General features: G+C 46.8%; 2 protein-coding genes and 1 long non-coding RNA gene across 13 annotated transcripts; 1 reads left to right on the plus strand and 2 right to left on the minus strand.

Moving 5' to 3' along the window:
• Positions 1–48,114: 48,114 nt before the first annotated feature.
• On the minus strand, positions 48,115–84,055 carry LOC310659027 (TRPM8 channel-associated factor homolog). Of its 3 annotated transcripts, XM_083401867.1 has the most exons (10): positions 83,677–84,055; positions 82,939–83,096; positions 71,815–72,465; positions 69,026–69,676; positions 65,457–66,535; positions 62,708–62,802; positions 60,902–61,115; positions 59,306–59,545; positions 54,718–55,055; positions 48,115–49,680 (listed from the first exon to the last, which is right to left on the minus strand). In XM_083401867.1, the coding sequence occupies exons 3-10, from the start codon at positions 72,438–72,440 to the stop codon at positions 49,429–49,431; spliced, it is 3,495 nt and encodes a 1,164-aa protein (XP_083257993.1). In that variant the 5' UTR covers positions 72,441–72,465; positions 82,939–83,096; positions 83,677–84,055; the 3' UTR covers positions 48,115–49,428. The 3 variants fall into 3 exon arrangements, with proteins under 3 accessions (XP_083257993.1, XP_083257994.1, XP_083257995.1); XM_083401868.1 differs by lacking the exon at positions 83,677–84,055 and having other exon boundaries at positions 48,115–49,674; positions 82,939–83,205; XM_083401869.1 differs by lacking the exons at positions 71,815–72,465; positions 82,939–83,096; positions 83,677–84,055 and adding an exon at positions 70,022–71,787.
• Positions 59,540–62,550, plus strand: LOC310659295. The gene is made up of 3 exons (XR_014502729.1): positions 59,540–59,800; positions 60,210–61,171; positions 61,676–62,550. It is a non-coding gene; the product is annotated as an uncharacterized lncRNA (long non-coding RNA).
• Positions 84,056–89,976: 5,921 nt separating the features above from the next.
• On the minus strand, positions 89,977–239,383 carry LOC310659208 (endonuclease domain-containing 1 protein-like). 9 transcript variants are annotated; one of them, XM_083402434.1, is made up of 7 exons: positions 238,380–239,382; positions 213,297–214,065; positions 185,906–186,047; positions 149,822–149,961; positions 106,662–106,891; positions 92,097–92,419; positions 89,977–90,689 (listed from the first exon to the last, which is right to left on the minus strand). In XM_083402434.1, exons 6-7 carry the CDS (start codon positions 92,376–92,378, stop codon positions 90,165–90,167), a joined length of 807 nt encoding a protein of 268 aa, XP_083258560.1. In that variant the 5' UTR covers positions 92,379–92,419; positions 106,662–106,891; positions 149,822–149,961; positions 185,906–186,047; positions 213,297–214,065; positions 238,380–239,382; the 3' UTR covers positions 89,977–90,164. The 9 variants fall into 9 exon arrangements, 8 of the variants coding, with proteins under 8 accessions (XP_083258560.1, XP_083258563.1, XP_083258559.1 ...); XM_083402437.1 differs by lacking the exon at positions 185,906–186,047 and having other exon boundaries at positions 149,822–149,958; XM_083402433.1 differs by lacking the exon at positions 185,906–186,047.
• Positions 239,384–239,896: the final 513 nt, after the last annotated feature.

Genomic DNA, 239,896 nt, shown 5'->3' on the forward strand with positions numbered 1-239,896 from the left:
AGGGGACAGGTCCGCAGCGGAGAAAGGTAAGCCCGAGGGAAAGGGCTAGGGGCCCGAGGGAAAGGGCCAGAGGCCTGATCAGCCTCACCTGGTAGTTGGCAGTAGAGTGCCCGGCAGTGAGAATGCCACCAGGAAAGGAATTGGTAAAGGTTTGGGAAAGGGAATGGGGCAGAGGGAATTGAGTGTTTTGTTGACATGTTGTGTGTCAGATACTCCAGTGGATGAATTGTTGAATGAGGGCCAAGGCTTAGTGTCCCCTGGGCCGAGCGATTGTAGGGTTGTGCATTTTCTGACAAACTGTAGCATGTGAAGTGTGAGAGAATTTTGAAAACCCAGTTAGGAGGGGAGTATCTGAAAAAAAAAAAAAAAAAAAAAAAAAAAAAAATTAGGGTCTGGAGCAAGCCAATGTATTCCTCTGGAATGCTTTTTTAATAACTGGAAAACAGCCACAAAGAGTGATGATTCACATTGAAAAAACAGAGACTCAAAACTTTATGTGAGGTGGACTTGCCAACCCAGAGAACTGCGTGGCTTTGATTTGCAATTAATCAACCCCCTGTGGCAAATCAACCCCCTGTGGCAAAATATATTAAATGTCCACCCAGACCAGATCCCCTATATCTCTACATGGAAGACCAATGTAAAGAAAAGAATCTACCATGGCTAAAGTCTTGCTGTGACAGCAACACACAGAACAGGATTTGTACAGTGAAGCCTCTGGTGTTAGAAGACCCAGAAGATGAGGAGGGGGAGTGATTAAGCCACCACCTTACACTCCACCAACAGCCCCTCCAAACCCCCCCCCCCAGGCCAAGATCAAGAAGCACAGGGAGGTGCTGGTGTAGGGGGGAGGAGGACCTGCGAAGGAGGATAGTGAGACGGAAGAAGAGGAAGATGAGGAAGATAACGAAGAGTTTAGGAAGACACTAGATGATATGAATCAAGGAAAGAAAATGTGGACAGAAAGACAGAAAAAGAGACTAAAGGAGTTTGTAAAGCCATTTGAGGAAGAAGTTGGATGTAAGCCCCTTGTTAGTTGAGGCAGCAGAATGCTGCACCCCTGAAAAGAGGAAGAGATGGCAACGTAAGTGGGGACAGGCGGCGAAGAGAGTTATGTCTCACAGATAGTATGAGAAAACCAGGAAGGATCAGGCAACTGGAGAAATGCCCCTTCAGAGGGTTTATGATCCACCAGCCCCTGTCCCAGCTGAACAAGCGAAGGCACCACAGACCTACACGGTCCAGCATATACCCTTTTCAAGTGCAGATGTTTGTAATTGGAGAAATCAGAACCCCTCTTTTGAGGAGAATCCAGCAAAGATCGTAAAATTGTTTGAAGGGATTTTTTTTTTTAAACCTATAATCCCACTTATGATGATGAACAATATCTCCTGGACTCACTACTAATTACAGAAGCATTGCTTGGCCCCTGCATGAGTCAACTAGGGAATAGAGAAGGATCCTTTTATATGGGGCAGGGAACAGCAGCAGGCTTTTCAGGATCTCAAAGTGACAACAAGCCCCAGTGCTTGGCATCCAAACCCCAAGAAGCCTTTTACGCTGTTCATAGATGAAGACCAGGGGGTAGCCAAGGGAGTCTTATGCCAGAAACTGAAAAATTGGCAGCAACCCGTCGCATACTTGTCAGAGAAGCTAACCCCAACAGAACAGAGATTGCCCCCCCCCTGTATGAAAGCGATTGTGGCAGTGGCCACCCTACTCACGAAGGCAGATAAAATTCACGTTTGGACAGGACACCACCTGTGTGACTCCACATGCAGTCCCAGCCTTACTTGACATGAAAGGCACCTATTTCCTATCACAAGCGAAAATGAGGAAGTGCCAGATGCTGTTATTACATTCACGCCTGAAGTTTCAGGTTACCACAGCCCTTAACCTAGCTACCTTATTACAGGTAGGAGAAGGTGAACAAGGGAGCTGCCCACTCAGTCTTACCTGTGCCTGTAACAAAACCCACAAACCAAGTGGTTAATATAATTGGGGCCACAGGTAAATCACAAAAGGCCCCGTTTTTTGCAGTCTGTTACCTGCTGCCTAGGTGGCCAAGTAGTCCAGCACAATTTTTTGTATATACCAGAGTGTCCCATTCCTTTATTGGGCCAAGACTTGTTAACAAAATTACAAGCCCAGATTTCCTTCCAACCAATGGGGGAAGTAATGATGACAACTGGACCAGCAGGAGAGTTTTCTTTAGAAATGCCCCTGAGAGACCATTGGTGCTTGATGATGGTAAAAGAAGAGGAGGGAATCCTCCCTGTTAGCCTGCCTCATGATGTTGACCCTGGACTATGGGCGAAAGATAAAAACCAATACCCCATCCCACGACAGGCAGCTGAAGGAGTGTGGGTGCATTTGAAGCGATTGCTTCAACATGGAATCTTGAAACAATGCCAATCACAGTGAAACACCCCACTGTTGCCAGTGAAGAAGGAAGATGGTGGGTACCGCATATAGGCCCCAAAGTTCTGGAAAAGAGGAAAGGATGAACAGGACTTTGAAAAAAACCATTGACCCAAGAAACAGGGTCTAATTGGGTGTCCATGTTGCCCTTGGCTTTGCTTAGAGTCTGTAGCCTCCCATTGAAACGTATTCACTTGTCACCCTTTTGAAGTGATGTTTGGGAGACCGGTTCCTTATGTGTGCATGCTTTCACCTATCCCTGCTCAAGATGTGGAATTGAACAATTATGTACAGTCTCTCTCTCGAGATTTTCTCTCTCAACCCAGGCCCGAACTTCTTGCATGACCAGTTTGAGCCAGGTGACGAGGTGTGGATGAGACTGGTCCCAGGCACCACTGCCGCCGTGCTGGAAGGGCCCATCTGCTCTCCACACCCACAGCTGTGAAGGTCGCTGGCACCACCCCTTGGGTCCACCACATAAGAAAGCTGCTTCAGATTGGACTGTGTCTCAGCATCCTGAAGATCCCCTCCAGTGACGACCGCCTTGCTGATATCTCTACGCACGGTGAAGAATTGGATGGGAGGGGCGCCCGCAGGCAGCGCCCCCAACGTAGACATTTGTTCTCCAGCCAATTTAGAGGCACCACCGGGACTTTTGATATTGGTACCAGAACTCACTCCAGACGATGTGGAACCACGTTACACCCTTGATGAACAGCAGTGGACCAGCCAAGAAGGAGCAACGCTCCAGGAAGGACCGGACAGCCGTGTTTTTGTGCCCCAACATCTGGCCAGCACAATTGTAAAGAATTACCACGAGTCCACCCATTTGGGAGGCCCAGCTGCTAAGGCGCACCTTGGGAGAATATTCTACCTCAACTAACTGCTGCTATAACTAACTGCTGCTATATCCCAAAATGTGCCCTGTGCGCCAACCAAGAGACTGAGAACTATCACCCTTTGAACTTCTATATGGCAGGCCAACCCCTTTCGTCCGAGGCATCCCCGCCGGTTTGGGCAGATGGGAGATCACATCACCCAAGAACAAGTGCAATCCCTGTGTTTGTTGTGTGTGTTTGCTTTCTTTCCAGGTATTCCCTCAAGCGTACACCTGCAGTCCCGTGGCAGTCTCGCTGAGCCGGTTCACCAGTCCCTCTGAGTGACAGCGTCTGGCGACCCCCTCATCCCTAACTGCAGTGAAAGTAGTCGAGGTGATCCCCTGGGTACATCACACGCATCTGAAGAAGGGTGTCTGGACTTGCAAAAGAAATCCCGCTGACCCTCTGAAGTTGATCATCACCTTGTGTCTGACGCTACCAGGAAAAAGCGTTAGGCCACGGGCAACGAGATCCTGCGACTAATCATCACAAGGACAGTTACAAAGACTTTCTCTTTTCTCTCTTATTTTCTTTATTGACTTGCTCTATGTCTTATTGCCCTGACCCTACCGAACCATACCAACCCTATTGGCCTGCTGGCCTCTGCTACGACTGGTTCGTCTTGCCGGTGGTAAGAGATGGTGTGCTCCTTGGCTATTGGAAACTGGGGTTTGATGAGATTGCCGTCTTAAAACACCCCACTGCCCCGTTGTGGCTCCTCTCCCACACCACTGACCAGCATGCGTGGACAGTGCTCTTACGGGAAGCTGTAGAGACGATCGAAATCTATCTAGTTCTGTACCGCTCTTGCTGTTGTGGGAGGGTAGTCAACTGTTATATGGGAGGTAGAGCACTGTACCAATCTCATTTGATAGACCAGGTCCTACTCTTAACCCAGGTGATAGATGGGAGCCTGAGCCAGGTGTGCATTGAAATTACTAAACAAGTGCCAGTAAGAATTGCCACCCCAGGATTTCAGCTTCCATATGCTCTGGTCACTAGGGAGGCAGCACGAGAGTTCAATCCACCCAACAGGGCTAATAGAAAAATTGACCCACATAGTGGGAGCATCAGCTCACCGGTGGGCTCTCATCCTTGAGGCTCAACAGGTAGTCGGGCACAAATATCAGTGGGCTCTTCAACAATGAGCACACCCCCTGAATATTGGTGGGAGGAACCATGGAGATATTGGGTTTGGTGGGTAGGAGTGATATGTACCGCCCTTGTCATATGGATGCTCTCGTATTTCTGTTGGCATGAACGGTATCGTATTTGTGGGGAGAATAGGCCCAATAATGCTTCTATTGCTTTTCTGCTTCTGTATACCCTGCTTAATGCAATGCCTGCAACATATGATGAAAAAGATGATGTCTCGCATGATGGGACCTCGCGTGATTGCTGTAATGAGAGAATATAGACCCCTACCCCAGAACGAATCTAAGTAATAGATTGTTCAAAAGAAGAGGACGGAGTAAAGGGAGATGGGAAAGGTTTCTCTCAATATTTTATTCTGTTGCTCTCAAATATTATCTACACATAGTAAATTCCGGCACTCTGCTAGGATGGTTACACAAGCTCAAACCCAAAAATGCAGTTATTTGCAAAGTCTAAATCAGACAGGTCAGGAGGCCGTTTCCTGTCTAACCAGCTATCTGAAACTGCTGATGCTAGTTACAGGTCAGAAGGTCGTTTCCTGCCTAGCCAAAAACTGCTGTCAACTAAAAACCACTAGCAAGATGTTTCCTGCTTTACTTCTGCTTTAGATAAGAAGAGATACGAAGGGAATGCTTAGCTAGCGAACACGTGTACAAGGAGGTGGGAGGGAGTGCTTGGCTTAGCAGAAAGACAGGAATATTTAGCAAGCAATAAAATGTGTTAAGCAAGCAATATTTGCTAGCCGATTGGGGAAGTCTGGGGGTATAAGAAAGTCTGCTGAAGTGTCTTGCTTTACAGCCAGTGTATTTCTAGGAACTAACCAGCAGGCTGTCTCTGAGTACAGACCTTGACTCTGTGCTCAGATCTCAATAAACTCTTTTTCTCCAAAGAAGATTCTGCTTTCCTGGTACTTTTGTTCCCTCCGAGGTCCAGGGGATGGCGTGGCTAATGGATCCCTAGGTAAATAAGGCTTCAGTAGAGAACCTAAAACCTTTCTCTCTGCTGGGTTTTCCTGGAAAAGACTTTTAAGCTCCCAGACTTGCTTACTGGGCTCTGGGACGGTCTCAGGCGGGCTCTGAGATGTTGAGATACAAGGGGCCAAACAGCACCTTATCAATTTGACAGGGTACGGTTTCCGTTCCTAACCTTCGTAAACACTTCTCTTAAGAATTCGTGGCCTCCAGCTACCCACACGGGGTTTTGGAGGGCCGTATCAGACAGTTGGTTTTACTTAATTCTTTATCTGATTTAAGGCTTATCGCTTCTTTCCAACAATGCGCCGTATCAAGGACATGAGATCTGAAACTTCTTCCTTTTAAAATTGTGCACCATAAAAAAAAAAAGGTTTCCTGTGGGAAAAAAAGGCTCTGTAGCTCTGTCCTATCACAATGGCTCCTACTGCCAGACACCGGGCAGATCTACACCATGTATTTCAACCCCATTCAAAGCACATTTAAAACACAGTGTCCATTTATCTATTTATTTATTTTCATAAGATGTATACACTGCTTGATTGTAAAAAACAACCACCGCCTCAAAGCAGTTTACGAAAAGATAAAACAATAAAATCGAGAAAACATGTCTCCCCCTCACAGAACTACCGTTCCCAGCATCCTTAACAAACAGTTCCCAAGAATCTTTGAGGGAAAGTTACGTGCGTTAAATATATGGCGTGCGTTATTTTTTTTTTACAAAAATGTATGGTGTGGATCTAGGCCTGGCATGCCTGTGGATTGGTGGCTCAGTAAGGGAGATTGCATATCTGCCGTGTTAAGTATCCCTATTTATCTTTAATTGGATTTTTATTGCTTTTATTTCTAAAGGAAGATGGTTTTTTATTGCGTTACAGTTTCAATGCCACAGAATTGGTATATCGTGTTACGGATGGGATCCATTCCGGAGGACCATCCGTAACGTGAAATGCCCGCAACTTGAAGCGCCGCATCTGCACAGGCGCGCAGCGCAATTTGGCGCTTCTGCGCAGGCACAAAACATGATTTAGCACTTCTGCGCATGCGTGAGTGGCGAAACCCAGAAGTAACCCATTCCGGTACTTCTGGGTTGCCACGGGACGTAATGTAAAAAGACGCAACATGAAGCGGACGCAACACGAGGTATGACTGTATTTATTGCTGCACCATGTATGGAAGTGAGAGCTGGACCATAAAGAAGGCTGATGGCCGAAGAATGGATGCTTTTGAATTATGGTGCTGGAGGAGACTCCCATGGACTGCAAGAAGATCAAACGTATCCATTCTGAAGGAAATCAGCCCCGAGTGATCACTGGAAGGACAGATCCTGAAGCTGAGGCTCCAATACTTTGGCCACCTCATGAGAAGAGAAGACTCCCTGGAAAAGACCCTGAAGTTGGGAAAGATGGAGGGCACAAGGAGAAGGGGACAACAGAGGACGAGATGGTGGGACAGTGTTCTCGAAGCTACCAGCATGAGTTTGACCAAACTGCGGGAGGCAGTGGAAGACAGGAGTGCCTGGCGTGCTCTGGTCCAGGGGGTCACGAGGAGTCGGACACGACTAAACAATAACAAACAACAAATTGCTGCACCAGCCAGAAAAATCCACAGAGACCCTCCACATAATTGATCACAGGACGTGGTGCACGCAAACCATTTGAATGTCAATGCCCATCAACTTGGGGGGCGGGCCCTTCAAATATTTTATTGAGGGGGGGTTGGATCTGAAGAGCCCTCGATCCCTAGGAGTTGGCTGCTATGCTAACCAGTGTGACGCCTGTTTTGGCAATCAATCAACGCCAGATTTCTGCAAAACCATTTGGTGCATAACGCTGGGAGGGGAAGAAAGGGTTAACACCTTCACTCCAGCCCCTTCAGAGCACTAGGGAAACCCCATACGCTTGCGCGTCCCCGAGCTTTTGCAAGCCTTTCGGAAGGGTTGTTCCAAACAGATGAACGGGGGGGGGTGCATGCAAGAGTATTTTTCGGTGGAGACGCTGCTAGGGATACCCAGTGTAAGGTTGACAGATACCAAGGGTAGTACTTCAAAAGACTTTGTGTTGATGTGTGCAACCAGGGCAGGAGGTTTGAGCTGGGGTGTTCTGCAGAGGCGATCGGGAAGAGCTCTCCCCTCTTGTCGTTCTTGAGTTGGTACGATCCATTGCTTCTCTCCCCTTATCTGTTCTGCAAGCTGAGCTGAGTCTCAGATGAGCGCGGCGCGTTAGCGGGGTAGGAAGGCGGTGGCGAGAGTTAGGGCTTGTTTTGCAAAACCTTTTAAGTTAAAGTAGTGTAATTGCTTAGGAAAGCTTATTTTCCATTTCAAGTTGAGTTTCAGGGGGGAGTGGAGGGGAAACAGCTTAAGAAGAAAAGCACAGTTGAGTTTTTAAAAAATGCTGCTTTTTTAGGATTTGCGTGTTTTTGTGCAGTGATTATTTCGGCAGAGTTCTCTCTCTTTAATTAAGCCATATACTTCATATTTAACTTTTAAGGGCCAGGAAAGCTAGTCTGCTCCTCTGCTCCTGTGTGAAGCTGACATGCAAAAGCTTTATTTTTTTAAAAAAACAAAGACCTGGCTCTGTTTATTTTACACTTAACTACTAGCAGTTTCCAAAAAAGGGATGTCTGTGTAGAAAGGCAGTCACTTTTACAGAATTTCTATCAATATAAACCACCCAGTGTAAATTTTACATCAAAACGGAATTGGTTTTCCGCATTGTAGTGAGAAACGCTGTTTCAAAGGGTTGCATTTAAATTAAAAAGGACAATTAAACCTAAGAGCTAGGAGAATCTAGCTTTCTTTTTTAAAAAAGCTCAGCTGCTGTTTGCTCCAGAAACAAGTAGTTTGGTTGCAGTTACTAACAATGGTTAAATGCAACTTAAATGGTTAGGAAGTGTGTGAAATGCAAACTATGGGGAAGTTGCTATCCTAATAGCCCTGCTTTTGCATTTCTCAAAGGAATTGCCCTTGTGTGCCTGAGAATATATCAGTTTCTTCTAAAGGAAAACACTGGGATTCCCCCCCCCTTAAGTGGTTCTTAACCACCAGGTGGAACAGCTAGCTAACCTGGTTGAATGCAGATGTTGGCTGTTAAGTGATTAATAGGGATAATTTCTCACCTGTCCTTCCTGAGGTCTTGGAGCACAGGTTAGAGCATTAAAAACAATAAAAGTGGCTTTAAAATAACTTCCAATCATAAAAGTAGAAGTACTGGTAAAAGCAAAGTGAAATGAAAACAACAAAAAAATAAAATTCTGAACTAAGATGATTTGGGGTAGGTTTGATCTACTGGTTTTGTTTCATACCTTGCCCAGTTAGCCCTTCCAAGCGCTAGTTGCAAGTTAAGCAGAAAGAAGGCCCCAGGAATTGGGGGCGAGGCATTTCATGGGACTACCGAGCATGAAAGGCAACAAAATGAGGGGGTGTTTTTGTAACCAGAGGTGGAAATTTTGCAGCTGCAAAATGCTTTTCAATTAAACAGCAGCTCCTGACTCTAGGGAATAGGTGGTTAAGAGCCAGGAGAAAGATGGATGGTGTGGAGGTTTGCAAAACAAGCCAAAATAGTACAGGAAAGGTCTCTGAGCACACAAGGTTGCTTAAATTACTGCAGAAATGGGCTCAAAACCAACTTAAGTATGTGCCTTCAACATGCGATACCACTTGGTACATCTGCTGAACCTTACCCATATATACCATAATCCTGCTAGTCTTTAAGGCGGGGGTCCTCAAACTTCTTAAACCTGGCCATGTACAGGGTTAGGCCTTTGTGTAAAACTTTCTGCATAAAATTCATACACATCCTTAAAAACAAACTGAGTGGGTTTGCAAAGACTCAAATGATGGCATTAACAGTGAAAGCTATTTAAAACACTCAAGAATTAAACTTTGCAATTGACTAAAAGTTTGAAACACGTTCAGTACATTAGCTTTTTGCATCAAATGCATCTATTCAGTCAGAATCTACAGAGCTGTTTGAGTGGACCACTCCCCAATGCTAAAAGGACTATGTACTTACGAAATTTTCCTACAAACTAGGCAGCCCTCCAGCTTGCACTTTTATTGTTGCAATTACCTGAATTCGTTGGGTTTTCAGGGGGAAAGGAATTGGGATGAAGAAATGTTTATTGTGTATAGTATTGTCATCTTGTGAAATATCAGGGAGTACAACAAGGAAACAAAAGAAAAGCCATTCAAAACAATGGAAAATAATTAAAATACCTAGCTAAGAAAACAAAACGAAAGTCTTCTCAGCTGCATTCAGCTTTTCCAGGACCTTGGTGTGATCAGGTCTCTTAGGAATTCCTATACATAATTTTGATACTTAAGAAAGTAACCAAGTTTTTAATGCCCAAGAAGGAAAGGCAGAACAGAAAGAAAGAAGTGTTTATATGACAGATTTACTGTTTTAAAAACTTCACGGGTGTTTTTGGCTAAATTCGGTTACTAATCAAAATACAAAATAGAAATTGCGTTTCTCAAAGCAGGTTTTTTAAAAAACCGTAATAGGTCTTTGTTTCCACCTCAAGAAGCAGGTGCAGGACAGGAAAATTGTGCCTGTCTGCTTTTCTTACCTAAAGTTGATTAGACCTTTTTAAAGACGTACCACCCATGGTAAAATTAGTAAAGCACAACTTGACCTTTCTTAAAAATCAAAAACTAAGAAGGCTTTGTTGTGAGGTTTATATTTTCTTAACAGTCACTACTTTTTGTGAAATGAGCAGAGTTGCATCACAATTTTATATTTCCATTAAGACCAGAATTGTATTCAGTTTTGCTAATGTGCCAACTGAATAAAGGAAATTAAGAGAACAAGTACAAGAATGTGACAACATAATGTTGTATATAAACAGCAGAATTTATCATCTAATGTAATAAACCAGAAATGGTAGTTGAGGGAAGTCGACAGGGAGGGGGGAAATTGGAAAATGTATGTTTAGTAATGATACTGGATATTCATTTGAGGAAAGCAAACAAAAAAAGAAAAATCAAGTCAATTACTTGCAGAAGAGAATTTTGGTTACATTTTGTGCTGGGGAAGGCACTTGAACTACGGCCCATGCATAAAGATGAACAGTAAATTCACTCTACTAGCCTTGACAGCTTCAAATTGCACTCTAAAATTTTGCAAACATAGACAGTAAAGAAGGGTGGGGGAATTAAAGTATAATATATAAATGTTTGGTGTGTGGAGTAAAACCTAAAATTGAAATGGGCACACTCTAGGACATCTTAACTGATAACACAAGCTCTATGCTTTGCAGTTTCCCTTGCAGCTAAAGCACGTCATGAAGTATTATGTACTTATATGCGGATAAAAGTCCTTATTTATAAGAGGTACTACTTGATCAGTAGGTTGTTGAGCTAGATGAAATATGGCTTGGGATTTTTTGTGTGGCTTGCTATCATTTGAAGAACACTGCAATTCATAGTGGTTTACATTATCCATTCCATAGGTTTCCCAACAAATTTGTGTACCTGTTATCTACTGCCCCCAGGTGGCAGAAGATTTAATCTGTCGGGGGAAAGGAGATTTTTCATGCCCCCGTTTTTTGTGTGGAAAAAGAATGATAAAATTGGGAATTTTTGAATGTTGTCAAAGCTTTGTTTTCTCTACCTTGCTCTTTATCTAACCTGTGGCTTCCTTTTCTGTCTTGCATGCGCCTAAAATTACTGTGGCAGACTACATTTCTGTAACAGATTTTGGCTTCTTCAGGGATTTAAGGGGTGATACCCTAACCCAAATGATAAAAAAGCATAGTGAAAGTATTTTCTGAGGGAAATGGATACAGAGTGAAAGAGGAGGTGGGTTCAGTTCCATGGTAGGACCTGAAACCCAATTGAAAAGGAAGGATCCCAGAAGACATTGACAAGAATGACGAGAAACTGTTCTTATACACAACAACAGCGGCAAGGTTATTGCTGGCTCAGATATGGAAACAGCAAAAATTGCCTACAATAGAATGGCAGTACAAGGTTATGGAATATGCAGAAATAGCCAAATTAACAGTAAAAATTCGACATCAGGGGGATGAAACATCAAAAAGAATGGGGAAAATTTATGTTATATATAGAGATGATGTGAAATAGGGGACCTGTAGAATAAAAATATCTCATAACGGGAAAATACAAGAAATTTACTGGATAATAACCTTAATGAATTAAAAATGTATATTAGGACTATTATTGGAACAATATTTGTAAGTGAATATAGACAGACAACAAGAACTTGTATATAGAGAAAGATTTATTTGTTTACGGACATTTAATGGAAAACAGGTCTGCATCTTCCAAATGTCTTTTGTTGTTCAGTGACCACCCACTACATCCCCTTTCCCAGGAATATCGAATATTGGAGATTAATTGACCTAATGGCCAGGTCCAAATATGGTTTTAAGAAGCAGTTTGATTATGGCTTCTTACAGGGGTCCTGTGAGGACCTTCTCAACAGAGGGAAGCATTCCCCACCCCACAGCCCATTGCCCAGTCCTGCCCGCCTCGCTTTTATGAGTCGGGATGGGCAAGGATCAAGGAGACAGGTTTTCAATCGTCCAAGCAGCCTGCCCACATCCTCAGAGGTAAAAGGTTGAAATTTATCCCATACAACTTGCCTAGACAGTTCCGGCACTCTCCCGCCCCGGCCCCCCACAGTGGAGTCTTACTTCTTTCCGAATCTTTGCAAAATCGTTGCAGGAGATCTTAGGGAGTCTTTATTGGACCCCAATGGCGAAGGTGGTTCTGTTAGACTATGAACCTCCTGAAAGGGTTTCCTGTCCTCTGCTGATGCAGAAGTTGACAAATGAGGTCCTCTTTACCGTCACTATTGCCATGTGGTAGGCTCGATGTTTAAATTTGGAGAAAAAAGATAAAGATGTTTGACATGCATATAAATCAAGATAATACAAAGGAACCAGGGGGGAGGGAGTTGGAAGGGATTTGAGTAATCCCAAAATGTGGATTTAATAAAAGATTTCAGTCTATTCACGTATTTTGTGCTTACATTTTTAAATTTCGTTTTAATGTGATTTTGTTTAATTGTGAGACTACAAAAAAATACTAAAAACCAATGCATGCTTGCTGTAATAAGCTTGGCCCTATGCTTTCTTTTAACTCACACAAAGTTGTTCCCCCTGCCTTTTCAATAGCAAGCCCAAAGGTTTTCTAATCCATTCTGTCACCTTTTGAAAACATTCAGTTGGAGGGGATTAACTTCAGTCTGCATGGGAGATGCCATACAGGAGAGAAGCTATACAGGTGCCTTTACCTGGGGCTTGGAGGCTGAGCATCCATGGCAGTTGTTCATTAGAGGCCCAGGTAAGCTATCAAATGAAGCTGCTTTCTGACCCAGGACAGGATCGAATGTTTCTTTTAAGCATCGCATCCTGCGCACACTTGAATCTCCCAATAACCCCACTGAAATCAAGACCACTCCCTTCTGCGTAAACCTCGATAAAACAGTGGCATTTGTTCTGGGCTCTAATACTGTAGGATATTGTTGGATACATGTTAAAATGAACTTTCAATCTCTGAATTTTCAGTTTTGTTGGCAGTCGTGATTTTTTTTGTTCCTCCATGATTGTTCTGTATTTAGATGGTTTTTTTATTTGAAAACCAGTTGTTGGTGTGGTGATGTGCTGCATCACCACCTCCTAACACAGCAGGGGCAAATTTGGGGTTGTGTGTGTGCACCACAACAGTCCTTTTGCACAACTCTGCCTCAATTGCCTCCCTTTTCCTGCACTGCTGTTGGGAGAGGGAGCGGCACAGCATATTTGTAGTCAATAGACTAACCGTGCTTCCAGATTGTTGCTATTTTCAGGTAGGATTCAATTACATGCAGTTATGCTAAATCTACATTGTGCTATGACTGGGATGTTGAGCACAGCACACCAAACGTCCCCCCCCCCCCAAAATAAGACCTCCCCCAACTGAGAACATGCCAGGAAAATCAGCTGGAGAGGGGGATAAGGATACCTTTTAAGGTGCCACTTCCATGAAAAGAAATCGGAATGAATGCTCTTTAAAAAGGCAGTGTCCTTTTAATCGCCCTGCAAACAAATTAAGATGAATACATAATAAACAGATTAGTCTTGTGCATATATAATCCCTACCCTCTTGTGCTTTGAGGTAAAAAATGGAAGGCTTTAATTTTTACCTGCACTTAAAACAGGAGTAAGCAGGAACCAAGAGCACCTGTGTCATTAAAACATAGGACCTCTTTCTGTTATCATAGAGGTGGTCCTGTAAATTTGACATACTTTCACATCTTGCAGGTAGCAGCAAAGGGAATTTGCAATATTTGCAGACCTGTTGTGTGCGTACTTCACAAGACTTAAAGATTGCATCATGCTAACTGATTGATGAATCTGTTTCCAAAGACCCCCGTGAAACACTAGACATTATGTGCTTTAATTATAATTTGTACCTTTTAAAACTTAAAGGGGTGTGCAAGTTAGATTTTATTATAAATCCCAGCTCAGTTTAGAATAAGGATTAGCACACTATTGTATACCAAAATTGATTTTTGCACTACCTTCTGATATTTTTGAAATACGTATTTTTATTTGTAGAAGGGATGAACAATTGTGTCCCAAATGTTAATGCAGAAGGTGTTGAAGTAGTCTGAGCTGGAAGAAGGTACGGGGAAGTAGAAAAGGTGAGAGAGTTTGGGTGTAATTCTTGACGCCTCCCTTTCCACGGAGGCGCAGGTTACAGCAACAGCCAAGGTGATATTTTTCCACCTTCGCCGCATCAAGTAGTTGGTCCCTTACTTTTCCCACCCTGACTTGGCCACAGTGATCCATTCGACGGTCACCTCCTGGCTTGACTATTGTACTTCGCTCTTGAAACTGTCTCACAAACTCCAACGGGTACAGAACGAAACCGCTTTCTTTGTACCGCATGGAAAAGTAATTGTAAGTCCACTGTTCTTTGAATACCCTGTACTCTTAGTCAATTTTTCTTTCCTTTTTTGGGACATAGCAATCTATTAGTAAAAAAACCCAATAAATACAGAGCTACTGATCAATAGAATTTATGTACCCCCCCCAGCAGCCCCTGCCCCAAACATGACCAGAAAATGTCTGACTGAGGAAATAGTGCAGGAATCAGCAGTTAGAAAAGCGGAAGTGGAATGGTCTTGAAATCTTGTGCAAGCAATGTGTGTCTGGGAAGAAATGAGGACGTAGAGAGATATAGAATTTGCTTGGGTAATGTCTGCGCAAGGGAGACTGTTCTTTTTATAATCTGCTAATTTGCAAAATAATTACTGTAATGTCGCTCTGCATGTGCGTTGTCAGTCATTATAAAAGGGCCCCTGAAAGAGAAAATGCGGCTCAGCCCTTGAGAATGGTCTTGCTGCTGCACAGCTTAAAACAATAAACCAGATCTCCTTGGAAAGGACCCTTGTCTGTCTTTATTGACGGGGATAAATTCTGCAATGCCACAAAAACAATATAACAGCAATAGCGACTTAGTAGTGATGATGCACATTAAATACGGGGGAGCTCGTTTTGAAACCTGGTCATGGCTGACCCCCACCAAGGAGGTTGGAGGAGAGATGGCTTAGCAGCTGCCCGTCTCAATCCTGAGACAGGACCTCCTCACCTGCTCTGCCGGGGCAGCCGACCGACACCCCCCCCCCCAAGCTGCCTCACCCACGTCGCTCACATTGTGCAGCACAGCCAAAGAAACTCAGCCATGGACCATAGAGAGAGAGAACGCAAAAGCACCAGCCCGCCTGCGCAGGATCACATCATCCCTCTTGTGAACATACCACTCCCCTTGCCAAAATCCAACTAACCACTCGCAGTATCAACGGATGCTGGTTGCAGAGGCCACGCATGGGACGCCGTACTTCCTTTTGCCATAGACCCGTTAGACAGTGGCGGGTTGGTAATTGCCAGGCGGGCCGGGTCGGGACCCTGGCGGTCCAGACCTGGCCTGCGGACTATAATTTGAGGACCCCTGGTATAAACTATAATACACAGCATCAATTGAAATTTTGAGGGAAACGGGAAATTGTAGGTGGAATGATTGCTAAATTTCTAACGTTGCAGAATTGTGTTGTTTTTTTTTTTTTTTGTACTATAAGGTTTATCAGTGCTTTTGAGTAAAATAGAGGAATGTTACTGCCCCTAAGGCAATGCAGAATATTTGTCTCTGAGTCTTTCTCCTCCGCCAGCACTGGCTTTTGACTTCCTTTGCCACCAAACTTCCACTCTGTAAGACACTCCTCCCTCATATTTCCACATTCCAACCATTGCTTGCTCAGCGATCTGGACCCCCCACATAATACAACTTACTTTATTTTCTTAATGCATCATCAAACCTTTTTTTGACATCACATATAAACAATATTTTCTTCATTTCTACGACACACCCAGTGCCTATTCTGTCCTTTGGGCTCCACCTGCTTTGCCTGGTGCCGAGGGGAGCACTGGATATTTTTAAAGAAGTGCCTCATAATCCTGTACTTCGGCCTTGAGTGTGGTTTTTCTGATGGCTTGCTGCTTTTACAGGGCTGTAAACTCCACCTTTTCGGCATATACACTGTTTAAAGTGGATGGGGGCTAATCACGCTCTCTCCAACAAATAACCCTTAGAGAATTGATCTCATCCTCTTGGGAGCTGGGGCGTGAGGGATTCACAGCAGGCAGATACTTGTGGAAAGTAAGGTAGAATGGATAATTCCTTCTTTCCTCACCATGCTTGGAAAGGGTTAGTTCTGGGCTGAAACGCAGGCTGAAGAGAATTTCCATGCCTTGTTTGTAGTGGCCCCCAGGGACATGTGTTAACTCGTGAATGGGGGGGGGGGAATCCCGTCTAGTCAACCACATGAGAGATTCCATACAGGGGAGAAACCATATGAATGTTTGGATAGATGTCACCAAGGAACTAGGCAGTTCACACAAACCTGCGCCCCAAGTATGCAGTGTCAAAATCATCTTCCCCTTCCAGTTCAGATGGCCGGGGCAGCTCTGCCGGGTGGGTCTCCTAAGATTGAGACACTGCTTTGTAGAGAGAACCTTAAAGGGGCTTCCGTTTTATTTTATTTATTTTTATTCTGAAAAACCATTTCTAAATCATTCACAGCCGTGGTTTAAAACGTGGAGAGTAGAGAATGGCAACAGACCAGACTAAAACAAAATGAAAGTGCCTGCAGATGTTCCAAGTGTTGTATATTGGGAAAGATGGGAGACAAGACACAGCTCTTTTAAGCAACAGCTCTTTATTACAGCAGTTAGCACTGCTCTTAGTGTCTCAGAACAACAGTGAAGCTGCCTGCCTTATACTGTATAATGCTCAATAACTTGTAACAGTAACGAATTCCAACTAACTACCCAATCGGTGAAAGCAACGCTCAATCCTTCATTTGCATACCGGTGGCCCAGAGTGAGAACTGCAGCCAGTCTTGAATACGTAACAATATGCATCTGGGTTAGGGTCCCTGTATCTATTGCTACTTCCTTTTCAATGCTGATCATGGCTAGGTTTGTCAAGCTTCAGGATCTGTCCACACTCAGGGCTAATTTCCTTAATGGATAGAGAGACAATATACAGCCTTGTCGTACTCCTTTCCCAATTTTGAACCAATCAATCAGTTGTTCCATATCCGGTTCTAACTGTAGCTTCTTGTCCCATGTAGAGATTTCTCAGGAGACAGATGAGGTGATCAGGCACTCCCATTTCTTTAAGAACTTGCCATAGTTTGCTGTGGTCGACACAGTCAAAGGCTTTTGCATAGTCAATGAAGCAGAAGTAGATGTTTTTCTGGAACTCTCTAGCTTTCTCCATAATCCAGTGCATGTTTGCAATTTGGTCTCTGGTTCCTCTGCCCCTTCGAAATCCGGCTTGCGCTTCTGGGAGTTCTTGGTCCACATACTGCTTGAGTCTGCCTTGTAGAATTTTAAGCATAGCCTTTCTAGCTTGTGAAATGAGCGCAATTGTGCAGTACGTATTTGGATCATTCTTTGGCACTGCCCTTCTTTGGGATTGGGATGTAGACTGACCTTCTCCAATCCTCTGGCCACTGTTGAGTTTTCCAAACTTGCTGGCATATTGAGTGTAGCACCTTAACACCTTTTAAAATTTTAAATAGTTCAGCTGGAATATCATCACTTCCACTGGCCTTGTTATTAGCAGTGCTTTCTAAGGCCCATTTGACTTCACTATCCAGGATGTCTGGCTCAAGGTCAGCAACCACACTACCTGGGGTGTATGAGCCATCCATATCTTTATAGTATAATTCCTCTGTGTATTCTTGCCACCCCTTCTTGATGTCTTCTGCTTCTGTTAGGTCCTTACCACTTTTGTCCTTTATTATGGTAATCTTTGTACGAAATGTTCCTTTTACATCCAATTTTCTTAACAGATCCTCGAGTCATATAGTTGACTTTAAATAATTTTTGTTAATTTCAATTTCGAAAGTGATCTTTCACCTTCAGCTACCGTCACCGGTAGTGATATGGACAAGTTAGAAAATAATGATGTCAAATTATTTGAATATATATAATCTAAAACATCCACTGGATTTGTGTGTCTATTGAAAACAATTGGTAATAGTTCTAGTTCGTGAAAGAAATCTCCTCCGTCTATATTGGCCCCCCTTTCGGGAGTCAAATTTTAAACACTGCTCTTTTCTTCTGGCATGTCTCTAATATTCTCCATTTGTCTATATTTTGTTAAAATGAAAAATGGTTATTGTGTTCACTTAGTAGTTCAAATTTTGTGATTGACGTGTTGAACAAATAAAAATTTAAAGTTTTTCTGTGGATCTGTAATTGGCTCATTGGTAGACTCATAACTGCAAAAGCGTTTACTGGCATAAGGGCATGCAGTGTATGTAAATTCAGTTTTGCATTCTATTTACTCGGCTATCGATTTAGCTTCTAACAGCATATCGTCAAGCGTGGAGTTTGCACGATTTTAAATAAAAAATAGTCTAGTGGCACTGAGACCAACTTGTTTGTTCTGGGAGTAAGCTTTTGTGTGCATGCACACTTCTTCAGAGTCTGAAACAGAAGTCACCAGACCCTTATTTATAGTGGGAAGGTGGGGTGGGGTATTTCTCAGAAGGGTAGTAGGAGATGGGTGATTGACTCAATGGGTTATGGTAAATCTGTTGACTGCAATTAGTCCTACAGGAAGAAGCAGGGGATAGTATGCAGATGACCAAAAACATCTTTAGCATGTGTAATGAGACAAGAATCCAATATTTCTATTCAGACCAGGTCCCTCCATATCAGTTTAGTAATAAGTTGTAATTCAGCAATTTCTCTTTATGTAATTCTTGTGTATTAAGACGGCTGCTTTGAGATCCTGTATTGAATGTCCTGGGAGATTGTAGTGTTCTCCTACTGGCTGTTCTTGTCTTGTGATTCCTGATGTCAGATTTCTGTCCATTTATCCTTTGGCGTAGCTGAAGGGCACTGTTGGCATTCGATGGCGTACACAATGTTCGAAGATGAGCAATTAAACAGCCCTGAGATGGTGTGTTGGATGTTGGGTCCAGTGATGGTGTTGTCTGGGTGGATGTGGCAGCAAAGTTGGCATCTGGGTTTATTGCAGGTTCTGGTACCAGTGTCCATGTTAAGTCTGGTTGCTGTATTATTGTGGGTGAGGAGTTGTTTAAGATTGGGGGGCTGTAGGCAGTGAAAAGTCTTGCCGTACTCAAATACCTCACCTTTTTTCACCACCTTGATTCCTGTTTGCAGCTCTTGTCTTCGTAGATCTTCATCCAGATTCTTTGTCAACATCTTAGTTTTAACTATTTAATTTAAAACTGGACAGTTTTCCAAATTTTTCTATTAGTTCTAAGGCTGTACCGATACCTCTAACTGGATCTTCTAGCGATATTACCAAATCATCGGCGTAAGCCTTTAATTTATACTCTCTTGCTCCAATTTTAATTCCTCTTATTTCTGATGTTTTTCTGATTTTATTTGTGAGTACCTCCAATACCATAATAAATAAGAGAGGCGATAGAGGGCACCCTTGTCTTGTGCCCTTCGATATCACAAATGAATTAGTTAAATTATTATTAATAATTAATTTGGCCCTTTGGGTTGAATAGATCTCTTTTATTCCTTCCATAAAGGGGCCCTCTATCCCTACCCTCTCCATACATTTTAAAAGAAACCGCCAGGACACATTGTCAAACGCCTTTTCGGCATCAATGAAAATGCCGCAGGGATATCGATCCTGAGATCCAAATATTCAATAATATTTATTATGTGCCTTACGTTGTGCTTTAATTGCCTGTTAGGGAGAAATCCTGCTTGATCTTTATGGATGGAATTTATTAAGTATTTCTTTAATCTGCAGACTTTTGTAAGGTTTTACTAACAATAATTTTCAATAATACGTTATACCGTGTCACTAAAGAACAAATGAATTTGAAAGACTTCAATTTCAACATCAACAAACTTGCTATGTTCCTTGTGTCACTACCTCTTGTTATCTGAATAAATAGAATATAAGGTGTTGTAAACCTTTTCCGTATTAAAACAAAAGTGCTTTCAACGCCTCTGCTTTCCCATTGCGTGTTAGATAATGGTCTTAAGGTGAAAGTGGGCACCTGGTTCATGAGGAATGGCCGACGTGACGTTGACCCGGAAAAGAATACATATATTTCTTGAACAGGGAAAAAGTCATTTTCAGTGAGCTTTTAGTGACATCATTCACTACTAAGTTGAGGCTGTGAGCCACATGAGGAATGCAGAAAGCTCGTGGATTTATAGCCAGTATTTTTTTTTTTGAGGCCTGTATTTTTGCCTCTCATATTTGCGCCGTTAACATATCCTTGACCTTGCATGTTGTCTAGTTCAATATTTGAAAAAATCCAACAAAACAACACTTGTTCTTGTAGAGTAGTGTCAGTAACTGGAAAAAAAAGCCTTTAAAATGCTCTTTGATAATGGGTTAATGTGTACAAACCTAACAAGAGCAAGTTTTTCCTTGTGTGAGACATCAGGAGTGCAATCTAAAATAACAGAATAGTATTTGGATTGCTTCAAAAGATAAACAATAGTCATTTTTTTCTTCAGTTATTATATGGATAAATTCGTTTTGATTGTTATGGCCCAGATGTGTTATGCAATGTTGAGCATTTTGAATATGATTAATATGTTCTGCTAATATATTGCTAAAACTGGAAATACTTTTGACCATCTTCAAAAAATTTCCATTATCTGTTATTGGGAGTTACTTCCTCCCAATGCTAAATTTTGACCTGCCAAAAATTTAATTGGCTTAATCTACAGTGTTCCCTTTTAGTATGTCATTTTTTAGATCTAGGCTTTTTTTAATAGACAATTAGATGACCTGTACTCTCTTCATGTCTTTCTAAACTTTCTAAATAAGGGAGGAACAAAAAGGGATGTTAGGATTGGTACAAGGGGTTCAAGAGAAACAGTGATTTAGAAGATCAGGTTTTATTTCTGCAGCTACGAGAACAGTGCCTGCTCTGTGCCATGGCCTTGGGCATGTTTGTCCTGGTTGCTCCTCTTTAGTAGGGCTGTGAACCCCTTCACCTTTTTGGTATGCGACTTGTTAAGGCGTATCTATCTCTTGACTTGGTTTCCTTCTTTCATAGAACCTTGCCTTCTGCATGATTTTACCAAATAAGGTCTTGGTTCTGGCTTCTGCTTTCTTGCGTACTTGGTTCCTCAGATCCTTTGCAAATCCAGTAGCCTTTATTCTGGATTCCTTCAGGTCTTCCACCTGCAATTCCTACCCATGTTGTTGAACCTTAATCCCCATGCCAGCAATGCTTGGATGCTTCTGACCACCAGATCCTTTCCTTCCCGGTTGTTTTGATTGGACAATCAGCACATTACTTCAACATGCATTGCATTGTCTCGATGGCTGGGGCTTCTGAAAACAGGTCCTTTTAGTCCCTCCGTTTCATCAGAGGTGCCCCCCTGTTCTTTGCTTCTAGAATACTGAATCGCTTGATTTGGAGTACAAGAGCCAGTCTCTTAATAGTTTCGTTGTTTTGTAACTTTCTTGTCTAATGAGTATTTGAATATGCCCTATTACTACCATTCGTAGGATAAGCTGATTTTTTTTCCATTTGAAGTGGCCCGTGATCTATTAAAAACAATCTTAACTTCTCTGGAACTATTTGAGGCCACAAAGGACCACCCACTACATCCTCATGAAACGTCTCTTTCGGGGGAGTATCAGAGGTTGAGGCAGATTCCGTTGCAAGTGCAGGTGTGGTAGGAGTAGAGCTTTCTGCAATAGGGCTTGGCGCTGGCCTTTGCTTTCTTGCGTACTTGGTCCCTAAGATGTTCTGCAAATCTCGGAGAGTTGTTAATTGTGGATTCATCCAGATCTTCCACCTGCAATTCATACCCACGTTGTTGTATCTTAATGCGTTGGTCAGCAAGGTCTTGATACTGCTGGTAGCCAAATTTCTTTCCTAAACAGTCTCCCGGCCATTTATTGGCCTTTTACATTATCTCTACTGCGCTCCCAGTGCCTGCTCTGTGCCCAGGCCTTTGCCCGGTGCCGCGGGGTCACTAGAGAGTTTAAAAGAAGTGCTCCTTCCTTGTTCCAGTAGTCCAGTTCAGCCTTGGGCATGTTTGTCCTGGTTGCTCCTCTTGAGTCGGGCTGTGAACCCCTTCACCTTTTTGGTATACGACTTGTTAAGGCGTATCTGTCTCTTGACTTGGTTTCCCTGTTTCATAGAGCCTGCCTGACGAGGCCTGCTCGTCTTTTTGAGAATGAGACAGTCTCTCACACCAGGTTAGCTTGAAAAGATCTCACACACCAAGATGGATTTTTGAAGGGCTCTCTCTCCCTCAGGGGCTGTTGCCCGCCTTTATTGTAGAGTTCAGCAGAAACATACAACAATGTATCGGAAACAAAGAAGGTACAGTACATCACACCACCTCAGACCATGTTACCTGGACCAATCACTGAAGGGCATGAGCTGTTAACGCGTTGTCCATGCTCTTAAGCAGTGTTTTGCTTTGCCCTGTAATAAACTTTCTTTCCATGCCAGTATGCATAAGCAACCATTTTCCTACACTTGCCTTCTGCATAATTTTGCCAAATGAGGCCTTGGTGCTGGCTTTTGCTTTCTTGCGTCCTTGGTTCCTCAGATCCTGTGCAAAACCAGTAGCATTTTTATTCTGGAGCTTTTCCACCTGCAATTCCTACCCATGTTGTTGAACCTTAATCCCTGTGTCAGCAAAGCTTGGATGCTTCTGTCCGCCAGATCCTTTTCCTCCCGGTCGTTTTGATTGGACAATCAGCACATTACTTCAACATGCATTGCATTGTCTCGATGGTTGGGGCTTCTGAAAACAGGTCCTTTTAGATCCTCCGTTGCGAAGCAGATTCCCTCCTGCTCTCTGCTTCCAAGTGTGGGCTTCTGCAGTCTAATGGGCCTCTCATCAGTTCAGGTGGTGCTGGTTCCTTCAGGCCCATCGGTCCTTCCTTGGAGGAAAGGGTCTCCTGCCCCCTAGCCCTGCTCCCTGAGCCTGTATGCAGCCCACGAATCCACACGTCTGATGGGGGTCGCTTCTCTGTTCCCACCCATAACACACAGTAGCTGGAGCGGGAGATGTCCTTCCCAATAAATTGGTGTGGTTTTTAAATATTGGCTCCAAAGAACACAACTTCCAAAAGTCTAAAGGGGAAAAAAGAAAACCAAGCTGTTCACCATTCTAGAAACCTTTAGGTCTAGGGCCAATGGGGCTCTTCCTGCCAGCCATTTTGTTTTGCTTCCTGTTGCTGTGCCAAGGCTGGGCTATTCTCTGAGCAAGGCAAGAACAGAAGTAGGCTAAACACAAGAATGGGGCTCCTGTCAGGGTGGGATAACTGCCTGCGAGGACCCTTCATGCCTCTCCAAGAGATAGAAGACTGCCTGCTCACTGACTTTCTCTGATCTTGGTGTCACTGTACAATGTGGCTATCTGGGGGTTGGATTTGGAGTTATTGCTTGAGGTTTTGTGTCACTGAGTTCTTCACTTAACGTGTGGGGATGTTTGGGATAATAGGTAAGGAAATATTGTTTAAGTACCCTTCCTTCACTCATGCTAGTGAGTGACGTAGCAGAGCAAATCCCCTCTATTGTCACGGAATCCAGTTGGTAGATTCCTTTGAATCTCTGCAAAATGATTAATCCAATCTGGTATGCCCAGGTAGGTTGCTCCGGGTGTCCCCTTTTCTCCCTCCTAAAATACAATAAAGACTTGCGAGTCTGTCTTTAAAAGTATAACAGTAAGTTTACTCACATGCTGTTCACAGTACACATCTAGAAAGTCAGGCTTTTTAAGCTTCAGGCTACAAACATAATGTGGCTTGACATTCTTTGTGAGGATGGGCCCAAGTGCTGCTGGTTGAGAGCTACTGGTTGAGAGCTAGCAGACAACAAAATGAATGAGACTTTACAGAGTTGAATCGAACAGAGAAAAAATGGCTGTGTGACTCCTCTTTTATAGAGGAACAGGAAGTTACACATCCCTCTGTCTCTGTCCACTCTAGGAAGTAAAGTGTGTGGTAATTGACTGTACTGACATAACACATCCCACGATACGCTGTTTGTGGTGTGTGTGTCTTTCTGGAGCCTAGACAAAGTTGTGCATGGAGGAACAGGCTGGGTTTCTGGAAGAAACAGTTCCAGTCTGGACCCCACCACCTTCCAACGTGGATCTGTTTGATGCTTGTTCCAGGGCTGAGCAATTTGTGCTTCTGAAGGGTAAAAAACATTTCCCAGAGCAGCCAGCACAAGTAGGGAGAAGCCAGCAAGGTAGCTGTGCTCTCTTCCAAGTTCAGGGTTTTGGGGAGGAGGATCCCTCCTAGTCAATCACACGAGAGATTCCATACAGGGGAGAAACCATATCAGTGCTTGGGAGGATGTCGCCAAGGAGCTAGTAGTTTCACAGGGCCAGATTTAGATGAAGAGAAGGCTCTAGGCTACTCCAGTTGTGTGGTCTCTGGAAAATTTCTCCTCTCCTGAGCGGTTGGTGACTATAAGGCTAAGAAATAGCTGCTAGATTGCTTCCACATTAGGAAAGGCTATCTGAATTTTTCCTTGTATATAATTCGATAAAGGTCTGTATGAGATAGTGCTCTGCTGTAAGCCTATGGCTTTGTGTCACATACAGGTGAAAGTGCAAAAGTTCATCCAGAAGTCTCAGGTCAATATGTTCTGTGGGTATGCTTCCAACAACGGTTCAACAACTTGCTGAATTTCTTGCCTCGATGCTGTCAAATTAGCAAGAATGGCAAATAATTGTGCAACATCACTTTACGCGGTACTGTTTATTTTTAAATTGGCTTCAAATTGGCATCTAATGTAGGAATAAAGGATTTTATCCTAAACCTATCTCTTGAAGAAAGTGCATCTTAAGGCATCAGGTGGACTTCTGTCATTTCTTTGCCGTTCCCTCACTCTTCGTCTCCTTGTTTTGTTGTTGACATTTGGCAAAGTGGCTTTTGCTTGATTCTCAAGCTCATCAAAATCATACCTTACTTTCCTTAAAAAGATCCAGGAGTGAACTGTACAAACTCGCACAAGAACTCAATAACAGGTCTGGCTTTTGAAGGCCTTTGCTGACCTTGTGAAAATGACCTAGCACCCGGGTCCAAGAACGCAGCATAAACACAAATTCCAGTTCTTCCATTTTCTGCAGGAGACTGTTAACTCTTGTGCTTGTTCTCCCTCTTTCCATTAACATCAGAACAAATGACGGAGGGCATCAACGATAGCACTGTAACTTTCCAAAACAGCTGCTGTGGCTTTGCGTGTGCGTCCCGTCCTAGAGTCTGACAAATGTTCAGGCACTTTAGACTGAGGTGGCAAAAACCATTTTAGAACTGCCCATCTCTTTGTGGAGGATGAAAAGAAGGTATAAATTTCATTGATAATGCCAAAACAGTTCCCTGCATCAAGGCAGCAATCCACAGCTGAACTGCTCACCAGATTTAAAGAGTGACCTGCGCATGGAATCAATTTTGCAAATTGGTTTTTTTAATGATGTATTGCTGCATATTGTTGTACTTGCCAGCCCGCAGTAAGACTGCCCGCAGCATTTTCTAAAGTCAATTTCAAGCTCAGTAGTAAAATAGGAGAAAGCACGGCTGAATTAGTGTTCAACTGTAAATCTGTGTTGGCAAACGATCTTCAGGTGATGCATACCTGATAATTAAAGTCAACGGATCAGTATGTGAAATGTCAGGAGTGGAATCTACTGAAAAGCTTGAAATATTCAGTCTTTCTCACATCAGCCAGAGTTACATCCTTAACTTCTTTTGCCATGAGCTGAACAATTTCCTCACATAGTTTTTGACAAATAAGAGGGATTGCTTGATCCAGAATGTCCATACTGATAAGAGCAAGTAAAAATGGATCAAATTTTGCCACTAGTTTTAAAAGACCAAGATAATTGCCATTATTCGGAGATCCAAAGTGCTCATTGTCTCTTCTGAATTGTAGGCCTCGTTCTACTGGAGTGCATATTAACAGCAATAATTACCTCTATGACATACCTCCAGTACTGCTGTTAGGCTTTTATTTGTTCCTCTAATAGAAAAAAAATATCACAGAACTGAGAAATTGCACAAAACAAAAAAGATACTGTTAAAATCCCTGAAACGAGAAGTAATCGACTAGAAATATTAGCTTGTGGAAATAAACTAAATAATAAAAATCAAAAAGCTTAAGGGGAAAAAGTAGAAAAACCTAAAACTGAACAAAGCCTTAAGAGGATGCCGGCTACAAACCTTGTTTCACTGAACTATTCAGTTTTCCTCAGAAGGAAATCGAGAAATAATAAACTTTAAATGACCAAAATTAAAAAAAAAGGGATAGAACCCCCCAAAATTCTGAAGTATTATAACCCTAGCTCAACCAAGGTAAAGCAAAGTGCAGTAATAAAGGATAGAGGACTCAGAAGTACAGTTTCTAATACTGAATTTACAAAAAAGATTTGAAAAACCTAAATGGCAAGTTTTAAACAAAGCCCAGCTTGAAGAAAGCAAAACAGTAATAAAGGGTTGAGGACTCAACTGTGAAAATTCTAGCGTTGCTTTTACAAAAAGGTTTACAAACCTAAACGGCACAAATTCAAAGAAAGGAATACCAGATAAGCTGTTTTAGATTTTAATCAAACTCAAGAACAGGGCTGAAACGCTCCCATGGTCTAGATGTTCTGGCACCTCTCCTATGAGGGTGACCTGTTGCAACAGAACAATAAAAGATCAGCCTTTCTTTCACTGGAGCCCACAGCTGATTCTCTGAGCAATAACAAACTTTGGGACTCTTGAGTCCCTTAAAAGCGGAAGCAAGCAAGCCATTGAAGCCATTAGCCTGTGTTCTTCCAAATTCCGGATTTTGGGGAAGGGGATCCCTCCTAGTCAACCACATGAGAGATTCCATACAGGGGAGAAACCATATGAATGCTTGGGAAGATGTCACCAAGGAACTGCACATCACACACTGGCGGAGGAAGAGGAGTGTGGGGGAAGCGCACCCGGTGGGGTGCCATTGCGGCTGCTGCCCCCAGGACGTGTGCCAGCCCTGCTCCCACCTGCTCTCTGCCCCCCGGTGCTGGAGTATGAAACTCCACCACTGACTTCACACACACCCTGCGCCCCAATTATCAATTTCCTTTATTCGACCGATAGTCAGAAATAAAACAATTACACAATAAATATAATCTATAACATCATGGGGGTACATAAATAAAGTAGGGCCACAATACTAGACGTCTCACAGATAACCCACATCAAGGCATTCAATTATACGCTTCCGACACTTGAGTGCCAGGAAAAGGAATTTAGCCACTGACAAAGTTGTTTTCCCAGAAGAATTATTTAGCAGATACGCTGTCTGCGTTCCTCTTTGTCGGGAACTGAGCTGGAGTAAGTATGGAGTTACAAGATACTGTCTTAAATCGTTGTAGATGGGACAGCTCAGTAAAATGTGCTCTGTGGATTCTACCTCACCCAATGCACAGTGGCATAATCTCTGGTCATATGGGACTCCTCCATATCTTCCCTTCAGAACCGCCGAGTCAAGAACATTCAGCCTAGCCGCAGTAAATAGTCTGCGGTATTCCACGTAGTGGATATCCGCCATGTAGCGAGCTGGAGCAGCCCGCTAACAACTGCTCCCCCAGAAACAACCCAGGTTTCACACGGGCTATGTCCTCCTGTCTGGCAATCTCCCTTAATCTTTGAGCGATCACCGCCTTTGCATGCGCCCCAATTATAAGATGTCAAAACAAAAAAACGTTCCTAAATGCAGAGTGGGCACACATACATAGGTACAAAAACCATACTCAGAAAAAGGTTGCAGGAAAGTGATCCTAAAGCCATTTGAATGCTTTTAAATGACCCCCAAATTTTCCTCTGCAGTCAAAGAAGGTAAAAGGGGAAGAATTGTCTGTGTGCCTTTCAACCAATGTCAGCGACTGGGCTCAATAACTGGTTCTGCCCCAACTGGGCTAGGCGACTGGAGCACTTTCAGAGACCTTCCAGTCCTGGAAAACAGGTCCCAGTGCATTGGACCCACAACTGTGCATTGTGAGCACCAGAGGCAGAGTATAAATAACGTAGAAGCTAGCTGTGACGCATAACTTCTTTTATTTCTAATAGCTACTACAAACTAATGAACTCCTGGCTTGCATGAGTGTTGCAGCTCCCACTCAGCCATCTAGTCACTACATAGATAAGACTCTCCACATACAGAGGCAGTCAGTCAGTCAGTCAGGAGCGGAAGAGTAGAAGAGCAGTTTCCGCCCGCTCCTTTCTCAAAACATCAGATCGGGAGATTCTTGCAATGGGAAGGGGTGAAAATATCAACAAGAATATTGTCAAAAAATAGTTCTTTTCACCTGTGTTAAATCCTGTTAATAGATAAAGTCCTTGAAATGTAGAGGCGTCTGTACACTAGTCCAAATGAAACTTTTAATTGACAGAAGAACCTCTGTTTCTTAATGGCGATCCATGCCAGAGCAAGAGCCAGGTATCGAGAAAAACTGAGAGTGAAGGCCATCACTCCGTCTCTAGGGGGAATTCACAAAGATATTTGCCCTCTTGTTTTTTCTTCGCTAATGATCTCCTGTCATGGGAGCCTTTCCATTAAGGCACACCGGAACCGGAAGCCACTGCAGGATGTTTTGGGAGTTGCTCCTTTCCGCTGTATAGTAAACTTCAGAAGAGCATGATCACTCGCGCCTAATGATCCTTCCACTTCTACCCCACTAACCAGGTCATCAACATTGGTTAGGACCAGATCTAAAATGGCTGTTCCTCTTGTTGCTTCTCCCACTTTCTGGACAATGAAGTTGTCTGCAAGGCCAGTGAGGAATCTGTTTGACCTTATGCTCTTGTTTCAAATGCATGGGTCAGACTAGAAACAGGCACGATGGAAGTCGAAGCTCATATTAGTCTAACATCAGTATGTAAGTGGCTAACTCTGAAAGTGCTCCCCTAAGGAATAGCCCCATTTACTCTGAGCGACCAGTTTCAGTCTGACAGGCAGACAGCAGTCTTAAACACTCTTCAGAAACTGGTGCTTTCCACCTCATCCAATAGCAAACGAAACTGGCGGTGGTTTAAACCCTTTGCCATTATCTTATTAACAATCTGAATGACCACATCCATCACTTTTGTGCATTCGGGGGGGGGGGAAATGTTTGAGCACACAATGCCTCTTGGTGCAGGATGCAATGAAATGACAGCAGCGTTCTACCCAGCGCCTTCTGCAGTAGAGCCACAAAGCCCTTCTGTGCTGCTCTCATGCTCGGTGCCCCATCAGTAGCCACTGAGACAAGGTGATTGGTGTTTATTTTTTTAGCACTTAAAAAGTCCAGGACAGCCTTACAGATATCCTCCCCCCTTGTTTGGTCTTTTAGTGGTATCAGCTCAATCAGTTCTTCCTGTGGCCCAAAAGAGTTCACATATCGGCAGAACAGCGCTATTTGTTCAATATCACCTTTATCTTTGGACTCACCACAGGCGATGGAGTACGCCACAGCTGAATTAATGTCTTGAATTTGCTGTTTGCTAATGTTTTCTGCCATTTTTAGGGTTCTGCCTTTAACAGTCTTCGCAGAGAGAGGCATGTCTTTGATTTTCAGCACAATTTCATTCTTGTTTTTTGAAGTCCATGTATAGATGTTCCGAAATCTTAATGAATGCTTCTTTTACATACTCTCCATCTGTGAACGGCTTCCCATGCTTGACTATTTCCTGAGCGGCTACAAAACTAGCATATGTTGTGGAATTTGCAGACTTCACCCACTTCTTGAAATTATTTTTGCTCCTATCAACCTTCCTCATAAGTTCTGCAACGACTTTTCGTCTCTCATCTCCATCTGGATATTTTTCAGCAAAGGCTGTGTGTTTTTTCTGGAAATGTCTTGCAATATTGGACTTTTTGTTGTTTGCAAATTTCTCACCACATATTAAGCATACTGGTAAACCAGTCTTGTCAGTAGAGAATGCAAATGATTCTGTCCATGTATCATTAAACACTCTTGTTTTCTTCAGAAATTTTTCTTTTCTTGCCTTTATCCATGGCTGGCCTACCGGGGGTCCAAAACAGGGACGTCATCTTCCTCCTCGCAGTCGTAGACCTGCATGCGCGCCGCTGCCCTCTGATCTGACAGCGGGCAGGAAGGTGACATTGGGACGGTGCGTAACTAACGCACGCACCGCCCCCATGCGACGTCACAGCCACTACAGCGCCCGCCACAGTGGGGAGTGCCGGGGCGCACAGTGCGCCTCCTCCCCTCGCTAGTATCCGCCCCGGAGCCACGGCAAAGGTGTAAAAGCCACATGCGGCTCCGGAGCCGCGGGTTGCCGACCCGTTCTAGTAGTAATTCCTCTTAACAGCCACACGCGTCACAATTTCCTCCTTCAGTGCCTTCCTTCTCTGTGCTTCTCTCTCTGGGATCTTTAGAATCTCTTAGTCTTCTCTTCCTGTCTTTGTTCCCAGTAATCTCCGTAATGATGGAGGGCCCCCGTGACTCAGCAATCGCTCTCCACACCCCTCTCTCCCCTCTTTCACAGGTATGTTGGTTTTCTCAAGTTATTTTTCCCCAGCGGGTCTGTTTAGTCATTTATTTTCACTACAGTTTTTAGTCCATTATAAAGTCCTCCAGTAGTTTACTCTTCTAGTTACTTCTAATTTCTAGTTTCAGTTTGTTTATTTTTGTTCAATCTGGTGTATCTAGGCACGCTTTTCTTAAAACACCTTGTGCAATTATTAACAGAGGGTTTTCGCGTGAGGAATACGGCCCCCTTCTCTGTTGTCTGTTCAGTTCTGTAGTTCCCTTCACAAACTTTTCTTCCTGCTTCCCCTTCCCTCCACTGAACAGGTAGAGGTTTTTAAATTGTTTTCTTTCAATTTTATTTTACAGGGGAGGCATTTGCTTTTAACAGTCTCCTTTTTATAGGAGAGTTCAGCGCTGCCGTGGCGGGGAATGGGGGCGTTTGTACCAAGGAGTGGTTTTGCCTCTGCGCAAAGGTCTTCCCCACGTCTTTTATAACAGTTTTCTTTGTTCTATAATGCTGGGAAACCTTCTTTTGCGCTGCCTTGGGCTTCCGCCCTCAGGTTCCCCCCCCCCGAGGTTGAGGTGACTTACGCCTACTCCCTCGTTTCTCTCTCTCTGGCAGCAGGTCCGCCTCCAGATTGCAGGAGCGCGGATCTCCACCCGTCTCTCTGGCGCACTGCTCTGGAAGTCCTCCCCTCCAGCAGTTCCTTATTTAACCAGCTGGTGGTACATATTCAAGCTCACTTCTCAATTGCAGTATTATATTTGGCCACTTGATGTTTCTCTTAGTGTCCCCCAAACTCTGTTGCAGTTAGCTCTTTGACCACCTGGAGTTAACTTTTTTGCCACTTGCAGTGAGCTCTTTTTGCCACTTGGGAGTTTCTCCAACTGTCCTCCCAAGTTTGGTACACACAAAAAAAGGGGGGGGGGAGACCCTTTATGAAACAAAGTAGATTGCGTCAACTCCTTTCCAGGAAGGAGATTCCTTTCTTCAGCTGCCAATTCAGCTTAATCTGCAATTTAGAAAGCCCAGTTTTATATCGAACACCTCTCTTCGGGGTCTTCCACGACCTAATCCACAATTTGTGTATTATTGTAGTAATTCCTCTTAACAACCACACATGTCACTGTTTCCTCCTTCAGTGCCTTCCTTCCCTGTGCTTCTGTCTCTGGGATCTTTAGAATCTCCTCTTTGTCTTCTCTTCCTGTCTTCGTTCCCAGTAATCTCCGTCAATGATGGAGGGCTCCCGTGACTCAACAATCGCCCTCCACACCCCTGCAAATTCCTGCAAATTCTCAGTCATATATCAGATCTTCAGGCAAAATTAAACCCATAAAAATTAAATTTAAACTTCTTCCTGGGTAGATCACTGACTTCTGTTTCAGCTAGAGACTAGCTGCTGATTCTTCAATGTTTTCTTTTCCACGATGCAGAATTGTTTTCGGCTAAACCGGCAGGGTTTCTACCCCTCCAGTGCTTACGAGCCACTTCTCTACTCTTAGCTTTTAAAGTTACTGTCACCAAAGCAAATATTGTATCCAAAAACTAACACAAAGTTGCAATTCTCTCCCTTTCCCAAAGGATTGGGAAGGGAAAGTCTTTTGTTTCAACTTTCCTGTTTGTAGTAAAGAAGCCACAGACTTTCGGTTTCGTAGTAGAAAACTTGCTGCGCCATTTTCACGCCTGCAGAGGGATGGACTCCCTGTTTGTGCCCCTTCTGCATCCAAATTTGATCTTTGCAAAATACTTGCCAAATTTCTTCTATTTTCGGCTTTCTTTTTATGTCGGGAAATCGGCTGCCTTTTCCCCTCGGAGCCAGAGGCTTCACTCAACAGCAGTAGCAAATAGACCCCCTTTGCACCGGCGCCTCCATCCCCTCCAGCTTCTGAACCTTATTAACCTTATTACAGGAACGTCTTCTTTTGGGGAGATACGCCAGGGGTGCCGCTGGGTCCCCAGCACCCAAAACTTCCTTTTGGGTTTTTGTCAGTGTTTGTAAGAAGAAGAAAAAAAGGTTCTGACCTCCCTTTGTCACCTCAGCCTGGCCCACAGACCCTTGTCAGCACAAAAGAGTCCACGAGAAAAGTATCTTTGCAGAGTACTTTCTGCTTTTATTCTTAAAAGTCTTTCTGCAAAAGCGACTGACCAACTATACACACCTCAACATTACCAGCTTTCACCAAGCAACCCAACAACACACTAAAGTTTTTCACTCTATATATACAACCCAGTGCAGGCCGCTGACTAATGCTGACCAAGCTTTTTTAAGCATTAAAGAAACAGCGGCCAGTTTTTAGCCATGACAGTTTTTTTCTGGAGCTCACAGCGCCTTTGTGTAGCTCCAATCTCCTGTTGAGCTCGGATTTTGCCGGAGAGGTAAAATCCGTTTCCAAAATGGCGGCCGCAGCCGACCGGAAGTCGTATTTTCCAGTTCCTAGCTAGTAAAATTCGAGCATCCATTCTCCGGCGATCAGCCTTCTTTATGGTCCAGCTCTCACTTCCATACATCACTACTTGGAAAACCAAAGCTTTATCTATACAGACTTCTCTTGGCAAGGTGATGTCTCTGCTTTTTAAGGTGCTGTCTAGGTTTGTCATTGCTTTTCTCCCAAGAAGCAGGGGTCTTTTAATTTCGTGACTGCTGTCACCATCTGCAGTGATCATGGAACCCAAGAAAGTAAAATCTCTCACTGCCTCCATTTCTTCTCCTTCTATTTGCCAGGAGGTAATGGGACCAGTGGCCATGATCTTCGTTTTTTTGATGTTGAGCTTCAGACCATATTTTGCGCTCTCCTCGTTCACCCTCATTAAAAGGTTCTTTAATTCCTTCTCACTTTAGTGCTTTTTCTTTGTTCCAGTTTTTCTTTTTTCTTTTATAATATTTTTTATTAAGGTTTTTACGTAAAAAGAAAAAATAACAGAAAAATACAAAAGTACAAAAATACAAAGCAACAAAAAAGCAACACAAAAATAAAAAGAATCAGAAAAACGGTTAAAAACAATTCCATTTCGTAATATTCCTTGCATTTACTTATTTCCCAGACTTCCCCACACCTCCCTTCACTGTATTCCAATTCATATATTTGATCAGCAAATCCCTTCCCTCTGTCTTGCTTAATTTTTAACTTAATCTTAGTATCTTAATGTATCTTAATCTCTTTAATATCTTAACGAATTAAAGCCTTTTAATTTTACACCTTTTAACCTTTAGATTTTCTGTACTCCTTCACCACTTTATTACTAATAACCTTTTACGTTCAAACCGATGACATACTAACATTCATTTACCTTATAATATTTCTGTAGATAGTCTTTAAATTTCTTCCAATCTTCTTCCACCGTCTCTTCTCCCTGGTCTCTGATTCTGCCGGTCGTTTCTGCCAGTTCTATGTAGTCCATCACCTTCATCTGCCATTCTTCCAGAGTGGGTAGTTCTTGTGTCTTCCAAAGCTGCGCGATAAGTATTCCTGCTGCTGTTGTAGCACACTTCTTTGTTCCAGTTTTTCAGCCTTGGGCATGTTTGTCCTGGTTGCTCCTCTTTAGCAGAGCTGTGAACTCCGTCACCTTTTTGGTATATAATAACGTTAAGGCATATCTTATCTCTTGACTGGGTTTTCCTGTTTAATAGAACCTTGCCTTCGGCATGGTTTTGCCAAATAAGGACTTTGTGCTGGCTTTTGCTTTCTTGCGTACTTGGTCCCCCAGATTCTGTGCAATCCAGTAGCATTTTTATTCTGGATTCCTTCAGATCTCCCCCCTGCAATTCGTACCCATGTTGTTGAATCTTAATGCCTGTGTCAGCAAAGCTTGGATGCTGCTGTCCACCAGGTCCTTTTCCTCCCGGTTTTGATAGGACAACTGGCCCTAATCACATTCCTTATTAATTCATCATTGCCCAAGAGCTCAATATGATGGATTACAACAGGAAGAATGAAAAAACAAAAGGAAAGTAAACACCTCACATAGAAAAATCACAGGATACAAACTCCTCTGAAATTCAACACATGGGAAGTCAATCAGAATTGTGTAATTTGGTATTGTGATGATGCAGCTTTTATTGGATTATGGTAATTGAAAATCAATAAAATTAACTAAACAATATAGGTATTGCAGCTTCCTCAAATATATTTATATATTTGCTGCTTCAGCATCATGTAGACCAAATTGTGAATACTGAAGATCTCGTGGACTTTGTCAGCACTGAAAGCTGAAACTTGATCCAGGACAATCCCCGTTTTTCTAAAGTGTGTAGTGTGCACTCCACAATCCATTCTGCAGATTTTTCATGTTCTTTAGTAATCTCTTTGTAGCTGTCTGAAATTCTTCTAACAGTGGGAGCATAAGCAACGGCGACTCAGTGTATTACGGTTCTTTTCCAATTACCCACAGTTCGTCTGGAAATGGGTCCTGTGACGACTCGAGAGCCTCTAGTGCATGAAAACTGTTGACCTGGATTTGAAATGGAGCATCTGTAGTATTTATTTAATTGTGGTATGAACATTGCAGAAAAGAATATTACCCCGCAGTCATTGCAAAACAAAGCACTCTGCAACCTGAAGCAGCGAATCCAATGGTGGGCCAGTGGTTTTCATTTTATTCATGATACAAGCTAACCATTTGGAATGGTGGGATTTCTACAGCATGTGTAAAATTCTAGGGGTCAGACTTGAAATGGAGGTGTAGCCATAATTTTTATAGTAGTGAGCCACACTCGCAAGTTTTCATAAGCCATTGTTCACATCGCTGCATATGGAACACAGTTTGGCAAGCTTGGGGTTTTATGAAGGAATTTTGATTGGGTGCGTTTGAGGTGGTGGTCAACTTCACCAACCCATAATGCTGTGCCATACTGTCAGTGTTGGGATGCGTCCAAGAAAACGGGGGCAATTGGCAGGCCTCCAGCTGGCTCCAGACCAGCAGCCGGGCGATCTCTGGTCCTTGTAACTTTGACTCAAGCTTCAGAAGCTGAGCACGCAAGCCAGCAGAGAATAAAACTTCGCAACAGAAGGGCAGATAGAGGCTGTGTAAAGCGTATTTACAGGCATTTTATTCGGCATCAGGACAAAAGGAAAAACATGTCTACTCCCCTTCTTGTCCAACAAACAGCATAAGCAGTAACTATACACAAACAGAAGTTCCCAGCAAGCTGTGCCAGAATGTAAACAGGCATGTGACACACAACAGCCTGTTCCTCTTAAGGTGGAACAGAATACTTTAACAGTCAGGTCCCCATCTTGGTAACACAGTGAGCGTAGTTAATTAAAAAGGATTACTTATTTTCTAAACAAACCGATAACTCCTGACGGCATTAACACAGCCGCTGCTATCATGAATTATGACTACCCTTCTAAGGGTCCCTTCTGTTTTCTAAAACAGAAAGTGAACTTGGGAAGCTGACGTCCTTTCTGCTTCCTGTCTAGCAAGCCCCCCATATGCTGGCTCCGGGGAGAGATGAGATCAGCTCCAACCTCTTCCGAGTCACTAGCTCTGTCTGTTCCTGCCTGATGAACTGATCCCTTCTCTCTTGGAGGTATTTTGTAGTTCTCTAGAGCGTTGGCAGGGCTCCAGTTCGCCCTCTTGTCATGCTTTTTATCAGCTGGCATTCCTAAGGGTGGAGGAATTGGCACTCTGCTATGCTCCTCTTGTCTGGCAGTTAATCCCCTCTATTCCTGGTTCCTTCACTGGGAGCTGGCTGGGCTGGCTCATTCATGACACGATACAGTAATTTTGGATTTACTTTGCATTTAAAACCTTTTGTGTAGCAAGAATATATTGGTTCTTTATTGAAGGAGCAGCAGTTGATAGCCAAGCACTGGTACCTGCCACACTTGATGCAAACTTGCCAGGAGGCAAGTACTGAAAGCGAATGCCTGGGTATTGAGAAAACTCGGTTTACCAGAATCCTTGGCCTTCGGTAGCTAAGCAACTACTCACCCACACAAGAGAACTTGGCTTCCCAAGCTCTCTTGCATCCGAAAGAGCCGCGGCAAAACACAAATCCAGGAATGGCAGCCGAGACCCTCACGCTTGCGCCTCGCTGCCCGCTTGTTGAAGGAGGAAGCAGTGCATGGCTGTGATGGCCTGGGAATCTGATTCAGAGGCTGAACCGGAGGAATCCCAGCCTGCACAGGAGTCCCCGCCTCCAGGGCCGGCTGAGCCAGGGCAGGGCCTTGAATCTGAAGGGCCTGCACCTGTGCTGGATCCTCGGGAGCAGACACCAGATGAATCCACTCTGGCTCCGGAGGTGATTGAGGACCCATTGCCTGTAGGTGCTCCTCTCCCAGCTCTGTCAGGAGAAGGTGAGGCTGCCTCTGGGTCCAGTAACCCTCCATCCTCTCCTGAGCTACAGAGGCTCAGGGTAGAGAGGCGGAGGGAACTAGGTTCTCTCAGGAGGAGTGCTCGCCTTAAGGCCAGGAGAGGCGAGTCACCTGTGGGCCGGGACCGCCCTAGGCCCCAGAGGAGATAAAGGCCAGTCAGCCCAGTCCCAGGTTGCGGGAGCAACGACGTTGGAAACCTGTTTTTTCCAGCACCCAGACGTGTTTTTCCGGAGTTCCCAACCACGCCCGGCTTCTTGCTTTGGACCCCGTTTCGCCATTGGTGGACAGTCTCTCTTTAAAAAAAAAAAAAAAAATTTCATTTTTCACAAATAAAAAAATTAAAAAAGACAAAATACAATGGAATAGAAGGGTAAAAAAAAAAAAACAAGAATAAAAAGAATACATAGAAAATCTCCCCCCCACCCCACCAACAAGAAAAAAGTAAAAAACAAAGACATTTAAAAAAGAAAACACTTCCATTTTTCAAAATTTCATCCTTCTGTAACTTATTTCCTCGACCTCCTCCCACCTCCCTTTTTGTATTCCAATTATTAATTAAATCAGCAAATTCTTTCCATCTTTCACTGTTTACTCACTTACTTATCTTAATCCATTTAAACCTTATCCTCCCATCAACCATCTAGAAAATTATCTATACTCCAATCTAATAAAGAGAGAAAAGAAAAAGCCCTTAAGTCTTATACCCTTAAATCCTAATGTCACAAATCCTTATCATATTTCCACTAAAGTCCAATAAATTCATTCCACCATCTCCCAACATTCCTTAATTATGCAATTTTATACTAAATGCTGTTTTAGAAAATTCCCATTTTTTCCCCACCATCTCTTCCCCCTGGTTTTGGATTTTATCAGTCTTTTCTACTAATTATCAGTCTTTCCTGTCATTTCCATTAATTCCCTCAACCCGGTGCTCTTAACTCTTCTCCCTGGTCTGCCTGCAAGTTTCTTTCAAAACCTAAAATTAAATCCCAAAGGGCTTTTTTCTCAGCGGCTCCTTTATTCAATTTCAACATGTTTGCCCAAGCTCCATGTTCAAATTTATAATCCAGAAGGTATTCCCAGGCATACTCCACAGTCTCTTTGAGGTTACGGAAATCCATTTTCCCAAGCTTTCCCGCAGTGCCACCCTCCAACAAAAAAGCCATCCATATTGCCTTACTCAGTCCAAGTGGGGCACTGCCTCTCCAGATCTGACTTTCGACATCCATAACCTCGAACTTCAATTTATGTCCATCAATTTGCAACACTGATGCTAAGGCTTCCACATGAATTTCGTCTTGCAAAGACAAAACAGGTTGTTTTGGTTGTCCCATCCTCTTCTCCAATACTTGCCCTTTCGAAGTTGGTTCCACATCCCGAGCAGCACCTGTTGAATTACTCACTTTCTGTTCCAAAGCAGAAACATTTTGTTCCAAGCCAGAGACACTCTGTTCAAGAGTACCCACTGTCTTTAGCACTTGTTCCAACAGAGCAGTTATTTTATCAGCCATGTTCCCAGGGGCTTCTTGTTTTTCCAGTGTTATCTTTAAGTTCTTCAAGGCCACTTATTTCACAGCCTCCATGTAATGGAATTTTCCGCCTCAGAAATGTAACAGTCGCAACAGCTTCTGAAGCTCCCTCTATCGGCAACAGTTTTTATTTTTTGTTATTTTCAGTTCAGAATTCAGTTACAAGATTACAAATCAGCTCCTCTTCCTTCCAAATACCACGAAATCAATACGAAAAAATATATAGCTCTGTTCAACTGTCCATCAAGATGTGCTCCATTCCCCGTTATTTTTTTTTTAAATCATAAAGCCTTTTGACAGCCCGATCCCAGGCTCGAGACGGTGGTAAATTAGGTTGTCGTCTTTACTGTCCTGCAGGTTTCAATCGTCCACAAAATAATTCACCCTTCTTCCCCTGCTTCCGAGGGGGTGTTCAATATCTTAAATGGTGAAAATTGATACTTTACAGAATGCTTTTCGTAGGCTTCAGCTTACAGCGGCTTTGCTTTAATCTTTTTACAAAACAGAAGGTGGACTTCCTGTTTAGACCTTCACGTTCAAGTGCCAAATCCAAATATTTGGTAATCCAATTCAATTTACTTAGGAAAATTTACTTAAAAGTCCAAATGTCCACAGGAAAAGCCGGCGCTTTCTGGTAACAGCTGTGCGGCTTCACTCCAGTCTCCAGACCCTTGGCCCAGGACCGGACTCTGACCACGCCTCACAGTAACCCCCCTCCCCCTGGGACCAGCACAACAGTGCAAAAACAGGGCAGCAACCTCCAAAAACATTTGGAAAGGAAAGGAAAGCCGCGCTGCTCCCGGCAGCCAGGCACATGGCTCAAAAGCCCCAGGCTGTGCAATGGAGAACTTAACAGTATTGCGTGGCGAGTTCCCGCCCCCCACCAGGATAAATAAAGACACGAGACACCATGATATAAGGTTAAATGGGCGAATTAGGCCACAACTTTATTGAATTCAGGAATGAGAGGCATTGGCTTAGGCATTGGTTCTACCGACTATCCAGCTCCAGCCCATTTGCTGGAGACACGGAGAAGGGTTAACACCTTAGTGGGGGAGTCACCCGCCGAGGCACGTCAGCTAGGAGCTCCCCCGGTCACCGCTCTGGGGCGTGCCTTTGGCCCACACCTCCATAGGCTTCGGACAGGGCCACGCCCCCCGGAATCCTTTAACGGACCACCCTTCGTTCACTGGGGGGAGGTGATGGCGTTCCTCCCCCCCCCACGCATTCTCTGAACTCCTTCTTACCAATGCCTACTGCCACACGAGCGCACGCTCGCCGCCAATCCTCTCATGCCTGAAACCAATCCCCTATACCCTTCACTACATCCATCAGCCAAACATCATTCCCAGCATCCGACAGATGCACGCCATCAAACCGGTAGAGGGCCTCGTTGCTGTAACGTATGCCCGGGTTTTCCACCACCTTTCTACCCAGGGCTGCCACTCTACGCACCACCGCCCGATCCAGGGCTCTCCTGGCCCTATTCATGGCTATCGGGCACCTGCTGTCTCTCCACACCCGCCTTTCCATCAACGAGGCCCAAATGATTGTGATATTTGGGTAGGAGGCCTTGAGCTCCTCAAAATCACTAATTATATGCCACTGCAGGTCAACTGCCTTTCTGTATGCCAGGTCATTCTCCCCCAACTGTATGAGTAAAGCATCTGGGGGGCCCTCCCTTGCTGCTTTGGCCTTAACAGCGGGCAACATCTCAGCCCAGCGCATCCCCCTCCGGGAAACCCAGGATATAGAAATTGTGGGCGGTAAACCCAGGCATGGTCCCAAACCAGACCTGATGGCGCGGACCTTGGCCCAATGCACAATACTGTGCCCGATTATCCAAACGCGTACCCCCATGTTTCCTGTAAGAAATTGAAAGAACACGCTATGGTCAGTCAAACCATGTGATCCATCACAGATTATTTCTAACATAACGTTTGTAAGCATCAGACTTCCAGCGGCCTAGGTCCTTAATCCTCTCCGCAGTGAGGCCCAAATGCATCGCTGTGGTGGCCGCCCCTATCCTAAAGGAGTGTGCTGCAAAATCTGCGGGCGGAAGGCCACATGCAGCCAGTGCTAATCGCATGACACGAGTGAACTGGTGACGCGTCAGGGGTAAGCCATCTGCATGAATCAATAATGGCCCCGCTGACTTGGCCCTCAAATATAAGAAGCGCCTGGTGTCCTTAACTGGACACGGGCCTGCTTGCCCGGTTGCCAGAAGCCGCATTAGAGCCCCCCTCCCGTACTGATCAGTCTTAGAGGTACGTATCCGCAAGACCAGGTCGTCTTGCGAGAGCATAACGTCACTTAAAAGCAACCCCCGGGAGGAAGCGCGCTGTCCTACTTCGTATACAACCTCCCCAACGCGCAAGGCCCCGAAAAAGGCGATGGAATATGCCGCCGAAAATAAGCGCGCCTCATACTTTGACCAGCAGACAGTTCTCAATTTTTTATGAATTTGGTAAAGGATGTCAAATGATATCGGCCTTCTTGTATCGCAGGTTGGGGGCTGTAGCCTACGCCAACCCTCTAAGGTTCTCCGCACTACAAAATCGGCACATGGGTCAGATGAAAATAGCACCTTGCAAAAGAACGATATAGCTGCAGCCTGTATGTTTAGGGTTTTCGGGGCGCGCCCTAAGCGTCTTAAGTATACTAGGTAGGACAAAACCTCTGATGTAATGGGAGGAGTACTACTCCTGGCGGCATAGGTTTTGCTGCGGAATTTTAAGAAATCTGCCCAGGCCTTATTATATGATCTTACCGTGGAGGGTGCCAATGAGGCCAATACTCCCTGGATCACTTCTGGTTCCCAGGACTCGGGTCGCCAAGACTCCACAGATGTTCCGGGAACGCCTGAGGAAGCAGCTGCGCGTCCGGTGCTAACGAGCGGAAGCGGTCCATCTGAAAGCGAGATAAAGCGTCCGCGATGTCATTGTTTACACCAGGCACAAATTTGGCGGAGAAGTGAATATTAAGCTCCGGACACCGAAGAACAAAGGAACGCAGAAGAACTCCTACCCTTGGGGACCGCGCTGCCTGCCTGGAAAGGACTGCCACTACTGCCTGGTTGTCAGTGTGAAAACATACCTTATGATTGCTGAGGACTTCGGACCACAGGTGGACTGCCACTACGATTGGGAAGAATTCTAAGAAGGTTAAATCTCTTGTAATGGGGCCACCTTGCCAGGCTGCAGGCCAGCGCTGGGCACACCATTGCCCTCTAAAATAGACGCCAAACCCAAGGGACCCAGAGGCCTCCGAATGCACCTGGAAGTCTACCTGCAGCGACAAGTTGTCCTGCCACAAGGAAATACCGTTATAATTTTCTAAGAACTTTAACCAGACTTCTAAGTCGGACTTCACCTCCCTGGACAAGCGAACCCTGTGGTGAGGGGAACGCAAACCCGCTGACAGCCTTGCAAGGCGACCGCAGAATGGCCGGCCCGGGGAAACCACGCGACAAGCGAAATTCAAATGGCCCAGCAGGGACTGGATCTGCCTAAGGGTGACTTTTCTTAAGGGAAGTAGCTGGCGGATGATGTCCCCGAGTGCTATCAATTTCTCCCTGGGAAGTTTAGAAGTCTGAGCGACAGTGTCCAATTCAATTCCCAAATAAACCATGGTGGTAGCGGGGCCCTCTGTTTTGTCGGCGGCTAGAGGAACTCCCAGCTCCCCCGCTAATGATGTGAAGGCTTTAAGGAGCTCTGAGCACTTGGGCCTACTATCAGCCACGAGGATGAAGTCGTCCAAATAGTGCGACACCCCCTCGGAGCCAGTTCTAAAGCGTAGCGCCCAGTCCAGGAAGGTGCTGAATGTCTCAAAGGCTGCACAGGCCACTGAACAACCCATGGGCATTGCTTTGTCGACAAAATAAGCTCCCTCAAATTTAAAGCCAAGCCACCGGAAGTCTTGGGGATGAACTGGTAGAGGCCTAAAAGCCGATTCGATGTCGCATTTTGCTAGCAGCGCACCCTTACCAAATTTGCGTATAAGCTTGACCGCTTGGTCAAAGGTGGCATATCTCACCGTGCATAGTTCATGCGGTATCGCATCATTAACAGACCCTCCCTTTGGGTAGGAAAGGTTGTGAATCATGCGATACTCACCAGGCGCTTTTTTAGGGACTATGCCCAGCGGAGATATGTGTAAACCTGCTATTGGAGGAACTGAAAAGGGGCCTGCTACCCTTCCTGCCTTTATTTCTTTGTTGATCTTTTTCCGGGCAACCGCTGGCATGTCTCTCTGATTTTTGATTTGGTGGGTCCCCGGAGTTGGGGGGAAAGGCTACTGGGATCCTGAAGCCGGTGCTGAAACCTTCCCACAAATACGCAGCAGCAGTTCTGTTGGGATAAAGGGCTAAGAGGTTTTTTAGAGGGATCAACTTAATGGGGGAACAGGCCAGGTTCAGATTGCAGTCACTGCCTGTTCCCTTGAGGTCCAAATGGGGCTCCATGAGCCCCTCTGGATCCCTGGTTGAACGCACCCCTGCCGCCTCGAAAGGGCTGCCTCCCTTTCAAGCAAGCCATGGCTGGGTGGTTGCCAAGGCACTTTTCACACTCATGACTGTACTTACACACCGGCCGCGCACAAACCCCTCTGTTATACTCCCAACATAGACGCCGCTGCTTCGGGACGGTCCTCCAGGATTTAACCGATTCGTGGAGCTTCTTGTCTACGAAAGGGCCCACGTGCTCTGACCAGAAGTTCTGGTCCTTCAGGTCCCAGCACGTGGAAGACAGCTGCGAAGCATTTCTGCAGAAATCTTCGTCGTAGTTTAAGGGGCAATATCGCCCGCTAAATCCCGCGCCCTCCTGACATGAGCCATGTAGGCAATCAGGTGCATCGCCCGCTTAGGATAAGCAGCGCTCACGACACCCATATACACTTGGAACCCATCCAGCCAGTTGTCAAAAGTGCGCTCGGCTCTAGGTACCCTGTACCTGCGTTTTCCGTATTTGCGCCTTTTTCCCCCTCTACCTGTAAGCTTAGCTGGAGGCAATAATCTAAATATATTCCTCTTTCTCTGTGATAAATGGCTACCCACAATGAAATCTGTGGACTGATGCGTGGACGTTTTAACGTCCGGGACCAATGCCCCGTCCTTCCATTCAAGGGTCCCATTGAATGATTTACGATAGGAATTGGCCCTTCTTTCATGGGCCCACAAAGGCAAACCCACACAATCCTCCCCGTGGCCCCAATATTCCTCCACAGGGACCTCACTATTGGAATCAGATGATGAGGAGGTACCTGAGTCGTCTTCCGATTCCGACCGCCTACTCTTCTTACTCTTCTTGGAGGCGTGCTTCCTCTTCTCCTTCCTCTTCCCTGAGTGGCCCTCCGGTGCCCCCTGCAACGGCAGGCTGAGTGACTAAGCCACCTGCAGTCCCTGGGCCTCATCTGAAGAGGAATCGGATGCACCCTCGGCCGGTGCCACCTGCTGTGGGGGGTTCTGGAAAAAACTAGGAACACCTGGATCCACCTGTTGGCTAACTGTTGTAGCCACTTGTGCAGCGGCCTTGCCCTTCCTGCCGCCCTTCTGCCCCCCTTTTGACTTGCCTGAGGTGCCAGCCCGTGCTCTGGGAGCCTTTTTGGGCTGGGCCGCTGTGCCATTGGCCGCACTCAGTACTGCCGCTGTGGCTGCGGAAGTACTGGGGAGAACTACCTCGATTAATTGAGTGTCCGGAATGAAATCCTGGGTCAGCACTATTGGAGCCGCTGGCGGTGCTACTGCTGCGGCTGGTGCAACAAGGACTGGCGCCACTGCCGCTGGAACCGCTGGTGCCGACACCACCTGAACCGCTGGGGTTGATGTTATTGGCGCCGGCGAAGCTGCTGTCCCTGGTACCACTGTTGCTTGGGCGGCGGACCTTTGCCTATAAAATTCTTGGAAAGATGCAAAAAACTGCGCCAGAGCCTGCGGGTTACTAGGTATAACAAAGGGTTGGGACTCCTCCTGGTTACTCTGCGCCCCCCCCAACAGCGGCAGTTACCTGATTATCCTGTGCCGACATAACTGCAGTTAAAATGCCCAGAAGTAGATTATATTGTGCTGCCACTAACAGTAGGTCAGTATTGCCTGCACTGCAAGTCGATAGCAAAAGGGGGCACTTAAATAACAAGCCTGAGTAGTACCAAGGACCCTGGGGCCGTAAGCACCGTATTAAATTAACCAAAACAATTAAATACTAGATTAACTATCACCTTAGAACTAACATATGCCAAGCAAATATAAATTTACCAACCGCCTGAATTAACTTACCAGATTAGATGCAGGCAGAAAAATTGCAAGATATCTATATATACCCACCGCTTGAATTAACTTGCCAGATTAAATGCAGCCAGAAAACAACAGATATATATATATATATATATATATATATATATATATATATATATATATATATATAGGCTATTGAACTAATTAACTTCCAGGAATGAATTGCTAAATGCTATTGAATTAATTAAATTCCAAGTAACGAATTGCTTTGACAAGGCAAAAGCCCTAAAACAACCAGATGAATTATGTAATTGTTTAATTATTTATCAGAACAACCAGATGAAATATGTAAATATTTAATTATTAAGGCCTCCGAACTATTGTATATTCTGAATTGACCTGATTTAAACTATGAATTAGCAAAGGAAGCTATGTGGTTAAATAAGATTACCTTCTACCACCTGAAAAACTAAGGAGGGTAAGGGAAGGAAAAGGAGCCTAATACAGACCTTCGATGCAAATCCTAAGCACTTTAGCCAAATAACAAAAGAGTCAATTGCCAAATAACAAAAGAGTCAATTGCCAAATGATGCACCTTAGTGACCAACAGATGCTAAGGCTTTTCCTATATCACACCAACCGAATGAGTTGAAATTGTTAGACAAATGTAGCCTGAGAAGTAACAACAATATTTATAAATTATATATATATATTAAGTCTATGAAGCTAATAAGCTTCCATAAATGGTTTGCTTAGGTAAAGCAAGCTCCTTGTGGCGCCTCAGCGTTTAACTAAAGGCAACCTGATTAACTGAGTATTATATGATTATTTATTAATTTATAAAGCCTTATGAGCAGTCAAGACGGAAACTGGATATCCAATTAAACCGTGACTAAAATAATAACCAATGAAACCGTGACTAAAATAAATCAATTAAATAACAGCCTAACTTTAGACAATGGCTGCATGAATTAAGGCTGGGTTTAAAGTAACGGCTAACGTCCTGTTACTGTGAGGATGGCTGTGGTTCCTTTACTATCAAGAGACTGGGAAGAGCCCCTCCCACGGTTGGCTGCCTCTGGCAAGATGGCGGCCGCCACAGATGGCCACGAGGTCCCTTAAAATGGCCGCTCCGGCAATGCTACAGCACAGCTGATTTGTTCAAACTAGGCGGGCGACAAGCCACGTGGCCAAGCAAAGCACCAACGTGCCTCCCCTCAGTAAGTTACCCCTGGTAACCTAGCGCAAAAAGGGTCACGTGGGCGAAAAGTAATGGCGGCCCGTCGCCTGGCAACAGCAAAGCTTCTCGCCGGGCGCTCAATCACAGACAGGGGATAAGGAAATGGTTAGACCGGCTCCTTTGGCCACGAATACTGCACTCCCCCAAGCGTATTACAGACCCCGGCACTTAGCAGTAGACAACTTTAAAATGCCCTTTAAAATCCCTCTGAGGAATAAAGAAGCAGAAGCGTATTACAGACCCCGGAGCTTAGCAGAAAACCAACTTCAAAATGCCCTTCAAAATCCCTCTGAGTCACAGTAGCTCAGTCTCCAAACCAATGGAAGTAAAGAAGGAAAAAACAAACAAACGTACAACCTGATCCCTGATAGAGATAAACGGAGGGACACGGAAACACGTGGACCACACACACAGATAGCCTTATGATGCAGCGCGGTCTCCGAGGGCTATTAGGAACGTGGAAGGAGGTTGCAGCTGAGCCGCGCTGCCGCCAGACAGCTGTTCCACCCGGCAACCTCTGCTCCTTGGAAGGATGTGCGCTCCCAAAAGGTCCCTCCTGCTGGAAAAGACGATCCACGGAGTGCAGGCAATTGGGGAACAATGTAGCAAGCAGGAGAGGCTGCTGACGCTGCACAGCAAACCTGCAAAAGATACCTAAGAAGCAAAAGGGGGGGGGAACCTACGTACCACCTTCAAACGTGGGGTCCCAGCTGGCGAAAGGAGGGCGAGCCTCCTCGCCCCGGCGCTAAATAGGGGGAAGCCCCACCCCCTAAGCCAGCTGATTGGCTGGCTGGGGAGGGAAGCCCCCGGGATTCCCGGGGATTCCTATTCCTATTCTCGCGGGGGCTAAACCAGCCCCTGCTCACGTGGGGGGGGGGGCGTGTCGCCCGCAACCCCACCTCCTGGGGCAAGCCGGAAGTGGCTGAATCACAATGGCTGCTGGATGCTGCCACTGGCAATCGTTACAAAGGCTCAGCGCACGGCGAGGAAAGCGTGGAGATCCCAAAGGTGAGCTCAGGACGATCAGAGCGGTGACGCAGGAGTCCAACGGAGATCCACGCTGAAACCCGTGCGGGCTGCTTAAGTAGGAGAGGCAGGATCTGAGGGAAGCCTACCTGCTCTGTCAGCTCTACCACCTGGCACAGCCTATTGTTGGGATCTCCGCTTGGCCAAGCTGATAAAGCTCATCTTCCTCTGGCCGAGTCCTTCGGAATCGCCTCAGACGAATAATTAACAACCTGAGCCTTTGATGAGGACTCGGGCACATTCCCGTTCAGCAGAGTTTCCAGCACAGGGAAGTGATGAGATTTATGGCTACATCGCTATGCTTTATTTCTTACTACGCAGACAGCAAAGAAATAAACATTCTCTATGAAAGCAGAGAGCAACTGAAACAAAGGAAACAGGAAACCAGTACGTCACATCTGTCTCCCATCTCCTGTGAGACTTCCGACAGTATGGAATCCCAGGAATGTAAACAGAGTCCTTGTAACTCTAAGCAGCTGCACAGTGACAAAACAGAAACTAACATCTACGTCCCCAGCCGGCATCCCCCGGCCAGGTGCAGGCTAGGCTCCAGTTCCTGATGGGTGCAGGGGGGAGTGTAGAAAAGGTTATGCCAAGGGCAATAGGAGACAGGTAGACTACATGAGTTGAATAGTGGGTTGACATAGCAGACGACACAGTGATTCTACCAAAGCAGCTCTTTATTTGTAAGCTGGACAGAACTGAACAGCAAACAGCTCAGCCGGCCTGCTTTTATAGGCAGCCAGCTGTCAACAATGTAGCAACAACAACCCAGGGTTTCAAGCCTAAAATAACTGACGTGGACCTGAGTGAAAACTACATACACAATACTCCTGGTGGCCAGGGTGAGAACTTCAATACATAACACCATGTTCTCCCCATTTCTCCTTGTTTACTTTGTATTTCTCGGCACGCTTTTACACCTGAGGATCTTGGATTCTGTTGGGTGGTGTGGGAGAGTCTGTGGCGAGTTCTCAGTCCTCCATTTCCCCCAGAAGTGCAGCCATAACTCAGCTCCCCTTTCCTGAAGGTTTGAATTCAACATATAAACCAGAACCCCTCCCTCCCGGACTCGCAAATCTGGACATTATCGGAGAAGGTTGCGAGTGCTGGGATCTTTCCCCTCAAACTCCCACCCCCTACTGTTGGGACAATTTCTACAAATCCGCTCCTTACCTATAAGATACATGTGATCATCTTCTGATTGGTGGCTTTTTGTGACATTTGCAATGAAAACCCTTACCGGGTTTCAGGGACCGCCCCTAAGATGTGTTGTTACATCTGCTTGGATTTCTGCCTCAGCTAGCAAAATACCACTAAATGAAATAAATAATAATAATAATAATTTTTTATTTATATCCCACCCTTCCCAGCCGAAGCCGGGCACAGAGTGGCTAACAACAGTAAAATGATACGTTTCTAAAATCATTCCATTATAAAATCAGTTCAAATCAGATTAATACCGTGAAAATCCCTGAAACGAGAAGTAATCAACTAGAAATATTACCTTGTGGAAATAAACTAAATAATAAAAATCAAAAAGCTTAAGGAAAAAAATCAGAAAAACCTAAAATAGAGCAAAGCCTTAACCGGATGCCGGCTGCAAACCTCGTTTCACTGAACTATTCAGTTTCCTCAGAAGGAAATAGAAAAATCATAAATGTCAAATGACCAAAATTCAAAAAAGGGTAGAACCCAAAAAATTCTGACGTATTATAATCCTAAAATGTGTTGTTATTTCTGCTCGAATTTCTGCCTCAGCCAGCCAAATACCACTAGACATTATTACTGGCCAGTTACGACTAGCATACTTGTGGAGTGACCTGAGACCTCATGCAGCAGTTCCTCTAGATTTTGACCCAGCCGCCCATGAGATTCGCAGCACCAATATTAGCTGCAAAGTCCTCAGTCCAGCATTGAGGTGTGGATCCAACTGCCTCTGGACCACCAGGTGTCAAGAGCTCCTAGTGCTTCCCACTGCTGAAGGCAATTTACACATGGAAAGTTTCGTTTTCAATAAAAATGGTTATACCAGATGCTAGCTGTACTAAGCGTACATTCATTGAAATAAACTGAGAGTACAAACTTGGGTTCATGAATTTCAGTGGGTCTACTCTGAGTAGAACTTCATTGGATGCAGAACAAAGCAAGCAGCGTGAAAGGACCAAATGACAATTTTTTAAAAATATATATACTTTGATTCATTTCCACGTTTTTGCAACGACTGTATGGAGAAAGTTTGGTAATAGTAACTTGCATGTATATTATCATTGATTTTGTTATTCCAGGGCATCAAGAACATTCATTTCTCCATCAGTTTATGAGGTTGATTAGTTTACATTCTCTTATAATAGTTTTAACCAGATACCAAACGTTTAAAAAAAAACACATGTACAAGGGGATGGAGAATTGGACAATCAATGGCTACTAGCCGTGGTCAGTGGCATTAATGTTCCTGAATTCCATTGTTGCATTCTCGGGTCCTGTTGAACCGAGAATAGTGGCTAAATGGAAGAAGAAAACATTACAAATAAATTCATTGACCACTGTCAACGTGGATTACAGTTCTATAGCGGGCGCTTATATTGGTTGATGGTTTGCGAGTATATTCTGTTCAGCACAATTTCAATCTGTTAGTTTCCCTTCATTAGGAAGATTCATACTTCCTCATCGGATCCTCTGTCCACGGGGGAAAGGATCTGGCCAGCTCCTGAGCGAGATTCTCCTCAATTGGCCACCCCCAAGCTTTAAAGAAAGGAGCCAGATTTTTGCTCACTTCTTGAGAGAAATGGCGCGCCCAGAGGTTCATCTTGGCGCTGTTGTCAGTTGGGATGGGGGTCATTGCTTGGTACTTTGCGAAGATGCGGATGTAGGGCTCCCAGCCAAAGGCCTCCTGCAACTGAAAAATAATAATTATTCAGTCCCTTTCCTAAGGACTTAAAATATATATCACTGTTGCTTTTCCTGTCTCTCTGGGTGCCTATTTATGCTACCGAAGCATTATCAGTTTTACACCATTTATGACTTATGTGGCTCCGCCCTCAAGGCCCTTGAGAATTCTGGGAACAAATGAGAGCAGCAACAAAACATTGCAGTATGAAGTGCTGCTGTTCAGGATTCCTGCTACTTCACTGCACGGCATTCCCCTTTGTCCTCCCATGATCCTCCACTCCCCACCGCTGACCACGCTTGGTCTTCCTCGGGCTGGTTTTAGAATAGGCCTCACAGAAATATTTCTGCAGCCCTTAGAATTTCCCCAGTCCTGCCATTTTCTTCGTTCCCTAGATATAAAGTCATTCCAGTAACAGAAGCAACGCTCTCACAAAACTACCGTTCCCAGAAGTCTCTGAGAACAAGGAGCATTCTGCATGCCTACTTGGTCCTAAGTTCCGTCATGTTCAATAAGACATTTTTCCTTCCTAGGGTTTGTAGCACTGCAGCTTAATTCTGACTTAATAACAATTCCGACTTTCTTTTGGTACTTGGATAGCCGAGTCACACCTGAGAGGTGTTTGACGTCCCATTTCTCTGAAGCACAGGCTTTTATAATGAAGGGGATATTTGTTAAGCAGCTTGTGGTAAGTTGGAGGTAGAGTGGAGGGTCTGCATTGGAAAGTGGGGGGACATCAAAACAACCTCCCTGGGCATTGCCAGTTGTCTGTCTGCCTCTGAACGCCACCCTGGAATTTTTAGTTAGAAGTCACAACCACACATTTCAGCGGCAATGGTTGAATCCAAGGTCTAGGCCTACAGAAGTTCAACAGATGGAACTAAAGGTCAGTTGTTTTCAATGACTTGACCCTGAATATTGCAGAGTTGAGATACAACCCTGAGTCCTGAAGGAATGAAAGACCTTAACAATTTATTCTACCTGGCTTGCAGCAGTAGGAGAAGCTTCTTTCACTGGCCAGTTAAGGCAGCACTGGTCTAAATGGTCCAGTGATCTGACTTCCGCTCCGCTGTGGAGGATACGGCGGTGAACTCCGTGTTGTCTGCTTAAGAGACGACACGGTTTCAGTAAATAGAGCTTGAGGGTGGCTGCCAGGGCTCAGCACCCCCCCGAAGGAATGGGGATCCCAGGGTTCCGGCAGAAGTGAGGAAAACTCGCCTCCCCGGCTCCCATTTCGCACGCAGGGGAAAGGGAAGGGGCTTGAGTTTGCTCACGGCTCCAGTGCACTCTATTGCCGAAGCCACACTCTGTCACCAGAAGCAGCAGAGCTTCCAATTAGAGGTAAAAGCCAAATAAAGTTGTTAAAGAAATTAGGCTTAAATTAATTAATTTGGTGAAACGGAAGCCAAACAGGAAGTCAGCTTCCTATTTCTGCAGACAGGCTCTGCAAGGGATATTTTTGTGAATGGTAGAAAGAGAATTGGCTCCAGCCATGGAGATTTAGTAACAAAGAGACTCTTGACTTTGGGAATGGTTTCCTTCTGTTGGGTATATAATAATAATAATAAAAATAAATTTTATTTATACCCCGCCCTCCCCAGCCAAAGCTGGGCTCAGGGCGGCTAACAACAATCAAAACAATCCAACATTCTAAAAACTTTTCACCATAAAATCCATCAAAAACAAATTGATGGCAACCAGCAAGCAAGACCCTGTGCAGATTGCCAGAGGAGGGGGTCAGGCTGCGCCCTGATCAAAGGCCTGGTGGAACAGCTCTGTCTTACAGGCCCTGCGGAAAGATGTCAAGTCCCGCAGGGCCCTAGTCTCTTGTGACAGAGCGTTCCACCAGATTGGTGCCACAGCCGAGAAAGCCCTGGCTCTAGTTGAGGCCAGCCTAACCTCTCTGAGGCCTGGGACCTTCAGGATGTTTTTATTTGCAGACCGTAGGTTTCTCCGTGGGGCATACTAGGAGAGGCGGTCCCGTAGGTACGAGGGTCCTAGGCCTCTTAGGGCTTTAAAGGTTAAAACCAGCACCTTAAACCTGATCCTGTACTCCACCGGGAGCCAGTGCAGCTGGTATAGCACCGGGTGAATGTGATCTCGCAGCGAAGACCCCGTAAGGAGTCTCGCTGCGGCATTCTGCACCCGCTGGAGTTTCTGGGTCGGTCTCAAGGGCAGCCCCACGTAGAGCGAGTTACAATAATCCAGTCTGGAGGTGACCGTTGCGTGGATCACAGTGGCTAGGTCAGGGCGAGAGAGATAAGGAGCCAACTGCTTAGCTTGGCGGAGATGAAAAAAATGCCGCCTTTGTTGTAGCTGCAATCTGCGCCTCCATAGAGAGGGAGGTATCGAAGATTACACCCAAACTCTTAACGGACAATGCTGGCACTAGTTGCACCCCCGCAAGAGATGGGAGTTGCCCCTTCAATCCCATATCGCCCCGTCCCAGCCAGAGGACCTCTGTCTTCGAAGGATTTAACTTGAACCGGCTCCCATGTAACCATCCAGCCACAGCTTCCAGGCATCTGGTCAGTGTGTCTGGGGCCGAGTCAGGATGGCCATCCATCAACAGATAGAGTTGGGTGTCATCGGCATACTGATGGCAACCCAGCCAAAAACTCCGGACAAGCTGGGCGAGGGGGCGCATAAAGATGTTAAAAAGCATCGGAGAGAGAATCGCACCCTGAGGCACTCCACACACCAGGGAGTGGCGCGATGACAATTCCCCCCCAAGCGCCACCCTCTGTCCCCGACCAGAGAAACGAGCGCAGCCATTGAAGGACTGTGCCCTGGATCCCCACGTCGGCCAGGCGGTGGTCCAGGAGTTCGTGATCGACCATGTCGAAGGCTGCTGACAGGTCTAGAAGAATTAGCAGCCCCGACCCGCCTCGATCCAGCTGCCTGCGGAGATCATCTGTTAGGGCGACCAGAGCCATCTCGGTCCCATGACCAGCGCGGAAGCCGGACTGGAATGGATCGAGAGCCGATGTTTCATCCAGAAACCTACCAAGCTGTTCAGCAACCGCTCTCTCAATCACCTTACCCAGGAATGGAAGATTCGAAACCGGGCGGTAATTGGATAGATCTAAAGGATCTAATGATGTTTTCTTTAAGAGCGGGTCCACCACTGCCTCCTTCAGTTCCCCTGGGAATATCCCGGTGCCAAGGGACAAATTGATGATATCACCCAGGGGGGCCCGCACCTCGTCTGGACACGCTCTAATCAGCCAAGACGGGCACAGGTCAAGAGGACAGGTGGTGGGCTTTCCAGTTCAGAGGAGTCTGTCCACATCGGCTGGGGATATCTGGTCAAAGTGGTCCAATACTGGACCCGAGGACAGTTGAGGGGCCTCCAGTTCCCTTATTGTATCCAAATTGGCAGGGAGGTCATGGCGGAGCAACAGGACCTTCTCCGCAAAAAAGCTCGCAAATGCCTCACAGCTGTGTGTCGAATTGTTATTTAAATTTGGCTGTCCTTCAAGGGACGTTAAAGACCTAATTATACTAAATAATTGCGCCGGGCTAGAGCTAGCGGATGCAATGGAGGCCGAGAAGTAGGACTTCTTAGCGGCCTTCACTGCCATCTTATAGGTTTTCATAAAAACCCTATAAGATGTTCTTGAGGCTCTGTCACGGGGACCCCGCCAAACTCGCTCTAGCCGTCTGAGGTCCCGCTTCATTTTCCAAAGCTCCTCTGTAAACCAGGGAGCCCGGTTTCTGCGGGGTCGCAGAGGGCGCTTAGGTGCGATCTCATCGATGGCTGCTAGGAGCTGGATATTCCAGCCCTCAACAAGTTCAGTCAATGAGTCGCCAGGGGGAGCAAGGTCCCGCAAGGCCTGACGGAATCTATCAGGGTCCATCAGCCTCTGCGGGCAAGCCCAAATCGGCTTGCCACCTAAGCAGGGTGGGGGTGGAACGTCAATCCTGGTTTTCAGAGCGTAGTGATCAGACCATGGCACATTCATTGAGGGAAACATGATCACATCTATACCAACACCAAAGATCAAATCCAGTGTGTGGCCTGCTTGATGTGTGGGGCCCGAAACAAACTGGGAGAGCCCTAGTGTCGCCATGGAAGACACCAGGTCCAGAGCCTGTGAGGAGGGAGTGGCATCAGCATGGATGTTGAAGTCCCCCAATACCAATAGGTTAGGGAACTCCAAGGCCCAGTCGGCCACCGCCTCCAGCAGGCCTGACAAGGTGGCTGCTGGTGTGCTAGGTGGCCGGTACACCAGCCAGACAGCCAAGCTCACCTCGGAGCCCCACACTAGGCCAACACATTCAATGCCGGGGATCGATGGCGATGGTAGAGCCCTGAAAGAACAATCTTCCCGGATTAATAGTGCCACCCCTCCCCCCCGGCCCACAGTCCACGACTGGTGGAGGACGGAGAAACCTGGGGGCGCCATCTCTCGTAGGATAACAGTATCCCCTTCGCGCACCCAGGTCTCTGTCACACAAGCCAGGTCGACCCCCTGCGAGATGAAGAAATCTCGCAGGGTGGCGGTTTTTTTGCCTATAGACCTGGCATTGCACAATACCACTGACGGAGGTGAGTTATCCTTGCTCACCCTACCCTCGTCTCTCGGGATGGGGCGCAGATTGGAAGGGGTACGAGCATATCCGTATCTCAATCCCCTTCGCCTATGACATCTGCCCCCACCGCCATACCTCCCTCGCCCCACCACGGTAGCAATCCCAAGCCTCATACCAACCTCCATTTACAAGTAGAAAGCAAACAAAACAAAAAACAATTGTACGAAACAAAACCAGTCCCCACCCCACTCAATATCCAACCCCAAACCAATTTATAACGGAACAAAATAAACATGCATCAATAAAAACCACCGTACATGGTGGTACAACAAACTAAAAAGTAAATGTTAGAAACAATTGTGTCAAGCTGTCCTTTGGGATAAAAAGAAGATAGAAGATGACAACTGGAGAGAATTCGACAGTCTGATAATCCTGGCAGTGTATAAAGCAAGGAGAGGGAATTTTTAATGGTCCAGTGGTCTGACTCTATAGAGCAGCTTCTTTATGTACCTGCAAGTAAGGTTCCAGTGCAGTCCACACCGTGAAGTCCTTCAGCCAAGCTCCGCCTTGAATATAGTCCTTCACCCTCCTCTTTCTGCTGTCTGGTTTAAGCTCTGGGTGGGCTATTTCTCTGGGGATGTTCAGCACAGTTTCATTGACGTAAACAGACCAGAGATTGCAGGTGGCTTCTGTGGTATGTGGGGGGAATTCCCACCCACCCTTCTGCTGATTGTGACCCAGCTCATGGATCGGGCCCCAAGTGCCTTTGGTGTACATGTGCTGTACATCCGTGATCTCCTCTGACGCCGCCACATTAGCCATGATCGGGTAGCCAGAGTGCATCCAACCTGGCGAGAGAGTTGGGACAAGGGGGGGCTTGTAAGACAGATGCATGCTTCTCCATGAAAGCGGAATAAATCATTTGTAGATAAATAATAATAATAATAATAATAATAATAATAATAATAATAATATCTTTATTGTCATTGCCCCCTTCGGGGACAACGAAATTACTTGACTGCTCCATAAAAACACTAATTAAACAATACAGTATAATACAGCAAGGGAGATTAGATGACTTTCAAAGTCCGGGCTTCCCATTCAGGGCCAAGATCGCTCTGGAGAAGCTGTTCTTAAGACGGCTCGTTCTTGTCTTCATCGTCCTGTATCTCCGTCCCGACGGCAAGAGCTCGAAGAGACAGTGACCAGGATGCGATGGATCTTTTACTATGTCCAGTGCCTTCCTATGGCACCTTGTGGCATAAATCTGCTCTAAGGTGGAGAGTGGGCAGCCAACAATGCTCTCTGCTGCCTTAACAACCCTGCGCAACCCCATCCTGTCCTGTGTAGTATAGCTTCCGTACCACACACATAAGCCATAAGTGAGCATGCTCTCAATGGCACAGTGATCATTTGTAGATAAATCATTTGCATCTTTCCTCTTGGCTTTAAAACAAATAAGGCACTGTGGATTGTGTATGTATTGTACTGTGTCGTTATTTCTCCCTTAAAAAATATTGGAATTTTAGCATACAGAAAACTCTGATTTGCATGGGGGTTGCTTTCTGTGTCTGGGTTTAAAATTGCTGAAGTAAATTATGCACAGTGATTTATGGGGCCACCTAGAATTTTGCTGGCCAAAAATTGAAAATTACAAGAAGTACCAACAGTGGAGGAATGGCAGATGAAGATGGACTTTTTGGAGCTAGCCGAACTGACTGGAAGAGTCCGCGACCAGAAGGAGGAGGAGTATCAAGAGGAATGGAAGAAATTTAAAGATTATTTAATTAAATATGTTAAGATAACTTAAATAGAAATATTTGTAACAGATTGGTCTAGGATTTAAATATGTGATGTTGTAGAATACTATGGATAAAAGTCAAAATGAAAAGAAAGATGTTAATTGGCCAGATAAATTTTATGTGAAAATAGTTTTGGAAAACGGCTACTATTAATTCATATGGAAACTCAGCCAGGGGGATTCGAGGAAGTCACCCAACAATGATAACAAAAATGGAATTAATACAGTTAGGATAAATGTTTGTTTTTTGATGTTTTCTTTTTATGTTTGTTGAAATTTTGTTATAAATTTGGAAAACTAATAAAAAAATTGAAAAAAAGAAAACAAAGTATAATAAAACTTAAACTGTATCCTTAGTTTGAAAATAACTTGAGTTGCGGCAATATCCATGTTTTCCGTAGGCAATGCCTACGTGATTCCAAGATGCTGAACTTAAAAATGGGACTTGCTAGCAGATCTTGCTCTGCACTAAAAATATATGGGTAAATTATTATTTTATTGTTGATTTCAAACATACAAATAAAGGCATAGTTTACAAATACTTCCATTGGTAACCTCTGTAAAAGGCAAATAATATCAAATATTTGAAACCATATATCTCAACCTATGTGAAAAGAAAAAGAAGGAAAAAAGAAAGAAAATACAATACAAAACCAAATACTTCAATATATTGTGTTAGATACTGTTCAACACGATTCATTCGTATAGTAGCATTCCTTTGATGTGGTACTTTTCCATATGGATTGAATCTCCTTACATATTTTAGTTATAGACTTCAAGTACCTTTTTGTCAGTGTTTGTTAAAACAAAAACGAGTTCTGACCTCCCTTTGTCGCCTCAGCCTGGTCCTCAGACCCTTGTCGGCATAAAAGAGTCCATAAGAATAGCATCCTTGCAGAGTACTTTCTGCAAACTACACACCAGCACTACCAGCTTTCACTAACCAACCAACCCAACACCAAATTAACATTTCTCACTATATATACTCATGCTGACCCAGCTTTTTTAAGCATTAAAGAAACAGCGGCCATTTTAGCCGTGACACTTTTGGGGCTCAGAATTCTATTTCTGAGCCTTTTTAGGGGTCTGTGTTGCCTCCGCTCCCCTTCTGCTCTTTTCAATGAATGAGACACCCTGACCAGCAAGCAGGGCGTACTCTCGACCTGAACACAGTTGCGGTTGATCCTATTTGTTGATCCTCAGTGGTTTTAACAAATAATCCCATGAAATGTTATCAAAAGCCTTTTCGGCATCCGCTAACAACATTGCTATTCTTCTGTTTGATTTCATCTCCAAATATTCTAGTAAATATTTACTGTTCTTGTGTTGTTATATAGTTTTCCTGGCAGGAATCCCGCCTGGTTGTCATTAATTATTATATTCAGTATTTTTTAAAGTCTGTTTGTTAATATTCCTGTAAAAATTTTGTAATCTGAATTTAATAATGAAATTGGTCTATAGTTTTTGGTATTTGTCAGATCTGCTCTCTGTTTTGGTATTAAAGTTATTAAGACTTCTTTCCTTGATTCCGGAGTTTTTCCATTCTCTAGTATATTATTCATAATCTTTTTAAGGATTGGAAGTATAATCTCCTCTAATATTTTATAATACCTAATTGAAATTCCACCGGAACCCGGTGTTTTTCCTACTTTCATTCTTTTTAATTATTTGTACTATTTCGTCTGTTTCAATGTTTGAATTTAAAAAGTTGTGCCGGGTGGGAGTTAGCGGATGCAATGGAAGCTGAGAAGAAAGACTTCTTAGCAGCTTTCACTGCCATCTCATAGGCTTTTATAAGCGTCCTATAGGATGTTTTTGAGGTTCCGTCACAAGCATGCCACCATACTCACTCTAGCTTTCTGAGGTCCCGTTTCATTTTCTGGAGCTCCTCGGTAAACCAAGCAGCCCAGTTTCGGTAGAGACGCAGAGGGTGCCTGGATGTGATCTCATTGATGGCCTCCAAGAGCCGGTTATTCCAGCCCTTGAAGAGCTCATCTAATGGACCGCCAGGGGAAGCAGGGTCCTGCAAGGCCTGATGGAATCCATCAGGATCCATCAGCCTTCGTGGGCAAGCCCAAATAGGCTCACCACCCAAGCGAGGGGGGGGGGTCAGTCTTGGCTTTCAGAGCATGGTGATCAGACCATGGCACCTCCACAGGGGGTGGGGACATGATCACATCTATACCTGCACTGAAGATCAAATCCAGTTTGTGGCCTGCTTGATGTATGGGGCCAGAAACAAATTGGGAGAGCCTTGGGGCCCCATGGAAGACACCAGGTCCAGAGCCTGTGAGGAGGAGGGTGTCATCCGCATGGACGCTGAATTTCCCCAAAACCAATAGGTTAGGGAACTCCAAGCCCCAGCTTGCCACCACCTCCAGTAGGCCTGACAGGGTGGCTGCCGGTGTGCTAGGTGGTCGGTACACCAGCCAGGCAGCCAAGCTCTCCTTGGTGCCTCACACCAGGCCAACACATTCAATGCCGGGGATCGATGGCGATGGTAGAGCCCTGAAAGGGCAATCCTCCTGGATTAACATCAACCCTCCCCCCCCGGCCCACAGTCCGCGATTGAAGGATGGAGAAACCCAGGAGTGCCATTTCAAACAAGGCAACTGTTTCGCCTTTGTGCACCCATGTCTCCACACAAGCCAGATCAACCCTCTTCAAGGCAAAGAAGTCTCGCAGGGTGGCCTATATATTGCCTATAGACCTGGGATTGCATAAAACCAATGATGGGAGGTAGGTAATCCTGCTCACCCTACCTTCATCCCTCGGGATGGGGCACAGCTTGGAAGGGGTTCGAGCATAACCGTATCTCAAAGCCCTTCGCTTATAATATGTGCCCCCACCGCCATACCTCCCTCAGCCCTCAACGGTGGCGATCCCAAGCCCCATGCTGGCCTTCCTTGGTAACATTGGTTACCAAGAAGGAAGGCAAGGCCCTTCAGGCCCTCAGCAGCAGATGAGTCCCTGACTGGGCAGCAGCAAACAGCCATAGTCCTTATAGAGCCCTCCAGGCTCCGCCCCAAGCCAGATGGAAGAAAGCAGGCAAGGCCCTTCAGGACCTCAACAGCAGGTGAATCCCTCTAGCCAACTTTTCACCAAACCACATATTCCAATGATTCTTTATGTAAGCCATGATGGTTTAAACCAATACAAGCTTACAGCTCAGATGCATCTCTGAGGATATTTTTATAGATCCTGGTAGCTGCTTATTTAAAGACGGGAGGATGGTGCAAAATGGATTGGAGAATATACTGTTTTCACCCACCTATATATGAACAGGTTTGTACTTACCAGCAGAGATTTGGACATCTTGCACTATCCTTTCTGGTCTGGGGAAAAGGGGAGGTATGGCTGCTAACTTGGCCACTGCTCTCATCATCTGGGCCCAGGTGTTTAGTAGAACCCCTGGATTGTCCATTCCACGCACGTCATCTGAGGCCACTGTCAGGATGATGTTCTCCGTTTCTAACTCGGCCCAGGGAGCAGGGTAGTGGCGGATAGTGTCCTTCCAGGCAGATAGGCTGGTTTCACCTAAATGCATTTATTTATTTTGTTGCAAAAAGAAGTAATAACAATTAACTGCATATTCTAGTGTGGAGAAAGGGAAAAAGAAAAAAGGAATGGATGGGTTTTGGTCAGTGTATTCCCCTCAATAAGAGCTCCCTTCTTGACGAAATTGTTTGTGAGGAGCCTCAGGTTCTGATGATACCTCCAGAGAAAGGGCAGATGGATTCAGGAAGGTTTGCCCTTGCTCCAAGTGGGCTTTATTTTTCATTATGTAGTTGGGTGTTGTCCATTAAACTTTAATTAGTTTAATGTTAAGTAAACGTCCAGTGCGCTTCCAACGCCATAAATCTTATCTCAGCAGAGAATTTCGTGCAGCGGTTGAAGAAGGCAGGAGAGTCAGTACCTTTCAATGAAGAATCCTGGAGCAAGCACTTTGGAACTCAAAAAAACACCCTTATTTACAAAAGAAAAACCCTGGCGATAAAGCACACATGCTTTTATCTCCGGCATAAAGAAAACTTTACTCTAAACTTAACTCATATCAGCAAACACGCCCATGGCCACAAACTGAGTCTGCGAGTGAGGTCAAAAAGAGGGCGGAGAGAAACACACGGGTGAACTGACTATGACTTCCAGCTGCTCAGTGATTAGAGCGGCTTGTTACCTCTTAACCCTTTAGTACCAACAGGTGTGATGTGGCATAATCTAGAAAATGCCTGAACCTCCAAGGATGGTCCCAGATTTACAGAAGCCATCCTGGTTTCTGATTTGGTCACAGAAGGTCCTCCTTTTCTGTAAAGGTAAAGGGACCCCTGACCATTAGGTCCAGTCGTGGCCAACTCTGGGGTTGCGGCGCTCATCTCGCTTTACTGGCCGAGGGAGCCGGCGTACAGCTTCCGGGTCATGTGGCCAGCATGACTAAGCCGCTTCTGGCAAACCAGAGCAGTGCACGGAAACACCATTTACCTTCCTGCCATAGTGGTACCTATTATCTACTTGCACTTTGACGTGCTTTCGAACTGCTAGGTTGGCAGGAGCAGGGACCGAGCAATGGGAGCTCACCCTGTCGTGGGGATTTGAACCGCCGACCTTCTGATCTGCAAGTCCTAGGCTCTGTGGTTTAACCCACAGCGCCACCTGCGTCCCCCTCCTTTTCCTTAGGACAGCCATATTTTCATCAGATAAATGTTGGAAGGTATGGAGTTACATGACCCGCAAGTCAAGGAGATAAGCAACTATACAACCTTAAGAAGACATCTGAAGGCAGCCCTATTTAGCAAGAACATAATGATGCAATTGGGTTACTGCACATCTTAATTCAAACAGATTTCTGATCTCACGAAATACCTCCCCTGCTTCTTTCAAAGGGAGCCCCCTTACCATGCTTGAAATAAGGAGCCAGTGAAGTCCCTTCGACAGTGACTGATATGGCGCCCACGGTAGACCTCTTTGGCAGCACAATGTACAAGAGGCCGCCCCACAAGCTGGAGACTTCCATTCTTTCACTCGTAACTTCAAACCGCCTGATCACTACCGGAGGACGCAGGAACGTCTCAGCATTGCTCAGGTCATCGGAATGGCAGCCAATCTGGACCTGGAGAAAAAGACACTGGGTTCAACAAGCAGGTGTTGCAAAATATTAACCCCAAGGTGTTGGGTTGAAGTAAGCGACAGACGAGTAGCTGGTGTTCATGTGGGAGGCATCTCCCAGACCAAGTCTTGGAGAGTCCCTTTTATTGTATATTACCCCAATTACCTCAGATATGCTTGGTGCTGATTGGTTACACGTGGGGTGCGTACAGGCATTACAGTATTACATATACATACGAGGGGTTACATGAAGACATTACACATCACTAGATAGAGTACAGGAACATAGTAATCTATGATTGATAGGGTGGTACTCAGAGATTATATAGAGTGCACTTAACATTCTTCTAGTCTGCGGTGATAAACGGGATGTATATAGTTAGATAGGAAGGTCATGACATCACTTAGAGACTCCGAGCTATCCGTGTCAGGGTTGCTTGGAAGGCGATGTGCAGAAATACCACCTACGCAGGATCTCTAAGAATTCAACAGGAAGGCAACGCAGGAAGGGAATACAGGAAGGCCGTATTCTAGCAATATAGGAAAGCGATACTCTACACCAAGGGGCAGTTGATAAGGTCTGCTGCTGTTGAAGGCACCGAATACTTTTGAAGACTCAGGGAACAACTGCCTTTCTTTCCACTCTTTATCTAAGGGACCACATGATACAATTCGGTTATAATCACACGCAATCTTCACAGCAATCTTGTGAGGTGGGAGAAGGGCATAGGTGGCAGAGAAGGTCTTTCTGTCAGCGAGGAAGTGGAGATTGGTTAGTTGGGGGGAGGGACTGGCATGCTGGGAATTGCAGGTTGGTGCTCAAAGGTGTAAAAAAAAGAAGGTAAAAGTTGTAGGTCCCACAACAAGTGGATAATAAAAGAATCCCGTCAAAACCCAATGTACAGATAAACCAATGAATAAAATGCTAATTATATACAGGGTTGTATTCAACTAGCTTTTGCTCAGAGTAGTCACATTGAAGTTAATAGAGCCTGGTGAGTTGGGAGGCAGAGACTAGCATGTTGGGAGATGGAGCCTGGTGGTCAAAGAGTTAGACCTCGTAACACCCTTCAGCTGGGGGTTGGGGCCTGGTTGTGCTACGCTTGGCTCCCAAAGGTGCATTTTTCTGCACCTGTTCTTGTAAACCACCTCATCTTGTGCTGTATTATTCTCGTAAAATACCAATGTTATAAAGGTTTGTTTTCAACAAGCTTTTCTTCAGAGTAGCCCCACTGGAAATAATGAACCTCAGTCATGGCCATTGATTTCATTGGATATACTCTTGAGTAGTAAAAGTCAGTGGAATATAACCCATCAATCAGAACCAACCGGCTAGGGAGGAGGGGACGGGATCAAGTTTCTCCCCAGGGGAGTGTTTCCTATTCTGATGTGGAGATCTACCGGGAATCTACCAGGAGGGAGAAGGGTTACCAAGAAAACAGCGCAAGGGAAAATGATCAGCCACCTCATCCTCCAGCAGTCTGGTCCCGATCCTCTTGATAGAGATTTAAAGAGATGGGAGGAGCTAATTGTTTAACCCAGTTGCCCCCCAAAGCTGTAGTCACAGCCCTGACTCAGAGGTTTAAAAAGCATCACCTGCAGCTGAGCACTGATGGCGTTGGGTGGAAAGAGTAAACTGACGGTCTTTGCCGGAGGAACATAAAGGCCGGTGCTTCTCCAGGCTTCGTCTCCTGCAAGGCCAAACCAAGACATGGAGGTGAATCATAGGTGGTCAAGGATGATGGGAATTGTAATCTCAAAACATCTGGAGAGCTGAGGTTGAGGAAGCCTGTTTCTCACAGGTTTTTTTTTTAAAAGATAAACCCTTTTACTTAATATTTTCATTGATCTGGGTTAAATAATTAGCATTGCTTCTTGAGTGAATGCGCTGCATGCACACATTTCAGCCAAATGTGGGCACACACCCATGTTTGCCTAATGTGGCTCCTTTGTGTCACAGCCAGGAACAGCCAATGTCAAGAGGCCCCGCCACACACCTGGCCTCCAAGCAGCAGCTTGGGGCTGTGCGGGCACCCCAGTGTAGCCAAGCCATTGCTCCTGCTGGTGTCAGAATGGTCTGAAGGCAAGGACTGGGGGGTGCATTCTATGGTAGACCAGCTTCTCTCTGATGGAGAGCTGGAGGGGGAAGAGTCGTCCCCCTTGTCCACAGCATGTTCAGAAGCAAAGACAGAGAGAGAAGCTGAACGACTTAGGGAGGAGTTACTCAGTTCTGAGATAGTGACAAGAACCAGAAGGGAGGGGGTAGCTAGTTGAGACTTCTCTTGAGAGCATGGGGGACCGCCCTTCACCACGGACTCGGAGGTGCGAACGTATCAGAGAGCAAAGGAGTCAGAGGGAGGGAGGGAGGGACTTCCTGTTGGTGCCCAAAATGCTGTGGAAGTCAGATTAGACCAGCCAACTGACCTCCTTGTGCAGAGCTGTGTGATTGTACTCTCAACGTGATGCTGCAATAAAAGGACTATAAATCTATCAACTGCTTGTTAATTCCTACATGTCAAGTTATGGAAGGGGGGACGGACTCTGCATGCCTGACCATTGATGAGCCCACACAGCCCCAGCCTCTCCCCAGTACCTTGTGTGGGATATGAAACACAGGAGCAGTCAAGTACAACATTCCTAGAGTGAACATGTTTACACATGGGGAGGAATGTTTGTCCAGCCAGCAGGTAAACTTCCTGTTTCCTTCTGGGCTGGGACAGACTTCCTCTGCATGTGACTAGAGGTGGGTGTGGCCTCACCTGTGCAGGTAATTACAAAAGCACAGGGCAGGGCAGCCATCTCTCTCTCTTTGACTACATGCATCGAAGAAGCAACATCTGCTTAGCCAAAGATGCTCTCCAACCAAGAGAGGACAAAGGGACTGTCTTATGAGATACCGTATTTTTCGCCCCATAGGGCGCACCACCCCATAGGACGCACCTAGTTGTTTTTTTTTGGGGGGGGGAATAAAGAAAAATAAATTATTTTTCCCCCAGGCGCAGGGCTGGCGCAGGGGAAGCCCGAGCTTCCCCCCGACCCCAGCCCCGAGAACAGCCTGCTATCCGCAAGCCTAGGGAGCCCAGTGGGAAGTCTCCCCAGGCTTGTGGAGAGCTGCGCGAAGCCCGGGACTCTGCGCAGCCCTCGGGAGACCGGCGCGAAGTCCAGGCTTCAGCGAAAGCCTGCATTCACCCCATAGGGGCGCACACACATTTCCCCTTCATTTTTGGAGCGGGGAAAGTGTGTCCTATAGGGCAAAAAATACGGTAGTTTCCAGATTATGTTACTTTTCTAAGCTAAGTCCGCCTTCTGGGATCCTATTGTGAACAGAATGTGAGTAAACTCTTTTTATACTTTTATAGAAGACTGTGCCGTTTCTTATCTTTTATAAGGGAATAAGGGGGAACTACCAGGACGGTTATTATAGAGGCTTTAGCGAGCCTGAGCAGACGCATCCGCTGTGAGTTTAAAAAGGGGGATGTTACTCGGCTGAATTGTGAACTTGTTTACACAAGTTGGAAAGGCTATAATCAGACAATATATCCTCCCCTTCATCCCTGAACATTCCCATACCGTGCCCCCTCTCCCCTCCCACCTGGCCAGTGGAAAAGCTGCTGCTGGGAAATGAAGAGGAGCAAGGTTTCCCCACCCACTGGCTGCTCCTGGGAATGGCAGGGTGGGGAGGGCAACGTGTGCAGCCCCCTCACTTTAAATGTGCCAGAGGCTCCTATGACACCCCTTATTAACACTTCGGGACCGCCTCTCCTGGTATGTCCCGCAGAGGAACTTACGGTCGTCAAATAAAAACACCCTTAAGATCCCAGGCCACAGAGAGGTTAGGCTGGCCTCAACTAGAGCCAGGGCTTTTTCAGGCGTGGCTCCAATCTGGTGGAATGCTCTGTCACAAGAGACTAAGGCCTTGCGGGACTTGACATACTTTTGTGGGCCTGCAAGACAGAGCTGTTCCACCAGGCCTTTGGTCAGGGCGCAGCCTGACTCCCTCCTTTGGCAATCTTCAAATTAATGGTTGCCATCAATTTGATTTTAATTATTTTTTATAATGAAATGTTTTTAGAATGTTGTACTATTTTATTGTTGTTAGCCGCCCTGAGCCCGGTTCAGCTGGGGAGGGTGGGATATAAATAAAAATTATTTTTATTATTATTCGAGAACTGTTAATAAATGAGAGAGACACTTTGGACTGCAACTTGGAACATGAGTTCTGAGGCAGGTTCGTAAAACGACCCATTTACAGATAAGGAGGCAATCAGACAATCTGAAAGGAACAGATTCACCTGAGGGAGATATACTGTGGAACAAACTGGTTTAAAGTGACAAAATCTCTCACCCTCATTTATTCCATTGATCTGAATGACTTGAGGAGGTGCTGTGGGATAGCTTGGAAGGTTTTGAATCAGATGGGGCACTAGGTCTTGGAAATGTGGTATATTGTTGTAGAGCGGGAATGCCATTTGAATTAAAAAGGCTTCATGCGAGTTGCTTTCAATTGGGTTGCTTGCACTGACACCAGAAATCCTGCAGAGAAGTGCAATTTTTCTAGAAGAAGAAGTGCCGGACCTCAGCATGGACGCTTCCATTATTCTCTGAGTTATGGTGAGTTCTGGCTGAAAAAACCTGAGCTTGATCAGCTGCAGCATATCCTCATGGACCGAGGAGAGAGGTGGAGAGTCGGTAGCTGGGATGCTCAGGAATGTGGCACAGTCTTTTCCTAGCTTCTTGAGCCATGAAGAATATGGGGGCTTGCTCTGAATGTGCTCCTTGAATTGGAAGAGCGCTTTGCGGAAGTGATAGCTCGAAGCAACAGTGCTGGCCTGTCTCGCTGGGTAGCTTTCACCAGGTAGGTTGATACCCTCCCCGGTGATCCCAATTCCAAATTTCTTCAGTATCTTGTTTCCTGGATACTGTACGATGGTGCAGGCGGCGGGATTTTGAGAAGTCCAGTACCAAGCTTGTCCACCGATTAGGAGACCACCTCCTTCAGAGATGAATTCGTGGATTTTTTCCTTCTCATTGTCGCTGTAGGCATTGCAGCAGTACACGCTTAAGCCAGGCTTAAGATCAGTTAGCTCACAAGGAATCCCACCCTGATTTAACATGGAGTAAAGTTCCTTCAATTGATCTCCGACGCCAACTTTCCCTCCCTTTCCAGCAGTAACCCAGTTGATGGCGTTGAGGAGGAAAGTTTTCATGGATGGTCTGTTGAGCATTCCTTCGTGGGAGAAGACCACAACACGTCCCCTGCCGTAGTAGGCGGCTCCAACAAAGCACTGGAAAGAATCAGTTATGCCCACTGGAAATGCCAGATTCCCATGGATAAGCAGGTTAGAAGGGATCATGCCCTTAAAACAGAAGGTCGTCACACCATTCAGAAGAGTCTTTAAGTCACCCTCAATGTCTAATCCATGCCTATTTAAAAAAAAATAGATAATCCTTTAAGCGAGGTTATAACTTCCTGTGGGATCATTTGAATCATTTATTGCCTAACTCGACCCCTTCCTAATGTTTTGGATTCTATCAAGGCCTCTCAGTTTAGCCAATGAACTTGGGGGTCCCAACACTTGGAGGCTCATTGTATTGAAACCAAAGCCCTTGCTTTGGCAATTCCATGTGCGGCTAATAATAATAATATTTTTTTATTTATACTCTGTCCATCTGGCTCGGTTGACCCTGCCACTCTGGGCGGCTTCCAACACATATAAAAACACAATAAAACATCAAACATTGATAGCCACAATCTGATTCAATATAAAAAAGTCATTCTAATAGTAAACAGTAAAATTAAGCATGGATGTGGGCTTTTGTTTTCCTACCCTTCTTGTCCGCTAAGTTTTCTGAAGCTTTTTTTCCTGTAATGAAGCTGAAAGTTCTTAGTAAAAAGTTCTCTTTGCTAATGAACTTTTGGCTCTGCCTGATATATTGGAACCAGACGTGCCAGCTCTCAATGGGCTCCTGCAACTCTGCGGTCTAACGGGACAATGGAGTGCCTTGGAATTTAAGGCCAAATCGCGACAAACAAATGCAATGTTAAAATTAAATTCTTCATACTAAGTTTAAATACTAAATGTCTTGGGGGTAGTATTCTGTTCCTGGATCATGACAGCCTGACCACAGTGGTCCATGCATTGGAAACATCAAGGCTTGATTACACTTTACCTGGGGCTGCCCTTGTATCTGGTTCAGAAGCTGTAGCTAGTGCAGAATTTACTACTGGCAGCATGTCACCTGGCTATTGCGACAGCTGCCCTGGGTGGTGATTTGCTACCAGGCTGGGTTCAATGTTCTTGTAATTCACCAAAGCTCTAAACAACTAGGGCCCAATGTACCATCTGAGACACTACACTCTGCCTTGATCGCTCAGGTCTTCCAGTGCTTCACTGCTGGCGATCCCACACACCTCTGAGGTTCAGTCAACCTTCACTAGGGTCTTGAGCCTTTAAGGTGGCAGGCTCTGCCCTGTGGAACTCCCTGCCAGTAGACGTTTAGGAAGCATCCCTGCCTTCTTTCAGACATCTTCAGAAAACTGTCTTGTTTAGACAGGCTTTCACAATACGAATTCCACTTTCTAACCAAACACTATCAACTGATGCCTTACCGATATTTTTAATTATGTTTTATGGATATTTATAGATGCTATTTTCTTATAGTTGTCTGCTTCACACCGCCTTGATTACATCCTAATGAAAGTAAACTGACGGGAAAAATCAGAAACCAGGAAGATCAAGTATTCCTAAAAGACTGTAGTAAATTTTTAATATATTTAAAAGACCTCTAAAAGGTAAAGGGATCCCTGACTGTTAGGTCCAGTCGTGGCCGACTCTGGGGTTGCCGCTCATCTTGCTTTATTGGCCAAGAGAGCCAGCGTACAGCTTCTGGGTCATGTGGCCAGCATGACTAAGCCGCTTCTGGCGAACCAGTGCAGCGCACGGAAACGCCGTTTACCTTCCCGCCGGTAACCTTCCTTACCTGCTTGCACTTTGAGGTGCTTTCGAACTGCTAGGTTGGCAGGAGCAGGGACCGAGCAACGGGAGCTCATCCCATCGCGGGGATTCGAACCATCGCCCATCTGATTGGCAAGTCCTAGGCTCTGTGGTTTAACCCACAGTGCCACCTGCATTCCTAAAGACCTCTGTACACAGTTAAAATCATTGGCAGGGATATAATGACACTTGTAATGTGGAATTAACTATGGTTAATATAGATATATAATGGATGAATAAGGGTAAAAGATGCAGAATACATTATTTTAGATATGGAACCGATGTAGGGAGGGAAAGAAGTCTGCAGGTTTGAATACACCTTTTATTTTAATAATAATAAAAAATTTCCTTCCAGTAGCACTTTAGAGACCAACTAAGTTTGCTTTGGTATGAGCTTTCGTGCTACTGGAAGCAATTTTTTATTATTGATTTCATTTTTTGACTATGGCAGACCAACACGGCTACCTACTTTTATTTTAATGTTTGAAATGGTTAAAGTTAAAATGTGTAAAATTACAGTGGTGCCTCGCTAGACGAAAAGAATCCGTTCCGCGAGTCTCTTTGTCTAGCGGCTTTTTCGTCTTGCGAAGCAACCCTATTAGCGGTTTAGCGGCTATTAAAGGCTTAAGGGATTAGCGGATTAGCTGCTAAAAGGCTATTAGCAGCTTAGTGCCTTAGAAAAAGGGGGTGGGGAGCGGGGAAAAAATCGCAGGAACTCGCAAGACATTTTCGTCTTGCCAAGCAAGCCCATAGGAAATTCGTTTTGCGAAGCACCTCCAAAACGGAAAACCCTTTCGTCTAGCGGGTTTTCCGTCTTGCGAGGCATTCGTCTTGCGGGGCACCACTGTATATAAAATCAAGAGGGAAAAGTTTGCATTAGACATATCTAAATAAAACAGACAATAAGTAGTGTACTTACTGGGTGATCAGGGGAACCTTTGGCATTTTCTCTTGCACCGGGAAGATCCCATTCTCTCCCACGTTGGCAGTGAAGTACACCCCGGAAACGCTGGTCACCCAGTTGCCAGGAAATTCAGCCAGCACTTTCTCCTTTCCGTGTTGACTTGACCAGTACCAGGCCTGTCCGCCAATGAGCAGACCCCCGCCTCTCTTTACAAACTGCACAAGGCCATCAGCTTGCGTGGCATCGTAAGCGTCAATGCAGTAGACCCCAAGAGAGTCCCCAGGGCTTGCGTCTGGGTGCACCTTGACACCGTTACTGAGGAGCAACTGGGAGAGGGCACCCAAACTTTTGTGGACACCGATCTGCGCTGTCGAGGATGGCTTGAGCCACTTCAGGCTATTTCTAATGAATGGCAGGAACTGGGGCATTTTCAGCATGGATTCGTGAGCTGTCACCACCATCCGGCCTGCCCCGTACCAGGATGCGGCTATTAGTACTTGCCCGTTGGTACTTACAAGGACAGGGAAAGCTTGGTTTCCGGCGAGAAGCAGCTCGCAAGGATTAAACTCCCCAGTGACAGCCAGAGACTCAATACCTTTCACCAAAGATTCGTAAGATTTTCTGGGCTCCATCTGGACTGTTGGGAATGCTGGTCTACAGGTGTATCTGAGAGGACAAAAGAGATATTGCACCTGCAATATCTGTTAAGTTGTGGGTGAGCATATCAGACGACACAGCGATTCTTCAAACAGCTCTTGTTTATTCACAGAACAGAACTGAACTGAAGGGTTCAGCCAGCCTGCTTATATAGAGCTCCACTACAACGCAACAGTAACCACTTTGTGTAACTATCCAATCACTGATCGTCACTTTCAATCCCTTATTTACATATGTGGACCTTAGTGAAAACTATCTACAGTATCCCCCTGCTGGCCCAGGGTGAGAACTTCAGTACATAACAATATCCATGTGTAATTCCCCATGAAACCTTCCTAAAATGGACAATCTTACCAGACTTCAGTCCCTTTGGCTCTTCCCTGTACTGTTGTACCTTGGAAGTAAAACTGAATCTGTTCCGGAAGTCCGTTCAACTGTCAAAGCGTTTGAAAACCTAACTGCAGCTTCTGATTGGCTGCCAGAAGCTGCTGCAGCCAATCAGAAGCCACAGAAGCCGCATCAGATGTTCAGGTTCCAAAAGAACATTCACATACCGCAACAATCACTTCCATGTTTGCAGTGTTCAGGAGCCAAAACGACTGAGTTCCAAGGAGTTTGGGATCCAAAGTGCGACTGTATATACTTGTAAAGCTCTGCTTTATTAATACCCAGGCAGCAGTTAGCTTGAGAAAAAATTCAGTGGGGTAAAATGTAGCTTGTCCAGCTCTTGGTCTTTGGACCATCCTTCCTGTGTCTCTGCCGCCGCCATAACAACTAATGGAGCTATTCCATCCTATTTGGTGTGTCCTTAATAGATTTGTAAGCCCACTGAGCGACCTGATTGATTCGGACAAAACCAGCATTCAGAATTAGCCAGGAGGCTGAGGATTGTCAGAATGCAAAGGCTTCAAGAAGTCTTGTCGCCGTGTATGGTGACTCAGACTTAAGAATAAAATTGGTGCTGAGAAATGCCTCCCTGCCCGACTCGATAGGAAGAAAGTGCCTCTTTTCTCACCGCAGCACGAATCACCCTTGGAAGGACAAAATGGCGGCTAGACATTCCAGGAGCCATGTGACAAATAGCTTTTCTACCCTATTTTTTAAACACTGGACAAAACGCCTCCTTTTTTGAAGGGCAGTCACTGCAGAGGGCGCTCAGGTTGAAATAACTTGAGTGATTTCTTAATTTATCCCAAGAGAGCATCGGGATGCTCATGCTTCACTATTTCCCACGAAAACTTTGGAGTGAAACCTGTGTCTCTTAATAAGGGGAGCAAAAGCCTCAAAAACACCCTACTTGCAGAGCTGGGATTTCTACTGGTGCTTAGAAGCCAATTTTATTTGGGGCATCGTCCTGAGAATCAGTGCTGTTTCTTTACGCAAAGAGGGGCCGGAACTCGCCATGAATGCCTCTGTTGTTCTCTTATAATGGCAATGGAGCCCACCTGAGATGTGCTGGAACTGAGTTCCAGCTGGAAAAAAAAGCCCTGTTGAGGGCTATAACCTGTTTACGTGGTAGGTAGGTCACCCCCCCCCCCATTTATATTTAGGCTAGATTTATGCTGTAAAAGAATATCTATGCTCTCTATATGCATTCTATCCTCTCACACACAAAATGGGTTTGTATGTTGTCATTCTTTTGGCATTGCTTAAGGGCCCAGAATGCATCTGACAGCTAGGATACGTTTTCGCTTTTCTGATTATTTGGGGCAGGCAGATTCATTATGGTTTTCTTCCTCTCCGTATACACAAACGGGGGGGGGGGGGGGATTTCCCCATAATGAATCTTTCTGGGTCTATCTGTTGGTCATCCCAAATTGGGACATGCTATCAGGAACGGAATACTTCAAACAAATTTTCACTCAAACCTCGTTTGTCGAACGTAATCCATTCTGGAAGACTGTTCGACTTCCGAAACGTTCGACAACTGAAAGCAGAAGCCTCAATACAATAGGGAAACTCAAAACAGAAGCCGTGTAGCATGTTTGGCTTTTGAAAATCGTTTGAAAACCGGAGCAGTTACTTCCGAGTTTTTTGCGTTCGGGAGCCGAAATGTTCGAAAACAGAGCCGTTCGAGAACCAAAGTTTGGCTGTAGCATTGTTTCTTCTCCCAAGAAGAATAAATGGAGATAAAGAGGTATACTTACTCAGGGCTTGGGGGAACTTCTGGTATATCCTGTTGCACAGGGAAGACCCCATTGTCTCCCACATCAGCGGTAAAGTACACTCCAGCCATGCCAGTCACCCGGTTGCCAGGAAATTCAGCCAGCACCTTCTCTTTTCCATGTTGATAGGACCAATGCCAGGCCTGCCCTCCAATGAGTAGACCCCCGCCTCTCTCTACAAACTGAGCAAGGCTGCCAGCTTGTGTGTCGTCATAGGCATTGATACAGTAGACCCCAAAGGAGTCTCCAAGCTGGGCGTTCGAATGCACCTGAACAGAATTCTTGAGGAGCAGATCAGAGAGAGTGGCCATGTTCTGGTGGACACCCACCTTTGCTGTTGGGGACGGCTTGAGCCACTCCAGGCTATTTCTAATGAACGGCAGGAACTGGGGCATTTGCAACATGGCTTCATGCGCCGTCACCACCATCCGGCCTGCCCCGTACCAGGATGCGGCTATTAGTACGTTGCCCTTCGTGCTCACCAGCACAGGAAAAGCTTGGTCTCCGGTGAGAAGGAGTTTGCAAGGGTTGAAGCCCCCGGTGACATCAAAATACTGAATTCCTTTCACCAGTGACAAATAAGAATTTCTGGAGTGCATCTGGGACATTGAGACTGCTGGACTGCTTACAGAACTGGAACATCAAGAAATACACACACCCAAAGAAAAGACGTTAAAAATTTCCTGTCCAGCTGCAAGGTCCATATGTATTTCCCATGTGAAACCTACATAAAGTACACAAGCTAGCCATCTCGTGTGTGTGTGTGTGTGATCATTCTCCTAAATTTGTTGTTGTCACACATTTATACAAGAAGCAACAGTGTACAGTCGTACCTTGGATGGGATGCAGAACGCCTTGCAAGTTGAATGTTTGGGCTGTGGAACGCCGCAAACCCAGAAGTGATTGTTTTGGTTTCCGAACTATTTTTGGAAGCCGAACGTCCAATGGGGCTTCTGCGGCTTCCAATTGGCTTTGGTTTCCGAATGTTTTGGAAGTCAGATGGACTTCCGGAATGGATTCCGTTCAACGTCCAAGGTATAACTGTATATTGAACCACATCCCACCCCACAAAAGCACATTTCTATTTAATTACCGTATTTTTCCATGTATAAGACTATGGTTCTTTTAACAACAACAACAAAAAAGGTTTAAAATTGGGGCTCGTCTTATACACGGATAGTGCTGAGGGGTGTTTTCTTAATTTGGAGTTCCCCAAAATGGGCGTCATACATGGGGATGTTTTGTGCACGGAAAAATATGGTACATCTAACATTCCAGTCAAAGTATCATTCCACAAGCTGTCATGCATCGTGGGAGGCCTGTCCCCATATTAAAGGTAAATTAAGTCCAGTCGTGGATGATTCTGGGGTTGCAGCGCTCATCTGGCTTTACTGGCCGAGGGAGCTGGTGTTTGCAGACAGTTTTTCCGGTTCATGTGGCCAGCATGACTAAGCCGCTTCTGGCGAAACCAGAGCAGTGTGGTAGTAGTAGACTTTATTTGCGTAGCCGACAGGCCATAGCATCAAAGGACAAACACCAACAAAAATACATTACAAATATAGTTACCATAAAATCTTGTGACCTATTAAAACCCTAGGTAAATTAATAATCTCAGTTCTTAAAACTTGGCAGAGGTAATAAAATAATAATAATAAAACATAATGATAATAATCATCATAAGATCCTAGGCGAGGAATCCGGGTGACGACACTGGTGTCATTCAGATAACAGCTCTCGGTCTCATTGGTCTCTCGATAAATTTGGCAACCTTCTCTGTTGTCAGCTGTTCTGGTCGGCTAGGAGTGAGAACAATTTGGATTCACAAGAGTGGCCCGGGATGGCAGAAAGGAGCGGCGTGATGGTCTCGTCCCTGAGATCTTTATATAGGGAGCAAGACAAGAGAACGTGTGACACCGTCTCTACATAGCCAGCTCCACGGGTAGAGCCGGTTCTCGAATGGAATTTTTTGGTATCTACCTTCAAGAACAGCCGAGGGTAACATATTTAGTCTGGCCAGTGTAAAAGCCCGCCTGAGTTTTGGAATGGTTAAGGTAGACAAATAAGGTGCCTGAGAATCAAAATGGGAGGGGGGCAGATAAGCGTACCAAGCACTAAATTTCTTAATATAGGCCAGATTATTCTGCTGCTCAATATCCTTCATGCGCTGATCAATAATGGTTTTTGCCTTGGGGAGACCCATTTTCAGTAGATGCTGTGCTTGTAGTAGTTTTTGATGCACTACTTTGGACCACTGACTTCTAGCAGTGTACAGAAATGCCGTTTACCTTCCTGCCAGAGCGGTACCTATTTATCTACTTGTATTTTTGGTGTGCTTTCGAACTGCTAGCTTGGCAGGAGCTGGGACTGAACAACAGGAGCTCACCCCGTTGTGGGGATTCGAACTGCTGACCTTCCGATCAGCAAGCCCAAGGCTCAATGGTTTACACCACAGCGCCACCCGTGTCCCTGTCCCCATATTATTGTTGTTGTTTAGTCGTTTAGTCGTGTCCGACTCTTCGTGACCCCCTGGACCAGAGCACGCCAGGCACTTCTGTCTCCTGCAGTTTGGTCAGACTCATGTTTGTAGCTTCGAGAACACTGTCCAACCACCTCGTCCTCTGTCGTCCCCTTCTCCTTGTGCCCTCCATTTTCCCAACATCAGGGTCTTTTCCAGGGAGTCTTCTCTTCTCATGAGGTGGCCAAAGTATTGCAGCCTCAGCTTCAGGATCTGTCCTTCCAGTGAGCACTCAGGGCTGATTTCCTTCAGAATGGAGAGGTTGGATCTTCTTGCAGTTTATGGGACTCTCAAGAGTCTCCTCCAGCACCGTAATTAAAAAGCATCAATTCTTCAGTGATCAGCCTTCTTGATGGTCCAGCTCTCACTTCCATACATCATATAGCATTGATGTAATAAAGTGATGTCAGGTTGATTGTAAATTAGCGCTTTTTCTGTCTCCTCAACTCTCCTGAGCATACGTTTGTCAGGGTTAATTCCCAGAGTTGCGAGATCCAGATCTCAAACAGGTTTGCATTTAGAGCCTTGCAATGTTTTGCAATGGTAATCCCTGTTTGCAATGTTTTGCAATGGTAATCCCTGTTTACTTGCCGGACTTCATACTTTGGCTTGCCCCAGGCAGCAAATGAGTGGGGGGGGGGGCGGGCGCCCTAGCAGTGCTGGATTTATATATTGGGATAAACAAGCTACAGCTTAGGGAGGACTTCCGGAGGCGGCGCGACCGGTAATGGCTGCCTTCTCCGAGTAAGGAGAAGGGAGCTCCGCTGTAAACGGGTCGTCCGCTACGGCGAAGCGGAGACCCATTCAGGAAAACCACAGGTGGCAGAAGCCTGTGGTCTCGGGACCCGGCGGGCGCCAGAAGCAGCCCCCAAAACGCTGAAGGGACCCCGTAAGGGGCTCCGGATCGCGGAGGGGGTAGCGGCGCTGTGGGTCGTTGCGCAAACAGCGAAGTGAAGCCGCGTTGCTGTGGCCGGTCAGCGCTGTCCTTTCTTCCTGCAACTTTTCTGAACTTTGGAAACTACAACCCGTGAGTAAATTTGGACATTGAAAACTTTCTGAAACTTTTGTCAACTTTCTGAAACTTTTTGAGAACTTTCTGAAACTTTTAAAACTTTTTTAAAAAAAGTTGAAATCTGGCTGAAAACGGAGTGAGGATAAGCAGGAAGCCCATCTCCCGCTATACTGAACTTTAAGCAAAGAGCAGGAGGAGTGGAGACAAAAAGTTATGCGTTAACTAAATGCTGGCACCCTGTTAAAGCAGTTTTCTGAGTGAAAGACTTTGAGCCATTGACTTTTGCTGGTCATATTGGGGGTGCATTGATATCCTTCTTCTGTGGCACCAGTGGATTACAAAATAAATAAGAATCTCTGGTGCTGGAGCTGCCTGGATGAACACCAGTTTGCAACTTTGGATACATTGAATTCAGGTTTTGAAACATTCTGAGTTGGAACTGGATACTTTGAAACTGTTGCAGTCAAGGCACTGTAAGAAACACTGTTTTGCTTTAAGTTTTACTCTGCTAAAAATAATACATTGTGGAGGCGATGGACATGGATTTAAATTTATAAGTTTAACTTGGATTTGATCTTTTCCCTGAAGACGTATTGGATTTGATCTTTTCCCTGAAGACGTATTAAGCTCCCTCTAGAGGATTTTGGATTTACAGCAGTGACTTTGTTTTACTTTCCCTTTCCCGGCCTCTGTTTGACTATTGTATCTGGGACTCTGCTTTCTCATGGGAACAACTTGGATTGACCTTGGATTACAGATAACTTTGGAATGAGTGGCGCAAGGAGAAGAGGAAGGACCAAACAAACAACTCTAACTTTATCTGCAGCCTCACAGCGTAGATCTTCTGTGCCGGCCTTGCCTTCCACTTTGCCTCCAGACATAGAGGCGGCCTCCCTAATACAGGCAGGGGAGGGTGAGACAGAGGAGCTGCACCTGGGAGATATGGCTTCAGGGACAAGTAGCTCTGTCTTGGAGAAAATTTTGGAGAAACTGGAGGCTCTGGACAAGAAGGCTGATTTGCATACAGCTAAAATTGAACAGAACACAGAAAGCTTGAATAAGCTGACTGGACAAGTTGCACAGAATGCCCAGTCTATTGGAGAATTAAAGGAGGCTGTAGGTGAAAATCGTAAACTGGCTGAAGATACTAGTCAAAGACTGGAAGAACTTGAGAAAGAAGTAAGACCACTCAGCAAACAAGTTGGAGAACATCAGACTTACTTTTCGATGACAGAACTGCGAAACAGGGAGACCAACTTGAGGATACGGTCAATACCAGAGGTGGAAGAAGATAATTTTATTGAATTTCTAACTAAGGAATTTGCCAAGTTTTGGAAGTTAGAGGAAAAAGACTTTAAAATCGTATCTGCTTTCAGGCTTGGCAGAGTCAGAAGGACAGAGAAGCCCAGAGATTGTTTGATAACACTGAGATCAAAGGAGGAAAGGGACAAGATTTTGGGCCTGCACTACGAAAAGTCACTAGGCATTTTGGGCAAGAAAATTGAAATCTACAAGGACATTCCTAAGCAGTTGCTGGACCTTAGATCTAACTACACGGAATTGGCAAGACTGTTGAGAAGCAACGCAATTATCTTCAGGTGGGAGTTTCCACAAGGATTATCCTTTACCTACAGAGGGAGAAAGATCAAAATCAAAACAGTGGAAGATAGAGACAAGTTTTTGGGAGCACACGGAGAAGACCTCCACAAAGGACTTGGATTGCCAGCGCCAGAACTTCCAGGGGAGCCCGCCCCCTCGGATCCTCAAGGACCGGAGAACAAGGTACCACCCCAGAAAGAATAACCAGACCTATCCAGGATGTCTCTGCAGCTTTTGAGCTGGAACATAAATGGCTGTAACAGTCCTGAAAAAAGGTCTAAAATTTTTCATATTTTAAAAAAGGAACAATTGGACATTATATGCTTACAAGAAACACATGTGATTAGGCTCCATAGAAAGGTGTTAATAAATAAAAGGCTTGGTCAAGAATTTATATCATCGGATACAGTTAAAAAGAGAGGTGTAGTGATCTATGCAAAAGAGAGCCTTTCACCAAAATTTCTTTTTAAAGATGAAAGTGGAAGAATCCTCGCAATAGAAGTACAGTATCAAGGAGAAAAAATTTTGATATTAGGAATTTATGCTCCAAATGAAGGTAAATCGGATTTTTATAAGAAGTTGCACGAGACCATGCTGGATTATCTGGATTACAACAACGTCATCATGATGGGGGACATGAACGGGGTCGCATCAACAAATATGGATAAGTCACAGAACCAGAACATTACTAAAGAGGGAAGACTACCTAAGACCTTTTTTGAAATGACTGACAATATGGACTGGGTTGACATCTGGAGAGTTAGAAACCCCTTGGGAAGAGAAGGAACATTCTTTTCTGAAGCTCAACTGACTTGGACACGAATCGACCAAATATGGATAACTAGAAGTCTGGCACCTAAGGTGAGGAAGGTGAAAATCTGCCCTAAAACATGCTCCGACCATAACGCCTTGAGAATGGATATGACATTGATCCCAACCGGCTCCTTTAGATGGAAGATGAATGATGGCCTGTTTAGAGACCAAAGAATTGTAAAGAAGGCCCAAAAAACTTTAAAGGACTATTTTGAGATTAATTTGAACACTACGGTGGAAAAAAGAACTATCTGGGATGCAAGTAAAGCTGTGATGAGAGGGTTCTTGATTCAACAGAATTCTTTAAAGAAAAGACTGCAAAATGAAAAGAAAGATAAAATTCTGGAAAGTATCAAAGAGTTGGAGAAGAAGTTAAGATCTAACCCGAAGTCCCAACCGATTCTGAGAGAAATTAAACTTTATCAGGCACAATATTCCAAACTGATAAATCAGGAAATAGAATGGAAGATTAAAATAATGAAACAAAAAACTTTTGAATCGGCAAATAAATGTGGGAAACTGCTAGCCTGGCAGTTGAAAAGGAGACAAAGATTAAATACAGTAACAAACTTAGAGGTTGAAGGAAGGAACATTCAGAACCCGGGAGAGATTAGAAAGTGCTTCCAGAGGTATTTTAAAAAGTTATACACTCAAGGGCCACAAGATGAAATAGAGATTACACAATTTTTGGAGAGAAATGGATTAGCAAAGCTGTCAGAAGAAAATAGAATAATTTTGAATGGCAAAATAACACGACAAGAGATTGAACAGGCCATCCAGAGTCTGAAACAGGGCAAATCACCAGGGCCAGATGGACTGACCTCTAACTACTATAAGACATTGAAGGATTATTTGATACAACCTTTGTTGGAGGTCAGTAATGAAATAATGGAGGGGAAGAAGGCGCCTGAATCGTGGAAAGAAGCATTTATCACATTGATTCCAAAGTCAGAAACTGAAAAGACACAACTCAAGAACTACCGTCCCATCTCCCTTTTAAATGTGGATTACAAAATATTTGCAGATGTTTTGGCACGAAGATTTAAGAAAGTTTTAAGTGAGATAATCCATAAAGACCAGGCAGGCTTTCTCCCGGGCAGACATATGTTTACTAACACGAGGAACATTATAGACATATTGGAACTTTTACAAACAAACATAAACACTAAAGCAGTTTTAATTTTTATAGACGCGGAGAAAGCCTTCGACAACATATCTTGGAAATTTATGAAGGGGAATTTAAAAGAAATGGGAGTGGGACGGGGGTTTGAGAACGGGATTGAGGCAATATATTCAGAACAAAAGGCTAAACTGATAGTTAACAATGTGGTTACAGAAGAGTTTAAAATTGAAAAAGGTACACGACAAGGCTGCCCGATTTCCCCATTACTGTTTATTTCGGTTCTGGAAGTGCTCCTGAATATGATTAGGGGGGACCGGTTGGTGGAAGGGATTCAGGTCGGAGCGAAACAATATAAACTTAAAGCTTTTGCAGATGACCTAGTTCTGACATTACAGGAGCCGGAGTCTAGTTTGAAAAGAGTACTACAACTGATTCAAAACTTTGGTCGAGTGGCAGGATTTAAGTTAAACAAGCAAAAAACTAAAGTTTTGGGGAAAAACTTGACAGATACTGAGTTGGAACAGCTTCAGAAAGAGACAGAACTAAATGTGGTTAAAAAAGTTAAATACCTAGGGGTAAACATAACAGCAAAAAACCTGAGTTTATTTAAAGATAATTATGAAAAATGCTGGTCAGAGATTAAGAGAGACTTGGATAGTTGGTCAAGACTAAATCTTTCTTTGTTAGGCCGAATAGCTGCCATCAAGATGAATGTATTGCCAAAAATGTTATTTTTGTTTCAGACACTGCAGATTGTAGACAAGACAGAGTGCTTTCGGAAGTGGCAGAAAGATATTTCTAAATTTGTCTGGCAGGGCAAAAAGCCCAGAATCAAATTTAAAATATTAACAGATGCGAAAGAAAGAGGGGGCTTTGCCCTGCCAGATTTAAGGTTGTATTATGAAGCTGCAGCTTTCTGCTGGTTAAAAGATTGGTTACTTCTTGAAGATACGGATGTCTTGGATTTGGAAGGTTTTAATAATGCGTTTGGATGGCATGCATATCTATGGTATGATAAAGCTAAGATAAATAAGGCCTTCAAGAACCATATTGTCAGAAAATCAGTTTTTAATGTCTGGACAAAATATAAAGACTTACTGGAGAATAAAACTCCGAGGTGGCTGTCACCCCTGGAGGCTAAGGCTTGGAAAAGAGCCAATATGGAGGCCAACTGGCCAAAATATTGGGAGATAATAGAAAAGGATGGTGACAACTGGAAATTGCAGAGTTTAGAAAAGATGAGAGACAAAGTGCGAGACTGGTTACAATATGCTCAGATTAAAGAAGTGTTTAAAAATGACAAAAAGCTAGGATTCCAAGTGGAAAAGTCAAAGTTAGAAACTGAACTGTTAGAACCTAAGACTAAGGTACTTTCAAGAATGTATAACTTGCTGCTGAAATGGAACACACATGACGAAATGGTAAAATCAACAATGATAAAATGGGCGCAGGATATTGGGTATAATATTATGTTTGAAGATTGGGAAAGGTTGTGGACCTCTGGGCTGAACTTCACTGCATGTAATGCGTTGAAGGAAAATGTGATGAAAATGATGTATAGATGGTACATGACCCCTGTTAAACTGGCTAAAATATACCATTCGTCTGATAGCAAATGTTGGAAATGTAAGGAAAATGAAGGAACATTTTTTCACCTCTGGTGGACCTGCCCTAGAGTGAAGGCCTTTTGGGAGAAGATATATAATGAATTAAAAAAGGTGTTTAAATACACCTTTACTAAGAAACCAGAGGCCTTTCTCCTGGGTATTGTCGGCCAGAGTGTGTTAAAAAAGGACAGAACATTCTTTATGTACGCAACAACAGCAGCAAGAATATTAATTGCCAAGAATTGGAAAACTCAGGAGCTACCCACTGTGGAAGAATGGCAGATGCAACTGATGGACTATATGCAATTAGCCGAGATGACCGGCAGAATTCGAGACCAGGGAGAAGAAAGGATGGAAGAAGATTGGAGGGAATTTAAGATTTATTTACAAAAATATTGTAATTTGGCTGAGTGTTGAATTGGATGCCAGTGCAGATAATTGTCTACCATTAAATTAGATTTAAGGTTGAATTATATGTCAAACCAAATTAAGATTATTAATTAAGATGAGTTAAATGATAATTTGTTTGAAATTAATTTAATAATGATGTAAGTGTATGCGGGAGGTGTGGGGGAGTCCCATGTAACAATTGAGAGATGTTAAATGGACAATGACAAGTTGTGCTTATCTAATATATGCTTTATTTGAAAACTTCAATAAATATATTATAAAAAAAAAAAAAATAAACAAGCTACAGCTTAGGGCCCCACTCTCTTGGGGGCTCCCCAAAAAATTAAAGAAAAACAACAACTTGATGTACAGTTCCAAAATACAAGATAAAAAACAAATAAAATAAAACCTACATACAGCAACAGTATTTTGTGTTGTGTAGGCTCCTGTGACATTCCCAAATTCGGCCCTCCAGATGTTTTGGGACTACAATTCCCATCATCCCTGACCACTGGTCCTGTTAGCTAGGGATGATGGGAGTTGTAGTCCCAAGTTTGGGGGTGCCTGATGTAAGTATTGGGCCCCGCCTGCTGGCCTACTTCTTAATTGTATTTCAGTTCAACAATTACTTTGACAAAATACATATTTTGTTATGTGCAAATGGCTTTAGATACCTATGAGGCCCATAAATGACAATATAGCATATATTCAACACAAAAAAGCGACACATTTGTTGTTGACCAAGGGTAGCTGGACATATAAAGGGCCCCATTACTTTCAGTAGCTTAGGGCCTCATCAAACCTAAATCCAGCTCTGCACCCTAGCACACCTCTTAGGCTTCTGCCTTACCTTACACACTCTCAGTTGGGTTTGGGCCATGCCTTTGGACCCCTGGGTAAGGTGTCAGGGCCGTCTTAAGTATATCTGGCGCCGTGGTGCCAAGATCCCTCCTGCGCCACCTCCCCCCTCTGTTTCCCAGAGTTGCTGACCTTTTAACTGCGCTTCCGGCAGCTTTGTGGGGCTGGAGGAGGCAGGCAGTGGCTGGAGGGCGACCCCTCCAGTGTGGAAGAGGCAGAGAAGAAGGAAGAGTTTGGATTTGATATCCTGCTTTATCACTACCCGAAGGAGTCTCAAAGCGGCTAACATTCTCCCCCACAACAAACACTCTGTGAGGTGAGTGAGGCTGAGAGACTTCAGAGAAGTGTGACTGGCCCAAGGTCACCCAGCAGCTGCATGTGGAGGAGCGGGGAAGCGAACCCGGTTCACCAGATTACGAGTCCACCGCTCTTGACCACTACACCACACTGGCTCAGGGCACAGCGCTGCTTCAGTGAGGGTGGTGAGCTGATGCTGGGAGGCGCCGCGCCCAGCCTCCACCTCTTCTCTGGCACCCTTGCCACGGTGGGCAGAGGCTCCGGATGCAGCACTGCTTCAGCGCGGCAGGGTGGAGGCGGGCGAGGGCAGCAAGCTGATGCCAGGAGGCACCGCATCAAGCCTCCACCTCTTGCCTCTATGAGCAAGATGCCCCTGTAAGGTGTCCAATCACAGGGTGGTTAGATCAGATTTGCCTTGTGACGCAGCAGTTCTGCAGGGAGAGCTGGCTTCAGGCAGCAGGTTTGTTCAGCTTCGTATAAGAATCTGGATCGTAAAGGTAAAGGGACCCCTGACCATTAGGTCCAGTCATGACCTGCTCTGGGGTTGCGGTGCTCATCTTGCTTTATTGGCCAATGGAGCCAGCGTACAGCTTCCAGGTCATGTGGCCAGCATGACGAAGCAGCTTCTGGAGAACCAGAGCAGCACACGGAAACACCGTTTACCTGCCTGCTGGAGCGGCACCTATTTATCTACTTGCACTTTGACGTGCTTTCGAACTGCTAGGTTGGCAGGAGCAGGGACCGAGCAACAGGAGCTCACCCCCTCGCGGGGATTCGAACCACCGACCTTCTGATCAGCAAATCCTAGCCTCTGGTTTAACCCACAGCGCCACCCGTGTCCCTTAATCTGGATCTACAAGGCTGTTTAAGAAGGAGTGGATTAATGACTTACTGCTTTCAGAAGATTCCTCAAAACTTGCAACTGAAAAGCAGTGGCGACAGAGCTTTTCCTCTTCTACTTTCTCAGAGAGTTGTGTCTGGTTCTGAGTCGCTCCTTCAGATGGGCAGGTTGCTCAGAACTGCTTTGAATTGTAAGGCTTTTGCAGGAATCTGAAATGCAGAGTGCAAGGAGCTAGTACGGTCTGTTTGCTTATGTGACCGTAAAAAGTGAAAGTGAAAGATTGAACTGGTCTAAATTTGTACTTTGCATGTCAACAACCTGGAATAAAAAGCATGACACACACACACAAAAAGTTACATTGATTACTTTCTCTTTTAATTAAAGATACTCCTTTTTCTTCTTTGTAGATGAAACTTATCCACAGTTTATTAGTCGCCTTCAGAATGTAAGAAATAGCTTAAAGCCGCCTTCTAATGAGCAAGTGTTGCCATATTTTCACAGGCAGTGGAAAGTTTTCTTGCTGAGCCTGTCCTTTGTACCTGAAGAAAGGCAACCTTGAGTCAGTTTGTTCAGAGGCAAGTCTCACTGATTGCAGTGGAAACTTACTCCCTTGCAAGTGTGTTTATCATTGCAGCCTCAAATTGCCCTTGTTTTTTGCTGTGGTTACTGGTTGCTCTTTGCTATAAGAAAACAGACAAGGCAATTTGCATGCGCTAGTTGCTTCCTTCCTAATACTAGGATTCTGTTCTAGCCAGCACTGTTGCACACCTGCTTCTCTGTTTCACATACCTGGCAAGAGCCACACAGGAAGTTGTCCTTTTGATGCCTTCCTCAGAACTGTCAGGTGAGCAGAACCGGCGTGTCACTTTACAGTGCAATTCTTTCTGCAATTCGGCTGTCTCAGTTTGGCCTGTGCCTTAAGGCAGAATTAAATGTCGTGTTCCAGAGTCGTGTTTTCTCTCCAGCGTGTCCGAGAAGTAGTTCCGGGAACTTCTGGGCAAGTGGCCAAAATAATCTCTGGTAGAATAGAATAGAATTTATTATTTATATCCACGCCCATCTGGCTGGGTTTCTGCAGCCACTCTGGGTGGCTTCCAACAAAGTATTAAAATACAGTGGTCTGTTAAACATTAAAAGCTTCCCTAAAGAGGGCTGCCTTCAGGTGTCTTCTAAAAGTCTGGTAGTTATTGTTCTCTTCGACATCTGGTGGGAGGGCGTTCCACAGGGCGGGTGCCACTACTGAGAAGGCCCTCTGCCTGGTTCCCTGTAACTTGGCTTCTCGCAGTGAGGGAACCGCCAGAAGGCCCTCAGCGCTGGACCTCAGTGTCCAGGTAGAACAATGGGGGTGGAGACGCTCTTTCAGGTATACTGGGCCATCTATTTATTTATTTATTTAAAATTTAATTTTTATTCAGTTTCCAATATACAATTTATCCCAAATTAACATTCATCTTATACATAAACATCTTTTGGACTTCCCTCAACCTATTTGACAATTTTCCCTATTATCACTACTTCTCACATTTCTTAATTTTGTGTTGCACTTCACCTCTCTTAGTTTTAACCTATTTTTTCAAACAACATTTCAGTCAATCTTTTTCACAAAGCTTCATGAAAGCCAACAAGCGTTAATTGTTCATCACATAGGTTTTTGATATATTCTGTAAATTTATTCCAGTCCTCGGAAAATCTCTGGTCGCGAATAAATTTACAGAATATATCAAAAACCTAAAGCCATTTAGGGCTTTAAAGGTCAGCACCAACACTTGGAATTGTGCTTGGAAACGTACTAGGAGCCAATGTAGTTCTTTCAAGATCGGTGTTACGTGGTCTCAGCGGCTGCTCCTAGTCACCAGTCTAGCTGCTGCATTCTGGATTAGTTGTAGTTTAATTTTATTTATTTAAGCAGATTTCTGCCGCAGCCACAGTACTCGGGATGGCAGACTGCAAAAACCCGTTCGCAACACTAAGAAAACAATGGGAATAGGAAATGGGAACATGAAGCCAGAGGTCTTGTGTTGCAAACTCGTCTGCTTGGCAAGTCATATGTCAGCTGGAGTAAAAATAACTGCATTGGGCAGCAAGAAGTCAAGAGAGGGTCTATGAATTCCTTATTTGGATGTGGTCATAGAGAGATGATAATACAGTGGTACCTCAGGTTAAGTACTTAATTCGTTCCGGAGGTCCGTACTTAACCTGAAATTGTTCTTAACCTGAGGCTCCACTTTAGCTAATGGGGCCTCCTGCTGCCGCCGCGCCACTGTAGCACAATTTCTGTTCTCATCCTGAAGCAAAGTTCTTAACCTGAAGCACTATTTCTGGGTTACTGGGGTCTGTAACCTGAAGCGAATGTAACCTGAAGTACCACTGTAGTAATAATAATAATAATAATATAATTTATATGCCACCCATTGGACTGGGTTGCCCCAGCCGCTCTGGGCGGTTTCTAACAAATTGAAAACATGAAGCACAGTAAAACATCAAACATTAAAAACTTCCCTGTACAGAGCTGCATTTAGATGTCTTCTACAATTCAGATAGTTATCTCCTTGATATCTGACAGGAGGGCATCTCACAGGGCAGGCACCAGTACTGAGAAGGCCCTCTGCCTGGTTCCCTGTAGCTTCACATCTTGCAGGGAGCGAACCATCAGAAGACCCTCCAAGCTGGACCTCAGTGTCTGGGTGGAGATGCTCCTTCAGGTATACTGGGCGGAGGCCGTTTAGGGCTTTAACGGTCAGGACAAGCACTTTTATTATTTAATTTTATTTATTTATTTCATTTGCATTTTCAAAAACAGGAACAGAGAGCATACTTAACCCCCCCTCCCCCAACCCACTTACAACTTCATACCAAATACAGCATGTGTATATATTGTTAGAGGGGGATTTTTCACTGGTGGCAGATGAACAGAAACTGTGACTCCATGAGACTGGTGTAAAACCAAGTTAAATAAGGACTTTGTTTCAAAACAACAAACAGCAACGCTTTTGGGTGTTTTTCCTGCAGGCAGAGTTCAAACTGCAGCTTTTCTCCTTTTGTAGCCATGGCCAGCTGCACCCAATCAGCCCAGAGCTTACAGAAACTGCTCTTAAAGGTACAAACATGTTTCTGTACAGAATGATTCCCAATAACACCTCTCATTCAAACAGAAACAGAAAAAACAGTACTTTTTTGTTGTTTAGTCATTTAGTCGTGTCCGACTCTTCGTGGCCCCATGGACCAGAGCACGCCAGGCACTTCTGTCTTCCACTGCCTCCCGCAGTTTGCTCAAACTCATGCTGGTAGTTTCGAGAACACTGTCCAACCATCTCGTCCTCTGTTGTCCCCTTCTCCTTGTGCCCTCCATCTTCCCCAACATCAGGGTCTTTTCCAGGGAGTCTTCTCTTCTCATGAGTTGGCCAAAGTATTGGAGCCTCAGCTTCAGGATCTGTCCTTCCAGTGAGCACTCAGGGCTGATTTCCTTCAGAATGGAGAGGTTTGATCTTCTTGCAGTCCATGGGACTCTCTAGAGTCTCCTCCAGCACCAGAATTCAAAAGCATCAATTCTTCAGCAATCAGCTCTCACTTCCATACATCATATTGCATTGATGTAATAAGGTGATGTCGGACCCTTGTCGGCATAAAAGAGTCCACGAGAAGAGTATCCTTGCAGAGTACTTTCTGCTTTTATTCTTAAAAGACTCTGCAAAAGCGAGCAGCAAGACGCACCTCGTTTTTGGAGGAGGAAAACAAGAAAAAAAATATTCTGAATCTCAGAAGCCAGAACAGCAAGAGGGATCGCTGCACAATGAAAGCAGCAATCCCTCTTGCTGTTCTGGCTTCTCGGATAGCTGCGCAGCCTGCATTCGCTCCATAAGACGCGCACACATTTCCCCTTACTTTTTAGGAGGGAAAAAGTGAGTCTTATAGAGCAAAAAATACGGTAAAGATTTTAAAATACAACGTGTACATAAACCACGGCTTTTGGGGTGCACGTATGTGATTTCTCCACATTGAATTTATTCCGCTTCTGTGGGGAAGAACGAGTCTGTCTTATGAACCTCTCTTGCCCCCAAATCTCCCAGCAGGTGGGATGCATGGCGGCTATCCAATCATGTCTGATGTGACTGTGTCAGTGACTGGACGCCAGTCAGTGAAGATCACCAATATGCAAATGTACACTGCGGGGGCCTGGGATGCTCTCCGGGAGCTGGGCCACAACCAGCAGAGGAGTGGGGGGGATTTCCCACCCCCCTAGTCTCTTGTGACAGAGCGTTCCACCAGATCGGGGCCACAACCGAAAAAGCCCTGGCTCTGGTGAAATGGTGAAGACTGCTACTCTTTTTGGTAGCATAATTATAAGTCTGCAGAGAGACAGGGAATGCAGCACGGAAATTGTTCTTAAGTCCTTAGGAAAGGAACTGAATACACACACACACACACACACACACACACACACACACAGTGGTACTTTGGGTTAAGGACTTAATTCGTCCTGGAGGTCCGTTCTTAACCTGAAACTGTTATTAACCTGAAGCACCACTTTAGCTAATGGGGCCTCCTGCTGCCGCCATAGCACGATTTCTGTTCTCATCCTGAAGCAAAGTTCTTATTTCTGGGTTAGCGGAGTCTGTAACCTGAAGCGTATGTAACCTGAAGCGTCTGTAACCCGAGGTACCACTGTGTATGTGTGTGTGTGCACGTGTGTGTTTATACTTCACCACTTCCCCAGTGGTAATTCTGTATTGATTGTTTTGGATGTTGTATGTGATGCCAATAAAAGGTTTGATGAAGATATTTCTTCAGTTGCAGGAGGCCTTTGGCTGGGACCCCTACATCCGCATCTTTGCAGAGTACCAAAAGATAACCTCCATCTCAAATGACAACACCTTCAAGATGTATCAGTGGGCAATACGCTTCTCTACAGAAGTGAAGAAGGACCTGGGCCCTTTCTTTAAAGCCTGGGGGTGGCAGATTACGGATGAGCTCATTCAGGAGCTGGCCAGATCCTTCGGTCCCTGGGCAGGGGATCCAATGAAGGAGTATGAATAGTCCTGAGGAAGCCAAGTGAAGCGAACAGAGGTCAAAACTGACTAAACACAGTGAGCTTGCACAAAATCGACCCCTCGCAACACAAATTCCTTTGTAGAGATTCGCTTGCCAGCTACTGATGATACGGAGCAGTTTATTTGGCTGCTGCTACTGCCTTAAAAGACGCGGGTGGCGCTGTGGGTAAAAGCCTCAGCGCCTAGGGCTTGCCGATCGAAAGGTCGGCGGTTCGAATCCCCGCGGCGGGGTGCGCTCTCGTTGTTCGGTCCCAGCGCCTGCCAACCTAGCAGTTCGAAAGCACTCCCGGGTGCAAGTAGATAAATAGGGACCGATTACTAGCGGGAAGGTAAACGGTGTTTCCGTGTGCGGCTCTGGCTCGCCAGAGCAGCGATGTCACGCTGGCCACGTGACCCGGAAGTGTCTCCGGACAGCGCTGGCCCCCGGCCTCTTGAGTGAGATGGGCGCACAACCCTAGAGTCTGTCAAGACTGGCCCGTACGGGCAGGGGTACCTTTACTTTTACCTTTTTACTGCCTTAAAAAATATAAGCACCTCTTGCTGAGTTGCCATTTAGTGCTGTACCCGAAGGAGTCTGGTTTATGGGCCTTTCCAGACTGGCGTTTTACCGCCAGTGTATTCTGCAGCTGTGGTGCAGCACGTTTTGCAAAGCTAAGCAGGGTCTGATATGGTTTCAAATTGGATGGGGGACTTGTGTGTTGAGATTTATGCATTGCAGGGGGGGTGGACGATGGAAGGGTCCCTTCCAATTCTACAATTCTATGATTCTATGACACAATAGTAGTGCATTGGTGGTGGGGGTTTTTCTGCCTTATTGTTTTACTTTTTGAATATTTTTAATTGGATTTTAAATGTGTTAATGCAAACCAAAGGGGGAGAAAATCATGTTAGCAATAGAAGAATATTTGGGGTACATAAGACAGACATATCAGCCTCATGAAATCATAGAGTTGGAAGAGACCACAAGGGCCATCGAGTCCAACCCCCTGCCAAGCAGGAAACACCATTAGAGCACTCCTGACATATGGTTGTCAAGCCTCTGCTTCAAGACCTCCAAAGAAGGAGACTCCACCACACTCCTTGGCAGCAAATTCCACGGTCAAACAGCTCTTACTGTCAGGAAGTTCTTCCTAATGTTTAGGTGGAATCTTCTTTCTTGTAGTTTGTATCCATTGCTCCGTGTCCGCTTCTCTGGAGCAGCAGAAAACAACCTTTCTCCCTCCTCTATGTGACATCCTTTTATATATTTGAACATGGCTATCATATCACCCCTTAACCTCCTCTCCTCCAGGCTAAACATGCCCAGCTCCCTAAATGAAGAGATTTACTTCAAAAAAGTATTGTCATTGGTGTCCTTATAGTATTTAAGAGCACATTTTACCAGGGAAAATTAAAGGGGTGAAACCTGTATATAACCTCTCTATAAAGCCACCAGGGTCACATATATATCAAAGTCCCTTTCCTATTTAGGTATAACAAGAACGTCTCCCTTATACTTTCAAATTGCTCTTTCTTAGCAGTTCCTCTAAGCACACAGTACTGACAAACTAAATGTTCAAAAAAAGCATGTCCCAGACTTTTTGTCTGACCAACCATTCTTGCTGAATACAGTGGTACCTCTGGTTAAGTACTTAATTTGTTGTGGACGTCCGTTCTTAACATGAAACTGTTCATAACCTGAAGCACCAATTTAGCTAATGGGGCCTCCCGCTGCCCTCACATGATTTCTGTTCTCATCCTGAAGCAAAATTCTGAACCCGAGGTACTATTTCTGGGTTAGCGGAGTCTGTAACCTGAAGCGTATGTAACCTGAAGCGTATGTAACCCGAGGTACCACTGTACTGATGTTTTCCAATGGTTGGACAAGTGCATCCCATCAAATACAACAGCAGTTTCTTCTGATTAACCAAACATAGGATTGTGTTGCAAGATGGGCAGAATTTATAGAGCACAATGTTGATAACAACAATAAAACTGCTACCACCTAGAAACGTGTCACATGTTTCATTTTATTTAAGATTTGTGTACAGCTTTGTAAAAAAAAAGAGAGATCTGGAAAAAATAGACCATCTTCTCAATTCACCACCAATTTCTTTTAAGAACTTCACAACCTGTGAACAGAACTGGCATTGAGAGGACATTGTGAGCATCTCTGGTTGGGAGATGAATTTTATACATCCTTCCTCTATCTTGGGGATAAAACCAGCTCTCCCCACAACCAGCTGCACACTAGTTACAGGAACCATTGAAAAGATCCACTTTTTTCTCCCCATAAAGTTCAGCTAGCATTTTCTGGAGGGTCTCCAAGCTGAATTCCTTGACTTCATTCTCACTGTTTTTCGCAAGGGCAGCCCAGGATTTTCTGTGCTGGTTATCAAACACACAGCAAGCTGCCGACCAGATGTGGCTGGGCTTATTGACCCTGAGGTCCGAGATATACTCATCCCCGGGCACAGCTCCCACGAGGACGTACATATCACGGCAAGCCTGGGCTTCTTTCTTGATGAGGCTCTCGTGGCTGGCCCAAGCATCTTCGTTGAGCTTGCTATACTGGGGCACAATATTGGTCAAAGTGGAAGTGGCCGCTCTGCTGTCTTCGTCCGGTTGGTGGCTCACTGGGTTCAAGTGCCCCTTTTCAATGCTTAAGGCCTGCGCATAATCGTCAAAAGTGGCCTGGTTCTTCTTAATCCCCGCGGCAGCGACGTTGGTTTCACGTTCGTCTTCCATGGCCTTCCCCAAAGTCGGGTCTACGAGCTGAAAAACAACAAGGAAAATATGTCAACTGCTCCCTGCTCAGACATGCAGTGGAACCCAAACCTTTGAGATCGAGCCAGTGTGGTGTAGTGGCTAAGAGTGGTAGTCTCGTAATCTGGGGAACCGGGTTCGCGTCTCCGCTCCTCCACATGCAGCTGCTGGGTGACCTTGGGCCAGTCACGCTTCTCTGAAGTCTCTCAGCCTCACTCACCTCACAGAGTGTTTGTTGTGGGGGAGGAAGGGAAAGGAGGTTGTTAGCCGCTTTGAGACTCCTTAAAGGGAGTGAAAGGCGGGATATCAAATCCAAACTCTTCTTCTTCTTCTACATCCACACCATACAGCACTATCGTGTCCCTTGGACATGTCTTGATTTCCTGCAAAGATTTCTGGGAACTTTAGTTTGTTAAAGGTGCTGAGAGTCGTTAGGAGACCCCCCCGCATACCCCCCTCCCAAAGCTAGAATTCCCAGAGCCCACTGGGAAGAGGGATTGATTGCTAAGCCACTCTGAGAACTGTGCAGAAATCAGTGATGATAGGCTGCACATTAACTTTTACTCCGAGTAGACCTATTGAAATCAATGACCATTAATAATAATAATAATTCTATTATTTATGCCCAGCCATCTGACTGGGTTGCCCCTGCCACTCTGGGAAGCTTAAAGCATATATAAAACATAGTAAAATATCAAACTTCCTGATACAGGGCTGCCTTCAGATGTCTTCTAAAAGTCAGATAGTTGCTTATTTCCTTGACATCTGATGGGAGGGCTTTCCACAGGGAGGGTGCCACTACCGAGAAGGCCTTCTGCCTGGTTCCCTGTAACTCTGCTTCTTGCAATGATTAAGGAAGGCTTGTTCATTTTAATGGGTCTACTCTTTGAGTAAAGGCTAGTTGGGCACAACCTAATAAGCACAAATGTATTTGTTTATAAAAACGGCTGTATACCACAATTTCATAAAGTGTATCAAATAAGTTTATAGCAATTATATACATACATAATAAAATCAGGTCAAGAACTGGAACAGATTCTCAGCTAATTATTGCAGAAAATGTTTATCTTTGTTGTCCACTTAAGCCTGGCGGCAAAGAAACATATTTAAGCAGATGTTTAAAGGTTAATCTATAGAAGACGGCTGCTGAATCTTGCAGAAGCAGTGAACCTGGGTGGGGGGCTACCTGGTGTTAGTGAACTACAACTCCCATCGGCCCTAGCGAGCAAGAATGATGGGAGTTGTAGTTCAGCCAGTGGTGACACCGGTTCCCTGAACCTGCTCTGTTGGGTGGCATTCCACAGGGATGGGACGACGACACTCAATTGTCAGCTGAGCCTCACCAAATATGGTGCAGAAAAACAGGTGGCAAAGTGGAAGGTCCTTTCGGATTGGGCAGGTGAGAAGTCCCCTTACCTGCGGCTCTATCATCCATCCTTGATATCTGTGTCCCTTCCCAGGCTTGCATTTGTAAGCGGAATAGATGGGAATCCTCTTTTCCCGGTCGTACATCGTGGCAAAGCGATAGGCGTTCCTATAGAACTGGCAGATCTTGGCTTCTCTGGGCGGCGTCAGAGATTCTCCAGGCGGCATCTTGTCCAAGAAGAACTCGAGGCAGTTCTTAAAATCTTGGACCACCTCTCCCTTTGCGGCAGCGAGAAAATGTGCAGCCCCATAGAGGAGGAAAGGCAGCAACATTGCTAAGCTGTGTGAACCGTCCTATAGGTACCGTCCGAAACCTAGAGGTGTCAGAAGCGATGCTAGAGCTGGTGAATCAATGGTTGCTGTCAAGATCTTATAAAGAAGAGGTCAGCAAGAATTTCTCCCAGGGGTTTTTGTGTGTGTGTGTGTGAAAATGTCAGATGTGGCGGAGAAACGGGGGTGGGTTGGTGCCGGGTTATAAAAAATGCAGAGGCAGCCATGAATCTGATAAGGAATATCAGAGCCACTCCCTCTCTGAGCTTACCCCCAATTTGCAATTCAAGCCGGAGGAACGTGAGAATACAAATCCCTGTTTGAATTTGCACACCAGAGGGATTGATAAGGCACAGGAGGGGGGGGGGGAGATATGTAATGTGTTTGCTGTTAACGTGGTCTGCTTCCAATGATGTTCGAAGTCACTATAGCAGGCACCAGAAATAACTTCATATCATAGAATCATAGAGTTGGAAGAGACCACAAGGGCCATCGAGTCCAACCCCCTGCCAAGCAGGAAACACCATCAGAGCACTCCTGACATATGGTTGTCAAGCCTCTGCTTAAAGACCTCCAAAGAAGGAGACTCCACCACACTCCTTGGCAGCAAATTCCACTGTTGAACAGCTCTTACTGTCAGGAAGTTCTTCCTAATATATTTAGTTGGAATCTCCTGTCTCGTAATTTGAATATATTGGTTTCTGTCCTCCTCTCTGGAGCAGCAGAAAACCAGCTTGCTCCATCCTCCATGTGGCAGCCCTTCAGCTACCACATCACCTGTCTTCTTTTCTCCAGGCTAAACATGCCCAATAAAATTAGTTTGAGTTTCTTTAGCTTACCTACCAATAAGACTTTCCCAGTAGTGATGTATGGAAGTGAGAGCTGGACCATAAAGAAGGCTGATCGCCGAAGAATGGATGCTTTTGAATTATGGTGCTGGAGGAGACTCTTGAGAGTCCCATGGACTGCAAGAAGATCAAACCTCTCCATTCTGAAGGAAATCAGCCCTGAGTGCTCACTGGAAGGACAGATCCTGAAGCTGAGGCTCCAGTACTTGGCCACCTCATGAGAAGAGAAGACTCCCTGGAAAAGACCCTGATGTTGGGAAATATGGAGGGCACAAGGAGAAGGGGACGACGGAGAACGAGATGGTGGGACAGTGTTCTGGAAGCTACCAGCATGAGTTTGACCAAACTGCGGGAGGCAGTGGAAGACAGGAGTGGATGCCGTGCTCTGCTCCATGGGGTCACGAAGAGTCAGATACGACTAAACAACAACAAACCGATAAGACATCTCCTTCTTCAGTAGACAGGTGTTCAGACAGCTGTTAACAGCTGCAGTTCTTTGACACAGAGCAGCAGCCGATCCTGATTTTTATGTGTACCTGTCACATCAACAGAGTGGTTTTTCATTTTGCTTGTGGTGAATTTCAAATCTTTGGGAGTGTTGGATGCCTCTGGGGTAGAGAAGCTTGCCTCGAGCCTGCCCCCAAGCAGAAAGGAAGGGTGTTTTGCATGAAGTTCCAGCTAGATTAGTTGCTGCCTCTGAAGTTCACTGAAGCAGATTTCCTGGCCCCTGTCTGTTTCCCCTCCCATTGCATCCAGTCCTATTTCCAGCCTTTCTGTAAATTGAGAATAGTTTAATTCAGGCATAGCCAAACTTGGTGGTCCAGCTGTTTTGGGACTACAACTTCCATCATCCCTGACCACTGGTCCTGTTAGCAAGGGATGATGGGAGTTGTCCCAAAACAGCTGGAGGGCCAACTTTGGCCATGCCTGGTTTAATTGAACAAAAAAAGTAGAAATAAAAAGCGGATGAAGACAATATATATTACAGCAGCCACGAAATTAAGAGACGCCTGCTTCTTGGGAGGAAAGCAATGACCAACCTAGACAGCATCTTAAAAAGTATAGACATCACCTTGCCAACAAAGGTCTGTATAGTTAAAGCTATGGTTTTCCCAGTAGTGATATATGGAAGTGAGAGCTGGACCATAAAGAAGGCTGATCGCCGAAGAATGGATGCTTTTGAATTATGGTGCTGGAGGAGACTCTTGAGAGTCCCATGGACTGCAAGAAGATCAAACCTATCCATTCTTAAGGAAATCAGCCCTGAGTGCTCACTGGAAGGACAGATCGTGAAGCTGAGGCTCCAATACTTTGGCCACCTCATGAGAAGAGAAGACTCCCTGGAAAAGACCCTGATGTTGGGAAAGATGGAGGGCACAAGGAGAAGGGGACGACAGAGGACGAGATGGTTGGGCAGTGTCCTCGAAGCTACAAACATGAGTTTGATCAAACTGCGGGAGGCAGTGGAAGACAGGAGTGCCTGGCGTGCTCTGGTCCATGGGGTCACGAAGAGTCGGACACGACTAAACAACAAATCATTTTATATGCAAACAACTACAATACCATTGCCTAGGATATAAGCATATAAATGTTATTATTATCCAAATACATATATGTTCATAACCTACTATATTTTTTGTAAACACGGTCCAAATGTCATTATACTTGTCTACACTTTTAAGCGATCTGTCCATAAGTTGCGAGTGTTGTCATATCTCAAAATCCATTGACCAAAAAGAAGCCATAGATTTATCTTTCCAATGCATCAATCTCTGTCTTTGGGCTGTAAGTAAGGGCATGAAAAATCAATTTACGCTGCCCAGTTGTACAATACAATAGGTTTGTAATTCCAAATAATATTTTCCTCTGGCCTATTTCCAGTCTTGTGTATGTGTGTGAATGTTAAAAACTTTGGGGAGATTTGTACGAGAGAATGTGGAGGCTCAACAAGTCTCTCTCTCTTGCCACTGGACCAGAGCCAAGGCTAGTCTAGTCCATTGCCCTGATCTCTGCAATCATAATAAATAATAATAATAAAATTGTATTTATATCCTGCCCTCCCCAGCGGAAGCTGGGCTCAGAGTGGCTAACAACACAGAGTGGCTAAGTAACACAGCATTCTAAAATCAATTCATTTTAAAGTCAAATTAATGGCAACCACTGGGCTAGATTTCTATGAGGATTACCAAAGGTGAGGGTCAGGCTATGTCCTGGCCAAAGGCCCTGCATAAAGATGTCAAGTCCCGCAGGGCCCTAGTCTCTTGTGACAGAGCGTTCCACCAGATCGGGGCCACAGCCGAAAAAGCCCTGGCTCTGGTTGAGGCCAGCCTAAACTCCCTGTGGCCCGGGATCTCCAAGATGTTTTTATTTGAAGACCGTATGGTCCTCTGTGGGACATACCAGGAGAGGCGGTCCCGTAGGTGCGAGGGTCCTAGGCCGTATAGGGCTTTAAAGGTTAAAACCAGCACCTCAAACCTGATCCTGTACTCCACCGGGAGCCAGTGCAGCTACAGATAGCACTACAGATATGTACTTTTGTATCATTTTAGTGTGGGCATGTGCATTCTGTGACGGGAGATTTTGTAAGCTGTTTTTCAGCCATCCCCAGCTTGATTTGCTTCCAGTCCCATCCTGTATGAGCATACTGGGTGCAGCTGATGGGAACCGGAGATCCAAAACACTTGGAAATATTTGGGAAGGTTGCCTGGGATGCCTCTAACCCAATGGCAGCAACCTTTGGTAGCATAGCTAACCAATTAAAAGATGTTTCAAGCTGCAATATCCTTGACCACCTTGCCCGGCAGTAAGCCCATTTAACTCAATGGGGTGTCTCTTGAATAAAGATTGCACTGGGACCCTGGTTCCTTGCTTAGCCTCAGTGCCAATGATTTAACATTTTGAAAGACTCTCTAATTCTGAGTCAGATTCCTGCTAGCTCAGGGCCAAATGTGATTCTGATGTCTCTTTGCATTTACACCACAGGCTTTTTTTCTTTTTAAATGCAAAGTGTATCAGCTGCAGGGCTGATAATTAACAAGATTTACTCTCTCTGTAGTTCCCCTTTCTCTTGCCTTTCTTCTTTCTTTATTGCATTTATATCCCAACTTTTTCTTCCAGGATCTCAGGTTCTCCCTCTCTTGTTTTGTTTTGCTTTGAATTTAGGTAGTTAAGCCTAGAATGGTGGTTCCGCCTCCACCCCCTCCAATATTGAATTTATTCTGTGTTTGTCAAATTTCTGATTTTTTAATGTAGTGGCCTGCTGTGCATTTTGTATATTTGTATTTGGACATCTTGAAATTTTGCAGAAAGCTGCTTTGGGTACAGCTCATTGTGGGAAAGCGGCATATAAGTAAACTCAATAAGTAAAGCAATCTCCACAACAGCCCTGTGAGGTAGGTTTGGCTGAGAGGCCAGCCAGCAAGCTTCATGGATGAAGATTCGAAGCCAGGTTCCCAAGTCCTAGTTCAGCAATCTAACCACTGCATTATTAGCTCTTATTGCTATTCTTCTTCTTTGGCAATTACTCATAAGATTGTCTTCCATGAACACTGACTTAACAGTGGGTCTGTAAGTGACTGTGGAGGCCAATTCTGGATCCACACATCCTTCCACAGTGGGGACATAGGTTTCTAGGCGCGAGTTGATCACGGTGTGGATTTGCTAAGCATGCTTTCATCTTAGCACGTTTCTCCCTTGCGTCCCGAGTTCGAGTGTCTTCAAAGCCCATGACATCTTTGGTAAAGGCTGTTCTCCAGCTGGAGCACTCGCAGGCCAGTGTTTCCGAGTTGTGGGTGTTTATACTACATTTTTTTAAATTTGCCTTGAGAGAGTCTTTAAACCTCTTTTGTTGACCACCAGCAATACGCTTTCCATTTTTAAGTTTGCAATAGAGTAGTTGCTTTGGAAGACGATCATCAGGCATCCGAACAACATGAACAGTCTAAGCTGATGTTGAAGAATCATTGACAGTGGTGATCTTTGCTTCTTCCAGTACACTGCTATTAGGCTGCCTGTCTTCCCAAGTGATTTGTAAATTTTTCCAGACACCATTGATGGAATCTTTCAAGGAGTTGGAGATGGCGTTTATAAGTGGTCCATGTGTCACAAGCATGCAGTAAGGCTGGTAGTACAATAGCTTTGTAAACAAGCATTTTGGTTTCCCTGTGAATGGCTTTTTACTTTTCCTCATTGCTATAGTAGTAGTCTTCTCTTCTTTGGCGATCCCTCATAGCCAAGTAAGATTGTCTTCAATAAACACGGTCTTAACAATGAGTCCGTAAGTGACTGTGGAGGCCAGTTCTGGATCCACACGTCCTTCCACAGTGGGGACATAGGTTTCCGGGCGGGAGTTGATCATGGTGCGGATTTGCAAAGTGTGCCTTCCTCTTAGCACGTTTCTCCCTTGCGTCCTGAGTTCAAGTGTCTTCAAAGCCCATGACACCTTTGGTAAAGGCTGTTCTCCAACTGGAGCGCTCGCAGGCCAGTGTTTCCCAGTTGTCAGTGTTTCTACTACATATAGTAGTAGTATGACTTGCTTTACCCCAGCAGGTCCCAGGGTGAGCACAGCAACTTAAAATTCAGTTTTTAAAACAGTTAAAACAAATTAGGAATAGGATATTATTACAACACCATTTGCCTTTAAAAAAATCTGCGTATTAAAAATCAAAGGTGCATTTAATGGGACATCTGGGGTGGACCAAGATTAATGGACCTCCTCCTTCCCCTCACAAAGTTACAATTCCCAGAGAGGCAACTCTGGGAATTGTAGCTCTCTGATGCACCCTAACAACTCCCAGCACCCTTAATAAACTACATCTCCCAGGATTCTTTGCGGAAACCCACGACTGCTTAAAGTGGTATCCTAGTGCTTTGAATGTATGGAATGAATGCAACCAGAATTATATTTTCCTGGGAAGAGGGAATATTTATTTAACTCAGTTTAAACCTGACACACCACACAGACATACATGGACTGAGGCGGACAGAGCAATAGCAGGCAAGCAACCTATTTATGAATCACTCAAAAATAGCAGTAATATCTGCTCCCAGCATTCATTCACAAGGGCACTTGGCTTTTGCTTTGTCGGGTGGAGGAGGATTACAGCAAAAGCACCAAAAATAAATCTTCAGCTTGTTCAAACAGTGTAATTCCAAATTTCTTTATCTCATGGAGCTCCGGCGCCCTCTTGTGCTCAAAGGCTGTTGCTTACCCACAACAACAACACAGCAATTGACAGCATGTCAGGTTGCTGCTTTTAGATGGAGGAAAAAAACACCACAGTTGCTATTTTGTGCAAGGTACATTTTGTCTGTTTTGCTTTCTGTGCTTTTTGAAACAGTCGGTTACTCTGCCAGAAGCCACAGAGCCTAGGGAGGACGCATGTGTTTGTAGGAGGAATGTGCCGAGACAGAAGATGTGCTCTGTGTTTAATGAGCTGAGGGCCAGACAGGGAGAGCTGGGGACCACATACCTGAAGGAGCATCTCCACCCCCATCGTTCAGTCCAGAAACTGAAGTCCAGCTCCGAGGGCCTTCTGGCGGTTCCCTCACTGCGAGAAGCAAAGCTACAGAGAACCAGGCAGAGGGCCTTCTCGGTGGTGGCGCCCGCCCTGTGGAACGCCCTCCCACCAGATGTCAAGGCAATAAACAACTATCTGACTTTTAGAAGACATCTGAAGGCAGCCCTGTTTAGGGAAGCTTTTAATGTTTGATGTTTTGTCACTTTATTATTATTAATATAATCATTAATTATGTTGGGAGCCACCCAGAGTGGCTGGGGAAACCCGGCCAGATAGGTGGGGTATAAATAATATTGTTGTTGTTATTTGCAAACCTGAGATTTCCCTTGGGAGGTTTCCCTCCTTCATTGCAAGTTTTTTTTTTAAAAAAAGTTTTATTACATTTTCAATTTTTTGTAATCACAATATCCATACATAAATCAATAAGCTCAAACATCGCTCTATCCGAGCATTAACCTCCTCCCGACCCTCTTTCTGAGTTCCGTACATATTTACCTTCTTAGCATTTCTATAGCCACCTTTTTACCTTCTCTCTTATTTTATTCCTCTTATTAAATGTAAATCAGTTCCTTATATTGTCATTACAAAACATTTCATCTCAAAGCTACAAATGTTTTCAGATGTTTACAATATTCTTTCATATATAATATAAATTTGCTCTAGTCCTTTTGAAAGATTTCCTTCATTGCAAGTTTTTAAGCACAAGTTTGATGGCCCCCTTTCACAGATGCCTTAGCTGATATTCCGGCACCACGGGGGGGGGGGGGGGTTTGGACTAGATGATCCTTGGGTCCCTTCTAAATCTACAATTCCATGTCTACCTAAAACCCTGAAGACCCACAGACAGTACAGATCTACAGTGGTGCCCCGCAAGACGAATGCCTCGCAAGACGGAAAACCCGCTAGACGAAAGGGTTTTCCGTTTTGGAGGTGCTTCGCAGGACGAATTTCTCTATGGGCTTGCTTTGCAAGACGAAAATGTCTTGCGATTCTTGAGGTTTTTTTCGGCTCCCCACCCCCTTTTTCTAAGGCACTAAGCCGCTAATAGCCTTTTAGCAGCTAATCCGCTAATCCCTTAAGCCTTTAATAGCCGCTAATAGCCGCTAAACTGCTAATAGCGCTAATCCGCTAATAGGGTTGCTTCGCAAGACGAAAAAACCGCTAGACAAAGAGACTCGCGGAACGGATTCTTTTCCTCTTGCGAGGCACCACTGTATATGGTTTGATAATTTGTTATGTTGAAATTGCTAATAAAAATAAATTTTTTAAAAAGAAAACAAATCAAACGTTTCACGTGAATGTGACAGTGGTTTTAGGGGGGCGTTTAGGAGCATAAAGCGACAGCGAGTCAGCTGGTTGGGAACTGTAGATGATTGCCCTAAACTGGCGTGGGTGTCTGGATCCGTGCTTATGTATACAGAAGTTCTGTTGGGGTGGAGACCCTGGCGGAATATGGACCCTTCTTAAAGACTTGGCTGCTGCATGAAAAAGCAACACCAGAGGGCAGCACACCCTCAAAGATTTCAGCTGCATGTGCTCATGTTGGGGTGAGAACATAGCTCAGCGGCAGAGCACATTTTTTGCACGTTAATTCCTTGGTAGCACCAGCTCAAAGGATCTTCTAGCAGCGGGGGGGGGGGGGGCGGTCTAAAATCCTCTGGTACGTCTGCAGAGGACAACCAAGGTGATCCAGGGCCTGGGAAGCAAGCCTTATGAGGAACGGTTGAAGGAGCTGGGCATGTTTAGCCTGGAGGAGACGGAGAGGAGATAAGATAGCCATCTTAAGATACCTCGAGGGCTGTCACATGGAACAAGCTTGTTTTCTCCTGCTCCTGGAGGGTAGGACTCGAACCAATGGCTTCAAATTACAAGAAAGCAGATTCCAACCAAATATCAGGAAGAGCTTTCTGGCAGCAAGAGCTGTTGGGCAGAGGAATAGACTGCTGTGGAAGCTGGTGGACTCTCCTTCCTTGCAGGTTTTTAAGCAGAGGTTGGATTTTCTAGGCTAACAGATTGAGGTTGAATCCTGAAAGACGGAAGTACTGTTCTTGGGGGACAGGGAGCGGGCTGGTGTGGAGGACTCCCTGGTCCTGAATGGGGTTACTGTTCCCCTGAAGGACCAGGTGCGCAGCCTGGGAGTCATTCTGGACTCATAGCTGTCCATGGAGGCACAAGTCAATTTTGTGTCCAGGGCAGCTGTCTGCCAGCTCCATCTGGTACGCAGGCCGAGACCCTACCTGCCTACAGACTGTCTTACCAGAGTGGTGCATGCTCTGGTTATCTCCCGCTTGGACTACTGCAATGCGCTCTCCATGGGGCTCCCTTTGAAGGCGACTTGGAAACTACAACTAATCCAGAATGCGGCAGCTAGACTGGTGACTGGGGGCGGCCGCCGAGACCACATAACACCTTCAAAGACCTACATTGGCTCCCAGTACCTTTCTGAGCACAATTCAAAGTGTTGGTGCTGACCTTTAAAGTCCTAAATGCCCTCGGTCCAGTATACCTGAAGGAGCGTCTCCACCTCCATCATTCTACCCGGACACTGAGGTCCAGCGCCGAGGGCCTTCTGGGGGTTCCCTCCCTGCGAGAAGCCAAGTTACAGGGAACCAGGCAGAGGGCCTTCTCGGTAGTGGCACCCTCCCTGTGGAACACCCTCCCATCCGCAAAGAGAAGACCAACCACCAAACTTTTAGAAGACAGCTGAAACTTTTAGAAGGCAGCCCTGTTTAGGGAAGCTTTTAATGTTTGATGTATTATGGTATTTTAATATTTTGTTGGAAGCTGTCCAGAGTGGCTGGGGAAGCTCAGCCAGATGGGTGGAGTATAAATAATAAATTATTATTATTATTATTATTATTATTTGAGATTCCTGCATTGCAGGGGGTTGGACTAGATGACCCTTAGTGTTCCCTGCAACTCTACGATTCTATTATTCTAGGCAGATTCTTGCAAAGAATGGGGCCAGTGCTGGAAAACACTTTGTGAGGTGGGAAAGAGCCTTGCAGTAATTGGCACCTCACACAATCTTTTGATTGTCCGCAAATCGCAAGTCAACGTTCTTCCTTGACATTATGATGGATACCTTTCACGTAACCAGACGATTCTGCACATGCATGCAACTTTTGAAAGGGAAAATAACGGCAGGTACAATTTATGCTGCGGTTGACTTGCAAACTGCGCCGCAATCTTTATTGCACGGGTCTCCACAACAGCCTTGCGAGGTAGACTGCTCCTACCCCCCTCCCCACCTTACAGATGAGAACTGACATATCCCAGTTTCAGACACTGTCTCTTCACCTTGAAGCAGACCTTCAAACCCAGGTCTTTGCAGTTCCAGCTCTCCAACCAACTGAAGCACACAATTTATTTGAAATACAGTTGCAGCTTTGGATCGGCTTAAACACGGTGCTCTCCCCCAATCACTATAACCGATTTCAAATGGTGCTAGAAAGAGAAATAGACTCTGAACACCAGAAGAAATCAGTCATCCTCTAAAGGGGTTATTGGAATCTGTAGATGTTGATGCTAATGTAATATGTGCTGGGAATATTGAAAGTATGTATATGTTAAAACAACAACAACGCAGCATACGTTCAGTTCAGATGCTGAACGAGCAAAGATTCCATTGTGTAAGTCTAATTAAACACCTTCACATCTTAATAGGATATTGGATGTGACTGACAAAGCTATGGCAGGAGCCCTTTACACCAGCCAATTCAATTTCCTTTGAATCGCTGCAGCACATCCTGCGTTATCTGTAGCCATTCTGAAAACTACCTCTCTTCTGCTTATTACACATGCTTTGTTGAATCGTCGTTCCAGTTTGTCTCTGGCTGTGCTTTTCTTGCAAACCAAAAAAAATTAAGACTCTTACTAATGTGCATAAGATCCGCCTTGTTTTTACTCTTTTTGCAAACCGCTTTAAGGTTTCTCCTTTTGCAATCAAGCGGTATATGAATTTTGTTAAATAAATCAAGAGAACATCCCAGAGAAAAGGCCCACACAGAAATGGGATTCTAAATGGGCTCTAAACTCCGAGTGTCTGACAACCCACTTAATTCCTCACCAAGCAAACCTTGCTCTGTTCTCCCCCTTCCCCTTGCAACTTTACTAAACACAGCTTTGCAATAATCTGAGCATCTCAATCTCTCTTTTTAACCAGTTCCCTAGGAGGACACAATTCTGATGGGTTATGCTAAAAAAAACAAACCATGGTTAGATGGTCATCTGTCAGAGATCCTCCTGTCGTGATTCCTGAATTGCAGGGAGCTAGACTAGAGAAGGCTTGGGATTTCCTCTTCCAACTCTACGGCCTTTGCTCAACATTGCTACTGTGCCGTGTGAGTCCCTGCAGGCGATAAATCCTTTTCTGATGCTGTTTGTCCCAGAAGGATTTATCGAGAGGCCTTTGCCTCCAAACCAGAGTCGCTTCCCGTCCGGCGAATGCGCAGCCAGCCTTCCCCCAAAAACACTGATTTCAAATGGTGCTAGACATCGTGTAGTTAAATCTAAACCACCATATGAAACCAGCTTCCTGAGGGAGCTCCAGACAGACTTCCTCCGACGGCAGAAGAGGCCGCAGCCTGACCTAGAAAGAAGAGATGTGAGCGCACGGGCTGGGCATTTTCTTTTATCTAAATAATAATAATTAAACAGGCCCCACTGGCAATCAGGAACGGGGAACTATGTGCCAATCATGTGATGTTAGCCATCGGCTTATCCACCATTAGTGGGGAGAGAAACACGATTCACTTTGCATTCAAAGGCGAAACCACCCAAACCAGATTTCCAGAAACGAAGATGTGAACATTTGGAACATTAGAACTTCGAGTTTTGAAATACAGTTCTCCCGGTCAATTAACGTGTACAAAAATGCACACACTTGGGCAAAGTATGTATATATATATCAGTGAAAACAGCATATGTGCGTGCACACACACAAATGCATTGCATTGTGGGAAACCGCATTTTCAAAAGGTGCGTATTATACATTGGGTGGCACATTTTCACGAGGTTGTCTGACGTAGAAGGGCGGAGAGCTAAACCGAAGGCTGGGGAAATGAGAAAGGGAGAGACCGATTTGCCCATTCCGACAACTGTATGTGACAAATGAAGTTCACACTGGAAAACCCTTCTTGGGTGTGAAAGCTATGACAGCTGACCTTTGGGGAAGAAGGAAGTCAGATCTGCGAGCTCCAGGATAGGCTAATAGCCCTTAGCTATCAAGGGACGCAGGTGGCGCTGTGGGTTAAACCACTGGGCCTAGGGCTTGCTGATCAGAAGGTCGGTGGTTCGAATCCCCGCGACGGGGTGAGTTCCCGTTGCTCAGTCCCTGCTCCTGCCAACCTAGCAGTTCGAAAGCACGTCAAAGTGCAAGTAGATAAATAGGTACCGCTCCGGCGGGAAGGTAAACGGCGTTTCCGTGCACGGCTCTGGTTCGCCAGAAGTGGCTTAGTCATGCTGGCCACATGACCCGGAAGCTGAATGCCAGCTCCCTCGGCCAATAAAGCGAGATGAGCACCCCAACCCCAGAGTCGTCTGTGACTGGACCTAACGGTCAGGGGTCCCTTTACCTTTACCAAGCTGGAAAACTTTCAGCTCTGTGTTTTCTAGTCAACAGGTGAAGAGAAGGCATCACCTCAACCCCGGCCAAAACTCCTTCCAGGATCAAAACAACCCTGGTTTGACATCTTCTGGGTATTGGTTTGCACGTGTCGCCACGGCTCTTAACTCCCATTTTGGCTCCTTATCTCCCAACACGTAAAGGGCAGCAGAGGAAATTCAAAGCCTCCTCTCCACAGCTGGGCACTTCTCCTTCCTCCCCGAGAAAACCGAATTCCTGCGGTTGGAAGTTCCAAACGAGAAGTAATCCATCATCTCACTCTGGCTGGTGAAAAGGACAACTGTGTGCGCATTCTGGAAGCGTGACTCCGGGATTAATCACAAAGGCTCCGAACTGGCAGCCTCTCGCAGAGGTTTCTCGAAGGGGAAGAAGTGCTTCTGGAGGGAGGCGTTCCAAAAATATGAGCGTAGTTCCTTCCCTCCCCCCCCGCTTCCCCCAACCCTGGGCTGGTGCATGTGGAAATGTGGTTTGCAGATTGCAGGGCGGTCTCCTGCAACATCTGTGCAACCTCTGCGCTACACTGGGGAAGGGAGAAGCCTTTGGCCCTCCAGATGTTGACGGACTTATTAGCATCCATCTGTCTTGAGAGGCAATGGAGTTAAGCTCTGGGGGTCAAGCCAAACCGCGGCATTAGCAGTGCCAAAGTGACCTTCCTGGGGCGCCAACCTGGGCAGTGTATGTGGAGGTCCTGGGCTACCCAGATGAAAAGACGCTCCTCTCTCAGCCTCGCTGGTCCAAAGGAAAGCAGAGCAAAGACGTTTAGCACCAACTTGGCAGCAGAAATTGCTGGAAGGAAGCATACAGGGCGCCATCCGACCGTCTTAGGGATTCCACTTCGGAGTTGTGTAGGTCGTCCCCCCCCCCTTTAGCCTTGTCTTCTCCCAAAGATACCCCACAAGGCAGCAGAGGTTTAGAATCAGAGTGTTCCTTCTCCTAGATGGGCGACTTTCCCAGGCCGACGAGCCACAATTGCCCCTTGATAGACTATAATGCCTGTGATCTCCAGCTTTTAAAATGGAGATTCTTACCTCAGTCTGTTTCTATACAGTGGTACCTCAGGTTACAGACGCTTCAGGTTACAGACTCTGCTAACCCAGAAATAGCACCTCGGGTTAAGAACTTTGCTTCAGGATGAGAACAGAAATCGTGTGGGAGGCCCCATTAGCTAAAGTGGTACCTCAGGTTAAGAACAGTTTCAGGTTAAGAACGGACCTCTGGAAGAAATTAAGTTCTTAACCTGAGGTACCACTGTACTGGCTCTGAAACTGTTTTCAAATACGTTCCGTAGTGTTAAAATTGCTTTGGGATGGTTCAACCGAAGCGATTCCTACATCAAAACAAACGAGCGGATCAGATTTTAAAACAGAGGTTCTGAATGGCCACCTGTCAGGGATTACAGTGGTACCTCAGGTTACATACGCTTCAGGTTAAAGACTCCACTAACCCAGAAATAGTGCTTCAGGTTAAGAGCTTTGCTTCAGGATGAGAACAGAAATCGTGCTCCGGTGGTGCCAGGAGGCCCCATTAGCTAAAGAAGTGCTTCAGGTTAAGAACAGTTTCAGGTTAAGAACAGACCTCCACAACAAATTAAGTACTTAACCTGAGGTACCACTGTATTTAGTTGTGATTCCTGCATTGGGGGGGGGGTTAGACTAGATGACTCTCGGGGTCCCATCCAACTCTACAGTTCTCTGAGTCCATTAAGTCATCCAACCAAGTTCAAGAGAAGCCCCCAAGTTTGCATTCTTCTTCCTGCTTCGCAGGTCGAAGGCCAAATCCTTGGAGTATCAGCCTGCCGTTTCCTAGTCCTCAGCCAAGTTTCCCCCTGAACCACAGTCTACATCCTCTCTCTCTCCCCTAAGGTAAAGGTAAAGGTACCCCTGCCCGTACGGGCCAGTCTTGACAGACTCTAGGGTTGTGCGCCCATCTCACTCAAAGAGGCCAAGGGCCAGCGCTGTCCGAAGACACTTCCGGGTCACGTGGCCAGCGTGACATCGCTGCTCTGGCGAGCCAGAGCCGCACACGGAAACGCCGTTTACCTTCCCGCTAGTAAGCGGTCCCTATTTATCTACTTGCACCCAGGGGTGCTTTCGAACTGCTAGGTTGGCAGGCGCTGGGACCGAGCAACGGGAGCGCACCCCGCCGCGGGGATTCGAACCGCCGACCTTTCGATCGGCAAGCCCTAGGCACTGAGGCTTTAACCCACAGCGCCACCCGCGTCCCCTCTCTCTCCCCCTACTCACACCCAAATTCAGGGTCTCTTCAACACCCTAATCACACAGCTTTTGCCAACCTGCCTTCCCGGCTGGGGCTGACATGAACTGGAGTCCAAACATCCGGAGTGTGTCTGCTTGGCAAGGGCTGCTGTGACCAGTCAACCACCGCTGCCTCCTGAAATGAATCCTGCGCAGAAGATCCCCAAGAAGGAAAAAAAACCCCCCACATCTTTCTCGGTAGCAGCTGGCTTCTTTGCAGCGTTGCTTCTTTTGGCACACGGCATCCTCACGAGGCGAACATCTGCACCTTAAAATAAAAAGGGATTACTGTTAGTATTAAAACGATGCCAGTAACATTCCAGCCCTCAGCGTTCATTGCTTTTAATTCACCCTCATTTTTTAATTCAAGCGAGGAAAGAGGGAGGGAAGGAACAGAAGGGGGAAGAAAGGAATCAGCGTCTTTAAGAAGAGGATTGGACAAAGGAGAGGGCTACCGATGGCTCCTGGCCACAAGGACTGCGCTATGCTTCCACATTCAGAGGCAGAAATGCCAGTTGCTGGAAACGGCAGGAGGGGAGAGGTTTCTTCTGCTCGAATCCTGCCTGCGGGCCTGATCCTGCAGGCTCCTCCTGTTTCCTTATGACGGCTGGCAATTCTGTTTCCAAAGGCCAAAGCGGCTTCCTTCCATTGAGCCTCCGGACGCCCTTGCATAATTCCCAAAACAGCAGGAATGTCTCGGCTGAGACTGTCTCCAGCCGATCTCTTTCCCTACATGCGGCTTTCCAAAAGGGAAAGGAGGAAATGGAAGCATTCTCTGGGGATCCATCATGCCCTCATATCGTAGAGTTGGAAGGGATCCCAAGAGGCATCTAGTCTAGCCCTCTGCAATGCCAGAATCTCAGCTAGATCATACATGACAAATGGCTACCTGGTAAAGGTAAAGGTAAAGGTACCCCTGACCATTAGGTCCAGTCATGACCAACTCTGGGGTTATGGCGCTCATCTCGCTTTATTGGCCGAGGGACCCGGCGTACAGCTTCCGGGTCATGTGGCCAGCATGACTAAGCCGCTTCTGGTGAACCAGAGCAGCGCACGGAAATGCCATTTACCTTCCCACTGGAGCAGTACCTATTTATCTACTTGCACTTTGTTTTTTTTTTTATAAATAATTTTTATTCACTTTCCAATAAACATTTTTTCCAAATTTAACATTTGTTTTGACATAAACATCTTTTTTGACTTCCATCAGCCTATCTGAGAATTCTCCATACTCTCACTACGTCTCACATTTCTTACATTTATATTGCACATTATATCTCTTAATTATCTACTTGCACTTTGACGTGCTTTTGAACTGCTAGGTTGATAGGAGCTGGGACCGAGCAACGGGAGCGCACCCCGTTGCGGGAATTCGAACCGCCAACCTTCTGATCGGCAAGCCCTAGGCTCTGTGGTTTAACCCACAGCGCCACCGGGTCTGACACCGGGTTAAATACCTCCAAGGAAGGAGAGCCTGCCACCTCACAAGTCCACGTAATTGTACTGCTGGTCCTTGCTGAGCTGGAAGCTGCAATACTACCCTCTGGCCACCGTAGGGCGCTGAGGTGCAGGGAGATGGCCAGCAGCGCCCTCTGGTGGCAAATTAGCAGAGCAACGTAAACAGCAATGCCCCTGAGTCTGGCTGGCGGAGTCCCTAGTTTGGAGTCCTGTGCCTTGCGAACCTCTCCAAAACAACTTCCCTGAACATCTGATAATGTTATCATGCCAGGGTGGGATTAAATTTCAGTGCCAAAGTGTTACAGGGACGCCAGCAAAGAGTTGCCAATTGTTTAAACATTTGCCTTTAAGCTGGCTGGATGAACATGAATGAAAAACCTCCATACAGGTGAGTTCTTGAGATACCGCAGGAAGCATAATTCATCGTTTTTAACAAGCAAAAGCTGCTCCTCCTCCTAGGAGGGAACAGAAAGGATATATCAAAGATGCAACGTTCTCCCCCTAACAGTAGCACAGAGAAACCGAAACAACTTCAAAGAAACCAAGCCGGTGTGTTCCAAAGCTTGCAGACCCTCCTATCAACTTTTTCTTTCTCCCGCTCCCTTTGCCAATTAAAATTAGTCAAGTGCTTTGACGGATTATCCAGCTCGGAGGCGGATAAACGAAAGATACCAATTAAAGTGTGCAGTGACACAGCCCTGTGCGCGAGAGACACTTTCTTTAAATAAACACGCCCAATGCATATGCGGGAGAGACCGTCCGGGGGTTTGCAGGAAGGAGAAATGAAATATAATGCAACATGTCCTCATGGAATGATGCGCCCACAGCAGACGGACCGGCCCATGAATAACAACAGCCTTTCGCTGGCCTTAGTTGCACTTTTTAAAGAAAAGCCAAGAGTCTAGTCCTTATGACAGTAGGCGATTCCCCCCACCCCCGGCCCCAGAAAACAGAAATTCCAACTGTGCAATATCAGTTTTGCACATATCAGTTTTGCACAAAAGAGTGCAATATCAGTTTTGCACAAAAGAGAGTTCGAGGAATGGCCATTCCTACAATGCGTCATTTGCATGTCAAAAGTCCTGGGTTCGATCTCTGGTGAGCTCCGGGACAGTGGTGGAAAACATTTCCAAGCAAGCAAGTTCCATCGAGACCAGTATCCTTGCTCCCAAAGTCCTCCATTCCTCCTTATACCTTTTTCCTATGTTCTCTTGGCAGGACTTTTTCCCAACGCTTCCTTACAGAAAGGAAGCAATTGCTACTCTGGCCCTCCTACAAGGCTCTCAAAAAGACAACTGCTTTTGCAACATCCCTCTGTTCAACTGGCAGTGATCTTACCCACTGGATTGACCAGAATTGTTGAGCTTTTGTTGGGGAGGATGAGCCTGAAATATTTGATTAGCATTGGGAGAGATTATGTGATACAAGCTTGTGTTCTATTGCACAGAAACCGATCCAGGTTTTCCACCATTTAGGGCAACAGTCTTCTCCCTGTACGTGCTGACCAGTAACTTCTGCTGGAAACTTGATGATTTCATCTAATTTAATAAACTGGAGGCACCCCCCCCCTTGCCGCCCCCTTTCCAGGAACATCCTTCATTTGGTGCTGGGGGGGGGGGAGCATCAAGAAGAAATCCTTTGCCTTGAAAGACTTCTCTAGTGTGAAATGAAGCCAGGTTTTTCCCCCCATTTCTAGCTCAAAGAGAAACAAAGAGAAATAGAGAGAGGTTTTCTCACTGCGTGTTTTGATTTGGCTTCTTGTCCCTCATTGATAAATCATACATAATTTTTTTTTGCTTTGTTTCCGCTGCACTTCGAAAGCACCCAAAGATGTCACAAGCAGTATGTAAAAGGAGGAGATTTTTTTCACGCACGTTTGGTGGCATTGTGGAGACAGAGGAGGCCCCTGGCGAGGATTTAGAGCGACAGAGAATCGGCTACGCCGGCGTTCCAGGGACTCATCTGCTCTTAATCCCGTTTGGGTGCCTCAAGCCCAGAGTTGCAAGTGGGAAGACTAAAGGAACTTGCTGGGAAATGTAAAAAAAAATCGCAGGTACAGGATTGCTGACGGAAACACGTGAAAACAGAGAGGCAAGAGAGAGAAATGTACAAGGTGATGTGCTGTCGGAGGAGCACTTTGCAAATTTCATAATGTGCGCCATTTTGAATTCCCTAGCTTTGAACTGATTTTCTCCGCTCATAGGTTATCTTGTTTTAGTTGACCTGAGACTTTTTGCATAAAGAACGTAAATTAATAATAAAGAGAAGGAGAGTCATAATGATTTATGGTGGCACTTTGGGTTACAAACACTTCGGGTTACAGACTCTGCTAACCCGGAAGTAGTACCTCGGGTTAAGAACTTTACCTCAGGATGAGAACAGAAATTGCACAGTGGCGGCAGTAGCGGGAGGCCCCATTAGCTAAAGTGGTACCTCAGGTTAAGAATGGTTTCAGGTTAAGAACGGACCTCTGGAATGAATTAAGTTCATAAGCAGAGGTACCACTGTATATATAGCCATGGACAGTTAGGTTTGGGTCTTTTCCAAAGAAAGAAAGGCTTTTTTTTTAGAACAGGCACCCCCAAACTTGGCCCTCCAGTTGTTTTGGGACTACAATTCCCATCATCCCTGACCACTGGTCCTGTTAGCTAGGGATGATGGGAGCTATAGTCCCAAAACAGCTGGAGGGCCGAGTTTGCGGGTGCCTGTTTTAGAAAATAATAATTTTGGACCATTTTTCCTGCAGAAAAGAAAAGAAAGGCACACACACACACACACACACACTGGTACCTCAGGTTAAGAACTTATTTCATTCTGGAGGTCCGTTCTTAACCTGAAACTGTTCTTAACCTGAAGCACCACTTTAGCTAATGGGGCCTCCTGCTGCCGCCGCGCGATTTCTGTTCTCATCCTGAAGCAAAGTTCTTAACCCGAGGTAATATTTCTGGGTTAGCGGAGTCTGTAACCTGAAGCATCTGTAACCTGAAGTGTATGTAACCCGAGGTACCACAGTATATATATTATTTTGGACCACTGGGCATACTAACTGGCAACTAGGAATTGGGAGTCAAAACATCAGATCTAAGAGGCCTGCACTAGGTGTGGGGATCTTTGGCCCTCTGGATTTTGCTGAAATACAACCCAATCAACCCTGGCCACTGGCCATGCTTGCTGGGGCTGATGGGAGTTGTAGTTCAGCAATATCTAGAGAGTCAAACGGTCCCCGGAACTGACCTAGGTGAATGATAAGGTCTTCTTCACCAGGCACCCAAACAAAAACAGCGAGCCTCCCTGGAATGGGAGTTCTGGGGACAGAGCTTTCTGTCACTCCGTCCTCGCTTCCGCCAGCAAGCAGAGGGGTCTCTAAGGCCCACCCGTCTTGCAAGCAGATTCAATTTCCAGAAAGTGCCCTGCAAAAACCCTGGAGAGCTGCGGCCTGTCCGAGCAGACAGTCCTAACCTACCGTATTTTTCGCTCTATAAGACGCACCAGACCACAAGACGCACCTAGTTTTTGGAGGAGGAAAACAAGAAAAAAATTATTCTGAATCTCAGAAGCCAGAACAGCAAGAGGGATCGCTGCGCAGTGAAAGCAGCGATCCCTCTTACTGTTCTGGCTTCTGGGATAGCTGCGCAGCCTGCATTCGCTTCATAAGACGCACACACATTTCCCCTTACTTTTTAGGAGGGGAAAAGTGAGTTTTATAGAGCAAAAAATACGGTAGGTGGACCAATAGTTCTTGAGTCAGTCTAAGGCCGCTTCCTCTGCTCCGAACTGCCTGGGAGCCGCAGGATCCATCTGGTTTGGTTATGGAATTCAGGGCAAATGTAATTTCCAAAGGAAACTTCCTCCTTCCCTTGCCAGCGCATAAATCTGGCACAGTTCTGGAGACAGAGCATGATGAGGCATGAATAATTTCTCCCTCGGTTTTAGATATATATATATATACAAAACCCAAACTAAAGAATTGTAAAAACAAAACAAATTGTTCAGCAGAAAATCCACACGGACACGCCCTTCCTTTGCATCCTTGTTTTTGTGTGTGTCCCCCCGCCCCCATTTTGTGCCCAAATTTAAGCCTTCCAAAGCACTAGCAATCAGAGTGACGTAACAGCAGACGGCCCAGCAAGAACAGCATGTACTTTGCTCATAACGCGGCTCGGTTCTCTTGGAAATCCTTCGGCACTCGTTTTGTTTGGCCGGCGTTCCCGGCTGGTGCCGGAGCAGCTCGTGTTTCCACCTTCCTCGCCCAAATCCAAAGGCCTGTCCTCTTGAGGAAAACCCTTGGGCTCTAGATTTAAGGAACAGCTTGAAGCTGACCCCTAAGTGCATGAAAGGGGGGTTCAGGGGGGGTTCAGGTCTCCCCTCCCTCCTCTGCGTACATCAAATGCAGGGGGGGGGGGCACAGTAGGAATAAGAGAGGCGCCTGGTCTTCATTCCTTGTTCCAGTGCTCTCACAAGCTGTAGGGTAAGGTAAAGGTAAAGGGAGCCCTGACCATTAGGTCCAGTCGTGGCCGACTCTGGGGTTGCGGCGCTCATCTCGCTTTATTGGCCAAGGGAGCCGGCATACAGCTTCCGGGTCATGTGGCCAGCATGACGAAGCTGCCTCTGGCGAACCAGAGCAGCGCACGGAAATGCCGTTTACCTTCCCGCCGGAGCGGTACCTCTTTATCTACTTGCACTTTGACGTGCTTTCTCGGTCCCTGCTAGGTTGGCAGGAGCTGGGACCGAGCAACGGGAGCTCACCCCGTCGCGGGGATTCGAACCGCCGACCTTCTGATCGGCAAGTGCTAGGCTCTGTGGTTTAACCCACAGAGCCACCCGCGTCCCAGCTGTAGGGTAGTGGTTCCCAATTAGGGGTCCATGAAACGCACCCAGGGGGTCTGCGGTCCCATTTCTTGCCTCTCCCTCCAACTAAATTTTTGTTCATTTTTGCATGATATTATGGCCTGTTTTTCTTAGTATACCTAAAATCCTCTGCTTATTTGGGGCTACTCCACATTCTGTTCAAAAAATTGCTTTGCAGAGGTAACTACAGTGGTACCTCAGGTTACATACGCTTCAGGTTACAGACTCAGCTAACCCAGAAATAGTGCTTCAGGTTAAGAACTTTGCTTCAGGATGAGAACAGAAACCATGCTCCGGCGGCGCAGCGGCAGCAGGAGGTCCCATTAGCTGAAGTGGTGCTTCAGGTTAAGAACAGTTTCAGGTTAAGAACGAACCTCTGGAACGAATTAAGTACTTAACCCGAGGTACCACTGTACTATAGAGCTTCCTGCAGCCAATGGGAAGCCGGCCAGCGTCGCAGAAGGCGGCCCCTGCTCTGCTCCGTGCCGGTTTAGCGCAGCGCAAGGGAGCCAACTGAGCTGGGGGTCCATGGGCCGGTTAAACGACCCCCCATGGGCTGCTTGTGACCCATGGGCCTTTGGTTGCTGACCCCTGTTTTGGACTCTCCTATTTGGAGATTTTTAAGCAGAGGTTGGATGGCTTCTGTTATGGATGCTTTAGTTGAGATTCTTGCACTGAAGGCTTGGAATGGATGGCTCTCCGGGTCCCTGCCAACTGTGATTCTATCTTCTACCAAAGTGTGGGCAGCACATAACTATAAAACAAGCTCCCTTGAACAGCTCCACCTGCACCACAGCAGTGCTCATTCCCTTGCTATGCATGAATCCAAACTACGGTTGCGCAAGCCAAAGACCCCCGGAGGGTCTAACACACACACACACACACACACACACACACACACACACGTCCTGCAATGGGCCCTTTGCACTTTGCCAATCTGCGTTGCCTGAAACCTGCCCGTTGGTGGAAAACAGACAAGCCCGCTTTGAACCCAGCCCAGTTGGCAACGAGCGATGAGAAGGCCCATTAAAAACCATCCGAGCTCACTGAACCACACAGGTCTCTCCGGAACAAACAAAAGGGCCCCCGTCCTCCGTGCGTCCGGGGCTGCTCCGAGGGGCTTTGATGCTGAATTGAGCCCTGATGCACAAAACGCCAGAGTGAAGTGCTTCCGATCAATGGCGGTGAAGGCTTGACAGCAGAGGCTTTTGAGACCCCTTGCTATTTCTAAGAGGTGCATAATTAGCACCGGAGCTCTGAAAGGCCCAGGAGCCGTGCGCGGGGATGTTCTCGGGAGGGAGAGCATGGGCGAGGGTTTGCTAATTGGAGGGGCCGTGTCTCCGCTGCCAGCAGCATTCAGAAACGGCTGGGCACGGTTAGCGGACATGCCAGTCCACACCTCCCGTACAAAGGCAGGTCTCTCTAGGGCAAGGATGCCAATGCCTCGGAAGCACAGAGAAGCCGGAGAACATGGTGCTGGCAGCAGAACACAGCTCCCCAGCAGCCTCGGCTCCCTTTTGTTTTCATTTGAGGTTTTAAAAAGCTCAAGTTTCTAGCCATCAAGCTTGAGAAGAGCATGCAAGCAACGCTTACTGGGATCTCGGGAGCCAGGGAATAACTTTCCAGCCAACGAAGCCCAGGACAGATTCCCAATGATTAGCTGGAACGGAACAAATTATGCAAGGTAGTAAAAATGCAGAAATGTGCAAATATAATTGCAATCTGCATAATTTGTGCAGGTCACAGTTGTTGTTGTTTTTTTAAAAAAGCACAGGGATTTTTGATCTCCTCCTGGAATACATCGTGGGCAAACGGGAAGGGGGAAACTAAGTTGTTGTTGTTTAGTCGTTCAGTCGTGTCCGACTCTTCGTGACCCCATGGACCAGAGCACGCCAGGCATTCCTGTCTTCCACTGCCTCCTGCAGTTTGGTCAGACTCATGTTTGTAGCTTCGAGAACACTGTCCAACCATCTCGTCCTCTGTCGTCCCCTTCTCCTTGTGCCCTCCATCTTTCCCAGCATCAGGGTCTTTTCCAGGGAGTCTTCCCTTCTCATGAGGTGGCCAAAGTATTGGAGCCTCAGCTTCAGGATCTGTCCTTCCAGTGAGCGAAACTAAGTTAGCATGTGCTAAACTTCTGTACTGTACTGCGCACACTGAATTCTCAAGAACGAAAGCAAAATTCCTGGGAAAACTCAGATGGAAGAGCATGAGACAAGAGTTGTGCGTTCGAGGCAACATGTTGGGCAAAAGGTTCCTGCATTGCAGAGGGCTGGACAATTCTATGAAAAAGTGACTGGGCTACAATGAATTATGGGGTGCAGTTCTCACCCTACCCCAGATTGTACAATTCTTATCTCCACCAGAGGGGGCTGCAGTTTTGCATGCTGTGTCCCACTACCCCAGTGACTTGAAAACCATCTTTGTACTTGAAAAACTATAGGGACGCGGGTGGCGCTGTGGATTAAACCACAGAGCCTAGGGCTTGCCGATCAGAAGGTTGGCGGTTTGAATCCCCGCGATGGGGTGAGCTCTCGTTGCTCGGTCCCTGCTCCTGCCAACCTAGCAGTTTGAATGCACGTCAAAGTGCAAGTAGATAAATAGGTACTGCTCCAGCGGGAAGGTAAACGGCGTTTCCGTGTGCTGCTCTGGTTTGCCAGAAGTGGCTTAGTCATGCTGGCCCCATGACCCGGAAGCTGTACGCCAGCTCCCTCGGCCAATAAAGCAAGATGAGCGCCGTAACCCCAGAGTCGGCCACGGCTGGACCTAATGGTCAGGGGTCCCTTTACCTTTACCTTACTTGAAAGACTAGCCCATTGGGGAGACAACTGACGCAGGGTCCTTCTCCCCGTCATGCCACCTTCCTATAAACAGGATTTTGTGTGTGTGAAGGATTATTCCTCCACCTGCAAATGGATTATTGTGTGTGTGAAGGATTATTCCGCCACCTGCAACCGCCATTAACACAACGGTGTGCAGAATTCTGACAAACTCACAGCACACCCAGTGCATATAAAGGAGGGATGCTGCCTTCCCCATTACGTAAGTAGAAGTGCTGATGGGACAGTGACTTAGCACATCACTGGAGACCGAAAAATGGGGCGGTTTTGCCTCTGAATGCAAGTTGCTGGGCAATGCACCCAGGTCCTGATCGCAGGCTTCCCATGGGAATCTGCTCGGCTGATAGATAAACTTTATTCGCATTAGCCAATGGCCATAGCAACAGTAAAACATCACAGTATACGCAGAAAAGGAAATTTGATATAAAAGCACAATTTAAAGTCCTGAATCAGTTGTCAGTTAGTGGCCCTTATTCTGATTGCCCCTGCTATGAACCTAGCAACCTCTGCTGTTATCTGCTCATTTTGATCTGATAGATGAAAGGACATTGTGGCAGTGGTTGAGCGCCCTGGGATGGTTAGTACGAGTGGGGCGATGATCTCGTTCCTCAGGTCTTTGTAGAGCGCACAGGGCAGGAGGGCATGTGCCGCTGTTTTGGTGCTACCATCTCCACAGGGGCAAAGACGTTTCTCAGGCGGGACCTTTTGGAGTCAAGTACCTCAGATGGCAAAACATCCAGTCTTGCAAGTATAAAAGCACGTCCGTATTTTGGGACAATAAGTTTATGCAGATATGGGGCCAGAGAATCAAAATGGAGAGGTGGAAAATGAATATACCAAGGGCAGGATTTCCTTATAGTGGCCAGGTTGTTCCGATGCTCGATATCTTTTTAGACGTTGACCAATTAGACTGTTTGCTTTAGTGGGGCCCATAGTGAGTAGGTGTTGTGGGGATAGGACACAAGAATGAAGTTTTTGATAGACGGTTTTAAGCCAGGCACTTTTATGCGTCTGCTCGGCTGCTGTGAGAACAGGTTGACGGGCTAACTGGACCTTTAGTGTGATCCAGCAGCCGGTTTTTTTCTTGTGCCCTTAAGTTCATTGGAAAATAAGCTTTAGTTGGGACTCTGGAGAACCTCCAGCAGAGGGATGTTTCACAGATGTACCAGCACTGCCAGAGTCCTCTATGCCAGTGTTCCCCAACCTTGGGCCTCCAGCTGTTTTTGGACTACAATTCCCATCATCCTTGACCACTGGTCTTGCTAGTGAGGGATGATGGGAGTTGTAGTCCAAAAGCAGCTGGAGGCCCAAGGTTGGGGAACACTGCTCTGTGCAACACCGTTTGCCATAATGATGCCGACTTCTAAACTCCACATTACTGCAGGCACACAATTCGCTTAGCATTGTGGGAAACACTGTGCTCTAGGAAAGGACGGGTGTTGCACCGAGGGGGGGAGAAGAGGAAGCTGGGAGGTTTTGACAGACGCTTCCAGGAATGAATGCTCGAGTCACAAGACAGGCAGTATGACTTGGAGCAGGAAGGCTGGCTGCCCACAGACGAGATGTCAAAAATGGGTAACAGGCAAGGATGAGGTCCCTCGTCCCTGCCGGTTGCGAAAGCTGCCCTTCAGAGGCAGCTGGAGAAAAGGGAGGAGGAATTGTGTTGGGGGCAGGCAGAGGAGAAAGATAAGGAACTCACACATACCCCAAAAGCATTTTGCAACTGGCAAGGATCCGATTGCAACCATGGGGAGATCTCTGGACGTCAGGTTTCCACTTAGAGAAGGATCTGAAATATTTTCCTTGAAGCCTGAATTTGTTTTATTCTGGAACTGTTTGATTGATGCTTAAATTTTTTGAGCTAGTTTTCAGGAAATTCGCCAAAACTTCCAACGCTTTCGACACGGGTTGCCATACGCTCGGGCTTTCCAGGACATTTTTACCGATTTTCGGAAATTCTGCCCGGACACTATTTCCGACGGGTGAATGCTGGATACGTCCGGGAAATTCCGGATGTGGGGCAGCCCTAAATGCAATGAACGGTAATAAGAAATAAAAATAAATTCCATTGCGAAATAAAAGAAAACAGCACCTAAAACATTCTATTGTGGTGACCGTAACCAAGGTTTAAGGTGATGTTTGGCAATTAGATATATATATAGGTAGGTATATAGGTATATATGAGCTTCTAACATTGGTTGGGCATGACTTAATAAACAGAAGCTGAATCCTGAAAAAGCTGAAAATTCAGACGCTGAATCTTGAAAAGTCAGGGGTGTTATCATGGAATTGTAGAGCTAGAAGGGACCCGAGGGTCATCTAGTCCAACCCCCTGCAATGCAGGAATCTCAATTAAAGAGTCCAAGACAGATGGCCATCCAACCTCTGCTTAAAAAATTATGTCTCCCATGTTCTCATGTCTGGGAGGTGGTCTGTCCTGGGTGGGGTTTCCCTTTCCTGGGCCGCAGCTCCTGGATTCATCACTGTCACTGAAAGCTCAGCTGGCCTTCATCATCATCATCATCATTTGAAACTACGTTCAAGGCGGCTTACAACAAGACAAGATTTACACAATTACAAACATAACAGAAGTCATAAACAATAAATAAAACACATCAAAAAGCACACAACCAAATGGAAACCATTTCCAAGTAAATCGTAAGATCTAAAACTAAAGATACAACAATACAGTCATACCTCATGTTACATCCGCTTCATGTTACGTTCTTTCAGGTTGTGTCCCGCGGCAACCCAGAAGTACCGGAAAGGGTTACTTCTGGGTTTCGCCGCTCATGCATGCGCAGATGCACAAATGACATCACGCGCATGCACAGAAGCGGCGGGTCGCAACCTGCGCATGAGCAGTCGCGCCGCTGCGGGTTGCGTTCTTTCCATGTTGCGAACGGGCCTCCGGAACGGATCCTGTTCACAACCAGAGGTACCACTGTAATATCAATAACAGCAATAGCCCTCTCAACACCCTCCGTAAACAATACTCCAGCCCAAGAATCCGTTCAACAGCTTCAGCTTTTGTAGCTGGAGTCAGTCCGCACTCCACTCTCCCAGGCCAGATGGGAAAGGGCCAGAATGGCGGGCGGCAGGTCTTCCAGGGCTCACAGCCAAGATGGTCTCATTTCAAACAACACAGATAAAAACGAAAAACCATTTATATACAGCTGCAGTCCTTGTGAAGCCTGTCAAGCCGCCCACCCCAAGCCATGTGGAAAGAGGCAAGGGCAAGGTCCTTCAGGCTCTCAGCAGGCAGTCGTCCTCCTCCAGGTAAACTCCACGTTAAATGCAAAATCTGCATTGGCAACAACCCAGATCGTTTCTCCTCTGGATTCCCTCCTGTGCTAACTACTTCTACGTACAGAGCAGGGAAAGCAGGAGGCCAGCTCAGCTATTCTTCTTAGGCCACGATCTGCAAGGAAAGACTTCCACCGAGCAGGTGCTTCTGAAGTGTTTTGAAGCTAAGCAGCAGCAGGTGGCGGTAGGTGAATTCAAAATCTTTCCCCCCACTTGCCATTTTCAGACCTGCACATCCAGTTGCGCCTCCCTCCTGTGCTATGTGTGGGTCTGGGCACGTGAGACTGACGAAAAAGTAGCTGAGCATAAGGGCTTGCAGAGGTAAAGGTCCCAGCCTTAGGGCTTAAAGTAAAGGTATAGGGACCCCTGGCCATTAGGTCCAGCCGTGACCGACTCTGGGGTTGCAGCGCTCATCTCACTCTATAGGCCAAGGGAGCCGGCGTTTGTCTGCAGACGGCTTCCGGGTCATGTGGCCAGCATGACTAAGCCGCTTCTGGCGAACCAGAGCAGCACACAGAAACGCTGTCTACCTTCCTGCTGCCGTCTTAAGCATATCTGGCGCTGTGGTGCAAAGCTCCCTCCCCGCTTCCCAGAGTTTTTTAGGGAGGACGGCACTGCCGCAGGGCTGGAGGAGGCGGGCAGCGGCTGGAGGGCGGCTCCTCTGGCGGAGAAGAGCCTCCACCTCTTCCCTGGTGCCCTCCAGAACTTGGCGCCCTGGCGCCCTGCGCCTTCAGCCTCTATGGGTAAGATGCCCCTGGTCAGCCCTTCTTCACAAACATCTAGACCAGGCTGCGGGCAAGCACATGAACCCAAGGAATGAAGCAACAGGCTACAGAGCTTCCTCAAAAGTCATTCTCGTGCGATTCATCCTGCCTGTGGATTGCGTACGCGCCGGCTAGGGAGGTGAGAAGCAACCTTGAGAAAACTTGCCTTCTTCCAGAAAACCTGCTGCTGCTTCTAAGGGCTTCTAAAGGCTCAGTGGCAGAAGCTCCTGCGTGCAGAAGGTTTCCGGTTTGATCCCCGGCAACTCCAGGTATAGGATCACAGAATCTAGTCCAATCTCAGCTAAAACATCCATGACAGATGGTCACCCAATCAGCTGAAAGGCCTCCAAGCAGAATCCACCACTTACTGAGGGAGCCCGTTCCAATGTTGGAAGAGCTCTTGCGGTCAGAAGAGCCTCTTGGGCTTGCCGATCAGAAGGCTGGAGGTTCAAATCCCCACAACGGAGTGAGCTCTCCCGTTGCTCTGTCCCAGCTCCTGCCAACCTAGCAGTTCAAAAGCACGCCAGTGCAAGTAGATAAATAGGTACCACTGTGGTAGGAAGGTAAACAGTGTTTCCATGCACTCTGGCTTCCGTCACGGTGTTATGTTGCACCAAAAGCGGTTTAGTCCTGCTGGCCACATGACCCGGAAAGCTGTCTGGGGACAAACGTCGGCTCTCTCGGCCTGAAAGCGAGATGAGTGCCTTTGACTGGACTTAACCGTCCTGGGTTGAGAGTCCCATGGACTGCAAGAAGATCAAACCTCCCCATTCTGAAGGAAATCAGCCTTGAGTGCTCACTGGAAGGACAGATCCTGAAGCTGAGGCTCCAATACTCCTCATGAGAAGAGAAGACTCCCTGGAAAAGACCCTGATGTTGGGAAAGATTGAAGGCACAAGGAGAAGGGGACGACAGAGGATGAGATGGTTGGACAGTGTCCTCGAAGCTGCCAGCATGAATTTGACCAAACTGCGGGAGGCAGTGGAAGACAGGAGTGCCTGGCGTGCTCTGGTCCAGGAGGTCACAAAGAGTTGGACACAACTAAACGACTAAACAACAACAACAACCGTTCAGGGATCCTTTACCTTTTCCCTTTACTGGATCAGGCCACAGGCCCATCTAGCCGAGTATCGTGTTCCCACAGTGGCCAGCTAGAGATGTGAAAAACCAGCAAGTTTGCCCCAAACAAAAGCTCCCTCTCCCCTCATTGGTATTCAGAAGGATTGCTCTCTCCAAGTGTATCACGGCCATCATGGCTACGAGTCTTTGATAGCCCTCTCCTTCTCCTTAAACTAGCCTAATCCTCTTCTAAAGCCATCCAATGTGGTGCCTCATGTGGGAGGGAGTTCCATAGTCCCACTATGCACTACTTTAGAATCAAAGTCTTGCAGAGTTGGGAGTGACTACGAGGGTCATTGAGTCCAACCCCTGCAATGCAGGAATCTTTTGCCCATCATGGGCCTGGAACCCACGAGGTTAAGACGTTAAGAGTCTCATGCTCTACTGACTAAGCTACCTCTATTGACTTAAGAAACATGCAACTCTGCGGGACTCGAACCCACAACCTTTGAATCACTTCACTATGCCAGAAGTCCAATGAGCTAGCCATAGCTCTCTTTTTATAACAGATGCAATCATCGTCTGAATCGCACAGCACACTTTCTCCTGTAGAAATGTTTTTTTTTCTTATAGTATATACCATATTTTTTGCTCTATAAGACTCACTTTTTCCCTCCTAAAAAGTAAGGGGAAATGTGTGTGCGTCTTATGGAGCAAATGCAGGCTGCGCAGCTATCCCAGAAGCCAGAACAGCAAGAGGGATTGCTGCTTTCACTGCACAGTGATCCCTCTTGCTCTTCTGGCTTCTGAGATTCAGAATATTTTTTTCCTTGTTTTCCTCCCCCAAAAACTAGGCGCATCTTGTGGTCTGGTGCGTCTTATAGAGCGGAAAATACGGTAATTTTCGTTACGTTTTTTGTTTTACAATTTATAGCACTCATTTTTACATCCTTAAAATATCAGTGGCTTCCCTTCTTCTCTTTCTATGGTTCACTTTGCATATCATAAATCCCTGCATATTTTACAGAAACTATCCGTGGTTCTCAACCTGTGGGTCCCCAGATGCTGTTGGACTACAACTCCCATCATCCCTGAGCTCTGGCCTTGCTAGCTAGGGGTGATGGGAGTTGTAGTTCAACAACATCTGGGGACCCACAGGTTGAGAAAGGCTGAACTATATCACTCAGTATTCCATTATTACAAGAAATCCCCCCCATATGCAAAACCTGTGCAGATTCATCAGTCGACGAATGCAGCAACCCTAAGCCAAATTCTTCTTGGAACAAGACAGGACTGACTGCCGAATAAACATGTGTTGTATCGATGCAAGGCTCCTGTGATCAATTCAGATTTCTTTTAACTAGCTGACAGCCACAAAAAGAATAAAAATAAAAATACAGAGGTCATCGCAACTGTTCTGCGCAACGGCAACACACGGCTCAGAACAGCCCTGACCTCACTGCCGTCCTTCCACCGCAGAGCACGAGGTTCTTACACAAGTCCCTTTACTCCACTGACCTCCGCGCAACATTTGCACATGCAAATAGCTAGCGGAAGAGGAGCCATGCGCCGATGGGGTGACTAGATGGAAAGGGAGTGATTTATCTGTTGGACGGAGTCCTAAATTTAGGCACATTCAGCTCCCAGGCAGGGAGAGGTGTGCCTGTCTCGTTGCTTGTAAAGGCAATTACATAAGCAAATTTCACAGAATGAAGCCGTCAGAAGGTGCGTTTCAGAGCAGTTGTGTATAAAGGTAATTCCATGCCCCCCCCCCCCGTCTTCCCGGCACCCCAACATGAGGTGCTTCTTTTTAAAAATATGACTGTCATCACAGATGCAATTCTAATAATAATAATAATAAATTTTATTTATACCCCGCCCTCCCCAGCCAAGGCCGGGCTCAGGGCGGCTAATAAGCAATAATAAAAACAAGTTGAATGAATACAACTTAAAATCAAGATTAAAATACAACATTAAAACTTTAAAATGCAGCCTCGTCACCGGAGGAAAAAGGAAAAAAGAAAGAGGGGGAGGGAATCAAATTGGCTCCAAGCCAAAGGCCAGGCGGAACAACTCTGTCTTACAGGCACTGCGGAAGGAAATCAGATCCTGCAGGGCCCTGGTCTCATGAGGCAGAGCGTTCCACCAAGTCAGGGCCACTACTGAAAAGGCCCTGGCCCTAGTTGAGACCAACCTAACCACCTTGTGACTTGTGATCTCCAAAATGTTGTCATTTGGGGACCTTAAGGTCCTCCGCGGGGCATACCAGGAGAGTTAGACGTCCCAAGAGTTGAACTCTTCGGAGTTGGACGTTCTTGGCTTAGAAGAACAAACTGTGCAGGCATTGCCCAGTCTTGTGTTTCATAGAATTGTAAAGTTGGAAGTGACCTCAAGGGTCGTGGTCCAAGCACCTGCAATGCATAGCAGTCCCACAGTTTCAGACATCATCATCATCATCATCTTTATTTATTTATTTTTAATTGAATTTATATATGGCCCTTATTTATAGTGGGAGGAGGGTAAGGTGGGGTGGGGATTTTCTCAGGAGGGTAGTAGGAGATGGGTGATTGACTCAATGGGTATGGTAAACCTGTTAACGGCTGCAATTAGTCCTACAGGAAAAAGCAAGAGATAGTATGCAGATGACCAGAAATAGCTATAGCATATGTAATAAGACAAAAATCCAATATCTCTATTCAGACCAGGTCTCTCCATAGTTTTCAGTTTAGTAATAAGTTGTAATTCAGCAACTTCTCTTTCAAGTCTATTCCCCACCCCGACCCTATATATACGGGTCTGGTGACTTCTGTTTCAGTGTATCTGAAGAAGTGTGCATGCACATGAAAACTTATGCCCAGAAGAAACTTAGTTGGTCTCTAAGGTGCTACTGGACAATTTTTTAATTTATTAGAACTTGATGTGATTGCAAAAACCGTTCAGTTTGCTTTAATGTTTTGTTGTTTACGGCTACTTTTTGATATGTTGTAGCTAGCTATTTTTTCCATGTGGTAAGCCACCTTGAGAATGGTTTGAACTGTGGAAAGGCGACGTTCAAATAAAATTATGTACGTATCTCAAAAGGAGTTGTAGTCCACAGAACAGGGGCAGCCACACAGAAGGCCCTGCTCCAAGTTACAGTGGCGTGGGCTTCTGGGGTCTTTGGAGGCAGACCACAATGACCTACTGGGCATATAAGAGATAAGGCAGTCTTTCAAGTATAGCATTGTATGTTGCTTTCATTACCAGATTTAAGGTGCTGGTTTTGACCTTTAAAGCCCTTCACGGCCTAGGGCCCTCGTACCCACGGGACCGCCTCTCCCACTATGCCCCATGGAGAACCTTAAGGTCCATAAATAGAAACACCCTAGGGGTCCCAGGCCCTAAGGAAGTTAGATTACCTTCAACCAGAGCCAGGGCCTTTTCAACTCTGGCTCCGGCCTGGTGTCACAAGAGACTAGGGCCCTGCGGGACTTGACATCTTTCCGCAGGGCCTGCAAGACAGAGCTGTTCCACCTGGCCTGTGGTTTGGACTCAGTCTGACCCTTATGTTTCCCTCCCCTCATGGCTTTGACTTTTAAAAAGAGGCTGGGATTGCATTTTAACCTGTATTTTAAATTCTTCTTTTTCTTTTTTCTTACTATGCTTTTACTGAAATTTTATTGGTGTTAGCCGCCCTGAGCCCGGCTCTGGCCGGGGTAGAAAGAAAAAATATTATTATTATTATCCCAGTATAAAGAACTACCCATTTTTGGGAGGTGGGAAGCCAAAGTTGTTGACCTTTTTTTAGGGGTTGGGGGGGGGGGGCAGACTCAAAGTTGTTAATAGGGAGGGAAATCTCTCGCCTATAACGGCGACGAAGCAGGAACAATTCCGCTTCCTCACTTGCCAGCAAAATTTGGCGCAGCGGAGTAGAAGATCGATGGAGAAGGGGGGGGGGGGACTTTCACTCCATTGCTTTTCACTGTCGCAGATTGGGGATCAACCTATCGATCATAGAATCATAGAGTTGGAAGAGACCACAAGGGCCATCGAGTCCAACCCCCTGCCAAGCAGGAAACACCATCAGAGCACTCCTGACATATGGTTGTCAAGCCTCTGCTTAAAGACCTCCAAAGAAGGAGACTCCACCACACTCCTTGGCAGCAAATTCCACTGTCAAACAGCTCTTACTGTCAGGAAGTTCTTCCTAATGTTTAGGTGGAATCTTCTTTTTTGTAGTTTGGATCCATTGCTCCGTTTCCGCTTCTCTGGAGCAGCAGAGTTCCATATCGCAGTCAACCGGTTGGACATCCCTGCTCTAAGCCACTGGGATGCCGTCCTGAGACAGGCAAATTGTCCCATGTTTAATTCCTGTGGCTTCCTATATTTTTTCCTGCTCGCCTTTTCCGCCCACAGCAAAGGAAGGCCAAAGAAGGTGGTGGGTTTATACTGACTCCGTGGTGCTGAGGTAGTGTCTGTCAGGAAAATAACCAGACGCCTCGGGGGAACAGAAATATTTTTAGCCGGTTACGAAGCTGCTTAAGTTGTTGGAAGGAAAAGGAGCATCTTTCCCCCTGAGAGTTTGCAGTTTAGTCTGCATCGCCTTCTCTCTCTCGCACTCCCAGCATCTACCAGTAAAACCAGTTAGGTGTCTAATTGGTTTTATACGGACTGAACTCATAAAACCAGTTAGGTGTCTTACTGGTTTTACACAGAGGCCTGCTGCTTTCCAAGGCATGCGCCCGGCCGCTTAAATCTGTGGTCAAGCACCTGGCTCTCAGATCCGATAGCTGTTTTTAACGGGCATGTGTGCGAAAGACGCCAGAAAGGACGATAAGGCTCGCGCCTCCTTAACGGCCGGAACACGTTTGAGTCTTCCAACACAGCTCTGCCTCGTTGTGTAACCGCCAGCTTTTCCCCATTCTTCTCATGCGAAACACCTGCCTCTACAGGTCGTATAAAGATTAGTAGGAACACTGTGTTCAGAGAACATTCCCTTTCCTGGTCTCCAGTGTGTTTGGAATGAAGGGAGTGGCCGGCGGTTCTGTTCCCCATCTCCACCTGATATATGCTCAGAGGACGGAAATAATAACCTGCGCTTAAGTAACGTGCGGGTTGCTCTGGCGTAGTGATAGCTTTCAAAAGGGGATGATTAGCATTAACTTAGCAGCATGGGAAGATCTATGGGGAAAGAACTGGAAATTTACAGCCTGTGAAGTATTGAGGGGAAACCTAATCAAGGTGTTTTATAGATGGTACTTAACACCTACCAAAATAGCTAAAATGTATAAGACTAAAACTGATCTGTGCTGGAGGTGTGGTAAAACACCTATACATGTTTGGTGGACCTGTGAAAAAATCGAAAGCTTCTGGAACACAGTAGATGACTGGCTTAAAATAATGTTTAAGTATAATTTTATGAAAAATACAGAAGCTTTTCTTTTTTAAAAAGGGGGATTATTAGACCCACAATGGGTAGGGATTTAGCAGCAGCCAGCCATCACAGCTGATCAGAACTTCCATGTTCAGAGCTAGTATAACGCTCATTTCTTGTTGCTGGCATCTGTCTGTCTCGAGAGAGAGAGAGAGAGCGTCTCTGGGGGGTGAAGTCAAACCGATGTGTTAGCAGCACCAAAGTGACCTCCCTGGGGCGCCCTCAAGGCAGCGCACATGGTCTTGCCCTGGTTTCATCGCACAACAGCCCTTTGAGGTAGGCTGGGCCCAAAGTAACTGGCTCACCCAGGGAGCTTCACAGAAATTCAAACTTGGGTCTCCAACCACTAAGCTGCACTGCTTCTTTAAAATCTGTGGTTTGGTCTGCTGCACATGAACAGGCTCTACACTGCAAAAAAAACAAAAACAAAACCCTTTTGCTCCATGAACTTCTGGCAAACTGTTGCCCAGGGTTCAAAAGGTCTCTCTTTTATCACCGAGGTGGGAGGGCGTGTGGAACTGGCAAAATGTACTGTGCGTAACTTAATAATACAACCCAACCAGGATGTTGTAGCAATAACTCCTAAAACAATAGGCCGATTGTGGGCCGCTAAAGGAAGGTCATGGCGGCAGGCCTGTAACCTTGACATTGGGAGCTAAACAACCAAAAACATCTACGGATTAATCACATGCGGTGCCGGAAGATCACTGAACTTCTGAGGGAAATCGTTCCCTATTAAACAGGTTAAAAAAAAAAGGTAAAGGACCCCTGGGCGGTTAAGAACAGTCAAAGGTGACTCTGGGGTTGCGGCTCTCATGTCGCTTTCAGGCCAAGGGAGCCGGCGTTTGTCCACAGAAAGCTTTCTGGGTCATGTGGCCAGCAGGACTAAACTGCTTCTGGTGCAATGGAACACCATGATGGAAACCAGAGCGCACGGGAACACCGTTTACCTTCCCGGCGCAGCGGTACCTATTTATCTACTTGCACTGGTGTGCTTTCGAACTGCTAGGTTGGCAGGAGCTGGGACCAAGCAATGGGAGCTCACCCCATCGTGGGAATTCGAACCACTGACCTTCCAATCAGCAAGCCCAAGAGGCTCAGTGGTTTAGACCACAGAGCCACCCACGTCCCTATTAAACAGGTGTTCAAACGCTGTCCTGTGAGCAGGTACCCATCTGCTAGCCGTTGGGTGGGACAACTCCGAAGGAAATCGAAAGGAAACTGGGAGATGGAACGAGATCCCTGTGGCTGTCGTCCGCCACCATGGGTGGCCTGCAACTAAGTTTTACTTAGAGTAGATACACTGAGATTACTGGCTTTAACTTAGCCATGTTCATTCATTCCAATGGGCCTAGCTGAATGTCACACCGTATAATTCGTTTCATGAAATTTATATGCCGCTTGATTGAAAGAAATAAAAAAATTCCTCAAGTCTCAACCCTGTTGTCTAGTATCTATGCACACACCTGCTCAGAGGTCCTGCTGATCTCAATGTGGTTTGCTCTCAGGTGAGTTTAAGATTTTGCAGCCGTGGACATTTAATAATAATTACGCATTAAATAGAGGCCTGGGGTCTGGTATCTTATGTTCTCGAGTTCTTGTGCCTATAGAGCTTGGCAATTAATTCTACATGTGCTGAACTAGGATAGCTCAGTCGGTAGAGCATGAAGCTCTGAATCTCAGGGTTGTGGGTTTGAGCCCCACGTTGGGCAAAAGATTCCTGCATTGCAGAGGGTTGGGCTAGGTAATCCACGGGATCCCTTCCAACTCTGCAATTCTATGTTCCTCCACAAATGGTTGCAACCCTGCAAAGGTTCACAGCCTTGAAATTTTGAAAGCAAACACATTGTCAGTCAGAGCTGGGAGGGGTCTCCCTGTGCCTGAAACCTTGGAGAGATGTCCCCACTCCAGGTAGACTATGCTGGGCTAGAAAGGAGCAACAGAGAGCTACGGCTAGTATTTATATTTGCTCATCATTTTTTTTAAAAAAAGAAAAGGCTCAAAGCAACTTGTGCAATATTGTAATAAGAAAAAAAAAACGGTAAAACATTTAAAAACTCTGCAACGCAGAACTGAACTGGAGGATTACAAAAGTGTTTGTCCATCAACAAGAATGAAAAAAGGTGACTCTTACCCCAGAAAAACACACACACACCAGTGAAATGTGAACACCTAAAAGCAAGTCACAATCAATCGGCACTATGATCCAATTAACATCCAAATGTTTGGCCAAACCAAAATGTTATTGATCGGCGCCTAAAAGCTGCCAAGGTGAGCATCTGTGGGGAGCCCCCTCCCCAATCATATATGATTCATATATGAGCCCCCATAAAAACACTCACACCTCTACTCTCCAGAAAGCTCATCCAAACCCAGTGCATTTCAATTTAACAGCAGCCAAGAAGAATTATTTGAGGCACGAGTTCAGATCCCTTGTGGTACAGCTGGGCTGAGGCTTGGGAAACCCGTGTTCTAGTCCTGATTCAGCCGTGAAGGTCACTGGGCGACCTTGGGCCAGTTGTTGATCCTCATCCAAACCTACCTCACAGAGTTGTTGTGAGAATAAAGGGGAGAGCCATATCTGCCATACTGAACTTTTTTTGGGTGTGTATGAATGCAACAAGGGACGCGGGTGGTGCTGTGGGTTAAACCACAGAGCCTAGGACTTGCCGATCAGAAGGTCGGCGGTTTCAATCCCCGTGACGGGGTGAGCTCCCGTTGCTCGGTCCAAGCTCCTGCCAACCAAGCAGTTCGAAAGCACCTCAAAGTGCAAGTAGATAAATAGGTACCACTGCAGCGGGAAGGTAAACGGCGTTTCCGTGCGCTGCTCTGGTTCGCCATGCTGGCCACATGACCCGGAAGCTGTACGCCTGCTCCCTCAGCCAATAAAGCGAGATGAGCGTCGCAACCGCAGAGTCGGTCACGACTGGACCTAATGGTCAGGGGTCCCTTTACCTTTACGAATGCAACAGATAAGCAAACAAACTACATACCCTTTGAGCGATGCCATGTTCACTGAGATTAGGGGCTGTTTTGAGGGGTACAGGTGGCAACGAAGATCTCAGGCTCCCTGCTTATTCGGGTGAACAGTTTTCCAGCTCCTTTCTGGTGCTTGCCGATATGTAGAGGCGCCACAATGTTTGCTAATGAAGTTGGCCCAACTCTGCATTCATGTGCGCCCAAGTGCTCATCCGAGTGTACGCTCCCCGTACGCTTGCCAACCTAATTAACCGCCCACTCACATCATCGCTCGCTCACGCACCCAAGTCACACGTTTTTTCCATCCCCTTCCCTATTCAGCTCTGTGTGCAGTGCAATTATTTCACGCTCCCAGCCAGGTCCCTGCTGCTGGAAAGAAAGAAAAGAGGTCCCCCGGCTCCATCTTTCCACCTAACAGCCTTGGGAGTCCTTGGCGGGTGTTCACACATTCCTCATCCAGCCCTTTGCGGAGTCAAGAGGAGACTTGCATGTGCGGAAGAGACCGTCACGGGTAAAAGGAATGCAGTGATTTTATTTCCCCTAACCTAAGAGGAAGAAATGGAGGCAGTGAGAGATTTTACTTTCTTGGGCTCCATATTCACTGCAGATGGTGACAGCAGCCACGAAATTAAAAGACGCCTGCTTCTTGGGAGAAAAGCAATGGCAAACCTAGACAGCATCTTAAAAAGCAGAGACACCATCTTGCCGACAAAGGTCCGTATAGTCAAAGCTATGGTTTTCCCAGTAGTGATGTATGGAATGAGAGCTGGACCATAAAGAAGGCTGATCGCCAAAGAATGGATGCTTTTGAATTCTGGTGCTGGAGGAGACTCTTGAGAGTCCCATGGACTGCAAGAAGATCAAGCCTATCCATTCTGAAGGAAATCAGCCCTGAGTGCTCACTGGAAGGACAGATCCTGAAGCTGAGGCTCCAATACTTTGGCCAACTCAGGAGAAGAGAAGACTCCCAGGAAAAGACCCTGATGTTGGGAAAGATGGAGGGCATAAGGAGAAGAGGACGACAGAGGGCGAGATGGTTGGACAGTGTTCTTGAAGCTACCAGCATGAGTTTGATCAAAAAGACAGGAGTGCCTGGCGTGCTCTGGTCCAGGGGGTCACGAAGAGTCGGACACGACTAAATGACTAAACAACAACAACAAACCTAAACACAATGCTTTAAACCTCGGCTCTCGTGTTCAGTGGTGAGTTCTTGGCAAGGAAACGTCCCGAGCGATGCGCATGCATGTGCAAAAGTGAGCGCAGGTTGAGTCAGCTCACCAGCTCGCTGAACGCACTAAGCCCAATGCTGTCCGCACTGGCTGGCAGCGGCTTTCCAAGATCTTACGGCTGTGCTGACATTCTGACTTCCAGGTATTTTGGGGCCGCAACTCCGATAAGCTTCAGCTATCACAGCCATCCTAGTTGATGGGATTTGTAGTCCCAAAGCGCATGAAACAATATGAAGGGGCAACGTGATTCGAACCAGGGGAGAAGCTGGGTTCAATTCCCCGCTCCAATGAAGCTCGCTGGGTGAGCTTGGGCCAGCCGATCTCTGAGCCTCTTATGAGGAGAAAGTGAGACCCGACAGGGAGTTATTCTGTTATCGCTGGAGAGGATAGAAGCGGGGAAGGTAACATGCAACGGTTATAATAAAATAAATGTGCAAATTTTGAGAAATATGCAGGGGTTTCTGCACCACCATCTTATTTGTTTATTCGGAATATTTACAGTATTCATTTATTATTTTAAAAGAGTTATGCCCCACCCTTCATCAATTACTGGCATAATAATAATAATAATAATAATAATAATAATAATAATAATTTATTTATACCCTACCCATCAGGCTGGGTTCCCCCAGCCACTCTGGATGGCTCCCAACAGATTAAAAACAGAAGAAAACATGAAACACGGCAGGGGACATAATAAAATAAGCAATAAAAACCCGTTAGGTGTTTCCGCAGGGCCTGCAAGACAGAACTGTTCCACCAGGCCTTTGGTCAGGGTGCAGCCTGACCCCCTCCTCTGGCAATTTGCACAGAATTTTGCTTAATGGTTGCCATCAATTTGAGTTTAATTAATTTTATAATGAATGTTTTTAGAATGTTGGATTATTTTGATTGTTGTTAGCCGCCCTGAGCCCAGCTTCGGCTGGGGAGGGCGGGATATAAATAAAAATTATTATTATTATTATTAACGGAAACAGCAGCAACATGCACACACCGAATTCTTATAAACACCGACAAACAGCAAGACCCGACAACGTGTTTGCATCCCTAAGTGCGGCTATTGAGAAATAGGAGCGCCAAAGTCGAAAATCAGCACACAAACTAAACCAACGAACGAAAAACAGAAATGGAGACAGCAGCAAGCCACAGATCAAAGCAATGAGGGTTTGCTGCGTAAAAACTTCACTCAGCCTAGTAGGGCAAACGGCTGCCAGAACAATTATCGTTATCATTTACAGTGGTACCTCGGGTTAAAAACTTAATTTGTTCCGGAGGTCTGTTCTTAACCTAAAACTGTTCTTAACCTGAAGCACCACTTTAGCTAATGGGGCCTCCTGCCGCCGCCGCACCGCTGGCTCAAGATTTCTGTTCTCATCCTGAAGCAAAGTTCTTAACCCGAGGTACTATTTCTGGGTTAGTGGAGTCTGTAACCTGAAGCGTCTGTAACCTGAAGCATCTGTAACCCGAGGTACCACTGTATTAAGTTTCTACAATAAGAAGAACAACAATAAAAGTTTTGCTCGCGCAGCGAAAACGACGAAAAAAGAAGCCAAATTGATGCTCCGTTGCAAAGCATCCTTCAAGACAGGCCAGGTGCAGAAAGGATGGGCGGGGGCACAAACAAAAGTGGGTGGGGCTATGGATGCAAGCTTTACCTTGGTGCTGCAGACACTAGTTTCTACCCCAGGGGTCAGCAAACTTTTTCAGCAGGGGGCCCGGTACGCTGTCCCTCAGAACTTGTGGGGGGCCAGACTATATTTTTGGGGGGGAAATGAATTCCTATGCCCCACAAATAACCCTGAGATGTGTTTTAAACAAAAGCACACAGTCTACTCATGTAAAAACACCAGGCAGGCCCCACAAATAAGCCAGAGATGCATCTTAAATAAAAGGACACATTCTACTCATGTAAAAAAACGCTGATTCCTGGACCGTCCGTGGGCCGGATTTACAAGACGACTGGACCAGATCCAGCCCCCGGGCCTTAGTTTGCCTATCCATGTTCTACCCACTATTACACAAGCACCTTTCTGTCCCACATCTGGGTAACAAGGTGGGCTGGGGAATGATTGCAAGCAGAAACACGCAATCAATGGACCACCGAGCTGTGGCTGAGCTTGGGTTTGCTTGTGTGCATGCCCTTTTGCCAGAGCTTTTGTAAATAGGGGTGGGGAGAGTACACACACACACACACACGTTTGGTGATTTGCTGAGGCAGGAGAAACCATGCTTGGTTTTTTGGCCGCTACCAGAAAAAAAATGGACCGCGAGGGAGAGCCGGGGAACATTCTGTATTTCCCTTAAGCGCTTCTTTTACTCCAGAGAAATTCTCACGGGAAAGCAGAGGCGCAGACCGCTTCTGCCCTCTGAAAACATTTGATTGTGCTAGGTTTTTCCCTCTTCCTTTTTTCGCAAGCCGGCTGTTGCTTTCCGGTGCGCCCGAACTGTCACCACTTTCAGGTGGGATTCAATCGCACCATGGAAACGTCAGGCTGAACGACTACGGCTGATTTGGCATTCTTGCAAAACAAATCCGTCTGTCCCCCCCCCCCCCCCAGACCAGACTTTTGCAATATACATGGAAAGTGCTGAGATATGCCAGAAGTGCTGAGATATGCCAGAAAGAGTGGGATAACACTTACTCTGACGCGACGCTGTCTAACCCCCGTGGAAACGAATCAGGATGAACGCTCAATAAGCAGGTTGTCCGGAAGGACCTTCGGCGTCTAACACACGCCTCTTTCTCTTCCTACGTATCTTAAGCTTCTAAACAGTGTGCAAAATGGATTGAGGAGCTAGCTGCGAAGTTTGTGCTTCACCTCACTGGGCTGATTCAATTTGAGAATTCAGAATGGCGTTCGGGGGATTGTCAGAAACCATATGAGAAGGAGGCTTTTAAAAAAGGTTCCCCCCCCCCTTATTTACATGCTGTGTGTCTGTGTTAATACGATGGCTAACGGGACAAGGTGTGATGCCCCATGATATTCTTGTAAAGAAGCTGGTAAAATGCGGTCTTGACTATGCTACCACTCAGTGGATTTGTAACTGGCTGACTGACCGGACCCAAAGGGTGCTCATCAATGGTTCCTCTTCATCCTGGAGAAGAGTGACTAGTGGGGTGCCACAGGGTTCTGTCTTGGGCCCGGTCTTATTCAACATCTTTATCAACGACTTGGATGATGGACTCAAGGGCATCCTGATCAAATTTGCAGATGACACCAAACTGGGAGGGGTGGCTAACACCCCAGAAGACAGGATCACACTTCAAAACGACCTTGACAGATTAGAGAACTGGGCCAAAACAAACAAGATGAATTTTAACAGGGAGAAATGTAAAGTATTGCACTTGGGCAAAAAAAATGAGAGGCACAAATACAAGATGGGTGACACCTGGCTTGAGAGCAGTACATGTGAAAAGGATCTAGGAGTCTTGGTTGACCACAAACTTAACATGAGCCAACAGTGTGACGCGGCAGCTAAAAAAGCCAATGCAATTCTGGGCTGCATCAATAGGAGTATAGCATCTAGATCAAGGGAAGTTATAGTGCCACTGTATTCTGCTCTGGTCAGACCTCACCTGGAGTACTGTGTCCAGTTCTGGGCACCACAGTTCAAGAAGGACACTGACAAACTAGAACGTGTACAGAGGAGGGCAACCAAAATGGTCAAAGGCCTGGAAACAATGCCTTATGAGGATCGGCTAAGGGAGCTGGGCATGTTTAGCCTGGAGAAGAGGAGGTTAAGGGGTGATATGATAGCCATGTTCAAATATATAAAAGGATGTCACATAGAGGAGGGAGAAAGGTTGTTTTCTGCTGCTCCAGAGAAGCGGACACGGAGCAATGGATACAAACTACAAGAAAGAAGATTCCACCTAAACATTAGGAAGAACTTCCTGACAGTAAGAGCTGTTCGACAGTGGAATTTGCTGCCAAGGAGTGTGGTGGAGTCTCCTTCTTTGGAGGTCTTTAAGCAGAGGCTTGACAACCATATGTCAGGAGTGCTCTGATGGTGTTTCCTGCTTGGCAGGGGGTTGGACTCGATGACCCTTGTGGTCTCTTCCAACTCTATGATTCTATGATTCTATGATGTTTCACACTTTAGAGCAAGTGGAAATGTAGGCGGCAAAGGAACCATGTATATAGTGGTACCTCAGGTTACATACGCTTCAGGTTACATACGCTTCAGGTTACAGACTCCGCTAACCCAGAAATAGTGCTTCAGGTTAAGAACTTTGCTTCAGGATGAGAACAGAAATCGCACAGCGGCGGTGCAGCAGCAGCGGGAGGCCCCATTAGCCAAAGTGGTGCTTGAGGTTAAGAACAGTTTCAGGTTAAGAATGGACCTCTAGAATGAATTAAGTTCTTAACCTGACGTACCACTGTATACCAAAGAGGAGTGAGCTCTTCTTTGTGGGTGAAAAAGGGTCAAATGGGAAGGGTCAAATGGGAAAGGGTCAAATGGGAAGCATCATCAGGCTGGGGAGAAAGCTCCGGTTTGGGGGAAGTACAGAAAATATTTAGAAGAAGCAAAAACAGCTCAACGATGGCTGAGCATGCTAACTGGGCACAGAATCTGGACTGCTGGGTAGCTGGAGAAATGGAGAGCCGAGATGGAGTATCCTGGAAAGGGGCATGGCTGGCTTGCACCCTCAACAGCCGCAGGTCCACCTTGTGTGGTATCTTTATTTAAATTTCATTACGTTAGATTTCTTACCCGCCCTCCAACGCAAGATCCCAGGGCAGGTTGAAACAATAAAACAAAGCAGTTTTAAAGAAAAGAGAACGGTTGCAGCCATAAAACGAGTGCGAAGACAAATAAAAACAGTTCCACATATAGAATAGTTAAAACAATATAAAACAGGCACAGGCAAACTCGGCCCTCCAGATGTTTTGGGACTACAACTCCCATCATCCCTAGCTAACAGGGCCAGTGGTCAGGGATGATGGGAGTTGTAGTCCCAAAACATCTGGAGGGCTGAGTTTGCCTATGCCTGATATAAAAGATACCCGTCCTTTACCCAGTAAATTGGAGGGTGGAAAGGAGGAGAGAGGGGAAAAATCCTGCAATAATAGAACTATTATTCCTGGGGCAGGGAATACTTTGGCTGTTGGCTTTTTTAAAAAAAAAGATATTAGGAGAAATTGGCTCTAAAATACAGATGCATTTTCACATTGATTTTTTTTTTAAAGCAAACTGATGAGGAAAGACGGGGAACTCAATGTAAGAATGAGAAATGAAGTGAGAGAGGGAAATTGGCAGATTTTCCCAACCCCTGGTTCAGAACCCTGTTCCTTTGGGCTTAGTAAAGGCCTATTCTCTACACCACATGCCTGGCTCTCCCTGGGTGACCCTGAGGACAACAGACCAGATGCCAGCAACTCTGAAGTCTGCCTACACCTGCTTGGAAAACTGCAACCGGCCAGCGAAAAACTTGCAAGAGTGAACTAACTCAGAGACACACACCAGATTAACCCTGGCTTTTTCCCCCAGGTGAAATCTCCGTGGCAACTAGGGCTGGGCAATATATTGATATATCATTCCAAACTGGTTCCAAGTCCAGATCACGATACAGTGGTACCTCAGGTTAAGTACTGAGGTAGGTCCGTTCTTAACCTGAAACTGTTCTTAACCTGAGGTACCACTTTAGCTAATGGGGCCTCCTGGCACCGCCGGAGCACGATTTCTGTTCTCATCCTGAAGCAAAGTTCTTAACCTGAGGTACTATTTCTGGGTTAGCGGAGTCTGTAACCTGAAGAGTATGTAACCTGAAGCATATGTAGCCCGAGGTACCACTGTATTGGTTTCATAGTTTCTGACCCGGCGATATACAGTGGTACCTCGGTTTTCGAACGTCTCCACTGACGTTTTGGAACACCGTAAACCCAGAAGTAAATGCTTCGTGTTTTCGAAAGCGCCTCAGAAGTCGAACCGCAAACGCGGCTTCCCTATTGAGTTTTCTGTATTGATATTTCCGTTTTGAGTTTTCGAACGTTTCAGAATTCGGTCTTCCAAAACAGATTATGTCCTAAAACCGAGGTACCACTGTATCACAAATCATGATGTGTATTAGAGGTGGGTGATATATTATCCAAAATTGGTTTCAAGTCCGTATCATGAGACCGGCTTCATAATCTTTGACCTGGTAATATATCACCAATCATGATGTGCATGTGCTTTGCGAAAAATCACAGGTGGGGGAAACTGTGAAGCTAGCCAATGCCTATTTATTGCTCCACCCTATTTCAGACATCATGATATATTGATACAGTGGTACCTCAGGTTAAGTACTTAATTTGTTCCAGAGGTCCGTTCTTAATCTGAAACTGTTCTTAACCTGAAGCACCACTTTAGCTAATGGGGCCTCCTGCTGCTGCCGCACCACCGGAGCACAATTTCTGTTCTCATCCTGAAGCAAAGTTCTTAACCTTAAGCACTATTTCTGGGTTAGCAGAGTGTGTAACCTGAAGCGCATGTAACCTGAAGTGTATGTAACCTGAGGTACCACTATATTATCATGGTGTTTAGCTGGTGATATATCGCGATGTTGAAAACCAGGTATCGCCCAGCCTTAGTGGTGACTACAAGCCAATCCATCCCCTTACCTGCTAAATGTGGGACTCACCTGTGACTGCTATGCTGCTGGGCCCGTTTCCAAATTTCCCTACTCAGCAGCAAAGAGGCGCCCCCCCCCCCCCAGCAACAGCCTTAGAAGGAATTAACCGACCCCAGTGGCATCTTGGGCGAGGGTACGCACACGCTGGTATAAGCCATTCTCGCCTTCTTTTTGCCAAACCAACGGTCTGGGAAACAAATCCTGCAAGCATCAAATACCCATCGCTGACAGGAATGCTCTTTCTAACAGGAGAGAACAAGACGCTCTTGCCTGCGCTGGAATTTATCTCCCTCCCCACTGCCACCACCCCCACCTGTGTTTTGGTGAATCCACGTAAACCAAACATATTTCCCCTGCCATACGGCACATTCTTGCCCGGGACAGTGTTTTGGCAATGAGAACCGTCATGTGCTTAGACAGGAGCCTGTGACGGCACGTCGGCAGAGAGAACACACGTCGGCACTTTGCCTACGAATGTACGGAACAACCTTGCACCGAGTCACGCCCTTGACGCGTCTAAAGGCTGTTTGGTTGCCATGGCCTGGCTGGCAGCGGCTTCCGAGAGGGTCTTTGCCAGCCACATGGAGGAGGCTGAGGGTCGGATCTGACACCTTCTGTGTGAAAACGGCATGGGACTGCCATTGGTCCTTCCCTACTGGTCAAAGGCTGGATTTGCCATAAGAACGTTCTGATGGATGGTAGTGGCGCCTGCCCTGTGGAATGACCTCCCACCAGATGTCAAAGAGAACAACAACTACCAGACTTTTAGAAGACATCTGAAGGCAGCCCTGTTCAGGGAAGCTTTTAAAGTTTAATAGAGTACAGTGGTACCTCAGGTTACATACGCTTCAGGTTTCATACGCTTCAGGTTACATACACTTCAGGTTACAGACTCCACTAACCCAGAAATAGTACCTCAGGTTAAGAACTTTGCTTCAGGATGAGAACGGAAATCGTGCTCCGGCGGCGCGGCAGCAGCAGGAGGCCCCATTAGCTAAAGTGGTGCTTCAGGTTAAGAACAGTTTCAGGTTAAGAACGGACCTCTGGAACGAATTAAGTACTTAACCCGAGGTACCACTGTATTGTATTTTAATATTCTGTTGGAAGCCGTCCAGAGTGGCTGGGGAAACCCAGCCAGATGGGCGGGGTATTAATAATAATAATAATAATAATAATAATAAGTGCTACACCTGATGAACTGCTGGCTTTTCTTTTTCAAAGAGCAGCCCTCATGCTACCTGTCAACTTTCATATTGAGCACACGGTCTAAATCTATCAGCAAAGCTTCCTGAATTACCATATTGGCTGCGCCGCATTTTAAACCAAAGTCTCTTCCGGACAACCCGAGTTTTGAGCCTTTTCTCCTGCTTTGCCTGCACAAAGAGGAGACAAAAGCGCATCCCTTCCGATTTGCTTTCAGGGAGTTCATGTGATGTTTCATCCGTTATCCCACAATTCCCTGCCACTTTTATTTTAAATCTCAGAAACTCAGGTATTTGGGAGGCGGCGGGCGGGGAACAGGTTTGCTGCTTGAGTGCGTCAAATCCACACTTCAATAAGTACGCTACCTGGGTTGTCAGGTATGCAATGGAATCCTACCTGCAAAACACCAACAGTCTGGAAATACCCAAAGTTCTCACCGCACCCTCCTCTCCCCACGAAACCTTTATTTACCGTATTTTTCGCTCTATAAGACGCACCAGACCACAAGACGCACCTAGTTTTTGGAGGAGGAAAACAAGAAAAAAAATATTCTGAATCTCAGAAGCCAGAACAGCAAGAGGGATCGCTGCACAGTGAAAGCAGCAATCCCTCTTGCTGTTCTGGCTTCTGGGATAGCTGTGCAGCCTGCATTCGCTCCATAAGACGCACACACATTTCCCCTTACTTCTTAGGAGGGAAAAAGTGAGTCTTATAGAGCAAAAAATACGGTATTTATCCTTTCCCCCTTTTAACCTTTCATCTCACATGAAAGGGAGCTTAGCATCTGGGAAAGTAGCATGGTCCTCTGCGATTCTTATTTGGGTTTATGACCATGGCAAGCTTAAGCCTGACATACCCTGGTCCATCTAGAATAATAATAATAATAATAATAATAATAATAATAATAATAATAATAATAATTTATTATTTATACCCCGCCCATCTGGCTGGCCTTCCCCAGCCACTCTGGGCGGCTTCCAGCAAAATATTAAAATACGGTAACATTAAAAGCTTCCCTAAACAGGGCTGCCTTCAGATGTCTTCTAAAAGTCTGGTGGTTGTTTTTCTCTTTGACATCTGGTGGGAGGGCGTTCCACAGGGCAGGTGCCACCCCTGAGAAGGCCCTCTGCCTGGTTCCCTGTAACTTGGCTTCTCGCAGGGAGGGAACCACCAGAAGGCCCTCGGAGCTGGACCTCAGTGTCCGGGCTGAACGATGGGGGTGGAGATGCTCCTTCAGGTATACTGGACCGAGGCTCAGTCCTGGGGTCCTTAGTGCTTTCTACCTACAACCCTGTGAGGTATGCTAGGATGAGATCGAGCGACTGCGGTGAGCTTTCATGGCAGACCTCGCCAGGGCCGGCTTACCCTTAGGCACTAGGGGTACGGGGCACCTAGGCACCAGGCTCTCAGGAGTGCCAGGCTGAGAGTCCAGGGCTGAGATTTGGAGTCTGGGGATTGAAGAGCCAGGTCAACAACTCTGGCCCCCTAAAAAAAAGCTCAACAGCCTGCCCCAACCCCACTCAATGCTATATTTTGTCTGAGTAGACCTTCTACTCAATGCTATATTTTGTCTGAGTAGCAGGGTGGATAAAAATCAATTATGTTTTTTTTTTTTAAAAAAAAAATTGATTTTTAAAAAATTAAATCAGATTTTTTAAAAAAATTTAATCGGATTTTTAAAAATAAAATGCTTTCGGAGGAAAAATATTTCTCAAGATAGTTTTCTACTTAAGTTACATTATAGTCCAAAGGCTATTCATCAGGAAATAAGGATTTGTTTTAAGTTTTTCATGTGTGCTAAAACTCCGTTTTTTTAAAAAAATTGTTTAACCACATCAGTTAACAAACATGGATACATATGCTATAATGTTATTGTTTTAGTTAAATAAATTGTTTAAATTGTTATTAAGGAAATGATTATTTTTCTCCTTCTAATAAAGTACAGCAGAAAAGTTGTCCAAATATAAACAGTTGATTTATTAAACTTCACAATAATTATCTGTCTTATGTATGTATAACCAAATCAGTTATTTTTGATGCGAGTGTAAAAACTACTCTGAAAATGTATTATTCCAAAATTGAAACCTTCACCTGGTTGTAAATATTAAGATGATACCAGCAAGGAAAAAAATGGCTGAAATCAAAGTCTTACTGACTAGTGATTTAAATCGATTTGATTTAAATCAAATCTACCCTGCTGAGTAGTGTTCAATAAAGAGAGAGAATCTTGGCCAGCAGGGGCCCATCAGTTTGGGATAAGTAATAACGATTAAACCGCCGCAATAATATATCATAACAGTGACAATTTATGTTGGAAATGCAAAGAGAAAGAAGATACCTTTTATCATATGTGGTGGACCTGCCCCAAGGTGAAAAACTTCTGGGAGAAGATTTGTAATGAATTGGTACAATGAGTTGAAATATACATTTATTAAGAAACCAGAGGCCTTTCTTCTTGGAATAACAGGTTTGGAATTGCCCAAGAAAGATGTTAAATTGCTTTTGTATGCCACAACCGCAGCTAGAATTTCGTTAGCGAAGAATTGGAAAACACAAGAAGTTCCAACAGTGGAAGATTGACAGATGAAGATGATGGGTTTTTTGGAGCTAGCCAACCTGACTGGAAGAGTCCGTGACCAGAAGGAGGAGGAGTACCAGGAAGAATGGATAAAATTTAAAGACTATTTAGCTAAATATGTTAAGATAACTTAATTGGAAAAGCTTGCAAATATTAGATAGGCTTAGGATTTAAATATGTAAGGATAAGAATTAAGATGTTTAAAGCTAGATTAGAAAGAATGAAAGATGCTGAGTGATCAAGTTAACTTTTTGAGAAGATTGATTTTGGAAAACTGTTAAAACGATTTACAATGAAATTCAACCAGGGGGATTTGAGGAAGTCACTTAACAATGTTATTAAGACAGGGGAGCAGGCAGAGGGCCTTCTCGGTAGTGGCGCCCTCCCTGTGGAACGCCCTCCCACCAGATGTCAAAGAGAACAACAACTACCAGACTTTTAGAAGACATCTGAAGGCAGCCCTGTTTAGGGAAGCTTTTAATGTTTGATGTATTACAGTATTTTAATATTTTTTTGGAAGCCACCCGGAGTGGCTGGGGAAGGCCAGCCAGAGGAGCGGGGTATAAATAAATAAATAAATAATAATAATAATAATAATAATAATGTTTGTTTTTCTTAAAATTTTTCTAGAAAATTAAGAATTTTTTTGGGGGGGGGAAATAATAATAAACCGCTGCAATAAATGAACCCGGAGTGATATCTCTCCCCTTGCACTACGCAGGTAAGCAACCAGCAGTGAATGGGATGAGAGGCCTTCTTTCGCACGTCCGCCTCTGACTTCCTCAGCAATGAATGTTCCTGCTGGCATCGCCCTTGGCGAAACCTGATCCTCGGATCCAGTTCATACCTGGTAGTTACGAATCACGAAAACTATAAAAACCACAGCTTCCTCCTTGAGATAAGGAGCACTGAGCTACAGTTCCGCTGGCAAAGGACTCATTGGAAATGTCTTGAGAAGCTGGCTGCGATAAGAGCCGGGCCTTTTCTGGAACTAGGGGGTTAGTCCGGCCTTTGCCAATCTGATTCCCTCCAGATGTTTTCAGACTAGAACTCCCAGAACCCAGAGCACCTGGAGGGCGCCCAGGCTTGCAAAGGCTGGGCTGGGTTGGCCCATGTAAGGATCTGCAGCGACAGCGACGAAACAATGGTTCTTTTTAGTGTACAATTCAAATTAAGAAATCTGGTCCTCCGCCTAACCACACCCCTTTATTTGCTGAATTCGAGTAAGTCGGTTTCCTCCACCGTTTCCTTTTTCTCGGGCTTTTTCCCGCCTGCGCAGAAACCGCAGCAAAAGTGGCTTTCTCTGTGACCTTGACGCCCACGCCGTTCAGTGGATCTGCTCGCTTGAAACTTGCTCTTTACGTTTTCCATCCCCAAAGATCAGGGAGTGCTTTTGTGGGCGGCCGGAGGCAGGTCTCATGAAGAACCAAAACTTGGGACGCTTTGCCTCTTCCTGTGCAATCTTATAAAAAAAACCTCCACGGCCATTACTGCTATCGTAGACCTTGGGCCTTGGGACCAAAGGACTGAAAGGATGCATGTCTTGGCTTTTAGTTCGTGCTCAGCCTTGAAGAAAAGCAGGAAATCCACAAATCTCTCTCTCTCGCCATTGGACCAGAGCCAAGGCCAGTCTAGTCCATTGCCCTGATCTCTGCGATCATAATAAATAATAATAATAATAATAATAATAATAATAATAATAATAATAATAATAATAATTTATATCCCGCCCTCCCCAGCCAAAGCCGGGCTCAGAGCGGCCAACAACAATAAAAGTAACACAACATTCTAAAATCAATTCATTCTAAAATCAAATTCATGGCGACCATTGGGCTAGAGTTCTTTGAGGATTACCAAAGGAGGGGGTCAGACTGTGCCTTGGCCAAAGGCCTGGTGGAACAGCTCTGTCTTGCAGGCCCTGCGGAAAGATGTCAAGTCCCGCAGGGCCCTAGTCTCTTGTGACAGAGCGTCCCACCAGATTGGGGCCAGTACTGAAAAGGCCCTGGCTCTGGTCGAGGCCAACCTAACCTCCCTGTGGCCCGGGACCTCCAGGATGTTTTTGTTTGAAGACCGTAAGGTCCTCCGTGGGACATACCAGGAGAGGTGGTCCCGTAGGTACGAGGGTCCTAGTCCGTATAGGGCTTTAAAGGTTAAAACCAGCACCTTAAACTGGATCCTGTACTCCACCAGGAGCCAGTGCAGCTGGTATAGCACCGGGTGAATGTGATCCTGCGGCGAGGACCCCGTAAGGAGTCTCGCTGCGGCATTCTGCACCCACTGGAGTTTCTAGGTCAGTCTCAAGGGCAGCCCCGCGTAGAGCGAATTACAATAATCAAGGCTGGAGGTGACAGTTGCATGGATCACAGTGGCTAGGTCAGGGCAAGACAGATCATCTACAAGATGCCCCGACAGGGCGGCCACAAAGCAGGAGATAAGAGCAATAGCCTTCTAGTGTTGATTCAGAAGCAGGCGTTCTCTGACCCTGCAGGTAGGCCATAGCCGTTGTGGCTGACAGTAGCCATTGCATTTCTTTAGCTGCAAGCTATAATGAAGTTGAAGGCATGGAGATGTCGAGCCTTCAATTCGGATCTCCGTTTGATGGCTGCCAATGCAAATAGAGAAACGTGCCGAAGCTCAACAAAAATCTTCCTGCGGCTAAAAGGATATTGTTGAGCAGGAGGGCCAAAGTGTAAGTTGTACTTGGCACCTAATTCATGTTGCTTAGAAACGATAGCTCATTCGCTCTCAAAGGCTGTGGGCATGTGTGCCACACTGGCCTGGCAGGAGAGGATGGCGAGTGTGGCAGGGAGATTCAAGGACAAAGAAACGTTTAAACATTTCAATATAGCATAGTATCCAAATTATGAATTATGAATTATTTTTGAATTCTGGTGCTGGAGGAGACTCAAGAGTCCCATGGACTGCAAGAAGATCAAACCTCTCCATTCTGAAGGAAATCAGCCCTGAGTGCTCACTGGAAGGACAGATCCTGAAGCTGAGGCTCCAATGCTTTGGCCAACTCATGAGAAGAGAAGACTCCCTGGAAAAGACCCTGATGTTGGGAAAGATGGAGGGCACAAGGAGAAGGGGACGACAGAGGACGAGATGGTTGGACAGTGTTCTCGAAGATACCAGCATGAGTTTGACCAAACTGCGAGAGGCAGTGGAAGACAGAAGTGCCTGGCGTGCTCTGGTCCAGGGGGTCACGAAGAGTCGGACACGACTAAACAACAACAGTATCCAAATACAGTCATACCTCGGGCTGAAGTAGCTTCGGGTTGAGCATTTTCGGGTTGTGCTCCGCGGCGACCCAAAAGTAACGGAGTGCATTAGTTTTGGGTTTCGCTGCTCGCGCATGCGCAGATGCTCAAAATGACGTCATGCGCGTGCGCGGCGAATTGTGACCCGCGCACGCGCAGACGCGGGTTGCATTTGCTTCAGGATGCGAACGGGGCTCCGGAACAGATTCCGTTCGCATCCAGAGGTACCACTGTAACTGGAACAAGCTGGAAGATGTGCAGAAGAGGGCAACCAAGGTGGATCAAGGGTCCAGAAGCCAAGCCTGATGAGGAACGGTTGAAGGAGCTGGGCATGTTTAGCCTGGAAAAGAGGAGACTGAAAGGAGATCCGATAGCCATCTTCAAATATGTCGAGGGCTGTCACATGGAACAGGGGAGAGCTTGTTTTCTCCTGCTCTGGAGGGCAGGACTCGGACCCATGGCTTCAACTTACAAGAAAGGAGATTGAAACTAAACATCAGGAAGGTGCTCTTTCTGACAGTAAGAGCTGTTTGACCATGGAATGGTCTCCCTCGGGAAGTGGTGGACTCTCCTTCCTTGGAGGTTTTTAAGCAGAGGTTGGATGGCCATCTGTCATGGATGCTTTAGCTGAGAGTCCTGCATTGGAAGGGGGTTGGACTAGATGACCCAGGGGTCCCTTCCAACTCTACAATTCTATGATTGGAACGTGTCCAAAGGAGGGCAACCAAAATGGTCAAAGACCTGGAAACGATGCCTTATGAGGAACGGCTAAGGGAGCTGGGCATGTTTAGCCTGGAGAAGAGGAGGTTAAGGGGTGATATGATAGCCATGTTCAAATATATAAAAGGATGTCACGTGGAGGAGGGAGAAAGGTTGTTTTCTGCTGCTCCAGAGAAGCGGACACGGAGCAATGGATCCAAACTACAAGAAAGAAGATTCCACCTAAACATTAGGAAGAACTTCCGGACAGTAAGAGCTGTTCGACAGTGGAATTTGCTGCCAAGGAGTGTGGTGGAGTCTCCTTCTTTGGAGGTCTTTAAGCAGAGGCTTGACAACCATATGTCAGGAGTGCTCTGATGGTGTTTCCTGCTTGGCAGGGGGTTGGACTCGATGGCCCTTGTGGTCTCTTCCAACTCTATGATTCTATGATTCCATTTTTTTAGTTATTTGCAGGATACAGGTGACTCCCCATTTATGCAGGGGTTCTGTAACGGGCCCTAGTGCACATACGCTGAGTTACATAAAATGGGGAGCACCCAGGAGAGTCTTCCTCTGTCCTCCTGCTCGCAAGAGGGGAAGAAGATTCCCTGCTTGTGTCGGCTGTGACAGCAAAGCTCGGTTGACCAGGTGCCCTCCATTTCCCCTTCTGTGTGTGTGTGTGTGTGGTTGCGAGCAAAAAAACCACACATGAATGGGGAGTTGCCTGTATAGTTAGATGTTTAGGGAAGCTTTTGATGTTTAATAGATTATTGTATTTTAATATTCTGTTGGAAGCCGCCCAGAGTGGCTGGGGTAACCCAGCCAGATGGGTGGCGTTTAAATAATAAATTACAGTGGTGCCTCGCAAGATGAAAAGAATCCGTTCCGCGAGTCTCTTCGTCTAGCGTTTTTTCGTCTTGCAAAGCAAGCCCATTAGCGGATTAGCGCTATTAGCGGTTTAGCGGCTATTAAAGGCTTAAGGGATTAGCGGATTAGCTGCTAAAAGGCTATTAGCAGCTTAGTGCCTTAGAAAAAGGGGGTGGGGAGCAAAAAAAACCCCCCAGGAATCGCAAGACATTTTCGTCTTGAGAAGCAAGCCCATAGAGAAATTCGTCCTGCGAAGCACCTCCAAAACAGAAAACCCTTTCGTCTAGCGGGTTTTCCGTCTTGCGAGGCATTCGTCTTGCGGGGCACCACTGTATTATTATTGTTATCATCATCATCATCTCTTTTCCAAGAGCCTCTAGTGACACTGAGGACAACACTGGGTGTGTTTTCCAATGTATTTTTTGTTTTTCACCACTAGAAAAATTTGCTGTGGGTGTGAGCAGATTCTTCTTCTGAAACGGTGGCTCAGAGAAAAATGTCTGAGAACCACTGCTGTAGGCCACATCCTTAGAAGTACAGGAAGCTAAAAAAAGGTCAGGCTATCATAAAACCATAAGAAAAGGCTGCTTGGACCACGTCCATGGTCCCTCTAGTTGATTGGAAGGTTGGCGGTTCGAATCCCCGCCACGGGGTGAGCTCCCGTTGCTCGGTCCCTGCTCCTGCCAACCTAGCAGCTCGAAAGCAGGCCAGTGCAAGTAGATAAATAGGTACCACTGCTGCAGGAAGGTAAACAGTGTTTCCATGCACTCTGGCTTCCGTCACGGTGTTCCGTTGCACCAGAAGCAGTTTAGTCATGCTGGCAACATGACCCGGAAAGCTGCCTGCGGAAAAACGCCGGCTCCCTCGGCCTGAAAGCGAGATGAGTGCCACACCCAAAGGTTAAGTCCACCTTTGACTGGACTTAAGCATCCAGGGGGCCTTTAGCTTTACTTTTATACCATCTAGTCAAACATCCTGTTCTCACAATGGCCAACCAAATGCCTGGAAGCATCTGAACACAAGAGCAACTCTCCTCCTCCAACCATGGAGACAAGGCATAGCTATTGTGGCTGGTAGCCATCAACAGCCCTTTCCTCCACGAACTTCTCTAAACTTCTTTTAAAGCCATCTAGGTCATCGTTGCCTCTTGTGGGAGAGAGTTCCACAGTTTAACTATGGGCTGCATTAAAGGTGTTGATCTTTAAAGCCCTAAACGGCCTCGGCCCAGTATACCTGAAGGAGCATCTCCACCCCCATCATTCTGCCTGGACACTGAGGTCCAGCACTGAGGGCCTTCTGGCGGTTCCCTCCCTGCGAGAAACAAAGCTACAGGGAACCAGGCAGAGGGCCTTCTCGGTGGTGGCGCCCTCCCTGTGGAACGCCCTCCCCCCAGAAGTCAAATAGACTTTTAGAAGACCTCTGAAGGCAGCCCTGTAAGCTTTTAAAGTTTAAGAGGTTATTGTATTTTAATATTCTGTTGGAAGCCACCCAGATTGGCTGGGGAGACCCAGCCAGACGGGCGGGGTACAAATAATAAATTATTATTATTATTATTATTATTATTATTATTATTATTATTTGTTATTATTATTAGTTAGGAGAACAGAGCCTTCGCAGTATATCTCTGAAGGCCAATTGTGGGTTTTTTTGGGGGGTGGGAAAGAAAGGCAGTTTCTCACAGCAATCTGGCTGGTCACAATACTGGAGCAGGTGCACTTTTTAAGGTCTGAAAAGGCTATCTGGATTTTTAGTGCACCAAACCTGAGATCTCCTTAAGATGTCATATGCCAAATATAGCCGAGGACTAAACTCGAAATACTACGTGCCATTGCATGTCACTATCAAACGCAGTCTCTGTTAAGTCCTAACAGACAGCAAATACTGTGAAATGCCAAATTCTGCCTAATATCCAGTAATAAGCATCAAACATTTATTTAACAAGATATACATACCACAATAAAATAAAACCTCTAAGCAGTTAAGCTGAAGTAATATAAAATATTCATAAGGAAATACTGAATAAAATCAACAGACTTTAAAAAAACCAAAAGATATAAAGCAATTAGCAAAATATAGCTAAAACCAACAGTTTTTAAACCAAATGTGCATAATCACTCATACATGTCGCCTGTGCAGGTTTGTCTAAACAAAAGCCTTTTTAGCAGGCATGGAAAGCAATACAATGAAGGCACTTGCCTAATACCGAAATTGAGCATCATAGGATTTCAAGCTCATATTAAAATTATTTGGCAAATTATAGAGCAGACTATACAGTACATACTTGGAAAATTGTATTAGTTAAACAATTCCTGGAAACTCTTTCGAGGCTGAAACTGCAGTGCAGAATTTTGGCTTTTCAGAATTTTTTTTTGCATTTCAGCTCAGATATAAAGCAATAACCGAGAGTGCAAGACGCAACTTAAAATGGCCCCGAATTAAGACAGTATGCATAAAAACAAAAGACGTTGTACAGACTTGAACCAAAATCTATCTCAGTTAGTGGGAGAAATTAGATTCAGTTCACATTTAAAAGTGAATCAGTCTAAGTCACTTCCCAAAACAAGACAGAAACTCGAACCGCAGCTATCCTTTGAAATTCATGCTTCTTTGAATTTCGCCATGCAGTTCTCCAGCAAAGCAATGGTTACAAAAATGCCTGAATTGGGGGTAAAGTCTGCATTACTGTGTTAGCAAAAACAGCACGCCAAGGAAATGCTTTGCATTAGCGGGAATTTGCTTTGTGAAATTGTGAATATTAGGCAAAAACTGCATACAAAAAAACGTGCACGTTAAATGCGCGCATAAAAGCTGGTGAATTTTCACGACGATTTTTAAAAATTGCAGACCAGTGTGAAACGGCGGAGAACTGAATGTGAAGATTGCAAAAACGAAATACTCAGTATATCCTGAATATCTAGGAGCTGCAATGTGCAAAGGAGACAGCAGATTACTCTGCATTGTCCAAGTCAGAACATCCTACAGAAGGAGAAAGGAGAAATGAGCGAAGGGCCAGGGAGATGCATGATCAGCACATGGTCACATGAAGGTCTCCTTAGTCAGAGCATTGCTCTGTCTTGCCCAGGACTGACTGAGCAACAGCAGAAGCATTTCTCGTGGGTACCAAGAAGACGGTTCTTCCGGCCCCCTTGCACTGGGAACAGCCAGAAATTTCCACATGCAAAGCCAGCCGGTCTATCGCGATGAGCTCTCCATGTGGGAAGCATCTGCCACAAGCTACAGAGAGCGAAAGGCACCCCCTCCCAATTGTTTCATTACTGGGGTCCAAATCTTGCATTACGCCTTTCGGAAGCTGCAGGTAAGCCCTGATCTCTCCGCGGCTGCCCTCTCATCCCCCACAATCTTCCATCTGCAATACAGACACTGCGAGCCTTTGTAGGGCTGTGCGAGAATCATGCAATATGATTTGGGATGCTCAGCTCAAGCCAGGAAGGAGAAAAGAACAAAGGCAACCAAACCGCCCTGTTGTCAGCATTGTCGTTAGAAAATAAGCCAAGTGGGAATCGGGTTCCGATTTTAGGAAAAACTAGAAAAGGCAATCTATGGCAGGCTGGTGGTGGTTCTACATTAGAGGTCTCTTTTAGTCCCTGGACCTGATGTGCAACACTCACCCCACCGTTTAAAGCATGCTACTCCTTGAGGTACCTTCCTCCTCCATCTTCAGGACAGCTCAGTCTGCAGAGCACGAGACACTGAATCTTAAGGTTGTGGGTTCGAGCCCCTCGTTGGGCAAAAATATTCCTGTGCTGCAGGCGGTTGGGCTGGATGACCCCTGGAGGTCCCTTCCAACTCTACAAGTCTACGATTGTGAGCTAAACCAGTCGCACTGCAGCAGCAGAGGGAGACGTGGGAGAGGGGAGGAGAGAAAGCCTGCTGTCCGCAGACAACCCTACTCATCAGCCTCAGTTGTCTGCCTCTAAAATGGGAACAGAGACAAGCTTCCTCACGGCGACCGTTTGAAATGCCGGCGAGGTTGCAAAGCGTCTTGAAAGCACGCAGTAGAAATGATTGAAAACCAACCCACGAGCCTCTCAACCCAGAATTAAAATGGCATTTTGACTTACTCAGAGACTGGGATCCCAGGCAGTCCTCATGATGACAAAGGCAGCAAGTTCATTTCATCTCAGGCACCAAATCCGTGTGCATGCAGCAGCCCCCTCTTCTCCTTTTCCTGGCGGTGCTCCTCGACGGCTTCCGAAATCTGCTGCAAGCGAAAGGGAAAGGAGGAACCGTAGTGAGGCTTCTGTCTGTGAGCCCTCCTCCTATCTGAGCCAGTAGGTCAAGAATCCACCGGCACCAAACACTCTGCAAAGATTATCCTTATTTCCCCCATCCTCCTCTTCCTCTCCGCTGAAAGAGCTGCCTATTTCTTGCCGGTGGCTGCTCTCGGAGAAGCTGATCTTTGCCTGAGCTGCCAGGGCCCAGGACCGTGCAGTTTCGAGACGCAAGCCAAGAGGCGAAAGAGAGATAAGATATGCACAAAATTTCCGTTTCCTCCAAAACTAAAGCACGGCACACCTTCAGCTAGCACCTCCCAAACTGGCAACGCATGCTTATATTCCGGGTTCCCTGATTCCCGCACACTCCCTTTCCGTTCCCCAAAAGCGGAGTGCGGCGCCATCCACCACGAACCGTTTGTACTCCACATGCAAATTACGGAACGTGGTGGACACACACCATCCCTGGCTGTGTGCACAAGGCAGCCTTCTCTCCCCGCTGCCGGATTCAAGGAGCTGCTTGAATCTGGTTTCATAACAGGCTCTTGACTAACCGGCGACTCTCACACACACATCGCAGAACGGGCTTGCGAGGAGAAGCTCACAGGAAACTGTCCTCGGCTGCCAATGCACACCCTCCTTGCGGGCTTATGAATCCTTCGCGGTGGAGAAATTAAGCAGCGCTCGGGTCCTATGGTCCCAACGCGCTGCAAACCTCAACGTTCGTGGACAGGCGGGTCTCTGCGTCAAATCTGTCTATCCGCGCTTAAATGGAACTTCCACAGCCAGAGGCAGTGTGTCTCTGGGTACCAGAGGTGGGAGGAGGAGGAGAGCAGGAGAAATGACCAGAGGTGCCTGGCTGGCCATAGTTGCGCAGCAGGACTGGACAGACCCCAGGGCTTGCAGGGCAAAGCAGTTCTTATGCACTTAAGGATTAGAGCACATGGCTTTCGTGCAGAAGGTCCCAGGTGTGATGCACAGAATCTCCAGGTAGGAGCTGGAGAGACCCCTGCCTGACACCCTCCCAAGCAGCTGCCAGCCAGTGTGGGCAATGCTGGGGTAGATGGGCCAATGCTTTGGTCCAGTATAAAGCAGCTTCCTAAGGTTCCTGTCATCATGATTCGTATAGTCCTTTTCATTTGCTATGCGCTCAGCTTCCTTCACCCTGGGCCATGCTGGGTTTCACAAAATGCAAGGTGCCACAACTGGGAATCTTAGTACCTCCACTTGCACCCCCAGCATCAAATGCACATATAAGCAAAATAACTGAAAAGTATAAGGCAGTGCCTTAGTCCAGCTTAGGCTATTTGTCCATCTAGCCCAGTTTTCTGTATTCTGACTGACAGCAGTTCCCCAAGGTCTTACAGAATCCTAGAACTGTTGGAAGGGACCTCCAGGGTCATCTAGTCCAACCCCCTGTAATCTCAACTCAAGCATCCATGAGAGATGGCCACCCAACCTCTGCTTAAAAATCTTCAAGGAAGGAGAGTCTGCCACCTTCCAAAGAAGTCCATTCCACAACTCTTACTGTCAGAAAGTCGGAATCTCCCTTCTTGTAATGTGAAGCCACTGGTTCGAGTCCTACCCTCCAGAGATGCATAATGCAAGCTTGTTCTATCCTCTGTGTGACAGCCCTTCAGATAATTTGAAGATGGCTATCTCAGTCTCCTCTTTCCTAGACTCAACATACCCAACTCCTTCAGCCGTTCCTCATAAGGCTTGGTTTTTTTCCTGGGCAGAGGAGGGTCTTTCTCATCACCCCCTCCCTCACCCTCCTGAAAGGAGATGGCTGGGACTGAATTTGGCACCTGTTGCCTGCAATGCAGGTGCTCTACTGCTCAGTGGTCCCTCATGGCAGCATGGTTAGGCACAAAACAAGATAACCAGACACACACACAGCCCACTCAAAGGAATCCTAAACTTCGTTCAAAACACACTTGCAAGCAGCCACGTTCCCAAACTTACATCTTAGCTTTCAGCACTCCATTGGCTGATTCGGCGAGATGGTCCTAGGCATGGAACAGGCGAGAACGAAACGCTCCTTTTTCTTTCCCACTGGGCAAACAGGAGCAGCTTATCCACCTTTGGGCTCCACAAAATCCATCCTCGGTTTCTAAAAACCAGTGCTGCTTCTGTCTCAAAATGCAGCCGCTTCAATCAAGCACTCTGTGTGTGTGTGGTTCAGCAGATCAGCATGCAACTTTCATTTTTCTTTTTTGGCTTCCGAAAGTTTCGCTCTGATTCAGAGGCAACGACGAAAGGAAAGAAACACCCCCCATCTAGAAAACCTGCCTGCCATATGCGAACAGAAAGCCTCGCTCCTTGCAAACAACAATCGCAGCTTTCTGAATCCGGCAAACAAACGGGTTCTCTGGCAAAACGCCGGGACGAACGCAGATTCCCCAGGGAAAATGACTTGGCCTCCGATTAGCATACAAAAGCAATGAAACTGGCCACGTGCCTCGCTGACCACTAACAGAACCAGCTCCTGAATCATTCCGGCCACAGGATGACTCCTTGCACATTTATTTCCTCTCCCTTCCAACCCCTCCTGCCTGGGGTTACTGAGTGTCGCTGGGGGACCCTGAGCCACCTCCGTGCGCTGATGGGAATTCCAACCCGGGTTGCGCTCTGCAGCCGTAATGATGCGGCCAGCTGCCAGCCCCTCGCTTTGAGTCAGCCCTCAGCTATACACCGAAGGATATTAGTCAGGGGCCAGGCAGCGCGTGTTTCGTAGTGAGTAGCTGCTCAGGCTCTCGTGCAATGCCGCTTCCGAGAAATGCAAGATCCTGGCAACGCCCAGAGCACAGGAAAATTCCACAAACACACACACACAGAGAGAGAGGGGGGGGGGAGAGAGAGAGAGAGAAGGGAAGACCAAAAGGAAAGGGGGGAAAGAGGGAGGCAGGGTAGGGTGAGGAGAGAGCGAACAGGGCAAACTGCAAAAAGTCTGGTGCTGGAACCCATGCTGAAGAAGTTGCTTTCAGAGCCAGTACAGTAATCAACGGAGGGGGGAGTATTATTGGGGGAGAGAAACGTCACCCCACAAAATGGGATCTGAGAGTCTTCCAGAAAAACAACCTCTCAAAGGACCTGTTGATGGCATTTTACCATTGTACTGTGGAGAGTGTATTAACTTATTATGGTCTTTGTGTGTGCTTTGGGAGCTGCATGGCCAGGGAAAAAACAACGCTGTCCAGGGTTGTAAAGACTGCAGAGAGAATAACTGGGTGCACTCTTCCCACTTTGGATCAAATCTATGCTTCCAGGTGCCCTAAGAAAGCTGCAGAGATAGTGCAGGATAGTGCACACCCCGGAAATGATCTCTTTCAGCAACTGCCTTCTGGAAGAAGGTAAAAAGGTAAAGGTAAAGGTACCCCTGCCCGTACGGGCCAGTCTTGACAGACTCTAGGGTTGTGCGCCCATCTCACTTAAGAGGCCGGGGGCCAGCGCTGTCCGGAGACACTTCCGGGTCACGTGGCCAGCGTGATGAAGCGGCTCTGGCAAACCGGCACCAGCGCAGCACACGGAAACGCTGTTTACCTTCCCGCTATAAAGCGGTACCTATTTATCTACTTGCACTTAGGGGTGCTTTCGAACTGCTAGGTTGGCAGCCGCTGGGACTGAAAGACGGATAGACATGAAATGAGGAATAAATGAATAAAGTAACAGCACACACAGTGGAGAGGACTGCACAAGGGATTAGAACACCCTGGTTCTGACATGCTTGCACAAATTGGCCTCCACCGACAACGCTGGTTTTCCACAACCTGCTTTTAATGTGGCCAAACTAGATGTGTGAAATGTGATGTCTTCCATAGGTAAAGGGACCCCTGACCATTAGGTCCAGTCATGGCCGACTCTGGGGTTGCGGTGCCCATCTCGCTTTATTGGCTGAGGGAGCCGGCGTACAGCTTCCGGGTCATGTGGCCAGTATGACTAAGCCGCTTCTGGCGAACCAGAGCAGCGCACGGAAACTCAGTTTACCTTCCCGCCAGAGCGGTACCTATTTATCTACTTGCACTTTGACGTGCTTTCGAACTGCTAGGTTGGCAGGAGCAGGGACTGAGCAACGGGAGCTCACCCCGTTGCGGGGATTCGAACCGCCAACCTTCTGATCGGCAAGTCCTAGGCTCTGCGGTTTAACCCACAGCGCCACCCGCGTCCCTCAGATGTCTTCAATACACTTGCTTTATTTTTAAGCGGCAGGTGCAGCCAGGGGAGAGATTGCAGCTAGGACAGTGGGAATGGGGCTGATTCCCAGAGCATCTTGTTGAGAGAGTGGTCTCTCCACAAATAGCTGCTATTTGCTCCAGGAAGGAAAGCTTCCCTAGCAGTTTGGGGTAGGTGGGACAGCCACTGGAGCAAAAAGATAAGGAAAAAGCAATCATTTGTTTTGCATGGATCTCTCTCTCTCATACACACTCTGCACATGCACACAAGCACACTCATCCTATTCCAGAATGGTAGACGGGTTCATCTTCTGCAATAAAAGCAGCAGCACCCTCTGACAAAGGCCAACAAGCTCTGAAGAAAGCCTCCAAACACCAGAACAGAGACTTGAAACCTGCGATTGTCCGTGATCTTGGACTCCAGCTCCCATCATCCCTGACCACCTGCTGGCTGGAGTCGATGGAATGTCTTGAGCCCAACAAAACCTGGGCAGAGCCACAGGTTCCCCATCCCTCTACCAGAGCCCTAATAATAATAATAATAATAATAAATTCTTATTTATGCCCCGCCCTTCCCGGCTCAGAAAACCGGGCTCTGGGCAGCTAATAACAAATTTAAAACATTTAATCGATGCAACAAAATACAGCATAAAATACAGTATAAAATGTGTATAACAATAAATTCAGAATTCAAAAATCAATTTAGGGGGGAAATCCATCCAATAAACATTAGATGATCACCAGGGCTAGCTGGCTAAATTAGTCCTGTTTGGGCCAGCGAGGAGACCAGGGGAGAATTAGCTGTGGGATCCCAGAGCGGGTAATCTTCATAAAAAGGGGAGGGGAAGGGAAGGAAGGGGAATAAAAGATCAGGCTAAGTTCAAATTGAAAGCCAGGCGGAATAGCTCTGTCTTACAGGCCCTGCGGAAGGAAGTTAAATCCTGCAGGGCCCTGGTCTCATGGGACAGAGCATTCCACCAGGTCGGAGCCATCACTGAGAAGGCCCTGGCCCTGGTGGAAGATAATCTGACTTCCTTAGGGCCTGGGACCTCTAAACTATCATTATTCATGAACCTCAGAGGTGTTGAAGTGGAAATGGGAGACTTGGCATTATTCTGATACCGTTCTCCATGCACAGTTCAGTTATCTTAGGCACACACTGTAGACTATATGTGTGGTCCCAAGGTCTGGTCTGAAGTCACACAAGGCTGCTGCCACATCTGGGTCTGCTCAAGGCTCGGATTGGTCCCAGAGCTCCCATTGGATTGATGGTTAAACCACTCTGGGAATTGTAGCTCTGGGAGGGGAATCGGGGTCACCTAAAACCTCTGAGTTCCCTTAAGCCAGGCATAGGCAAACTTGGCCCTCCAGATGTTTTGGGACTACAACTCCCATCATCCCTGACCACTGGTCCTGTTAGCTAGGGATGATGGGAGTTGTAGTCCCAAAACATCTGGAGGGCCGAGTTTGCCTATGCCCACCTCAAGCAACTACAGTTCTCAGAATGATTCGGAGAATCCTTGTGGGATATCTTCAGGAAAGGGCTAAGGAGCAAACGCTATACAAATCCAGAGTGGAGTCCCTAAGAGGTGTGCCTTGTACACCTCTTTCCGGCAACTCCTGCAGCCAGGCTGGTGCCAAACATCTTGCTCTGCTTTCCTTTGGACCACAACAGTGAGGCCGAGGAGGCGGTCTTGTCGTCTGGGCAACCCAGGACCTCCATGCACTCTGCCCATGTCACAGGAATTTAATCTTAATTACTTACAATTTTTGTTTAATCCGCAAGAAAGAAGGGCCTTTTCGCTGGCTAGGTTCAATTCTAATCCTTCTAACCTCCTTTGGGGTAGGTTTGCGGGTTTGGCAGGAGGAGATAGGATCTGCCCATGCGATGCCCCCCTGGGGGAAACTCTAACTCACATGGCCCTTAAATGCAAAATGTACGATGATCTCCGCCAACAGTTTCTAGACCATCTATGTATTCCAACATGGAAACCAGAGACGGAGGTTATGTGCTTCTTATTACAGGGGAGAGACCAGGAGCTCACCAAGACAGTAGCTAAGTTCCTCTGTTTGATTTTTTGTCGCCAAAGTATGCTACAGGATCCTGCCCTTGCTGGAAACCCCCAGAGATGAGGCGGACTGGTGGGTGACTGTGCTGTTGGGGTGGCGACGAGATCGCACTGGCCTATCTACTCTGAATGTATTCTGGATGTTCTTATGTGATGCCAATAAAGGTTACTTGACTTGACACTGCCCAGTTCTGCGCCCCAGGGAGGTCACTTAGGTGCTACTAATGCAGCAGTTTGGCCTCACCCCAAGAGGCGCACTCCATTGTGTCTCAAGACAGACAAGATGCCAGCAACAACACGGCACACCCATTGCATGGTGCAAAGGAGGTCTAAGGGTGCCTCCAGACCACCGTTCTTTTGCGGGACGGATTCAAAAGCATACCAGAACTTTAGGTTTCCTCGGCTAAAATGGGCAAAATGGCTCTGTTGCCCTGACATAACAAATCCACGTTAAAAAGAAGAGGAATCGTAACTCGCTGTGCTCTGGAAAGCGATGGGAGAAACAAATGCACCAGCAAGTGTGTGAGATGAGAGGATGACTAACGGGAAACACTCCACAAGCAAATCTGGATGAATACAGGGCGGGAAGGCCGGTGCTTGTATAACCGCCTTGTAAACAAATCAGAACAAGCAGATATAATCTAACCTCCATGCCAGATTTCTGCATAAATAGGTCATCTGGAAGAGCCCTGTCAGGGTAGACAACAGGGAGCTAGATGGACCGATTCAGCACAGTGGTACCTCGGGTTACATACGCTTCAGGTTACAGACTCCACTAATCCAGAAACAGTACCTCAGGTTAAGAACTTTGCTTCAGGATGAGAAGCGGGGCGGCAGCAGCAGGAGGCCCCATTAGCTAAAGTGGTGCTTCAGGTTAAGAACAGTTTCAGGTTAAGAACGGACCTCCGGAACGAATTAAGTACTTAACCTGAGGTACCACTGTATAAGGCAGCTTGCAGTGAATGCCCACCCCAATACCTTTTGCCCAAATAGCCAAATAATGTCATCCTCAGCATCAGGGGTTACTTCACTTTCTCATCTTCCACTGCAGTAATAAGTCATTGTTTTGCATCCTAGAGAGGACGGACAGGTCAGGACCTGTGCGCAAAGGACAAACGGACACAGATCTGACATCCGAAACGGCAACATTTGAAAGCCAATGCAGGAAGGGGGCATTTCGGCCTCACAAAATGTTCTGCAACTGATCCACTGGAAAGACCTGGGAAAAGATGCATCGAAGGTAAAACTGCAATGGGAAATCACTGAACTACAGTTCATCAATGCTCACCCATGTGGACAGTGCGTTTTTTTAACATGCAAAATGCGTCAATTGCCAATGCTGGGCTGTCAGCGTTTTGCAAGGTTCCTGGTGATTCCTGAACTGCAGAGGGATGGACTAGATGACTGGCGGTGTCTTTCCCAATGCATTCTGTCAAATCTCCAAAGAGAGACCAGAGTGGGATGAAGCTATATCCCTGGCAATAATAGTTCTAACCACACTGCTTCTGACTCCCTGGGAGGGAAACAAGACCGACAATCAAAATCCCCTTCTTTCCCCAAACCCTCCTGTCTCTGCCTCCAGTATAGATGACCTGACCAGTAGGAATGTAGCCCTGGCAGGGTGCAAACATTCAGATCTTTTATTACTCAGATCAGATTCATGTCAGCCTCGTTGACTAAGGGGAGTGAGCAGAGCCGCAAGTAGCCGTTTCACTCACACCTGCCACAGAGATCAATCCTTATTTGGACCAGTCATTGATACTTGACGAACGGAAAAGGATGTTGATTTTAGAGAAGAGAAACAGGAGACTCACTGCAGCGTTTTTTCGGCATTACAAATGTTTTTTAAGCACTCAACGAGAATTAATTTTCCAGAAGAAAGGGTTTCCCCCAGGGCATGTTTTAGCAGAAGTATTTCCCTCTCTCCAGTTTTTGTGCAGAATTTGGTGTGTGCAGAAAATCCCCCTGTGCCCTCACCTAAAATGTGTAGTGAAATTGTTCTAAGTTAGCAGAGAGGACACAAATAGCTGTCCACTCATATGAGGAGGGTCTCCTGAGAAACAGTGGTACCTCGAGTTACATACGCTTCAGGTTACATACGCTTCAGGTTACAGACTCTGCTAACCCAGAAATAGTGCTTCAGGTTAAGAACTTTGCTTCAGGATGAGAACAGAAATGGCGCAGCGGCAGCAGGAGGCCCCATTAGCTAAAGTGGTGTTTCGGGTTAAGAACAGTTTCAGGTTAAGAACGGACCTCCGGAACGAATTAAGTACTTAACCCGAGGTACCACTGTATATAGATCCCAGGCACTGAGGGACTTTTAAATCTGCAGGTGGCATTCACAGAATCATAGAATTGTAGAGTTGGAAGGAACCTCTAATTCAACCGCCTGCAGTGCAGGAATTCAACTAAGTTTGACTCAGAGTTTTGGTTCAGAGAAGACCTATTGAAAACAATGGGCCTGATTTCAATTTATTGGTCAGTTTACTCTTAGCGGCTTAGTTTTCTCCCTCTCTCATAACACAGAACACTCAATGATGATGGGAAATTCAGGAAAGATGAAATAAACAACTTCTTCATGCAGAGTATAGTTATAACTTATGGAACTCTCTCCCACAAGGGACACTGATGGCCACCAACCTAAACTGCCACTTTGTGCCGTAATAAATTGGTTAATCTTCTGGGTGGGTGCCGCAAGGCTTGGCTGATTTTACTAAGAAGGCTACCCTTCTGGAAAATATTTTGCAAGGTTCATGAAGAATTATAACAGCCACAATGACTCGGGCTGGACTAGATGACCCGTGGGGTCCCTTTCCAATTCTATGATTCCATCTCTGCAAAGAAAACGCGGGCTGAAGCCAACAGATTTTCAGAAAACAACCGCGCAGAGCATTTTAAAACTCCCAGGAAACCTTCAAAGAACGTGTGGGGCTTTGTCTGCGAAGAATGCAAAATAATAATAATAATAATAATAATAATAATAATAATAATAATATATTTTTTATACCCTGCCCATCTGGCTGGGTTTCCCCAGCTACTCTGGGCGGCTTCCAACAAAAGATTAAGTGCAAGTATTCTGCAAAGTGGTATGCCACCTTCCCTGCTACATGCAGCCTTGTTTGCAAAGAAGAAGAAAAAGACGAAGAAATCCTGTAAGTTGAAAGCCCTGCTTTTCATCTGCCCAACCCCAGCATTGAGGGTTCTAGAGCTTCCTGCCATAAAACCACAATCTGAGAGAACAAACAAGTCAAAACCAGGGCAAAGATCCTCTCACACCAAGCCATGTGTCTTGATTATCCAAAAGCGAGTCTATCCCAAAACTTTAATTACCCCCGTTAAAATCAGGGTGAAGAGGGGATGGAGATGGCCCCAGGACGGTGCGTGCAAGCTCAAAGTCTGGAAAGCGGGGAAGAAGTAATCAGGGTTGTCGCAGGCGAAGCACCCTTCGTCTTAACCAAAAAAGATCCACAACAGCAACCCACCGAAGAGTTACGTTCCTCTGTGAATTTAGAACAGCAGTCTGAATCACCATACTAATTTGCAGATTCATAATTACTGTGCGTATACTACTTTATTTGTCTCCATCTCACTACATTATTATTTATTCAATTTATATACCATCCTTTATCAAAAGATCCCAGGGCTGATTAAAAACACAATACAGAACATCAATGATGAAAACATATCGTGTTACACTGAGCATGAATTAAGACATCAATCTGTTGTCACTTTTGAACATTTGCAATTCGGCTTGTGCTTTTTTTTCTATGACTAGGCAAGACTTCCTGGAGATTTAGTTGAGATTCCGGCATCGCAGGGGGTTGGACCCTCACAATCCCTAGCAACTCTAGGATCCTACAATGCCTATTTGCTGAGCTTCTTGTAGTATCAGCAATGCTGTGAACAATGGGATCGCTGGGCTTAGAAATGAATGAAAACTACTTAGCTCATGCCCAGGGAAACTCCTTTCTATCATTACTTCACATATTCCAACCTCCCAGCATCCAAACTGTGCCCTGGGTTATGTTTCAGCGAAAGCACCCAGGATCCAAATTTATTCAGTGAACAGCGAAATCCTTTGCACATTTGCTTGGAAGTTAAAGCCCACTGGCAGACTTAAAAGGTAAAGGTAAAGGGACCCCTGACCATCAGAACCTTCTGATTCGCAAGTCCTAGGCTTTGTGGTTTAACCCACAGCACCACCCGCATCTAGTAAAGGTAAAGGGACCCCTGACCATTAGGTCCAGCCGTGACCGACTCTTGGGTTGCGGTGCTCATCTCGCTTTATTGGCCGAGGGAGCCGGCATACAGCTTCCGGGTCATGTGGCCAGCAGGACTAAGCCGCTTCTGGCGAACCAGAGCAGCACATGGAAACGCCGTTTACCTTCCCGCTGGAGCAGTACCTATTTATCTACTTGCACTGGTGTGCTTTTGAACTGCTAGGTTGGCAGGAGCAGGGACTGAGCAACGGGAGCTCACCCCGTCGCAGGGATTCGAACCACGACCTTCTGATCGGCAAGTCCTAGGCTCTGTGGTTTAACCCACAGCGCCACCTACGTCTAGTAAAGGTAAGGGGACCGCTGACCATTAGGTCCAGTCGTGACCGATTCTGGGGTTGCGGTGTTCATCTCACTTTATTGGCCAAGGGAGCCGGCACACAGCTTCCAGGTCATGTGGCCAGCAGGACTAAGCCGCTTCTGGCGAACCAGAGCAGCGCACGGAAACGCCATTTACCTTCCCGCCAGAGCGGTACCTATTTATCTACTTGCACTTTGACGTGCTTTTGAACTGCTAGGTTGGCAGGAGCAGGGACAGAGCAACGGGAGCTCACCCCGTCGCGGGGATTCAAACCGCCAACCTTCTGATCGACAAGTCCTAGGCTCTGCGGTTTAACCCACAGCGCCACCTGCGTCTACTCCCAGGTAAATTCAGCTTTAGAATTCCGATGGAGCCGTATCTCTGGTTGATTACCTGCCAAGTGTCCCTCTACCTGCCGTAACAAATAACAAAACAAGCTTATGGGAACAGGTGCACATGCAGAAACACAAAGCCCCTGCTATTTTACCTGTATTAATAGCACAGTTATTAATAACTCCAGTTCTTATACTTGGCTGTCTTGCAGTCCTGGCTCAGCCAGAGGCGGCCGAGTCCCGAAAGAAAGCTGAAATGGTGCCCTTGTGTTGACTATAATCAAACTCATTTCTAAGTTGACAGCCTCTAATCTAAATAGCGGCGTGGACAAAAAATGTGCCACCTCCTTGCGACCTTTCTAGCCGCCACAGGCAGGAGAGGAAGTGAGCCCCCAAACCCCTCATAGAAGGTAGTTTCGTTCACATGCGGTGGTCATGTGATAAGGTAAAAACATATTGGGAAAACATATATAATGAATTAAAGAGCGGTGCCTATTTATCTACTTGCACTTTGATGTGCTTTCGAACTGCTAGGTTGGCAGGAGCAGGGACCAAGCAACGGGAGCTCACCCCGTCGCAGGGATTCGAACTGCCAACCTTCTGATCGGCAAGTCCTAGGCTCTGTGGTTTAACCCACAGCGCCACCCGCGTCCCTCTGAGCTTAGCGGCACAACAAACCTTGAATCAGATCCACCTGCAATTCAACCCTCCCTTCTTCCCTTGGCCACCAGAAGCCAGCCTCTCCCAAGCCCCTTAATTCTGCCGCTCACGGTGCGTTCCTGGGACGGCAGGAGCGTTTGAAAAGCTTGTTGAGAGAAAAAAGGAGGGGGGAAAGAAGGAAGAAATGCAAGTCACTTCCAGCACCCACCCTCGATTATCAAGGGCAGAGGTGAGCTGTGTTTGCCATGGCAGGGAGCCCAGCATTCTTCCGCAACACCTGCGGACTCCCCTTCGGGTGGCTCAATGTTGCCGCGCTGGCAGTCAAAAGTGACGAGGCAAAAAAGTCTGGATTTGCCTAGGAAGGGGAGTCGAGAGCCCTGCGGAATATCTCAGCTGGTAGAACACGAGGCTCTTGATCTTAGGGTGGTAGGTTTGAGCCCCAAGTTGGGCACAGGATTCCTGAACTGGGTCCCTTCCAACTCTAGAATTCTATTATTTATTATTCTATGACAGTAGCGCCAATTGTGGGGGCTTTGTGATCTTAGAATCATAGAATCATAGAGTTGGAAGAGACCACAAGGGCCATCGAGTCCAACCCCCTGCCAAGCAGGAAACACCATCAGAGCACTCCTGACATATGGTTGTCAAGCCTCTGCTTAAAGACCTCCAAAGAAGGAGACTCCACCACACTCCTTGGCAGCAAATTCCACTGTCAAACAGCTCTTATTGTCAGGAAGTTCTTCCTAATGTTTAGGTGGAATCTTCTTTCTTGTAGTTTGGATCCATTGCTCTGTGTCCGCTTCTCTGGAGCAGCAGAAAACAACCTTTCTCCCTCCTCTATGTGACATCCTTTTATATATTTGAACATGGCTATCATATCACCCCTTAACCTCCTCTTCTCCAGGCTAAACATGCCCAGCTCCCTTAGCCGTTCCTCATAAGGCATCGTTTCCAGGCCTTTGACCATTTTGGTTGCCCTCCTCTGGACACGTTCCAGTTTGTCAGTGTCCTTCTTTATGCCTTCTTCTCTCTTTCTCTCTCTCTTTCTCCAAAGGATGGGAGAGCAATTTGACTCCTTTCACATTCAAAGATGAGCCGACCGAAACCACACTCAAACTGAAACTCAAGTTGGTCTTCATGTCAGGCCACTTTCACACCATGCATAAAAGCACTGTGAACAGTCATGACTCTCCATCCCACCCCCCAAAAAAAAGAATTATGGGAGTTGTAGTTTGCTAAGGGTGCTGAGAAGTGTAAGGAGGCCCCCTATCCTACCCCGAGCTACAATTCCCAAAACTCCCTGGGTAAGGGGGTTGGCTGTTAAAACCACTCTGGGACTGTGCCAGCTGCAGCTTTTGGGAGTTGTAGCACAGCACACATGGAAGATAGGCAAAATCTGCCATAGGCTTGGCGAGTAACCAAGGAGTTGGGCCTCCAAGTCCAGCACTCCAGCTACTCCCATCGGAAGGACGGATTATTCCTTGCTAGGGAGGAAACGGGATCTAGGTCTGCTCTCCCCTGGCAGAACGGATTATCACCGGGAGGGGGGGTGCAGAAATTGGAGAGCGAGGGAGCAGCGCTCTGTTTCCTCCCTCAATCATAGCACACACATCCATAGCAGTTCCTTTGCCCTACTGAATTTTATTTGCAACTTTCAGTTCCATATGCCTGAACGTCGGCTGCTGGGCAGCAACTGCTTCTGGGCTCAGGAATATAGGAAGCGGACTTAAACCAGCAATTTCCTAGCTTTTTCTAGCCGCCACCCGCTTGGTTCCATAAACCCATCCCCAGTGCCCCCTATAAAAAGCTCAATGCCCAGAGATCTGCACTGCTTACCAATCTGCTCCCAGGCAAAGTTCAAGGTGTTCGGCGTCGGATTTAGGGAGATCCAGGGAATTCCCGCTGCGCAAAGCACTTTGGAACTCAATTCCGATTGAGACCAAGCAGGTGCCTTCACTGTGCTCTGATCAGGGCCGGCTAAAAGCATTCTTGTTGAGACAAGCTGACCCAGATGCTTAGAAAGTTGGGATTAAAGTTTCAGTACTTTAACTTTGTATGTTTCAAAGTAGGGCCGTGAATTTTACTGTCTTCTCGCAAACTGCTTTGAGGCTTTTATGCAATCAAGTGGTGTGTAAATTTTATGCGATAAATAAATAAAATTAAAAGCACCATTCAGACTAGCGGTTGCACAGCCCACTAAGGAAGAGAACACAGTAAAATTCAAAAAGGACCAGTTAATTCGAAATCCAGTTAAAACTTTTTAGTTTAATTAATTGAAAGAAATGGGTGGATTTTGCCAGAGATGCCAGAGTTTCAAAGTCTGGCAGCCATTGACCCTTCCAGAACCCTTCCCCCATTGCCCCATTGCCTCTCAGCACCCCACTATGTAAGCCCACCCCTCCAGGAGGTAGTAATAATAGTAATAGTAATAATAATAATAATAATAATAATAATTTATTTATAGCCCACCCATCTGGCTGGGTTTCCCCAGCCACTCTGGGCGGCTTCCAACCAAATATTAAAATACAGTAATGCATCAAACATTAAAAGCTTCCCTAAAGAGGGCTGCCTTCAGATGTCTTCTAAAAGTCTGGTAGTTGTTCTTCTCTTTGACATCTGGTGGGAGGGCGTTCCACAGGGCGGGCCCCACCACTGAGAAGGCCCTCTGCCTGGTTCCCTGTAACTTCGCTTTTCGCAGGGAGGGAACCGCGAGAAGGCCCTCAGCACTGGACCTCAGTGTCCGGGCAGAACGATGGGGGTGAAGACGCTCCTTCAGGTATACTGGACCGAGACTGTTTAGGGCTTTAAAGGTCAGCACCAACACTTTGAATTGTGCTCGGTAAGGTACCCGAATGTTAGGTCCAGTCGCGGACGACTCTGAGGTTGCGGCACTCATCTCGCTCTATAGGGCGAGGGAGCCGGCGTCTGTCCGCAGACAGCTTCCGGGTCATGTGGCCAGCATGACTAAGCCACTTCTGGCGAACCAGAGCAGTGCATGGAAACGCCGTTTACCTTCCTGCCGGAGCGGTGCCTATTTGTGTACTTGCACTTTGATGTGCTTTCGAACTGCTAGGTCGGCAGGAGCTGGGACAGAGCAACAGGAGCTCTCCCCGTTGCAGAGATTCGAACAGCCGACCTTCTGATCAGCAAGCCCTAGGCTCTGTGGTTTAGACCACAGTGCCACCCGCGTCCCTCATCCATGAGGTGGTACCTTATACCAAAAGCCAGAAGATTTGGTCTGCCTTGCTCCATACTGCCAACAAGGGCTGGCAGCAGCTCTCCAAGGGTTTCAGGAAGGGGGTCTTTTCCAGCCCGGGCTGCAGACACCCACAACTGAGCCTGGGAACCTTTGCATGCAAAGAATGTGCTTAATCACTGCCTGAGCCATTGCCCTTCCCGCAAGACTCCCCAAAGACATCTGCCTGGCCACCGTGGGAACAAGCGCTCTCATGCTGAAGAATTCTCTTGCAAGCAGCTGGAAGTGCATGTTCACAGGTGCCAGAACAACTCTGGTCAACAAAGCAGCCACACTGGAAAGCTTTCTGATTAGCTGCCGCCAAGGTCATTTGTGGCATGCAAAGCACAACACAGCGAGAAGGCAGGGTTGAAGGTGTTCACACAACAGCTTTGCGGTGACTTCTCCTGCTTGGGTGCTCCTAGCAGCAGCAGCAGCAGAGAGCCTGCAGGTGTGTTTTCTTGACAGGTCAGGTGAGAGCTGCATGCAAACCGAGCCAAATGGTCCAGAGCTGCCAATGGCACCTGAAACCTAAGTTGCAGTCGCCACCATGGAAATGTTTAGGTGCTGGGGGTTTTTTTGTTTTTTGTTTGCAATGGAATTCATTATTATTGCTGTTCATTTCATTTCTATAGTGCTTTGTATTGTAAAGAACAAATCTTAAATCTGTTTAAAGGTAAAGGGACTCCTGACCATTAGGTCCAGTTGTGGCCAACTATGGGGTTGCGGCGCTCATCTCGCTTTATTGGCCGACGGAGCCGGCGTACAGCTTCTGGATCATGTGGCCAGCATGACCAAGCCGCTTCTGGCGAACCAGAGCAGCACACAGAACCGCCAGAAGGTCCTCGGAGCTGGACCTCAGTGTCTGGGCAGAACGGTGGAGGTGGAGACGCTCCTTCAGGTATACTGGGCCGAGGCCGTTTAGGGCTTTAAAGGTCAGCACCAACACTTTGAATTGTGCTCGGAAACGTACTGGGAGCCAGTGTAGGTCTTTCAAGACCGGTGTTATATGGTCTCAGCGGCCGCTTCCAGTCACCAGTCTAGCTGCTGCACTCTGGATTAGTTGTAGTTTCCGGGTCACCTTCAAAGGGAGCCCCACATAGAGTGCATTGCAGAAGTCCAAGCGAAAGATAACCAGAGCATGCACCACTCTGGCGAGACAGTCTGCGGGCAGGTAGGGTCTCAGCCTGCGTACCAGATGGAGCTGGTAGACAACTGCCCTGGACACAGAACTGACCTGCGCCTCCATGGACAGCTGTGAGGAGGAAGAGGTGTCAGAAGCTGAAGAGGTAACAGGGCTTAATGAGCTGGGAGACTCTGTGGCAGAGAGACGGGGGAGAAGCTGAAGCAGGAGAGGAGAGAGGCCAAGAGGCAGAGAGGAGTCAGACTGGTGAAGAGTCACAGGCCTGTCCCCCTCTTGTTGCAACAAGCTGCCCTCCACCCAGGTCTCCCAGAACCAGAAGGGGCATGGAAAGGGCGGAGGAGAGGTTGCCTGCATGCAGGCAAGGTCTCCGATTGCTCAAGGAAAACACTGGAGAGCAGGGGACTTAGACGGCTGTGGGCCGTCTGATCCTTGGGGGCAAGACCTACCAGCTCATTAGACCTGACACCCCGCCAAGTCTTTGCAGATCCTGTTCTTGCAAACGAAGAGTTAACACCAACTTGAACGGTGTGATTTACTGCCGGCTCGCTCCTCACAGAGGCCCACTGTGCAAAGGGAAAAGATGTATTCGTCGCTCGGCCCACTTTGGCCTCTGGTCCTGCCCAGTACAGTGGTACCTCAGGTTACATACGCTTCAGGTTACAGACTCCGCTAACCCAGAAATAGTGCTTCAGGTTAAGAACTTTGTTTCAGGATGAGAACAGAAATCGTGCTCCGGCGGCGCGGCAGCAGCAGGAGGCCCCATTAGCTAAAGTGGTGCTTCAGGTTAAGAACAGTTTCAGGTTAAGAACGGACCTCCGGAACGAATTAATTACTTAACCCGAGGTACCACTGTACTGGCATGCGGTCCTCAGAAGACAACGTGGAGCTAAAAAGGACTCCTCAACCCTGCTGTGTGGGGAGAGGTACAGGGTTAGGCCAGGTGCCTTTTCTGCCACGCTGAGCACATACTTTGCATGCCAAGCTCAGGAAAGGTCAACCTGCCAGGAATGTGGCTTTTCCGCCCACCTTCGTTCCAGCCCAAATTTTGTACGAGCTGCCACCTCGGCGGCTACGAAGCCATTCACCTTGCAAAAAAACAGATAAAGAAAAGAAGAAAACATGCTGATTCACTGCTATGCCAGTGGGCAGAATTTCACAAGCAACAGGCGTCACACCCCTCTGTTTGCCTTGCCGGGATGGAAAGGGCACAGGCAGGTGAAAGGCAGTAGGAGGGAGGGAGTGCTTAACCCTTTGCCCACCGGCTCCTCCCCAGCAGCCTCCCTGGCTGCTTTCCTTCTTCCCCCAAGCTGCCTCTTAAGACTGGAAATAAGCAAGGGAGGAGATTGTCGGGATGAAGAGAGAGGCGGCAAGGGTGGGAATGCATAGAATCATAGAGTTGGAAGAGACCACAAGGGCCATCGAGTCCAACCCCCTGCCAAGCAGAAAACACCATCAGAGCACTCCTGACATATGATTGTCAAGCCTCTGCTTAAAGACCTCCAAAGAAGGAGACTCCATCACACTCCTTGGCAGCAAATTCCACTGTCAAACAGCTCTTACTGTCAGGAAGTTCTTCCTAATGTTTAGGTGGAATCTTCTTTCTTGTAGTTTGGATCCATTCCTCCGTGTCCGCTTCTCTGGAGCAGCAGAAAACAACCTTTCTCCCTCCTGTATGTGACATCCTTTTATATATTTGAACATGCATAAGGGCCATCCTTCTCACCTGCAGAATCGCCCCCGCAGTTGCCCTCAAAGTTACAGTTAACAAGGAAACGCGTTTTTGCTGAAAAGTGAGATACAGCTCCGTCCAAAAATAGTTGTGTAAACTGAACAGAACGGCTGCTTTCCTCGTCATCAAAAGGCATAAAGCAGAGCAGAGGATAGTCTTTGCTGCACAGGCTAAAACTTTTTTTTGAAACGCTGACACGGCAAAACAGTTGGTGAATTTGTCGGTGTTGGGTTGTCTCAGCCCTGCCCCTCCCGATTGAAAGTTCAGTTCTCTACATCAATTTGCGATTCATCAGCATTTTCTCCTAATATACAGTGGTGCCTCGCCTCGCAAGACGAAATTAATTCGTTCCACGAGTCTCTTCGTCTAGCGGTTTTTTCGTCTTGCGAAGCAACCCTATTAGCGGCTTAGCGGATTAGCGATATTAGCGGCTATTAGCGGCTATTTAAGGCTTAAGGGATTAGCGGATTAGCTGCTAAAAGGCTATTAGCGGCTTAGCGGCTTAGAAAAAGGGGGTAGGGAGTGAAAAAAAATCTCAAGACTCGCAAGACATTTTCGTCTTGCGAAGCAAGCCCATAGGGAAATTTGTCCTGCGAAGCGCATTGAAAAACGGAAAACCCTTTCGTCTAGCGGGTTTTCCGTCTTGCGAGGCATTCGTCTTGCGGGGTACCACTGTATACTCGTGTTTGAATACAACTTCACCTAATACAGACATCTTTTTTTTTTTTGCAAAGAACGATCCCTGATATAATGCACGCTTTTAAATGTTGATGAGCTGTAAGCAGCGGCAGAGGAAGCCGTGTGGGCGCATGGCGGTGCGCCCAGGGTCGAGGCGAGCTGCCCATAGGGGCGGGGTGCACCTTGGGGCCTCCAAAGCCTGCCTGCCTCCTCCCACTCAGCCGCCCTACAGCTGGGGGGAGACAGCGGGTGGACCATTTGGGCAGCACAGAGCCTGAGTGCGCCCAAGCCACTGTGTCTTTCCCAGGAGAAGAAGAAGAAGAGGAGGAGGAGTTTGGATTTGATATCCCGCCTTTCACTCCCTTTAAGGAGTCTCAAAGCGGCTAACATTCTCCTTTTCCTTCCTCCCCCACAACAAACACTCTTTGAGGTGAGTGGGGCTGAGAGACTTCAGAGAAGTGTGACTGGCCCAAGGTCACCTAGCAGCTGCATGTGGAGGAGCGGAGACGCGAACCCAGTTCACCAGATTACGAGTCCACTGCTCTTAACCACTACACCACACTGGCTCTCAGTATGAGAGACGTGTGGCTCGGGTGCACTGCAGGCCCTGCGGTGAGTGCTGCCTGGCATTTTGCCCCCCCCCCCTCAGTGGTGACACCCAGAGTGGCCCGCACCTGCCGCACCCCCCTTCCTCCACCCCTGGCTGGAAGGTGTGCAGAGGAGGGCAACCAAGATGATCAAGGGTCCGGAAACTAAGCCGTATGAGGAACGGTCGAAGGAGCTGGGTATACTTAGCCGGGAAAAGAGAAGACTGAAAGATGTGATAGCCATCTTCAGATGGGCGGTCACATGGAAGAGGGAATGGGCTTGTTTCCTGCTATTCTGAAGGGGAACTCAAACCAATGCATTCACACTACAAGAAAGGACACCAGGAAGAACATTCTGACAGTATGACAGTGGAAAGGTCCCCCTTAGGAGGTTGTGGACCTTACAGGTTTTTAAGCAGAGGTTTGATGGCCATCTGTCAAGGATGCTTCATCTGCAACTCCTGCATTGCTGAGAGTTGGACTAGATAACCCTCAGGGCCCCTTCCAACTCTACAATTCTATGGTTCCAAATGCTGCTTTTGCTGATACATGCATTTTTAGGCACGCTTTACCACAGTACAGTGGTACCTCGGGTGACATACACTTCAGGTTACAGACGCTTCAGGTTACAGATTCTGCTAACCCAGAAATAGTGCTTCAGGTTAAGAACTTTGCTTCAGGATGAGAACAGAAATTGCACAGCAGCGGTGGGAGGCCCCATTAGCTAAAGTGGTGCTTCAGGTTAAGAACAGTTTCAGGTTAAGAACGGACCTCCGGAACTAATTAAGTATTTAACCCGAAGTACCACTGTATATGCATGTTTGCTTGTTTGCTTGTTTCTCATTACAGTGGTACCTCTGGATGTGAACGGGATCCGTTCTGGAGCCCCGTTCGCATCCTGAAGCGAACACAACCCGCATCTGCACATGTCACGATTCGCCGTGTCTGCCCTTGACGTCATTTTTAGCGGCTGCGCATGCGCGAGCAGCAAAACCCCAGCACAACCCGAAAACACTCAACCCGTAGCTCCTTTAACCCGAGGTATGACTGTACTCATCCAGAGAACTGCGTTGCAAAAAAATAACTCAGAGAAATTTGAAGAATGGTGGTGCTTTGTCCCACATGCTGCTTTAGAAAGCGTGAGTCAGGTGGGCTCACCTTTAAATGGTCTTTCTCCCCCATCTCTAGGGGGACTTGAGCACCAGATTCCGCTTTTGTAGGGCAGGGTGTGGGCCTAATTTCAAGCCTGGCTTGGAGCGGGTCACGCCTGCACTTCTTCCGCAATTCCTTCTTTCCCGCCACTGCCTCCTGCCCACGCAGCTACCTCTCTGCTTCTCCCCGCTTGCAATTAACGTGCCCTGGAGTATTCGCTGTGTCCTTGGACCAAAGCCCTGACTGTGTGGGCCAGAGATGGAGACGGCTGGCGGGCGCCTCTCTCTCTGCCCCAGCTCCACCAATGCCCTCTGGCCTGCTCCTCCCTTGGCCACGCCAATCCTGGAACTCCCACAACCAGCCACGGCTGCCAATTGTGGCAAAGTTGCCGAGCGTTGGCTGATGTGATCAATTATCTACCAAGGGATTAGGGTGGGACGAGCCACTTCAGAGCCGGAGTCTCGTGGAATGCCAGGTCTCTGCCAAGCAGGAAGAGGAAGTCCTGAATCCTGGCAGCTACATGCTGTGGAAATCTACTAGGAAGAGAACGAACCCAACGCTCCTGCCTCGGCCCCTTCCAACTCTACAATTCTATGGTTCTATGACTTCCAACGGGACATGGGTGGCGCCCTGGTTTAAACCACTGAGCCTCTTGGGCTTGCCGATCGGAAGGTCGGCGGTTCGAATCCCCGCGATGGGGTGAGCTCCCGTTGCTCGGTCCCAGCTCCTGCCAACCTAACAGTTCGAAAGCACACCAGTGCAAGGAGATAAATAGGTACTACTCCGGCGGGGAGGTAAACAGCATTCCCGTGCACTGCTCTGGTTCGCCAGAAGCGGCTTAGTCATGCTGGCCACACGACCCGGAAAAACTGTCTGCGGACAAACGTCGGCTCCCTCGGCCAATAAAGCGAGATGAGCGCCGCAACCCCAGAGTCGTTCACGACTGGATTTAACTGTCAGGGGTCCTTTACTTTTATGACTTCCAACATGCGCACTGAGGGGAGTATATAGTAAAGTGGCTCATAAGTGTCTTACAGTGCTACCTCGGGTTACATACGCTTCAGGTTACAGACTCTGCGAACCCAGAAATAGTACCTTGGGTTAAGAACTTTGCTTCAGGATGAGAACAGAAATCGTGCTCCGGCGGTGCGGCAGCAGCGGGAGGCCCCATTAGCTAAAGTGGTACCTCAGGTTAAGGACAGTTTCAGGTTAAGAAGGGACCTCCAGAACGAATTAAGTTCTTAACCTGAGGTACCACTGTACAACGGATCCAAAGCAACTCCTGGAATCTGTAAAAATATCAGGATTTAGACCTACTCTAACAGTCCATGTGAAAAGGATTTAGGGGTCTTGGTGGACCACACGCTTAACAGGAGTCAACCGGGTGATGCAGCAGCAGCAGCAGCAAAAAACAACAACACTGATGCTATTCTAGGCTGCATCAACAGAAGTCTAGTTTCCAAATCAGGGAAAGTAATAGCACTACTCTGTTCTACCAATTCTGTGTCCAATTCTGAGCAACAAAATTAGGAAGGATGTTGACAAGCTGGAGGGTGTGCAGAGGAGGGCAACCAAGATGATCAAGGGTGAGGATACCAAGCCTTATGGGAAAGGTTGAAGGAACTGGGTATGTTTAACCTGGAAAAGAGGAGGCGGAGAGGAGATAAGATAGCCATCTTCAAATATTTCAAGGGCTGTCACATGGAGGATGGAGCAAGCTTGTTTTCTCCTGCTGTGGAGAGTAGGACCTGAACCCATGGCTTCAAGTTACAAGCAAAGAAGATTCCGACTTAAACATCAGGAAGAACTTTCTGACAGTAAGAGCTGTTTGACACTGGAACGGTCTCCCTTGGGAAGTTGTGGACTCTGCTCCCTTGCAGGTTTTTAAGCAGAGGTTGGATGGCCATCTGTCATGGATGCTTTAGTAGATGTGGCCTGACCAAGGCAGCTGTATTCACACAAGATCTGGAGAACCTCAGGTTCCGCACTCCTGCAGGAGGAAATCACACACTGATCCCTGGTTACCTGGGAGTAAGCCCCATTGCATTCAACGAGGCTTGCTTTTGAGTAGTTACGTAAAGAGATGCACCATTATAATCATAGAACTGCAGAGTTGTAAGGGACCACGAGAATCATCTAGTTTAACCCCCTCGCCGAAGAATTGGTGCTTTTGAATTTTGGTGCTGGAGGAGACTCTTGAGAGTCCCATGGACTGCAAGAAGATCAAACCGATCCATTCTGAAGGAAATCCGCCCTGAGTGCTCACTGGAAGGACAGATCCTGAAGCTGAGGCTCCAAGACTTTGGCCACCTCAGGAGAAGAGAAGACTTCCTGGAATAGACCCTAATGTTGGGAGAGATGGAGGGCACAAGGAGAAGGAGACGACAGAGGACGAGATGGTTGGATAGTGTCTTCGAAGCTACCAGCATGAGTTTGACCAAACTGCGGGAGGCAGTGGAAGACAGGAGTGCCTGGTGTGCTCTGGTCCATGGGGTCGCAAAGAGTCGGACACGACTAAACAACTAAACAACAACAACAATGCAGGAATCTTCTGCCCAACGTGGAGCTCAAACGCACAACCATGAGATTAAGTCTCATGGTATCTTTGCTCCTCATCCTTCTTTGTTTTGTTTCTCTTCTCATTTTAAATTGAGCTCTGCAGCCATGAGACCTGCAAACAGACCCGTCTATCCACCATGTAAACCGAAGCCACATTTTTAGTACGAATGTTCACGTTGCACCCATGTGCTCAGGAGACCCGCTGGATAAAGGCTGCAAGTTTTGACCCCCTCCCCAGTGCAAAGGAAGTTTCATATCCCCCACGAAATGAGTGCAACAAGCAATTAGCCACAACACGCCTCATTAATTCCAATGAAACTACAGAACAACTTCCGCTTCGCCGTGCCCTTCGGATATATAGCTAGCCTTTCTGAACGTATGTTATTTGCGGTACACAAAAGAGCAGCGATCAGCCAAGTTGAGAAGAGACAAACAAGTGGCTCTGTAATGTCTCCTAAACAAATTCCTGCAAACCTGCTGGGGCAGAACCAGAGTCAATTCTCCAGCCTCTTTCAGCCGACTGGCCAAACGGAAGAGACCGCACCCAAAACTAAGCTGTGGGATGAAAATCTTAGCTTCTGGCCATTTATTTAACACTCCAAAGCCCAGGAACTGATAAAAAAAAAAAAACCACCAGCGAACTTGTTATAGTAACAAGGAGCAACAAGCATGACTCTTTTTTTTTAATGTGGTTTATCAGCCTAATCTTGGTCTTACGAGAAGAACACATGAACATTCCTAACGCAATTCTTCCACGCCTTCTTTTCCTGTAGCTAGCGCAGCTGAGGAATCGGTTAGGATTAATCGCCGAAAAAGCCTCTGGATAAATCGCAAGGGACGCTGCAATGATTTGGTTGGAGAACTGTCGTGCAGTATTATTATTTTTTTACATACAACTTCTAGAGGGTTTGTGTTAGGTCTGTTGCGGGGGGGAAAACCAAAGCTACAAAACTTGTCCAAACCTTTCGGTCTAAGAAACTGGTATCTATGTCATGTTGATCCCTGAAATCCTATTTATTCCAGTGGCTAACTGCATCCTTCCAGGATAGACAGCAAAGTTGTGTTTGATGCTTTAAGCACAGGTGCAAACCTGGACCCTCCAGATGTTGAACTGAAACTCCCATCACTTCTAACCACTGATTCCTGCATTGTGGCAGGTTGGTCTAGATGTCCCTCAGGGGTCCCTTCCAACTCTACAACTCTCTGTTTCTATGGCCAGGCTTGCTGCAGCTGATGAGAGTTTCAGTTCCACAGAATCTGGAGGGCCTTGGTTCCCCATACCTGCTCTGAGCACACCAACCACACATCCCTCTCTATTTCTGAAGATTCTGGAAAAATAATAAGAGACCAAAGCAAAACGAAAGACAATGATGTCAGACTGGTTAATACAGGCTTGGTGCTTCCCCCTTCATGTACAATGGTACCTCAGGTTACATACGCTTCAGGTTACATACGCTTCAGGTTACAGACTCTGCTAACCCAGAAATAGTGCTTCGGGTTAAGAACTTTGCTTCAGGATGAGAACAGAAATCGTGCTCCGGCGGCATGGCGGCAGCAGGAGGCCCCATTAGCTAAAGTGGTGCTTCAGGTTAAGAACAGTTTCAGGTTAAGAATGGATCTCCAGAACGAATTAAGTACTTAACCAGGGGTACCACTGTATTGCTCCCCCCCCCACTTTATTGACCAAACAAACGGCTTACCAAAAATATGATAAATATAGGCCATTTCGCAAAGCTTGAATTTTAGCGACAGGCCATTTATCAGCATCTATTCTAATGCTGACTGTTTTAAACCCAATAGGGTTGTGAGGGAGATTGCAATGAGTGGATTCACACAAATTTTGCCATTTGTGGGTGTTATGCAACATACATTTGATGTTCACATCATCTGGTTTTCCACTGGAAAAACACTGTACATTGCAAAGATTTATTGTGACACAAGGTGCGTCTGTTATTTTTAAGGGAAGGTAGCATTAAACGGCCTCAGTCCAGTATACCTGAAGGAGCGTCTCCACCCCCATCGTTCTGCCCGGACACTGAGGTCCAGCTCCGAGGGCCTTCTGGCGGTTCTCTCTCTGCGAGAAGCCAAGTTACAGGGAGCCAGGCAGAGGGCCTTCTCGGTAGTGGCACCTGCCCTGTGGAACTCCCTCCCACCAGATGTCAAAGAGAAAAATACCAAACTTTTAGAAGACATCTGAAGGCTGCCCTGTTTAGGGAGGCTTTTAATGTTTGGATTCTCGCAGTAAGGGAACCGCCGGAAGGCCCTCGGCGCTGGACTTCAGTGTCCAGGCAGAACGAGGGGAATGGAGATGCTCCTTCAGGTATACTGGGCCAAGGCTGTTTAGGGCTTTCAAGGTCAGCACCAACACTTTGAATTGTGCTTGCAAGAACTATCCTGGGAGAGCTTGAATGGCCATCTGTCAGGAATTCTTCTTTAGCTGTGATTTCTGCATTGCTGGGGGGGGGGGGTTAGACTAGATGACCCTCATGGTCTTTCCAATACGAGGACTAAGAGCTTGGAGACCGGGGTTCGAATCCTGACTCAGCCATGATGCCCAATCACAGGGTTGTTGTGAGGACAGAATGCTACCCTGAGCTCCCTGGGAGTAAAGGCAAGATAGAATCAAATAATTCAGCCTCTCCACCCTGCCCTTTCCCAGAACTTATTTTATAATGATTTTTGAAGTCCAGAGACTGAGCTCCTAAGTCTGGCTCCGATGTCTCATGCTTTGTTCCCTTCGGCACTCACTTTTCAAAAGATGAATCATTTTTAAGATTTCCGTTTGAAGAGAGATGAACGCGATGATGGGAGCTTGGAAGCATCTGACCGAGAGTCACAAGGTGTTGGGTTCTATTCCCGGCTCCCCCCTGACTTTCGGGAAAATTCCTTTCCTTGCTTCGCAGTGAATCCTCACGCTGGTTTTATCTTGACTTCCTATTGGTCGGTGCCACCACAGGCTCCTGAGCAGCAAGTGGTTGGTTTAATCTGCATTCCCACAGGTCCCTTCCAACAACATCCAGCCACCTTGGTTAAGCACATCTGGAGAGCCACAGACTAAACAACAACAACATTATCTGCATCAATAGGAGTATAGCATCTAGATCAAGGGAAGTAATAGTGCCACTGTATTCTGCTCTGGTCAGACCTCACCTGGAGTACTGTGTCCAGTTCTGGGCACCACAGTTCAAGAAGGACACTGACAAACTGGAACGTGTCCAGAGGAGGGCAACCAAAATGGTCAAAGGCCTGGAAACGATGCCTTATGAGGAACGGCTAAGGGAGTTGGGCATGTTTAGCCTGGAGAAGAGGAGGTTAAGGGGTGATATGATAGCCATGTTCAAATATATAAAAGGATGTCACATAGAGGAGGGAGAAAGGTTGTTTTCTGCTGCTCCAGAGAAGCGGACACGGAGCAATGGATCCAAACTACAAGAAAGAAGATTCCACCTAAACATTAGGAAGAACTTCCTGACAGTAAGAGCTGTTTGACAGTGGAATTTGCTGCCAAGGAGTGTGGTGGTGGTCTCCTTCTTTGGAGGTCTTTAAGCAGAGGCTTGACAACCATATGTCAGGAGTGCTCTGATGGTGTTTCCTGCTTGGCAGGGGGTTGGACTCAATGGCCCTTGTGGTCTCTTAAAACTCTAGGATTCTATGATTCTATCTGTTAAAACTCTGTGCATGTTCAAGCATGGGGAATCCCAAGACAGGAGGTCCTCCAAGCCTTTCCATCTGGCCCTCAGGATTCTCCCCAGCCAAGCCCTTTCTCCACAGGCCACACCTCAGCTGTGCTTTGCATCTTCCTGGAGCACTTTTGCCTGGCTGGAACACATCCTTGAACCCTGAGTACGATTCTTGCTCACTCAGGTGGGAAACAGAAACGGGCGCGTCCGAAAATACCCGGCTGCACAGAGAGATAAAATTTTACATTCACTGCCCACTTTTGCCTCTGGGTGAAAAAGGTCCCTCGCCTTGGCCTCAGCTGCTTCGCAAGTGTTAAACAAAAATAATCTCAGCGTGTGGGCAGGTTCCTGTAGGAGCCGGCAGTGCGGATATCAAGTTTCCGTCCCAACACAGAGGTCAGGACTACAAAGTACATGAGCGGAGGCAAAAATCCTGTTGGCAGAAGGACTTACGAGACAATGGGTTGAAGGCCAGCGGTTCACGAAGGAAACAGGCAATGCTTTGGAAAACACCCAGTCCAAAGCTGTTCTTTAACAATCGTGCAATCTGGGAATAATGGGGAGGGGAGAGAATGGTGGGAGGTTTAAAAAAGGACAAAGGCCGGCGAGCAGCAGGCAGAAGCTGGATGTACCTCCCGCCCTAAGTAAAGGGGATAATTCAGAGAGAGTAATCAGCAGGCAATTTGCCTCCAAGATTCAGGTGGACAAATGCGTTTTCTCAAATCTTCCCAAGGTTGTTCTGAGCCGGCAGCCTCCGACAGAACAACAAGCACCCAGGGGGGTTGCCAGAGTTCAGGACTGACTTCACCCAGGAAATGTGCTCACAGATCAATGTGACCTCTTGCCTCTGTGTAATTGTTGCGGTTACACTATGTACCAGCACACAAACTCGCTTCCTTGAAAACGCACACACCGGCGTACCTCTGCGTTGCTGCATCAAAGCTCCAATCACAGGAGGAGCAAACAAACGGGAACTAAAATGCAAATCACAAACGAAACCAGACTTTTGGGGTGCAAAGACGAGATGTAAAAATGCAGAATGGAAGGGAAGGATGTGTTTCTCACCATTACAGTATTACCTCGGGTTACAGACGCTTCAGGTTAAAGACTCAGCTAACCCAGAAATAGTACCTCGGGTTAAGAACTTTGCTTCAGGATGAGAACAGAAATTGCACGGCGGTGGCACAGCAGCAGCAGGAGGCCCCATTAGCTAAAGTGGTGCTTCAGGTTAAGAACAGTTTCAGGTTAAGAACGGACCTCCAGAGCGAATTAAGGTCTTTACCCGAGGTACCACTGTAATTTGTTTTTGTTTTGTCCGGCAAGAAGGTAAATGGCGTTTCCGTGCGCTGCTCTGGTTCGCCAGAAGTATCTTAGTCATGCTGGTCACATGACCCGGAAACTGTACGCCAGCTCCCTCGGCCAATAAAGCGAGATAAGCGCCGCAACCCCAGAGTCGGTCACGACTGAACGTAATGGTCAGGGGTCCTTTTACCTTTACCGATACCCATAGATCTCAGAGCAGTTCGCAACATTAATGACATCACTGATGAATCCTACTGAGAGCTAGTGTGGTGTAGTGGTTAAGAGCGGTAGTCTTGTAATCTGGGGAACCGGGTTCGCGTCTCCGCTCCTCCACATGCAGCTGCTGGGTGACCTTGGGCCAGTCACACTTCTCTGAAGTCTCTCAGCCCCACTCACCTCACAGAGTGTTTGTTGTGGGGGAGGAAGGGAAAGGAGAATGTTAGCCGCTTTGAGACTCCTTAAAGGGAGTGAAAGGCGGGATATCAAATCCAAACTCTTCTTCTTCTTCTACTGACTGCAGCGGCATCAGCCGGGGTAAAAACTGGTTTGAGCCATTGGTCACAGAATCAGGGGATGGGAAAGGTCAATGGAGGAAGAGAAACATCTGTATTTTCTGAAACCGAAGAATACAAGAGCCCTGTCTTCCAACCAACACTCCACACGTCTAGTGAACAAATACAGGGGAACAGGATCGTGCCGGACGATCACACTCTTGACCTCATGTATACTGCCAGCATTTGACCAGTGAACCGGAGGCACAAACAAGTAGGTTGTACTGTAAACACATATAAATCAAATCCCCATCTTCAGCTCAATGCGTGAAATTTGGGGCCATTCAATGCAATGGGGTCAGAGGGTGCGGCTAGCAAGCAAGATTCTCCTCCTCCTCCTCCTCTATGTATCCATCCCTGTGTTTGTTGCACAAGAGGCCTATTTGTGGAAAGAGATCGCCTTCAGTTCCGAAAAAAGCAGCAAGAGGAACAAAATAAGATCTATCCTACTTCAGCATTGAAGTCCGCACAACCAGCTTTCTATTTATTTATTTCAAACGCCCTGCCCTGGCCTGCAGCTTACAAAACCAAAAGCAACAATAGCGTGCTCTTTCTTTCTCTCTCTCTATATATACACACATACACACAAACACTATTAAAACACTACTAAAAACATCTTCTGAACACACAGCAGCTATGGCAACAAACTCAGTTTGCTCCTCCTCCTCAGAGTCACCAAATGCCTGTGCAAACACGTTTATTTCATTTAGCTCTATTATTTGTTAAAATGTTTTTTATTGCACCCTTCCAGCCCATGCGCTCGCCTCCCCTGAAAGGCCCACAGTGAGTAGGGATAATGCCTGGGCCACATTTGAAGAGTACCACAGAATCACAGACTTGGAAGGGACTGTGAGGGTCATCTCGTTCCCGCAAGGCAGGAATTTTTCATCCGACATGGGGCTCGAACCCACAACCTTGAGATTAAGAGCATCGTGCTCTAGCAACTGAGCCCCTTGGCAGAGATTAAGGTGGCCCTATAACAGCATTTTATTACAGACTGGAGCGAATTGAGACGTCCTGCCATTTAAACCCCCGGTTCTCCTCGTTTTAATTAAATTTGCAAAAGATCTGCCGTTAAATGGCCCTTCAGGCTCTTTATTCATGAAGTCGAACGGCTATCCAACCTCCAGGTCTCCCCCGAGGCGACCAGAAAAGGGAAATTCTTTTTATACTTAATTGAAATAATTTAAACAACATGACCATTTACCTGTGATTATGCTGCCTTTGCAATGAAGACTTCACTGAGAAGATGAGTAGCTCGGCAGCCCATAATTTGCCTGATTGAAGGGCACGTAACTCCTTAGATATCTCCAAATAAGATTTCACCGCAGCTTTTAGCCCTTTAAAGTTATTTCCAGTTCCAGGGGGAAACATCTCTCCCCAGCAGCGCTGCCAGGCTTTTTAATGATCTATTTGGCTTTGTATTGCTTAATGCAGTTGCTCACAGAGTTGCTATTTCTAACTTATTTCTAATGAGGGTTTTCTTTTTAAAAAATAAAAGTGCGTATTGCTATAAGACGACGTAATTTGATTAAAGAGCGGGTCATGAATTTTAATTTTTTAAAAAAGAAAAGATCTAAAATGCTACGAGTGAACTTTCTAAACTCTCCTACAGGTGAGATTAGCCTTGGGAAGAAAAGAATTTGCTAATCAGTGAACTGGTCATGAAAACTCCCTTCCCAAAGCGAGATGGAACAGTGTGACCCTGTTTACCTGCTCAGCACTGAGTCATTGTTCTGGAGCAATGCACCCTCTCGCCGGTAGTAAAATGTGTTCTCTTTTTCACATTTACAACTTTTGGCACAATGAACCAAACCTGGACTGCCCCCACCAACCGTTGGCTTTGAACGATAAGAACCCAGCCTTATTCAACCCTTCGGTCCCCACTGGATTAAATGAAATTACCGTATTTTTTGCTCTATAAGACTCACTTTTCCCCTCCTAAAAAGTAAGGGGAAATGTGTGTGCGTCTTATGGAGCGAATGCAGGCTGCGCAGCTATCCCAGAAGCCAGAACAGCAAGAGGGATTGCTGCTTTCGCTGCGCAGCGATCCCTCTTGCTGTTCTGGCTTCTGGGATTCAGAATATTTTTTTTCTTGTTTTCCTTCTCCAAAAACTAGGTGCGCCTTGTGGTCTGGTGCGTCTTATAGAGCGAAAAATATGGTGATTATTATCGGAGGGGCGACGGCACGGTTGTGGCTCCCTTGGTGAAACTTAATAATAACAACCATTTTATTATTTATACCCTACCCATCTGGCTGGGTTGCCCCTTAAAGGACAGAGAAGGCCACACTTTTTTGATGTAGGTTGCCTATTTTAAAGTTTTATTATCACATTTTCGTATTGCATTAGATTGTTATAAGGTGTACATTTTTTGTTTCTTCAGCTTGTAAACCGCCTTGAGTATTGTAAGATAGAAAGACGGTATACAAATTAAAAAATGATGGTGATACATACATACAGGGACATAGGAAGCCCTCTTCTGCCAAGTCACAGAATCATAGAGCTGTAGCATTGGAAGGGACCCGAGGGTCATCTAGTCCAACCCCCTGAAAGGCAAGACCGTTGGTCCATCTCAGCTCAGTACTGCTGACACGGACTGGCAGCAGTTCTCCAGAGTCGACAGCAGCACAGCAACTGAAGAAGCTGCCTTCTGCAGAGTCAGGCCACTGTGAGAACAGGAGCCTGGAACAGATGGGCCTACATTTTGGCCTAATCCTGCAAGGCTTTTCTTAGGTCCCAATGGGAACTGGGACATTTCGCATGCAGTGCAGCTAAGCATCTTACTCATCTGGACCCCACTGCTGAGAAGCTCGTACCAAAACAGATACGAGCTGCCGATTTTCACTGTGGCATTTTATTAATTTTATTATTGCCCTGCTTGTGAGCAACAGTTTGCATGCGCTCCCCGAGTCATGGAGCGTGCTTAAAATCCTTTTCGCCCCGGCGGACACTTTGGCGTTTAAAACCAGGGAAAGGGTCCCCCATGTTCTCTCGCCGTGAATTGTTTGCCGTGATATTTATCTGAGCTTCTTAATCTAGCCGCTCAGACAGCCAAGGCAAATAACCATTCTTCCTGAGCAGGTTCCTTGCCACCCCCAGAAAAAAAACCCAAAAAACAGCAATGCATGTGGGCAGGGAAGAAGACTATTTTTGCATTTGGGGCTCATTCCGGCACTTACTGGCAAAGCATAAGACAGCGAAAACCTTTGCAATTAAAACACACACCTGCCCCAGAATCATTTGATTGCCTCTCCTAGAACAGATCTTCATTTCCCAACCAATTAAGCTTCGTAATAAATACTGAAGGCCTTTGCAAAAAGGTTCCAACAAAACATTGGCACCTGCAATCTAAATATTTGACTATTTCATTCCCGAAGGTCTCGTTTATTAGCGGCACTGGAAAAGCTCATCGAAAACTCTGAATTATTAGGGCTGCCTGCACCCCTGGCTTAACAGAGACTTTGCAGCCGTTCGTCCTCCTCAGGACGTTTCTGTGAGGGAAATGTTTGCCACCGGATTTGAGCTGCGCTAGGAATCACAGAATCGTAGAGTTGGAAGGGACCCCTGAGGGTCATCTAGTCCAACCCCCTGCTGCAACGCATTAATCTCAACTGAAGCATCCATGACAGATGGCCATCCAACCTCTGCTTAAAAACCCCCCAAGGAAGGAGAGCCCACCGCCCCCTGAAGGAGTCCTGAAGAGTGGCAGGCCACAGCAGCAGCCACCATTTTGATTTCCCACAATGCCAAAGGCTGGGACTACAAGCCCAAGCTCCCCAACGGCGATGCAAGCTGATTTTTGAAATTCTCTATTTCCCCAATTATATTTTATTAAATTTCAACGTTTTAAACATGTACAATTGATATACTGACTGAAAATGTATTGTATTGCAACTGTACTGTAACTTTTGATTATATATATATATATTTTAAAAAACAGCATATACAATCAAAACACATTTCCGTCGTTTCTCTTATTTTTACCAGCTTCCCACCCCGTTTTCCATGGAGTTGTTGTTTCTCCCTTCCGCTGCACCCTAACTTCCATCTGTTAAATCATAACAACGGTGTTATAATCGAATTACTTCTGTAGCTCAAATCCTGCTCGCAAATTCTCCATACTATAGTATTTCTTTAAGTAGTCCGAAAAAGGCACCCATTCTTCTTTTGGAGTTCATTCTACTGGGACGGCCAAGACTGTTTAAAAAAACTGGTGTGCCCTTAGCTGGCCAGAAGCGCCTCTTGAAAGACTCGTATCACCCCCAGTTCTCCACATTTCCTGGGCGAAGAACGGCGAGAAGCCTGCATCGTTCCTGTCTCCAATATGCCACAGCCGCCGCTGGAATATTAATTGCACAAAACTGGAAAAGCCCTAATACCCCAACGACCAGAGACTGGCAAGCAAAATTATACGGGTATGTTGATTTAGCAAAAATGACACAAAAAAACAGAAACCAAAAAAATACAAAGTTTATTAGTGACTGGAATAAATTTATGGTATACATTGAAGGAAACTACAGAGACTTAAAAACTATAGCAGGTTTGATATAAGTCCTACGACACGCAAACCAGTAATAATTAATAGCTGCAGAAAAAAGAAAGAACTTTCATTAAGAAGCCCGGAATCGGGAGGGTAGGAGGTCAAGGGAGGTGTAGAGAAAAGGTTTAAATATTTAAAGATATAAAGATTCAAGGAAAAAGACAAAAACTGTAATGGATGTTATCTTTGTGCTATGTATGGATATTTTCTTTTGAACTTGTTGATTTGTTTTTTTTTTCTTTTGGCTTTTTTTTTTCTTTTGAGAAACTCAATAAAAAGAATTAAAAAAAAAAAAAAGGAGAAGCCTGCATCGTTCCTGTCTCAATTGCCATGCCTGAGCGATGCCTCCCTGCAAGATCTGGGCTCCTGGTTCTACTGCAAAAATGAAGCTGTGGAGTCTCACTGAGCTGCTTGCTTTGTCTGCAGAGAGGGAGTTGGAGTGAAAGCGGCAGTGTGAAGGGACTTCTATCAGCCCCCCCCCCCCATAACCAGAGGAAAGATTAAGGCAAAGGTGGGGGTCCCATCGGCCCCAGACAGCATGGCCAATGGTCAGGAGTGACGGACGTTGCTTCCAACAACATCTGAATAATAATAATAATAATAATAACAATAATAATAATAATAATAATAAATTCCCTGGCTTTTTTTCTGGCCCATGTAGGACCAGTCTGGAAAGTTAGCCTTGGTGTAGACCTGACGTTTTCATCCCAAAAAAAGTTTTTGATTTGAGTTTCCATTGAAATGAGGCTGTGTTTTAGTTTCAATGTTGTATTTTAATCTTGTTTTTACGTTGTATTTCAATCAATTTGTTTTATATTGGGTGTTAGCCACCCTGAGCCCAGTCTTGGCTGGGGAGGGCGGAGTATAAATAAAATTTAAATAATAATAATAATAATAATACGCCGCCCATCTGGCTGGGTTTCCCCAGCTACCCTGGGTGGCTTCCAACCGAATATTAAAAACATAGCACAGCATCAAACATTAAAAACTTCCCTAAATCTGAAAAGCTAAAGGTTCCCTGCTGTGATGTGCAAAAAGAGTCAATATACTTTTCTCCCCTGGAAAAAGGGCCCCATCGGGTGTGCTGGATTGGGGCAGCGGAGTCGAAGGAGACCCAAAATTTCCCCTGGTTTATTCGCTGCGTTTGATGCCATCCTTTCGAACAGGGGTGAAATTTTGGGTTGAAAGGCAAATTTTCTGGGGTGAAAGGCAAATTTTGCCTCTTCTTAGCTGTGCTCCCAGTTCAATTCCTGCCTGTTCAATTTTCTAGAACAGCCCTTCAGATGCTGGAAGAACACAATCAGGTCTCCCTTTAAACCTTCACTTTTCTAGGCTAACCATACTCAGCTCTTTCCAGATTCTTTGCCATCCGAGTCACTTTCTCCCTGGGGGGGGGGGCATCCCCCAGTCTGTCCATTTCCTTACTGAACATTTGGGACCCAGAATGAGACGCGGTACTTCAGATGCGGCCTGGCCTGTGCAGAACAGAGTGCAGCTACTATTTCCCGTGCTTCGGACACTATGGGCAGCCCAAGATCACATTAGCTTTTTTAACAGCTGCCTCGCACGGCTGGCTCACGTTCAGATTGCAATCAACTAAAGCAGCAGTGGGGAACTTGCTGGCCTTCAGGTGCTGCTGTACTATAACTGTACACCCCGGAACGAATACACCTGGAAGTTTGTTTTTTTATATGTATTGCAGCCAGCCTGTTATTAATTACTATCACCGTTAATTTTATCCTGCCCTTCCTCATTACAGAGCCCAGGGAAGCTAACAACACCCACAAGATACAGCACGGAAATAAAAAAATAAAAGCTACGTTTTGCAGGAAAGTACTTCAGCCTATGATAATCTGCAGCGTTCAAGTTTTTGAATACTTTGGCTGAAAGCGTCAAATAAAATAAAAGCTACATTTTGCAAGAAAATACTGTAGCCTATGATAATCTGCAGCGTTCAAGTTTTCGAATACTTGGGCTAAAAGTGTAAAAATGAAATAAAAGCTACATTTTGCAAGAAAGTACTGTAGCCTATGATAATCTGAAGTATCCAAGTTTGTCTAAAAGTGGAACACCTTTTAGACACCCTGGACAGCTAAAGGCAAACAGGGACACTTCCTCTAGGCTCCAGAGACCTCAGCCTCTCCGATCCTACACTTGAGCTTTTGAATTTTGTACCGAAATGGGAAAAACACACCCCAGAAGCTTCCCTATAAAGCGGCCCCAGGTCTAAAAACCTTCCTTCCCAGTTTTCCAAGAAACGGCAATTCTGTACATGTCTGAATCAGGCAGCACCCACCCTCACCTTCAGCAAACCTGGCAATTCCAAATAAAACCATCTCACTACGCTACAAAGCGATTCATAAGATCAAGGGGCAAGTTTGCATTCTCAACGGCATCCAATAGGCCACGATGGGCTCCAGGTTTGAACAGCTCGTCTGCGTGGAAACATATGTTTGTTTAGAAACCTTCACTTGCTCGACGGAGACAGAAACAGAAGGCGTACCTGTGAAGCCGAAACACGGAGAAATACCTGCTGTCTAACCAAACCGCCGTGAGCCTTCTCTCGCTCTGAAAGGCGCCGAGATCGACGTGGCAAGATGCTCATCTCTGCCATGAGACCACCTAAACCACAAAATTGCTTTCAAGGAGTGCTGGGGAGGAACCTACCAAACTGACCTTGAAGCACCTCGGCTTCAATCGCTTTCACCGCTGCCGAGAGAAGGGAAACCAGGGGATACATGATAATCACAAGAGGAGAGGGATCAGAAATTGTCACAGTCTTTAAAAACCCTCCTCGCAAAGTGTTTGGAGTCTTATTTTCCGAGTTAAGGTGTGGAACAGGCGTCGCCCGCAACCGGATTCTACTTCTTATAAAGAGAGAAAGAGACAAGGAGAAGGAGGTGGGGCGGGAAAGCAGAAACAAGAAGGAACCTCGGTTTTTGGAGAAATGAAAACACGTACCTATGGAGATGCACTTGAGGACCTGAGCTGTTAAAGCAGAGGAGACCCAGCCGACGAAAAGCACGTAATCCAAATGACAGGACGAGTTCCAGGCTGCAGCCCGCAGCCCGCCCAAAGGGGGGGGGCATGATTTGCATGTTCCCTTTATAACGAAAGCAAAGTTCAGGTCAAAATCGGAACGGGAGGAGACGTGTAAAAAAACCCTGCAACCCTGATCAAACTCGAGTTCTTGTTCCGTTGTGGGGGAGAGAGGCCTCAAAACACACACACACACAATTCCCACAGGGAGACAGGAATTTGCACCCTGGCAATTATTTGTTGTTGTTTTTTTTAATGCTATTTATGCCTGCCTGGGACAAACTGAGCAAAGCAACCAGGAAGTTAAGGGCAGCAAGCGTCACTCCCAAGAGGCTGGCAGGTTCTGAGCAGAAACACAGCAGCGTTCATTGCCTTGGGTGGATTTAAAGCGGGATAAAAGCCGTGCCAGGATACGGCCCTCCCTAAAGATTATATATATGTGTAAAAATGCTGAAACAAGGAACCGCAAAACAAGAAGTCGTCTGCCTATTTTTAAAAGGAACTGCGTCAAGAACTAGGGAGTTGTTTTTTGGTTTTTTTACAGTAACGCTTCAAAGCTGGGAGGACTCAGGAGCATGAAAGATACGCAGAGGAGGCTGTTTGCACATGTCACTGCTGCTTATGTTATGTAACTCTCTTTCAAGCACTTTGGCAATCCAGTTTGTGTTCATTCTTAGCAGCCTCATGAAGCGGATCAATATTGTTTCCACCGGCCAGATTAAGAGCCAGTGCTTCCCTCTGCAGCGCCGGCTGAGTGGGACAAGCGCTTTGTACTTTTCTGCAGCGCAGGAATAAGAAATGTGGTCACGAGGACGGAAAGAAGCTTCCTGAGAATCTCTCTGACTTTTCTGGGTTTTTTTAAAAAGGGGGGCAAGCTTCTAGACCTTGCAAACTTATCTTTGCGGCCAGGTAGCTGCCGCTGGCACCAGCAGCCAGCTCCCAGGTCACCCTTCTGTCCTTTCCTCCACATTCGTCCCCTAAAACCACCATTTTCCATTACACCTTTGGCATCCACTCTGAAATATACTCGGATTCGAGAGTGGATTTCATGCTCTTTATTCAGCTCATAGTGGTGAGGAGGAATGGAAGTTCCTCCAGAATGTCTGCTTTATATACATTATTTACACAATGGGCCCCACGTGACTGGCTAATTCCGGGATTCTCCTGTAAGCCAATCAGGTCGCGGATTTACTTCTACCTGGAGCTGGATTGGGTGGCTCCTGTGGACCAATCAGACTGCTGCATTCTGGAGCCTATTGTTCTAGGATCAATCAGGCTGCTACATTCTGAATCCTATTATTCTAGGACCAATCAGACTGCTTCATTCTGAACCCTATTGTTCTAGGGCCAATCAGACTGCTGCATTTTGGACCTTGTTCAACTCAGTACATAACACCCACTCCCAGTAACTTATTTAGACTGAGCCAAAGTACGCAGAGCCAGAATACTTATATAATCTTCCAATTGACCCCCTACGTCCTTTTCAACCCCCTTCCTCTGTTGCTTTCCTGATGCCTGTTTCTAGTACGTAAGCTCCTTGGGACAGGCACCTGCCACCAGGTATTTTAGCAAAGCGCCTTGTACCATGTGAACAGCATAAGAATAGCACAACAATTTGAAAATGAGTGGGCGACGCCTGGTAAATAGTGGGAGGAGATGGTCAAATAGGATTTGCAATGGTCAAAGGAGTAAGATGACGATGGGAGTTTTCAGGTAGCGTAATGGACCGGGCAACTTCAGATACACGGGAGTGCATAAGAACATGAGAAGAGCTTGCTGGATGAGGCCAATGGCCCACCTGGTCCAACATCCTCTTCTCACAATGGCCTGTGGGGAACCTGCAAGCAGGATTTGAACACAAGAGCAACAATCTTCCCTCCTGTGCAATGTTAGAAACTCAGGTATTTAAGCTAACCACCAAATGGCACCTTAAACCTAGGTTATGGTTTTCCCAGTAGTGATGTATGGAAGTGAGAGCTGGACCATAAAGAAGGCTGATCGCCAAAAAAGGATGCTTTTGAATTCTGGTGCTGGAGGAGACTCTTGAGAGTCCCATGGACTGCAAGAAGATCAAACCGATCCATTCTGAAGGAAATCAGCCCTGAGTGCTCACTGGAAGGACAGATCCTGAAGTTGAGGCTCCAAGACTTTGGCCACCTCATAAGAAGAGAAGACTCCCTGGAAAAGACCCTGATGTTGGGAAAGATGGAGGGCACAAGGAGAAGGGGACGACAGAGGACGAGATGGTTGGACAGTGTTCTGGAAGCTACCAGCATGAGTTTGACCAAACTGCGGGAGGCAGGGGGAGATAGGAGTGCCTGGCGTGCTCTGGTCCATGGGGTCACGAAGAGTCGGACATGACTAAATGACTAAACAACAACATGGTTGCCACAGTGGAATGTCTAAGTGCCATTTCCCACCAATGGAATACTACTACTACTAATAATAATAAAATTGTTATTATTATTATTAGTAGTAGTAGTAGTAGTATTTGCATTTCGATACTGCATTATCTTTTGTAGAACAAATCTCAAAGCTGTTTTAAAACATCCAATAAAACAACCCAGAAAAAAAGAAATTCAAGCTGCAAGGGAAATATTTCAGATGCTTCTCTAAATGACACTTTGCTTTCTTCAATTGCCAACTTCGCATCCAGAGATCTCCACATGGTCGCAATTGGACCTGTGCTGGTCGCAAAACGCGCCTGGCTAATTTCTAACACTGCTCTTGTGGTTTCCACCAACTGGTATTCACAAGCATTGCTGCCTCCGATTGCAGGGGTAAGAGCATAACTATGATGGCTAGTAGCCATTGATCGCCCTTTCCTCCAGGAATTTGCCCAATCCCCTATTTGACAGCTCTCTAGGTTGGTGGGCATGCCTGCCTCGCACGTTCCATAGTTTAACCACGCACGGCACAAAGCACTTTCTTTTATCTGCCTTGAATTCTACAAAACATTTCGCTTGCTAAATAGTCCTAAAAATGGCTGCACTATTTAATTATGTGCCGCATCAAACACACACACATTCCCTCTAATTGTTTCAAACGAGTGGCTTTTGTTACAACGAGCAAATACTTTGTTCCCCCCGTTAAGTCGGAGATGAAATTAGCCATGCCTAATTGGGCAGATTGCAAACCTTTGAATTATTTTATACGCCACTGACACCTCTGTGGTTATGCTCCCTGCATCCACCTGGGGGAAAAGCTATCTCCTTTGTGTGTTCTGTCCCAATTTGGGGCAAATCATACAGTTTGGGGTTAAGCCATACCCTTCAACAAAGAAAACAGTTCTGATTTTTTTTTAAGAGGCTTCAGAACATCCTTCAAATTGTTCTCTTGTCTTGCTCCCTATATAAAGATCTCAGAGACGAGACCATTACGCCGCTCCTATCTGCCATCCCGGGCCGCTCTTGCGAAGCCAAATTGTTCTCACTCCTAGCTGACCAGAACAGCTCGACAACAGAGAAGGTTGCCAAATTTATCGAGAGAGCAATGAGACTGAGAGCTGTTATCTGAATGACACCAGTGTCGTCACCCGGATTCCTCGCCTAGGATCTTATGATTATTATCATTATGTTTTATTATTATTATTTTATTACTTCTGCCAAGTTTTAAGTACTGAGATTATTAATTTACCTAGGGTTTTAATAGGTCACAAGATTTTATGGTAACTATATCTGTAATGTATTTCTGTTGGTGTTTGTCCTTTGATGCTATGGCCTGTCGGCTACGCAAATAAAGTCTATTACCTTGCCATCCTTCAAACCCTGGGGCAAGTAGCAACTGCCCCAGAATGAGAAGACATTTATTGAATCTCTACACAGACATCCAGGTACTACCATGTCCAGGGAGCAATATCTGCTTTTCAAGATTGTGATATATCACCAACTTGTACTACCAAACTTACTGCACGCTTGTGAAACATGGACCACTTATAAACGCCATCTCCAACTCCTCCAAAGATCAATGGTGTCTCCGAAAATTTTTACACAACACCTGGGAAGACAGGCGAACTAATGACACAGTGTACTGGAAGAAGCAAAGATCACCCGTGTTGAAGCAATGATTCTTCAACATCAACTTCATTGGACTGGTCATGTTGTGCGGATGCCTGATTATCGTCTTCCAAAGCAACTACTCTCTTCCGAACTTAAAAATGGAAAGCGTAATGCTGGTGGTCAACAAAAGAGGTTTAAAGAATCTCTCGAGGCAAATCTAAAAAAATGTAGTATAAACACCAACAACTGGGAAACAATGGCCTGCGAGCGCTCCAATTGGAGAACAGCCTTTACGAAGCACTAGGATACCACTTTAAGCAGTCGTGGGTTCCCACAAAGAATCCTGGGAGATGTAGTTTGTTAAGGGTGCTGGGAGTTGTTAGGGTGCATCAGAGAGCTACAATTCCCAGAGTTGCCTCTCTGGAAATTGTAACTGTGAGGGGAACGGGGGGGGGGGGGGGGGAGTGTCCATTAATAGCTTAGATGATGACCACCTCAGATGTCCCATTAATTGCACCTTTCAATTTTAATAGGCAGATTTTTTTTAAAGGCAAATGGTGCTGTAATAATATCGTATTCCTAATTTGGTTTAACTGTTTTTAAAACTGAATTTTAAGTTGCTGAGCTCACCCTGGGACCTGCTGGGGTAAAGCAAGTCATACTACTACTATATGTAGTAGAAACACTGACAACTGGGAAACACTGGCCTGCTAGTGCTCCAGTTGGAGAACAGCCTTTACCAAAGGTGTCATGGGCTTTGAAGACACTCGAACTCAGGACGCAAGGGAGAAACGTGCTAAGAGGAAGGCATGCTTGGCAAATCCACACCATGATCAACTCCCGCCCGGAAACCAATGTCCCCACTGTGGAAGGATGTAAGGATCCAGAACTGGCCTCCACAGTCACTTACGGACTCACTGTTAAACCCATGGAAGAAAATCTTACTTGGCGGTGAGTGATCGCCAAAGAAGATGATCTCACCAGCTAACCATTGTGATATAGAGATATATCAAGATGTCTGAAATAACACTGGAAAAGGCTGAAAAAGAGGCTGGGCTGTGGAGGGAGGGAGGGAGGACCAACGGCCTCAGTCCAGTATACCTGAAGGAGCGTCTCCACCCCCATTGTTCTGCCCGGACACTGAGGTCCAGCGCTGAGGGCCTTCTGGTGGTTCCCTCACTACGAGAAGCGAGGTTGCAGGGAATCAGGCAGAGGGCCTTCTTGGTAGTGGCACCCGCCCTGTGGAATGCCCTCCCACCAGATGTCAAAGAGAAGAACAACTACCAGACTTTTAGAAGACATCTGAAGTCAGCCCTGTTTAGGGAAACTTTTAATGTTTAATAGACTATTCTGTTGGAAGCTGCCCGGAGTGGCTGGGAAAACCCAGCCAGATGGGCGGGGTAATAATAATAATAATAATAATAATAATAATAATAATAATGGGAGAAAGGGAAGGAGGTTGCCTGCCTGCTCGGGCAAAGGAGCTTCTGCCTTGTCCCCCAGTCCCATCCTCTGCAGTTCAGCCCCGGCCTCAGAAAAGGGAGCCTGAGAAGTCTGCTCCATCTGCCTGCCCTTTCGCCTTTGCCAGCAAGTGGGTGGCCTTCCTGTTTCCTCCTGGTCAGTTGTAGGAGGAGCGATCAACTGGGAGGGAAGAGGCAGCCCACCCCGCTTGCTTGGGCGAAGGCAAACCTACAGGCTGAGGGAGGCAATTTGAACTGGCAATACCACATGGTTCCCCAACCAACACAGAGCAGGCAGGTAGGCTCTGCGCTGGCAGCAGCTGGAGAGTCGCAATGTATTGCCAGCTCAAAAAAGCCCAAAACCGTTTGGAGGAGACCTGAATTTCATACAGGTTTCAGGTGATGAACTGACATATTGCCCAGATCTACTGCCCAAGGTCAGCCTTCTTGGCCCCCTGAAAAAGCCCCTGCCGCTGTGGGGTGCCCCCTACCACCCAGGAGTGGGTGGCAAGTTCTCCTCCCTCTCTCATAACACTGGAACTTCCAGGTCAGATTAAAGGAGGTACTTCTTCGTGCAGCACTTGGCCGAACGGTGGAACTCACTGCCACAAGAAGCAGTGGTGGCCACCATCTTGGATGGCTTTAAAAGAGCATCTTGGATGGCTTTAAAAGGACAAAGCCATGGCTTTGGGGTAAAGGTATCAATGGCCACTAGCCAAGACAATTACGCTTTGCCTCCATAGTCAGAGACCCTAAATGCTTCTGAATACCAGCTGCTGGAAACCCCTGGAACGGAGAGTGTTGGTGTGCTTCTGTGGATTTTGGCTTTTGATTTTGACCCAGCGGGTGGCGCTGTGGGTAAAAGCCTCAGCACCTAGGGCTTGCCAATCGAAAGGTCGGTGGTTCGAATCCCCGCGGCGGGGTGCGCTCCCGTTGTTCGGTCCCAGCGCCTGCCAACCTAGCAGTTCAAAAGCACTCCCAGGTGCAAGTAGATAAATAGGGACCGCTTACTAGCGGGAAGGTAAACGGCGTTTCCGTGTGCGGCTCTGGCTCGCCAAAGCAGCGATGTCACGCTGGCCACGTGACCCGGAAGTGTCTGCGGACAGCGCTGGCCCCCGGCCTCTTGAGTGAGATGGGCGCACAACCCTAGAGTCTGGCAAGACTGGCCCGTACGGGCAGGGGTACCTTTACCTTTACCTTTAAGAGCGTAAGAAGAGCCTGCCTGGTCCAGCCAATGGCCCAGCACCCTGTTCTCACACGGGCCAACGAGTGGGAAGCCTGTGACCTGGGCAGGAGTGAAACAACCCTCTGCCCTTTGGTATCATCAGCGAACCTGGCCACCTTAAGTGCCCAGGTTTATAAAATGGTTTATGAAGTCCGCTCAACTTCCTTGTGGGGAGGAGTTGCGGTGGACCACCCACTCTCCCCAGGGCCGGGGGACAAAGTCCCACGTTATTCTGGGGATCCCGGCAGCGTCTTCACTCAGCCAGCCAATCTGCTGGCTGGTGGGGGCATGGCCAGGACCGTTTAAATGGAGGCGCGAGCCGGAGGGCTTCCTCTTGGCTTGCTCCTTCAATCTCCTGCCCTCCCTCCCTTTTTTGCAGGTTTTCACCGGACTTGCTATGGACCTCGGTTGGTCGCCATTGCGGGGCCTGGTAGGAATTTTTCCACTTGCAAATTGGCATGGGCCATTTGGTTTTCGCCTACCTCGTAGCAACCGTCACAACTTTGTAAGGTTTTGCGGTTAGGCATTGTTCGACCTTATGATGCCCCTCCAAGCTTAAGGGTACAGTGGTACCCCGCAAGACGAATGCCTCGGAAGACGAAAAACTCGCTAGACGAAAGGGTTTTTCGTTTTCTGAGGTGCTTCGCAAGACGGATTTTGCTAAGGGCTTGCTTCGCTAGACAAAACAGCCCTGCCTCTCGTGTCATGGCGACGGTCACTGCACGCACGCACGCTCGCTTCCCCGCTCCTCCGGCTCCCTCCCACCTTCCCGCTGACGGTTAGTGCCTCGCGCCGCTGCCCACCCCCCTCGCGCGCTCCCCTCAGAGAGCCGTTGCCGCCAGCGCCTCTCTCTCCCTGGAGTCGCGCTCCTGAGCCCCGCCGCCCTCCAGCAGCCGCATCGCACGGTGGCCACAATGCGCGGGTGAGTCTGAGGTACCGGCTGCGGCAGCTGTCCTGCTTCTCCCCGCCCCTCCCCGCCGTTGTCAGTGTTTAAATGCAGTGGTGCTTCGCAAGACGAAAAAACTCGCTCAACGAAAAAACTCGCGGAACGAATTAATTTCGTCTTGCGAGGCACCACTGTATTCCGTTAAAGGAATCCAGGGGTGTGGATCTTGTCCGAAGCCCGGATCGGGGGCTAGGGCCATGACACGACCCCGTCAGGAACACCTAGGGGAGCTCGAGTTGGTTTCCATCGACAGGGTTTCCCCTTCTGGTGGTTTACCCTTACCAGACTCCCTGCACGGCAGGAAGGAGTCAGATACAGTCGTGTCCATTCAATGCCTAAGCCAATTACCGCTCACATTCTGTAATCAATAAAGTTGTGGCCAAACTTTGCCCAATGACATTAACTTAATATCTGTGTCCTAGTGTGTTTTATTCATCAACGAGGGGTGGTTGCGGGGTGTAGACACACAACAGGTTTAAAAGCGCAGGTCCCAATACTGATCCGTGGAGGACTCCGCTTTCTCTTAGAGTTGTGGGTTCGAGTCCTGCGTTGGGGAAGAGATTCCTGCATTACACGGGGTCGGACTAGATGACTATACTTCAGTAGCTCTCCTTCTCCGTAACTCAAAATGTATTATGCAAAAGGAGAGGGTACAGTATAAGGAAACAGTACTTTTTTTGCAGAATCCTCCTTTTCTCGGCATCTGGGCTTGCCAACGTGCTGCAGAACACTAATATTTTTAGCTCAGGGTACAACCATCTCTGCAAATATGCTCAGAACACGACACGGCAGCTACTAGGAACAGATGATTTTGCAAGCGGCGCTTTTTGACAGTCGATGCCCCCCCCTTCCCCCATCTTTGCAGAAAACAAATCTCAATCTCTATTTGAAACTAAAGTGCTTCTCTAAGTGCTCCTCATTAAAAGAAGCTTGTGGTTTTCCTTTTCTCGAAAACAACTACCGCTCAGATTCCGAAAGTATTTTTCTTTAAAAGAGAGAGAAAGAAAGACAGTGCTGTCAAACAAAAAGTTCCTGAGTTGAATACAGAGCCGTTTGCCGCCTGAACACCGTGTTAACAATGACTGGGGCTGTTTCGTATCAGCCCAGATCGCAAGCAGTGACTCATCAGCCTCTACCACAGATTCCCAAGCTGTGTGTACAAGCACGTCGGCGCTGGGTTGCAAAGTTACTGGGCGACGGGGAGCCTGCCTGCTTGGTCTCCGAGTGAGTCCCTGCTCTGAGCTTGCCCTCTCCCAAACCGAGAGACATGCTTAAGAAAAGCCGTTCACACAGGCTAAAAGGTGTTTGGGAGGGACAACCAGAATGATCAGTGCAAGGGAAGGCAAAAGCATCGGGCTTTTGGTTTTTGGTTTTACAGGGAAGGGTCAAAGATCAGTGCAGGCAGGCCAGACAATACTCAGGTAGGTATAGCAGTGAGTCTGAGTCATTACAGTGGGTCTGAGTCAATACAGAACATTATTCGTTCTGGAGGTCTGTTCTTAACCTGAGGTACCACTTTAGCTAATGGGGCCTCCCGCTGCCACCGCGACACTGCCACACAATTTCTGTTCTCATTCTGAAGCAAAGTTCTTAACCTGAGGTACTATTTCTGGGTTAGCAGAGTCTGTAACCGGAAGCATGTGTAACCTGAAGCGTATGTAACCCAAGGTACCACTGTACCACCCAAGGCCCAACTGTTGGTGCTGCTCTTATATGAGCCGGTGGAAAGAGTTAGGGAGCCTGTGGAAAGGGTTAGGGAGGCCACTTACATACGAGATCTTATAACAAAAAAGAAGGGGGGGGGGTCAGACTGAGCCCCGACCAAAGGCCAGGCGGAACAGCTCCGTCTTGCAGGCCCTGTGGAAAGATGTCAAGTCCCGCAGGGCCCTGGTCTCTTGCGACGGAACGTTCCACCAGGCTGGGGCCACAGCCAAAAAGGCCCTGGCCTTGGTTGAGGCTAGTCTACCAGCGTGGTGTAGTGGTTAAGAGCAGTAGTCACGTAATCTGGGGAAGCGGGTTCGCGTCTCCGCTCCTCCACATGCAGCTGCTGGGTGACCTTGGGCCAGTCACACTTCTCTGAAGTCTCTCAGCCCTACTCACCTCACAGAGTGTTTGTTGTGGGGGAGGAAGGGAAAGGAGATTGTTAGCCGCTTTGAGATTCCTGAAGGGGAGTGAAAGGCGGGATATCAAATCCAAACTCCTCTTCTTCTTCTTGAGACCCGGGACCTCCAAGGTCTTATTGCTTGTGGACCGTAAGGTCCTCTGTGGGGCATACCAAGAGTGTGTGCCATTCTCACAGGGGGGTGGGGGGAGAAATATGTATCACAACACCTTGACCACAAGAAGAAAGGCAACCCACATTCTCATCATTTTGCCATGGAAATGGGCCCTGATTTATCCCAAAGCAATTACCATATTTTTCGCACCACAGGACGCACCGGACAATAGGACGCACCTTGTTTTAGAGGGGGGAGAACAAGGGGAAAAAAATTCTCCCCCTCTCTGCCCAGCGCCCCTTCAGCGAAGCGGCAGGAGGTGCTGCGCAGAGAGGGGGAGAATTTCGCCCCTCTTGTTTCCCCCCTCTAAAACAAGGTGCCATTCAGTCGCCTTCAGGTGGCTACCTTGGAAGCCTGGAGAGCAAGAGGGGTCGGTGATCACCGACCCCTCTTGCTCTCCAGGCTTCAGGTTCCTTTCAACCTGCTCTTTGGGGCTGGCGGGGGGAAGCCCACCACCAGCCCCAAAGAGCAGGTCAGGGAGCAGTGGAAAGGCGCAGCAGAGAGGCTGCTGCCATAGTCGCGCGTCACCTCTCCAGCTGGGAGAGGGTCGCGGGGCTATGGCTTCTTTAGCCCCGCACGCACTCTCCCTGCTGGAGAGGTGGCACATGGCTATAGAGGCTCCTGACACCTCTTCGCTCCATAGGACGCATACATTTTCGCCTTCATTTTTGAAGGGGAAAAAGTGTGTCCTATAGAGCGAAAAATACGGTAAATGCAAGTGTCCTAGGCTGCGCCCAGACAACTTGTTTACTGATCATTCGTCCTCATTCATCTGCACTATCTACGGAGCATTCATTCTGATCTGCCTGCAGGGAGGTCACATGACGTTGATTGCTGGAATAAATATCAACAACCTCAGATATGCAAATGACACAACCTTGATGGCAGAAAGTGAGGAGGAATTAAAGAACCTTTTCATGAGGGTGAAAGAGGAGAGAGCAAAATATGGTCTGAAGCTCAACATCAAAAGAACGAAGAACATGGCCACTGGGCCAATCACCTCCTGGCAAATAGAAGGGGAAGAAATGGAGGCAGTGAGAGATTTTACTTTCTTGGGCTCCTTGATCACTGTAGGTGGTGACAGCCGTCATGAAATTAAAAGACGCCTGCTTCTTGGGAGAAAAGCAATGACAAACCTAGACAGCATCTTAAAAAGCAGAGACATCACCTTGCCGACAAAGGAGCGTATAGTTAAAGCTATGGTTTTCCCAGTAGTGAGGTATGGAAGTGAGAGCTGGACCATAAAGAAGGCTGATCGCCGAAGAATGGATGCTTTTGAATTATGGTGCTGGAGGAGACTCTTGAGAGTCCCATGGACTGCAAGAAGATCAAACCTATCCATGCTGAAGGAAATCAGCCCTGACCTCACTGGAAGGACAGATCTGTCCTCACTGGAAGGACAGATCCTGAAGCTGAGGCTCCAAGACTTTGGCCACCTCAGGAGAAGAGAAGACTCCCTGGAAAAGACCCTGATGTTGGGAAAGATGGAGGGCACAAGGAGAAGGGGACGACAAAGGACAAGATGGTTGGACAGTGTTCTCGAAGCTACCAGTATGAGTCTGACCAAGCTGTGGGAGGCAGTGGAAGACAGGAGTGCCTGGTGTGCTCTGGTCCAGGGGGTCACAAAGAGTTGGGCAAGACTAAACGACCAAACAACAACAACAATTTCCCAGTGCATTTCTCCACTACTTTCCTTACTGCAAATAGTCCAGCTTAGAGCAGGGGGGCATAATCGGGTTTCTTGTGCAAGAGCTCTGAATTTACCGTCACCACACAATCCCGAATCTGAATCCCACCTGAAGCAGTGTGGCAGCATCCCCAGAGTCCCGTCATTTTGCCATGTAAACCCAAACCCAACTAACCACAAGTTTCCTAGTCTAAGCAGAGGCTGGTTCTATCACGAGAGTTTCTGCCTTGCTCAGAACTGGGGGGGAAAGCCGTGCCAGAATTCTTTTTTGCTCAGAATTCTGTTTTGCCCATGAGCGCGAAGGCACGCATTCAGTTCTGACATACACAGGTGCACAAGAGAGCGAGTGCTTAGAGGGAACGTCTGGTGGTATAAATAAAAATAAATATTATCTCAATATTAATGTTGGGAAACTGGACTCTACATCTCTCCCCCCCCCCCCCCAATATTAAGTGAAATGGGATATAAACTGGAATCAGCAGCTGGTGCTCAGTATGCAAACGGTTTGCAGAGATTTCTACACGCAAACACACACCCTTTTCTTGCAGGGGGGGAAACGCTTGCGGAATCCTTAAGCATCTCTTTTGACACAGCAAAAGGCAAAACGGGGAGAAGGAATTTCAATTAGGCTGCGTTTGTTTTTTTTTGGACGCCACGTTAACACTCGAGTGCCGACACTGAAACCCGACATGGGCAGCGGGTGCCGGGGAGCGAAGAGAGAAAAGGCTGGGTGGGAGAAAAAGAGGTGGGATGGAATTCTATGGAAACCACCGCCAAAAAAGCATGCAAAGGGGGGGAGAGAACCTTCCTGGCAAAGTCGTCGTTCCTGATTAACGGCAAATATAAAGGAGGTGGGAGCAAGATGTGTTCAGCTTGTTACAACTCCATCGAGGGCTCCATCGCCATGGAAACGGGCTCTCTGCAAGCAAAGCAACGTTCCCCATGCTACCAAAGTGTACATGTGCTTCTGTGCTCTCACGTGTTTTGAGGAACAGGAATTCACAGAACCACAAACACGTCCCCGATTAAAGTAACGTGCTGCGCACATCGTCTGTGGTTCCAGGGCTTTGGCGCTCCATGGATGAGACTGGCCAAACATATTGCTCTGCTTTCCATTGGAGGTCTAGAGGGGAGTCTTGCCGGCTGGGCAGCCCAGGATCTCCATTCACACTGCCCAGGCTTGTGCTCACCTGGGTGCTCCAAACGCAGTTGTTTGGATTCACCCCTAGAAGCACCCTCCATTGGCTCTCGTGATAGTATACCTGAAGGAGCGTCTCCACCCCCCATCGTTCAGCCTGGACACTGAGATCCCGCTCCGGGGGTCGTCTGGTGGCTCCCTCACTGCGAGGAGTGAGGTTACAGGGAACCAGGCAGAGGGCCTTCTCGGTGGTGGCGCCCGCCCTGTGGAATGCCCTCTCATCAGATGTCAAGGAAATAAACAACTATCTGACTTTCAGAAGACATCTGAAGGCAGCCCTGTTAGGGAAGTTTTTAATGTCTGATATTCTATTGCTTTATTATCGTTATCATTAATTACCGTATTTTTCACTCTATAGGACGCACTTTTTCCCCTCTCCTGGCTTCAGCAGAGAGGGAGAGCTGCGCAGCGCCCCTTCAGCCAAGTGGGAGGAGAAAGGGAAGGGGCTCCGTTTCTCCTGCCGCTTTGCTGAAGGGGCGCTGAGCAGAGAGGGGGAGAGGTTTTTTTCCTTGTTCTCCCCATCTAAAACAAGGTGCGTCCTATAGAGTGCCCCAGATGGGTGGGTTATAAATAAAAAAATCATCATCGTCGTCATCATCATCATTATCATTATTACTATTATTAACGGATGCCAACCACTGTAAATACATTCAGTCGAGCATTATCTCTCTTAGGCAGTCATCCTCTGGGTAGTCACAAATGGTGCTTGGAGGGGGTGGCTTGCATACCCTCCAACGTTCCTCTGATGAAAATAGTGACGCCTTATTCTATTATTATTATTATTATTATTACCGTGCCCGTCTGACTGGGTTGCCACTCTGGGCAGCTTCCAACATATATAACAACATTAAAAACATTTTGAAAAAAACTTTCCCTATAAAGGGCTGCCTTCAGACAGCTGCTTCTATAATTTGTACAGTTACTTATCTCCTTGGCTTGGGGGGGGAGGGGAGTCACATAGCTTCACCACCTGCGCTGGCTCCCCCAGTCAGTAAAGCAAGATGAGCACCACAACCCCAGAGTCGTCCACGACTGGATCTGAGAGGTGCGGCAACTGTAATGCACTTCCCCCCTCCTCAGTTTTTCTGGTTACGGCCTTCATTCCTTGGTCCCTTACAAATGGATGGGTCAAAAGTCTCCACAACCGATCCTGCCCACAGTAAGTTGCAGTGTGTGTTTCTGTGTTTAGGAGTTAAACTCCACCAATCGTAGCAACGTAGCCTTTGTCCCAAATGAAAAAAATGGGGCGTGTTCATGCAGAGGGCATTCTAATGGCAAAGTACCCCTGACCATGTGCAGAATGCCTTTCCTTTCTGACAGGAAGATGAAAGGTACCACGAGATTGTATATAAATGCACATAAAGAAGGAATGAGATTTATTTTTCCTGGCTTACACACTCCTGTTCTGACAACAAAAACTCCGATAGGCTGGTCCCTCCGCACACCGAGTACAAGAAAAGAGATAATGCACTTTAATAAAAGAAACACTTTTTTTAAAGCGCAGCTGGGGAAACATGTATACAAACAACAATCGAACGGCGTACCAAATTGCTATGAAGTGTTCTCCTCATTCACACCATTTCACACACACAGCACATTTTGAAGGCAACTCATCCTAAATATATATAAACGCTAATACGAACATCTAATTGTTCAGAATGCAGTTTCCCATCAGCAGCCAAGGCCACCTGTGGGAGGAGAAATGGTCCTCTTGGTCCACGGAAAACAAAACTGCAGCTTTGCTGAGAGCAGATAACAAGCGAATAAACAAAATGCAAAATAAAACAAACAATTATTTAATCAGTTTGTGTCTGCCAGAAATAAGATGGATGCGCATTAAGTGGCGCTTGGGAGTCGTATTCAGATGACACTTGGAGGAAATCTATGGGGTCCCTCAAAAAAACCCGATCAGTTTCCTGGAGAGAAAACTCACTGGTCCTCATTCTTCCCCTACCAAGGCAGCAGAAAACCCCAGGGCGGTGTACAACATTAATAACATACTTTACGGAGCATAATAGTACTTGTAAGGTAAAGGTAAAGGGACCCCTGACCATTAGGTCCAGTCGTGGCCGACTCTGGGGTTGCGACGCTCATCTCGCTTTATTGGCCGAGGGAGCTGGCGTACAGCTTCCGGGTCATGTGACCAGCATGACTAAGCCACTTCTGGTGAACCAGAACAGCGCACGGAAACGCCGTTTACCTTCCCGCTGGAGCGGTACCTATTTATCTACTTGCACTTTGAGGTGCTTTTGAACTGCTAGGTTGGCAGGAGCAGGGACCAAGCAACGGGAGCTCACCCTGTCGCGGGGATTCGAACCGCCGACCTTCTGATCAGCAAGTCCTAGGCTCTGTGGTTTAACCCACAGAGCCACCCGCATCCCCAATAATACTTGTAGTTGTTGGCATTTCTCTGTCTCAAGAGACAATGGAGTGCATATCTGGAGGAGAAGCGAAACTGCTGTGTCAGAAGCACCTCTCCGGGGCGCAAGCCTGGGCAGTGTGCTTGGAGGTCCTGGGCTGCCCAGACGACAAGACCCCCCTCTCAGCCTCTCGGATGTGGTCCAAAGGAAAGCAGAGCAAGTCGTTTGGCACCAACTTGGCTGCAGGAGTCACTGAAAGGAGGCGTACAAGGCACCATCCAACTGTCTTAGGGACTCCATGGAACCCTCGCAGAAAATGGTTGCTGCCTCCACTACAGTTGCCACACAATACCCATTCCACATGTGTAACAACACGATTGTTTGGTGAACTTTGGAACTCCCTGCCTCTTGAGATCAAGCAGGTGCTTTCACCGTAATCTTTTCGGCACCTGCTAAAAACGTTCTTGCATAGTCAAGCCGACCCAGATGCTTAGAAAGCGGGTGTGCATTTTGACCTGCGTTGTTGTTGTTTAGTCGTTTAGTCGTGTCCGTCTCTTCGTGACCCCCTGGACCAGAGCAGGCCAGGCACTCCTGTCTTCCATTGCCTCCTGCAGTTTGGTCAAACTCATGCTGGTAGCTTCGGGAACACTGTCCCACCATCTCGTCCTCTGCCGTCCCCTTCTCCTTGTGCCATCCATCTTTCCCAACTTCAGGGTCTTTTCCAGTGAGTCTTCTCTTCTCATGAGGTGGCCAAAGTATTGGAGCCTCAGCTTCACGATCTGTCCTTCCAGTGAGCACTCAGGGCTGATTTCCTTCAGAATGGATAGGTTTGATCTTCTTGCAGTCCATGGGACTTCGAGTCTCCTCCAGCACCAGAATTCAAAAGCATCCATTCTTTGGCGATCAGCCTTCTTTATGGTCCAGCTCTCACTTCCATACATCACTACTGGGAAAACCATAGCTTTAACTGTACGGACCTTTGTTGGCAAGGTGATGTTTCTTTAGTACTGAACTTTTTGTATGTTCTAGACCACCATTGCAATTCTCTCCTCGGTTTTATTGTTCTATCTTTTTGCAAACCGCTTCAAGGCGTTTGCTTGTTGTTTTTTCACATGAAGCAGTGCAAAAATTTATATATATATATATATATATATATGAAGAACTACCTGGGATAAACATGGCTCTTACATGCAACCACAAAGAAAAAAGGGAGATCACAGATGTCATCATCTCAAGCCAACCGCTCACACCTACTCTGGGGAAACTCACTCCTGCTAAGGAAAGCTGTGGCTTTAAGAAGAACCTTGAGTCATAGTTATTTATTGGCATCGATTTAAAAAAACAACCCACACTCAACCAGAGAACATACAAATTCCTCTCATTCAAGTGAGAACCATCAAGAAAGAGTAATCTAAGCCATTAACATTATGAATATTTTACCAGTGAATCGTGGGTTCCTTTGTTCTTAGAACGGAACTATCCATTATTACTTTCATAGCTGACCAAGGAGGAGGAAGGGGACAGCAACAAGGTGCAGTTGGACCATCAACATGACGCTGGTTGGGAGTGGGAAAAGCAGGTGGTAACAATTATGACTCAGTTGACTTAAGAGGATTTCCCAATGGGGCTTTCAGTTTGCTACCAGAAGCTCAGAGACGTGTGTCACTCCAGTCTTCCAGCTCTTTGCCAAGAGTTTTGCTGTTGTTCTTCTTTTAATGTTTATATTTTATTGAGATTATTATAGTAAATTAAAGTATATTACAAACAGAAAAAGGAAAAAGAGGACACATTAAAAAAAAAAAACACAGGAAAACAGCAAAAACAAAATAACAGTCAAATATAGTTACTGTTACAAACCTATACAGTATGTAAATGGATAGACTAATTGTTTCGCTCAAGCCCCATGAAACCATGGGTCACTATGGTTTCAACAAATACGTTCCAAATATCATTACATATGTCCACGTATAATTTCACCTGAAAGTGATTCATTCATAGGCTGCAATAGACTTGCCACTCTATTCTGCCTTCTTCAGACCACACCTGGAATACTGTGTCCAATTCTGGGCACCACAGTTTAAGAAGGCCGTTGACAAGCTGGAACATGTGAGGAGGGCAACCAAGATGATCAAGGGTCTAACGGTATGTTTATCTTACCCTGGGAAAGAGGAGACTGAGAGGAGATATGATAAAGGTAAAGGGAGCCCTGACCATTAGGTCCAGTCGTGGCCGACTCTGGGGTTGCGGCGCTCATCTCGCTTTATTGGCGGAGGGAGCCGGCATACAGCTTCCGGGTCATGTGGCCAGCATGACTAAGCCGCATCTGGCAAACCAGAACAGCACACGGAAACACCGTTTACCTTCCCGCCGGAGCGGTACCTATTTATCTACTTGCACTTGCACTTTCGAACCGCTCGGTTGGCAGGAGCAGGGACCGAGCAACAGGAGCTCACCCCGTCGCGGGGATTTGAACCACCAACCTTCTGATCGGCAAGCTCTGTGGTTTGTATGCTTTACTCTGGAGTAAATAAAAGAAGCATTCACCCAGAGCCTTGGGCCAGTCACAACATTCCATCAGTCTAACCTACCTCACACGTTTGTTGTGAGGAATTAAACGAGGCAGGCAGAGGTCTATGTACCCCACCTTGAGCACCTCAGAGAAGAAAGTGGGATAGAAACGCAATAAATGAATAAATATCAGGAGACAGCTGAGACTGAGGAACAAGAGCCCCCAGAAGAACCTCCTATATCTGTAGAGCCAGAATCTGGGCCTTCGCAGGCATCTTCCCTTGCACAGGAGTAACCAAATGCCTCTCCCAGAACCTCAACAGTCCAGCCGTGCTAGCTAGAGGGGACGGGAGTTGTAGTCCAACAACATCTGGGCATAGCTGTCAACGTTTCCCCCTTTTTAAGGGAAATTCCCTTATTCCGAATAGGATTCCTCCAAGGAAAGGGAAAAGTTGACAGCTCTGCATCTGGGGACCCACAGGTTGAGAAAGGCTGATCTAGAGTGAGGTGGAGTGTGAGAGAGGAAGTCTGAGAGTAGGAAATCAAAAAGGCTTCTCATAATCTTTGCTGGAGCAAGTGGCTCATTTGGCGCTATCCGTAGTGCTGAACCTTCTCACCAGCCTTGCCTCCTCTTTCATGGAACCTGGCATTGGACTACTAGAAGAGGGCATCCTTGCTGCTCATTTGGCTCCCCCACCTTCCCTTGATCCTCAGCTGTATCCTGTTGTAACCTCCATGATGGGAGGTAGCCCATGCTGTGCCCAAACCAATGGCTTAAAGTTACAAGAACTTTCTGATGGTAGGAGATGTTCAGCAGTGGAACAGTCTTCCTCAGCAGGTGGTAGACAGTGTTAGAAACTGAGATATGAAAGCTAGGAGCTAAATGGCAACTCAAACCTAGGTTACGGGCACAACAACGGAATGTCTAGGCACGCTTATTTTATAACAAGAATACAAAGCTGAAAATGAATGAACTTCAGCTAAAATATTATGTTCCTTTTTCACATGGTATAGTCCTAGCTGTATATTGTCTCCCTGCTTATTTAACTTATATGCAGAATTCATCATGCGAAAGGCTGGGCTGGGTGAATCCCTAGCCGGAATTAAGATCGCTGGAAGAAATATCAACAACCTCAGATATGCTGATGACACAACCTTGATGGCAAAAAGTGAGGAGGAATTAAAGAACCTTTTAATGAGGATGAAAGAGGAGAGCGAAAAATATGGTCTGAAGCTCAACACCAAAAAATGAAGCTCATGACCACTGGGCCAATAACCTCCTGGCAAATAGAAGGGAAAGAAATGGAGGCAGTGAGAGATTTTACTTTCTTGGGCTCCATGATCACTGCAGATGGTGACAGCAGCCACAAAACTAAAAGACGCCTGCTTCTTGGGAGAAAAGCAATGACAAACCTAGACAGCATCTTAAAAAGCAGAGACATCACCTTGCCAACAAAGGTCCGTATAGTTAAAGCTATGGTTTTCCCAGGAGTGATGTATGGAAGTGAGAGCTGGACCATAAAGAAGGCTGATCGCCTTCTGGATGCTTTTGAATTCTGGTGCTGGAGGAGACTCTTGAGAGTCCCATGGACTGCAAGAAGATCCAACCTATCCATTCTGAAGGAAATCAGCCCTGAGTGCTCACTGGAAGGACAGATCCTGAAGCTGAGGCTCCAAGACTTTGGCCACCTCATGAGAAGAGAAAATGCCCTGGAAAAGACCCTGATGTTGGGAAAGATGGAGGGCACAAGGAGAAGGGGATGACAGAGGATGAGATGGTTGGACACTGTTCTCGAAGCTACCAGCATGAGTTTGACCAAACTGCGGGAGGCAATGGAAGACAGGAGTGCCTGGCGTGCTCTGGTCCATGGGGTCACGAAGAGTCGGACACGACTAAACGACTAAAGAACAACAACAAAGTCCTTCCCCTGCCTGCCCGCCCTCCTAATATTCTTAAGTGGGTCTCTTCTCTAGCCTTCAGAGAGTGGCTTGGGAGGCAGAAAAAGGTCCTCTGCAGTTTTAATCTGAAATCTTAGACGCAGTACTGCGCCCAGAGCTAAGAAACTGCTCACGCTAATGAAATTCCCTGTCGCAAAATGCGCCTAGAACAATGGGAGTTTCGAACACTGGTGGATGGGCTCTCCTTCCTTGGGGGTTTTTAAGCATTGCAGGGGGTTGGGATAGGTGATCCTCAAATTGCCTGATTCTGTAAGTGCTGCTAGACTCCAATTCCCATCATTCCTGACAGCTAGCCATGCTGGCTGGGGCTGATGGGAGTTGGAGTCCAACAACATCCAGATCTTCATAAAATCTTCATAAAAAGGGGAGAGGGAGGGAAGGAAGGGGAATAGAAGATCAGGCTAAGTTCAAATTGAAAGCCAGGTGGAATAGCTCTGTCTTACAGGCCCTACGGAAGGAAGTTAAATCCTGCAGGGCCCTGGTCTCATATATATTTTTATAAAACCAGTTACACAAACACTAAATATAAATACCCACAGTTGAAATACACAACGAAACAAACATTAAAATGCAAACATCAATAATTAAAATGTGTGATAAATCAATGCCATTAAAACAATGCAACAATTAAACAGGAGAGATGGGTTGAGAGATCAAGGGAACACCGGTGTCCGTTTTCAAAGACGGAACATAGGGTCATTTGAAGCACTCCTTAGTGACCCTAAGAACTGACCCTTCAAGGCCTTGTGGACAGAGTGTTTGATTTCTCTCACCCACCCCTAAGAACCATTTTATTACACACAAACTGGCGTAATATGAGCTGTTCCTCCCCGCTGCTTCGTGCGCACAGACATACACACTGGTGCCATCGCACCCCCGATTTTCAGTTTAACCAGAACAACTCCATAAATCTCATTTATCGCTGGGAAGAAACCCCCTTCCAAATCTCACCTCAGCCTTTTGAGGAGGGGGAGAAGAAGCGCTTCAGCAGGGTGGGGTGGGGGCTGGGAATGCAAACGGCAACTCACACGCCGAATAATAATCCGCAGCACTTTACAGAACCCGTGACATTTCTATACGTGTGCTCCTCAGTCTTCAAGAGACAAGTAGTATGCAGTCGCCCAAAGAGGCTGCTCAGGAATCAATCTTCAAAGCACAACTGCGAAGATTAGATGGGTTCGTTACTTTGCGTACCATGTGCAAGCCCACGCACACAAACACACGCTTATGACGCTGAATGCCGTACGCACAAGGACATATTTTGAAGAACCAGAACATCTTGGAAGAGCGGGAGGATGAAGAACTTGCACACTTGACAAGCCACATCTGCACTGCTTGTTTCAGAACAGTCAGGTTTTCTGAAATGTTTTGAGACCCCAAACCTAGATCGAAGCTTGCTATGGCTGCATAAAGTTGAATGGTTTTTAAATTACAAGGATGAGCTGCAGTGAGCCTCAAGCTCATGTGAGCTCCCCTCCCCAAGAGCTCAGAAGCTTTTGCTTCAATTTTAGATTAACCACGGCTTGCCATCTTAATCTGAACCCAGGCAAACCGTGGTTAGCCTTCATTACAGTTAGTCAAAACAAGCTAACATCAAACCGTGGTTTACAAAGCTGGCTTGTTTTCTATAATCGGGGTTACAGAAAACCTGGAATACAGGGTTCAACACAATACTGAACTGTGATCAGTTCAAAACAGAAGCTTCTGATCTCCCCCAGAGATGGGTGGGGGAGCCCACAGCTCACTGTGGTTTGCCCGTGTAACACTAAACCATGGCTTGGTTTTATATGGGAACCAGGCCAAAGTCTACAACCCTCAAAGCCATGACTTAGCCCAATCATTCTGATATGAATTGAAGGTGACGAATCGTATTTCGTTCATTTTGTATCCTGCCCCTTGCCAAGGGCTCAGGGCGGGTGAGTACCTTTAAAAAACAACAACAACCAAGAACAAAGCACAGAAGTAAAAATATAAATGTTACCTCACACCTGCTTAATCCAGGTCATTAAACACTAGCTCCATGTTTTGTAGCTCCTCCAGAATGTGCACTCTTCCAGGTTGAACTTTTCCTAGTGAGTCGCACAATTGTAAGGGAATCATCCAAAAGGAATCTCCCAGCTATTTCAACTCGGTGCACACATAGGACAGTCAAGAAGGCACTCTTTGAGCAAAAGCTTGTCGTAATAGGAACATACTAAATCAAACCAGTGGGCCCATCCACCTCAGTACAGACCACACTGACTGGCAGCACCTCTCCAGCATTTCAGGTAATGGACATTCTCAGGCATCCTGGAGATGATGGAGATCAAACCTGGGAACAAGCTGCTCTCCCTCCCAGGACCAGGAGAGGTATGAAGAGGGAAGAGCAGAGACAGACACAGTGGCGGAGTCTCAGATTGCTTGGGAAGGGCCCAGGGGAGGAAGAGATTTAGGCAGCTGTGGGAAGGCAGGGACCATCAGCTCCACAACTGCCTCATGGGGGCAAGACCTACCAAGAAGACTTGCTGTGCTCAGGAGGCCTGGCACTCCTGAGCAGACCTTGTTTCTTCTAAAAACGAGGGACTTCAATTGCTCTGTGCGATTTATTCCTGACACCGAAGCAGATGGGAATTGGGAGCACAAGAACACTGAGAGGCCACAGCTTGCCCACCCCTACTCTTGGACCAAACATAAAGCTGTATCCAGCAGGCCACAGTGGCTCATAAATGGATTTTAATGGAGGCGCAGTGGGGAAGATTAGGCCAGCTGCAGTGACTTGTGTTTTCTTCTGCAGAGAGCAGGGGCTGCTTCTGTTTAAGAGGGGAAGTACACAGAGCCGTATCTTAAGCATTCGTTCTCCTGATGCGGAGACGGTTTACTCATGCATATGGGATCGATTTCTCGTAAGCTGAAACAAGCGTGCAGAGAAAACTTTCAACAAGTCGCCAGCAGACTGAATCACTACACCAGTCGGAATGATTTAGCAGCCCTCTTCCTCCGGAGGATATGTCTCCCCCACCCACTCACACTGTTTAACTGCCGCAAGAAGCAGGAGATCGTAAATTAAACACACACTGCACATTGCAACATACACATTCTGTTGCCTTTTAAAAGGGGCCGTCTAATATCTTCTTTAAAAAAGGAAAGGGAAGAGAACAAGAAGCTTTTGCCTCCCGTCGGAAAGATGCTCAGAAGCAGCGGAGCAATAAATCACTTTAGTAATAAGCCAGAGGTGTCATCTTAATGGCAAGCGAAAGGTTCTTCACAGTGAGTGGACCATATTGCGGCTTTGGGGTTTCTGTTTTTGTGGCTTTTTGTGTCGGGATAATTGGTCCTGTTTGCAAGCAGCACCCAGCTGGACAAGGAGACTTAGCTGTGCAACATGGCGCATGTTTATGTGGAGGTGGAAAATAGATCTAACCCATGCGTGTGTAATTAATTTTAAAAAATCGACTAGGCACCTAGATTCAAAAGAATGGGGTTTGCACACCCTTCAGTGAGAGAGAGCCTCCGGCAGACTTAAAAACTTTCTCAAAATTAAACAGCAGTATAGCATGGAATATAGGTTGTTAGAATTTTTTTCAGATCCTGCTTGGTTTGCTTACAGCCTCTGGCAATGAACAGACCACACACTGTTAAGTAAGTTTCAAAAGCTTTACTTACAAACCCCAAAGGTCTGTCTATGCATTGTTCCATGCAGCAGCAAGGAAAACACAGGTAGAATACTCTTGGGTGCAAAATACAGAATGCAGTTTCAAGCATGCAGTCTGAACTTGGAGCGAGTTCAGACATGTCCGTGCTGGTCAGTTACGTGGTGCAGAGAGAGTAACAGAAAGGAAGAGAAGCAGCTTCACTTCCTCCTTCACAGAAGTAAGGGGGGTGGCTTCGAAATAAGATTGACAAATTCACAAAGGGTAAGGTTATGAATGGCTGCTAGCCATAATGGTTGTGTTCTATCTCTGCTGTCGGAGACAGTGCATCTCAGTTGCTGCTGTGCTCAGGTCTTGCTTACGTGTTTTGCTATAGACACCTGCTTATTTTTATTTATTATTATGTATTAAATTTGTATACTGACCTACACCCTTAGGTATACACTATGAGAACAAGATAATGGACTAGATGGGCCACTGGTCTCTTGTTATGTTCTTACCATATTGGCCCGAATATAAGCCACACCTTTAAAATTGGAGGGCAAAAAAGGGGGGGAAAAACCCTGAATATAAGCTGCTCCCTTCTTCACTGCTCCTGGCTGCATACCGTAAGGTCATGAATATAGGTCGCACTTTAACTTTTCATGGTTGGAATTTGGGGGGAAAGTGTGGCTTATATTTGGGCCAATATGGTAATTAAATATCACCTACAGTGGTACCTCAGGTTACATATGCTTCAGGTTACAGACGCTTCAGGTTACAGACTCCACTAACCCAGAAATATTACCTCGGGTTCAGAATTTTGCTTCAGGATGAGAACAGAAATCGTGCTCCGGCGGCGCAGCAGCAGCAGGAGGCCCCATTAGCTAAAGTGGTGCTTCAGGTTAAGAATGGTTTCAGGTTAAGAACAGACCTCCAGAACGAATAAAGTTCTTAACCCGAGGTACCACTATACTCAGTTAGACACACATATATATTCATCCTTTACAGTACACACGCACACAATCCCAAGTATTCTAAAAACAGTTGCTCTAAAGATGGAGGGGGGACTATGTTGGTGATGTCACAGATGCTGGCCAACAGGCCCCCGACACAACGTTTTTTTATCCACTTCAAGTTGCTAAGAGCCCGCAATATTGCATGTTTAAATACAACCCAGAGCAGAGAGATGTGTGTTTGTTTGTTTGAAGGGCAGGGACAGCACTATTGAGCCACCTCCCAATGGCCATTCTGTCTTCACTCTTAAATAAGAACAAACTGTCCCTGGAAAGAAAAGGAGGTTTCGAATGGGTGATCAAGGAGACAGCATGCTCAAATAAACACGGCATATTTCAACACAGCGGCTACTTTTCTCTCCCTGGACAGGAGGAGGAATGTGTGCACACCTGAGACTCGTACCGGTTTGAGATTTCTCCCCGGAAAACTGGCAAGCGAATAAATAGTCCCTCAGCACATCACATTCTGAGTCACAGGCGTCAAAATCCGCATTCAGAATGATTGCCTTTGTTGTTACCGTTCAGAGGGACCGGCTGCCTTTCCACAGAAATCAATACTTGCGTAAGAATAAATGAAACAAAAAGGCCAGGAAACAAAACCAGGAAACGTTGCACAAAATAAAACCCAGAAAAGCAGAACTGGCAGTCAGCCAAGCAGTTGGGAAAGCTCTCTAGGCTTTCGCCAGTCTAGGGATTCCATAAATGAACATCACTAGTTGTTGTTTTTCCCCCATAATTCTTTCTACTTCCACGCTTCCCATTTTCAAGTTGCAATAACAACAACAACAACAACTATTATTATTATTATTATTATTATTTATTTATTTATTTATTTGTACCCCGCCCATCTGGCTGGGTTTCCCCATCCACTCTGGGCGGCTTCCAGCTAAACACTAAAATACAAAAACCTATTAAACATTAAAAGCTTCCCTAAACAGGGCTGCCTTCAGATGTCTTCTAAAAGTTTTGTAGTTGTTGTTCTCTTTGACATCTGGTGGGAGGGCGTTCCACAGGGCGGGTGCCACCACCGAGAAGGCCCTCTGCCTGGTTCCCTGTAACTTGGCTTCTTGCAGCGAGGGAACCACCAGAAGGCCCTCAGAGCTGGACCTCAGTGTCCGGGCAGACGAAACAGGTTGAAGAAGGACCTTGAATGTATTGGACTAGAGCAGTTTCCCAAACTTGAGTCTCCTGCTGTTTTCAGACTACAATCCCCATCATCCCTGACCACTGGTCTTGCTAGCTAGGGATGCTGGGAGTTGTAGTCTGGAAACAGCTGGAGACTCAAGTCTGGGAGACCATTGGTTCACAAAGTGGGCAGGGCTACCCCCCAGGGAATGGGACTAAGAGGCAAGCGGGGATGCTGCAGATGCAAATGACTGCCAGACTTTGAAAAGCTGGATCGAAACCATCTGTTCTGTTGAATTCAACTAAACTGCTTCAATTGGATTTTGAATAAATGTGTGATTAATGGCCACTGCTTGGATTTTATTGTGTTGTCAACTTCTCCTGCAGGTCGTGCAAACCGCTCTTCTGAATAATGCTTTTTTATAAGGTTGGGGGGGGGGCCCACTGGAGATGAGTTTACAGAACCGAGGGGCCGGCGGCCTCAAAAAGGTTGGGAAACAGCTGGATCGGAGTGACATTACGTCTACTGCACTTTGGCCCCACTCAGTGGCGTAGCGTGGGTTGTCAGCACCCGGGGCAAGGCAAGTAATTTGCGCCCCCCCCCCCCCGCTGCACTGTCCCTCCCCCAGATAGTCCCTCGCTCTCTCTCCGCACCGCACTGCACGCCTGGCACCCTCCCCTCCACAGTGGGCGGCGACCCGGCGGCTCGGATCGGATTCGCACAGCCAGCACTGCAGTGAGAGAGAGAGAGTGAGCCAGGAAGGGGCAGAGAGCAGCGAGTGCGAGCGCGCGCCCCCCCAGATGTTGCGCCCGGTGCGGCCGGGCCCCCCTGCACCCCCCACGCTACGCCACTGGCCCCACTGAAATCAATGGGATAAGCAAGTTGCGACTTTGGTCCCAATGATTTCAGCAGGAATGAAGGGCAATAAGTGGGCAAAATAATCCGAACCCAGAATCCCAGCAGCTGGGAAGCAGTGGCGCAGGGTGACTGCTCCATCCAAAGCGGAAGGGTTTTCGGTATCTTCCTAGAGCAAAATGTACATCAGAAGGTTTTGTTTTGTCAGAATCAAGGATACACTTCCAGAGTTAACGGTAAATACATTACAGTTGTACCTCTGTTTATGTAACCCTCTGGTTAGCTAAACTTTGGGGTGTGCGCGCGGCAAACCTGGAAGTATTTTACCGGGTTTCGCCAGGTGCGCATGAGCAGAAGAGGTCTGCGCATGCGCAGAAACAGTCCTCAGGTTGTGGAAACCTCGGGATCCGACCTGACCTCCGGAACGGATCCCATCTGCAACCGGAGGTACCACTGTACTTCTGGTAACTGAGCTGCCACAACTGCTAGAGGGCTGTGAAAATATGGGTCCTGGGCTTTTTAGACGCTTCTACCCATGTATTCCCTAAAACCAAAGGGGCGCATTGGTGACCGGATGTTTCCCCCCTCCACAGCTCTCTCCAAGAGCCAGTGTGGTGTAGTGGTTAAGAGCGGTAGTCTCGTAATCTGGGGAACCGGGTTCGCTTCCCTGCTCCTCCACATGCAGCTGCTGGGTGACCTTGGGCCAGTCACACACAAGTCTCTCAGCCCCACTCACCTCACAGAGTGTTTCTTGTGGGGGAGGAAGGGAAAGGAGAATGTGAGCCGCTTTGAGACTCCTTCGGGTAGTGATAAAGCGGGATATCAAATCCAAACTCTTCTTCTTCTTCTACCTTGCTACCATGATCTACTGGAAATCTACTGAAGTCCAACAAGCCTTTTAAGCAAGGATCTTTCCCAGTCTACATCTGCACTGCCATTGTTTCTAGATGTCTTATTATTTGTGTCCTTCGGGAGGAAGAGTGGAATATGAATTTATTAACCACCTAGCTTCTGACTGCTCCTACAACGTCCCCTTCAAATCAACCCCCGATTCCCGCACACCCGGCGCACAAAACCTTCTCAGTGCCTACCTTTGGTTCGTTTGTGCCACGGCAGAAAACGATGGGACTTCCAACATGTAATCTCCTCAACAGTCGTGGACCGAGGTCTTGCGTATTCACACCCCAAACAGTGCCCGTCTCTCTGATGAGCTGAAAGCGGTTACTTATGTGTGTTTTTTTAAGGCACACTTGTGCACCAGTTACCCACAGTGAAGGCCACATCACTATGGGAGGTGGAAGTCATGGGTCTCTGCTCCTGAGCCACAGCACAAGAAGTCCAAAGGAGCCGGGGGCGAGTTCCATTAGGAAGAGATGAGACTCTTTGGCCTACTGTAGACAACAAATACAGCAGGCCCACGTTGCATCAAAAACATTCAGCTTGGACATTAAAATTTTTTGAACTGGTGCATCGCTTGGATTGGATTGTTCAGGTGTGGCTATGGAATCATCCATCACCTGGAATCTATTTTCCAAATCCAGCAGAGATCCCCTTATGTTCCAGACCAGTAGAAAAAGAGCGACCCACAATCACCACTGGAAACGACACGAGGATAGTGGACGTGGTCTTCCGGGGAGGGGAAGATGGGAGATGTTAGCACAACCTGTTGCTTCGTGCAACAGTCTTTAGCCTTCGAAATGATTCTGCGAGCGGTTGCCTAGGAAACAACCATGGGGTTCTCCGCTTGCTGGGATGAAATCCTTCCCTCCAACGTGAGCTGATGATGCCTCCTCACGAAGAGACAGAACGTTCAAATGAAGAACATTGTGAGGGGAACCTCAAACCGAGCAGTCCCTGAACCTGAAAGGGAGAGACAGACACGATTATACGTGAAGGAACACACGCATGCACCACAGTCTAAAATCTGCACACCACTCTTAAAAATAACCATCACATCTCGCTGGAAACTACTGGTACTCTCCCTACAGATGTTTTGGATCTACAAGTGGCCAAGCCAACATAGTCATGTTGGGAGTCCAAAATTAATGAGAAGGCACCTGGCTGGGTGCGGGTTGGTGTATAGAAATAAAACAGGTGGGGGGGGGCATTGGAAAACCTGTGGCTTCCCAGGTGTTTTGACCGCACCTGCCATCGGTCCAGCGGTATTGGCTGGAACCTGCGGTCCTTGAAATAAGACAACAGTGATGACATTGAGACTGACGGTCAAAGAGATATCCTGAAAATGTGTAACAGAAATCATGGAATTGTGGGGTTGGAAGGGACACAGCTGATGACGACTCTACGACAGCCTTCCTTATGCTGGTTCCCTCCAGATGTTTTGGACTGGGAGCTCCATCATCTCCAGTCAGCGAGGCTGAGGAAAGCTGTTCTTCTGCAGAATTCGGCTACAACAGGGGCCAGCAAACTTTGTGAGCAGGGGGCCGGGTCCACTGTCCCTCAGACCCTGTGGGGGGCCAGACTATATTTTTTTTGGGGGGGGGGGGAATGAACGAATTCCTATGCCCCACAAATAACCCAGAGATGCATTTTAAACAAAAGGACACATTCTACTCATGTAAAAACACGCTGATCCCCAGACCATCTGCGGGCCGGATTGAGAAGGCGATTGGGTCGGATCCAGCCCCCGGGCCTTAGTTTACCTACCCATGGGCTACAGCATCTCTGACCCCCACCCTCTCCTAAGATATCTCCAGCAAAGGGGGTCCCAGCGCTCTGTTAACTGTTAGACAGTCCCTCCTTAATGTTGAGTCAAAAATCAGCTTTCCTGGTATTTCTGCTTAGTGGTTCTCAGGCGTGTCGAAGAACACACCCTGCTCTTCAGATATGTGAAGACACCTGTCACTCCCCTCCCCAAACCTCCTCTCTTCCAGACTAAGCAGACCTAGGGGCTTTCAGCCCTTCCTTGCAGGACTCATCAAAGCCCCGGAGGGAAACAAAACGGTTCCAAGATGGGACCTAATCGGCTGTGGAGGAAACCAGAAAAGGGCCTCTGACTAGCATCTGAAGGGGACTGCAGAGTTCGTAAGGGACAAGGCGATCCTTTGCTGCATGGATTGACTTGCAAAAATGTTCTTAACAGAGCTCTTTCGGAAGGAAATGTAGGGTATAAATGGGATAAATGAGTAACAGCACCAACACTTTAACGGGGCCAAATCTCCCACCGATTACATGTGATCGCAGGAGACTCACAGGATCGCAGGAGGCAGCAAACAGTGTCTCTGGCTACTTGGGTGGTTAGCAAAGGGCTTGGAAATAAGAGAACGCTGTACCAACCGCTGTTATGCTGCGGTCTTTGTGTCCACCTAGTGATAGCTACCTGACACTGCAGCTCTGCCAAATTTGACGCCCTTCCACCAGGGCACCGATCTACCAGTACATCGTGATATCTGAAATAAGGGTGGAGTTATGAGGAGGAAAACAGCAGGGCGTGGCGATACCTGGTTTTCAACATCGTGATATATCACCAGCAAAACATCACGATATACCGATACATCGTGGTGTCTGGAATAAGGATGGCGCTTGGTAGAGGCACTGGATTGCTTCGCGGTTTTCCCTGCATCGTGGTTTTGGCACAGGACACATACGCATCATAATTTGTGATATATTGCCAGGTCAAAAATTATGAAACAGATTATGGAGATATGGACTTCATAGAGAATCATAGAATCATAGAGTTGGAAGAGACCACAAGGGCCACTGAGTCCAACCCCCTGCCAAGCAGGAAACACCATCAGAGCACTCCTGACATATGGTTGTCAAGCCTCTGCTTAAAGACCTCCAAAGAAGGAGACTCCACCACACTCCTTGGCAGCCAATTCCACTGTCGAACAGCTCTTACTGTCAGGAAGTTCTTCCTAAGGTTTAGGTGGAATCTTCTTTCTTGTAGTTTGGATCCATTGCTCCGTGTCCGCTTCTCTGGAGCAGCAGAAAACAACCTTTCTCCCTCCTCTAGGTGACATCCTTTTATATATTTGAACATGGCTATCATATCACCCCTTAACCTCCTCTTCTCCAGGCTAAACATGCCCAGCTCCCTTAGCCGTTCCTCATAAGGCATTGTTTCCAGGCCTTTGACCATTTTGGTTGCCCTCCTCTGGACACGTTCCAGTTTGTCAGTGTCCTTCTTGAACTGTGGTGCCCAGAACTGGACACAGTACTCCAGGTGAGGTCTGACCAGAGCAGAATACATTGGCACTATTACTTCCCTTGATCTAGATGCCATACTCCTATTGATGCAGCCCAGAATTGCATTGGCTTTTTTAGCTGCCGCATCACACTGTTGGCTCATGTCAAGTTTGTGGTCAACCAAGACTCTTAGATCCTTTTCACATGTACTCCTCTCAAGGCAGGTGTCACCCATCTTGTATTTGTGCCTCTCATTTTTTTTGCCCAAGTGCAATACTTTACATTTCTCCCTGTTAAAGTTCATCTTGTTTGTTTTCAAGCCAGGTTTGGATGATATATCACCCAGCTCTACTGTGGATCCACTATTTTTCAGAAGCCAAGCCATGCAACTCCTACTTTTGACAATTCTGGTATCTTTCTCGCAGTTTTTGTTATGTGAATGATGCTGTGGAACCCCTGGGTGGGTTACGCAAACCCCCTGCAGTTGGTGGACCATCAGTTGGAAGCCAGTGCTCTAAGGCAGGGGTCTGCAACCTTTAAGACAAAAAGAGCCACTTGGACCCGTTTCCGAAGGGGGGAAAAACTGGGAGCCGCAAAACTCGTCATTATAAAAATAACTTTTTTGTCACTTTTTTTTATTATTTCTTTGTTTGACCCCTCAGAATTACTCCCCCTCATAGAAATAAATGTTAAATTAACAAGTTACCTTTTTTGTGTGTGTGTGTGTGTTCTTCACTCCCCTTCAAAACAGTGACCAGCGTACATGCCCCCTTTCAATGCAGTGACCAGCATACACGCCCCTTACAATGTAGCGGGCGGGCGGGAAGGTGACATCGGGACGGTGCGTGACTAACGCACGCACCGCCCCCATGCGACGTCACAGCCAGTACAGCGCCGACCACAGTGGGGAGTGTCAGGGCGCACAATGCGCCTCCTCCCCTCGCTAGTATCCGCCCTGGAGCCGCGGCAAAGGTTTAAAAGAGCCACATGCGGCTCCGGAGCCGCGGGTTGCAGACCCCTGCTCTAAGGGAAGTAGCACTGTTGAGAATACTGAGTTTGTTGGACCAGCTGTCTAATGCAGTACTATATAGGGCAACTTCCAACTTCCTAAACTTTCACATATCTGCCGAGAAGTAGGTCCCACTGTGCTAAGTGCCTACGATAAAGGCAGTGTTGGGAATTCCCCGCGGTGTGCATGCTGCTACTGGGGCAGGTCAAATTGAAACAACGTGGAGATTTCTGGGCACCAGGCTGGCAACTTGACATTTCCACCGAGTCAGCCGACTTGTGCAAAAGACTTTTTGTGCCTCTGCACTGCAGGACAAATCATGGACCCCTTGCTGGGCATCTTAAGTCCTTCATCGTCACACCAAGGAAAGTACTGTATTTTTCGCTCTATAAGACGCACCAGACCACAATTTGGAGGAGGAAAACAAGAAAAAATATATTCTGAATCTCAGAAGCCAGAACAGCAAGAGGGATCGCTGCGCAGTGAAAGCAGCAACCCCTCTTCCTGTTCTGGCTTCTGGGATAGCTGCGCAGCCTGCATTCGCTCCATAAGACGCGCAAACATTTCCCCTTACTTTTTAGGAGGGAAAAAGTGAGTCTTATAGAGCAAAAAATACGGTAATTCCAGGGTGGAGCACAGAGATATTCAACGGTGCTGCAGCCTTTCCACAAACCACCCAAATGAAACTCACAGACCACAGTTTAAAAGCCCCTGCATTAGTCCATATCTGATACCATTGCCATTTCCACTGTGTTTCTCTCCTTCTTGCATACTAGGACAAGTTGTAAGAGCAAGCTACAGTCAAGCAGCGTAGCTGAGATCACAGAACCATAGTTCTCCCAAGGTCTTACAGAATCCTAGAACTGTAGAGTTGGAAGGGACCCTAAGGGACATCTAGTCCAACCCCCTGGTGAATAGACATTCCGCTGTGGCGACCATAACCCAGGTTTAAGGTTCCGTTTGGTGCCTAGCTTATAAATCAGAGTTTCTAACACTGGTTAAATGCATGTAATATTGTTGCAGTTTCATGGTGCGAGTGGACTTCATAGCTGGCTAGCAGATACCAACGCTTGGCTACCACAATTTGTACGTGCCCTCTCCATTTTCTCACCACGATAATGCATAACCTCTCTCACGTCCTGAATTTCTATCCTGCCTCCCCACCTTGCAGTCACTTTTTTGCTAAACAAAAACGGACAGCTAAGGCCCGGGGGCCGGATCTGGCCCAATCGCCTTCTCAATCTGGCCCGCGGACAGTCCGGGAATCAGTGTGTTTTTACATGAGTAGAATGTGTCCTTTTATTTAAAATGCATCTCTGGGTTATTTGTGGGGCACAGGAATTCATTCATTTCCCCCCCTTTAAAATATAGTCCGGCCGCCCACAAGGTCTGAGGGACAGTGGACCGGCAACCCTGCTGAAAAAGTTTGCTGAGCCCTGAGATAGATGGTCACCTGTTTTGCTTGGACTAGATATTTTCCAATTCTATGAGCTGATAGCTTCTAAGAGCCACAGGTGAGCGATGAGAGTGCAGGATGGTGACCAAAGGTAGACAAACTACCCCAAAAATAGTCCGACCCCCACAAGGTCCGAGGGACAGTGGACCGGCTCCTTACTGAAAAAGTTTGCTGACCCCTGCCTAAGATGAACTCTTTGCAGCAAGTCAGGAAAAATGAAAGAGCTGTGTGGGTGTTTTCTTTCTTTCTGAGAAACTGGGTGTTGCTCAGGAAACAAGCTCATACCGGAAGCCAATGACCTTTTACCATTCTTGATATTTGTATATCATGCTGTTCTGCATGGCAGAGGAACTACACATATGCAGACTTCTTGCCGTCTGACCTTTCGGTTTCTGAGCTTCCAAGGCATCTGAACCAAAAATCCTGGAAGACACTGGTAGACACAAGCGAATCGCACATATCTAAGCTTAATGCAACTTCTCAGTGCTTGATGCCTATAGCAGGACATGTGAAATGATTCCTTTGAAAAACTGTACAATGCATCTTCTATCTTAGTGGGGTTATTATATCCATCATGCCACAATCACATGTGCAAGTTGCCGCTTGATGCTTCAGCCACTAAGTGACCAGAATTCTACCTGAATCCTTCCTCGCACACAGACCACCCCCAGCAATCTTATGCGCCGTAAGCTTGTTCAGCTAGAGAACGTTCAGTGAAGGATGTTTTGCAAACGTGGGTGTTTGCTTGCTAACAAAACACCTGTTCTAAATTATCGCACTGAATCTGGATCTTTGTGTAGAAGACAACAGACGGCACCAGGAGTGAAACGGTATTTGCAGAGCCTAGGGCTTGCCGATCAGGTCGGCGGTTCAAATCCCTGCAACGTGGTGAGCTCCCGTTGCTCGGTCCCTGCTCCTGCCCACCTTGCAGTTCGAAAGCACATCAAAGTGCAAGTAGATAAATAGGTACCACTCCAGCGGAAGGTAAACGGCGTTTCCGTGCGCTGCTCTGGTTCGCCAGAAGCAGCTTAGTCATGCTGACCACATGACCCAGAAGCTGTATGCTGGCTCCCTCGGCCAGTAAAGTGAGATGAGTGCCACAACCCCAGAGTCGGCCTAACAGTCAGGGGTCCCTTTACCTTGTCTCTCATGCATAAGGCAGCTGATGAATGGAAGAGGGAAAGGTTTGAGTAAAGCAAAGGTGGTGAGGCAGTGAGAGAGGGAAACAGCCAACTTTAAAAAATGGCAGAGGTTTGGGTTAAGCAGCGATGGAGGAGGAAAGCCGCAGTTTTAAGCAACAGCAGAGGTTTCAGTAAAGCAGTGACAGTAAGGGTGGGAAGCGATGGTTTTAAACAGCAGGGAAGTTTTGAGTAGAGTGAGCACGTAAAACACAGAGGGGGATCGTGATGGTTAAAATTAAGATCTGAATGCAGTGACAGGGGAGGTGATAAAGGCTTTGCTGTGTTAGCTTTTCAGAGTTGCACCCATCTCCACTATTTTTCTTAGTAGTAGTAGTAGTAGTAGTAATAATAATAATAATAATAATCCCTCAGTGTTCCTCTGTTCCCAATCTTTTCAGATCCCTCCCATTGTTTGAAACCATTTCTCCCCCTCTCAGTGTCTCTCCCTTCTCACTCCCACGCCATGGCCACTGCTGTGATACAGCCTGTTTTTGCCTACCCCATCCTAACCTCATTCATATCCAGGGCACTCCAAGGACATTTCAGATCCTCCAATGGGAGCTGGCCTCTGACTTTATGCAAATCCAGGTTTGTGATGTGGAACTACAAATCCTCCAATGGGACTGCGTGATAACAGACTGGTGCAACACTAGTATAGAGAGAAAACCAATGGAAAGAGTCCAACTGGAAAGCACAAAAGAGACACTTTGGTTCCTAGGTCAATACACAAACACTACAGCTTTTTGGTCAGAGCATAAATGCCCGGACTTTGCAAAAAGACTTTTGTTTTCCTGTTTGGTGATTAATTTTGTTGCCATTAGACTAATAAACTTGGCAGCCGAACCAAGTTGGTCTTTAACAAGCTTAAAGTCAAATGTTGTTAAATCTTCTCTTGAATCTTACTATAAATGGACGTGTTCCAGCAATCTTCTGGCTTGCAAGCTGTAAAGTGTTTCTCTTTTCTTTTTCTTTTTACAAGACTCATCCCATCGTCCAAGGCTACCTATGGCTGCTGTAGATTAACAGACTGCCGGTTCTCTTTCCATTTAGCTGTCATAAAGTGGTGCATTTAATCTGGATGTGCTTCGAAAAATATAAAACTGTCCTCTGCAAATTATCGGTTGCCAAGTGGATGTTATTAAGCTGCTATCCTTTTTAATGCTATTGGCTCATAAGGCTATAGAAAAAGCAGTATTTTATGTACAGTGATGTCACTATATAAAATGGCGGTGCATTGGGTTTTTGACCCTAATTGCCAGATTCTACAGTATTTAGTTCATTAAATACATTTTTCTTTCATATTTCAAAGGGGTTTACTTCATAGAACTGCTGAGTTGGAAGGGACCCTGCAATGCAGGAATCTCAACTAGATCATACATGATAGAGAGATTCCCGTTTCAGAGATGTCACCATAAAAGCCTTGCTCCAAGCTGTTGGGAAATACTACCTTAAGGGTTGAAGTTGAGAGCTGGACCATAAAGAAGGCTGATCGCCGAAGAATTGATGCTTTTGAATTATGGTGCTGGAGGAGACTCTTGAGAGTCCCATGGACTGCCAGAAGATCAAACGCATCCATTCTGAAGGAAATCAGCCCTGAGTGCTCATTGGAAGGACAGATCGTGAAGCTGAGGCTCCAATACTTTGGCTACCTCATGAGAAGAGAAGACTCCCTGGAAAAGACCCTGATGTTGGGAAAGATGGAGGGCACAAGGAGAAGGGGACGACAGAAGACGAGATGGTTAGACAGTGTTCTCGAAGCTACAAACATGAATCTGACCAAACTGCGGGTGGCAGTGGAAGACAGGAGTGCCTGGCGTGCTCTGGTCCATGGGGTCACGAAGAGTCGGACACGACTGAACGACTAAACAACAACAACAACAAAGGGTTGAAGTTTCCAAGCCATGAAAGTCTTTAAAACATGATGGCTGGGACTGATAGAACCTGGAATCCAACATCTGGAGGGCTACAGATTACCTATTCCCAGCTTTTTTAACAAAGGTTAAAACCAGCAGCCTGAATTGGGACTGGAAGCAAACTGGCCACCAATATAACTGTCCCAGAACAGCTGAAACGGTCCACACTTTACAACAGAGATAGTGACCCTGTGGGTCCGTGGGTGTTGCTGTTGAGCACTCAACTTCTACCAGCTCCCAGTCAGCATGGCCAATGGTCAGCAATGATGGGAAGTGGCAATCCAACTGAGGTCCAGAGGACCACAGGTTCTCCATCCCAGCTTCAGAAGGCCTGAAGCACCAGCTGAAGCTTTGGAGTCAACTTCAAGGGCAGCGCCATGCCTGGCACACTGCAGGAACCATGCTTGATGGTACAGAAGCATGAATGAGCAAAGCACGGTCCCATCTGTCAGAGGAGAAGGAATGACTCTTTATTAGCCAAAGGTGATTTTTTAAAGGCATTCACGACAACTCTCAGTGGCTTCTCAAGAATATGTTTTAATTTGCTGGAAGCTGACCAGGGTGGCTGGGGCAACCAGGTGACATAGACATAATAAGATTATTATTATGGGATGCAGGTATACCCCCAGGCTTGTTATGGATAAATATGAATCGCCAAGGAGAACAGAAGCTCCTCAACTTTCAGTAAGCACGCAGGAGAGAACATTTTGGCAGGTTTCCTACACACATGGGGAGGAGAGGAGGACCACACGAAAAGTCCTTCTTCTAATCTACGCAAGCGTTAAAGGTTCAGGGGCCCTGTCCATCTTTGTATCTGTTCGTCCTTGTTGGTTTTGGCACACGTTCTGTTATTTGCCCAGCCAAAGAGATGCTTCCTTTCTTCCTTCCCCGCCATTCTAATTTCTAATCAAGATTCGCACTTCTTCCGTTGGAGTGGAGACAGGCTTGTTTCGGAAAGACGTGCTTCTGAGCCAAGTGCAGCGAAGCTGTCTCTCTGTTGACTTTGCATCGCTGTTTGCTTTTAATACCGATGCACAATCTGCTTTAATAAATTGTGCTTCGGCTGTGCGTTCATATGTTGTTAATTTCTTGGTGGGTTCTATAAAGCCGCGCTAGGGGGCCCCTGAGAATTGCATAGCTATGAGGTTTACAACTGAATCCTAAGCCAGCCCCATCTGCCAAACCTTCCAGGGGACACAGCGTGCCTCAACCCAAAAGAGGGTCATCTAATCTGCCCCGCAGACTACAGCGATGGGAATTCCTCCTATTGCTCAACTACAGTTGTTACTGGAAATTTGCTCTTTAAGTAACTAAGTTTTTAAGGAATGTCTTTACCGGTACGAGATAATTGGCTTGCTTATATGCTCAGTTCAAAGAGACTCTTAAAAAGAATAAAGTAACAGTGAGGGTCAAACCAGACATAAATGCAGACGGCGTCCTTTGTGTTTATTGTTGTTGTTTTCAGATAGCAGCTGTGAGGGGCCCTGATCTGGACTGGGACCTGCTGTGATAGAGGTGAAGGGGATTTAACCCTTTCCCCCGCATGGTGGTCTCCATGAAAATCACCCAGCACCTCCAAGCCTGCCATTTGCATGAAGACATGCTTCCTTCCTGGACTGGACTCCTAGTGGGCATTCAGTGTTGCTGGTCCCGTGCTCTAAACACGCTTCCAGCAGAGATGCAGCAGGCACCCTCGCTTTTTATTTTCAACTCTTACAAGAGCTTTTTTCTGTAGACAGATCTATGCAACTATTTTAATATTGTCTGCCACCGATCTTAATAAATTTGGACCTTTCGTGGTGGTTTTGTTGTATATGCTGCTGTATAGGTAAAGGTAAAGGGACCCCTGACCATTAGGTCCAGTCGTGACCGACTCTGGGGTTGCAGCGCTCATCTCACTTTATTGGCCGAGGAAGCCGGCGTACAGCTTCTGGGTCATGTGGCCGCATGAGTGAGCCGCTTCTGGCGAACCAGAGCAGCGCACGGAAACACCATTTACCTTCTCGCCGGAGCGGTACCTATTTATCTACTTGCACTTTGATGTGCTTTCGAACTGCTAGGTTGGCAGGAGCAGGGACCGAGCAACAGGAGCTCACCCTGTCGAAGGGATTCAAACAGCCGATCTTCTGATCGGCAAGTCCTAGGCTCTGTGGTTTAACCCACAGCGCCACCCGCGTCCCTGTATACGCTGTATACGCTGCTGTATACCACCTTGTATGGATTGGAGGTATAGGAATGCTTTTATAAACAAATAACTGGCAATAAAGATGGGGCAGGGATTAACATTAAGACCATGGCATGGAGGTGTGGAAGAGTTAATCCCATACGCATTCCATAGCTGCTATTTAAAAACACAAGGGTAAATACAAAGAAAAATGAATTTGTGAACACATAGTTCTGCCCTGATTAGAAAGAGCTATCTGAAAGATCAAGGGAGGAAAATACGAGCTACAAGAACAGGAGAGCATCTATCTAAACAATGGAGGCCATGGCGTCCTTGGGTTGCGGTGCCACCCACAGGATGGCATAACGTAGCTGCATAACACCATGCAAGCACATCCATCCCCGATGACTGACGCATTCCTTCCCACGCCATCCCTGGCAGGAACACACATCACGGTTGCCGTGGGGATCATGCTCGTCGCCTGACTTCCCCCCGTCACGCAAGTCCCCAGGCCACACCGCTGGGTGGGGCGACTGGGGAGGCTCACCACACAACAGGAAAGGCCATGCAGAAAGTAACTTGCAGCGATAAGAGCCACTGGGTGTCATGAACTGGTCGGATGCAGAGAAATGGTGGGAGGAACCAGCGGGGAACCCCCAAGAGAGGGAGGCTCAGAGCCCGGGAACTGGTGGTGGAACAACGATGAGTGGTCAGAGGATGGAGAAGACTGGGGGAAAGAGGTGTCAGAAGCTGAAGAGGCAACAGGGCTTAGTGAGCAGGGAGAGGCTGTGGCAGAGAGCAGTCCAGAATCAGAGACAGGAGAGGAGGCTGGAGAGGAGAGGCAGAGAGGAGTCAGGCTGGTGAAGAATCCAGGGTGCCCTCTCCCTCCTGCGACGGGCAGCTCTTCTCCCCCCTGGTCTCCCCAAATCGAAAGAGGCATGAAGAGGGTAGAGGAAAGCCAGAAAAGATGAAGGTGCCTCACATTGCTTGGGACAGAACTGGGTGAGGAGCTGTAGGAAGGCGGGGGTCATCGGAATTGCAGCAACTGAATAGCGATTTGCGATTTTAACTTTTGCGGGCTTGCAAGATCAAAGGCTTAAACTGGCCCGGGGTTACAATTCAACCAACCGCAGCGATTTTCAGCCTGTAACCCAATTTTAAGGGAGCGGCTTATATTTGGGTATTGCCTCCCCCCCCCCCCAATTTTAAAGGTGCGGCTTATATTCGGGCCAATACGGTAATTCAAGGAGGAGAAGGCTACTAGCCACAATGGCTATGTTCTGCCTCCACAGTTGGCGGCAGCAATACTTTCCAATACCAGGTCTGGAAACCACTGGAAGCGAGAGGGCTCAAATCCTGCTTGCTGGTTTCGCACAGGGACCTGCTTGGCCGCTGGCCTGATCCTGCAGCCTTCTTCTTACGCCCTTGCATTCTTAATGGAGCAGCCTCCACCGTTTGAGAGAACTGGGCTTCTCTGGGATTCTTGAGTTCTGATGTGCAGTAAACCAAGGTCCCTGTCTATGACCATTAACATCAGGAAATACACATCAGAAGTCGGTGGTTTCCATCTACCGAGGGAATACACACACCCTTCCTTCCCCCGCACCCCGTATATACCGCACAGGAAGAAACGCAGAACAGTTCGTTCCTAGTAGGTAAATTCCCCTCCCAGTGATCTCAAAGGCTGTGCTCTCTCTCAGCTCTCCCAGTCGGGGCCTCTGCCCTTCTTCCCTTCCCTCTGTGAATTTTGCAGAGGCAAGGCACTACGAAGAGTAATTTCAGCTTTTCTTTTCCGCGCTGGGTGAGGCGCTGCATTTTCCAACAGCTGTATAACAGGCAGAAATCCACCGTGGAAGCTTCTCCCCCCCCCCCAAGGAGGAAGGAATTAAAAAGCTGCATCTGTTATGTTTCTGACTGTCGTGCAGCTATTCAATGCGTACCCGAAACAGAGAGCAACCCTGAAATATATGAGCGGTAGCAGCACAATTCCCTGGATTTGGATTAGGGTTGTTTACATTTCGCTCAAGGCTGCTGGGTCTTTTTACAGGGACTCTGGTGCCTCTGAGCAGCAAGCGAAACTTCACCTGCTGAATTTCTGCCTGCCACACACTTGTCAAAGGCAGAATAGCTACGCCAGGGTGAGGGGGAATGGGTAAACCTGATTTTGGGTGCCGAAAAGGAGAATGGAAGAAAAATAAAATAAAATATGGTGTTGATAATAAACATAAAACCATGCAAGCTAGTAAAGGATAACAACATTAGCCTGAAAAAGAGGAGACTGGGAGGAGATATGATAGCAATCTTCAAATATCTCGAGGGCTGTCACATGGAGGATGGAGGCAGCTTGTTTTCTCCTGCTCTGGAGGGTGGGACTCAAAACAACGACTTCAAGTTACAAGAAAGGAGATTCCGACTAAACATCAGGAAAAACTTTCTGACAGTAAGAGCTGTTCAAGAGTCTCCATGGGGGCGTTGTGGGCTCTCCTTCATTGGAAGTTTTTAAGCAGAGGTTGGATGGCCATCTGTCAAGGATGCTTTAGCTGAGTTTCCAACTCTATATGACATGGAACCTCTAGCAGGCAAAAGTTCCTTTGAATGCACACTCCCCATGTCAATCAGCTGATTGGCGCTGATGGAGCAACTTCAAAGGGGGGGTGCTGTAACCCCCAATCAGCTGGTTGGTGGTTTTGTAGGGTGATTGACAGATGCCTGCTTCCACTCACAGGTGGATCCAGTTCTCTATCCCTGCTATAGAAAGTTATTCTGGATTATTGCCCCACATCTGAGAAATTCCCTCCTCCTAGAAGCTCACCCAAGTCTGAACTTGAGAATCTTCCAGAGTCTAGGCTGGCCTTCTGGCACCTAAAGGTGGCATGGTATATAGGATTACCCATCCGTCCCCCCCAAAATGGCCCCTAGATCTCAATGTGCAATCATGAGCAAATAAAAAATTTAGTTCATTATCACATTTTTTACTGTTACGGGCATTTTATTTAATCTCAGTGGTGTTTTGCTGTGGCCGTTCTTGGTACGGCATGGGTTAAAATATCAGCAAAAGTTATTCAAGTTCTAAAAAGCCAAATTACGGTGTATTGTAGGATTAATGATGCATTAGCCATTTCCTTTTCAGATGCCTTTTGAATTCTTCCGACTTTTGTTTTTTTAAAAGTAAGGAGTTTGAATCTGAAACTTCTGAAAACTTGGCACGTCCTGAGCTCTTGATGTGAAGCCACAGGCATCTCTTGCATAAGGAGAATAATAGATATTTTTTACATCCTTCCACAAAGCAAAGGCATAATCGCTATCCGTCATGGGCCTTTTAAATTTACCCTCCGTATATTCATGATCGTAACTGCTCCATAAAACAGTACAGTACAAACTGTGCTTCGGGACACCATAACAACAGGATGCCGTTCCCCTTATTTGGAACAGGTGGACAGAATTTCGGGTTCAAAAAAGAAATAATTTTCCTACATTAGAAAAAAAACACCAATTCAATAAAACTAATGAAAGCAGCAGCAAGGCAGATATCAAAAAGGGTACTATTTTTTACAAGCAGAAATGTGTTTTAGGAAAGGAATAACATAGCCTCGCAATAATTTTATCCGATAGGCAGCCCACAAATAGCTGGAAATGTTATTAGTGTGCTAGCAAGCCTGCCAGCTGATTCAAAAGAGAAAATGGATAAGGCTGCAATCCTATACCCATTAGCCTGGCTGGGAGAAAGTCCTATTGAACTTAATGGGACTTTCTCCCAAGTAGACCACCTAGGATTGCAAAGCGACGTCAAGAATTTCTCTAGCTGTAGCATCATTTCCAGACACTCGTATTCTCATATCCTCATTTCCAGACACTGGTTCCAACGCCTTTTCTGGCGCCAAGGTGGTGAAATTCCCTTCCTGGGGGAGTCTGTTATGTCCCTGTCCTTTTGCCCTTTGATAATGTTCTTATTCAAGAAAGACTTTTCTCGCACTAGGCAAAAGATTCCTGCGTTGCAGGGTTCGACTAGATGATTCTTGAGGTGCCTAACTGTACAGTTCCATTATTTTATTATTCCAGTTGCTTTCTTTCAAAAAAAAAATGAAACTCACAAGCAATTTACAAAAAAGGGGAACATTAAAAAACAAATATAAAAAGAGAATAACACAACCTAAAATACGTAAATAAGTACAGATAGATGTACACAGATATAGCAGATACAACTCCACCATAACCTGCTAAAATTAAGATCCAAAGACCTGGGTGAACAGGTATGTTTTTGCCCGGCACCTAAAAGCAGCTACTGAAAGGTGTGCCTTACCGGTGACAGTGTTCCATAATCAGGGAGCCACCACTGAAGAGGCCCATAATCAGGGAGCCACCACTGAAAAGGCCCATTCTCATGTCGCCCCCCTCTGCACCTCCCTTAGAAAGGGGCACAGGAAGGACTTCAGATGCAGAACAAATGTTCAGGGTTGGTTCATATTGGGAAAGGTGACCCTTGAGATACTGAGTCATATTAAATTCTGTTAGCTGTGCCACTCTATTATTTACATTAGATTGTCAGTTCATTTTTATATATGGTTGTTTTTAGGCAACAGCATGAGCTGCCTTGCAAGGAAGTTTCTTTTTTTTTTTTTTAATTAAAAACTTACAAATCTATAAGAGTAATTAGGGTTGCCATATTTCAAAGTGAAATTCCGGACAAAAATGTCCGGAAATTTTCAGAAAATTCTGGCCAGACGCCATTTTTGAAGGACGGGTCCCGGGTATGACTGGGGAATTCCGGACGTATGGCAGCCCTAAGGATAATAATCAGAATAACATAATAATAGTAATATTTCCCCCCCCCTTCTTTGCAGCAAGAGAAGCAACAATCAGGATGACCCCATTCCCTGGTCCAGTCACCTGCCTCTCTCTTCAAAAGGGTTTTCCTCAGCCAGTAAGGGGCAGTTGACGGCAGCATCAGGAAAATAACAGGTGCCAGTATTAGAAACTCAGATATATAAGCTAGGCGCCAAAAGCCTCCTTAAAGCAGGGTTACAGTCGCCAAAATGGAACGCCTGACTGCCATTTGGGGGCCAGAAGGCTCGAAAGCCATATTTTTCAACACGACTTTTTGCTTCCAGAAATTCATTCTGATTGTGCAGATAAAATATAACGGACAGGATTCTACAGTGTGTGTTCCTAGTGTGTGAAAACAGGCAAGACCCACACAAATACATGCACCTCCAGATGGTGTCAGGCCCAGGCATCTTCACTTGGTCCCAATGGCTGATAACCAGGTACAAAATGCGCCTGGGGAATTTCGAACATTGGGTGGGACAAGCCATGGTCATTTTGCCTCCTGCTGAATCTGGAGATTTAGAGGCAGCTATCATCCAGTGTCCAGATTATAACCGCTTAGAAATATTCAAAATATTGAGGCACTTATGCATGCTTTTAAACAAATAAATATCCTCACACGACAGTGGCCAAGCGCAGAACAGATGCCTAAAAGACTCCTGCAGCTTTAACAACGATGCAAAAGACAGTTTGGAACCTCTCTCGCCATAGTTCAGAGCAACTTTCTTGCATTCAGAAGGTCCCAGATTCAATCGCTAGCAGCTCCAAGTTAGGCTGGGAACATTCCCAGCCCTGAAACCTTGGAGAGCCACTGTGACTCAGCGCAGAAAATACAGATCTAGACAGAGAAGCTTCCTCCGTTCCAAAATTTCCTCCTCTGTGCAGAAACCCCACTATCCTCCTTTTCGCAGCTGCCCGCCTGCCTACCTGCCGCATTGTTTCGCTCTGCTCAAATGTGACCAAACAGGTGTTTTTCTCATGAGTCACCAGCCTGCAGTCGGCTATTTTGGTGCCGTGCAAAAAAAAAAAGCAAAAGGGGGGGGGGGGACGTATAATGGAAACCTTCAGGGCCGAATCAGCGGTGGCAGAGCTACCTGGTGGTGGCTGTTTTAATAATCTTGGCAACATCTACTGAGGTTCCTGCAAGGAATCTGGCTGGCCAGCAATAGCCCACTCAAATACGAGACGGAGACTGCAAGCCAGTGGGATTCATGCTGGCAACAGCATCAAAGGTGCAACTGCTATAAAGCTGGCTTGAGAATGAATCCAGTCCTGGGGTTGCTGACCAAAAGGCAGGCCTCCTGTTTTTGCGTATTTAGCAGCAAAACAATAAAGCAATGCTTCAGCCCAGCATGGAGAAAAAACACACCAGCATTCCCTAAACGAAGTCTTCAAAATCTTAAATGCAAAGGATCACGAGCTGATCAAAACGTGGCAATCCTAGTGAAACACCAGGTCTGGGCCATTGACTGCACAGATCCCCTTGCAGCCTCACCTTGCTTGCGTACTTTTGTTTTGCTTGAAATCTGATAATGCCTCCTGCTTGCCTGAATGGAAGACAGAGAAGGGTGTGGGACGGGATTCAGAAAGGACACTTCTGTTATGCAGTAACTCGATAGCCAGGCCTTTGGCTGATTAAACCATCTATGGCCTTTTTAATTGAGTTTGTGGGGAGCGAGGCAGTTATCGGTTGTTGTTGAGATTATGATATGCATTTGGGGGTTTGCATTTTGCATTTTTTGCGCCGTAAAACGGCCCTGTGATCTTCTCTGGACAACGGGCGGTATATAGATTTAACTCAGAGTAGTAAGAATTCTGTGCAAGTATCAATGTTGCCTCAGCTGCTCCCACCCACTTGTGGCTCTGGCCCTTGCCTACCAATTGGCATGTGGCCCCCAGAAGATGGCCCAGGCGGCAATACGGCCCTTGGGCTGTATCAGTGTGTGAGCGGATGTTGCTGGACTCCAATTCCCATCAGCCCCAGACACTATAGCCAATGGACGATGGGAACTATAGTCCTAATATATATAGTTTTAATATTTTAATGTTCCATTATTTTAATGTTGTATTTTACTTTTGTTTTTAAGTTGTAATCATTCATCTTGTTTTTATTAATGCTTGTAAGCCGCTCTGAGCCCTGCCTTGGCTGGGGAGGGCGGGGTATAAATAAAAAAATATTATTATTATTATTATCATCATTATCATTATCATTATTATAACAGTACATGTAAGGGCACAGTTTCCCTGATCCCTGCTCTATTCACAAAGGCAGCAAGTTGCTCTTGCCATAATAAATGTTGCACATAACAATACTACTACTATTATTATTATATTTATATTACGAGTTGCTAGAATTCAGGGATCTTTGGGCTCCACTCCCACAGCTAGCGCTGCAACATTTCTTTCCGCAGCCATTGTGTTGAAATAACACAACATTTCCTCAAGATGGGCGGGGGGGGGTTCCTATCGGTAGCTAAGGGAACTTCTCGGCCATATTGCTTTAAACAGCTGGCAGGCGGGTACTCGTCAGGTGCAGCTTCCCCTGAGGCGGAGACAAAAGCCACAGCAGCCATTTCCGCCTGTTGAAGCGACTGAACATGCAGTTTAAAGGGTTTTGTTGCTGTGGGAGAATAAAACTGGTGTTAAATTATTCCGACAACAGGAGCCCACTGATGATAACTAAACATTTCTTCATCATCATGAGGATTATTTCTATTCTTCACAGTTTTGTCCATGCATAAGAAGGAGCCCAAGAGCAGGCAGTGCCATTATTGTTGACAATGTCTTGTCTCTCTTTCTCCACACACACACATATATTTATAAATGTGTATCTACGTATATATTATATATAGGAATATAGATATAGATGTAAATATACATAGAGATGTATGTAAATCTATATACGTGCGTGTATGTATAAATATAAATAGAACTACGTGCGCGCGCGTGCGTTTAGTATAAAATCCAATAAAATTCAAGGACCAGGATGTCTGAGGTAAAACGCCATAAACGCTTTTTAGCTCCCCTCCTTCCCTCCCGCCTTCCTCTCAGCCAATCAGAAGCCTCGTCGCCACAAGCCTCGGGGTGGGAGGGGGTAGAGGGAGCTAAGCACGAGGGAAGGGAGCGAACGAGCGAGAAGGGGCGGGGACAAGGGCGGCGCGAGGCCCTGCCGCGTGACAAAATGAGCCGCCGGCACGAGGCCGGACCATAACAAACACTGGAGAAGCAGGCAGGGAGGGGAGGGAGCGGAGGAGAGGAGAGCGAGAGACGTACTTGAGGAGGAGAAGCCAATCAGCACACGCGCGGGGGAGAGCGCCAGGGAGGGGGGGGAGAAGGGAGGAAGCTGAGGGCGTGGCTGGAAGGCAGCGGCGCTAGGCTCTGATTGGCTGGCGACAGGGCGGAGGGAGGAGCGCAGGGTTTCGATTAGGCGGCCGCGAGTGTGTGGTCGGGCTCGCCGGCGGCAGTGCCGCAGTCAGTGCGAGGTGGCGCCGGCCGGGTTTGGGAGGCTGAGGGCGGAAGCCGCTGCTTGGCAGCGGGAGCTGCGTTCGTGTTCGTGTTGGCTGGGAGCGCAGGGGGTGGGCGGGGCTTGGCACGTCACTGTGAGGAGGGAGGGAGGGACGGAGGAAAAGCCCGGCTGTCAAAACAAACTCCTGAGGCGACCCATACACATTCACACGGAGGAAGAGACACGGTTCTCTCCTCAGACACGCGAGAGTTGCTCGTTCCCAAGACGCGCCTGAAAACAAGCCCGACACTTTCCCCACACAAAAGTCTCCCCTCACAAAATCATGATAACAACTACAACAACAACAACATTCCTCATGTTACGCGTCAGGCAGCCAAACCCGCGTTCGCGGGGCGCAGGACAGGCAGGCGCAGAAAGGGAGCCAATCCGAGGAGGCTGATACGCGCAGTTCCAGAGCCGTTTGCCTCATTTCGGGTGCACGTGTGAACCTCGCAACGCGTGAAAGGAGGCGTCACGGGCCCCCTAACGTCAACAGATAGATATTGCTCTGTGCGTGCGTGGAGCGGACTAACAAGGCTGCCCACTTGGAATTTTTTTAATATATATATACATATATATATATATATATATATACATATATGCAGGTTTTGGTGTCCTCGGGTGTCTTCCCGTGTAAAAGTTGGGGTGTCTAGGCGACGTTTCGACGAGGTCTCACTCGTCATCTTCAGGCTGGTGCTTTCGGCTTCTTGTTACTGGAACAGAGTAACAAGAAGCCGAAAGCACCAGCCTGCTCTGTTCCAGTAACAAGAAGCCGAAAGCACCAGCCTGAAGATGACGAGTGAGACCTCGTCGAAACGTCGCCTAGACACCCCAACTTTTACACGGGAAGACACCCGAGGACACCAAAACCTGCATTCCTGTACCCGTGAAAATCTACGAAAGCATATACATATATATATATATATATATATATACACACACATATATATACACATATATATATATATATATATATATATATATAGTGTGAGGCATCCCACAAAAGACGTGAAGAGAAGCCTAAATTGCGAAGGACTTTCCAGCCCAACACAGAGCCAAGAAGCACTGTCCTTGTTCTGGGGGAGGAATGCTGGAAGCAAACGCCTTCCAGGCATCCATACCTTCCCGTTATTCCGCAAAACAAATGCTCCAAACTGAGAATACATCAAGGACTGCAACTCTGCCCCCCCCCCTTACAAAAATGCCCTTTTGACTTTAATGCCACCCTCATGCAAGAGAAACGAAACAAAACCAGGGCTTCATTCCGTTTAGAAAGCAGCCCGGCGAAATGAAACCTCTTCACAGCATCTGTTCTCTCTTTCTCTCCCACAAAACAAGACAACACAGCAGGGCAAACCTCTTCACAACCCCAGTACAGTACTTGGTTTCTGAAAAGCATGCCATGAAAGGCAGGTGCTTCCCCCCACAGCTTCCCCCCAAGAAGGATTCCATAAACCAAGCTGGGTACCATCCCTGTGAACATGTGCAAAATCATGTTTTTGTCGAGAGCAACACTCCCCGCTTCTTTCTGAAGCATATCCGGCCATGCTGTGGGATCTGGTGCCTCCCTCTCAACCTGCTTATTTATGGCGGTCCACATATCTTGTGCTGACCAAGAAGCATCCCGGAACAAGAGGATGATGATGCCATCCATCAGCTAGTTTTTATGCAGCAGATACCGAGATCCCCACGCACCACAGCCTTGCAAAAATGGCGCCGGCCACCTCCGTGAACCTCTTATCGAGGCACAGATCTTCACATGGCAGCACCATGTGCATCCGTTCCGGTTCGAAGCAAACAGCACTTTTGCAATCTCTGCAGGCCCCACGCTAGGACAAGGCTCACCCTGGTGCCACAGGTCTTCATGTGTACAGATGTGCTATAAGAGTTTGCGCATGTTTGCCCTGCGTTCATGCACAGAGGTAGCCGAATCATCTCCCGCCCACCCCCTTCCATTTCTGGTAACCATTTGCTGTTTCTGTTGCTTCCCCGGCCGCATCCAGGCCCCACAATTTCTGCTTTGTTCTGTGCGCCTCGTAACACCATCATTACCTATGCCATTAAAAACCTTGGACTCACAAACCACTCCCCAGAGCAGCTCTCGAATCTTAACACAGAGCCCGCAACGCACAACAGCCCATGTTTCATACGGAAGATCGTACGCATCAATTAATTCGGCACAGCCACACCCTCCTTCGATACAAAATAATGCAGATTACTTTCCCCCTTTTTCTTACGAAAACTGCTTTTCAGTCAGTCCAGTAAAGCACGGTGGTTCAGAGACATTAAAAAGCATATATTTGTGATAATATAGCCTGTGTTTGTACCCTCAGAACCTATCCCAATAAAATTAGCCACCTTCCTCTATGGAGAGACCTCTGTGGTTTCTATAAGAGAGTTCTTTCTCCCCAGAATGAGACACACACACACACAACAAACCGGCCCTTTGCCCTCATTTGGCAGCGTTTCACACCATCGCCAGGCACAAATCAGCAGCTTGAAATCTGGATGCATTGGTTCGCAGCCTGCAGTGAGCTGGTTATTTGCAAGCTCTTTCCCATGCACAGGACTGAACATCTTGTACTTTGCCACAAACCATCCTAGCTGTGGGTCAGTAGTGCTAGGCAAAAAACACACACACGGGCCAATTTGCCGTGGAACATGTACAGCAGTGTGAGGAGGCTTCCCAGCAACACAAACACACACACACACACAATCAGACCAAAGGCCCTTTTACATTCAGCCTAAGCCAGTCGGAAAACAAATGGCCCCAAATTTCCCCCAGGCTCTTTTGTGGGGGGAGGCTTCATACTCCTAATTAAGCTGTGTTACCTAGAAGAATCAACTCCTTGTCCATAAATACATATATGGTCTTTAATCTAAAGATACCAACACTGTTATTGCCATAGCAAATAAAGACCCCTTAACTCATCTGTGAAGCTCAAGAAACCACGGTAGTTGTAAGCTGATTTAACGTGGGTGATACGTACTCGTGGGGGCTCCTGGTCCTTTATCCTGAGATTACCCCAAGGCAACCCTGTGAACATCCAATGCCCTGCTTCATGCGCACAGGGAAATGGCACATTTCCTACTTTTTGCCTTCTCAAATGCTTCACACGCACACATCGGTCAGACAGCACAACCACAGCCTCAAAGCCTGCCTTCTCTTCTAACCGGCCAATCTGCAAAAACCCTATCTTCATCCCAGCTTTAAAGGGTGGTTGTTTTTTTTGCGGGGGGGGGGGGGGGAGAGACTGTGGTGGGACCCAGTACTACAAATATCTTAGAAAGGGTTTTATTAAATAAAAGAAGATGTCTCACCACGGGGGTAAGAGAGGAATCTAGGTTATTTTCCTTTGCCGGAAAAGCCTAATCACTTCCTCATAATTCAACTTCTCCGGTTTCGTTGCCACAGTTTTAAATAACATGTTGTTACCCAAACTGAGCTGAGCTTCTAGGAGGCAGTCGTGTGTGTGTGTGTGTGTGTGTAAAAGACAAAGAGAGAGAGAGAGAGAAAATAGACCTATGTATGCATATGAATATGCCTTTAAGACTGTTTATTTAAATGTTCCAGCTTCGGGCTTCCTCACTAACCCTCTCTCTCTCTGCATGCCACTGGAGGCAAGCTGTTCCCTGCCACCAGAGAACATTCGCAGAGGGGAAACTTGCATCAATTAATTAGTGAAATGTTTGCACAGGCAGCTCTCTCTAGATGCAAAACGTACAGCGAAGTTGCTAAGTATTACCCTGGAAGGCAAGGAGGCCTGGGGAGGCGGCGGAGGAACAACCACAGACACCAGGCAGGCATGCAACACTCTTTTAACATCTAGCCTGTTATTCAACACAACAAGCACTTCTCGAAACATCTCCACCCACAGTTAACCAATCCATCGCCTGCACCTCCCTCCAAGCGGTTTGGGCAGAGGGGAAGTTTTCTCTTAAGTCATGTCAACACAGCCTCAAGCATCCCGCTGGGCAAAAAGCATCCGTCTGCTTCCCACCCCCAGCCCCCCGCAGGAAGCACATCACCAAAACCGCCACCGCTGGTCGCACACTACCTGTCTGCCTGCCCCTTCACTACCACCATTCACTCTCCTCTTTCCACCAACACCGCTGAGCCACATACGCAGCCAGCTGTCAGCACCGTCTAACCTCACACACGCCCAGCTGTCGCTTCCACAAACCCCCACAAACCTCCACCCTGTTATTACAGCGCTTTGCATGTCATGAGCGATATGCCCGAAACTGCAGAAGCCTTAAGGGGACCAGAGGCCAAGGAGAGAGCAAGCCTCCCGTGCCTTTCCTTGCAGGTGCCTGGGAAAGGGGGGGTCTTTCAGCAAAGGTCTACAGAGCAGCACCCACTGAACGCCCCATAGGCTCTCTCCTTTGCCCAGAAGTTTGGCGAAAACAACCGCACAACCCACCAGCCCAGCGTTCCCCCACTCGCTCCTACGTTCGTTCGTCAACCCTCTCTTTGCAGATGTAAGCTCCACTTCTACAAAACTCCCCACTGCACTGCTCCTCTTGCTCTCAGCAAGGCTGCGGTACTGTAAGAGCAAACTGAGAAGCGGACCTTAAGCCTTGGATTTCCTGGGCATGGGTGGGGAAGAGGGTCATTGAGTATTTCCTTTTCTGCCCTTTCTGCCTTCACATACGCTTTTTTTAGGCAAGGAAGAGCCCAAGCAAAACGGGAGAGGAGGTAGTGATAGGGATTCTGCCAGGGCCATAGCTATGGGGCTTGGGGGGGGGGGGTCCTAGCTGGATTTTTGCCCCAGGTGAAGCTTCCAGAGGGGCGCCATTGAGGCTCCCAGCCTGTGTGCGTACGCAGATGTACATGGGGGGGTGCCCCCCAAACTGGAGTCTTTGACCTGGGTGAAATAAAGCCGTGTTTCGCCCCTGGGTTGTGCCATGAAGCAAGGAGGGAGCGTTTACTCCTCCTCTACCAGAAACTCACCCGTAGGCCTCAGGGACAACCCCCTCGCTTCTTACCGCCTCCGCACCGAACTGCAACGCAGGCACAGTGACACTGGCCTATATTGCAAGGTTGTTGTCAGGAGCGCAAGCAAGATAACCGAGGGCAAGTCAACTGCTCCATGCCCCTGTACAAAAACACTGCTCTGGCTTATTGAAACACCTGGGTGTTTTAATATGGGGAGGTTAGAGAGGTTGCAATGCCCCCTTTTCCTTGGAGGAAAGATGTTTTGCGGCTAACCGGGAAAGGAGCATGGCGTTTGCCAAATGGTAAACCAAAAACAAGCCCAACATTGGTGGTGTCTTGGGTTGTTCAACTTGGGGAGAGGCTGCCTGGAGTTGCAAAGACACCTGCTCTTTCACTCCTGGTGGAGAGTCCCGGGCATCAGCTAGGAGCCCCTGCCCACCTAAGAAGTGAAGGAATCTAGGGATGCTTGGGGTTGGAGGAGATCTGGGGACTGTTCTCATCTCTTGAACCGGGAGGTGTTTCCGCCTGGGAGGAGGAGGAGGAGGAGGAGGAGGAGGAGGAGGTGGGATCTAAGGATGGAAACAACCTCCCTCCCGCCCCTCCTCCTCCTCTGTTTACCTCAAGTTTGAATTTTATCTGCGCAACATTAGCTGGAATGCGGACATCGCGGGGGGGGGGGGGCGAGGCGCACGCACGCCACGCCGCCCGCAGTAGGGGCGCCCGCCGAGCCCGGTGCGCCCGGAGCCCCGCGCGGAAGCAGCGCCGCCGCCGCCACCATGGAGCGATCGCCTCTTTAACAGAACAAAAAAAGGAAAGAATTTCTTTAAAGAATAGCCCGGCCTTCGCTCTGCCTTCCTAGCAGAGCCAGGAGGGGGAACCGGGCAGCGCCAAGAAGAGGTGGCGAAACGAAAACGCAGCGTCTCGGAAACCGACCCGACGCCGAGCGCCATCCTTCCTTGCCCGGGGATGCGCATCTTTTGCCATTTCCTCAATCCTTGCCCCCCCCCCCAACAAATCCTCCCTATAAATAAACTCACCTTCGCGATCCAGGCGCGGGTCTCTCTTCCCAAACAAGATGAAAAAAGGAAGGAAGGGGGGGGGGTGGAGAGAAGGAAATAATTCGCCCCCCCCCAAGCAATTATTTCCAAACCCGATCATCTTCCACGCGGACCCCTTTTTCCCCAGCATTGCAGGGGGCTGGACTAGATGATCCTCGGGATCCCTTCCAATCCTATGATGGCCAGGCGCGCGCTCTCTCCGGCCCGGAGCAGGTGCAATTCCCACGCAGGCTGGCGCGCAAAGTTCCTCTCGCTCCGGGCTGGGGTTGGCCGGCTCTCCTGCTGCCCTAACCCGTAGCGACGCCCCTTCAGCCGAAGCTGCACTGGGTTCCCAAGGCTGCTGCTGGCGCGCCCGAGAACTTTCTCCGCCTCCCCGTGCGCGCCGGCGGCGCCCCGCGCGCCTCTCTCTCGCCGCCGCCCGGCGCTCGGGCACTGCTCCCCTCGCTACAATGTTGTTTCATTATATCGTGGCCATCATGTGACGCCGAGAGGCCTCGCTATGGAAACTTCGGGGACTCCCACGTGACTCTGCAGCAGCAGCAGCAGCAGCAGCAGCGAGCCAAAAAAAAAGGAAAAAGCCAAAACACCAACCCAGAAGCCCCGAACCACACCATCATCTCGCCTAACCCCCGCCGACGCAACACGCCGGGCTGTTTGCAACAGACCACCAGCATCACCAAGTTTCGTCTGGAGGGAAACAAGGAACGACAACAACAACAGAGGGGGGGGGGGGGAACCACACCGAGATCAGAAACAGGAGAGGCACCAGGAGGAATCCGGCGCAGATGCCTCTCCAAAAAGCAAGAGAAGAGGTGTACAGTAATGAGCAAGCACATTTGCAAAAGGGGGGGCGCCCCTGGAGAGTGGGGTGCTGGGGGGTCTCTTCAAGCAGCAGGAATAGCTTCCCAAAAAGTTAACAAGTAAAAAGGAATTGATGGAGGGGGAATGCATTATGATGCTGTGAATGCATGATGATGATGATGATGATGATAACAACAACGGATGGAAAGAAGCAGTAAATGGGTTGTTTTGTCGTCCCCCCCAAAAAAAAACAAAAACCTGCCTGTGTTCTGCTTGCTAGGTAGCAGCATCACTCGGTTTGCCACAGGGATTGCACAGAGTCTCAGCACAGCCCCTCTGAGCAACTCGGGGAAAAGGTGCCTTCTGGCATAAAGAAAATGCAGCTTTGCTCTTCCGCAGCTGGGCCTTTGCAGTGCTGACAGAAGCAGAAACGAGGAAGGAGGAAAACTTGTTTGTCTCAAAAGAAAGGGGGAGAGAAGTTACAGATGGGACCTGGAAGCAGATGGAACCTGGAAGATGAACGCATCTCGCAGTCAATAGTTTTGTTTTAATGCAGGCTCATAAAGAAATGTGTGCCCGCTCTTCTCTGGGCTGTCTAGTGCGTGGGTTATAGACCTGAACCTAAACTTGAACCTGGTTGATCCCCATGGTTTAGGGGCATAATCTGGAGGCATCATTTTGGCTGTCTCCAGTTT

The sequence above is a fragment of the Podarcis tiliguerta genome (assembly GCF_965153285.1).
Source record: "Podarcis tiliguerta genome assembly, chromosome: 10".
In the NCBI taxonomy this organism is placed as follows: domain Eukaryota; kingdom Metazoa; phylum Chordata; class Lepidosauria; order Squamata; family Lacertidae; genus Podarcis; species Podarcis tiliguerta.

Bases quoted from the DNA above. Each gene is read 5' to 3' on its own strand.
- LOC310659027 (XM_083401867.1), bottom strand. From the start codon at position 72,440: ATGTCCCAGATGCACTCCAGAAATTCTTATTTGTCACTGGTGAAAGGA. The intron at 62,803-65,456 runs GTGAGAGATTTT...TTGGCCTTGCAG, and splicing joins GATCAATGGAATAAATGAGG to GAGACGAAGCCTGGAGAAGC. The intron at 49,681-54,717 runs GTACATAAAGAA...ATTATTTTTCAG, and splicing joins CACTGGAACCTTACTTGCAG to TTGCAGGAGGCCTTTGGCTG.
- LOC310659208 (XM_083402439.1), bottom strand. From the start codon at position 92,378: ATGTTGCTGCCTTTCCTCCTCTATGGGGCTGCACATTTTCTCGCTGCC. The intron at 90,690-92,096 runs GTAAGGGGACTT...GTTGTTTTTCAG, and splicing joins GATGGATGATAGAGCCGCAG to CTCGTAGACCCGACTTTGGG.